The sequence below is a fragment of the Amblyomma americanum genome, chromosome 8 (assembly GCF_052857255.1).
Source record: "Amblyomma americanum isolate KBUSLIRL-KWMA chromosome 8, ASM5285725v1, whole genome shotgun sequence".
NCBI lineage: Eukaryota > Metazoa > Arthropoda > Arachnida > Ixodida > Ixodidae > Amblyomma > Amblyomma americanum.
Window position 1 is genome coordinate 20,628,205 of NC_135504.1, and position 267,524 is coordinate 20,895,728.

Sequence of the window (267,524 nt, forward strand, 5' to 3'; positions counted from 1 at the left end):
TTCTGCACACTTCGTGAACCCCGAGAAAGCGCAAACTGATTACGTGTGACGTGATTTTATCTATTGCCACATATTTACATCGCGTGACAGTAGCACCGTGCACAACTACCTGTGAAGAAATGTTTCTCCTGGCAGAAGCATAAGATAGCCGGACTCCTTTCACACCCCTTAATCTCCTTTACAGTCCTTAATCCGCTTAATCCTCAGTTTGTTCCTGTTCTACGAGCACGGCCCAGTGCCCAACATGGTGGCGCCCTGCGACTTCTTATTAAGAAAAAAATCTGAAGGTGCGCGTCTGGGACCCACAATTCAATTTCATTTTTCCTAAATTCATCTCCCGTCGCATCGTTTCACACTATTAACTGCCTGTTTTTAAATTTCGTTTAATTCGCTCTGGATGGCACATGCCTCTAATATATTGGTCTCCGTTCCAATCGCGTATTTATTCCCTCTTCCTTGTCATTATCATCACCGGTGTACCAGCGTAAACACCAGCGTAAACACTGCCGCCTATAATTAAGAAGCCGGGCCGAATAATAAACATATTGTTATGGAGAAGTCTCTACAAAAAAAAAATAGAGGACGCTTAAACTTCGCCTGCAAAAGTGGAACGCGACAGCGTGTTGTAGTGCTGCCAGGGAGTACACGTAATAACAACGCCCGTTCGGCGCGACGCCTTGTCCGTTGGACAAATGTCGCTCGGAGTTTCAAGGGGGCCTCACAACAGCCCATCCGCTGCCCGAAGAGGTCACGAACGGGCTGCAGTAACGCTGCTTCCTGAACTGTTGTGCGATTTTAGAGGAAACGAAAGGCGCAGTAACTGTCCCACATATCGGTGGACACCTCAATCACGCCGTGAAGGGAGGACGTTCGGAGTGAAAGAAATGCCGCCCCCGATTATAGGTCGCTGGTTCGAATCCATGCCGCGAGCTAGGTTGTTACTTAACTAGTAACTTTATGAAGCACGAAACGCTGAATCGTATTACACCATCCGGAACATTCTGCGACAAACGGTTGGCATGGCACGATTTTTTTTTACGCAGCCCCCGATTTTTTTCCGACACGCGGTGCCGACTACGCACCCTCCGCGGTGGCTCAGTGGTTTGGGAGCTCGACTACTTATCCGGAGTTCCCGGGTTCGAACCCGATCGCAGTGGCTACGTTTTTGTGGAGGCAAACGCTAAGGCGCCCGTGTCCTGTGCGAAGTCAGTGCACGTTAAAAAGATCCCCAGATGGTCGAAATTATTCCCGAGCCATCCACTACGGCACCTCTCTCCTCCTTTCTTTCTCTCCCTCCTTTATTCCTTCCCTTACGGCGCGCTTCAGGTGTCCAATGTCCCGCCACACCAACCATATCGCAGACCAACCCTTAGCTAGAGGACCAGCCAGGAATTCAGCAGAAATCCAAGAAACCATGGAAGAAGACTTCATTGACGCCGCCGAGCCCGACCACGTCCAAGACCGAGGCAGGTTCGAGGCAGGCAACCAAGACCCTAGAGGCAGCACCCCGCATACAAGATTAATGACCGAAAAAGTAAGCCAGGACTGGGAAATCGCCATGTCTAGAAGGCAAAAAAGGCGACAACGAGATGTCGGAAAAAGCGGCCATATGGCGGCAACGGCGACGCTAGGCCTAACCGAGGAGAGGAGCGCAGCTGGCGCGCCAGCTGCGTCGAGGCAGCAGCAGCTGCGAGGAGAAGCGAGGCGGAGAAGACTACCTCCGCTCCCGAAGGCCGACCTGAAAATCGTGCTCCGGCCGAAGGGGCTCATGGTTAAAAACCTACAGACGCACCAAGTCGCTCGGGCGGTCGTCGCGGCCACAAGCTCGAGATGCAACGCAGAAGACTTGATTATACGACTGCGTAACGGATCCAACGTTATAATCATCAGCACAGACAGCGAGGAAGCGGCCCAGGTCCTACGAAAGATCACCCGGCTCACGTTCGGGGACCGCACTTACGCCGCAACGTGAGCGTTGCTCACGTTGCGGCGCCGGAAGCCACACAGCGGGGAGTTATCCACGGGGTGGACCCAGGGACCACGCCGGAGGAACTCAAAGCAAATCTACGCGTCAGGACGCAAGGCGTCAAGATATTTGCAGCCCGCATGCTGGGAAAAAAATCAAGCACCACGGTCGTAACCTTCGACGGCCCCATCACTCCCAGACAAGTCCTTTATTATGGTGGCGAAATGTGGTGCTACTCGTACCGACCGACAAGACAAGTATGCTATATCTGCTGCCAGAAAGGCCATCGGTCAAATGTCTGCCCGACTCCCGAGGCCAAGGCTTGCAAGCAGTGCGGCGAACAAAATCCGACGGAGCAGCACCAGTGCAGCCCCAGGTGCCTGATCTGCGGGGGCGATCACGTGACAGGCACCCGGGACTGTAAGCAGCGCCTCAAAACGGCAGAGGAGCTGCGAGGAAGACCCCCGAAAGGCCAGCGACGCAGTCGGAGCTGGAGTCGAGCACGGAGGCCACGTTGGTTCGGGGAGGAAGACTCGGAGCAGGGCGGCAACAGCAGCGGACACAAATCACGGAGCCGGAGCCGTAACCGGGGTAGCAGCCAGAGTCGAGGCGCCATCAGGGACAAATCCTACCCTCCCTTGGCGAAGCATACCGGCGGCCGGGGCCAGCGGCAGGGGCAGCAGCAACAACCGCAGAAGAAGAGCAGCGGAGACAAGGTGAGCTGGGGAGCGGGCCTCCCAAATCGCTGGTTCCGCACTCGGGGCAAAACAACAAAAATCACAACAACAACATGCAGGCAAACTATGATAGAATCATAGAAGAAAACAAAGTGTTAAAACGAGAGTTATAACTCAGCCGTGAGGAGACGCGCCAGCTTAGGAAAAGAATTGACTTAATCAGGGAGCAGCAATGGCAACGGCAGGCAGGGTGTTCGCCCGTCAGGTCGCCGCCGCCGCCGACCGAGCAGCTAGCCCGCACAACAGCAACATTCAGAAGAGCAGAGCTTTAAAGCTGAAGAACGCAACTTCATGGCAGCCATACAAACTCAAATGCAGCAGATGCAGCAGAAGGCACCACTGCAACATCAGAGCTTCAGAAACTACGTAAAGAGCCAAAACCCCCAAAAAAACCATTAATGATGCCAGAGATAGGCTATATAACGAAAGAAGATTTGGACAAGAAACCCAAGGGACAAACGCTAGTAACCCAGCAACATGGCAGGATAAAACCAATTAGAGATTTGGCAATGGAACTGCAGGGGCTTCAGGCGCAAGCGAGGACTCCGGCAGCAGTTCATTTACGCCAAAAGCGTACCACCAGATATAATCATGCTTCAAGAAACTAATTGCACACCCACGTTGCGGGGGTATAAGTGCCAGGAGAGCGGACGAACCGCAACCCTCGTAAGCAACAAAATTGTAGCCATAGCCCATGACGTGATCGAGGATACACAGATTGAACACGTCATAACAGAACTTATACCTAAAAAGAAAAGAAAAGCTAGGAGTACCTTCATAGTAAACCTATATAGTCACCCAAGGCAGAAGAAAGGGGACTGTATAAAGCTCTTCGCCAGGGCGAGCAGGCTTGCCGTGCAGAACACCCTAATTATAGCGGGATACTTTAACGTTAAGAGCCCGAGCTGGGGCTACCCCAAAGACGAAAATAAGGGTCGTAATATCTGCGTAGCTGCAGAATGCATCAGATGCGAGCTCCTCACAGACGAAAATCAACCAACTAGGCAGGGTAACAGCGTCAGCCCAGACACGTGTCCCGACCTAACTTTTGTCAAAGGAGCAAAACAAGCGGAATGGGAGAATCTGCTAGAAAACCTTGGCAGCGACCATCACACCATAAGAATAAGTACCGCAGCAGATAACGTCAAGAGAAAAATTGGCACGGCCCGCCTCACGGACTGGGACGCCTTTAGGCACCAATGCCGGCAACTAGAGGGCAACATCACCTCGATAGGAGAGTGGTGTCAACAACTTAAACAAATACAGGAAATGTATACCAAGGAGGTAGATCGTACAGAAGAAGCACCAGAGGTGGACAAGCGGCTACTCTGGCTATGAGAGGCAAGACGCGGTCTTAAGAGGTGGAAGAAACAGAAATTTAATAGGAAGCTAAAGAAGAAGATAGCCTAGGTAACATCCCAAGCAGAAGAGTATATACGCAACACACTTAGCCAGGCAAGGGTGCCAACAGTTCAGCACTTCGCTGAATTGAACACTAAGCACGGCTAAAACGTGGCGGATTCTAAAGACTCTCATTGATCCTACCAAGGCTAAAGCAGAGAGCGGAAAATCCATACAGAGACTAGTGCACCAATATCAAGGAACAGACGGGCAGCTCCTCGATGAAGTCAGAACCAAATGCTACGGCACAGATGAGCCCAAGGGCTATGAAGGAAACTACCTTGGAGAAGAAAATCCAGATATGGACAAGCCCATCACCAGAGAGGAAGTCACCGCGGCAATGAGAGCCATTACGAAAAACACAGCGGCAGGAGCAGATAGATTTAGAAACTCTCTCATAAGAAATTAAAGCGACGAAACGGTGGACAAGTTGACGGCCTACCTAAACAGACTATGGGAAGTAGGAAAGATACCAGCTGAGTGGAAGCATGCCATAGTAGTCATGATCCCCAAACCAAGCAAGAAGCTGCAGATCGAGAACCTCAAACCAATCTCTCTCAGTTCTTGCCTGGGAAAACTGTACGAGAGGATCGTCACGAAACGCATCCAGCAACACCTAGAAAACAAGAGGCTCTACCCGGACACCATGTTCGGCTTCAGGGCGAACCTCTCGACGCAGGACGTGCTTCTTCTGCAGCTTAAAGAATAAGTCCTGGAGACAATGCCCAAACAAGGGGAGAACGTAGTCATGACACTTGACATAAAAGGTGCCTTTGACAACGTCGGCCACGCCGCTATAATGGAGGGGCTAAACAACGCCAACTGCGGGAGAAGAATCAATGACTATGTCAAAGACTTCTTGACCAACAGAACGGCCACGGTGGGACTAGGGGAGCTGAGGACTGACGTCTTCACCACCCCAAGCAAAGGAACACCCCAAGGCTCGGTCATCTCGCCCTTACTCTTTAATGTGGCGATGATCGGCCTAGCGAGAAGACTCAGCAGAATCCAGGGCATCCAGCACGCGATGTACGCAGACGACATCACGGTGTGGGTGAACCATGGATCCCTGGGGGAAAGGCAAGAACTGCTACAACGAGCAGCAAAATGCGTTGAAAGATACGTGAAGAAAAGAGGACTAGCTTGCTCTACAGAAAAGTCCGAACTATTGAGGGTAGGAAGACATCCCATCGACGTGCCGCTCGAAGTGAAACTAGAGGGGCAAAACATCCCGGAGAAAAACATGAGAAGAGTCCTAGGGATGTGGCTGCAAGCAAGCAGAAAATGCAGCCACACACTCTGCCTGCTCAGCAAGTCAGCCGAACAGGTAGGCAGAATCATAACCAGAGTCCTCAACCGAAGACATGGAATGAAAGAAGACACGCCAAAACTAGTACGAAGCCTCACAGTCAGTAGGGTCATCTACTTGCTGCCATACCACCCCATGATCAAAACCGAAACGGAACAGGCAGAGACAATCCTAAGGAAGGCATACAAGACGGCACTCCACCTACCAAGGAACACATCGAATGAGAAGCTGCTACAGCTAGGAATCAGCAACACCTTTGTGGAGCTGGCAGAAGCACAGCACGAAGGACAGCTGCAACGACTCAGAAACACGGCTGCAGAAAGAGCGCTCCTGACAAGGTTGGGTCGCCACCCAAAGGGGCATCTCGATCGATCCGCCGATATACCCGACGAGATCCGTAAAACCCTGCAGGTCAATCCCATTCCGAAAAACATGGACCCGAATCTCCACGCGGCCAGGAGACAGGCGCGGGCAGATTATGTGGAGAGGTACTTAGCCAAATTAGAAAACAGTCTTCACGGATACAACCATGTATCCATGGAATAGACGCGAAAGCTACTACAAGACAGCTTCGGTGGTAGTTGATAACGCAGGCAATCTAATCACCTGCGCAGCTACACGTTGCGTCAGGATAGCGGAAGCGGAGGAGGTCGCTGTGGCGCTGGCAGCGGCCGAGCGCTATCGAAAAAACGAATCATTGGTCATCCTAACGGACTCAAAAGAGACATGCAGAAACTATACGAAAGGTAGAATCTGCAGGGCTGCCTTAGCTATCCTCCGCGAAGCAGTACACCTCAGAAAAACAGCAACCCACAAATTAATCTGGATTCCTGCACACACAGGGATAGAAGGAAACGAAAGGGCAGACAGCTTGGCTCGAGAGATCACGTACCGAGCCGAGCGGCCAAACGCCCTGGGACAGCACTTCACCATGGAGATCGGATTTTCAGAATACCTAAACTATCAAAGAGGCAGGAGAATTAGATATTCCCCGCCGCATAAGGGCCTCACACAACAAGAAGCAGCTAGTTGGCGGAGGCTGCAAACGGGAACATTTTTTAACCTACATATACTTAGCAAGATGTATCCTACACAGTATAGGAACACATGCCCGTGGTGCGGGGCAACCCCCACGCTTTGCCATATAACCTGGCAGTGTAAGCGAAACTACACGTTCCGCCAACACAAAGCCCCGAGTGCGGAGCAGTGGGAGAGCCGGCTCACCAGCTGCGAGCTCGCCGCCCAAAGGGCAATGGTGCAGCACGCAAGCGAAGCAGCGCGACTCAGTGGAGCCCTGGACTAGGGGCCCAACCCTGCTTTGAAGGTGAAGAGTCTGCAGCGATGCAGACGAAGACCGAACGCTAAACACTTAATGGACCAAATAAAGATTTTTTCTCTCTCTCTCTCTCTCAGGTGTCCAACGATATATGAGACAGATACTGCGCCATTTCCTTTCCTTAAAACCAATTATTGTTATTATTATTTTAATGGAACCATTTACTACTACTACTGCTGCTGCTGTTAAGCGACCGGCGATGGCGGCGGTCGTCGGACTCTCTGGTGAGTGTCGTCCGCGGCGACCAGATCTACGTAGATAAGCGAGCAAGACATGACGGGCAAACTACCGTTCAATACCGGTGACGGCGCGCAGCTATAGAGAACATGGGCAGGTAACGAGACATATACACTGCCCCGGGAGTTTAGACAAGTCTGTAGTCTCGTTGCCGCGTTATCTGGTTGCTCTTATTTCCGCTGAAGCCGCTGGCAGTTTGTGGTCCTCGCTTCGTCTATAGACTGCCTAGACCATTTTTGTAAGGGTTGTCCATCTTTGGCAGGAAATGTTCATGCATGACGCCTTATGGCTATTCGGTGATCCGGAGCAGCGTTCCGAATCGTCGAGGGAGCAAGGCGTCTGGGCAGTCGAGCGAGCATACCGTCTCGGTCCGATCACAACTCGGCACATGAATACAAATCGATGATTGAAAAATATTCTTTCAGTATTACGGAGCAAGAAGCCTTGCTCCGGATCGCCCATTGAAGTACGACTTTAGGAGACACGAAAGTATACATCTGAATGCGATTTGAGGTTACCGCACTCAATTCGGCTCAACAGATCCAACAATCTTTCGCTGTGGTGATGGCTTCTGTTTTAGCAGAATATGTTGTTGGCCTCATAAAAATGGCGCATACCCAGAAGAGGGACAGGCCATGACCAGGCGGTGACTATCAATTGTTGTGTTAGCTGAACAAAAAAGAAAGAAAACGGTGCGGGATAGTATAGTGATGATGGTGTTGAATTATAACGGCGCCAGGGCATCTGTGAGCAAAGACCGCCATGGAACAAGGCATTTTCTTTATACATTGTGAGCTCAGAGACCCATTATCCAAGCATTTAACTCGACCGAAGCCGAGCGACAGGCCAGGGGAAAGCTTGTCCCTATTGTATCGCTGGTGCGTACCCGGAAACTTTGGGAACCGAACCCCGAACCTCCCGCATGTGAGGTGGATGCTGAAGCCACTAGGTAACCGCTGCTGTTCAACAGAGGAATCAAACTGTCAGATAACCTCATTAACCTTGTTCAGAGTTATTGAAACAACTAACTGCCTTAGGATATTTTCATTTCTAGGAGGTTAAGCCTGAAGTGATCACATTCATATCGCATCGGACTTCGCAGTGAGTAAAAGGCAAACACCAGGAGTGTACTGGACAGCAAAAAAAAAAAAAGTTGCGTTTATTCTCGGTGGTCGACGAGTGATGAGCGCTAGCTGGTTCTCGAAATGATCAACACGTTGATGACGGCTAACATGACTGCCACTGCCGAAATATTAACGCTTCAGAATTTGAGGCTTTCCTTTGTTCCTATACTTAGGTACGACTGTATAAAATGTAATATGTTTTGTCTTCATTATCTCTTCTTTATGTCTATTATTTTCTTCCAGGAGAGACAACCTCTGCACATCTCATGCTCATTGTTGTATTGATCACTATATGGACGTAGAACTTGTTTGTGAAAGTGTCACAGTATAGTTTGTATGTCATGCTTTTCCGAGCTGTTGCATGTAAAAAAGGGGGTCGAGGGCCTTTCAAGCTGCCGATCAGCTGTTTTTATCTCGGCCTTCCCCATTATTTGTAATGGAAAAGAAAGAAAAAAAAAGAATGGAGCTCTTCGGTCCATGCTACTGAACTGCCATTGACGAAACACAAATAGCCGCGGTAGCCTAACAGTGATTGCAAGATGCGTGGCTGAGTGCAAGTGCACTCTGCCTTCCAACAGCGCTAGTGCATTCCAACGCTTACAGGAATATGGGACATGCAGACGACAATGACGTCACAGACGACGATAAAGAAGCGAAATTTTTCGGTCCTGACGTCACAAGTAAATGGCGGGAAGATATTTAAATACAATTTTCTCTAAAATTAACACGGCTATTGCTCGCACGAAGGCATCAACATTGACAGAAAGAACAGCAGAATGATGTTTCTTATAATAAAAAATTGGGTCGGGCTGTCCTTACTGTTCCTTTCACTCCCTTTTCTGAGTAGATAAAACATGTTTCTGGAAACACACCACATTTCGTTACCGAAACAATCGGTCACAAGAGCTGTATCATACGCATTTGAAGGAAATATCACTCTTATGGTAGCGTGATTAAGCTTGGTTAATATCCGTAAGGTGAGTACCATGGTCGCATGCGACGCGTCCCATGGAATTAAATTTGGTCCTTCAGAGAATGCGACACTCTCTTAATTATTGCCAGGGTTGCCCTATATAGGGACAGTCGGTGCGCACGGCGAGTCCCATGACGCTTTCAAACTGGGAAGGAGGCAGACGACTTGTGCGCCACCTACAACTGACATCTGCAACACGTGAAGCCTGTGCTATTGCGGGAGCATGCTGTGACGTTGGAAAAAGCTGCAGCTACTGCAAATAATGTCGAAACTTTACTCTGCCAGTGACGGCCGGGGATAGGCGCGAATCAACCAGTACTCGCATCTTTATAGGGAGTCGAACTGGTTTTGTCGCGTGCCATGCTTACGCAGTTCAAATCGCCAAGTAAGACGACCAGACGGTCTGTATCACAATAGTTCCCAACTGTCTCAAAATGTTTTCGCCTCTCTTCCACGTTAGTATGCGCGCAAATACAGATGACGCGTCATTTACAAACCAGCAAATGTCATGTCACAGAGAATCCAACGACCGAAAATGCAAGTCTGCACTCTCTCCACAATCGCTCCCAGGGACTGGCGGATAAAAAGCATGCACTCTGCCGAAGTACCCACCGCATGAGACACGCAAGCATATTATCGGCTGCTGAACGGACGCACCATACTGTCGCTCTGGTCTAGACTCTCGATTTTGGTTGCTTGTACTAGTACAATATCCAATTGCTGCTCAGTCACGAGTCGTAACAGCTTATTTTGCCTCCTCCTGGATGAAAGACCTCTGACATTGAGCGTGGATACGAAGAGGTGTCTTTCAAAAGCCGCTTGGCAAGACCAGGCCACCAGTGCGGCGCTTACCTTTGTACGCACAACGTCGCGCCGTGTAGTGCCATCCCGCCATTATTAGGACTTTGAGTCGTCGCGAAGAAGCGGCGACGACCGTTTCCCGCTGGTGACACGCTGCTTTTTCACCTCGCCGGCGTCGCGCTGGCTTTGTAGCGGGCGTTGTATTTGCTCCGGGCTCGTTGCAGCGCCGTTTAGCAGCAGCAGGGTCGACCTCCATGGATTCCCCGTTGCCTTTTTCAGCGGGGCGCGTGATAACCTGCGGTGGCTCGGTAACCGTGTTCATCACTGCTTACTCGGGTGGGCTGAGCGTTGATTCAGCAGTCGGTGGTGTGTCGTCTCCCTTGTCGTCGCGCTTCGATGCGGCCGTTAGGGTCTCGACCACTGGGTTGGAGGCGGCCTGCTCAGCTTCATCCTCGTCCACATGCAGCTCACTGTTTTCGCCGAGTGTTCCTCGCCCAGCAGCTCGGGCGTACGGCATTCAGCCTCTTCGTGCCTGAATGCGTGACACTGGCTACACAGTCACGCCTAATGTGTCCTGTGTTGCGGCAACGGAGACATATCGGCGCCCCCCCAGGCACGACGGCTAACACTGTCCCGTTGCCGACACGCATCTGATGGGGTAGGCGCTCGAGGCCTGCGCCTTCTCGTAGAACCAGCCGCACAACTCGAGTAGTCGAGTCAGAGTTTTAAAACCCGCCGATCTTCCATCTATCGCTCGAGACTTCTTTCACTTCGCCGTACTCAGCGAACGCCCGCCTCGGGATTTCTTTCCTCACGTTGAAGGCGAACCAATGCACCGTCAGCCGCACTCAGTGCCTTTGAGGGTCAGAAACCACGCAAGTCTTCCCTTTAACAGTGATATGCCCAGCGTCGAGCAGCTTTTCCTTGGCCTCTTCGCTGCGGAAATTAACTAACCAGACGTGCGCCATCTGGTATTCTCCGATACCACCCACCTTTTCGATGACGCCAGCTTCTTTCATCGGCTGGCGGAAATGTTCAATCATGTAAGGCCTTCCACCGGCGTCGCAGTGAAGAACAGCCACTGTTTTCAGTCCTCCTCCAGTAGGCAGAGGCGGCAGTGCAATCCTGTAGTCTTTCAAACCGTCCAAAAATGATCTTCCGCGGCCAGCATCGGCCGTTATCGCAGCTCGCGATAGAGCCAGCCATCCCGCGTCGTTTCACGACCGTGGCCGGAAGCAGAATGACTATGCTATCGTCGCGGCGTCTCGTGTTAAACTGCAACGCACTCTCGCGCTGTGCACTGCACGTCGTCATCTTCATCAGCTTCCATCTGCAGCACGATCAGATCAGATTGGCCTAACTCGATCAGAGCTAAACCTGAGTCTAATATCGTTGCTAGACGTGCCGACGATTCAGAGAAGCAAAACCATAAGCCGACCAGGCTAAGCACGTGTTTTTGCACGTCTTATTGGTTTAAATACGTTAAAACACTATCACTTTTTTCTTCTTTCTAGTGCAAGGAAAATGTGTGACCTTCAAGAGTCCCAGACTCATCGTCCGGCCCCAGCCCTCATTACGAGCGGGATGTATGGGAGCGAGGCAGTGAAGCCGGTTTGAGGCCTTTGCTGTGTTAAACATTTTAATAACGGCCACACACTTGGCTGTTACAGTTCCATGCTATTTTTCGTGCTTGTGACATTAGTCCCGACAAGACATCATTTTCACGACATGGAACGTCAACCACAAACCATACGAATGCGTGCACACGATAAGATGTAAGGACCGCTAGGCCAGACGCGAATGGTGCCAGTGTACACTTCTTAGAGTGCGCCGCTCTCGAGACGAGTGCGTGGTAGTCTGTAAGTATTCAAAACTCGCTTCGATGCGAAGGGGCTTACACGGAGCACTCGCCGTCATTTTTACCACGCAAAACAAACTGAGCTGAACTTACTGAAGCGAAAAACCCCTACATGTGCACATGCGTAATCTGCGTGCAGATTATCTACGCTTGATAATCTTGATTATCTAAAACGAGCTAAAGAAATTAGTTGCGACACATTGTGCGCTATGCACATGCTATGCTCTGCTCATGCTATGCTCTGCTCTGCTCTGGCATGCGCTATGCTCTGCTATGCTCTGCTCTGCTATGCTAACGCTATGCTCTGGCATGCGTTATTGAACAAATTAGAGTGTACGTTAGCAAATGCAATGCTATCAACAGGATGCCGCAACAGTCCTTATCTTGAAGACACTTCAATGCCATTCTCGTAAAAAAGGAAAAGGTTATTTTTGGATCATCCCACAAAGAAAGACTATACATAAAAGGCGAAAACAAGTTTTGCCGCAAAAAAATAGAAATGAATGCTTCAAACAGCGGTAATTCCTAAAGCGGTGCTTCACACTGCCAGAGTTCGACTACTGCTGCTCATACAATAGGGTTATATCAACAGCATGAAAATGATAGTTGCGAAAAACAAAGCTCATCAACCATGCTATGTTTACAGTTGCTTCAGCTTTTATATTATGAAAGCCCGCCTTATAGCCTCGCCGTAATTTAACTTATTCTTTTCCCTATCGAAACGCCTTTGGGAAGTGACCTCGGAAAATGTGTATAAAAAAGAAAAAAAAAGCGTGACAATAGCTGTACAGTCTCTACGAACACAAGCCATTTCATGGTAATCTAAGCCAGCAAAAACAAGGCATAAAAATAATTTACGTGCAATGCAAGTCAAATTTCTCGCTTAAGTTCACAAACGAGTCCACCATTGGCGGCACACGTGCAGTCAATTAAATGATATAGCGGCGAAATATATATCACTGCCGCTCCGTCGCATTCCGCCCTGGGTTGGCGTGGCAGTGGTCACAAACTTGCGTTCGAAGACCTGCAACGAAAAGGTTCTTGCGTCAAAACTTTTCATCATCGACAGTGAGTAAAACCTTTTCCATTTTTTTTAAACGAAAGTCCTTATTCAAAGTACAGTCGGCAACAAAAGTTTACGGGACACATGAGCTGGGGAGAAGTTAACCGCTTATATTACTAGTATTTACACTAGTGGAGCAAGCATGTGTGCTCCCTCATGATGACGACCATCATAATCATCATCATCATCAGCCTAACTGCGCCCACGGAAGGAGAAAGGCCTATCCCGTAGACCTTCCATCAACCTTGGCCTGCGCCAGCAGCAGCCATCTTATCCCCACAAACTTCCTAGCCTCCTCTGCCCACTCAAGTCGGTGCTGCCCCCTGTTAAGTTTGTTTTCTCTCAATACAATCCACCTTTTTTCACGGCATGTGGCGCCCTCTGAAAACTGGCTGAGAACAAACGCACGTGACTGACGCCAGCGCGTTCCGGTTATAGAGGCGCTAACTGCGCGTGCGAAGTGGCGGATGTGGGCTTGACAGCTACCGCCATTTATCGCTTGCTCCTATCACTAAACGTACGGTGCATTCGCAGTAGGAGATGGTTTGTTTTCAATCAGTGGAGATCGTAGAGGAGAGGTGCGCATAGCGTTTCTAAAATTACGCCGATAGAAAGGTGGCGCCACCGTCAAAGCGAGTTTCGTAAAGACAACTTTATCCACTGCGGGGATGCCGGGGAGATGATTTTCCTGTTTTACTTGGCCTCTGCTGGGCCGAAAAAGTGTATTGTACATCGAAATTGGTAGCTGCACCGCGATGCTCTCCTTCGTGAGCACATTAAATTATTTCAATAGCGCATTTTTTACATCTCCAATAGACTTAACGCAAGCGTGGCCATTTCTGCTTTAACTTAACCCTAAAAAATGCAAAATCTTGTCCTTCTCGCGTCTTCGCAACCCACTTCATTTCCCATACGTCATAGCTAACGTCTCTGCACACCAGGTTCTGTCATACAAGTACTTATGCATTACCTTGTGTAGCGACTTGTAACGTGTGTGTGTAGCACACACGTACGAACATCATTTCATCCGCTAATAAAAAATTTGGATTTTTAAGACGTCATCTACCCGCCGCGGTGGCTCAGTGGTTAGGGCGCTCGACTACTGATCCGGAGTTCCCGGGTTCGAACCCGACCGCGGCGGCTGCGTTTTTATGGAGGAAAAACGCTAAGGTGCCCGTGTGCTGTGCGATGTCAGTGCACGTTAAAGATAATAATAATAATAATAATAATAATTGGTTTTGGGGGAAAGGAAATGGCGCAGTATCTGTCTCATATATCGTTGGACACCTGGACCGCGCCGTATGGGAAGGGATAAGGGAGGGAGTGAAAGAAGAAAGGAAGAAGAGGTGCCGTAGTGGTGGGCTCCGGAAAAATTTCGACCACCTGGGGATCTTTAACGTGCACTGACATCGCACAGCACACGGGCGCCTTAGCGTTTTTCCTCCATAAAAACGCAGCCGCCACGGTCGGGTTCGACTCCATAAAAACGCAGCCACCACGGTCGGGTTCGAACCCGACCGTGGCGGCTGCGTTTTTATGGAGGAAAAACGCTAAGGCGCCCGTGTGCTGTGCCATGTCAGTGCACGTTAAAGATCCCCAGGTGGTCGAAATTATTCCGGAGCCCTCCACTATGGTACCCCTTTCTTCCTTTCTTCTTTCACTCCCTCCTTTATCCCTTCCCTTACGGCGCGGTTCAGGTGTCCAAAGATATATGAGAAAGAAACTGCGCCATTTCCTTTCCCCTAAAACCAATTATTATTATAAGACGTCATCTCTGCCAAGCCCATAAACATGTGAACTTATTAGCGTACAAATCCCTTGTCAGACCAAAATTAGAATATGCCTCACCCATTTGGAACCCGCACCAAGCTTACCTTATAAATACACTCGAATCAGTCCAAAACAGAGCAGCCAGATTCATTCATTCATCATATTCTTACGACATCAGCGTGTCAGCGTTGAAAGCTGAATCCGACCTAATGCCCTTATCATCTCGTCGCCGCATTGCCAGCCTTTGCTTGTTTCATAAATTTTTCTGTAGTTCACTCGGCCGCGCACCCTATATCGTCCCTCCAGCCCGCATATCTCATCGCACTCGTCATCCTTTTCAAGTTTCCCGACCTCGAGCCCGAACTGCCACCTTTGCCGCATCATTTTTTCCCGTACTGCAGCAGACTGAAACGATCTACCGAACGACATCGCCGCCATCACGTGCTCATCCAACTTTGCCAATAATGTTACCAATCATGTTTCGTTGTGTTAACACTTGCTTACCAAAATATGTAACACCCCTCGTGGGTCTTTAAGGTAATAAAATGAAATGAAAGTTCGGTGTTATGCTGGAATGGAAACTTTGAGGGCATTAGTTCGAGGTTTGCCTCGAGATGAGTCGCTGTTTTTACGGCTAAATCCACGTTTTACGCCCTACAATAGCCAAGCCAAGTAAGAAGCCTCGTCTTTCCGGTAACCCTGCGCCTCTATCTGGTGGATGAAGTGCAGCGCCTCCAGCTTTCCCCCTATTTGTATTAAGAAACTCTATATGGAGATGCACAAGCGTGGATTAGGCGTGTGAAAAATAATTGCAGGGGACACCTAAACTCCGCCAAAGGATACGACGCGATAGCGTTATTGTGGTATTGCCCATATATGCGGAATTGGTCATTCTGAACTTTAGAGTCATGTGTCCCTGCGAGTCCTCAAACCCTTGCTAGCGCAGCGGTTACGCGATGCGCCACTGCCCTGCGATGCTAAGTTCTGCCACTGGTGGGTCATGTGCGGCCCAAGCTGCTCTTCCCGAGCAAACTCTTCCGATTAACCGTTAATTCAACGGTCAATTGGCGGTGCGGCTAGTTTTCTCACAAAATGGTGAGAAGGTTGTGTGACCCCACAAGGTCACGTGACCTGGTTGCCTACATAGGTTGCTTCTCCGGAGGTGGCTGCCTGGCGATTCCAGATTTTCTGAGAAACGGGCCCTTTACCCTTATAAAAATGGTCTATAGACAGTCTATAGACTTTTTACAGGCTCTATCGTCTTCCAATAGATATTTCTTTTCGTCTATTCATAGTCTATAGACTGTTCATAGACAAAAGTCTACTAAATGTGTACGGTCATCTCTATAGATTGTCTGTAGACTGTCTATCGGATTTGTATTGCCTATAGTTTATTCTTATAAATTTGTCTATAGACAGCCTATAGACTATATGGACAGAAATCTATGGACAAACTATAGACTGTCTAAATAAATTTTTGTGATGGTAACGCTATCGCGTGAATGGCGGATTGTCATCATGGCCCAGACACGTACCGATTTCGAGACACGGCGCAGCTCAGGCGAGCCTATCGCATTCCGCCTTGCTCGCGACTCCGGTGTAGTTGTACCCGAGGAAGTCCCGCAGGTTGGTGAGCGTGTTGACGCGGCTGTAGGGTCCGTAGATGCTGAGGAGGGGGCACGCGTCGGGCGACACGTCGTACTCGATGTCGTAGGCGGCGACGCCGTAGGTCAGGACCAGGTAGTACTGCTTGCCGTCGCAGAACTGAAAACAGGAACGCAGGACTGAAAACTATTAGTTAGTCAGAGGCAGCTGGGGAATACTACGTTGTGGTTCATGGATACTATTTAAGGAAATATGCAAGTAATACTGGGCGTTTATACTCGTTTAAGGCGCTACTAAAGGCCAGTTGAAGCTAACCCGCATTTAGGATACCACATTCTAACAAAGAACCAATGCCACCGAGCACTCGATCGTGCTGTCTTTTTCTGTCCCTTTGTCCGAGTCCTATGCGCTAGTCTAATTAATCATGTACCACCAGCTAGCCCAGCTTTCTGCCTTGACAACGTCGGAAATTTACCTTTTATAAGGTAGAAAACACGATAATAAACGCAATACAAGTGTCGCCACCTTTGGTCCATTCCGCAAGTAAACGGCGTACGTACGTCATTAGTGATATTTCAATCGCGGATCTCAGAGGCTATGCAACAGTGCCATTAACTTGATAGCGGAGGCAACGAATCCTCATCGGTGTGGACGGCAAAAGTTTTAATCGAGCGGCGTTAGAAATCTGAAATTAAATTTTTTCAGGTATAAATTGCACTTCGGCTGCCGGAAAAACGTTGACCTACCCGGAAAAGAGTCTGAAAATCAGTTTTTGCAAAGAGCAATAACTGGATGGCGTTGTCCCCAGTGTTCCTTCAATTCAGATAAGGTCCTCATGTACGCTACTTCAATTAGCATAGAATCCGTGTTTGGGTGTGGGTTTCTTTCTTTGTGATGACGAGTAAGACGTTAGTATACATAGATCACCGTGTGGTATTCACCTGAGGCCGCCAAATTATATATAATTGAAATTTTTTTCTCACCTATTCCAGTTTCTGTTTCAGTAGCCATGTCAGGCGTGGAAAAAATTGGCACGATTTTAACGTAGTTAAATCGAGTAGATGAGCAAAAGCATGTGTTTAGCCTGTTTCGCTCATGGTTTTGCTTTGCTGGTTTATCGGCACGTCTGGCGACGATATAAGACTCAGGCTAAGCTCTGATCGAGGTTAAGCTGCTCTGATTTCTTCGCGCCGCAGATGGAAGTTGATGAAGACGACGATGCGCAATGCACAGCACGAGAGAGAGGTGCAGCTTAACACGAGGTGTGGTCGGCTGCAGCGATATAGCATAGCGTACTCGTGCACTAGCCAGCGAAATTGATCTGTTCATGCCACCACGGGTTCGGAACTCAGTCGTGGGATAATTTGTTTTATTTGTGCAGCTTGGCCAATGTCATACTCAAGGTCAAGCTTCACACAGTCTTCGTGGTTAAGTTCGACCGCCTGAAGTAGTGCTTTTGCACAAAAAAAAAGCCTGCCGATATCGCTCCTCCTTCGCTCTGATTACGGCTGTTGAGACAGGTTGCCAGTAGTAAATAAAACGACGCAGCAGCGATTACATCGCAGTTTTCTTCATGTCTCACGTGACCTATACTGACGTTTCGACATATATTGGACAAATTTCTCGTTTGCTCTACAATTTTAATTTGCTATTATGCCTATTATTTACTTGCTATGATTCGTATTATAACGTTTGCACTCTCGGGTGCTTGTATAATTAGTCTCAGGTGTTTAATTTATACAACCGTGTTTTAACTAAGCTTGCTGATGGTACTGTACACTCCTCTCTCTGTCCTCCCCTATGTTGTAATACCCTCAAAGAGCACCTTTAGAGATAGCCTGAATAAAAAAAAATTGGCAGTGGCTTAACTTGGCTAACCCTGGAATTCAGCGAAAAGCAAGGAAGCTTGCTAAGCGTCTGAGGCTCGTCCATGGCAGCACCGCTACACGCTCGCGACAGCCGTTCTATGTATAACCACATGAGCACGTGGCTATGACGTGTATCGCATGGTCTTACGGCACCTCCATCGGCTATATCTCAGGGTTTCACATCCCCTCATCAGATGCTCTCGAAGTCAAAGATCAACCCAAAGGTTACCCTATGTCAAAGGTCAAAGGACAGCTAAAGATGAGAGGTGAAAGGTAAACTAAAATTCACGGGTCAAAGCCAGAGGTCAAGAGTTCGACACCATAACCGTACCACATGCGGTCATACACGGCTAACGTGGTTGGGCTGAAGGTCGTTCAAGGTCATTCTCCGGCCTACGCGACGACAGCGTTACCTAGCGTAGTGAAGCTTTTCGCTTCAATAAATGACATGCTCAAGCACCCAGGTGTATGTACTTCTTATGACTTGAACTGATGCACTTGAGGTACAGTATACCTTGAGTGCAATTCCTCTTTTGCTGTCGAAGACGAGGACACGCTGCGAGTTGGGGTCGTGTGTGAAGCCGCCCAGGAGTGTTTGGTCAAAGTGATAGTTGCGTGCCATTACGCTGTACTGATTGCCACCGGCACACACCTGCGAGATGAGGAAACCGAGAAAGAATTTTACTGTTAATGTTTTGAAAGTCGCGCTGTGGTGGCACGTTGCCAGCAAATGGGCATCAAAGGTGACGCGAAAAAAAAATTGAGATCACTGCGGTAACATGCATTGGAGTAATGCGAAAGCATTGACTCCTCCTCGGCACTCGTCGCCTCTATTTGCTCCTATTTGCCTGATAATGAATAATAATAATTGTTTTTTTGGGGGAAAGGAAATGGTGCAGTATCTGTCTCATATATCATTGGACACCTGAACCGCGCCGTAAGGAAGGGTTAAAGGAGGGAGTGAAAGAGAGGAAGAGACAGGTGCCGTAGTGGAGGGCTCCGGAATAATTTCGACCACCTGGGGATTTTTAACGTGCACTGACATCGCACAGCACACGGGCGCCTTAGCGTTTTTCCTCCATAAAAACGCAGCCGCCGTGGCCGGGTTCGAACCCGGGAACTCCGGATCACTAGTCGAGCGCCCTAACCACTGAGCCACCGCGGCGGGTTGAAGCTGATAATTTGTGCAGTTCGTCAAATTCCAAGAGCTTCGTTCCAAACTTTCAAATTTGGCGCCGCGCGTTGGCTCCGCCTAGAGTTCCGGTCACGTGGTACTAAACTTCCGGCGTTTCTCATCAGGCGTCACTTCTGCCCTGGCCACGGCCACTTTTTGCACATTTTTGGCTCTAATTAATTAACTATTCATCCGATCGTCACCATTTTTTTTTGCGCCGCATCCTCACATCATCTTCCTTCGATTATAACCACTCTTTTGACGATATATTTTTCTAGTTCCCCACAATGGCTGCGGACACGTGATGATCCAAAACCGCCGACACAGCCAAGTAAAGCTTTCGCTTTTAAAGGGGGATTTCCGCCGCAGAACAAGAGACGCAGAGGCTTTAGGTGTCTTTTACGGCGATTGCTGCAGGTTGCCATATTAAAAGCCGCATAGGTATACAGGGTGTTTCACCTAAGACTTTAGATAATTTAAAAAAAAAATAGGGTTTTGAGTTAAAAGATCGCTTCTTCTGGCAAAGCATTGTCAGAGGTGTAGCAAATCAGAAGACCGCTAAGAGGTGCGAACTAGCAGGCCGGTTAAATAATGTTGAATAGTTAACTTTTAACTATTACTGTTAGGCTCCTTAATTATTAAGAGGCGTGTAGCCCATGGCAAGTAATATCCATACCAGTTTCTAGAATATCGAAAACGCGGTTACCCCCGGCGCTGTGATCTAACAAATTCTGCCTATATCTCGCCAAAATACATGCACATTCGAGAAGCTTGCAGACAAGGCAACCTCTCCAGTGCACGTAACTCGTGCCAGAATTTGTTGAGCCACAGCGTCGAGGGTAACTGCGTTTTCGAAATTCTAGAAACTGGCGACTCGCGACCAGTCATTAATTAAGCAGCCGCCTGCCACGGTGATCAGTTTGCTCACTATCCGGTGGGCAGGTTGTGATGACGCCACAAGGTCACATGAGCTAGGTCACATCACCTGGGTTGCTTCTGCGCGGAATTTTAGCTCACAGCGCCGATGCCGACTACGACGCCGATTGTCTGCAGAACGGGGAGCGTTAACGCTGCCGCGTTAATAGGCTTTAGATTTCTTTTACGACCCCATCGGATGTTCTTAAGGTCAAAGGTCCACTCAAAGGTCACCAATGTCAAAGGCCAAGCATAGGTAGCGGCCAAGGTCTGGGGTCAAAGGTTCGACACCATAACCATAACGTACAGTACTGTACCGCATATTGTCATACACGGCTAACGTGGTTGGGGTGAAGGTCGTTCAAGGTCATTCTCTAGCCTACGCGAAGAAAACTTACAATGGAAAGCAACGCGGCTTAAGAAACGAGGAAATGTTAATGATATCTGAGCTGACATCACATTGGTAGCGATCTCGTGGGTTGTGATAACTTTCAGTGGCATTTATCATGGGTTCAAAGATTGTGTTAAATGCCAGAGGCGAATGGTTTTCTTCGCGATTCACGATTCGCGTTCCCTTCTCCGGCCTTGATAGCAAATCTCAGAATCGTGCATTGCATGAATATTTTATTCGTGGCGAAGATTCCCAGCGAGCACAATCTCACCACTGCACAAAAGAGAACGCTTGAGGTGCGTGTTCCTCCTCAATTGGTACTCTTCGAGGCCAGTTTTTTACAATATTTTTGTTATATTACCCATCCACCTTTCCGCCTTGTCCTGTTCTGTCTTCCTAGTTCTTCGGCCACTCGATAGTTCAGGAGCCCAGAGATCAATGCGACTGTTACTATGCTCACGGCCACTTATATTTTTGAAACAATATACTGTCCATAATCTGAACTTGAAGGCGACTTAAAACCTGTCCGTGTGATAATAATAATAATAATAATAATAATAATAATAATAATAATAATAATAATAATTGGTTTTTGAGAAAATAAATGGCACAGTATCTGTCTCATATATCGGCGGACACCTGAACCGCGCCGTAAAGGAAGGGATAAAGGAGGGAGTGAAAGAAGAAAGGAATAGAGAGGTGCCGTAGTGAAGGGCTCCGGAATAATTTCGACTACCTGGGGATCTTTAACGTGCACTGACATCGCAAAGCACACGAGCGCCTTAGCGTTTTGCCTCCATAAAAACGCAGCCGCCGCGGTCGGGTTCGAGCCCGGGAACTCCGGATCAGTAGCCGAGCGCCCTAACCACTGAGCCACCGCAGCGGGTTATCAAAGGTCGATTTAAGGAAATACTTTTTGATGCGCTTCGTTTTGGCATAATTTCGAGCAAACCTGAAGTTCTATTCAAGCCAGCGGGAATTGATATTCAAGTGCATCTCGTAAGACAACCACTTCAGCAGCTACTTCTTGACGTGGAGAGACCTAGCCACCTGAGACGCCACCTACAGATGCCGGAATGACATCCTGCGATCCGCTGAAGTTGGTGCAGCTCTGGAAAAGGTTGTAGCTTGAGGGCGATGCCGGGTCCCTGGGTTTGTACCATCGTCCCTTCATGGTGACCCCCACGGCCATGGAGACGTGCACCCGTTCATATTCCAAGTGTTGCAAGAGCGCCAGAGAGTCGTTCTATAGAGGAGGAAAAAAATGGCAGTGGCTTAACTTGACTAACCCTAGAATTCAGCGAAAAGCATGGACGCTTGCTAAGCGTCTGAGGCTCATCCATGGCAGCTCCGCTACACACTCGCGACAACCGTTCTATATACACCCACACGACCACGTGGCTATGACGTGGTATTACATGGTCTTACGACACCCTCATCGGATGTCATCACGTGGCTCCGCATCACGCCATCGGATGCTGTTAAGGTCAAAGGTAAACTCAAAGGTCACGCAATGTCAAAGGTCAGAGGTCAGATGTCAATTAAAGGACATGTGTCAATGTCAGGGATCAAGGATTCGACACCAAAGCTGTACCACATATGGTCCTACACGGCTAACGTAGTTGGGCTGAAGGTCGTTCAAGGTCATTCTCCGGCCTACGCGACGGCTGCTTTACCTAGCGTAGTGAAGCTTTTCGCTTCAAAAAGTGACAGGATCGTTACCTCGATCCTGTCATTTTTTGAAGCGAAAAGCTTCACTGCGCTAGGCAAAGCAGTCGTCGTGTAGGCCGGAGAATGACCTTGAACGACCTTTTCGCTTCAAAAAGTGACAGGATCGTTACCGCTGTGTAGCGCGATGTTCAGCGACAGCTGTGAAGGTATTTTTATTTCACGATACGCTGAGCTAGTTAGTACGAGAGCAATTTCGTATTTGTGTAGTTCCGGTTCTAAACCGTTCTTTTTAGTTTTTGTTTCTCAGCTTGTTCTCCTCTCCAATCTGCCGCTCGAGGCGCGCGGCGCCACCGATGACCATCATCTCGAGCGGCGCGTTTCCCAGCAGCTGTCGCAGATGGACCGTGCTACATGCCTCCGCTCTGGCATTACTCTCACACCTCCTCCTACGGTAACAACCATCCGGTTACGTATATATTCCAGCCCGCTCGGCATATCATCCTTCTTCCACAGTAATCCTCCTCCTCCTGCTTCCAGGGTAACTACGCTCCGGGTGGTTCCCAAGGCAACCACCAATCGGTTGCGCCTTCTTGCGCTCTCGCCATACCCTCCTCCTTCCCCGTCCCTAGGCTGGGGATTCACTTGCTCTCCTGATACCCTCCTCCGATACGCCAGCGGAGCAGCTGTTACACCCCCGCTAGTCACGTGGTATAGCAGCGGCGAGGCTCCGAGCGAGCGTAGCTGCAGCGCCTCTCCGCAGCGAGTCACGTGGTATGACGTCACTCGCCACAGCCCCGCTCTATCGGCTCAAGGTCAAACGCGCACCAAACTTGACCTTGGGAGTTGTAGTGCGAAGAGCGAAGCTATCTCTATCACACTTCTTATCAGGCTTCAGCGCTTCAGGTTTTAGTGTAGGGCTGGCTGCCTATTAACAGGGTTCTAAACGACCCGGTGTCTCTGTTCCTGCCTGTGCCTCCTCTCCCTCCTACCATGGTGTGTCCGTATCCAGGCTGCACGCCTGTCGGGAAGTGGTGCACAGACGAGGGCAGGATGAGGCAGTCGGGCCTCTCGGCGTCCCGGTACGGCACGTGCGCAATCGATATGAACAGGGTCGGCATGAACGTTGCCCTGTAGAGAGGCGAGAGGCGGCGCATATCATTAATAATAATAATATTAATAATAATAATAATAATAATAATAATAATAATAATTGGTTTTGAGGGAAAGGAAATGGCGCAGTATCTTTCTCATATATCGTTGAACACCTGAACCGCGCCGTAAGGGAAGGGATAAAGGAGGGAGTGAAAGAAGAAAGGAAGAGAGAGAGGTGCCGTAGTGGAGGGCTCCGGAATAATTTCGACCACCTGGGGATCTTTAACGTGCACTGACATCGCACAGCACACGGGCGCCTTAGCGTTTTGACTCCATTGAAACGCAGCCGCCGCGGTCGGGTTCGAACCCGGGAACTCCGGATCAGTAGCCGAGCGCCCTAGGCACTGAGCCACCGCGGCGGGATATGATAAAGCTGACTGCTCTTTTACAGCGTAAGCTGTTACAGCGAGACCCTGCCCAGATTGCGTGGTCGTCGTCGGCATGGAATGACGTGGTCACACATCAATATAACATGACCCATTGTCATCGGCCCTGTGACCAATGAGTGGCAATAATTATTTAAATTGGCAACACTAAAGGGACAGGTTAACCGTCCCTTAACGACATGACCCATGCTATCGCATAATGTAATTGGGAATCCTTGCTAATTCTTTCAAATCTTTTAACGCGGAGTTATTTAAATTGGGAACATTGATGGGGCAGGTTAACCGTTAATTAACGACATGACTCATGACAGGGGCATTGATTCGAAGCTGATTATGAGCAAACGTGTTTACTGCGGTAGCATTTAAAGCCTCATCGGTAAAAAAAAAGTTGTTGGTCGTAAAGTTCGCTCATTGTCTGAAAGGAAGGACGTCACCAGACACGCAATGACGTCACTTCCTGTAAAGGAATCACCAGCTTCTGATGCTAACTCATTGCCATCGCATAATGTAATTGGGAATCCTTGTTAATTCCTTCAATTCTTTTAACGCGCAACACTTCTAGTTAATGTATGGGTGGACGCACGGCCGGAAGTAATTAATTTTTGTAATTGACAAAAATGTGTCGACAGTATTTCCGGTGAATGAAATGTTCGCAGTCTAAAGAACCGAAATGTTACTTGACAAAAATGTTTCATGGTGGTATTTCGCCGAGACTCAACTGTTCGCAGTCTAAAGAAACAAAAAGGTATATTTGTAGGTAGCACCGGAAAATTACAGCCTTAAGTTTTGGTTTGCTCAAATGTTAATTCAGTGCCCCCTTAATGTCTCTTATTTTCTAACTTTTATGTAATTTTAAAGCGCTCTAATAACTTATCCCTAACAGTAATTAAACAACATAAATGAAATGTTCTTGATAATAATAAAACAACCCTGCACGAGCATGCAGGCCTCCCTAGTTGTGAAGGTACATAACACACTGTAGGGACCAACAATGTGAGGCGACACTTCGGCTCTGCAATAACCTGCAAAATGAATTAAACTTATACGCATATCTCCGAACAGATGCCACAGTGTCCAGCTTAAAGATCCACGTGTGAGGAATGCACTAGTAGTGATAGTGGTGTATGAGTAATACGCAAAGCTTTCTAAAAAATTAATAAGGCTGTGCACGCAGTTTGTGACAGACACTATCTAAGAGATTTAGCTGCAATCTACTGCTAGCTGAAATAGCATCTTAGCGGTAGAAATAAAGAAAATTTTTGGGACTCAGTGCTCGAAATATATTTGCAGTGTTGTTTAATAGCTATAATTCAGACATTAAAAAGAACTGTTAGAAGTCTATACTGAAACAATGTTAATTACGTTTCAAGGCCGGCATTAGACTAATGTTTACTTTTAATGTACAACTAATGTTTTCCGTATAACACGGTATATGCCGCAAATTCACGACAGCCAGCTAACAGATATTACTCATGCAACACGGGAACCAAAATGACTTCTATGGCCCAGTGCCTGGAGTTTTAATGACATACTCGTTGTTCGCATTGCACCGAGATGGTGAAACTTACCGAGCTGTCAGCACCAACTTGCTGAGATCGCAAATAATTAATTCCCCCGTTAAATCGACGCTCTTGTTCCCAGTGCTTGAGGGCTGACAAATTAAAGGGGCTGTGAAGGGGGCTCTAATAAAGTTTTGGCACGTCTGGGATATTGAAGCATGCCGCTTCACGAATAGTGTCCAGCAAGGATTTTTTAAATGCGCTTTGTAGAAGCTGAGTTATCTGTAGTTAAAATTTGAATTTAAGCGTCTTCGCGCCTTTCCCTCTCCTCTCGTCACTTTTTGCACGCTGGAAGGTAGGCGCTCCTTCGCTGACCCCCCTCTGGGAGCGGAGCTTCCCGAACCACCGGAGCTAAGCAGCTTACTGGACTCGGCCACGGTAGCTGCCTGACGTCTGCAAGAATCTAACCAATGGCCACCTCTCACCATGTCTACGCAGATGCGGGGGACGGAGGAGGGCGCGAGCATGAAAAAGTCGCCGGGAAGGGCTCGCTAACTTTGACGCGTGATTGTGGGTCGTCTGCTGCGTGTAGAAGAGTATTATTTGGCTCTGGTTTTCATGGCAACAGAGTGCAGTGATTAAGTGAGTTAATGTGGTCTCCTCGGAAGGCGTTTCAGAGCCCTTTTAAGTCGCATGAAACGGAATCTTAGCGAGACACTAAGGCTTCGTTAATTATTTCACTCAAATAACACACGTTCACCTCGAGCCTTATACTCAAGTCGTGCTTCGTCCGCACAACGCCATCCCCTGAATCACGTAAACCTAACAGACCTCCGCCGTTGCGTTGCTATTTTTCTAAAAGAGCGGTGATTTTCACAACCTTTGACATTTATGATGCTTTGCTGGATTATGGCTACAGTACAAACTTAAAAAGCGAAACGCAATGTCGTACACTGCAAAGTAAATCTAGCATTGGTTGTTGCAAGATAATGTAGCAAGATAACCGTTCGTCCTTAATGGTAACGGAGCGGACTCCGAGAGAATGCAAGCGTATAGCAGGGGATGACAGAAAATATGGCAGAAAATAAGGCGGGCGGATGAGATTACGAAGTTTGGGGGGATACGGCGACCGCAGCTGAAAAAGAATAGGGTTAATTGGAGAGATATGGGAGACATACAGTTCCTTACTATTAACCAGAGGGAAAGCTAGCACCCGCCTATGGGAGTTTGCATGGAGTTTCCTCGAGACCACCTGAGCCACCATGGGCGCTCTAAGCATCATGGGGCGGAGAGCTACTGACTGCAGAACCACAACCTTTGGCCAGAAAAATAATGAAAAAACAAACGTTGTTCGATAATCAAGAATGTTCTAACATTCAATGTCTTGTTTATAAATTGCAACAAACGAGCAGAAAAACATGTAAATGCGAAGTTTGCCCAAAATAAGCGATGGCTTGCTCTCCTATTGGCCAAGCGTTGCAGGCCACAAAAGCCAATATTTCGTGCTTAACAGGCGCACTTTTAAAAAGAAATGTGTTTTTGAAAGAAATGTTGTCGCTTCAACAATTTAAGAGGTTTTTCCGCAGCATTTCGGAAAACAAGAACCTTTTATTGGCGTCGTGTGCTGTTGCGTTCTCGCTACTATGGCTTTTGCGGACTACTTTTACGCCGAAGTCGTCTGCGTGCGGAACGCGCCGTGGATACGGAATGGGACATCTCTGTAACGCCACTCTGTGTTCCTGAAAAAAAAAAAAACCTACTGTCCCGCAACAAGTAGCTCATCGCCCCACGACGCCTTGCGCGCCCATGGAGGTACAGGTGCAGTGCCGTAAGCTTTCCCAGTAGTTAATAGTAAGAAACTCTATGATGGGAGAGGCATTTGCTCTGCAGTGGGCGCAGTCAGGCTGATTGATGATGATGACGATGACACTAGGACCAGACACAACTGTGTTCCCGGGTGCTTACCTAAGCATGTCCACGATATCCGAGTAGCTTGCAACGCTGTCTACGGACATGCCAATGGCCGTGAGGGATAACTGAGATCCGGGTAGCCCTGACCTCGTAACGTGCTCGCTGATTTGCTGCGATAGAAAAAAAAATGAGTAACTACTTTGCGTGGTTAGGCCAAGTGCGAACTATAGGTGCTCTTGCATTTCGGATTTAACATCGGTGTCTGTACCGGTTCGAGGCATGGTTTCAACTGCCAAGCAGGCTTCAGACCGAGATAGGCGAAATCGGCGAGTGCGGGCCTTAGTGCTAGCACACTAAAACTGAAGGAGACACTAGAGCTACGCCTTAAAGGGGCTATGAAAGGGGGTCTCAACAAAGATGCGATGTGCCTAGGATGCTAAAGGACGCCGCTTCACAAATATCCTCCAGCAAGAATTTTTTAAATGCTCTTCGTAGAAGCTGAGTTATCTGCAGCCAAAATTTGAATTTCCGCGTCTTCGCGCCTTTCCCTCCCCTCTCGTCACTTCCTGCAAGCTGGAATGCCGGCCCCTCGCACTCGTCCCCTCCGCCGGCTGCCGACGCGAGCGAACCAATGCGAGCAGTCCGCTGCTGACGTAACGAGTGCTGCATGACGTAACAAGCGTGGATGCTGACGTAACGAGCGCGGATTCGGACGAAAGCGCAGTACCGCAGGTCGCCGCTAGGCGTGGAAGCGGGACTTTTAAAAACTGTGTGGTAAATTATCGGCTCGCTCTTGAGGTCTTGTACGCGGCATGAACGCTCGTTGGCCTCTACTCTACATAATGCGAGCATTTTATAGACAGGCCCAAACACCCTTTTCAGAGACCCTTTAAGGGTATGACGCCAAAGCGGTAATGGGTTAATGCCCATATATGCGGAATTCATCATTCTCTGCTTGACGTTCACAGATCACTGGAAGTGCTCCTGACGTAGTGGTACAGTGGTTAAGCGATGCGCCACTGCTCTGCGAACCTGATTATTTGAAGCCATATATCGAACTTATAAACGATACCTTTCAGCATGTCCAACATTCTTGGCCGAAAATTTTGAATATTTGAAAATTTTAAGGTAATGACATTGAAAGCAATGGTCTATTCTTACTATGTGTGGCATAATCTTTCTTATAAAGTTTTTCCATCGCTAGCATCGAGAAGTCGAGACTTCCATAAAAAACCAATGCGAACGCTTTTGACGACAGCAAAAATGTTAATAGCAAAACAATACAAGCTTGACGACGGGATATGTGCGGATATATTAATTTTTTTAGCGAAGTCTTCTTATATCTGAAAAAAAATACGATCATAAACTCTTTCCCGTTCAAAAATGCGTTTGTCCAGAATTGTTGGGTACGAGAGTATGCGAGTCGTATGGTAAATAGGTTAGTACCCGGTCACTAAAATACGGGCCATCCTTTAAAACAAGTTTGGAACCCAGATGGCGTGGCAAATGCAAAAGCGCGTCAAATCATATCCCCTCCATTATTAATCTTATCTTGGCATCTGCCCTCAGAGGTCCATTCGTAAAGAGCGTTTAGCGCGAGGGCATACTACAGCGATAGCTGTTAGACGCCTGTCCCTGTCTTTCTCGTCGCCGTCGGCGTAACCGGTTGGTGCGTTAATGTCGCGGTCACGTGACATTGTCACGTGACATTATGTCACGGTCAACATGAGTCGCATAAGCCTGCCAGTGCAGGTGTGCATCACTTGACCACTACACCTGTGCGCCGGAAATATAACCCCGAAACTAAACGCCTAAAGAGCTCTCGCTGAACACCCCGTTACACAGACGTAACCATCCTGTGAGTTTTTTTCGCTGGAAAGCTGTGTGGACGTCAGGCTAGCAAGCAACAAGTGGCAGCATGATCATTCAGATCCCAAGAGACACATAGCACCTGTTCTAATTCCTCCTCGTAAATCGCGCAATATTTCTAGTTGAAAAACCTCGAAGGAGACGACGGACCGGTAAACACTTCAGACACAGCGCTGAACCCGGAACTAAAAATTATTGAAATGAACGAGTAATATTAAGATTTTTTTTAAACAGTGCATGACCGACTGGAGCAGCAAGTGCATATGGACAGTGAGCACTTGATGTGCACTGCTTGCTTCAGTTTAACATACGTACAGTCTTGGTCAAATGACTTGAGGCCACAGCATTCAGCTGCAGCAAAATAAACATTCCTATAATGCTCCGTGTAAGGTATCATTCGAAACGCAAGGTCGTTAATAGTACCATAATGGCTCTGTTATGCTACTGAAGCGAAACGCCTTTGGCTTTAAGACCTTTGACCAAGACTGTACGTAACAGCCGATAAGCTTGCTATAATTATAGTGTACTACTTCAGATACAATTAGTGGCAGTAGGCTTTCCGTGACAGGGCACCACAGACCTTGAGTACCATCAGCGCGTTCCTCAACATCGCGTTCGAAGTCATGTGGAGGTGCATGTCCAGCACGCCGAAGTGTATGACCTTCGTGTTGACCAGCCGGTCGATGGCCTGCTCGAACGCTGGTGTGGTGTATTCGGTCATCAGGTCGGCGTTGCTGAGGGAGAGATGTTAGTGCAAGAGAATATGTAGCCATGATTAACGATGATGATGATGAATCTTTTTATGGCGCAAGGGCATCTGAGGCCAAAGAGCGCCATGGCACAAGGTGTTTTCGATTTCTCAAGGTGGGGTCAAAGACCCATTTCCCAAGCAATTCTCCCTAAAAATGGCGAGCACCAGGCCAGGGTAAAGCTTCTACCCGTTGTATCACTGGTGGGTATCCGGCGGCACTGGAGATCGAACCCCGCATCTCCAGCATGCGAGGCGGATACTCGGACCACTAGGTAGCTGGGGTTTTTACCCATCATTAACATCAACATCATTATTAGCATTTATTATATTCTCAGAGGTCCAAAATCCATGATATATCGTGGTGAGGATGAGATGTTAGTGCAACAAAATATATAGCCATCATTAAAATCGACATTATTATTATCATTTATTACATACTCAGAGATCCAAAATTTGTTATATATATATATATATATATATATATATATATATATATATATATATATATATATATATATATATATATATATATATATATATATAAGCAGAGAGCCATAATACATCACTCGAAGTAGCTTTTGCACGGAACAGTCCAACCAAAAAAACGGCAAATAGAAACACATAAGAAAATGGTGACCCAGGACAATATATCGTTGGCAGTAGAACGAATAAATTAGGAAAAGAAAATGAAAAACACTTATAAAAGCCAGTAATCGCAAATGATAATGTTTTGGGATTAGCTATTTCAACAATCGAGTTTTAGAAAATTAGTTTCGGCAATATAAAACACTATGCGCAGGGATTTTCACCCGTGACAATTATTCGCAACGTCAAATCTAACCCTGCAACTTCCCTTCACAAATACCTCTCCGAAAGCCACTCTCATAATCTCCAAAAATAGTGCTTGTATAAAGAAAACCTTCGTGCAAACTATGGCCCCCAAACACGCGATAATCAAATTTCATATTTCCTGAACAAACATATCCCCGCGTCAACACATTCTAAGCAAGTATACCACTCAGGTTCTTCAAAAATGTATTAGTACGCATGGATAGCTCACACCTAGGAATTACATGGTGCCATGACAATGAGTTTCATATATTGTTTGGTGCTTTGTTTTGTTAGAAGCGTAGGTACTTATTGCGTTCATTTTGTCGATCTGTGCTCGAACGGCATGGACTCTATGCTAAGCACGCAAAGCATGGAGGTTTTCCTTTCTTTTTTCTACCTTACCACTGAGAATGTGCCCAATATCGGAGTGCAAAGAAGGCTACAGCTGTTATAGGCATTTCAATGCCTTTTAGCCAGTCTCGAATTGTAAATTCCCGTTGCTCGACTAAAAATTAATTTCGGAGCTGGAGTTAGTTGCAGAAGACCGAAACAACAAGCGTAGTGGTAGACTGCGGAGAAATCAACATCCGCCTAGGCTGCCGTGAAAACTGTGTGGTCACACTCCCACCCTGATCTTCTCGAGAAAGAGGCAGAGAAATGGCGTTTAATAAAGTAATCGATTAAGAATAGAGAAGGACAAGTGGTATTTTTGAAACAATTTTTTTTTACTGATTCTTTTGACCATCTGCTAGAGACCTCTGTACTGTTTCCTACTTGACTCAGGACACTTGTATTTCTTCAACCTGCTGCGCGTGTGCAGTAAGCTGCCTTTGCGAAATTCACCAATCGGGACCCTGAGACACTTCGGGATCCTTCTGGGCCCTTCTAGGCCCTTCTGGGCCCTTCAGAGCCCTTCAGGGCCTTTCTGGACCCTTCTGAACTCTTCTGGATCCTTCGGGACCTTTACGGACACTGCGGAACCGTTCGGAACCCTTCGGAATCGTTCCGTACCCTTCTGGACCATTCAGAACCCTTCTGGATCCTTCTGGACTCTTCTCGATCCTTCTGGGACATCGGGATCCTTCTTGCGGCAGGCAAGATTTGTAGAGACTGGCCGCGACGTTGGATACATAGGGTTAGAGCCCTATGACGTCTCTCTTTGTAAAAGCCGACTCTGGCTATGTGATCGACCCTGCAGCAAAGACGCCCTGCGCGCGCACTCACTCGATGGCGAAGGACATGCCGAACTCGGTCTGGGTGTTCTGCCTCGCCCGGTCTGTGAAGTAGGCCACGTCCGGAGTGAGCCTTCTCGTCAGCGAGTTGAGGCCGCCCTTGTAGAGCGACTCGAAGAAGATGTACCCGCAGAGCCCGTCTCTGGGCAGGTTGGTGTTCTCTCTGTACGTCGAGCTCACCGTGCACACCAGCGGATACACCAGCTTGTAGGGCCTCACTGATTACAACATGCGAAGCAGTGCCATGACGTCAGTGAAGGAGGTTAAACGCAAGGAAGGTTTCATAGCAACGTTTATCACCTTCAGTTACCTCACGACCTCGTCGTCCACCCATGGATGCTGAGACCGTGAGGTCCGTGACAGTAATAAAATCGACTTAGTGCTTGTGGGTGAACGGATGCATTGTACTTTGGAATTATCACGAGTGATATTCGCCGAAAAGAATGGCGTAAAAAGCCCCGAAGCGAGCCCTTAAGCGATAAGTTTGGGAAACATCGCATGTACATGCTCACGATAACGTGAATGCGGTGCTGAAATGTGGAAGCATTTCTTGCCAGAAAATGAGAATTTCGCTCGATGTGGAAACGCTAAGACGCCCGTGTGCTGTGCGATGTCAGTGCGCGTTAAAGATCCCCAGGTGGTCGAAATTATTCCGCAGCCCTCAACTACGGCACCTCTTTCTTCCTTTCTTCTTTCAGTCCCTCCTTTATCCCTTCCCTTAAGCGCGGTTCAGTTGTCCCCCGGTAAATGAGACAGATACTGCGCCATTTCCTTTCCACAAAAATGAATTATTATTATTATTATCCAGAATATCGCCACTTATAGGCTTCAGTTAGGGCGCATGACGGCAGTACTGAGTGCAAGGTCTCACCACTGTTCTTGTTTAGCTACCATCAGCGCTGCACTTCAAAGAGACAAAACTAATACAACTTACGTGATGGTCGTCTTGTTGTCGGAGCTTTGGTTGTAGTCGTGGTGGTGGTAGTAGTGGTGGTGGTAGTTGTGGTGGTGGTAGTTGTGGTGGTGGTAGTTGTGGTTGTTGTGGTAGTAGTGGTCGTGGTGGTAGTTGTGGTGGTTGTGGTAGTTGTGGTGGTTGTGCTAGTTGTCGTTGTCGTGGTAGTTGTAGTTGTTGTGGTAGTAGTGGTCGTTGTAGTAGTGGTTGTGGTAGTAGTAGTGGTGGTGGTCGTGGTAGTTGTAGTGGTAGTGGTAGTAGTGGTTGTGGTAGTAGTCGTGGTTGTGGTAGTTGTGGTAGTAGTTGTGGTTGTGGTGGAAGTTGTGGTGGTCGTTGTAATGGTAGTTGGCTGCGCTGTAGGTGGCAATGTGGTAACCGTCGTGCTGGTTGTCGTCGGGGTTTTATCACCTGCGTATGACCGCTGCCCGTTAAATGCAAGCCTCCAATTTTTTTTCATAGACATGCGCTTGGTGTGCAGACAGGCTTCATTATTAATATAAAAGAGCCCTGACAACGCGTTAACGTAAGGCTTACGTTACTCCCCTAACGTGAGCTGAAAAAATCATATTCGAAATATTAGTTATTAACTACTTCATCAGCGTGCGGTTGATTTGATTGGCACGATTCCGATCGCTTTACTGTTGCCTTGAGCTATTTATGCTTACTGTGCTGGCAAGTTAAAATTAAACTTTTTGCCGATGACTGCATACTTTACAACGAAATTAACACTGTAAATGACCACGATGATTTAAACAGCGCCCTTCATGAAGTGGTAATATGGTGTCACAAATGGCAAATGGAATTGAACATTAAAAAAACAGCCTTCTTATGTGTAACCCGTAAAAAACAAAGGTCCGAATAGGTGTACAGCATCAATAACATACCGCTCACCCGAGTTCACGAACACAAATACCTTGGATTAATCATTTCACATGATCTAAGATGGGAATCACATATTAACAGTATAGTATCATCTGCTTTAAAACGATTGTTCTTCCTTAGAAGACGGCTTCGAGAAGCGCCACCGGAGACCAAACTGTTAGCATATAACACATTTATACGATCAGTTCTCGAATATAGAAACACGATTTGGTTTCCCTACACACAACAGCTCATTAACAAACTAGAAGGAGTACAGAGAAAGGCAATTAGATTTATCTTTAACAAATACAGGACCAGTGATTCACCATCCCAACTACTAAACCAAGCATGTATTCTTACTTTACAGAAACGCGCCAGACTAGCACGACTAAAATTATTGTTCCAATTAGTTCATAACTCGTTAAACATAGATACTTCGTTATATATATCTGTAGATGAATCGAGACCATCCCGGCATAAGCACCCATTAACCCTTAGAGAGTACGCATTCCGAACCGACTGTTTCAGATATTCATTTTTTCCGCTTGCCATAAAAGATTGGAATAGTTTGAACCCCTCTATCACTACTAATACATCTTTGCAGAAATTTGTAACTCTGGTAGAAGAACAGTTGCGCGATAATTAAAATAGATAAATAAATAATAATTATACAAGTACAAAAGACCGCTCGTATCACTGCATATAACAGCATCTGTATGAACATACTACTTACAATGCATAAAATCGCACCCTTTTCTGTGAAATATACTCTTTCGTTATGTGTTTTATTTTCTGCTATCTGTGCTTTTTTTCCCATACTCATGTAATTACTTGCAAACAACAGTGTTCTTAATATATACCATTCCATTTGTATTCGCTTTGTACCTTCTTACTATGTGCCCATCCTGTAAAAATCCCAATGGGATTGACAGTATCTGAAATAAATAAATAAAAAAAAACAGCCATCGAGAGGTTACTACCAAGAAGTTTTTTTTAAAGCTCTCAGAACATTGAAGCTAGTTTGCTCAAAAGCGTGGCTTTTTGGGCTTTTTGGTGCATGATCAAGCAAGAGACTATAGCGCAGAGCAGACAGGACACAAAGGAAACAAACAACACGAGCAGCTAGCAACACGAGAAGCTTCTAAGAAAACCGAATGAAGATCAATGCCAACCGGCCCTGATGCTCGATGAAAGGAAGCGCTTTATTGTATTGCCATATTTGCATTAGATTTCTCGCAATCTGAAAAGAATTGTACAGCGCGCAAACGCAACTGTCGTATTTTCGGCACCAAAGAAACTTGCCTCATTGTGCAAGATTGGAAAAACCAGCAATAACAGAACACGTGGATGCACGACTCGTCATCAGAAGCCGTATGTGACATGCCTTGAATGTGTCGTATACAAAATACCGTTATCGTGCGGGGGCCATTACATCGGCCAGACCGGGAGGTGCCTCAATCAGCGATTGATAGAACACGCACGCGACGTCAAGAACGGGAAAGAGAAAGCACTTGTTGACCACATTCGTTCATGCGAATCTAATACGTGCAAAGCATTTTTTGGAAAAACTGCTGTGCTAGCAAAAAGTAGCGACATGACCACACGATTAATAATTGAAGCTGAAAGGATAAATGCTTCGGGCGAGACATGTGTAAGCGCTCTCTCTATCTTTTTATGTGATAAAGAACTCTTGTTTCTGAGGTAACGGTACTGTTAGCACAAATGATGACGTGTCTTTGATGTATATATATGTTGCATGTGTGAAATAAAATGTTGGAAGTTAGCGCTCATGTTGTTCGTTTCTTCTGTGTCCTGTCTGCTCTGCGCTATAGTCTCTTGCTAGTTTGCTAGTTTAAAAGTGAAGCTCTCTTACTGCTTTGCAAAATTCTCTGAACAAGAAAGCATGTAAGACGTGTTGTATTAAATTCCTAATTTCAGTTTTATTGATAGAGCGCCAGCAGTGCGCGTGCTAATAAAAAAGATTTCTATTCTGCAGGAGAATTCCTCTGGATTTTGCTTTGAAGACATTCAGGCAGCTGAGCGTATTAAAAGTGCGCTAACCATGAACACTTGTTTAAATACAGGTTTGGCTTTTTTATCAACTTCTCAATGTTATTTCGAGTGCAACCGTTTCCTTGACTCTTCTTCTGGAACTTGAACATTAAAAAAATTCACTATTCACTAATTTTTTTTGTACTGCAGGCAACAAAAACTATAAGTAAGGTATCTGCCTTTAAATATATCAGGTCTGAATGCCGCGTTGTATTTCCGTTCGCGCGATAAGGCGTTCTTACTTAGAGAATACAGACTGAGTGCCATGAATCAGTCTGTACGCCAGTCCGTATGGCTTTTATGCGGGTCATCACTTTTTAACTCTGCCAGAAAGGCTAAAAAAAGGCGGTCGATTTGAGCAGTTAGGCCAAATGCCAGTTAGGTGCGCTAGCACTGCGGTTTTCAATTCAGTCTCGGTGTCAGTGCGAACCTCGGTTTTCAAGGTTCTCTACACTCATGGTTCGCTGCGATGCACCCCTGCTCAGCGACGGCAGGCGCTGTCACCGGCGGGACTTGTGAGACCCAGGTTGTTTCTTCCCGAGCGACCTCTCGCGACCAATCAATAACTGAATTGAGACCTGCCACGGTGGACAGTTTGCTCACAATCCGGGGGGGGGGGGGAGGTTGTGATGAAATCACAAGGTCACGTGAACTAGTTAGCAAGAGGTTGCGTGAGCACACAGAGAGACCGCATAAGCTGACTGAAAGACAAGAGCTTCTAGGCCGAGTGGAAGTCTTAATGGTAGCGCACTAAAAACTCGAGTATTTTTAGTCGGACACACTTTCTACTGCGCAGACAAGGGAACGGAAAAGAGCGGCTCGTTATGACATATATGACAGAAGCCAACAGTCATCTAAACCGAGAATCGGTGTATTTTTTTTTTAATTTGTAGGCTTTCTAATCAATTATCTCTAAAAATAATTATCGTATTAATCTCCCACTGATGAACACCACAAATTAAAAAAACCACTAAGCTCCTCGGTTTAGGTGACTGTTTTCTTCCGTCATATAGACTTTCTACTGTGACAGTTGCTACAGCATGAACTGAAAGACGAACCTATCATGACGAGAATTATCGCAAGGAGGACAGCGCAGATGATGAGGAACATCACCAGAATGCACAGCAGGAGCAACATCCGCACCCGTCGGTCCTCCCTGGAAAAGCCGAAAGAAAGGAGGTGCAGTCTTACAACACTCACGTCCGACTTTGCTGACAAGAAATTGAAAGCAAACGACCAGAAAAAAAATCTGCTGGTTAGTCGTTACGTTTCACCTCTCGTCGTTTGAAATTTCGCGCGCGCCGCTAGTTCGCGAAGCGCCCACGAGACCTCCGGGAGCGCCCGCTAAATTAAGCGGCGGAGAAGTTACTAGTGCAGAGCATACGCGATGCGCTGTTCCTATTTCTTTTCATCGCGCTTTTACTTCGGTGGTAGCAATAAGACAATAGAGTCATCCAAGATGCATTCTAGGAAGGCTCTGAAGTCATTTTATTTTTACTACCCAGGCAAAAACGCTATGAAGAGACATTCGAACAGTGGAGCGCGTTGGCGCCGCGTTGTTTCCATTTCTTTTAATGTTCCCCGTTGTGACTCCTCGTTTTATTGTGAATGTCAAATAAACTTTTTCTAACCAGTCACTTTTGTACAGGCTGTTGAGGCGCACTTTCCAAGCATGGCAGCTATCTGTAAAGCGTTTAGACAGTCATTACGCAGCAGCTGTTGCAGTCTGATCGCGACCTCTCTTGCTTGCCACCGCTGTACACTCCTCCTCTACTTTCCACCCTACTCTTTCCTCCCATCGTTATCGCCCTACTTTCATTTTCCACCGTGCAAGCCAGGATCGGACATGCAAGATATGCGCTCCTAAAGTCGGCATGTGGTGGAGTGGCGAAGCTCTGGTCGCCAGCCCTCGTCGGCTGCGAGAACAACCTGCGTGGCGTGAACCAAACCCATTGTTATCCTTTTACTCTGCTAGCTGTATTAGTACAGTTTCTCAAAAGACCCGGTGTTGGCGTGTGAGCCCGGAGGAGAGTGAAAAAGAGGGGGTGGAGAGGTGGAAACTGAAGCGGCCAATCAGAGTCGGTGGAGAAGAGGAGTGTAGAGGAGAACAGCGAGAGGAGGACAGTGACCCCACCGCCAGGCATGTCGGTTTCGCAAAGGTCACATCTGACTCATAACCCGTTACATCATCTTGCGGATCTTGAACACAAATTAGTCTCACAACCGCGAAGGCAATACTTGCGTAGACCTCACCGCATCAGCCGCAACGATCTACGTACATATTTGGGTTGATAAATCTCGTGACAGAATAAGTTATAAGTGCAGTCTGGTCACTTTTGGCAAATATGGCACATTCTACACAAAAGTATTAGCGCTAATGGTCCTATATATGGCATAGCATGTTAAAATCAGGCTCTTAGACATCTCGATCTCTCATTCAAAAGCATTAAAAAAACCTGCGGCCATCACATTCCCTTACAAGAGATCGACTTTGGACCGGCCACGCAAGGTACACTTTCGTGATCGCCCGCATGAGATTCACTTCGATAGCATTCTCCTCCGTGGTTTCGGCTATGACATATGACGACATCGGCATTGTTTCCTCAGAAACAATTCCCCTGCGAAACTTCAAAAACTTAAGCAACCCTTAACATCCCCGCAGAAAACCGCATAATGTGAAAAGGTAATAGAAAACAATATTCGTCTCGATTGCACCAGTTCAATTAAGCACAAAATTATTGGTTATTCCTTTGAAATGTTTTATTGAAGGTCGCATCGTGCGTATTTCAATGTTCTTTATCACCTACGACTGTCACTAGCAGCATTTTAATTGAGCTTCGTGTCCCTGCCCCCGTAATCCGTAATTCGGTATGTGTGGAAGGTACCTCCGCCCTCTGCACATAACCTCTGTATTTGCGTTTATCTCATCTTGTACCCGTAACCATTTCTTGTTTTAAACTAGCTACTGGCTCGAATGCAAAAAGATAATCCTTGAAGAATCACTATCTACCCGATCCTCACATGCGTCGGTGCACGAAATTCTGCATATAAGCGAGGCACAGCCTGTAAAGCGTGCACCGCCGCAGAACTTTAGGTACTGCTGTGAAGCAGTCGCACTGGTAAGGACAAATGGCCGGAGAGTCTTGATTAGGTTTGGTCAGTTTATGAAGAAAAAAATGGACAATAGCAGCATGAATCTAGACGGCCGGTCAATCACGTATTATAAAAGGGGTAAATGGAGTGAAGATGAGATATGCAGAAAAAGTGCAGGCACGTAGTGTACATCGTGGATAGTTTGGAGAAGAGGATGTAGGAGGGATTATAAGTGATTGAAGGTTATAGTGGCTCCTCTTAGACAGGCCCTGCATACATTGTTGCGTGCCAAACCGGAACTTGGTGAAGGACCGTCATAGATGAGATTCATGAAGTATTTTTAGTCCCAGGAGTCGTTTAACATGCGTGTACATCTCACTGCTCAGGAGCTTGTGTTCTGCGTGTGTTCTCAGTTTGTCTTCGCCTGCGCACGTCCTTATGACTTTGTTTGCTGCGGGAGACGTGAATACAGCGTTCCCGCAAAATCTAGCGCACGCGCGACCGCCTCTGCGATTTTCTAAGTGAATGTCCGCTAATTAAGGACCTCATCTCTTAGGTCGTATGTCGCCGATTAATCTAGTGTGGCCGATAGTCACGGTAGTCGCCGTGTTTGCCGACTGTCAAAGTACAATTGCTGCTGTAACCACCGTAAAGTTTGTTTTCAGGCTTGCGGGCGCAAGGTCGCCAAATAAATAGTTTGTTTGAAAGCCTCCCGCCGCATTCCACCCTGCCCGATTTCAGCCACCACCCTTAACAGTATTAGGGAGATGGTGAGATACCAGGTCCTACCACATTTTTGTTCTTTGGTTGTTTAGTTGTTTAGTTTTTCGTGCAGCACAAAGTATCTCATCGTGAAGTGTAAAAATTCACCAACCCAACTCGTAGTGCTGTTGGAGCATACCAGGTGTTTCAGGGAAACCCGCGACTAAATTTTTAATGGGATTTTCAGGTAAAGAAATGCTTTTTGCGGTCTAGTAATAGCAGTGTTAGCGGACGCCATGAAAGAGGGCAATCATTTTAACTGGTCAAGTTATCAACTAAATTCTAATAGTTAACTTTTTAACTAATACGGATAGGCACCTGGTCGAAGTTAAAAATTGGCAGCTGGCCATTGGCTAATAACTTTACATGTTCACGTGATCCACGTCCTTTCTGGTGTCCTCCAACACCGGTATTTCTATGCCGCAGAAAGAGTCTACCTCAAAAAAAAAAACGTATTTTAAAAACGCAGCCGCCGAGGTCGCGTTCGAACCCGGGAACTCCGGATCAGTAGGGCGCTCTGCTACTGATCCGGAGTTCCCGGGTTCGAACCTGACCGCGGCGGCTGCGTTTATGGAGGCGAAACGTTAAGGCGCCCGTGTGCTGTGCGATGTCCATGCACGTTAAAGATCCCCAGGTGGTCGAAATTATTCCGGAGCCCTCCACTACGGCACCTCTTTCTTCTTTCACTTCCTTACGGCGCGGTTCAGTGTCCAACGATATATGAGACATATACTGCGCCACTTCCTTTCCCCAAGCCAGACTCATGATGGCTGACCACGACAGTGTCGTATGTACATAGCGTTTTTGTGTTTTTTGTTGAGTGTTTTTTGTGTAAATGTTATGGGTCAAAGCCAGGCAATAAAGAAAAAAAAACCAATTAGTAGTAGTAGTAGTGCGCTAGCGTTAAGGCTGCCGTACCACGTAATATCCCTCGTCGTCGTCGGCATTGGGGGAGAAAATACCCGGGGAAGCAATCCAGGTGGGCCACCTAGGTCACATGACCTTGCGGCATCATCACAACCTGCCTACTGGATTGTGAGGGAACTTACCACTGTAGCAGGTGGCAGTTAAATTAATGACTGGTCGCGAGAGGTTGCTCGGGAAGGGCAACCTGGGTCTCACAAACCCCACCGATGGCAGCACCTGCCATTGCATGGCAGTGGCGCATCGCTTAACCACTGCGCCAGGAGAGGTATGAGCACTCCCGGTGATCTATGAATGTATGGTCGAGAATTAACAATTCCGCATATATAAGCATTAACCCATTAACCCTATCCTGTCAAACACTTAGGGCAGAACATGTGTGTCTTCTCCAGTTCCTGAAAATTAATGGCGATCTTCCCTGAAACATCATGTACTATATGTACCACTCGGGAGTGTCTTCTTCGCCTTAGTGTTATGATCTATAGTCTACCGAGGTTCAACATCCCAAAGCGACTCAGGTTGTGAGGGACGCCGTAGTGAAGGGCTCCGGAAATTTCGACCACCTGGGGTTCTTTATCGTGCACTGACATCGCACGTACACCGGCCTCTAGAATTTAGCTTGCGTAGAAACTCGACCAGCACGGCCGGTATCCAACCCACGTCTTTCGAGCCAGCAGCCGAGCACCATAACCACCGAGAGACCGCGACGGCTCTTCGCCTTAGCTAGAAATGTGTATGCGTGCGCGTGTTTCTTTTCTGATCGTTATATTCCGCGCTGTTATGAAGCATTTCAGCGGTGTAGCTCACGCTTCCACGTCGACCAGTTCTTGTTCCGAGCGTGGAAGCACACTGACGCCGGGAAGGGGTTGGGCGCCTTCGACAGGTGGTTGCTGTGCGATGACGTCACCGGAGCCCAGCTGCGGTGCTAGCGCCGAGCTCACGAGGGGCGTCGGCAGCGTGTAGCTGCTCGTGGTGCCCTGCGTCTCGCGAGCGCTGGTCGACTCTTCTGCCTGCGAGCGCGCCGAACAGCCAAGGGGAAGTTAAGCAGCATGTCGCACTTTCGGTGATGTCCTGTAGGCGTCTCGGCTCACCTCCCGCGTTCAATATTTATCTTTCCAAACTCGACCCCCATAGCCAGAAAGGATTGGAAGAGCGCAGGGTTTGGTACTTGCCATGTAATTGCGTTCTCACATACCTAAGTCCCTCAAACAACCAAGCATTACTTATTAAGGCGATGTCATTAGAGCTGCAAAAGCAGGAGGACCGCATGCCACCATGGGAAGGTGGCAACTTGCTCGCAGGGCTGTGATCAACCTGCTCACCATAGCAGCTAGTGCTCAGTTAGTCCCGTTTCACAGAGCTATATGTAATCGCCTGCGAAACTCGCAAAGTTTCGACTTTTCTGAAGAAAGGCGAAGAATTAAGTTTCGGCATCCCAGTACTTTCAATCTACACTAAACAGTATCAGGAGCTGACACAAAGGTTACAAAGCGCCTACAGTATACTCCCGATTTAGAAATCGTGTGCTATGAGCAAGGCTCTTTACTATGGCAGAGATCACTCGATATTTCGCAAGATGAGGGAATGTTCCAATCATCATGGCTTCTCTTCTCTTTTTTTTAATTTGGTTTGGCAAGCAACCAAAATCTTCAATGAGTTCTTACTTCGTTGGCATGAGTAAAATACTTACGGTTCCATACGAAATACCTGCATAGAAATATCCACAGCATAAAGAGGTTTGCCTAAGTACGAAAGGCGGCTGCTTTTTCTTATTTCTGTTAGGCACCGAATCTTTCCTCCTTGCCTAAGCGCTTCTTCAATGGGCGCAGTACATGCAGTCCTGCCTACAATTCAATCTAAGTAGCATCCAATCCAATCCAGCAATCCAATCTGACTGCGCATTCCGGCAGCGCTTATTTCACGGAACCCACAAAACAACCTCGCTCAAAGCTGTCTTCTCCCTTTACTACTGCTACTTTGCCTTCCCCCTTCCCCACACTCTTTCCCATCCTCTTCCAATGTGAAAAACTTAATGCGATAGTATTAGAGCTGTCGTCACGCCAAAACACCTCAGCCGGATGTGAGGAAATTCTCTGATTGGTCTAGAGCGTTCAGATCACGTGACTGTAGCACACCAACCACAGTGCTGGACCGATTCCAGGAGGAGGCTGAGGTTGGCCCGCTCCCGAATTCTGGGATTCCCAAAAAATTCGGAAACAGAAACAAAGTGGGCCAACTCTTCAAATTTAGAGACATTTAATAAGCAAATCGAAAACGACGCTCTAATGCCACCCCACTTCATTTTAAGGATTGGTTGGGTGGCCACATCGTTTTATATGTTACAGGCATGCTGATCGGTTCCCTTGCGCTAAAACTAGTAGCGTATTCAAGTGGGCGATCCAGAGCACATATTGTTGCTCCGGGAACCGAAAAGCCTGCTGTAATGGGTGTGTTCGATTCAAATCCTGAGTCCTTACTGGCCGAAGGGGATTCTGTGCTCCTCCGCGGATTCAGGTCTCAGTACAGGATCGCGAATATAAATACGCAACATACATATTACCAACAAAAGATAATTCACAAAGTGAATCTGCTTACTCGTCAGAGATGTGCTGGTCCGAGTGATTTCGGCAGCTGCGAGTAACATATGTAGTTGTAGAAAGCAGTAAGGCTCCAGTAAGGTCTTTGTATGTGATACTTAACAGGAGAAAACGAGAAATCACGCTACCGTCTTACTTAGGAAGGTGTCCGGGAAACACGTGCAAATGCGCGTTGCTGACCAGTGCACTTCGTCACGAAGGTTTCTGATAACTCAATGTGTTAAATTCTCAAAAATATCGTTTCTAAATAACGTAACAGGCAAGCTGTTGTAGAAACTTCCCTTTAGTTTATACGGAGAGTATTATGATAACAATAGTATCGGAAGCTGATATTATTCATTGTAGCAATAGCATGAGCATTAATGAGAGTATTAATTGTAGCAATAGTAACGGCAGTTGTGGGAGCATTTATGGTAGTAATAGTATCGGCAGTTGTGATACTATTCTCTGTAGTGGCACTGACTGGCGTACTGCCCCTACCGGTTTGGCATCAAGAGCAGTGTTAGAACCTTACCTGTTCGTCGGGAGCAGTTACTGTACGCGTAAAATTGTCGCTACTTGCAACTTCCACAACATTACTTTCGACTGCAAGCTACACGTGCTCCATTGCATGAAAGGTAATTATACTGAAAATAATAACCCTGCAGTCATGTGCAGTCAGCAGCAGAAGTTTATGGGACGCATGTGCTTAGGAACAAATGTATTGCAGCGCTCCCTCACGACCCATTCTCTTGATGTTGGTGCCGGAAGGTGGAGCACGCATGTCCCATCATATTGGCAGGCATTTGAGGCGGTTGACTTAAGTGACGGTGCCGAGAGAGTACCCGTACGAGAAGGACCCGTAGACAGCTCTGAAACGCGTATACCCTTATCTCAACAACGTGACTAAGCGTATCCTTTTTCGTGATCATGGTGCCGGTGCTGCTGCCTACAGTGCTGGTATTGCGGAAAAGCCGTTGCCTGTAATGCATACTCCAGAATGCCATGCTTCTAGATGCACAATACACACGGGCGCACATTTCGAAACGATATCCCATTCTCATTCAAGGCAACAAGGTCCGCCGCTTTGGGGGTCGGAACCAGTTATCGGCGGCTGCAGGTATCTGCGCACACTAAACGGCATCGGTACACATTAAACGAACCCAAGTGGTAGGTAGTAGTGCTAAGCCTTTCAGTGAGGCGAGCCCCAGAGTCATAAGTGTTACTTTAAGATGCGTATGTGAATCAGTAGATGAATCAGCTTTGGTCAATTCGCTTCGGATTTGCTGGAGCTGGAATCGCTGCCAGATAACGAAGCAAGAGCACGAACGTCCCTGTGGTCGCCAGCTCTTCAGCTTAACGCGATTCGATCGAAAGGTGATCGCTCGAACACTCGGAAGCGCTGACCGAACCTTGTACATCCTTCGGGAAGAGAAGAACTTACCCATTTCGACGTGATGGCCGACGCCCGAGGGGAAATAACGGGCGGAGGCAACGCCGAGATCCCGGAGGTCCTGTTCCACGTCGTAGGCGAGAGCGCTGAAGCTGATGAGGTGCACGACACAACGAAGAGCCTTCTTCTTCTTCAGATTAGAACGCGTGGCGCGTTTCGCCACGTACCACGCTTCATCTTTTTCAGCTAGTCCTCTCTCAGCTTCACATTTTTTTTTTACTCGTCGAATACATTTATCTCTGTGACGGAAGTCGTAGAGCCATGCTTTTAGTTTTCAGTATCTCCAGGTCCCGCTATACTTTCCGGCAGGATCTGCAGATGTTTTGTCTACTTTTTGTTTAGTTGAGCTTCCAGCTTAGACTGTCAATTTATGTCCTCTTTAATTGTTCCTCTCATCTTTAGTCGGTTCCTATTTCCATTTCCCTTGTTTTTGTCTCCGTATTTCAGAGTCTAAAAATTCACAGGCACACCTAATTCCATTATTTGCATGCATAGTATACTAAGCAGCTCTTCGTGCAGGGAAGGAACAAAGGAGGGAGTGAAAAAAGAAAGGAAGATAGAGCTGCCTTTATTTCAGGCCAACGAATCAACCAATTTCGACCCCCTGGGGATCTTTAACGTGCACTGACATCGCACAGCGCATGGGCGCCTCTTGCGTTTCGCCTCCATCAAAACGTGGCCACCGTGGACGGGTTCGAACCCGGGTACTCCGGCTCAGTAGCTGTGTCAGAACCCGACCGCGGCGGCCGCGTTTCGCCAAACCCAATTTTGGGCACGGATCTCAGAGGCTATGGTGCATCGCTATTCACTTCAACATGACCGCAACCAGTCCTTCTCAGTTTAGAGGTCACAAGTTTAAATCAATTGATCAAGAAATTTTTAATTCAAATTAAACAGCCATAATTGTGTATTTTCCTGTAAAAAATGCCAGTTTACCCAGGAAGAGCCAGAGTGAATCTTTTTTTCTGATAATATTTCTTGATTTATTTGTTTGTTTGCTTGTTTGTTCTGACAGGTACAGCGCCCTTTGGAGGCATTGTCAGGGGGAGGGGGGGGGGATACATGAAATAAGTTTGTCTTCAATGTCCCTTTACATATCTCTAAGTGATCGAAATTAGACAGAAGCGTAGATGGTCGACATTATTCCGGAGCCCTCCACTACAGCACCTCTTCCTTTCTTCTCTCAGTCCCTCCTTTATCCCTTCCCTTATGGCGCGGTTCAGGCGTCCAATGATATACGAGACAGATACTGCGCCATTTCCTTTCTTCAAAAACCAATCTTCATTTTCACCTGCGGTGGCTCAGTGGTTATATAGGGCGTTCGGCTATACTGATCCGGAGTTCCCGGGTTCGAGCCCGACCGCGGCGGCTGTGTTTTTATGGAGGCAAAACGCTAAGGCGCTCGTGTGCTGTGCGATGTCAGCGCACGTTAAAGAACCCCAGGTGGTCGAAATTATTCCGGAGCCCTCCACTACGGCACCTCTTTCTTCTTTCACTCCCTCCTTTATTCCTTCCTTTACGACGCGGTTCAGGTATCCAACGGTATACAAGACAGATACTTCGTCATTTTCTTTCCCCCAAAACCTATTATTATTGTTATTTTCACCTGGCGCCGACTGCAAACACTCTCCCTTCTGAATCCGGCAGTGCTTGCCCTCATGTACCCTGGTCCGTACGACCCAAACTGCCATAAATGAGGTGAAAGGGCCACATACAACATTCTGTGGAACCGCGCAAATTATCCGCCTCCGGCGGAGTTGATAAATCTCCCTTCTCCCGAGCGGTGGGAGACCGTGCTGGTCAGCTCGGACCCCAAGATTCGAGTACGGGCAATCGAGCGGGCCAATGAGGTCGCCGCCAGCCATGGGCTAGCGGCCATCTAGTATGTGTCTCCTGCAACCTGCTCTCGACGCAATGTTTTACGATCCAATCCAATCACTCTTTAATCGCAGCTCTTTTTCCCTTCCTTCTTTTACTCCCTCTTTTATCCCTCCAGACACAGCGTGGCAAGTCGTGTTCCATTCAGAAAATTTGCCGTTTCAGTGAATTTGAGTAAAATTTGGAGGAAAGAGAATTTTTACAGAGTCTCAGGGTATTTCAAGAAACCAAAATTCTCACCTTTTCCAAGTTGCCGGAGTTTTAAAGCTGGTGCAGGAGAAAATAGCCTGAGCCTTTTGGTTCTACTCGAAGTAATTTTTGGTTACGGCATGGAACATCTTTAGGCGCGGCTAAACTCTAAACACAAATACGCCTAAATGGGAGTAAAAAAAAGGCAGAAAGCTGTCCTCTAGCGCACTTAAGAAAGGGAGTGCTCTAGAGGTCAGCTTACTCCCTTTTTACTCCTTTCTGATTAGAATGTAGAGTCTCTACCGAGAAGGCGGTCCTACGTGAAAAATGCTCTTTCATTCGCTGAAGAAGTCCGGGAGTAAGAACCCTTCAATAAAAAATTGCTCGCTCTGAAAGAACACCCTTAAATCCACCTCTATTAGAAAGCGTAGACCCTACGTGAATCCCAGATAAACAAATGCAATTTAAGGTTCTTTCATATGCTCTTTATTTTGTCCCATAAAATTTACAGCGCGACACTTAATGCACGCGATACAAAAGCCGAGCATTGAACGCGAGAAAGACACGGTAAAAAAAAAAAAACAGTCGCGGGCAGTAAGCGCTTTCAGTGCACAAGTACATTGCGGTTACATAAACTTAGTGTAAATAGGCCGGTATCTCTCTTGTCACCCGCTTTGCATGTGTAAATAGGATGATTGCTTTGCAGATGCGATGATCGGAATACATGAAAAATTTAAATGAGAGCGGAATGAATGTCCGGACTGTATCACTTAATAATGCAGCTACCATCGAGCTTTATAGATGCTGTGAACAATCTCAATAGACCACACGCGAATTCTTAAGGGCCGTTTTAAACGTTCGGGCTTTAACGTTTGAAACAGCTAACATTTATAGATGCTCTGAAGAATCTCAATAGACCACACGCAAATGCTTATGAGCTGGTTCAAGTGTCCAGGCTGTGAAATTCATAATAGCTGCAATCGATTATTTTACAGACGCCGTGAACTGTCTCAGTAGACCGCACGCAAAATCTTATGGACTGTTTTAAACGCCTGGGCTGTATCGCTTAAAATGGCTGCAGTCGATTTTTATAGTTACTCTGAACAATCTCAATACACGACTACAAAGTGCAAATTTTTATAGGCAGTTTTAAATATCCGGGCTTTATCACTTAAAATAGCTATGATTTATAAATCCTCTGAACAATCTCAATGGACTACATGCAAATTCTTATGAGCCGTTTCAAATTTCCGTGCTCTATCATTTAAAATAGCTACCATAGATTTATTTTCATAGATCCTCTGAACAATCTCAACTGATCACACACAAAGTCTAGAGGGTCATTTTAATCTCGTTCGGTTAAGCATACAATCATTTAAAAAGACGCGGGTATTCAGTGCAAAAAAGATAACTCTTGCGCTCACCAGGTCAAACGCGTCTGTTCAGAATAAGAAACTTTCCTTCAGAAATCTGATGCAGAGGTGATCCACTTCAATGCAAAAGTGAGCCAAGCCAATGCTAGTGGCCAACGTATTAGTAATCTAGACCAACCACGACGAAGTGGTCTAGATTACTTCCGGCTGTCAAGTCAGCTAAAATGGCATCACCGTTTTTGCGAACAACCTTGTAAAACAGTCATGTTTAGATTGTTTCGAACCGTATAAGCTGGCTGAAAAATATCAACAATGACAGCAGATCAGACACGTTTACTAGCGAATGATGATCCAAGCACTCACAGCTCTGTGAACCAACTTTCAGGGCCTCAAATGCACTTGAATGTGCCAGCGAGCTCAAAAGCTTCGTGACAAAGCTCGCAAAAATGCAAGCGTGAAGTTTTGTGTTAATATTAAGCACGACGAAGTTAATGCAAGGAAGAGCAAGCTTCCTGTGGGACTTAAACATTTATCACAAGAAAGAGTTGCTAGTGGACAATTCACAATGTTCGGTACATTCGAAAATCACATATAAGCTGTAACACGAGGTGAGCTAGGGACAACCCAGTTATTCGTTTTTGTGGTGGTGTTGTCACGACTGAACACCTACTTGAATTGATCTGGTTAGCCCGCACTTTAAACACAAAATATTCTCTACATAACGGACAAATCGATAGATATTAAGTAACGATTCACAAACGACACTGTCGCTTGCCAGTAGACGAAAAAAAAATTGAGGAAGATTGCGATTTGTGCGTAGTACGGAAAGGCGCAGTATGACCACAAGAAAAAAATATTGCCTAGAATAAAATAAACTCTATATCGTCCTAAAATCACTCTTCTATTGCAAAGAATCAATCGAAGGTATTATTTTGGCTATGGCTCAGTCATCAGTACAAAGAGTATCCTGCACCTTATGGTTCCTCAGTAACATCGTTCCGAACTGCGCACCACATTAACTTGACATAAATCAAAAGCACGCGGTCTGAACAAAAAGATAGCCTAATATAACCGTTCGAATACAGTGCTATATCAATGTTATTGACAACAGAAGAAAATATTTCAATACGGAACAAATCGGACGTGTTCTGAACGACATTTATTAGTGAGAGGACTCCTTATATCCTACAAAATGCAGCCTACGTATATACTGCTGCAGCTACTTTTGTCATTACCGGCCGGTGTTTCACATTACTATACTGTGCCTTGTCATAATACACAGGTGTAGTGCGATCACCAGGGCGAAACAACAACACAGTATGCAAGAACACAACTGAACTGATGATAAGCGAAAGGTGATACCAAAAATATTATTTACACGATGAAGTCGTTTTGTGATAAATTATGCACGACAAGTACCCTGAACCATGGTAAGCCCTTCGAGAAGAAAATGGACGTTTTTTTTTTTTTTTCAGCGTACATCAAGGTTTACAAGGTTATAACATACTAAGCATACGTACGTTTATGGCTACGGTGGCATCAAGGTGGAGACGGCAGTACTGGTTACGGAGATGTATATAAATTGTTTAAGTTATCTTTTAGATAACGGCAATGGTTTTGAGTATGGTGTACACCAAAGCAAGTGGTATCATGTGGTATCATTCGGTAAACTCGAACGTTTGATAAATGGTTAGAAAGTTACTCATCGCCATATTGAGGGTTCTTGCATGCACTGTTCGAGCGTACTAAATACGAAGTCTGAAAAATGTGTTGAAACAGGCAAGCAGACACGCTAAGCGTCTGTGAATGTGCTAAATGCTTCACGTACAAGAAATCTTGCAAAGCTCGTAGGAGCGCCTTCATGAGTCGAAGGCCTGGATTTGTCAAAAAGTCCTGACAGATTTTGTTCGCATTGCTCAGGCGTAGTACATTTCCGTACGGCACCGTTCAAGCGAAAAACCGACGTGCTTACTCTCGACAAAATACAACGTTGCCAACAGAAGCATTCTAACACCCAGTTACCCAATCACACACTCAAGGCCATGCAACTCCTGTGTGCATCCACCGGATGTGAAGAGTGCGTAGAGGATTCATTCGTAACTGCAGCCGTCGATACAGCAGCAAAGGCTGCTCAAGCATGCAGAAGGCTTGCTTCTTTCTTAAGGGAGCGTTTCCTTCCCACACAACACTAAACAGTAGACGAGTAGGACACCGTGACAACTGTAAGCGCAAGTGGCGCCATCTGTTTTAAGTGCCGCGAAGCAACGGACACACCATGACGGCTATGTGAGTGAGAGGGCGAGAGAGGAAAGGCGATGAGCTTAATGGCAGCAGGGCTCCAGCTGGCTTCCCTACAGTACGGGAAGAGAAATAGGGGTGTTAAGGGGAAGGAGGATCGAGGTGGATGAATTAATGAGTGACGCTATGAGTTCGCAGCAGAGATCGACAACCTCGTGGTGTAACGCAATCGCTCTCCTACAGGCCTTCCTTCTCCCAGACAGATCTCACAACTCCTCCCGCTTTTCACTGAAGGACGGCTACCACACTAGCACCGTCACAGGCCACGACCACGTGAATCACGTGGTCTCAAAGGACGGGCTCATTACTACTGATGACCTCTTCACACCTGGATATAACCCCGCATTGGCGAGCAGGTCTTTGCAGCAATTTTGTGCCCAAACACAGACACCAAAAGCAATGTCAACATCAGTGCCGTTTACGACACTTGCAAAGTCCAGTAACAGCCATTTTTTTTTCTGTCGCTCTCTCTAAAACAGTTCCAACACCCATTTGAAAAAGTAGCCAGTGACTCGCTGCTTTCTGCTCAATAACTGTGGCAGATGATGTCACAAGAGATAATAATCGTACAAGATGTGCAACTCTCCACAGGGCCTAATTATTCAAGTAGACTGGTCCGGAATCGGGAGGTTTTCACGGAACCTGCGGTGCAGACTGCTCAACTGCACAGTTAGGTGACGCCACAGGAGATCGGACAACGTACTGGCCCCTCGTGTGCTATAGCCTCTGAAAAATCGCTGCAGATTATTCCCAGATTTCGAAACGCACTTTAGCGACTGGCACGCTCAAAGAGCACTGCTAATGTGCAGTCGAAGTCTTCAGATGTGTTTGTACGTCTTGAGCGCCGAAAGGAGGACGTAGAGGATCCACAGGGACACCATGAAGAGGGCGCTGACGATGGCCTGGGCTCGGGGTCCACCCAGCTCGGCCTTCCCGAAGAAGGGCAGCATCCTCCGCAGCATGAGCAGCGCGATGCATGTGATCGAGGTGGCGCAGTAGATACCCACACTGAAGCCCAGGGATCCGGACGGCACGCTGAATTCAACCCCCTGCATTGCAATGCGTCAAGGTGAGAGTGTGCAATGCGGATTGAAAAGAAAAAGATGTTATGTGCTGCATTTCAGAATGAATGTTATATGTTGCGCTAGATGGCGCTACCAATCATCACTAATAACCACTGCAGTGGCTCAGTGATTATGGCGCTCGGCTGCTGGCTCAAAAGACGCGGGTTCGACCCCGGCTGTGGTGGTCGAATTTCGATGGAGGCGAAATTCTAGAGGCCCGTGTGCTGTGCGGTGCCAGCGCACTTTAGAGAACTCCAGGTGGTCTAAATTTCCGGAGCTGTTCACTACGGCGTCCCTCATAGCCTGAGTCGCTTTGGAATGTTAAACCCCCATAAACCAAACCAATCATCACTAAACATCATCAATGTTGCGATGAAAAAAGCAAAGACCATAATCCACGTCGTCACTGCACACACACTTTAAACCTGAATCACCCCATAAGGGTGTATAAAGGAGTAAACAGTCCTTTAGCGCACTCCGTTTTATGGGGAGGGCAGGCTACCCAAGTAAAGGGGTACATTTCAATCACTAAATATGTGGCATGCTTATGTGGCAACGTTAGCATATTCTCACTTCGAAGCGTAGTAACTTAGTGCAGTTAGCAATCAAAGGAGGCCTTTATACGCGGAACTAGAGGTCTTCAGGTTATCAATTAGGAAAGATTGAAACCATAATTAAAACCTTAGTGATAGTAACCGCAAGAACTTGGTGTGCCCTGTGGAGGGAATGTGCTTCCGTTGACAACCATAACCATTCTGTTGTTTTAGTGATGAAAATCTACTCGAGGGCTTCGCCAGCATACCCAGCCCCTATTAGCGAGTACACTAGAGTACCGTTTACTATCTCTAGAACTCTCTCAAGAGAAATTCTACCTACTGAGGAATTCTGCCAAAGGAGTAGTCTATAAATGCCACTGCCGCTATGTTCTCGATATAAACAATCACGCCAGTCCCGATGGCTAAAACATTCATCAATATATTCTAGTTAATCAGTTGCATGACGGTGACAATCACCATTTCACTCTGTATCCTCCAGGGCGTATAACCTACATGCAGAAGTGGATTTCACACAACATCTCAGCGCCTAAATTGAAGAAATCTGTAAAGCCTAATTTTAATACATTTAATTTTAATAATAAACTGACACTTACTGTTTGTTTTGAATGTTTTATATTCTCTGCTAAACAATATCATCCTTGTTCGGTGATGTCAATATTGTAGTGTCATACGTTTATTCCTTACCTTTTGTGCTTCCCCTACTATCTTTAGTGTGGTATTGTTTTCCTTGATGTTTGTTCAGGAAGTCATCTAGTGGAACGTTGGTTGTATCGTCCTATGATAATGTCCTAGTAAGTCCCGAAAATCAAGAAAAACGCATCTAGTTTGCGCTGCTGCCACCATGCACTGCATGGCGCTGAACATCAAAAATTACCGCGAGAATTTGAATCCATGGTCCACCTCTGGTTTCCTATGCCTGTCAGACCTATAGCTACTTGGTTCAAGCGCAACATTTTCCGTATCAGATTCAGCTCCGCGTAGGAAGAGTAGGCGATCAGCATCAATATATTTGGGCACACCTCACGGCGATCTTTAGAATACTCTCAATTACAAATGAAATTATTCCCATTCAGTAACGCGGCTTTCGCTATTGGAGAGTCGCGACCGACCAATGGCGCTAGTTGGTGATGTCCAGGAAAGCAAAAGAAACGCAATAGAGGCCTGTTGTTGTTGTTGTCAACCTCTGTAGACACGGCACATTCACACGCAGGGGAATAGGCCAGAGTTTGCTAGTGAATGCAAAGGCAAATCACACAGGCGATTGTGAGGGGAAAAAAAGGAAAAGAAAGGCATGAGGTGTAAATGTAGTATAGTGAAATTAGATTTAAAAAACATAGTCCTTAGTCTCGTCTCAGGATGGTTGAGACACCCGCTTTGAACTAATGAAATATCCCGACTAGGCAACAAGGGCTACAAAAAATAGATCAACAGTCAAACCTCATCATCACGAAACGTTTTTAGCGAAATAATGAATGTAACAAAAAAATGCCAACACCCCTTGGAAACTCAATCAACACGGGCTATAACGAAGTAATCGCCGGGCCCCTTCAACTTCGTTGTATCGAGGTTCAACTGTATACCATAATCAACATCATCAGGAAAGCTGGGGATGTGGTGATGTGTTTACCATGTAAATTCCACTTAAACTGAAACCATCACACATGCTAGGTAAGTACCTTGTACTGCCAGTAGGCTGCCGCCATCACCCAGGGCAGTCCTAGGCCGAGAAAGACGTTAACGGAGTTGCTGCCGGTCACGTTGCCGATGGCGTTGTCTGCGTACTTCTCCGAGCGGGCGGCCCCCCGCGAGGCGAACAGGTCCGGCAGCGAGGTGCCCAGTGCCACGAACGTGATGGCTGTCACGGTGTCCTCGAGCCCTACAAGACACCCGAAGATGCCGGCCAGGTCCCCAATGATGGCCGTCAGCAGGCCGATGACTCCCAGGGACACGAAGAACGTCAGCCAGCCACCCAAGAAGCCCGTCGGGGGAACCAGGGAGAAGATGACCTGTGGGGGCGGTTCACGTTAATCGAGACACATCTACAGCCATTGCAATACATTATTTCTGGTCGCACAAGAGCGACGTGTGACCAAAGAATGCTAAAGAGAATGGCAAAATGGGTGTTAGATAAAGTACAGTGATAAGAATAAAAGTTGCAAAGGACCACAGCTGTGGCCTAGCGGTTTGAGCCTCCACCCCGTATAGCTGGATCACAGTTTTCTAATAGGTACAAGCTTTCCTCTGGCCTGGTGCAAAGATTTTTTGTCGTTATAAATTGTTTGGAAAATTTGATTTTTGGTCCCAACTCGAGAAGATGAAAAACCACGTCAACCATGTGCCAAGCCGCCCTTTTGCCATTGTGATCAAATCATCGCCATCATCAGAGGTGTAAAGGGCATTATGGCGTATTCAAAAGAATTTCATGGTCTGTACTTAATAATGCGCTGAGCTTCTTTCTAACCTGTGAACGTTAAATGGTATTGTTTGCAGCCTTGGCATGTAAGAGTGCAACGTTCCACTTCGATATGTAACAAGAACTTCCTTGCAAGCACCTCCTTGCTCGCCGGTCACCTGTTAGTCCTTTACATGCGACAGTAGGCGGCACATAATTCATCTGAAGCTGTGAACTGTGTCTGTACCAAAATATGGAGCCTACTGGGAGCATTTTCATTACCATAACTATCGTCATTAGAAAGATTCCTTTGAGCAAGTAATGAAAGAATCGGTGAAAAGTGCTGTAAGGTTTTTTCAGGCAATAGAATAAGTGTTGGAATACATGTCACCCTAGAACAGCGCCAGATCAAAGTCAGGATTTAATGTGTCCATCTATTTTGCAAGATATGCAAATGGATATTTTGATGTGTTTGCATGGTAGTACCGTCGAAGGAAGCGTCTAGAGGGCTGTTTGTAATTATGTTAAAGTTTGCTCAGCTCAGCAAGACGTATTTATTTCTGAAAAAAAAATCGTTTTTTCCAATGGACGATTTTTTCCTCTCCACTCAATTCAAATTGGTGGCGTCGATGATAAAAAGGACTCCGTGACCACTATAGTTGGATACAACTTAAGTCTGCAGTGAAGCTCCACCAACATTCAGGACCGGTGCACAGAATTCCTCCACGACAAAAATGTGGGCCGTTGTTAAAACTTCTCTTGTCACCTAAACAAGAAGATAACCATGAGAAAAAAGTTATGATACCTGGCTTGTTTAATAAAGTCAAATATTAAAAAGCTGGTTTCGTTCACTTTTGTGACTGGCTAGCGGAGTAATACAGTACGCCGCGGACCGTGGCCCAGTGTTAACTGCTGTTTGTTTTAGTTGTATCCTACTATAGCTCTTGCAAGGCAGTGTAGCCTTGCCTCAGAGATCTGCAGCTTATAAAACGGATTAAAGTAATCGCAGTTTAGTTCTAGAAAAAGCCTGTGGCGGTGATACCCGCATACCATTTTTTTTCAGAAAAAAAATGAAATACAATTCGCAGAAAAACGACAGAAAGAATCGTGCCCAAAATATGGCAGCCTGTTTCATCATAGACCGATCCTTCTGCAGTACCGTAGTTTGTATTTCTTTCACTACAACACCGGACAGCATAATACTAGCGAATATTCTGTTAACTATAAATATATCCGTTATCACTAAAGTTCACATCTAAAACATACTACAAAAAATCTGTTGTGATGAAAATTTTCGCTTGGTCTTTTTCATAAAGATAGCTCACAAAAGCTACTTTTTTATTAAAAGTAGCCACCGTTGTGATTAGAACACGGTACCTTACCGACACAGGCCAAGTGCGAGTTGCCCTCACTGCTGTTTTAAACGAACATCGCATGGCTAAAAGTGCAAAAAGAATGGCAGTTTATCACCTTCCACCCGAAAGTGATGAAGTGCATGACGTAGTCCACAGCCTCTGCATTGTCGATGTCGCCTCCGTTGACGTTCATGGCGTCCTTGATCTGGCCCACCCAGTTGGCCGAGTGCAGCCGGAATTTGTCCACGTTGGTGTTGGTCATCAGCATGAGCCGATTCACGATGTTGTTGAACTCTGCGACGGGAAAAGACGCGAACTACGTTTCACAAGGGTTGCACCCATGTCTTAGTGACAATCGTAGGGCCCGTACTGGAAACCATTTATACCGCTCACCTTCCAGTAGAGCAGGCGTAACTTGACTTGTAGAAATTATATTCGAACATTATAATGATTGTGCATTTTGAATGCTTATAACAAACCTGCCCGCCATGCGTCAGAAATGTTATGTGGCAAAGATGGCATTCATCTTTTACAAGACCTCTTTAAAACCAACCCTCAGCACACCGCCATAGTGATAGTTGGACATTCTGTGAATGTTTAGACTTCTGTTCAAGCAATGAACTTTAATTCTAACTTGGCGACCTCTACCTCCAAACTACATCAGGTACTCATGGCGCCATCTGAGAGATTAGCGAGCCACTATCTGCACATTCCAATACTGTTCCCATCATTGCTCAGACTGTCAGGCAATCACTGTCTGGTACCACTTACAATAGTGCGTAAAGGGCATTACGTGGAATGGACTTTAATGAAATGGACTTAAAAGTCAATACAGAACTCAATACATAACAAAAAATAATTGCACCTTCGTCGCTGGTGATGGTGACTGTGGTCTTGGTGATGTGTCCCAGTCCGGAGCCCGGTGAGGCGTCGAACAGCTCCACCTCAAAGTGCTCGTCCTTCTCGGCCTCGAAGTCATCCACGATGGGGATCTCAATGTTCTTGACAGTCTCGCCATGCTCGAAGACCAGCTTGCCCTCTCCCCCGTGGAAGTCCTCGCCCTCCTTGGCGGTCTGGCTGCGCGTGCGCCAGTGGACGTAGGCAGTTCCATCGGCTCCCTTGGTGCGCACCACGGCCACCTGGGCGTTGCCCACGCTCTCACGCACCAGCAGACCGCGCCGACGGAACTCGAAGATGCCGGGCTCTGCGCCAGAGAAGACATAATGAGTTAGTCTGCACAAGGCAGTACTGAAGGAAATGCAGAAGGCACTACAGAAGGCAGTACAGAAGGCAGTACAGGCTTTCTGGTAACTCATACTGCAGCAACAGTGCACAAGAAGACCGATGCCAGAGGTTTTCGTCTTTTAATTCGTCTGCCATTGTTGCAGTAACACTATTAAGATGGTGTGGAAAAGCGATTCGGGCACAGGAAATCTGGACAAACGCCTGTAGTTCGCAAGGCTGCCACCACGTGCCGAGTGGCGCCGCGCAGTGTGAAAACCATCGCGGGAATTTCGAACATTGGGTACATCTCATCGATTTTCCATGGCAGTAGAAATGGTGTGACTGCAAGAATCATTTTATAGGTCGACCTTTGCAGCAAGAAAGAAGGGATAGCTATGATAATGACCAAGTTCACATAGAACCTTTTATGTTACAAGTTTAAAATATCCCCCTTCAGTTAGGTGGTGTTTGCTAACGGTGGCCAAGAGAGGCCACTAGTTGCTAACATCCAGTATTCGGGAGCACATACAGGAATACTAACAACTAGAAGAGTTGTGAATAATGCACACTAAAGCGCACAGTGTGCAGGCCTGTTGCGTTCATAGGTGGGCGCGTAAAGTGCTACTGTCGGTGTGCTTACGGTCGTCGTCGATGATTGTGACCTCCATGACGGACTTCCGACCCAAGGCGACTTCGGTTCCTTCTCCTCCGGCGGGCAGCGACAGCCGCAAGAAGAACGTCTCGTCCGGCTCCCACTGGTTGTCGTCCACGATCTGCACCGTGACGCGGCGCTGGGTCTCGCCAGGCTGGAAAAGCACCATCTGCCGGAGCTCCATGTAGTCCTCTCCCGCCAAAGCCGTGCCGTCGATGGTCTCAACCCTGCAGGCAATGGCAGTAGTGACAACTCTTGTGATAAAGACTGGGAATCGGAATGCAGGACATGCGGGCATCAATGCTGAATAAAATAACCCAAGCTTGCTTTTCCCAGTATTGATCTTGAGACAAAGCAGCGGTTGCATTGTCTTGATGCACGTCGTTTTTCAATAGTGTGCATAACTATCGCCTTCATCAGTGTCATGATATGAGCTAAGTTGAGCCCGCATACAGGAGAAAAACCTCTCATTCATTGATCTCCACTTTTACTTGTCTGCCGCCAACCACAGCCACACTATCCGAGTTCCTAACTACACTTACCGCAAAACAATTCTATCCAATTGGTATACAGTCGTTTACCACTTAGGACCACCGCGCTTATTTGTTCTGTACATAAATGTTGACTTCACCCTCTTCCGAACATTCAATTACATGTGACTATCAGGACACCAGGTCCCTTTAAGCTGCCGCAATAGCATTTCGCGTGGTCTTTAAGCAATGTCATTGTTGCAAATGATTTGTAATTTTTTCAGTTCAAGCAAGTCCTAACATCTGAGGATGGCAGCAGGATGATTGTCGACACAGTCGACCAGGGTTCACCCAAGGTCTCAAGTTTCATAGTTTCTCTCATATTTCTGCGAAATCTGCTACTTACTGCAGTGCCTCTTCGAGTATCACCCGAGCAGAATCATTTAGCCGTGTATATATCACGATACAACCAACGAAGGAAGCGGCAAATTCCCCACCAAGGAGAGCATCCATCCAATGGCGTCGACCTGTTTTAATGAAGGTCAACAGCGTTGCGCCGGATAACAGGCCCTTCATAGTGGCCGTCACAAATGCAAGGCTTTTGATGCCGGCGTCATGACAATAGCTTCGATTTCATTGCCTGGCGGTCCTCCTTTGCACTTTAATTGCATACGACTACAGCTCCCCGGAGCAACACGGAGCCCCGAGGTTGTGCTGGAACCTCAGTCAGCACTGTATGTGCAAAAGATTTTTTTTAAAATTCTATTCCCTTGGTGTTAAAGCCCTTCGGACAGGACTAAATGCCCACCCGCACGCACCTGCAGGTGGCGGGACAGTCGAGCTTCCCCTTCCGTCGGATGAGAACGTCCACCTTGCCGGCCTTCTCCAGCACGGCACACGAGCTGGCGTTGAACTCTATGGTGGCCACGTTCTTGTTCTCTGGCTCCGGCACGGGCTTCAGCAGCTTGCCCTGCTCCACTTCGTCCGCAGGCTGGGAAGACAGTGAATACACTTGCGCTCATTGTAACCTGCAACGCGGAAGCACTGACGCGGAGACACTGACGTGAGGGCACTGACGCGAAGGTACTGAACAGATGGAGATGTAAGGGAGTCTCTTTCGAAATTGGGTTGTAGGAGGAATATTTTATTTGGGGGCAGGAGAAATTTCTTTTAACCTGAACAATTAAGCTCCAGAAATTCATCCTTCCTTGCGTTGCAAATATCTGAATTTTAGGCTGTAGTGAATTACACTCATACAGTATTCTCTTTACGTGGCTTCCATACTTTCCTGCCTTCAGTCCCATAAACCGTCTTTTTTTTTAGTCATCTGCTGCAGACATGTTAAGCTACCTTGGCTATCACTGAACCCGGAGACCTCAAAAATGTTCATGCCAAGAAAATCGGGCAAACGCTTCTAGTACGCAAGACTACCATAACGTGCCGCGTGGCGCTGCTATACATTCAAACTCACCGCTGGAATTTCATATGTTACGTGCACCCCACTGATTTTTTATGTCCAACTGAAAAAGTTTGCATAAGCGCAGGAAACATTTTATCAGTTAGTGCAGCGAAGAGGAAGACTTGGCTATGATAATCGCCGTGGTCGTGCAGAATCTCTCCGGATATCCTTTTCTTAACATTACCCGTTAAAAGTATCCGCATTGAAATATGTGGCGTTCGCTACTGGCGGCCAACAGATGGCGCTAGCTGCTGGTGCGCAAGAAAGCTGGCCATGGATCCTGGCGACATAGATACCTGAACAGAGACTGCGACATCCTCAAGAAATGTGTTTGTCTCAGACTTTTTACCACATACTGCACAAGAATCATTATTCTGAATACTCGAGTTGTATAGCGTCCGAGTCGAAGAGGCTAAAGAGAAATCAAAAGAAAATTCAGAAGGACCCCTTATTCTATTAAGTGTTGGGAATGCGACAGCATTATAGCTGTTCATGCCTTTACCGGAAGATAAGTCACCTCAGGCCTGCTAATGTCACTTCCATTCAGCCAGTGGGACTGTTTTCATGTGGTGAATTCACTTCCCTGCAGCCAATGGGACTGCTTTCATGTGGTGACGTCACTTTTCTCCAGCCAATAGGAATGCTCCCGTCAGGTGAATTCACTTTCCTCCAGCCAATGGGAATGCTCTCGTATGGTAACGTCGCTTCCCTCCAGGCAGTGAGCGAATTTTATGACCGATGACGCAGTTTGGCCCCCCTGGGGACTCCTAATGTTGTCGCATTAATAACTTAGCTGTGTCTGTGTCGCTCGATCTCCTTCTGCGGTGAGGTCCATACCAGCAGCGGATAAAAAGGCTTGAGGATTAGCACGGAGCTTCCCGTGAGGTATACTTATCGGCGCTCGTGCAGTCGCAGCAGTTTCCGACACGTCTTCACCGTGGGGCGCACGCTTACCTTTGAGTCAGCTTCGTCCTGTGCGGCTAGCGCGAACATCTCACGGACCTCCTGGTCGAGTTTCTGCGGTTAGGAAAGAAAACGAAAATTCATGCGCTATCTCTTTCTGCTCACTTGGTGCTTTGTGCAAGCTGTAGAACGTTGAAAATGGTTTCATAAATCGTCAATTTTGTTTCAGGAAATGATGTTCAGCATCTCTGTGCCACTTTGTTTCAAGCATGCTGCTTTGCGCATTCTCTCTTCTTTCCTTAAAATACGTTTCTTTTATCCTAGGAAGCCATAATTGTTACAAATCCAGTTTTTCTTTATTTCTACAAAGAATTCATCTCGTCGCCGGGCTGGTTAGATTCCGCGACCGGTATAATATAGCAGTTAATTGCTAAAACAGGCACAATTGAATTTCCCGCCCTTCTTCTATGGTTGAGGACAATTAAGCCACGCCCTGAGCTTGAGCCAATAACGAGGCTACACGCAGGTTGGGTCCCCGCTTCATCCAATGAGAAAGGGCTAGAAATTTTTTTAAAAATTGAACCGTTTCCGGAACAACTCGTTATATATACCGACACAGTGGTGCCCTCGCAAGTGGCAATGACTTCATTCTTTCTAGGTTTTTCTTTTTTTTAGTATTTACCATGCAGCTCTGCACTGTTCTTTTACCTCTAATTGGTTTAAGCCCATCATGCTTCATACCAAGGCGTCGGAAGTTTTATTTTTATGTCCTTTTTAATTACTTCTCGGCGTAGAGTCTGTGCCTATTGGTGATTCACAGAGAGCGCATGTCAAGAACTAACTAGCAGACATTGATAGCATTTCAGAGACGATTTTTAAAGGAGAAGGAATCCGGAAACTAGACTGGGAAGCTCTAGATCAGAACGGGCACCACTTACGTGCTGCAGCTTCTCATTGATGCTGGGCCTGGTGCGGCGCCCTCCCGTCAGGTCCCGGATGGCCCCCACGCGGTACCACATGCGCGTGTGGTGCTGTTGCTCGGCCAGCTTGGCCGCTGCCAGGCACGCCGCGTCCTCGTCCGTAAGACCAGGGTGTTTGCGGATCTCCTGCAGAAGCCAGGAAGCCGAAGGCAATCATTTCATGTAGAAAGGAATGACGCCACAACTGTCTCACTTCTCGGTGAGCACCTCAAGCGCGCCATGAGGGATGGAACCGATGAAGGAGGAAGTGAAAGAAAAAAGTGAGCAGGAGGAGCTGCAGTGAAGAACTCCGGATTAATTTGGACGACCCGGGATTCTTTAACGTGCGGGTGCTTCCGCACGTCGTCTAGATGGAAATGAGGGCCGATAAGGTCGGGATTCGATCTCGACCCCATGGTCTCATGGTCCCATAGACTCAATGGTCCCATAGACCCATGATCCCATGGATGACCCCCATGGTTCGCTGACGTAAGCCAAGGTGACTGAACCATCGCAATGGTTGCTGCAAAGGCGTAGAAGGAGGGACAAGGTAGTGATTTTTATGCCCGTACGAGTCGATAGCACATGTCGTTACGTCAACATATTAAGGGAAATTCCGCAGAAAGGAGTGACTTTAAATCAGGGCAGCGATTACTCATTAGCCTGCAGAAAATCTAGACAGCTGTCCCATGATCTTCGTCATTCGGTGCTCGAACGAGGGATTACCGCCAGTCAGGGGAAGTTGTTCCACTAACTAAGCTAACCAGGGCAGCTACCAGGGTCAGGCCGAATTGATCCATTAACGACTTGAAGTGAGATCGATATTAGTCTAGCGTACTTTGGGGAATTCTTCCAATACTCAGGATATTCCAAACAATAGAAAAATATCCACTCACGTCTATGTTATTCCTGTTTAAAGGAGTAACAATTAAGAAAAAAAAAGGGCTCCGAGGACTCTTTCTACAGGATTATAGGCGATGCAAACAGCCTAGAACCGCCCGCGGTGGGTCAGTGGTTATGGCGCTCGGCTGCTGACCTGCAAGACACTGGTTCGATCCCAGCCACGGCAATAGAATTTTGCCTCCATCGAAATTCTAGAGGCCCGTGTGCTGTGCGATATCAGTGCACGTTAAAAAACATCACATGGTCGAAAATAGCCGCAGCCATCTACTACGGCACCCTTCATAGACTGAGTCGCGTTGGGACGTTAAACCCAAAAAACTAACCAACTAACAAACTAACTAACCAAATAACTGACCAACTAACAGACCAACTAACCAACCAACTAACCAACTAACTAAACTAGCTAACCAGCCATCCAAACGGCTTAGTGCTGCATGGAATCATAAAAGAAAATAACCGACACCCGGGCTCAGAGTCCACTCCAAGGCATCGCCGACGGGAGCGCATTACAACTGGAGTCCATTTTTTTCATAGCGATCACCAGCATTATTATCTGTCTAGTTGAACTGAATGCGCTCAGATCTTATCTAGATAACCCGATCGTCGTTGAAGGGCCCGAGCATCGCCAGCACTGCTACGAAGGCTCGCATCTAGGAGCACAGAAATCAAGCAAGCACACGTGTCGATTTGAAACAAAAACTTCCTGTATAAAGTTTTTTTTTTCAAGGGCAGAGATGATGGCAAAAAGAGACCAAATACAGCTCTTAGTGTATAGACAAAAAACCTTTTCCTTGATACATTAAACTAGGTTCTGGCTTTAAGGCCATGTGTACGGCCAATACGATCGAAGCTCCCCTTCAGTCAGTTAAAAAAAAAACAGGAAAGAAAACTGACTGTCTGCAGAGCCACGTTCAGTCAAAAGTTAGTCAGTCGATATATGCTCGCATCATTCGTAGACGGTATACAGGAGGGAATGACGACCGACCCGTATGAAGTCCAGCAGGTTGGCGCGGTTCAGTTCGCCGTCGGGGAAGAACTCCTTTCGGCCAGCGGGGCCGCCGGGTCCAGCGGGTCCGACGGCGTTGTTCGCGGTCTTGGGGACGTCGGTAGTGGTCTGCAGCTCGAGTTGCTTCTGGGCGCTGCGCTTGCGGGCCCCCGGCCAGAAGATGCCCGTGTCCGCGGCGTACGCCAGGAACACCTGCAGAGTGGAGTCACAGACCAGGTCATGGTCCGACGGCTACGCAGTGACGCCAAGTTTTGTGACATGAACAAAGGAAAAGCTCCTTATTGAAATAAATAGGTCGAATTTAACCGCTCTGGTCAGCGTTCATTATGCTCAAAGGAACAGTGAGGATAACTTCGTGCAGTTTCTACTCTGAGTAAAAACTGATTGTTAGCCTCTCTGTCGCTATGCTGATGTTTTTTCGGCAGCGACGCTTTAGTGGAGTAGGGTACCCACAAATTTCACAGAAAGGTATAAACATTCCTGAGGTCTGGTGCTTAGCTTCTCTTGGTGAAATGCTTGGAAAAAGTTGTTGAAAGTTGAAAAGCTAATTCGGCCATATTTACAATATGCCACCCGGGAGAGGCAAAAGGAAGCAGACAAAGCATGCCTGCTGACGAGGCCTACACCCCGGCGTACACATCAGGACACTGTTGACTAAACGTAAAATCACGTGTACAGTAAAAAAATCAGTATTTACAAGAAAAGAACAGCATACCTTAGGGTATAGCAAACCTAATCACAAAGACAAAAGCGAAAGACATTCCTAAAGTCTAAACACAAAAAATGACACTGTTATACCCGAAAAAAAACGCCCCTTGAACCGTACTGTGCGCGCAGACAGAGAAAAAGACGCGTTTCTGTTGCGCACTTTGAGCAACCTGCTCTTATGCCTCCGTAAAGAGACACTAAAGATAAAGTGAAGTTGTCCTATTTGGATACAGTACTGCATGGAGCTTTTATAAGCTGGAAAACACCACACGACAAAATACAGGTGTCACCATCACAGGCCGATTTCGAAAGTACGCTGCTCGCGTCGACACCAAATTGACGCGGATCCCGGAGGCTGTGCTACACCGCATTCAATTTGAAAAGATGAGATGCCGGAGGCCATGCTGCACCGCCATTAACTTTTAGATGACGAGATCCCGGAGGCCATGCTACACCGCCATTCACTTAGAAACGGTGAGAACGAGTTCTTTTCGGTGTGGGTGCCATTAGCTTGACTCTATAGCGGTGGGAATCTTTTTAAATTCAGTTTCATCAGCCATAATTGAGTCTTCCCCTGCCGGGCAAACGTTAACATACACCCAGAAAGGACCAGGGAATATATTTTTCCGGTGGACAAATGATTCGGTGTAGTTGTTCTCAGTGAGCGTTTGAAATTAAATCACAATCAGTTATAATTTAGATGAAAGGCCCCAGCTTTGAAGAACTGAATTTTTTCTGGGCCTCCACTGCCGGCGCTGTGGAGAAAGCTTTTGCACATAATACGCAATCTAAACATGTGTACCTCTTTGCCGCGCATGCAGGCTATAGCTTGCTAGACAGTATTCCTGTTTTGCAGGCTATAGCCTTCCGAGTCAGATTAACTCTTTCCACCAGCAAGGTAGTATACATATAGCCTGCTAGACAGTATTAATACATTGCAGGCTACAGCCTTCCGAGACATACTGACTGCTCACCAGCAAGTGAGTATATATCTTGCAGGCTATAGCCTGCTAGAGAATATTTCTACTTTGCAGGCTACAGCCTTCCGAGACAGACTGACTGATCACTAGGAAGGTACGCTATAGCCTGCTAGAGAGTATTCCTACTTTGCAGGCTACAGCCTTCCGAGTCAGACTGACCGCTCACCAGCAAGGGGAAGAAGAGCAGAGTCAGGAGAGCCTCCCAGAGCTCGACCACGTCGGGGCTAGAACCCCTCAGCACCACCAGCATCCAGAGGTAGGCGAACACGCTGAAGAACGCTGTTATGCCGAACACCTGCGAGAAAAGATATTGCGCATATTCACAGATAAGCGCGACACACTGTGCAGACCGATAATGTGTTGATCGAAATCAAGACAACCAAATGAACACGGTTAGGGCATGCAAAACGAAGTACAGATGACCGATGATCCATCAACTCAGGCTAAGGGAGTGGATTCCTCTATTCTGGCGAATTTGTTTTCTAACTTACTGATTTATCGTTAATTTCTCACCTGCGTTTGTTAATGCTAGAGTTCGATAATGTGCAGACGTTAAACCTTCTCAAGTTTATGAGGAACTTTCTAAATGCCTTGAAACAATAGGGTGTTTTCGCTAGCTTAGCAGCGTTGGATCTTCATACCGTAACAGAAAAGTGTGTCAACTCTATGAAACTATTTTTTACCTTGCATTCTCCCTACAAAAATACCCGCAACGGGTGCTGTAGGTATCAGAGTAAATAAAATAAATACATATAAAATCAATTTTTTTTGTACGTTTTAACTTCGATGCCTGGGTCTGGGGACGTAGGAAAATACCAAGGATTGAAAATACGTGAAAGGAACGAACCTCTTGAACACAAAAAAGTTAAGTAACACAAAAAGTCAAAACGGTTTCAAACAAAACATTTTCCTCGCAGGAATATTCGCTTTTGTAAAGAGAAATTCTTATGGCATCTTTCTCTCTCATAACGTGCGCACAGAATATTTTTCTCGTGGAAAGTGTTTTTCCTGCATATATTTGCTCGTGGGGGGGAATAGCGCCCAGGTCTGCCGCAATGAAACATGTCAGGTGGCTCACGCACCTGACACCGAGTCACTCGTCGCAGTTCGTTAGCTTAACGACCAGCGCGTCATCGGCAATCAGTGTGTGACGCCTGACCCCTTTCGCATTCTGCCCCCCCCCCCCCCCCTCAGACCCTGAATATCGCTGCACAAACGAGTCTTTCTAAATGGCACGGCTCCCTTTGTGCGTGCTGCACTTGATTGCGCCCTTTCTTCCTTCCTCCTCCAAGTTGCATTGTTGAAGAACGTTTACAGGAAATGTTCCACTATAAACGCCGCACTACTGGCGCTTTCGGTTACGAGTTAATTAAAAGCTTCCAGGGCAAGCATAGCGGTTTGAAAGTGACGTCAAAGCACTTTTAATGCGATAGGGCTTTCAGAGTTGTCATCACACCAAAACCCTGCCCATGACCAAGACGAAATTCGCTGTCAAGAGAGGTGAAGTCATCTTGCAACGTCACCAGAACCTGCCCTGAAGGCCTACCCTGATTGGTGGAGAGAAGTCATGTGACCTTGTGACCATCGCAACCTGCCCACCGTAGACAGGTGGCAACCTGGCCGCCGTAGCAGGTGGAAATTCAATTATTGATTGGTCTAGACAGGCCATGTGATCTTGTGACGTCATCACAACGTGCCCACCGGATTTTGCATCCTGCACACGCACCTAAAAATGTCGAAATAAAAGTTTTCTAAGTGCATCGAATTTTGACTTAACAAGGTGATGGTTCGGGCTAGGGTAGAATTTTGAGCAACCTAGTTTCTACACAGCAACCTAGATAAAAAATCGAAATTGGAAAAGCAAAAAAAATTATTTGTGCAAAGCCAGCACCGTCACATGATAGCGGATACCTGCTATGGCAGCTATAGCATTCCGAGTATGGCGGTGGGTGGACCGAAACAGAAGCAAACACACACAGAAGCTGCAGCAGAAGTTGCGACAAATCTGAAATCTATCGCTACCACACTCAACTCTTCAAGTGACATAAGCGTCCCCATAGTTTTTTGCGGAGGATATGGCTTCTATGTCATACAACTTATTCATGTGACGTTATTTGCATGGCGCACCTATCCAGGCAACCATGGAGAGAACCAACATGGCGGTCCCATCGCGGCCACAATCGCGTTGTCCAACAAGTGTGATGGCCCCTGCCCCGAGGCATGGCAGAGGGGATTTTTGACAGCACCCTTAGGCACGCTTATTAGAAAAGCAGGGTGCACTGCCTCCTGCACATCACCCTTTGTGCTGCGCCTTTTGGGCCGCGGGCAACCCACAGTTTAAGCTTTTAGTTTCTAACCTCGTAACAGAACGGCGGCAGGAGAGGTTCAGGGTTTCCACCCAGGAAGCTCCTGCCGCCCGCCAAGTTTAGAGTGAATAGGTCCTACTGACGCTCTCACCCTTCTTTCTGCAGTTCTGACGGGCCGGCTCGCGTGAACAAGCAACCCTAACATTCATTATTAGGTGTGAGCTCTTCTGTGGTCTGTACGTGTTATGGGCAAAGAAAGTAAAACGACCATGAGAGTGACTTTAGCGTTTTATTGCCAGAGAGTATTAGATGATGAGCATGGTAAGCTGCCTGCCATGCTTGGCATATCTACGGGCAGACTGACCTTTCACTGTGACCTTTCATGGTACACTAAATAAAATTTCCAATCCACTTCTGGAGTAATATTTTCTCTGGTGCTTTTCTAGGGCACCGATTAGCACATGTGCTTTCCTATTATAGTATATTTACATCACTCAATTAATACAGTAAAGCAGTACTATACTCATTATCATACGACCACATTTCTAGAACTGCCTCGCAAACATACTTAGTCCTGATAAAAATTGTCATCCGTGTTCTTGAATCTCGTTATAACGAGGTTGAAGGGGCCCGGCAAATACTTTGTTATAGCCGTAGCTTCGTTGTATTGCGTGTTGACCGAGCTTACAACAGGAATTATCATTCTTTCGCTATGTCCATTACTTCGTTATAAACAACCGTTCTTTATAACGAGGTCCGACTGTATAGGCACTTCATTGAACGCTGTTCCAAAGCGCACGCAAAAGTATAGGGGCGCCTGCTTACCTTGATCATGCGTATGGATCTAGTCTCGTTGGGAGGTATGGCGACAACACATACAGCTGTGATGACGAGAAGGTTAAAGGCCGCCGACCCCACGATGGTTCCGGGTCCGAGGTCTCCGGCCACGAACCTGCACGTTGAATGTTTCAATGCGTTAGCATTAGAACCCCTATGTAGGAAAAATCTGTCCGCCCGTCCGTCTGAACCGTCGGTGGAGCTCAGGAACTCTCTCTCTCTCTTAAATTTCAGAGGAGAGGGAGAGAGGAAAAGTATTTAAGGGATACGGTATGTCCCACTGTGATTGAGCGATTGAGCAACTGGATCACACCAGCAGCTCGCGCGGAGTGCAGCTGCTACTTCGTCTGGGAGGAACCCTAATGCTAACGCACCGATAACTAACGCACTGAAACGCACTGAACGCTAACGCAGTGATAACTTTTATGTATTAAAAATAAATGTCTAAAATCGTCCAGCTATTCATTTTTTCATTAATTATGCCACGCATAGAAATCCTTAAGCCACGGTGGCAGGCATTATATGCACGCCGTGGGGTGCAGAAAAGTTTACTATAACTAAGCTTTTACATTATTGTCCATCATAGATAACGTCAAGCAAGGAAAGGTTTGCCTTCTGAAGGCGTGCTTTCTTACCCGGCCTGCACCTGCTCACGCCTGTGACGTCACACAGAAAAAAATACCGACGAGCGACGGTTTGCCTTGTGGAGAAGGGCAGTGTCGTACGTACCCGCTGCCGACGATCTCGATGATGGCCAGCAGGATCTCGGGCGCACTCGACCCGAGTGCCATAAGGGTCAGGTTGGCCACGGTCTCGTTCCACACCTTCACCTCTATGATGTCCGGCTGGCCCCCGGGCACCTGCGCCGACAACGTCAGGCGCCGGGTCTTGGAGGTGATGCGCTCGATGGCGCACATGAACACGTCCGCGATGATGGCCACGCCCAGGAAGCAGTAGATGAGGCCCAGCAGGTAGACGAAGGAGCGGCCACCCCGCGACCAGCTGGACTCGTCCAGGAGCGGAAGGAGCAGGCCTTCGGAGCACGTGTAGTTGTGGGGAGACGGCGCCATGGCTCTGTCCTTCTCGCTGCCCGGTGCCCTCGCTCCGCCTCGTTAAACCTCGGAGGTGACAGTAGTCCTGCGTGAGTCAAAGCAAGACGGGAAGAAAATGTCAGAGGAAGAAATAGCTTTTGTTTTATGGGGGTCCAACGTCACAAAGCGACTAAGGCTGTGAGGAACGCCGCAGTCGAGGGCTGCGGATCATTTCGACCACCTGGGGTTCTTTAACGTGCACTGGCATCGCGCAGCACACGGGCCTTTACCATTTCGCCCCCATCGAAATGCGCCCACCGCGGCCGGGATCGAACCCGTGGCTTTCGAGTCAGCAGCCGAGCACCATAACCACTGAGCCAACGCGGTGGCCATATACATTATGTTCCTGTGGAGAATGAAAATGTGAATTTGACTTTCAACTTTGTGATAATGAGGTCTTTGGTGATAATGAACTTTATGCATGGATTGTTCTCAACGTCGACCGCTTGACTTTTGCTCAACCGCCCATATCTGTCCGTGCATTACTCAACACTCCGGTAGTTGGAGCAACAGGAGTCCCACTAGAGGACTTACAACCAAGCCCCACATTTGGGCTCTCGAATTTGACAAAGTTGTACACTCTAAACAAAGGGAGTAAAAAGAAAGTAAAACTCCTTTAGTGCACATCTCTTTATAAAAAGGTGTGCGCTAGAGGAGTTTTACTCCGTTTTTACTCACATAAAGGCGTATTTTCGTTTAGAGTGTACATGCATGTAAGTGTGTGTGCCTATATGCAACAAAGCGTCGACCAGAAGGAATTGCTCAATTATTCGGTCAGAAAGGATCCAATAAATCTGCAGAGATGATCAGTTAGCCTCGGTGAAAAATCATATCACGTGCGTGCTTAGCGCAGCTCGGTGTTGCCCGCACCGGAAGAAAATAAGGCGAGCACTCTTCGGCGCCCCCCTCGCTCTGGTGTCAGGCCCCAATTCGCCGCTGAGTAGGCGCCGACCCCGCTCCAGAAGCGACTACGCAGTGAGTCAACGGGCCACACGCGCTTTATGCCGCACAGCGCGCGTAACCCCGTTGGCGCCTTAATGGGACGCCGTAGGGCGCAAAGTAATCCGTCGCCACCCCTGCACCCTCTTAAGCTTCTCTCCTCTCTCTCCTTGACTCACCGGCTCTTTAATTATGCCTCCTAATTGCTCAGCGGCGCAGCAGAGAGCAGAGGCACCACGAAGCGAGGCAACGGGTAGTGCCGCGTTAAAGCGGATTTTAGACGCTCACATTACTGCTGCCATTCGGCGATTCATGAAGGAGATGTGCGCATGTCACTTGGCATCTACTACTACTGGTTGAAAACAAACACTCGTTGAAAACGCAGACGCTGTGGTTCCGCGAGGCGCCAGCTGCGCCTGCGAAGTGGCTAGTGTGCGTGCTTGACAGCTGCCGCCATCTGTCGCATGCGCTTGTCACTAATGTGGACTGCGCGTGCGCAGTACGAGCTGGCGGTTTTGTTTTCAACCAGTGGAGCTCGAGGAGAAGAGGAGCGCATGCGCTGTGCGGCCTTTTGAAAAAGGCGGATTGAGGTGGAGTGGGGGAGGTACTTCGCTAGGACTTCCTGCGACGAAAAATTCCTAGTGTTGTCTTTCCATGAGAAATTTCCTGCTGATGGGGAAAAAGCAAGACTCGGCGGCTAATGATAATAATGATTGGTTTTTGTGGAAAGGGAAATGGCGCAGTATCTGTCTCATATATCGTTGGACACCTGAACCGCGCTGTAAGGGAAGGGATAAGGGAGGGAGTGAAAGAAGAAAGGAAGAAGGAGGTGCCGTAGTGGAGGGCTCCGGAATAATTTCGACCACCTGGGGATCTTTAACGTGCACTGACATCGCACAGCACACGAGCGCCTTAGCGTTTTTCCTCCATAAAAACGCAGCCGCCGCGGTCGGGTTCGAACCCGGGAACTCCGGATCTGTAGTCAAGCGCCTTAACCACTGAACCACCGCGGCGGGTTGGCGCCTAGCCCCACATCTTTTTTTTTATTCCGCCCATGATACTGTATTTAGCTTATTTAGCAATACCCTGAGGTCATAGTTGGAGATTACGTATGGAGGGGGGGGGGGGGAGGAATTGATGAAAAAAAACATGATCACAGAAAACAACAAATCAAAATAATGATGCGCTGTATTTTGAAGAAAGAAGGGATAAACGATAAAATACATCCCAACAGGCAAAAAAAAAACAATTTGAAGTGATCCCGACTCGTAGAAAAAAAAAGTCAAAATGCATGAGCATACAATTTCCAGAAGGTGAACTGAACCAAATCAAAAAGAAGCAATTCATTCATGTGAAGCGCGTGAATTCACGTGAAGCAGACAACAAACTATTACAAATGATATTATCACGCTGCTGTCAAGCATAGCAATGCTTCAAAAAAGGAAGAAAGAAAGGACCACAAAATATTGCGAAATGTCTTGGGTAGAAAGAAATGATAGCGGTGCAGGTTCGTTATTGCCGTGATGCTAGGTGGCAAAGACTTCCTCTCGCTTATGGCCAAAACGAGAGGCGAGTGTTGGCATTTGTTAGTGCGCGCGAAAACTGGGCACATTTTACGAGCATACTGTAGACGAGGTGAACAATGAGGGAGGACTCTCTGACATGCTGACATTTAAATTTACCATAAGATAGATACTTAACGGCCCTGTTTTCAAGGCATCGCACGATATCGAGACTCGGGACCTCCCTCACTCAACTGCTAGGCAACGAAAGTGTCTGCAGATGAGCCGGTGTGCACAGCTATTTATAACAGCCCACTAACCGACACAGATGTCACTTTAAAAGGCGGCGCCTAAACATGAGCAAATACGGTACACACGTGACGGAATGAAAGGAATACCGCACGCTGAGAAAAAAAAATAAAAGGAAGGACGAGAGTTGTGATACGCTTCACGCACTGTCCTTGACACAGCTCCGCCAACACTTTATCGCGGTTGCGGGTTGTGTCGCTTGTGCCTTGCTTCCCCCCCCCCCCCCCGCTTGTAGAAAGAGGGGGGGGGGGAGGCAGATGGAGCAAGTGACAACGATACAGCAATTGCGCCACGGTCGGGAAGGTCATTGACACCGCGGTGGCCGAAACGCGCGCCACTTCGTTTCGCAAACTGTTGCGGACAAAACGCGACGCGCAGTTCCAGGCGGGAAGATATCTGGACGCCTAGAAAGCCGAGCTCTGGAAAGTGTCAGGCAGGTACACCTGAGCGCTGATAATTTCGTCGCTGTTAAGCACAGAAAAGAGCCCCCTACAATGCGCTGGGGTCACTGGAAAATTTTTGAAACGTGTCCATTGACTCTATAGAGTGCGCCCCATTCTAACTTGGCTCTAATGTGACAACAGCGAAAGGATGCTGAAGCGAGCATGTTGAAGACGTTTCATGGTTAGACTGTAGTGTAAACGGGACTCGATTGAAGGACGGTATATGGCATACACGAGTGCTGTCTCTCATAACTAGTGTTTTCATAGCCAAGATAACATATATATTTGCTATATTCGTTGTACAGTTTAACGTTATAAAGAAGTTGAAGGGGACCACCGATTACTTCTTTATAGCCGTAGCTTCATTATAGCCCGTGTTAACCAAGCTCCCAAGGAGAATTGTCCTTCCTTCGTTATATCCATTATTTCGTTATAAACAGTTCTTCGTTATAACGAGGTTCGACTGTATTCGCCTTCCTTCAGCCCTCGTCTGTTTGCACTGCTGTCTGTCCCAAGGCGCACTTGACTCTCTGACTAAAAGGCCATATTTGGCTCAACTGAACGAGGTTGTACACAAATGTTTAGCGCTGCAGTTACGGCGTCTGCACCATCCTACAACGCAACGACATCCACAGAGAAACATAAAATAAATGTCCCTATTTTGCACTACAGTGCAGCGGCACCTCAATTCAGAACATCGGTAGTGCACATTTACACATCTTCCGTCCTCCTATGGACGGTCTTCGGGATCCGACACACATACCCGTCCCAAACGACCCGTCTTCTCTCTTCCCGTAGTCTAAGCCAGCCGGTTCACTCCGTCCCTCACTTTCTCCGTCGTGTAATTAAGAAGGATGGCCCGTGGAACAATGCCCGGTGATGGCCCGAGCGGCAGGCTGCAGCTCGACCACTTTCGCCCGCGTTCTGCACGGCTGACCCGCCAAAGTGTCTTCCCCGGCTGTTCTACACGGCCTTCTGGCGTTGCCCCGGATCAGTCCTGACGCTTTTTTCTTTTACGTTTTATTTATTCTTATTTCTGCGTCCCACAATGCAGAAGAAAGTCACAGTGACGCCACTTCGTCGTTTCGGAACAATGGAGCGAGCAACAACTATCGGCCACAATGGCAGCAAGGGTGTATACAGTAGGCACACTATGTATACGTAAGACTGTCTTTCGAGATGTCAGCCGTCGACAGAGCGGCCCACAATGCCGCTTCTGTCGCAGACAAGGCTCCTTACAGGAACCTCCTTTGCCGTTGAATATCTTCTCCGCAAAAAGTATGCCGGAGGCAACACACAGCGACTGAAGAAGCCGGTGCTGCGATGAGAAAGCGATCATGGCGTCCCCCCCTCGTTTTTTTCGGCCGCCAGCAAGCCAATTAATCAATTTTTATTGGCACAACAGATATTGCTGTAGTATTTTGGGACCTGACAACAGAAATACTCGTACTAAAAAACAGGATTTTGTGTAGTATTGAGCAGTCTCCTGTCGTAACGACAGAGCCAGTTCTTTCCCAACAACCGAAAATTTCACATTTCTACAGAAATATCTGTCGCAACGACAGGACGACAAAAATTTCTTGCATTTTGGTACCGGCTCTGTCATATTTTTCGACTGGGTTAAAGACCCTTTTATTCAGCATTCAGCTTTTTTTTTTAAGTCAGACAGCTATTAGTGCTTGAAAAGAACTTCCTTTTCAAGAAGATACGAGATGGAGCCACACGAAGCAGGAAGGATCACGGAGATGAAATGGTTTATCGGTTTATGGGAGTTTAACGTCCCAAAGCGACTCAGGCTACGAAGGAGGCTGTAGTGAAGTCCTCCGGAAAATTCGACCACCCGGGGTTCTGTAACGTGCACCGACATCGCACAGTACACGGGCCTCTAGAATTTCGCCTCCATCGAAGCTCAACCGCCACGGCCGGGATCGAACCCGCGTCTTTCGGATCAGTAGCCGAGCGCCATAACTACTCAGCCACTGCGGCGGCTTATGGAGATGAAATGGACAAGGCAATCAGCCGCGTTTATACAATCAATTCGTTCTCACTTCTTCGACGAGTCAGTTTGCTCTCATTTCGACAAAAGGCGGACTACGAAGCAAAACAGCTCTCCTGCAGCTGTAGCCCGGCAAGAGATGCTCCCATCTGCTGTTTGAATGCTAACAAAAAAAAAATGCTCTTTCGTCAAGTACATGCATCCTCGGGGATGGCACGCTGGCGCCAACAATCGATAACATGCGGCCTTCGATGCTGCGCCTCGCGTATACAGACGAACAAACGAACAAGGACTGTGCGCGTCTCGTTTGTTGAACGTGTGTCCGCTGATGCATAGGCTAGGCCAACAAGGAATTGGAGCATGCTACACAATCGCCAGCGCGGTATTTCCAACAGCTTAGATCCACAAAAACTTTTCACCACGATGCCCACACTATAACCTTGGGATTGTTATGCGTCCATCGGCAGCGACTTCGCGATTGATGTGCATGCTTGCATCCTCAGTTAAACATTATAACCCACAGATTATTCAACAAAAGAGCGTCATCCGCCGTTTACGAAAACTTCACGGGGGGGATATTTAATTCGTTTTCATCTCTGGGGCGCACTGATCAGATTTAATCGCGCACTGTGCAATTTGCACGCTCTCAATTGAACTGAATATATATATATATATTTCACGCTGCGTGCTTAAACGGCGATGAAATAAATCGTTTTGTCTTTAGTATACGAGTCCACAAAATTCCGGCTGTGGATGTACACTAGCGACAAGAGAGGCAATGCTATTTTAAAATCAGAAAAATAATATTGCTCTGATAGAACTCCCGAAAGCATAATCATACGTGGATGATTTACGTGCGAAAGACATCAAGAGGGAGGAAGTAAAATCTTCGCGTTCGAACTAAGTTTGTTCTAAAGAAAAAAACAGGTCGAGAATTTCGATATATAACAACCATGTAATTCTTGTTCACTTTATACCGTTCATTTTAGAATGCCGTGGAACCACGACGGATACTGTTATATTACTGTTATATACTGTTATATTATATTATTACTATTACATAATAATAATAGTTATTATTATATATTATTATCATTATTATATTATTACTGTTATATTATATACTGTTATATTAGAATTGCAAGCGACCAAATCATAGACGGCACTATACCGTGTAATCTCGTTTATTCGCTTAACTCAAACCACCGGTTTATTCCAGCGTTGTGATCCAGACAACTTTATGCAGCACTCAATCTTTGCTTAATTCTACCTCCGCTTAATGCGAAGAAATGTTCGGTCTTCTTCGAACTGAAATTATCGACAGTCAACAATTAAGCACACAAATCCATTTCCAATGCGATATAAATTGCTCCTGGCCTTCCAGCGAAGCGTATAGCTATACGATCGGAGGCCACGGAGCGGCCCCTGGTGTATCCTTTCCGCATTAATGCGTGACCGATGATGTATGTACAAAAGCAACCGGCGTTGGAACTCCACGCCACTTGATGCATCGCGGCCCGTACTGTGCTCCCTCCAGAGGTCGCGCGGCCTCTCGAGCAAGCCGACGGGTTGCGCTGGGTCCCTGCAAGGTTAAGGCAGAGGTGGCGTTCGAACTGGTCGACCGACGCGGTCTGACTCCCGGTCAGCAGCGCATGCATCTCGCATTCAGGACGGCGTGGGAATCGGACTACGAAGTTCGAGGCACCGCGTATAACAGGGCCAAGACGAACACTGTCCGCTTGCACTGAAGCCCGGGCGAGGACGCCAAAACCAGTTCTCCGTATACTGCTGGCGGAACTTGTGTGCGTTCTCACAGCATCCATTCCTCGGATCGAAACGTCGACAAAGGTTAGGCGCGTGCTTCACCAATCTTGTTTAACTTGGGTTAGCGCTAATGCGTATCGCCATCGCTATGGAGCTCGCCTGTGGCGGCTCACGGCAGTAAGGCGGGCCGTGCGCAAAACCTGGCTGTACAAACGGTCGCACTGAAGAGAGCGCTCACAGACAGTTAGTTGCAAGACTATCGAACTTGGAAGATCAGAGTGGGTAGACACCCTTGTATAAATGGTCTATACACAGCCTCATATAGACTATTGCCTTCCTATAGATATTTTTGTCTATTCATAGTATATAGACTCTATAGACAAAAGCCTACTAAAAGTGTATTGCCATAAATATATAGATGTCTACAGACTGTCTATAGTATTTGTATTGCCGATAGACTGTTCTCTGGGTTTGTATATAGAGAATCTATAGATGTTATGGACAGTCTATAGACTGTCTAAGAATTTTTTTAAGGGCAGACACCCTAGCCACGAAGCTCGGCACTTTAGCCATAACGCTCTAGCCTCATCAAGTGAACACGAGCGCTTTAGGCCGCGTAGGCGGCGAGAAACATTAACGTGTTGCCACTAGTGTGAGAGCTTAGAAAGAAAAATGCAGGAAGAGTGATTGGCGTAGCTGCAGGCATTTCCTCCGTAATGTAATAATAATAATAATTGGTTTTGGGGGAAAGAAAGTGGCGCAGTATCTGTCTCATATATCGTTGGACACCTGAACCGCACCGTAAGGGAAGGGATAAAGGAGGGAGTGAAAGGAGAAATATAAATAGGTGCCGTAGTGGAGGGCTCCGGAATAATTTCGACCACTCGGGGATATTTAACGTTCACTGACATCGCACAGCACACGGGCGCCTTAAGCCCCAACTCGATGGACGCATCCTACGCGTACCGGCTGAGCGCCTACGCGCACGGGCGTACGCTGGATCCTGTCTGCGCATGCAGACACCTTTCTCCAACTCCCTCAGAGAAACTACACCTGTGGCCGAAAACTGCAACCTGGTCAGGAGTGTCTGGCATAGGCTAATGGGTCAGCAGGTGACAACTATGTCATTCCAATCGCTCTCATTTGCCGGAAGATGGGCACAGAGTGCTGACACCATGCAGTTCTTTGTTAGGAAAAACATATTGCTACGATTAGCACTACCACTGCCTGTGCTGCTGTTGCCATACTATACTAACATAAGTGGTAACGCGGAATATGGTTCTTGAACGAACGTAGGAGCCCTGCATAGCTTACCGCGTAGTACTTGTGGTATTAGTGCTGGTAATAGCACAAATTTCAGTATCGTAAGAGAGGCAAGTGTCCGTCCACTGAACAGTGTTTTGATAAGAGGCGAATTAAGGCAGGTCTTCATGTTAAAATGTCAACAGACTGACGTTTCCCTCCTTGTCTAAGTTCTTTCGAAATTGTTTTGTTTTTTTTTTGGGTGGGGTGGAAATGGAGCAGTGGCTGTCCCACACCTCGGCGGACACCTGAACCGCGCCGTAAGGCAAGGGATAAAGGAGGGCCTAAGAGAAGAAAGAGGTGCCGTATAGTGGAGGGCTCCGGAATAATTTAATAATAATAATAATAATAAAAATTGGTTTTTGGGGAAAGGAAATGGTGCAGTATCCGTCTCATACATCGTTGGACACCTGAACCGCGCCGTAAGGGAAGGAATAAAGGGTAGAGTGAAAGAAGAAAGGAAGAAAGAGGTGCCGTAGTGGAGGGCTCCGGAATAATTTCGACCACCTGGGAATCTTTAACGAGCCTCCATCGGAACGCTTCCGCCGCGGTGACAAGGAAGGAAACGTCAGTCTATTGACGTTCTAACGAAGACCTGCCTTGATTCGCCTCTTATCGAAATGCTGTCCAGTGGACTGACGCTTGCTTCTCTTGCCATACTGAAATTTGTACTATGACCAGCACTAATACTACAAGTACTACGCGGTAAACTATGAAGGGCTCCTACATACAGTACAGCGCACTTAACAAAAACAACAAACGAAGAACATCCCCTTTATTCGCGAATCTAAAAAGCGCGATTACGTGCACCCACGAAGGTTCCCATCGTCGCTTTCGCCGCCAGGGCAGCCGTACGTAATGGCTAATCTCGCCACGAACACGCAGCTAGCATGCGTCCCGCACCTCCTATACTCATCTTGACCGCTTGCCAACAAGAGCAGAGGCTCGGGAACGAGTAAAATATACCCGTGACGACGCTACATCCTGGAAAGTATCGACACGTTCGGCGTCGCACCGTCTGTATGTGTCACAGCCCACGTGCATTCTCGTCTCCTATTGCGTCCAGCGCCAACTCACTCTCGCTAGGGCGCCCGGGAGTAGGCGTTAGTCGAAGCGGAGGCTCGAATGTTCACATCGCCTTCTTGCGACACGACGCATGCGCGTCCTACCTCGACCAACGCTTTCCTGGCGATGACGTCACGTTCGGGGTAAAGAAATACAATGTGGGTTCCCGTGTGGGGCTGCCTGGAGCTGTGTATAATGCATGCGAGTCCAGTCCACGCGCATCCACAATGGCTGGTGCGAAGGCAGAGCAAGTTTCTGCGTTTCTTTTTACAAGTATGATCGCCACATTCTTTTTAGCAAATTCGATGCAGAATTTTAAACCGATATAACGCAGCTGTCAGTTAACCAGTAATCTCTACGCCGTAAGGAGTTTAAGCTACAGTTGGCAACAAGAGATTATTTCTTTTATTTAGTTATTAGTCTTCCCGTATTGCTCAGCTTAGTTTTTCAAAAAAAAAACCTTGTGTAGCTTTATTCTGCAAGTTTCCACGTTTACAAATGTGCAAGCACCACATTCACATTTTGTACGAAGCGCTGAACTTTTATAAAACGGTTTCCTCGTTTCAGTGTTTTTTTTTATATATTCCTTGGCTAAATGACTTAGCCCAGTTTACCCACCTGTGCAACTTAGGCTCACGCACTTTCAAGTTAGTTGCTTGCTGTTTTTCGCCTGATGTCATTTCAGTATTTCTGTCCGAAACTAAGGCTATTCATTCATTCAAGAATAAATAAAATAAGATTCGTTCTTGGTTCAGTATCAGCTTTCTCTTTCGCATGCATCATGTCAAAATCCTCGGATAAAAATTTTGAAAACTGAAAAATTGTACGGTACTGTTACAGAAATTTTGAAGGGTTCGAACCCGACCGCGGCGGCTGCGTTTTTATGGGGCAAAACGCTAAGGCACCCGTGTGCTGTGCGATGTCAGTGCAAGTTAAAGATCCCCAGGTGGTCGAAATTATTCCGGAGCCCTCCACTACGGCACCTCTCTCTCTCTCTCCCTTTCTTCTTTCACTCCCTCCTTTATCCCTTCCCTTACGGCGCGGTTCAGGTGTCCAACGATATATGAGACAGATACTGCGCCATTTCCTTTCCCCCAAAACCGACCAATAGACCATTCTTTTGATATGTAGCAAAACCTTTATTTTAAACTTTCCCTCGATGGCATCGAGCAGTTAAGACTGCCGTAGAAAACCAAATGGGAACGCTTTTGACGATAGCAAACACGTTAATGGAGAGAAAAAAATGCAAGACTGCCGTCGGGTGACCTGCGGATACATTGACTTATGTTGAAATTTTACATCATATGAAAAAAGTGTTTTCATAGACCGTTTCCCGATCAAAAGTGATTTCATGCAGAATTGTTGGGTGCGTATTGTTCGCATATTATGTCGAAGAGTGTTGCGATTCTGGCCATGACAGGAAATGACCTCCGCCGCCCCAACTCGATAACACGATGCACCGTCCTATTGTGATCCCACGTAGTACATGCAAAACAGAATACGCCAACGCGGGTATTGTGCTGCACTCCGAACGAATGACAGACGCGCGATTCGGGCGTAGAAAGTTTCAGAACAATCCCACGGACTTCCGCCTATCCCGCAGCACGGGGAGCGCGGAGTTCTGATAGTGGGTCATGCGGGGGCAGCCTATTATTCTACCTGGGACATCCCCATTCTCTGCCGGTCCAATAATCCTTCACTATGCCCCCGCATCGCGATAATGCCGATGGCCTCCGCAAGGTGGACGACGACAAAGGTAAATGAAAGGCGGGCAGCCCTTACAACAATTTATTTAGACAGTCTACAGACTGTCTGTAGACTTCTGTCTATAAAGTCTATAGACTCTCTATAGACAAACACTAGACAACAGTCCATATGCAATACAAATTCTATAGACAGTCCATAGATTTATGGTCATATCCTTTTAGCAGACTTTTGTCTAGAAACAGTGTATAGACTTTGAATAGAAAAAATAAATATCTTTAGGAAGGCAATAGAGTCTATGAGAAGTCTATAAACTGTCTATAGACCGTTTCAGTAAGAGAGATGAGACAACATCTAGGTCCGATGACCTGAAGAGCATAAACTAAAAAATTGAGGATGACTGTAATGAGCGGAGACTTTCGTTTTGGGCTAGTTCAGTCGTTTGTATGGTCGCCGATCAAACCAAACTAAGCGCTTATTTAACCTGAATTTGCACACTTCTAGAACGAGACATTCCGCACTTTAGAAAATATATAAGGTGTACCTAGCAAGAGTACAGGACAGGGTTATTTTGGGAGATATATAGATGGGAGGTCTTTGCCCTGCAGTGGGCGTAGCCAGGCTGGCGAACTTATTCATCAGATAAGATTTTAAGTAACTTTCAAATATGGGCTTTTTGAGGTAAAATAACTGCGAAGGAGAAGTCATTTTATCAGTAAAAACCTATTTTCAGAAATTACACAGATGTCTCTCTGCGAGCAGCCCGTATAGTGAGATTAATCTGAACCACCGACACTTGTGTTTCGTGATCCTGACTTAATTCGCTTGCAGCCTCACATTTCACCTTTACATGTTTACATGTTTTCTTTAAGGAAAGACCCCGAAACCCTTGATGCAGAATCCGCTGCGACAGTTAAGGGCTTATGGCGCTTGGCTTCCGAGCCCGTAAGGTCGTAGGATCGAGTACCAGACGCGGCCACGGCGGCTGCATTTCGATGAAGGCGTAACTTAAAAACGCCAGCGCTGTGCTGTCTCGGTCCCAGGAGGTCGATATTAGTCTAGAGCCATCGACTACGTCGTCTTTAATAGCCTGCGTGCGGCATCGGGACGTTAACCCCCCCCCTCCCCCATTCGATACCGGTCGAAATTTCCGGAGCCCTTCACTACGGCGTCTCTCATAGCCTGAGTCGCTTTGGGACGTTAAACCCCATAAACCATACCATTCCCTACCTGAACAAAGAGGTTCCTCGCATAAGACGATCTTCTCCTTCGTGACTAAAATGAAACGAAGAGATCGGCCAAGAATAGAGTCACTCAAGGTAATAAGCGGCCAGACAGGAAGGAGCCGCTATATCGTAATCAAGCGCCCCGCCGCGGCGAGACGCGCAATTAGCGTGTTTACGCCAGGTAGTCGTATAGTGCGAGATCGCGTCGTACATACATGCAGGTCTGTCTCTCCGGCGCCCGCGGTCATGTACCGGTGAGTCACGCAGCCAAAGGCTTTGTTAGCCGCACGCGTTCCACTTATGGCTCGCTACGCAGCGGCCGTGAAAGGTTTGTCCTCCGACAAAAAAAAAAAAAAGGGACTCGCTCTGTGTTCGACGTCAGTGTTTTCTTCGGGCTATTACTTGAGGCGAGACTCTCGCTCGCCTATAGTGGCGTACAGAAGAAACAGACCGGTTCCCTTTTGTAGGCCAGTCCGCGGCGAAGAGCGAAAAAGAACCAATAACAATAACAAGGTTACGTGAACGACCCCCCACCCCCGTCGGTGACCAGCAAATAAAACGAAGCGCACCAGACAAACGCCGGCGCAAGAATGCGTGCGCCCTGATTTCGAGAGTGTGTTTGTGCGTGAGCGTGCAGTGTGCACAGCCGGTTCCCGCCTTCCCTCCTCGGTGTTTCTCGTCTGCAACGGGGTTCGGCAGGCAGACGACACGCCAGAGAGCGCGGCGAGCGCTGTTGTAGCAGATGGTTTTTCCCCCCTCTGTTTGACAGGGTGTATTTCCCCCCCCCCCCCCCTTTTACACACTTAAGCGTGCCGTACTCTACCCTCGTACGGTGTATTACGCCCTTTTCACGGGTAACGGTGTACACTACGCCAGCCAACCGCAGAAGAAAAAAAAAACAACAGCCCGACACGCAAACGTGGATGTTTGCGCCCTTATTTCGACGGCATGTATTATTCGTGCGGGCCATCCTGCCGGCTTGCTGGCTATGCTGCCTGAGTGCCGGCTTTGGCTTTGGATTCGGCTTTTGGCTTTTACCCACAGGCGCCGCTTGGGGGCCCGGATTTTCATCTGCAACGGAACCTGCAACAGCAGACGACACGCAACGCTGGCTCTTGACTTCCAGGCTATTTTATTACTACTTCCCGGGCTCCCTTGCCTTTGCATGCAACACCAGGACATCCTCGTTGCCGCGTTGACTTTTTTTTTTTTCGCTACGTTAGAGTCTTCTTTGCTGACTTTTTTTCTTCTGAAGCGATGCCGTGGAACACGCAACGCCGCGTTAGCCGCCGTTCTCTCCGTGACCTTGATTCTGTTTTCTTTGTCAGGTTGGCTGCAAAAGCCCCGCTTTGGAGAACGCTGGCCTCAATCTGTCCCGAGATCACCGCCATGCGTGCCTTTTGGAGCACTATAGCTGGGGGCCCTGTCTGTCCAGGTATGTGCGCGTCTATTCCAGGGTGCGTTACCCGCGATATGCTGCACGGTGACGACCCGGCACTGAAGAGAGCGCGACGTCAGTGAAAAATAATGAAAAAGAAAATAACTAGGATAACAAAAGAAGGCAGAAAAGACCCTAAAACGCAATTTAATAAGGGGTGATGTTGCCCTGTCTTTGACCTTCTTCTATACAAAAGGCCATGCCCATTGAAGAACAAACATGTCACCAGCTCAGGTGTATCATGTGCCTTTCCTGTGAAGTCGAAGTCGACGTTGAACACCTGCTGTGGATCTGCCCAGCGCTTGAACCATTCAGAATACAGCACCTTTGAGTAAGCAAAAGAAGTCTACGGGACATCCGAAATGTCCTTATGACGTACAAGAGAGTTTCAGTGCCCATTGGGCTGGCAGCAACGTGTCCTTCGATTCGCGACGCAGCGTCTTGTGCTGGCTGGACGCTGCAGGGACCCATCACTGGTGCCTTCCGGACTTAATGCGTTCAGCTAACCTCGATTGCCCTCGGCGCTGTGGCTCGACAAAATTTGGCTACTTCGACTAGTTACGTGCACTTGAGGGTTTGCTTTGCCTGCATGCTTTTCGAAAGCGCATGTATTTTGGCGCGATGTAGCCAAAATGAGTTGAGTCAAAGCGGCGAGGGTAATCGCGTTTTCGAAAATTTTAAAATGATATGGCTATTACTAATGGCCCGCTACAAATCTCTAATTGCAAACAGGTGCATATCGGCAATAGTGAATATGTTAAAAACGTGAACTATTAGAATTTAGTTCAAATTACTTTACTGGTTAGCACGATTCGCCCGTTTTCTGACATTGTCCGCCAACACTGGTATTACTGAGCTGCAAAAAGCTAATTCTGTTTACCTTAAAAACCCTATTTCTTTAAGTCTTGGTCCTTCCAAAAACGAATACCCGGTATATAAGACTGACCCGAACGCCATCTTCAAGTGCCTCCGTGCCGTTCTTGCGCATGTTGCCTCATTAGCCTTCAAGCTAGAAACCCACAGTTTAATTTTCTACTTATTTTGTATTTTTTCCGCGTGCCAGTGGTTTTTGAGCCGCTTGTGAGCACAGAGCAGCGCAATAGCTATTGGACAGGCAGACATTTTGAATATTTTAAAATTTCTTTAAATGCATTTCACTACTGTGTCACATAGTGCATACCCACTGGGCGGCACGAATTCTGACTGGCGCTATGAAGCCGTGGGACAGCACATATTTTTCAAGCAGGCTGCGAGAAACAGACATATGCCAGGTCGTTAATACCATTTCTTCACGGTTCCAATAAGTTCACTTCGCTGAAGGCTCACCGGTGGGTCACGCAGCATCACAAAAAAAAATCGAAAGGTGGCACCGGTGGGGAAAGACGATCGGAGAATCGGGCCCCGAAAATCATCGCCGCAGAGAACGTGTTAAGAACCCCCATGTGTTCTAAATCAGTCAGGAGACCCTCAAAGACCACGCCTAGCTCCGGCACGTTGAACCTCGCGTATCACAAACCCTGCCCCAAAGACAAGGAAGTCACTGCGCCGGCAGCGCTGACGCATCTTATCTCGTCTTTGCTCACGAGGCCTGCAAGCGGAACTGTTGTTTGTCCCCGCGCAATCCGTTTCGCGATGTGCGTGAGTGACGGGCGATGACTGCTCGCGCGGCTCAATCCTTTTACGATGTTGAGACGCGATCACGACGGCCAGGTTGGCACGTAGCCGGTCGGTATCAATCTATGACTTCGTTTTCTTTGTAGTTTTTTTTTCGCATTTGATAAGTGGCGTGGTTTCTCTGGAAGCGCTCGTGCTCGCACAGTCGTGAGCAATATAAATGGGAACAGAGTCGGAGCGTTCATTTATTGACTACTCCATAAATGTATGCGAGAAGCACAGTTTTTCTTTTCTGTTTTCTAGCAAGTTTTGCTCCTGGCGTATAATATCCGAAAGTAATTCTCTCTTCCTTTCTTCTTTCACTCCCTCCTTTACTCTTCCCTTACGGCGCGGTTCAGGTGTCCAACGATATATGAGACAGATACTGCGCCATTTCCTTTCCCCCCCCCAAAAAAACAATTATTATTATTAAATGCAGCGGAAAAAAGCCATAAAATTCGCGGTTCAAGTGTCCACCGAGATGAGAGACAGGCACTGCGCCATTTCCTCTCCTCAAAAGCAAATTTTCAAAAACCGACTTCGCATTTTTTTTTGTACCCCGCCGCGGTGGCTCAGTGGTTAGGGCGATCGACTAGTGATCCGGAGTTCCCGGGTTCGAACCCGAACGCGGCGGCTGCGTTTAAAGGTTCGCCGAGATTGCGATGACTTAATTGCTGAAGGGCGGGGACGCTAAAATGACTCAACGGTGATTCCGTTTTTCTATCGGTTGATTAGCTTCGTTGCTGTTTGGTTTGGCTCTATGGTTTTATGTGGTTTAACATAGCAGAGCGGCTATGAGGGGCGCCGTAGTGGAAGGCTCCGGATAATTCCGACCACATGGGGTTCTGGCATTTCGCCTCCATTGAAATTCGACCGCCGCGACAGGGATCGAACCCGAGCCTTCATGCTGTTTCTGCTGCCATGTATGACTGCACGTCAGCATTCAAGCTTAAAGACACTGGTTTTCGCGCGAACTCCGTGAAGTTTAGTCTACCAAAAATTCGTTTTATACTTTCTGCGAGATAAAAGTCTTTCTATGTAGTCAGCAAGTGCAGTTACAAAGCCAGTTGTCAAGGCCTTCATCCGTGCAATCTTGGTTAAGGCCTACAGGCAGGCAAAACGCCAGTGAATATAGGTTCTGGCGAGAGCTGAATTCTTCAGCAATCTATTGGTAATATCATGTCTAAAAAAACTATTTGCATTTTTTTAAATGCCTACGTCCACTACGCTATGCTTTTTTTTTTCTTCAGTGTTATACGAAGATTTGTACGCCATTCCGTAGCGGCGAAACTGCGTTTTCGAACATTAAATAGGATTAATGTTCCAAGTTCTGGATACGAGGAAGTTACCAAGACTCTGAACGCCTGCTTCCAGAACGGCGATTAGCGTTCTACACCAGGCTTCTTAAGTCTCTTTGACCGAATGCTTCTACTGATTTCTCAACATAGCGGGGAATAATTTTACCAAGCAGGACACCTAACTGGAAGTTATTACGTCCCATGCAGACTTCTTAGCACCATCTCAGTCTCTAATCCAATTAGTTGAGCCAGCGTTTTTCACTTAAAACTTAAGCGGATTCTTTTTGTCGGCGTTATTACAGAGGAAACTATGCTACCCTTATAAAAGTGCTCTGTAGACAGTCTATAGACTTCTTATGAACTATTGCTTTCCTATAGATATTTTTGTCTATTCATAGTCTATAGACTGTCTATAAACAAAAGTCTAGTAAAAGTGTATGGCCATAAATCTATAGAATGTCTTTAGGCTGTCTATAGGATTTGTATTGCCTGTAGACTGTTCCCTAGGGTTTGTCTATCGAGAGTCTACAGAATTTTTTAGACAGAAGTCTGTGGACAGTCTATGGAGTGTCTAAATAAATTTTTATAAGTGTATACACGCCCACAAAGTTTGCAGAAAACAATGCCAAAGATAAACTGGGCCTTTTGCCCACTTGTAATTACACTCTGCGCTCTCCTCATTGGCATACACACGCAAAAATAATTAAGCGGACACATACGCACCGTTGGAGGCGAGTGATTCCCGATTTCGGCTGGTGACCGACAACCTGTGTGCTGCGTATACCTCAAGCGCGACTGCAGCCCTCATCTTCGCTGAGCCGCTTTTATCGGTTTGTTTTTCACTGCGCAGTCGCGACGCTATCGCCAGGGTGACACTATCGCCAGGGTGACACTATGGTGACCCTACTTTTCACGATCACGCTACTCAGACGCTGATTTGAACGTGTTCCTTGTACGGACCTTTCCATTGTGCACACTGTGGAAACACCTGCCCTCTGGACTGTTGCAAACCGGTGAGCAACATACGGCCACGCCCAGGCAGCGCTTTTTTGCGAACATGTCCAACATTCTGGTGACAAAAGTTTTGAAATTGCAAATTGGAACGTCCCAAAGCAGCTGAGGCTATGAGGGACGCTGTAGTGAAGCGCTCTGGATAGTTTCGACCCCCTGGGGTTCTTTAACGTGCTCCGACATCGCACAGTACACGGGCCTCTAGAATTCCGCCCCTATAGAAATTCAACCACCGTCACCGGGATCGAACCCGCGCCTTTCGGGTCAGCAGCCGAGCGCCATAACCACTGAGCCACCGCGGGGGCCCCATATATTTTATTAGCCATGTCACACCTTAAAAGGGGATACAGCTTTCAAATCACAAAAAAATGGCGAAAAATGCACTTTTCTAAACAATGCAGGGTTCGAACCCGACCGCGGCGGCTGCGTTTTTATGGGGGAAAAACGCGAAGGCGCCCGTGTGCTGTGCGATGTCAGTGCACGTTAAAGATCCCCAGGTGGTCGAAATTATTCCGGAGCCCTCCACTACGGCACCTATTCTTCCTTTCCTCTTTCACTCCCTCCTTTATCCCTTCCCTTACGGCGCGGTTCAGGTGTCCAAAGATATATGAGACAGATACTGCGCCATTTCCTTTCCCCAAAAAAACCAATTATTATTATTATTATTATTATTATTATTATTATTATTATTATTATTAACAATGCAAGCATCCGCGGGTTTCACTGTTGTAATCTACCGGGAAGTACTAAAAAAAAACTTGATTTATCAACCGCGGTGGTACTTGAAGTCGTCTACAACTGACTTTTTTTTTCGAATCCAGTTATCTTTGCGGCGCCGCCACCAGGTGCAGGTTATCTTTTGTTGCGGGTCATCGTGCAAGCGGTATGGGGAACCTGCGCTGCCAAGGTGGCACTGCAATTGTTCCATTCAGTTACTCAAAACTGCTTTTGTCAGCCGCTTGCAGGGCCGCTGCAAACGCGAGAACACATTCTGCGCGATTAGATACCCGCGTTTGGCTGACAGCATTCATTGCCTCGCTTCTCTCGGCGTAGCCCAGGTAGCTGACGCACGGAACGTGCGCCTTCGACAGAGCGCGGAGGCTCACGCCAATAAGCGCCTGAAGGTGGCGCGGAAAAGTACTAATAGTACTACCCAAAGCTGCTTGCTCTTCTCGCTAGGCAGTGTGTTATGGCGCTGCAATCGGCACCGCAAACTTCAGCGCAAATTCCCCATACGTGAGGCACCGAGACAAACAAGGGCAGATTTCAGCGCCTTCTATTCCAGTGCTCCTTCTCTATGGGAGACCTGCGCTGAAGTTTGCGATGCCGATTGCAGCGCCATTACACACTGCCTAGCGAGAAGAGCAAGCAGTTTTGGGTAGTACTCTTAGTACTTTACCGCGCCACCTTACGGCGCTTATTGGCGTGAGCCTCCGAGCTCTGTCGAATGCGCACGTGCCGTGCGTCAGCTATCTGGGCAACGCCGAGAGAAGCGAGGCAATGAATGCTGTCAGCCAAACGCGGGTATCTAATCGCGCAGAATGTGTTCTCGCGTTTGCAGCGGCCCAAGCGGCTGACAAAAGCAGTTTTGAGCCACCGAATGGAACCACTGCAGTGCCACCTTGGCAGCGCAGGTTCCCCATGGCTCAACGGCGAAGCTGCAGCATATATGAATGCGATACGCAGCTGAGCTGGTAGTAATGGTACGCGCGCTTCTGCGAGAAAGATGTCCATTCAACCATGGAGTCGATGCGTGTTCGTCAAGATTGTGCGTGCACTCCATGCCGATAGCCGGTAGGCGGTGGCAGACTTCAGTTGGGCGGAATGTGCCCCGATTCTTTTCCGCTCGCAACCAACAGGAAGAGATTCACGGACGTAGAAATCGCAATGACCCCAGCAGAGACAATCACAGGGGTCGTCTACGAACGTACTTACTCCGCCGTTGGTCGAAAAACACGCGATAATCGGCAGCACTGGGCGCCGCTTATCGATAAGCAATGCGCCTGCAATTTTTCACTCAGATTTGGTGTTGAATGAAATAAGTAGAAGTGCCACTGCCGTTCGCATGCTTTTGAGGCCCGCTCGAAAATTAGGTGTGCACTTCACGGCAGTGCAGAACCAATGAAGGCTCAGTGGTTGTGCGGCACTGAGCCTTCAGTGGTTCAGGCATTGGGAATTCTCCCAGTGCTTAGGGTATTCCAAGCAAGGAAGAAATACCCACTTAGCCTTTACAAAAAATTTCTTTAGACAGTCTATAGAATGTCCATAGACTTTTGCATATAAAGTCTAAAGACTCTTTATAGACAAACCCTAGAGAACAGTATATGGGCGTACAAATCTTATAGACAGTCTATAGGCGATGTATAGATTTATGGCCATACGCTTTTAGTAGAATTTTGTCTATAGACTATAACAGACAAAAATATATAACTATAGAAAGGCAACAGAGTCTATAAGAAGTCTATAGACTGTCTATAGACTTTTTATAAGGGACGTCTATGTCATCGCTGTTCAAAGCAGTAACAAATAAAAAAAACAAAGGAGTTCGGGGACTCTTTCTACAAGATTATACGCGATGCAACAGCACACAAGCCGCCGCGGTGGCTCAGTGGTTTTTAGCGCTCGGCTGCTGACCCGATGGACGCGGGTTCGATCCCGGCCGCGGCGGTCGAATTTCGATGGAGGCAAAATTCTAGAGGCCCGTGTGCTGCACGACGTCAGTGCACGTCAAAGATCCCCAGGCGGTCGAAATTTCCGGAGCCCTTCACTACGGCGTCCCTCATAGCCTGAGTCTCTTTGAGACGTTAAACCCCCGTAAACAGTTTGTACTGCAGTCATCGGCTGCCCCCAGTTCACGCAGTTTCTTTCGTATGATTCTCTTCCAATTATATTCCAATTCCATTATATTTATACAGCAATTCTATTCCAGTGATATTCCAATTCAATCTTCTTGTGCAGCTATAAGTATACTATAGTGGTTACTATGACAGGTTAACATTTCGTGTTTTCTCGTCTTTGATGACGTCACGCAGTTTCGACCAATCGGGAGTTTTATATCGCCGCCACTTCTAGGGCCAGTACCTGCTATGCCACACAGGCAGCTGCAAGGGAACTATAACCATGGCCTCATGAGATAATCTGTCAACGCCATCGGCTGGAGGGCCTCCTTTGAGGTGCGTGCGCCGCTGCTTTCTCGAGTTGTATCCGACTAGAGTAGTTTCTCTCCTCAAGCCCATCCCAGCGCGCAGCAACATACCTATAACAAACATAGCTGGCACATAACAGGAATCCACAGGAGTCCAAAAGCATAACTAGCCCTCTCTTCCTGAGCCCATGCCAGCGCGGACCAACACGTATACATGACTAACATAATTAGGACTTTCTTCCTTTCTCTCTCAGCCCATTGCTACGAGAACAAAGATATAACTATCATAACTAGTAATCTACATTTCCGATCCCATCCCACTGCATCGCTGGCAATTTCTCAAAGCCCACCTCAGTGCACCCGCAATAACTCTTGTGTGAGCCCTCGTTGCGCGCTCCTCAGAGGCGTACACTATACAGCGTGTCCCACCTGAGCCTGTACACAATATTTAAAAATAGGCTTTTTCAGTTAGAAGAGAGCTTTTTGCGGCATAGCATTGTCAGCGTTGTAGTATATTAGACAGCATATACAGCTAAGACGTGTCAACTAGCAGGCTGGTTAAGTAATATTGAATAGTTAACTTTTAGACTGGTACTGTTACCTTCCTTATTTATTGAGGGGCGTGTAGTCAACCGTAAGTAATGTCCATATCAGTTTTTAGAAAACGCGGTTACCCTCGGCGCTGTGGCTCAAGAAATTCTGTCTACATCACGCCAAAATGCATGCGCTTTCGAGAAGCTTGCAGGCAAAGCGACCCATCCAGTGAGCGTAACTGGTCGAAATAGCCAAAATTTGTAGGGCCACAGCGCCGAGGGAAACCGGGTTTTCGAAATTCTAAAAACTGATATTGATATTACTCCCGGCGGACTACACGCCTTTCTATAATTAAAGAGCCTAATAGTAAGAGTTAGAAAGTGAACTATTCAACAACAGTTAACCAGCCTGCTAAGTTAGATTCGAATACACTACATCGCTGTCAATGCTATGCCGAAAAAAGCGCTCTTCTAACTCAATAATAATAATAATAATAATAATAATAATAATAATAATAATAATTGGTTTTGGGGGAAAGGAAATGACGCAGTATCTGTCTCATATATCGTTGGACACCTGAACCGCGCCGTAAGGGAAGGGATAAAGGAGGGAGTGAAAGAAGAAAGGAAGAAGAAGTGCCGTAGTGGAGGGCTCCGGAATAATTTCGACCACCTGGGGATCTTTAACGTGCACTGACATCGCACAGCACACAGGCGCCTTAGCGTTTTTCCTCCATAAAAACGCAGCCGCCGCGGTCGGGTTCGAACCCGGGAACTCCGGATCAGTAGTCGAGCGCCCTAACCACTGAGCCACCGCGGCGGGTCTCTTCTAACTCCGAAAGCCTGTTTTTAAAAATCGTGTAGACTTAGGTGAAACACCCGTTCTACGAGCCGGAGGCTCACGCCCGCAGCTTCTAATGCAGTGCTACAGAATGTTGTCACCACGTGCACTAAAACAGAGCCTCGACCCACAGAATACCCGACTGGGAGACGCTGGGTACTAGATAGGCCTGCTGTTGTACGTAGTGACACAGGCAGGGGCTTAGTTGTTTACATTCTTTTTAGGCTGCCCCACCATACTTTTTGTATATACATGCAGTTCGACGGACTGTTTTAGAACGCGTATACTGAAGACAGCAAAAAATCCGCTGAATAACCACGCAGTGTTCCGTCCGGCGTGTAAAACAACGCGCAGAGAGGTCACGCACGTGAAGTTGGCGCATGCACATCACGCATGCCTATTTCGTACAGACAGCGTTTCGCGGTACCCGATGCTGGAAAGGGAGGGCGCGCAAAGGTCAAGCGGAACCGAGGATGTCCCGCTACGCTGGTCGCACATGGCGGTCGTTAAACGCGCGAAAGGGGCTCGCTGTCGAAGTAACGTGAGCTACGTACGTGAGCGATGCCCGAAACGAGTGCCGTCAGCCCGGTCACATTCCAACGGCACCTCACGAAATTATTCTTATCTAATCTTTGCTGATATTATGGTCAAAGTGAATCATCATCATCAGCCTTACTACACCCACTGCAGGGAAAAGGCCTCCCCCGTGTCTCTCCAATTAACTCTGTCCTTTGCAAGCTGCATCCACCCTTTGCCTGCAAACTTCTTAACCTCATCCGCCCACCTAACCTTCTGCAGCCCCCTGCTACGCTTTCCCTCTCTTGGGATCCACTCCGTTACCCTTAAGGACCAGCGGTTATCTTGCCTTCGCATTACATGACCTGCCCAAGCCCATTTCTTTCTCTTGATTTCGACTAGGATGTCATTAACCCGTGTTAGTTCCCTCACCCACTCTGCCCGCTTCCGGTCTCTTAACGTTACACCTATCATTTTCCTTTTCATGGCTCGCTGCGCTGTCCTTAACTTAAGCGGAACACTTTTCGTTAGCCTCCACGTTTCTGCCCCGTAGGTGAGTACCGGTAAGATAAAGCTGTTGTACACTTTTCTCTTGAGGGAAATTGGTAAACTGCCACTCATGATCTGCGAGAACTTGCCATATGCGCTCCACCCCATTCTTATCCTTCTAGTTATCTCCCTCTCATGATCCGGATCAGCTGTCGCTACCTGCCCTAAGTAGACGTATTCCGTCACAACTTCCAGGCTCTCGCTGCCAATTGTGAACTGTTGTCGCCTTTCTAGACTGTTGAATACCTGAATAGAAAGTGATTACCTGAAGGAAATTCGAATGAGGTCATCGAATACCTGAAGAAAGAGCCTAGTGTGACATGCTTCTCCATTGACGTCACGGACCTATTCTGCAGTGTTCCCCGGTACCAAGGGCTAAAATGTGTTGAAATGTGTATAGAAAAGATTCGATTCTGTTAAGTTTATGAACGAGTGTGGCATCAGGACTAAAGATTTCCTCGCCCTTTTGAAGACATATCTCAGGCCATTGTGTGCAGAGCTGAAAGGAGAGGTATTCTCTCAAAATGACGGGATATGTGTTAGATCCACTATAACCCCCGTTATCTGTGACCTCTTCCCTGATAGAGGGGACAAGAAACTTGAAGAAGCCTTGGCTCCGCTTGGTGTCACAAAATGCTTTCGCTACATCGATGACTCTTTAGTCTGCGCTGACAACACTCCTGCCACACCCAACCTTGTAGAAAAAAACTTTGGAACAATTCAAGTTAGCCCACTCAGGGCTGATGTTCACTCATAAAGTTCCCACAAACGGCAACCTGCAGCTCCTTGATCTGGCTTTATCTCTGAAAACCCACTTGTGCTTGGAGTACGCAACACGCAGCGAAAGAGGCCTACTGCCATATGACTCGGCCCACTCAAAGCTGATCAAGCGAAACATAGGCAATGTCTTGTTTCGAGCAGGCCATAAAAAAGTCCTGCAGCCACAAGATGCGAAGTAGTCTGAACAACCAGGCAGCAAGACTGGAAAAAGCCGGTTACACGAAACCACTGCTTGTATCAGTAGCGGAAAAAGTGCTTAAAAGAGTTGTGAAAGGAACGGAGCAAGGCGAAAAGAAAGAAAACAAAAGGCCTGTGCTCCCACCCTACATTCTTGTACTTTCCCACAACTTGAAAAGTTGCTGAAAGGCATGAGGTGCAAGTCGTTTTTTTTTTCCGCACCAAGAAAACTAAAAGAAATGTGCGCGAAGGTAAATGAAGAAGCCAGTCCTACAGAGAAAATGAGTCTTGTGGCGTCAGGCATGCAGACAGGTTCGTCGAGTGCTGTAAAGGAGTGGTTTACAAGACGCCACTATCGTGCGGCCGAGCATATGTGGTCCAGACGGGCAAATGTCTATATGAAAGACTTAAAGAGCATAACCGCAACTGTCGCCAAATTAACTCATCTGGAAATCTGGCGGCACATTGCGCCAGGTGCGATAGCTGCAAACTTCACTTCCAACAGACTATGCAGTTCTGCTGAAATCCAAAGGTCGGAAGCTTACAGCTTGAAGTCGGGAAAAGAAGGGGCTTGTGTAAGTGACCCTTCCGTTTTGCTTTCCAAACAAGAAAAGCAATTCTAGGAAAAGTAATAACAAAGGAAAAGTGATCTGCTAGGACAAAGTATTTTATTGACGCTTGTTGATATGATAGCAAAGTTGCTGCTTTAACTGCGATTTCCGGGATTTCTGTATTGACATGTAAAGCTTATATGTGTGTGCACACCGCAATAAATGAAAATCGGTTTGGGGGGAAAGGAAATGGCGCAGTATCTGTCTCATATATCGGCGGACACCTGAACCGCGCCGTAAGGGAAGGGATAAAGGAGGGAGTGAAAGAAGAAAGGAAGAAAGAGGTGCCATAGTGGAGGGCTCTGGAATGATTTCCACCATCCAGGGATTTTTAGCGTGCACTGACATCGCATAGGACACGGCCGCCTTAGCGTTTCGCCTCCATCGAAACGCAGCCGCCGCGGTCGGGTTCTTCAGTTGACAGTTAGCGCACCGGTGTTTGTGTCGTCCCTCTGTTGTCCCAAGTCATTTCAAAAGCGCAATTATGTGTGACCATGAGGTGAAGCTTGTGAATATGAGGGAATGTGCTCGTTTGGATCTGACGCCAGGAGATAGCGTCCTGGGTGTCTAATTTTGTGTGAGGAGGAGGGTATTTGCGGCACCAGAGACGCTGGAACTCTAAGCGTTCGTTGTACGCGGTGGGAATAGGGATGAATTGGAGTGCGCTGGATGGCCACGCTCGGTTGATTGCTGCTCGAGCCAAAGCATGCGCCCTGTAGTCCCTCGTGACCAGGGGTCCACGTAATCTGGTGGGGTTTATTGAGGGCGACTTGTCTTGGGATACGTCCTCGCAGGAAGTTTCGGCAGGCTTGCTGTGAATCCGCGATTACATGAGCGCTGCGCCTTTGCGCGTCGCTGTACCGTATGGGGAACCTGCGCTGCCAAGGTGGAACTGAAATTGTTCCATTCGGTGACTCAAAACTGCTTTTGTCAGCCGCTTGCAGGGCCGCTGCAAACGCGGGAACACATTCTGCTCGATTAGATACCCGCGTTTGGCTGACAGCATTCATTGCCTAGCTTCTCTCGGCGTAGCCCAGATAGCTGACGCACGGCACGTGCGCCCTCGACAGAGCGCGGAGGCTCACGCCAATAAGCGCCTCAAGGTGGCGCGGAAAAGTACTGAGAGTACTACCCAAAACTGCTTGCTCTTCTCGCTATGCAGTGTGTTATGGCGCTGCAATCGGCACCGCAAACTTCAGCGCAAGTTCCCCTTTCCGCCGCCACTGGAAAGTCGGCTATGACGGAGACAACGAACACCAGGGACAATTCGGAATTTATCGCTACAACCGCGTATTTATTGCGTTCCGGGTATGCCGCTGCGCCCACATACACCGCGCCGGCTAAGATGGCCAGTCGCTTGCGTAGGTAGGAAATTCTTGCTTTGCGCCTGCCGGTGTGATCTTTGACCATATGCTTCGGTATCGGAGCTACTTTGATTTTATTTCTATGTAGTTTCTCTATGGTGGATTGAGAATCTAGGGCTCGTATGTCCGCCGTCATTTTTGGATTACAGGCGCGAAAACAGACAGACCACAAGGTAGATAAACGGGACGGAGCGCCACTCACAACTGATTTATTCAAAGGCACGACAAACATATATATACCAGCTGACACGCAAGGAATACCATCATGTTCCAATCTGATATGACAGCGAACGCGTGAAAGCCTACTACAGAAAATAAAAAGAAAGGCTGTGAGAGCTGGCCAAGATGTCCCTCGAGAAGAGGTGGTGCGACCTGTGGTGGTGCCCTATGTGCACAAGTTATCCCACAATTTGAAAAAGGTTGCGAGCAGGCATGGTGTGCCGCTTGTCTTTTCAGCCCCAAAAAAGCTCGGAAGCCTTTGTTCTCGCATTGAAAGAGAACGAAATGATGAGAGAGGGTGTGGCACCAAACATGGGCGATCGTTCATGAAGTGCACCGAAGGTGTGGTCTATGAAATCCCCCTCTCGTGCGGCCGCTCCTATATAGGGCAAACTGGACGCTGCGTTAATGAGCGAATCAGGGAACATGAAAGAAATATGGAGCAAAATAAGGAAGGGCCAAATTTGCCTAAGCATATAAGGTCTTGCCCGTCACGCTCTTGTGAGCCATGTTTTTCTGGTGTGCGAATTTTATCAAGAAGTAAAGACACAAAAGCCAGGGAATTAATCGAAGCATTCTTTATTGCTAAGAAAAGAAGCATGTGTGTCAGCGACACGTCCATATCGTTGTATAGGGCAGAGAACGATTTTTTCACGCGTTCGCTGTCATATCAGATTGGAACATGATGGTATTCCTTGCGTGTCAGCTGGTATATATATGTTTGTCGTGCCTTTGAATAAATCAGTTGTGAGTGGCGCTCCGTCCCGTTTATCTACCTTGTGGTCTGTCTGTTTTCGCGCCTGTAATCCAAAGATGTACCAACTTGCCCAGCAAGACGTTCTTTTAAGTCCGCCGTCATGCCTGCACGCCTACGAAGGGCGTGGCCGGCTTGTGTTTGTTGGAGTCGCAGTGTTTGTGATGTGAGGACTGCTTCCTGGAGTTCGGCCCTTAAAAAATGGTCTATAGACAGTCTATAGACTTCATATAGACTGTACTGCCTTCCTATAGATATTTCTTTTTGTCTATTCATAGTCTATAGAATGTCTATTGACAAGTCTACTGGAAGTGTATGGCCATAAATCTACAGATAGTCTATAGACTGTCTATAGGATTTGTATTGCTTGTAGACTGCTCTCTAAGGTTTTATAAACTTTATAGACAGAAGTCTATGGACAGTCTATAGACTGTCTAAAGAAATTTTTGTAAGGGGGAACACGTGTTGAAAATGCCAAGAGCGTGAAGTTTTTCTGTTGAGGTGCTGGCGGAAGATTAAGCGCCGTTTTATATGCCCCTCTTATGATGGATCCAATCTGCTGCTCTCTCTTTGCGTTGTTGCTGTTGCCTCTAAAGCGATGGCACGGTTTTTTGAAAAGGAAGTCCGTACGTTATTCTACTGAAGACTAACCCTTGGACTAATCGCATCGTGTACTCTCCTCGCATGCTTTGGCGATGTCGGGTGACACGTCCAATCATGCGGGTTATTTGAGCACGGCCTGCTCCTAACTTGCTCAGTCCATGTGAGGGTCGCACGCATCAACAATAAGTAGCTTACAAACTGTCCCGCCACTTGTGGGCTCTAAAACAAACTGCTCAGTCCCACGTCCTGCCTAGCTAAAGGTCCTCGGCCATATATCTGACACCTCATTCCGTTAATGGCATCAGCTACCTGCAAAGCCATTTAGGCTTTCAGAAGCCCATAGGTGATGCGCCGCTACCTCAAACTTTTTTTTATATGTCCACAGCCTTCGCCATGAGTAGGCAGTATCGGCGGCTGCCGTTTGGGTGTCGCGAAATGCAGTGTGTGGTTTTAGACGCTCATTTCGAACTTCGAGTCAGCTCAGTTTGTAGCTAGCCTCTTCTGATAGCTACAAACTAACAGCTAAGTTGTAGCTGGGCATACAGTTCCGCACTTTGACTGTTTCGATGGTGGTCGTTTTGGACACATAAAAACCTGAACTTGAGAACGCAGAAATCGAATTAGAAAACGCCAGCAGCTGAGGAAGAGGGCGAAAACACGCAGCGACGTCTTGCAGGCGACGAAAAAGGCAAGGATAAGAAAGTCTAATCCCCCGCCAATCCGCCGCCACGGGTGTGTGTCATTAAGCCTGAGGGCATCATCATCATCAAGAACGCAGCGTCCGTCAAGTGCAAGAAGCCCCGCAGTTCGTCTGGGATTCTCAACCCTTGGTACGAGCCAACTGGTATATGACGCCAACAGCGGATAACGACGGTTATATGGTTGGCAACGGTGGCAGACTTCTGGCTCGCAGATGACGTCTACACATTTAAGAACATCGCCTTCAGTTGCAAGCGTCGAGCGAGGTAAGAGCGATCTGGTCTAAAACGGCAAGGACAAGGCACCCATCGAGTGCAAGTAATAATAATAATAATTGGTTTTTTGGGGAAAGGAAATGGCGCAGTATCTGTCTCATATATCGTTGGACACCTGAACCGCGCCGTAAGGGAAGGGTAAAGGAGGGAATGAAAGAAGAAAGGAAGAGAGAGGTGCCGTAGTGGAGGGCTCCGGAATAATTTCGACCACCTGGGGATCTTTAGCGTGCACTGACATCGCACAGCACATGGGCGCCTTAGCATTTTTCCTCCATAAAAACGCAGCCGCCGCGGTCGGGTTCGAACCCGGGAACTCCGGATCAGTAGCCGAGCGCCCTAACCACTGAGCCACCGCTGCGGGTCAGTGCAAGTACTGTTTGTCCCGCATTCTGGACGTCGGCATGTGCGAGTTGATCTGCACGCGGTACGACTTGCCGACCGTGGACGGGAACGGCAAGACGGTAGAAAAGGTGACGGACTTCTGGTGCGTGAATGACATCTACACCTTCGAGAGCGTCGCCTTCAGCAACAGCGTTGGTCGAGCCAAATACCTGGTCTGCTCCGAATGCGAGCGTGGTCCCGTGGGCTCGCACTGCTTGGAGACCCGGAAGTCGTTTGTGGCTCTTTCAAGAGTTCGACATCTGTGAAGATCCTCGTCGAAACATATGTCAGTGCGGTGCACTGTTCGGCATGTATGCGTGTCTGGGACAGTGACTTGTGCTTTCAGTCTCATTGTGTGGTCCTGTGATGTTCACTCCTGTTCACCCCCTCGTACACTCCCTCTTTCCTAACCACATCTTCTAATCGCCTCTAGCCTTCACTTCCTGAAAATTGACAACACGCTTAATCATAGCCTCGGGTTCAACTCTGCCACTATAGTTCATAGTGCCGTCTAGTGGAAAGGGTCTGTGGTGTGCTCAGCTCTGACTCGCAGCGGCGGAAACCTTAGCCCTATATTGGCGTAGCCTTAGCCGTACACTCCCTTACAAAAATGGTCTATAGACAGTCTATAGACTTCTTATAGACTCTATTGCGCTGCTATAGATATTCGTCTATTCACAGTCTATAGACTCTCTAAGACAAAAGTCTACTAAAAGTGTATGGTGGTTTCAAACGAAAATATCTTGTTCCATGGCGCTCTTTGGCCGCAGATGCCCTTGTGCCATAAAACTTCACTATCATCGTCATCAAAAGTGTATGGCCAAAAATCTATATATTGTCTATAGATTGTCTATAGGATTTGTATTGCCTATAGACTGTTCTCTAGGGTTTGTCTACAGAGAGTCTATAGACTTTGTGGGCGGAAGTCTGTGGTCAGTCTATAGACTGTCTAAAACAATTTTTGTAAGGGAGCTGCAGCCGTTTCCGACTGCGGCGCAATATGGTTGTACCAAAGAGGTCGCTGTTGATGACCGTGTCTTGAAGCGCACTTTCGCGGCTTGTATGACTAAACAGCTTGCTTCATTACTCGCGCCAGGCCAGGCGCCGCAGTCAAGCGAGCCATTGCACAATGCACAGCGCCTTTGCGCAAGGCCTTGACAGCGCCACGAGGAGTCGACTGGCCGGTTTTAGCAAATCACCTATACGAGGCCTAGCTACCCCGTTTCTTTGTGGCATCCACTTGCTATACACGTACAGTTGGCCCCGACTTGCAACGCACCGGTGGGTAGACCGTACAAGCTGGGCTGTTTAGAGAATGTATGCGACGCGATAAACAGGAACCAGACGTGCGGAGGTCGCCGCAGGGAACATTACCCTTTCGATCGGCAGTTGAATGCATAAGCTGTGAGCACTCATCGGGCGGTGATAAAGCTGGGAACCGCTAGAGTGGCACTGCATATGTTATGAAGTGTACGCATTTCTATGTGGTCAGGAAAACCAGTTGACCAGCCGACCAGTGCCACTGATATTGATCTATTTCAATCTCTTTTTATTTCGACCTTACCATTTTTTCACACATCCCAGTACGTTCTTGCGCTGCTGTTTCCCAAGTGACCTTGACGTATGTTCAGTTTTTGTTCACATCATTGTAACCACTCGTGTTTGGTCCCGAAAAGGGGCTGCAGTATCTGTAAATAAATAAAGACTGAAACTCCACGAAGTATAAGGCGACATGGACGTTGGATATCCAAAGAGACGTAGAGTGTGTGCGTGTGTGCGCGTGTGTGTGTGTGTGTGTGTGTGTGTGTGTGTGTGTGTGTGTGTGTGTGTGTGTGTGTGTGTGTGTGTGTGTGTGTGTGTGTGTGTGTGTGTGTGTGTGTGTGTGTGTGTGTGTGTGTGTGTGTGTGTGTGTGTGTGTGTGTGTGTGTGTGTGTGTGTGTGTGTGCGTGTTAAGGAAGCCAACAGTCACATATTGGCTTCCTTAATATGTATGTCAAACGAGCCCCTCACTTCATTTGCCTTGTCTGCTATATATATATATATATATATATATATATATATATATATATATATATATATATATATATATATATATATATATATATATATATATATATATATATATATATATATATATATATATATATATATATATATGTGTATATATAGGAATATTGTCCAGGGTCTGTACATATTTAGGCGAGGCTAGAACGTTGTAAAAGCGTGATAAGACTCTGGAAAGTGTCCTAATCTATACTAACTGCTGCAACACCCGGTAGCCTGTGCGTCAACAACGCAATAGTAATCTATTGTACTGCGCCAAAGCTGAGGATGAGTTTGTGAAGCACGCCGTAGGAAAGGGCTCTGGTTTCGAATATTCGAACAACCGTTCATTTCTACCGTGTAGAAGAATACAAGACACAGGCTAGACCATTCTTGCTGGCTTGTGGTGCCTTAGCGATCGCCTAAAAGAGCACGCCATAGATGTGGACAACAAGACGGGAAGCCATTTGGCAGAACACTGTCGAGACTGCCAAGAGTGCAGTCGTACGCTTGAAAAAAAATAAAGACAGACTTGCACAGACGTAAGACCCAGTTCGCAAGGAAGGTAACTGAAGCCATCGAAATTATAATACTAATTGGTTTTGGGGGAAAGGAAATGGCGCAGTATCTGTCTCATATATCGGCGGACACCTGAACCGCGCCGTAAGGGAAGGGAATAAAAGAGGGAGTGAAAGAAGGAAGCAAGAAAGAGGTGCCGCAGTGGAGGGCTCCGGAATAATTTCGACCACCTGGGGATCGAAACTGAAAAAGCCGGTGGCACATGTGTCAGCGAGGCCTCGTTATCAGTAAAAAAAAAAGAATTGATGTGCCCAAGACCTAGCAAGTAGGAACTGATTCAAGCAGTTATCAACATATGGGCAGCCCGAGAGGTAGGTGATATATGCCTGTACGTTCGCTCTCTTTTTGTTGTTAAAGAGTATAGTTGCTGCATGAAACGAAGTGATCTTTGAAATAATCCATGAGTTTTTAGTAGCGCTGTGCTGTGCCCACTGCGTTCTCTTGTCTGTGACTGCGTTTTTTTCCCTAAGCATTACAGCTAGAGGAACCGAGGAACTGCAGAAAAAAGGTGGCAGACAAATCCTGACAACGCAAAAACACCGTTTCACTTGACAGCGGTTAGATAGCATAGATAGCGGTAAGATAGCATGCGCAAACAATTGCAGAGTGCGATAACAGGTGGTTCATATCAACCCCCTCCGATTTTTTTTCTTGCAGTGTTCACGAAAGCCTTACTACAAGGCAGTTTTTCATTTTGCCTCTGTAGAAATGCGACTTCCGGGGCCGGGAATCGAACCCGGTGCCTGGTGCTCAATAGCATAACACCATAACTGAGCCATCACGGAATGCTGAATAAGCTTAAGCAGCTCAAATGTGTAACCTGCCGCCATGTTTTAATTCGTTCACGATACAAAACGGGCTCGCGAAATACGCTCGAACCCTCGATCACCCGCCGCGGTGGCTCAGTGGTTAGGGCGCTCGACTACTGATCCGGAGTTCCCGGGTTCGAACCCGACCGCAGCGGCTGCGTTTTTATGGAGGAAAAACGCTAAGGCGGCCGTGTGCTATGCGATGTCCGTGCACGTTAAAGATCCCCAGGTGGTCGAAATTATTCCGGAGCCCTCCACTACGGCACCTTTCTTCCTTTCTTCTTTCACTCCCTCCCTTATCCCTTCCCTTACGGCGCGGTTCGGGTGTCCAACGATATATGAGACAGATACTGCGCCATTTCCTTTCCTCAAAAACCAATTATAAATACGCTCGAAATTATTCCGGAGCCCTCCACTACGGCACCTCTTTCTTCCTTTCTTCTTTCACTCCCTCCTTTATCCCTTCCCTTACGGCGTGGTTCAGGTGTCCAGCGATATACGGGACAGATACTACGCCATTTCCTTTCCCCCAAAAAACCAATTATTATTATTGCATCAAATCTTCACTTCGTATATGAGCAGCGAAGGCTTCACTTGCCCTTCTAATTTCCGGTTGCACGAGCTAACACACTGAGACGCACACTTCTTTCACCTAACTTCCATTTAATGAAGTTTCGTCGTAAACCGATTAGAGGGGGGGGGGGGGGTCGTAAACTTCTAAAACAGTGGAGGTGTATAGTGCACGGACCCATCTCACTATCCATATCATAATAACACGCAGTCGCGCTTTATTCAGGAAGGAAAAAGTTCCGGCCTGCGAGAGCGACACTTTACTCTTTGTGAAAAGTGCCCCATCTCGTATAGCGCGCTGCACGACTCGTACGGCTTCACGCAGAGGCATGCGGCAGCCTAAAGTATGTGCGACACCAGCCATAGTGATGATAACGAGGTCACGAAGCGGAGGCGCGTAGAATGAAATACTGCCTAGGGGGGGGGGGGGGGGGGGGGGAATAAAAAAAATAAAAGAATTGAGAGGCGTTACGAGGTCGTCCAGTAGAGTTCTATGCGGCAAGCGAATGAGATAAGGGGAAGGAGACGTTGAGAAAAAAAAACGCACTCCTCAGGCGTGCGCCCATTCACGCGAGTCGTGTACCGCATTGACTCGTATTTAAGCTCCGCTGCACCCCTTAAAAAATTTCTTTAGACGCTCCATAAACTGTCCACAGACTTCTGTGTATAAAGTCTGTAGACTCCCTATAGACAAACCCTATAGAAGTCTACAGGCAATACAAATCCTATAGGCAGTCTAAAGACATTCTATAGATTTATGGCCATACACTTTTAGTAGACTTTTGCCTGTAAATAGTCTATAGACTATGGATAGACAAAAAGAAATATCTATAGGAAGGAAATAGTCTATTAGGAAGTCTACATACTGCATATAGAGCACTTTTATAAGGGCGCTGCGTGATTTCAAGTATAAGCTCTCGCTTTTATGAAGATGATTGGGTAAAAAGAAAAGGAAATCTTACAATATATATGCAATCGATATGATATATATATATAACCAAATCTATATATGCAAATCTATATGATAGTGCACATCAAAACGTCATGTATTATAGAGAGTTTTTCACCTGAGATTTTCTGCAATTTTTAAATATAGGTTTCTAGAGTTAGAAGACCGCTTTTTCCGGCATATCAATGCCAGCGGTGTAGTACATCTGAGAAGAGCTAACACGTGCTAACTGTCAGGCTGGTTAACTAATAAAGGGTAGTTAACTTTTAAACCATTACAGTTAGGCTCCTCCTCTTCGCGCTCTTCTAACTCCAAATGTCTATTTTTAAAAATTGCAGAACGTCTTAGGTGAAACGCCCGGTATAATAAAGCTCTTAGACCTACCTTTGTTGATTCGCTGTTGTATCTTTCGCGCCTAATTATTTATTAGTGATGACAGATAACTTGGAGTATTTTAGCTTCGGAAATATAATTCGCCAGGTACTTGGTCGCTTCTAAGCACCATTCGAATGTTTTATTATCATCATTCTATTCAGCTGTGCTCATTGATGAACTGACGAAAAAAAAAAAACTCGACTGGCTGTTCTTAAAGTAGTTGCAATGGCACTCGCCAAAAACACAGGTCGGCAACTACTGTCTGGTGCGAAGGGTAATGTTCCCTCGTAGTAAACGGAAACTTGGCTAGGGCGGCAGGGGTGTCAGGTGAGTAGATGAGATTAGCCGGTGCTGGCATAATTTAGAAGGGCAACTGGATAGCAGTGGGCAAATACGGCTTCCTCTGATGAATAAAATAAAGAAGTAAGGCGTACTGCATGTCTATCTTTGCCTGTCTTCGTCTTTGGAGCGCTTTTACAGTCCTATAACGCCCAACCGACCAGCCCTAACCCTTCCTTTGCCCTCCTGCGCATGACTCAGGCGGCCCGTAAAAAAATCATCTGTAGACTTTCTATAGACTTCAAATAGACTTTATTGCCATCCTATAGATATTTAATTTTGCCTTTACATAATCTATAGGCTGTCTACAGACTAAAGTTTACTAAAAGTGTATGGCCATAAATCTATAAATTGTCTGGAGGATGTGTACTGTCGCTAGACTAGTCTATAGGATTTGTCTCTAGGAGGTTTATAGACTTTATCGACAAAAGTCCATTGACAGTCTATAGTCTGTATAGATGAATTTTTTTTAAGGGCGGAGTAGTCGTAAAATAACGGTAACTGGTTTCGTAATCAACCCCACGCCTAAATAACCTAGTGCTGCATCGAATTTTAGTATTCTTATTACAGCAGTCTAGCACCCCTCTAAAGGGTTGATCGCCGTCTCGAGAGAAGAGAGAGGTTAAGGTGAATGGAGAATAACTGCTATAGGCGAGGAGAGGCAATATGTGAAGCGAGGGTAGAGCAATTCTGCGCAAGCCTGAATTAAGTGCGCGAAAGTCGGCACAATTCGAGCGCTAAAAAGCATCCTCTTACCACTCTCTCGACTTTACACTGCAGATAATAACACGGCTATACGGGAGTAAAAAAAGGAGTAAGGTGTACTCCAGCGCACTTTTTTTATAAAAGAGTGTGCTCTATAGAGGACAGCTTACTGTCTTTTTACTACTTTTATGCATTACAGTGAAGCCGCTCCCTTCCAGTTTGTACTAGGGTGCCTCGATGCCAGCGCGCACCGCTGGCATCGAGGCACCCTAGTTTGTACCAGGCAGCGAGATACCGAAACGGCCGCTTAACATTGCGCAACTATACTGGAGAACTCAGAGGTGTTCGTACGAACCAGAAGCACATAGGATGAGATCTGCGTTAACATATGCGTAACTAGTATATACGATGCACAGAGACAAAACAAAAAGCAGCAAAGTCAGGGAAGGGGGAGGGGGGGACTTAAGCAGGACACTTAGGCAAAGTACCGGAAAAGCTGTGGCGTGCAGGCGGTTCGTTCTCTGCGTGCATGCAGCTTCTTTTCCACGCGAAAGACGTGCTCGCCATAGTCAATCTCCCGTCGCTGCAGAGGCGCCAAGTGCTCTCTTTACCGTGACGCCCACTCCACGCTTGGCTGCCTGTTGCGGACCTCGCAAATGTTACGCGGATACGGATACCCCCCCGCCCTACCGGGAAACGAAGTCAGGCGTGTGCACCAACGGATATTTCCACGAACAATGGGCAAACCTGATAGGTATTTAGCGAAAAGCAAACGGCGTAAAAAAAAAAGGGCCGTACCGGTATGCAGCGGGGTACACAAAAAAGCCCGGCAGGTTTACGACCTTAGCGAGGCCGTCTAAATTTGGCGGTCGCTCGCCGGGGTCGCGACCTCGCGAATGTCACTGTCACCCGGATCGTATATATATCGGCTATCGCACGCTGCGCGATCGCTGTGAGCCATTACAAAAATTTTTTTTTGATAGACTGACCACAGACGTTTGTCTATAAAGTCTAAACACTTTTTATAGACAAATCTTATAGACTATACTCTGCAGACACTCTACAGATTTATGGCCATACACTTTTAGTAGACTTTCGTCTATATAAGGTCCATAGACTATAAATAAACAAAATCTAAACATCTATATATAGGCAATAGAGTCTATAAAAAGCCTACAGAAGTCTACAGGCCATCTTTATAATACGACGTATATACTAGTGGTTGGACGGACTGCAGCGCCGGTTTCAATATATCGTTCGCAGTTCGCTCGAAGTTGAATTCGACACGCCGTCATCGTCTCCGAAAATGGCGACCTTAATTGAAACTGTAGTAAAACTAAATTATTTACTTTAACGGCAAGAACGATAATGATTGTTGATTTCAGAGGTTCAAGTGCCGCTTGTCCGAAGAGCGCCGTGATCAGTTAACGTTTGTTTGGTCAGCTCGAAGTTGGGATCAGAGACACCCCCTTATCCAAGCACCTCACCCAAGAAAAGACAAGCACCAGTCCAGGGGAAAGGTTGTTCCGATTGTATCACCGGTGGGTACCCGGAGGCACTGGGGACCGAACCCCGCACCTCCCGCATGAGAGGCGGATCGCTTACAAAAATTGTTATTAAACAAGACCCCCTGCCTGTGCTGCTACAAATGTAAAAAAAAAGTTATGTTTATGCCAAAACCACGGTCGTGTACCCGGAAAATTCTCCGAACGGAAGTTAAATAAAGACACGCACAGCATGATGGGAAGGAGATCGAAGTGCTCTTTACCTCTGCACAGACTGTTTAAAGGAAGCCAACCGACAAGACAAGTGTGCGTGTTTTATAAAGCAACACGCACGGCATGCTGGTGAGTCATATCACGTCACGGAAGCTTGCACCGGAGTTTTTGTAACGTCACAGATGCTGTCCTTTTACGGCAGAGACGTTTATAGCATCGCATGCATATTGTAACCTCGGAAGCATCAAACAGGGACGCAGGAAGCGGATGCAGGACGAAGCTCGGACTTCAAATGAAGTTTACGTCACAAAAAAGTGTTATGTAATAGAGGGATGCTTTGCTGCTAAGCCGGAGTACACGGGTTCGAACCCGGCCGCGGCGGCCGCGTTTCGATGGAGGTGAAACGCAAAAGGCACCCGCGTGCTGTGCGATGTCAGTGCACGTTAAAGATCCCCAGGTGGTCGAAATTATTCCGGAGCCCTCCACTACGGCACCTCTTTCTTCCTTTCTTCTCTCAGTCCCTCCTTTATACATTCCCTTACGGCGCGGTTGATGCGTCCACCGAGATATGTGAGACAGTCACTGTGTCATTTCCTTACCCCAAAAACCAATTATACAATTTTTCTTTGCTGACATTCATTAATTATTTTTTGACACTATAGGCTTCGTATAGATTTATCTGCTTAGCCGGGAAGCGGACGTTTTCAGGTTAAAATACACATTCCAATACGAGTCACCGACTAATCTCCCCGTCTGTGCTGTCTACTTCAAGTTTTCGTAAGCGCATTCCTTAGCAGCCAATTCTGTCTTGACCGCCACAATTTACACCTTATAATAATAATAATAAATGGTTTTTTGGGGAAAGGAAATGACGCAGTATCTGTCTCATATATCTTTGGACACCTGAACCGCGCCGTAATTGAAGGGATAAAAGAGGGAGTGAAAGAAGAAAACAAGAGAGGTGCCGTAGTGGAGGGCTCCGGAATAATTTCGACCACCTGGGGATCTTTAACGTGCACTGACATCGCACAGCACAAGGGCGCCTTTGCGTTTTTCCTCCATAAAAACGCAGCCGCCGCGGTCGGGTTCGAACCCGGGAACTCCGGATCAGTAGTCGAGCGCCCTAACCACTGAACCACCGCGGCGGGTCAATTTACACCTTCACGAACGCTTTTCTTACAGCAGTGATCGCAAGACAGTAATCGGCTTTTCCTTTTATTTGCGGAGGGGGGGGGGGGGGGGGGGGTAGGCGAGGCGTCATGTGGTTTTGGTTGTTTATGCCTATCGAAACGAAGTCATATGAAGGTATGCGTGAACGACTCAACTAGAACCGACTAACAGATTCCTTCTTCTAAAGCGTAAGACTTGTAAGTGGCGCATAAAATAAACCACATTCATTCATTCATTCATTCATTCATTCATTCATTCATTCATTCATTCATTATTGCTGAGTGGCTGTGTCGGTGTGTAGTGAGCAGAATGTTGCGACTTCGAGTCCATCTCCGTCGGTCGCATTTCCAGGGAGCCGAACTAAGACAACCGTGTGCTGAGCTATAAAATCATTTCAGCTTTCGCAGGTTGGTTGGCGAAATTAATCTCGTCCCTCATATCCGCTTCCTCTGCTTTGGCACTCAAAAATGATCAATTGTAGTTAGGTCTACCACCGATAATCTATAGATAGTTATCAGTCATACATCGTTATGTGATCATATCGCTATATTCAGTGTCCGCGAAATGTTTTGTGATTACAGCCTAGAGTATAATTGCTTGTTAGAAGAAATTAAAGCTCATTTTCTTAATTTCGTTGCATTGAAGTTGTGAATAGCAGCCTTAGTAAGATTGCATATATGCTTCAATTCGTTTTTACTCTGGTATCTCATGACACAGATCTAAATGTTTCTATGCTTGTTTTTGACGAGATACGCACATATGTATCTCTCTTTCCCCTCGCTACAGACTCAACTGTGACCCGTTTCCCATTGTTGAGTAATGCACGTATGTAAAAAAAAATGAGAAGGCATGACAGACGGTGCATTCGAGCAAAAAAGCCCACCGTGAGATTTTGATCTCGTGCATTTTGCTCCGGCTTTCCGTATTTTTCTACTGAAAAAAGAAACATATAAACCAAATCAAACTAAAACTAAGCTGAAGAACTATAAAAGAACACAAAAGCCGTTTACAAACCGCATACCAGAATACCAGCGCTTGCGGCAGCTACGCGGCGGAAGCGTGGCTCGCCTGACCCTCTTTTGACTGATGTGAAGGCTAGCTTCCGCTGTATGTGCAGGTGCTGCAGCAGAGAGTGAGTGGGGAGGGGTGTATCAAAACACTGATAAACAAAGCATCTAAGAGACCCCTCTGAAATGTCACTAGCGTATGAGCAACGGAATGAATGAATGAATGAATGAATGAATGAATGAATGAATGAATGAATGAATGAATGAAAAATTGGCGGCCGCCACGAATTTTCTCCTCACAGATGTTACGGAGTTCCCGGGTTCGAACCCGACCGCGGCGGCTGCGTTTTTATGGAGGAAAAACGCTAAGGCGCCCGTGTGCTGTGCGATGTCAGTGCACGTTAAAGATCCCCAGGTGGTCGAAATTATTCCGGAGCCCTCTACTACGGCACCTATTTCTTCTTTTCTTCTTTCACTTCCTCCTTTATCCTTTCCCTTACGGCGCGGTTCAGGTGTCCAACGATATATGAGACAGATACTGCGCCATTTCCTTTCCCCCAAAAAACCAATTATTATTATTATTATTATTATTATTATTATTATTATTATTATTATTATTATTATTATTATTATTATTACGGATAACTCTTGACTTAGGAATACGGAGCCGCTAATAACATGCGCTCTTAGCAGCAATTCGGTGAATGCCGTTTCTAAAACCGGGACTTTTCACAGTTTTTTTAAGAGCGTTCTTCCGGCTAACTTGGCATGTTCGCCATCAGGAGCGCGTCACGGATAATTCTAGACCTGGAGCCGCTTAAAAACCGCGCTCTTTGCAGCACGTCGAAAAGGGCCGTTTATGAAGACATTTTCACAAACAGGTCCGCGGGCGCCGCCATACTGGGCACTGGACTCTGCTAGTAGCAAAGAGTTGAGGATTTAGCTCCCCAAAATTCTCCCCGCAGCCCAGTTTTCCCGAGGGTCGTGAAGCGGTCTATACTGCGACGATAAACAGGACCTGACTAAGAAAATGTGCTTGGCTATATAATCCGGTCGGCCAAATAAACGCGTGAAAACGAATTACGCTTTTGTGATTGCCGATCAGTCGCACTTTTGGTTCGCCGTGTGTGCCGATCGACCACGCAAAGAGGAGTTGGTGCTTATTTTGTCTTTAGCTTTTCTTCGCAGTGCCAGGCGGGTGCTAATGCTTCATTAGTACGTGTCCTTGTTTGCCAGGGCGCAGTGACTTTCTTGTTCAGCTTGTGTTGCTTTTCTCTCATATTGATCGGCGGCTGTCGACTACATATATTTACCTCGGCGTTAATCCTACAGGGGGGCAAACGGATGCATGCTTATTTGCTCGGCGTATTTAGATACTGTACCAAGCGTGTTCCTGAAAGGCCCTTATACAGCGGTGAATTATGTATTTCTCAATTAATATAACAAAACATTTTTATATATGCAGTGTCGGAGCCACGAGCGACAAAATGATCGAAATTTAATACCCGCCACGGTGGCTCAGTGGTTAGGGCGCTCGGCTACTGATCCGGAGTTCCCGGGTTCGAACCCGACCGCGGCGGCTGCGTTTTTATGGAGGAAAAACGCTAAGGCGCCCGTGTGCTGTGCGATGTCAGTGCACGTTAAAGATCCCCAGGTGGTCGAAATTATTCCGGAGCCCTCCACTACGGCACCTCTCTCTTCCTTTCTTCTTTCACTCCCTCCTTTATCACTTCCCTGACGGCGCGGTTCAGCTGTCCAACGATATATGAGACAGATACTGCGCCATTTCCTCTCCCCAAAAAGCCAATTATTATTATAACTTTTGTACGATCGTTCCTTAACCCGGGTTCCACTCAATCCCCCTGTTCTGCCGCGGCAATCGTACCAATCCCGCTAATCCCTTACGCGTACCAATCCCGCTAATCCCTTACGCGTACCAATCCCGCTAATCCCTTACGCGTACCAATCCCGCTAATCCCTTACGCGTACCAATCCCGCTAATCCCTTACGCGTACCAATCCCGCTAATCCCTTACGCGGATATTACAAACCATCTACGCATCTGCAGAAGGGTACTCCCAGGACCCGCCAAGAGTCCCGAGAGAACCTAGGAGTGCCACCTTAGAGGGCTCCAAACCGGGTCTTTCTTAAATCACGCCGTACTTTATCAAACACGTGGACCCTGCATTCACGGGCAGGTGCCAATTCTGCGGGCAGTGTGCTGACCTATACCACATGGTGTGGGCCTGCCAGTACAATACACATATGGCCGTTATAAGTCAGCCAACTAAGGAGGGCTGGGAGGCGGCCGTGTCCAGCTCGGACCTGGAGGCCCAGCGGGCCCTGGGCCAGACAGCACGGGCAGCGGCGGCGGCCAATGGCGTCCCGTAATAGGGACCGCCACCCCAGCGCGACGACCATCCCATTCCCAATTGGTTTGATAATTATTGGGTTTTTTTTTTAGGAAAGGAAAATGGCGCAGTATCTGTCTCATATATCGTTGGACACCTGAACCGCGCCGTAAGGGAAGGATAAGGGAAGGAGTGAAAGAAGGAAGAAGAGGTGCCGTAGTGGAGGGCTCCGGAATAATTTCGACCACCTGGGGATCTTTAACGTGCACTGACATCGCACAGTGCACGGGCGCCTTAGCGTTTTTCCTCCATAAAAACGCAGCCGCGCGGTCGGGTTCGAACCCGGGAACTCCGGATCAGTAGTCGAGCGCCGTAACCACTGAGCCACCGCGGCGGGGCCCATTGCCAATTCCCATTCCCAATTCAGTACAGTGCAGTAATAAATGTTTTTTACTCCTCTTCCGGTACATTCACTGCAGAGCAATCATATTGTTGAAACAATGGTGTGTATTCGCATTATCAGCAGTGAACGCGCAAGCGCTTGTGCTATGTTCTTATCTTTGTTGTGAGCGCTGCGCGATTTCGTCACGGTTTCACGGCGCCGTATGGTTTTCGGCGCGACAGGGCTCGGTGAACACACACATAGGGCGTGCTGCGTCGATGGCTATAGAGGAGATGCGCTCGAGCGGGCGTGTGGCTCGCGGCAATGCGTCGATATGCCTGTGTAGGCGCGTAGTTGTCATCATCGGTCGGCTGACTTCCGTTGCCCAGGCTTCCGGGGATAAGAGAAACAGTTATCGCTTACTCAACCCAGTCTGGAGGCTATTTTGGGATTGGAAAATGTGCGACGGGCTTCCAACGGCGCCTCGTGCGGAGGCGAACAGGCGCAGATCATGCTGACGAGAACGTACAGTATTGGTCAAAAGTCTTAAGGACAAAGGCCTTTCACTTCAGCCGCATAGCAGAGCCATCGCGGCACTATTAAAGACCGAATGACCTTGAAATGCTAGCAGAAGGTTTCTTCTTGCGGTAGAGAAGCTGCCTGCTTGACTTGTGTTTTGAATGATCCGCTACATGGAGCATTCTAGGGACATTCATTTCGCTGCAGCTGAACGCTGTGGCCTTAAGACTTTTGACCAAGACTGTACGTACGTGTAGCCTGCGAAAATATCTGCTGACTTTCTACTGACAGCCGACTCTTGCACTTCGCCTTTGGCCACCGTTTTACTGATTTTACGCTCGTTTTTCATTGCCCCTCGCGTTCCAGCAGACTTTCTTTGGTGAAGATTTTCTTCTTATTAATAACATTCCAGATAGAAGCTGGACATTTTGGTGAACCAGCTTGTGAACCCCGGGGATCAAGACCCATCTGCATAACGTCCTCAGACCGCAGGAGAGTACACTCTAAATAAAGGTGTAAAAAGAGACCATAAGCTGTTCTCTAGCACACCTTTTTTATGAAAGGGAGTAGTGCGCTAGAGGTCACCTTACTCCCTCTTTACACCCATATAAGCGTATTAATGTTTGAGTGTACGGGAGTCTTCTATAGCGACTCCTGACGATGACACCGATGGCACAACAAATGATTTTCCCATTCTTTTCGCGCGATTCTGTCCAACCCTGCTGCCTACTGCACCGACTGGAAGATTTCGGCAATGGAGGGTACATCGCGTTCCACTACGCAATTACCGAAGGCGAAAAGAAACAAGGTAATACTGAACTGGATTAAGGATAGTCATTTAGTGCTCGATGTCTGGCCTTTCGTACGTATCGTCGTCTAAGCCTATAAGCAGACGACAAAATACAACTAAGCAGACGACGAAAACGTTCGACGCAGACGAAACGTAAAGTTTAATCGTCTGCTTATAGGTTGTCCGGTCTCCCTCGGCTGGTCGCTCGGGCAGTAAGCTGAATGGCGGTTACGAAGTCGTCTTCGGGTGTCACGGCTAAGTGCATTCTCCTTTCAGGAGATGTTCTGCAGGGCGCGCCTAACATTAAGCAGATGCCCCGAGACTTCCAGCCAACCATGTTTCGATAGAAGTCGTTGCTTACTTCTGGTTATAGTTATTCTTTCTTTTCAGCCAGACAGACTTTTGCCTTAGACTTTTACGTTGTAATGCTTCTACAGTCGACTACGAAAAACAGCACGGGGAACTCGAAATGAAGGCAGCCCTATTAAAACATGATGTAGACGGCAGAAAATCTTTAGTTCAACTAAACCAAAAGTTCCAGTTAAGCAAGTTCGAAACCTATAAGAAAACGTGCCGATAAAATACCTACATTTTTGGCCAGTTGGAACTGACGAGATTGCGCTGAATTTTTTGGTACTAGTATCTCGTTTCGGATTTTTTTTTTATTGACGTGAACATGAAAGGAGAGGTTGGTTCCTCACAGCGGCGCTGGTTATTCCCTTTTCTCTTTCGCGTAAGGGGATAAACTACACTGCATCTCGCCAGATATTACACAACAAAAAACAGCTACTACACGATACACAATGCAGAGAATACAACACACGCCAGAAAAGTGAGCGCCAATAAATTAACCGCGTAGAACAGAAAAGTAGACTGCGAGTTCTCTGAAGCACTTTGTATACCATTACCTAAGCGCAAACATAAATAAATGCCGGCTACTGCTATCCTGTTATTTAAATATTTTCTAACTGTTCAGATAAATTGCGTGGTTTGCACTGACGTGTAGTTCAGACAGCTCAGCTAGCTCCCGTGGACATTAAAACACCCATGGACATCCTGCGGACGTTCGGGATGTCCGCAGGACGTCAAAGGGAGTTCCAGTGCCTGTTGGGCGCTGCGAGTAATAAAAACAGCAGTCTCAAAAACGAGCAGCGCATGCCATGCATACGCCCATTGTGGGTAGGGCTGTAAAAAGGAGCTATTATGCGTCTCTGCCTCACAAGTGAAGTAACAAAAAAAAAACGTGAGAGCTACGAGCCGGATGAGTTGCAGCACAACTCGGCAATCCTTTAAAGCGCGTACGAGCGCGCTGCCTGATAGATGTGTACATATTAGCTGTCACAAGCTTTTTATCGCATGCTAGAAAGAAAGTAGGCGTCGACTCAGCAGACGTCATCCGAAGACCTGACAGCAGACTGCGTCGCCAGCACCACATGCACACTTGTTGATTGCACTGGCGCATTGTTCTTCAAAAGTTTCCAGGTCACATAGCGATTTGACGCCCACATCTCTCGGGCCGTGCTGCTGGGACAACAAATTAACTGTCTGACACACACCGTCCTACTCAATAAAGAAAAGAGTTGGGATCGATATACGTCCGCATTGCTGGGAAGAAGTCGCGTCTGCAGTTTCCAACTCGTCACAATTCAGTAATCTGCGTCTAAGACAGGTCCGCTCTTACACACTGTATAAAATCCGTATGCATTCGGCGAATTTCCGATAGAAGTGGCAAAATAAACCACCCCTGAAAACGGGAAAAAAAAAAGATCACGTTTTTATTCTCAGAAGACGCCCATCTCCTGCCTAAGCTGTGCGGCCTATTGCCAGGAAAAGCAGGGGGAAAAAAAATTATGCATCTCGCAGCCATAAATGGCGAACAATATACGACACCTGCGTTCTGAAAAACGAGCGTAATCGCTTCTTTTAAGTAGGTCTTCTTCAGCGAAGCGAGCACTAAAAAAAATGAAGGGGGGGGGGGGGGGGGGGCGTTTGTAGCTCGCCCGGTCACGAAGTTGCGATCGCCGTAAATTACTCGAAAACCTAAACACAACACCCGTTCCATTCCCGCTCCTTATTCCTTCGTTTAACGTAGCACGCAAGTGCCGGTTAAGAAAAGCTTAGCATTATAGACTGCAAGAGTATAGCATGACGTGAGATATTCGTGTGCAGTCGGAAACCGAAGGCAAAACTTACTTTTAGCAGCTGTTGCGCCTCCCGAGAGTGTGCGTTTGAGTATCCGTCTGCTACGATTCCTCGACGTCAGCAACCAGCGGCGTCTGCTGCACCACACAGAGCTGTTAACGGCTAGTTAACGGCTTCGTTGAAGCATCTTTACGTAACAGCTCGTGCCAGCGTCCCGCGGCCCGCACTCCAACGCGCACAACGCCCAACTGAGAAGCCGCAGAGCGCGGCAGGCCGAGCGGAGCCAACGCGAGAAGAGAGGGAAAGAAAAAGAAAGGAAAGCGCCAAAGGAGGCATAGCCGCAGCAACGCCGGCCGGGGAGTTGTAAGCCGGCGTCGGTCTAGCGTGATGCCCGAGCGCGCGCACGCCTCGGTGACGTGCCGGAAGACAGCAAAACACCAAAACGAAATAACGGGAAAAACTGGTTGCCCTTCTTTCGCGCGGGTTCTCCTCGCTTGCTTGCTTGCTTGCCGCGTCGTCTGCTCGACTTCGCTCCGGGCGCCATGTTTGTTTCGGTTCGCGTTTGCCCCCACCCCCACCTCCTCCCGTTCTTTGATTCGGAAATTAGACGTTTCCCTTACGCAAAGTCCAGTCATCCACCTCATCAGCCAATCGGGGGCCGCCTTTACGGAGGCTTATTTTTCGGCTTTTCCTTTCTTCACGGCGTTGTTGTCGTCCGGCCGCGGAGCATTTTTCGAAGCGCTGCCAACTTCTGCCGCCTTGACGAGGTGGCGCGTAGGCGTTTTTCTTTTTTTTTTTTGGCGAGAGCCCTGACTCACACAATGAATGGTCGCGGTAGTGACACACGAACGAGCTCCGCGCAGACCTGGGCTAGCCGTCGCAGGAGACCGGCTTTAGTACTTTCTTTTTTTCTTGTTTCTACTTAGCACTCGACGCGCTACTTTTCGCAACGTTGGCGCGCGCGCTCGGTAGAAGCTGACTAGTCGTTCTTGGCGCTGACCGTGCCGGATGCACCTTTTTTTTCACCGCTGTATGTTTAGCTGCAGATACTGTTATAGCTTGTATCGATTGGCACGATGTTCGCTACGCCGCGCCGCGGCTTCTGTGATCGAAGCAAGCGCAAACGGAGCAGAACCACGCATCGGTGGAGGGTCACGAACCCCAAACCGATGGGGTAGTCGGCACGTCAGCCAAGCTGCGCTTTTTCTACGGTACGGAGTATCGAGCAGGCAGATGAAGCGTGACCAGAAGCGGTACACCGCGCGGGAGCCTTGAAAGCCGACAAAATTGATCTTCCCATTGTCCTGGATCTTCCTTCGGTCCAGTTTGCAAACGAGGTCTTGTGCGTGTATGCGTCCAGCGATTGCGATCATTTGCACGTCTCAGCTGGATCGTGCGTTCTGCGGTCATCCGGCCATAATTGTGTTAAGATGATGCTGGTCACGGTCTACCTACAGCGTCGTCTGCGTGGATGTTCGTCGACGTCTGCCATCGAAGCTCCTATACGTGCAAGAACAAATTTGCGAATTAGTTCAAACTTCCCCCTCGATCTTGAACACACTGACGAGACGATGTGCTGAGAGAACCCTTTAAAGCACACAAAATTTGTTCACCCTTATTTATCACTCATCCTCAGGGGGTGTTCTTTGCTCAGTGAGCTTTTATGGAGGTAAAACGCTAAAGCGCCCGTTTGCTGTGCGATGTCAGTGCACGTTAAAGATCCCCAGGTGGTCGAAATTATTCCGGAGCCCTCCACTACGGCACCTCTTACTTCCTTTCTTCCTTTCACTCCGTCCTTTATTCCTCCCTTACGGCCGGTTCAGGTGTCCGCCGATATATGAGACAGATACTGCGCCATTTCCTTTCCCCCAAAACCAACCAATAGTCCATTCTTTTTATATGTAGCAAAACCTTTATTTGAGCACCGACTGAGGGCCATCTGGTGGGGTCGACAGAACCCATCACTCCCAGTACCGGTAATAAAGTTTTACGCCTGACTGACTATACGAAAGGAGACACTTCGGGTAGATTGTTAGTTTGTGAGGAAAGCAACAACGTAAGTGTTGCTGCTCCACTCAAGAGCCAAATCACTTCCCTCTTGCATCGAAACTGAACAGTGTAGTGAGAGAGTTATATTGTCCCTCAATGTGGTGATTACGGACATTCCGTTCTTTCATCATTGCGATAAACAGTCACACGAGCTTGCACAGCCGTGTGAAGCGGCTGTAATTAAGTCGGGTGTTGTATTAGTTGCCGAACGTTCGCATGAGAGGTTGGGAGCGTGGTAACATTAGCACCTTGAACTTTGGTTAAGACCATCTGAACGTAGTTCTGTATCTGCATGTCCTGGCCGGGCCATCTCATAAAAACAACGAAAAGCAATTTTCACTTTCGTGTTTTTTTCATTGCAGGATCCAGGACATGCACAGGCTAGATGGCCCGTGGTCTGACGTGGTCAATTCAGCTTACGTGCAAAGATAACCTATTCTCTGACTAACGAAAATCACGCTTCTCACTCAGCACACAGAGAAATTATGACGTTTCCTCTGATTGCACACAATGTGAGAGAAAAACTCTGCATTTAGCACATGGGTACGAATATGGCATGTTAAGTATTAACCGCTCACTCATAGAAAAAAGATGGCTGGCAGTTTAGCATTGCTAAGCCCTAAATACTGTGCGAAAGCGCGATTTTTGCAGGAGGACGGCCCCGCCGCGGTGGCTCAGTGGTTAGAGCGCTCGACTACTACTGATCCGGAGTTCCCGGGTTCGAACCCGACCGTGGCGGCTGCGTTTTTATGGAGGAAAAACGCTAAGGCGCCCGTGTGCTGTGCGATGTCAGTGCAAGTTAAAGATCCTCAGGTGGTCGAAATTATTCCGGAGCCCTCCACTACGGCACCTATTCTTCCTTTCTTCTTTCACTCCCTCCTTTATCCCTTCCCTTACGGCGCGGTTCAGGTGTCCAACGATATATGAGACAGACACTGCGCCATTTCCTTTCCCCAAAAAACCAATTATTATTGCAGGAGGACACCACCGCCACTTACCTCAAAGCACCCAGGGCCTGCGTGCCCCCAACTCCTCTATGTAAATAAGTTTTTTACCTCCACCACCACCACATCAAACCGCGATGGAGGTGTCCACTGGCCCAGAGAGCTCATCATGCTCCTTTCCTTTCCTCAAAATCAATGCAGTCTAAGTAGTTAGGCTGCTCGTCTACTGAGCTGGAGTTCCCTGATTCGGACCCTACTGCGGCGGCCGCGTTTCGATGGAGGCGAAACGCAAAGGTGCTCGTGTGCTTTGCGGTGTCAGTCTAGCCCTGTCCCGCCTTTTAAAACACCCTCCTACCCGCTCTATCACCCTTCTGTGGACCCCCGCACACGCGGACCTAACTAGTAACGAGGTGGCTCACGCCTGCGCCAGAGGTTTCACTGTCCGGGCGCCGGCCATGAAGTTCGCCTTCGGCCACGTGGCTCCGCTTACTGCGTGGGACCGCCTCCTCTCATTTCATGTCATATGTCAACATTACCGTCTCGGTCGCCTTGTTTACCCCCTTGCTCGTCGCAAAATAGCTCGGTATCGCGAGATTCTGTGGCGTCAGCTTCAGACTCGAACTTTTCCTACTCCTACCGTCCGCCACCTTAACGACCCACCTGTCCATCCCTCCTCAGCTTGTAATTACTGCCCGGCCAGAGCCAAGCTTGACCACATCATGTGGGGATGCGTCCGCCACCCCCACCAAAATCCCTCAATATTAATTCAAACCAGATGTGGGAGGCTGCAGCCCAGCGCCTGATCTCCAGGACAAGATCCTAGATTGGTTCAGACGCTAGCGGAGGCCTATCCAGCGTAGGTACCCCCTCCCCCCCCCCCCCCCCCTCCCCCCGCTGCCCCCTTCCCTTTTGGGATAAATAAAGTTGTCACTCACTCACTCCCGGACAACACGTATAATCCTGACTAATAGGTTATATACACAGTGTTTTCTTTTGGAGACATGGGCACTCATTGTTGTCCAGTGGAACACTGCAGTGCAGAAGGTGCAGCCACAATGGACCACAATGCGTTTCAATGGAGGCGAAGCGCAAAGGCGCACGTGTGCTGTGCGATGTCAGTGAACGTTAAAGATCCCCAGATGGCCGAAATTATTCCGGAGCCTTCCACTACGGCACCCCTTTCTTCCTTTATTCTCTTGGTCCCCCTTTATCCCTTCCCTTACGGCGCGGTTCAGGTGTCCGCCGATATGTGAGACAAATACTGCGCCATTTCGTTTAATAATAATAATAATAATAATAATAATAATAATAATAATAGGTTTTTGGGAAAAGGAAATGTCGCGCTATCTTTCTCACATATCCTTGGACACGTGAACCGCGCCGTAAGGGAAGGAATAAAGGAGGCAGGGAAAGAAGAAAGGAAGAAAGAGGTGCCATAGTGGAGGCTCCAGAAAAATGTCGACCATCTGGGGATCTTTAACGTGCAGACATCGCACAGCACATGGGCGCCTTAGCGTTTGCCTCATAAAAACGCAGCCGCCGCGGTCAGGTTGGAACCCGGGAACTCCGGATCAGTAGCCGAGCGCTCTAACCACTGAGCCACCGCAGCCTTTCCCCCAAAACCAATTTTCATTTTTTGTTTCCATACGATCGACGCACGTGCTCACGTGCACCTGTCTGCTGTTTTTCTTTCTTTTTTTTCAAAAGAACTGAAAAACACATTATTTTTCTCTCATCCTGCTAGCCAGCACGCATTCTTCTTCTTCTTCTTCACCCCAGGTATTTGGCACATACCCACGCGGGGGGATTGCAAAGGTGTAGTTGAATAAACAAAAGTTTCCGTGGAAGATGACTACAAAATTGTAGCACCAATCGTGAAACTGTCTTCCTCTTCGTCGGTCATGAACGGGCGCCACCATCGCCACTGGCGCCACGTCGAGCTAGGCCTAGCTTCCATCCTCGCGCCGCCCATCCCTGACCGCAGAGCTCGAGGGCAGCCGAGCGAGCTCTCCTTCTGCGCAACCCGCCAACGGTCCACGTCTCTGTCCGTCGTCGCTGAGACCCGACGGACGCGAAGACCGAGATGCTGGGCGACCGGAAACCAGTGATGCGCCGCATCCAGAGGCACCCCATCGACGACGAGTACGCCGAGAGGACCTTCATGTTCCGAGCGGCGGCCCTGCTCGGCGTCTTTCTGATCGTCACGCTCGTCGTCACGGTCGGCGTCACCGTCTACATGACCTTCATAAGGCCTGGCTCTTACGCCAAGATCCGCTAGCCAGCGCGGACCCACCATGCCTCGACGCTTTGCCACCAACATCCCGTCCAGCTGCGAGGCAAGAAACCATCTGCGCGCTATGGGACTGTCCGCCATCTTGGGTTTCCTGCGCCCATGTGATGTGCTCGTCTGGAAGACACTGCAGTGGAAGACATCGTGTGTGATCGTGATTTATTCCCGTGAAGTCCCACCTTGAGACACACGCGCTACCTCGTAGAAGCACTGGGTTCCCGTCGGCATTAAAACTCGTCTCCAGGCGCTTCTATTTGTCTCTATGTTCCTTTGCGCAAGATAGGCTGTGAATGCTGACCCTCTCAAAGTCTGATTGCTCAGCTAGCGTTTCGAAAAGATGACTTGTCTTCAGCTGGGAAAAGTCCTCTTGTCGAAGCGTTGGCTGGGTACACTGAGGCTTCCCCTTCAAGCCTTGTTCACTTTGTTGTGTGCCATCAATTGTCGTGCAGACCCGTGTAGGCTTCATGGCAATGTCGTGGAGGCAGAAGAAGAATATGAAGGAATAGGCGATCGAAAGTTAGGCGAGAACGAGGTATCCATCCCAAGCTATGCGTTATTCGCCATTTTCCAGAACTTTGATAGAATCGCTTATTTTTCCGGCGATAAAGGCACACCGAAACTAAATGCGCGCTTGTGCTTCCAGAGAGTGTTAATTAATTTAGATGGATAGACGTGTTTAGCGGAGGCAGACAGGGAGCGGAGGCACTATTAAGCAGCTGGCTTGGTGAATCTCACGCCCTGATGCTCCGGAGCACCGTGGAGTGAAAGTTGGTTGATTGGTTGGCCTCAAATAAAGATGGACATGACTGTCACGCTAGCGCCAGCACGCCGTCGTTTTCGTTTTCAGAAACGTCGGTGCTAATTTCTAGAGCGTTGAAGCACGCAGAGGGAATGTAGATAGATATGCACTTTGAGAGCTGGCACCAAGCAATGCAAGTCCAACGTTGCTACTCTTATTGGTGTTTATCAGCGATCCTTCTATGCATGGTTAGGGAGGTTTTGCGCGGTGTCGTCTGCTACTGCCTAGTAACGCTAACACCACTCCATAGAACGACACGAGCGCCATCGCCACTGCCATTATTTAACAATGGCGGACGAAAACATATACTGCGGAAGCTGGAAGGTAAATAATTTCAGAAACTCGTTTCGTAGTTGATTTCTTGGGCCCGATGGCTCCCACCGTGTAGTAGACCTGCCAAACTTTAGTGACAAACTGATTCACCTTTGCATGCACCTCAATGTTTTGCTTTCAAGCTGCCTGAACGCACGCTAGTCGGGTGGCTTCACTGCCGAGGTGACATTTCACACTCCTCTGCGAGCGGTTTGTTTACTTCGTGGTACGTCCCCGATATCTCGAATTGTTGCCTCTCCAAACCTGGTTCACAGAAGTGAGGCTCGCGATGAGATAAGATAAGCCGAGAACGTGTCGAAAACGTTGCCGCGAGTGCCAGTGGAACGGTATTTGTTGCTACCGTCAGCTCGCCTGCACTAAGACGTCCTTTTTTTTTTTTTTACACCGCGCACAGCTGATCTGGGATGCAGTGCTAGGGTTGCATGGTACGAGCGGCGGCGACAGAGCGGATAACCTGACCTCACCTGAGCGAAACTTTTATCTTCCAAGTTTCGTTTCTGTTCTTTTTCCTTTTTTTTTTTCGTTCTGTAGTGTGATGCGTAATAAAAAAAATCCTTGACCTCGGGTTGCGTCGCCGCCGACCTGCCTACCCGAACTGAAAGCCTAAAACGTACATACTTTGGCGCCGGCAGCGCTAGACGACAGATAAAACATTCAACACAAATTCCCCCAGCTGCAGCTCTTTCCAGAACTTAGCGTTGGCCGTAATTTCAAGATACAAACGCCCGCGGTACGCTCATCGCTATATCACTGAAAAAAGTAGTCGCCGAGGAAATCCTGAAAATCTGCACGGTATTGCTGAATTATGAACATAACGCATCGCAAATTGCAGTGATATTGATGTGCAAATTTACGCCTTGGCGGACACTATATGCATCAGCAGTACTTTCTCGAGTCATTAAACTGGTTTCGCTTAACAGCAGCCTTTTGAACATCACACTCCTCTAGAGCGTAATTCCAGAAAGTCATCTGCTGCATTGATCTTGCATGTTTGTTGTTTTGCAGATCACGAAATGCATATCACTCGCGGCTGGCACAGAAGTCACGGAGGTGGAAGGGTAACTTTATTCCTTATTCAAGTTGCCGCAAACACCTGGGAACTTGCGCGCGCTTTCACTAGTTTTTCCTTTCCTGTAATAAAGCCGGAGAAGGGGACGAGAAAGCTTTCCAAGCTGATTAGATGAATGTATGGAGCTAAACTGCATTTGAGTTTTTCTGCTGTTAACATTCATGTCAAAGCTAACTTGAAGTGATGGAGCAACAACCTAAAGCTACTAGTGGCGCCATACAGCTTTGAAAACACGAACCGGTAGCGAGATAATCACCATGTGAGAGTGCAGATGGGAATGGGGCGTGCCTTTGTTGCGACTTAATAGTTGATTCCTATGATATGTCTTCTAAGTGTTTTTTATTAATGCAAAAGCTTTATCAAATTTTGCTTGTGTCACAATGTTTTGCTTATTTGCCTTCACAAGTGTTTTTTTTCACGTGGTCATTCCTCTGGATGAAAGACCAGCAGCACTCTCCTGCCAGTGTATATCTGTGTTGGTTCACATTACTGTAACAAGATGGAGCCACTGCTAGGCTACTGTCATCACTTCATCATTTAATGTTATGTTGTCGATGATTTACTTACTACATCTTCGACTTTACATTTTAATTACATTCTCTTACTCATAGCATTGCATTCTTGTTCACTGTTGCCTTAGCATATGCATATACAGGTATTGTCTTTGTCAACTTCCAGCACACTGGAGTTATGTGTCATGCAGTGTATATTTGGCAGTGGTAATATTTAAAAGCAGCTATGTGGGTTAATGAGCCTTTTTGTTTACATTTTAACAGCAGTAGTATTTTGGCATAGAAAAGCAAGACATGGCCAGTGAAGTGCCTATCTTTTTATAGGATGCCGGGTCCCACAGACATATCTGTCATTCTCTCGTACTATAGTAGAATACAACTTTAAAAAAAAATCAGCAGTTGATAACACTGTGACATGGTCCGCGGTGTCTTGTATTACTCCGCTAGCCAATCACAACAGTAAACGAAATCGGCTTTTTAATGTTCGACTTTATTAAACGAGCCAGTTTTGTCAAAATTCTAGAGCTTATGATTTTTTTCTTGTGATTTGGTTCTTGTTTAGGTAGCAAGAAAAGTTTTAACAAGGGACCACTTTTTTGTCATGGAGGAATTCTGTGCGGCATCCCTAAATGTGGATGGAGCTTCACTGCAGACTTAAGTTGTATCCGACTATAGCGCTGGCGTTATTATTAAATGGCTGCCAGGAAATGCTTGTTCGTGAGTTGTCACACTGATAACTTTTTGAGTAATGTCGAGCACAATTTCTATTAGCAGCAATGTCAGCTGCACCATTTGCACCATTGAATATTTTTCACCAGGCAGTTGTTTTCTTCTTCATGCAGTTTAATTCAGTGCCAACTGACATGTTCTGTCTTTTGTTTTCACCTTGACCAGTACCATTTTCACGTTAGACGAAAGTGGCGATCTGTCATGGAAGATTCCAGACCATGCGGCCCCAATGCCTTTCTTCAGCTGTGAGACATACGAGGTGTGTATCTCGATAGAACAATAGGTCACTTACCGTAATTTTTATGTGAACAAAATACCTCAACTTTTTGCCTTTTTTGGCCAAAGAAGTGAAGGGATGGTTATGGCTTCTTTGCCTTTAAATATTGTTTGAGGTGCCTGTTGCAAATTTCCTGCATATTTGTTCAAAGCAGCAGTGAGCTTGTCTGGGTCATCTTGGGTTAGCTCATGTCCAACTTGGAACTTCTTGCCTTGAAAATTTTGACCAGCTGTCATTGTTAAGCAAGGAAATTATGAAGAAACGTTCTTATCAGAGAGTATAGTGCCAAAAAAAAAAAGAGTGGATGCAGATACATTGCAAGAATTAAAGAATTTAGTAAAGTGCATCTCACAAATAAGAAAGCGCATACTTGTTGTTTTCTCTTTCTTGTACTCTTTCTGTTTAAAGCACTAACCAGTTTAAGGGTCTCATGGTCAAACATCGTAAGTATCCAGAGCTGACTGGATGCAGCGACTAGTTCTGAACAGGCTTTTAATGCTTGACTCATTCTTGGTTCTTTCAGGTGTTCCTTGGGAACCCGCACTATATACGATTCTTTGGAACCTTCGCTGGGCACATGATTGAATTTCGGGTGAGCCGCTCATCTCCAGGAATGCTTTGTGCCTGTTGGTGTGTTGTCAGCGAAACAAGGCAAGCATAGCAGGGGTTGGCAGAAAGTTAGGTGGGCGGATGAGATTAAGAAGTTTGCGGGGATAGGGTGGCCGCAGCTGATAAAGGACAGGGTTAATTGGAGAGACATGGGAGAGGCCTTTGCCCTGCAGTGAGTGTAGTTAGGTTGATGACGATGATGTGCTCATTAGATTCAGCTTTAGTGCTGAGTTGCACCTTAGATTTAGTTGGGAAGGCAAGTCGTAATATATGCGAAGCACTCTCTTGTGAGCAAAGCCAGCAAAGCTAATACCGGGGCCAGTTGGTTGATCATTATGTGAATGTATGTGCTAGAAGCGACACAAGAAGATAATACACACACGACACAAGCGCAAACTAACAACTGTTTATTCCTTACGGAAGTTGCGTTTATATACGCGTCAGTTTTTAGAAGATACAACCTTCCCGTCATCAGTCTTGTGAGCCTAGGCTCTGATAGAAATAACATTGCATACCAAAAAGATGGATGCTTTACCAGAAATGAGAGTGAAGTAGCCTTCATTGTTCTTGTATATGCATTTGTGTGATGAGATGCCATTATCAAGACATGATGTGAACTTGCACGCGCGTTGGCGTAATTATGCAAAATCAATCTTTATTTAATTTAAGATCTGATATCTCTTGAATTGTGTGTTCTGCGTAGCATTATTCAATTCATACCCTGAAGTGTTTCAGTGGAAGAATTGCTCCGACTTAATCCTCTTTGTTGTTTGGATACAGGTGGCGCATGCGGACGAGGATGGGATCAACCTCATCTATGAAGGATGGTGTGTGCTACAATGTGTCAAGGTGGGGTATTGTTAACGTCTTCACATCTCTTTTCATATGCCGCTGAGTGATGTAGAAATTTCGAAAAAAATTGGGGAGTTGGGTTCTGGAGAATTGTTTTCCTCTTGTCAAAATATGGGAGAGGAATAAAGGACTTTTTAATCAATACAGGAGTAATTTATGATTATCTGCCATTTCTTGGTCAAACGGGGTTCGAATCTTTTCTTAATTGTTAGGACAACTTGCTTAGAGTATTTCACTAAGCACTCTTTCTTCACTGAAATTTCTTGTGAGCTTTTAAACTTTCTTAGAAAGAATAGTTGGTCTTGTGTGCTTTCAATGTTTTGGCACAGTAGGGGAGTTAAAACTTCTTTTGTCTTCCTTGCTTGTCAAAGAAGAAAGCAGTCCGGAACAGGCCAACATTTCTTTTTTTTTCATGCCTGGTTAAGTCCATCTTAAAGTAAATTATATTCTGCCTCCAATTTATTCTTAATTCTTTTTCTTTATAGTAAACTTTGTGTAGTACTGCACCACTACTGCAACAGAAGCAACTAAATGTCGAACCCTAAAAAATATGAAAAAAATGTTGGAAGTTGATCTACCCCTCGTGATCTTCTTCTTGTGAGATTCATCTTGTGAGATTCTGAAGGCAGCTTAGTTGTCGAGATAAGATCGTTGTGTTAGCTGTATTTGCTGTGGCAGTGAACACATTCAGTTTAAAAAACTAAAAGAAACTGTGCTTTAAGTGTAGTGTCTTGACTGAGGGAACTCGCATGTATTCTCTAGTTTGTAATGCCCTTTAGTTTATTTAATGGAACATGATGATTTCTTAACCCTTTATAAGGCACAAGCTGTATGCATGTATGACACTTATACAAATGGTAAAATTGCACTAGAATGACTAGAAATTGAACGACATTTCTTCCAAGTCATTTTGACCAGTGGTTTTATAAAATAAAAGGGTAAACATTTGTGCCAGTGACTTCGGGAAAGGTGTCAATGCAGCACATATTCGTACCCTCAGTCAGGTTCTATGTCCAAATTGTAGGCTGTATGTTGCAGATGTAGATTATGTGTTTTTGTGCTTTTAATTCAAAATCTTCGCCTCTGAGATTCAAGTATTCCTTTTTTTTTTATCTCTTATGCAACCTGTTATCCTTGCACTATGTAGTTTTACACTGAAGGCATGCATAGGAGGTCAGGAAACATAGCCGAGGAGATTTCCTGACCAGACAGTGTGCCACCAAACCATCAGCTCTGTTTAAAACTGTGTGTCTGCGCTGTATGTGTTCTTGTACAGATGGCACAAAAAGAAGTTGGCTGGGATGAGCCCTTCTCCTACCTGCCAGCTTTGGAGGAGGGGTACTTCTCCGATGCTGTCATCACCGCCGAGGAGGGAAAGGAGGTGTGCTCGAGGCTCCTGCTTTCTGATTCTTGGGATGTCGAGAACAAGTTCAGAACTAGTTCTACAGTTTTGAAATTGAGCTCGCCTGGTTAAACTAGTTCAGAAAATTTAAGTAGCATTCGCGTGATGTGACAAAATTTCAGTGGTATGTTTATGGGAAAGTGGAAGATCGAGTGTGTGACGGGAGAATGCATAAGGGAGCCCACTCACATGGCCCATTAATATAACTAATTTATTACATGAGCCGGTGACCTTGTAGCCCATTTAAATTGGTGCTGACGTCTCAGTCATGTAACGCATTGACCAGTAGGCTCATTAATATAACTAATGTATTACATGACCCGGTGACTTTTTGGCTCATTTAAATGGGTGTTGATATCTCAGTCATGCAACAGATATACCAGTGGGTCAGTGACCATTTGCCCATGGGTCTAATTCACCCATAGCTTATGTGGGTCCAATGTTCATGTGGCTAATAGACCAATAAAGCACATGACCTATTGGTTATGTGACGGATTGAACAACGTGACACTGTGGCATGTATGACCAACGGGTCACATCACCGGGAAGGCAGCATGCATAGTGAGAGCAGAAACTTGCAGTTTCTGTGTGTACTGAGGTGAATAAAATTTGAATCTAAATTTCTTTACGCAGTTCCCAGTTCATCTGACCCTGTTGCGGCTAAGCTGTCCGGCTGTGGATTGGGCTACGGGCAAGCCTGGCCCCCTGGACGGGCTTCCCGAGAATGTGGTGGCTGCAGCTCTGCACTGCATCTATGCCGACTGCCTGCCGCCGGCACTGACCGAGGAGACTGCCCGAGCATGCGTGTCGCTGCTCAGCCCGCCGGCTACTGCTGGCTTTGAACGGCTCGTCCACCTCTGCGAGCTGTTCCTTCGCAACATGTCTGTCAAGCAGCGTGAGTTTCCCTCTGATCCTGGAGGCCGAAAATGAAACACAGTAACTAGAACCCCCAATGAGGACCTTGGTCTGGGCTAGTTGGTTCACTGCTTTTCGTCGACAGAATACCACAGCGCTATGGAACATGGACACAAGAAGAAGACAGCGCCTGTCCTGTCTTGCAAAAAAGACGAACTGCGCAACAAGAACACGGACGAAAGTGTGTGTCTGCCTCCCTTTCGTCCGTGTTCTTGTTGCGCAGTTCGTCTTTTTTGCATTATGATCAACCAACTAGCCCGACAAGTCCTGTTGAAACCTGTCTTGCGTGTCTTGTGTCCATGTTCGGTACCGTTATGTAGAACCCCCGTCCAAGAATTTACAGTCTTGGTGTGTGTTCTTCACTGGCCACCTCTCCTCAGTGATTAACCTCTTCTTCAACTCGTCATGCTGCAGAATCTTCCAATATTTAGCCGTCGTTCTCCAGTTTTGTGAGAAACAGCTATAGCTTCTTTTGACGCCTGTTGCCCGTCTCTGCCATTTTTGTGATGCGCAGAGGTGATGTCGCTCATCAACGACATGCACCAGTGTGCCGAAACGGTGGCCGACTGCTTCAGCGCTCCGTCGGGCACTGGTGGTAGTGGTGAAGGTGGCAGCCCATCGCCCACAGCCAGTCCCGCCCGCCTCTGCTATGTCGTCGGCCAGGCGCTCCGCGAGTGCGCTGTGGCGGCTGCCAAGCTCCTGCTCCTGTGTGACGTCTTCTCGCGGCATAAGCATCTCCTCTCGCGGGAGGAGCGGCAAGACCTTATCAAGCACTGCGTGTCAAGGTGTGTGTTCCGTGCACTGTTTACTATACTCTTATTTATTTATCAGTATGGTAAAACCGTATGGTAGCGGAATGGTTTACAGTTGAGCCCAATATTATTGAATTATTGCTTACAGTGAACACTCAGAACATCCTCTCGAAAATCCCGTGCAAAAGTGCAACACTATTGTTCAAGTTTATTGAACCTGCGTTCACCGGCACATTCGGTATCTTGAACAGCAAGCTGCACCCATGCAAGTGGTGCTTCTCCTGACGGCACGCTTGCTGGCAGTGCTAATGCGCTGCATGACAGGGTGGACATGGGGCGTGCTTGAGGCGAGCCTTTGGTCTCTCATACTCATTTTTCCATCTACACCACTGTCGTGCAGAAAAAACAGCGTTTGGTGCACAGCTTGTAATGCGGTGAAGCCAACCTAGCTGGCTCAAGGCTAACGGCGGCCCTTGTCTGGCGTGCTTCGCTACCGAAAGCGCTGTGGGCAACAGTACTTTAACTTTAATTAGCGAATATGGTTTATGGTTTACTGTTAACAGAATTAGACCTCTTACGTTTGGCAGTAGTTACAAAGCATTGCCGTTGCAGCTTCGATGCGAAGTAGGCTAGGCCTAGCAAGCGGCGCGCTGCTAGTGCAGGAGTTGGTTGGCAGTTCACTGCAAGAGTGCATCTCTAGCATGGGTGTACACCGGATGCTTGCTTCTAGGTTATAGATAAGCTTATCTATTGCCATTTTTTCATACATGAAGTTATCAATATATAAAACTGTTTTGCAGTCCTGTTTGAGTTCTATAAATCTAGGATGAGCTGTGTAAAAAAATAATGGATATAACAAACGAATAGCTGCTCCCCTTGGTAGATCCAACAGAAGCCGACGTATTTGATATTTCACTTTCACGGAGTAAAACTTTCGATTAGAATAGTATAAGGAACCCCAAACAAACTCCACTGGCCATTTGGCATTGGCTATATTGGTTCAGAAAAGTGCTCAACATTGTGCATGCATATTTGTTGTTGCAAATTAAAATTAGCTGTTGAGACGACAGTAACACATCTGCTTCAATAGGGTGGCCACAGCTGACACAGGACATGGTTAATTGGAAATCTTTGGATGCAGCCTTTGTTCTGCAGCAGGTGCAGCCTAACTAAAGGTGGTGGTAATTCTGTAACTGCTAATCTGCTAGCAGAGCTTGCTGCATGTTTTAGGGAATGGCGTGAAACGTTGGAACTTTGCTGATTGGTCGAGAGAGGTCACGCGACAATGTGACGTCATCATAACCTGCAGATTGAATAATGTAGGAATTAAATTAAATTTAATTCATTTTACACTTGCCCACGGTGGCACTTTACATCATTGGATTTAGTGTCCTACTTTAGTCACAGAAGTCACTGATTGGTCAAAAGGGCAGTGACATCTCAAGGTTACATGACGGCGGTGCGAAAATTCAAAACTGAAAATCAAGAGGGATGCAAGCATCTGGGAATGGGCGAGACAAGCAGGTTGGAACAGCTTTTCAGCAGACTCCCTCAGAGCATGATTATGTGTGTGCAAGTAAAGATACGGTGACAGGGGCAACATTGTGTATGTGGCGAAGGAGCTGACACAGACAAACATGTAGCTGTAATGTTGCTTCTAGTGCTGTGACACTCTACTCTTTAGGGTGCTTAAGCGGCCCCATAATTTATCATACTGTAATCAGCAGTGGGTTGCAGTAGACGAAGGTGATTTTGCTAGAAACGCGGCACAACGCAATATAAAGCTGATTTGCCCTGCCCCTGCTTCTGTGGGGTTCGAGGGGAATGGACAAGCCCTACAGAGCAGACACTGTCTACCAAGTAATTCATTCGTTACATGAGCAAAAGTTTTATGCAAATGCATTGCTGATGAGTTGTGAACGGTGAAGGCCGCAAGACTAGCATTCATGAATTTTTCCGTTATGGGGATGTACCGAAGCCGACGTAATTTATGTAAAAAACTCAGAAGGCAGATCATGCACACTGTAAATTCTAGACATGGGTTTGCATCCTTTTTGTGTTTCGTTTTCTTCTCCTCCAGGTTGCCCACGTTTATGAACCAGTTGCAAAAGCTTCTGGAGGCCGTGAAGAGGACGTTCGGAAACCTGTCCTTTGCGGAGAGGACAGTTATTGCGGCCTATGTCGTCCCAGAGGCAAGTGTGCATCTGTGACTTTCCCTCACGTTTATACTGGACTGCATCTTCTATTGCTCATGGTGATAGGCCTACACTCGAGCGTGACACCTGTCATTGTGGCTCAGTGGTTTTGCTGTTCTGCTGCCAGTCACAATGTCGCGGGATCAAATTTTGGCCGGAGAGGCTGCATCTCGAAAGGCCTGAAATGCAGAAACATGCAATGGCACGGCGTCAGCATCGCTATCTCTGACTTCTTGTGTTGCTCCGATCCAACACTGTACTGCACATGGCGGCATGAAACGCCAAGAATCTGCCGAAAGCACATTACAGATGACCATGATAACGCTATCAGCGCATTGTCATGTGGGCCTGGTATTGATGGCACTTGGCAGGACTAGGTTTTGAAGGCACGCAGTTGCTTTGTTTGGTGTCAGTTGTTTGACAGCCCTAATGGAAGTCGGCATCAGTTCGTAGAGGGCTGCCTACACCTTGAAGTTAAAGCAAACAGCAATCACGTTTGCGGAAGACAACAGAAACCGCAGTGCCTCCGCAGAATTCGGCATGGACTAGGCCTGCCCCGGAAGGGGGGTGGGGCATAAAAATTTTTTCTGTCTAAACACAGTGATTGTGATCGTGAATTAAAAAGGGGGACGCTTAGAATTGAGTAAATGTGTTATGCTTTTTTCATCACCAATGATGCCTTAGGGAGTGTTTTGACTGAAAATGAATGTAACAGTATTTTACATAATTGAAATACAACTTGTTTCCTGTTTATTTGAGAGTCGCAGTATATATTGTCACACGTTGAAGTGTCACTCTGTTGACCCTCACACGTTTTCAAGTTAGTGTGGTCGGTCTTAAATCATGGAGTCTTGGAGCAGTGTCTGTAGTTTGGTTCTGTTGTATCTATGTTACTCTTATTGTCATCGTCATATGCGGAGGTCTCACGACAGCCAGTACACGTTGCTATCAGAGTCAGCATAAGGCAGCTCAAGCTATGCACCAGTTTCTGCATTTTAAACAGCTTACTCCGCTTTCGAGTATCCGTGCTGCAAGCTTTGCATTTTCTGCCTGGAACAGTTAGTTTTCCCATCGCGTGCTGCAGAAATAATCAGAACTAGATTTATTTAGACATGGTTTATGTTACCGTAAAAACCGGACTATAGGTCGGACTGGAATATAGGTCGACCCATTAACTAATTCTAAAAATGAAAAAAATCTTTTTCAGTGCAAAAAGTACCAAAGAACACCCTTACCTTGAAACAAATGCGACTCGGCAGGTTGCACAATGGTGACGGTATTGATTTTCATTTAAATGCTGCTCGTATGTACACCCGGCCAATTTTGTAACAGTGTCGCGTGCCCATCGACCCGCGTGTTTGTTTCTGGCACACAGAAGTACGGCGCCGTAGAGCAAAGCCCTTCCTCTTCATGAATTGCCCCATCCAGGATGGCGAGCCTTTGAATTGCGCCCTCGTGAGTCTTGAGGCACGCGCGATCTCTACCGCATTCACGCGGATGCATATCTTGCATGCAGCACAACCTTTCCTTCCAATTCTGGATACGCTGTGGTCCGCCCACGAAATTATGTTATCTTCTGGTTGCTGCAAGTTGTAATACGCAGCTTCTGCCTCCGCCAGTACTGAATGCTCTTTTCGGATACTCCAAATTCATGTTGTGCCGCCAGGTTGCTGTGAGCTTCCGCATACTCAATCGCGTTTTTCATGAAGGCGACGGCGAATTGCCGTCGGCTTCTGCTCATTTTGAAACAATATGTGAAAAAGCAGCCTTTAACCAAAATAGCTTTGCGACAACAGAAACGCAAAATGGCGGTGCGAGAACGTCGCTAATGTCGCCACGCTGGGCTGCTGCTGATGGCGATGGTGATGGAGGCTGTTGACTTCAGCCGCCAATTGTTGCAAGACTTCCATAGTTTTTCCGCCAGTGGCCGGTATATAAGACAGGGGCCTACTTTTTGCCATGGTTTTTTGAAAAAAAGTTCGACCCATATTCCGGTTTTTACGGTAATTTGGATTGCTTGCAACAGTTAATAAAATATGTGCACCCGAAGCGCTCAAAAAATAGAGAGCGAGTTGTGTCTTGAGACATGATCCCCACAACGCGATTGCCAGGAATGCGCATCTAAAGATGCACTCTCCAGTTAAGGGTTTCACTCGATGGATGAGGCGGGTGAAAATGAATATATTCTGGGCTTTTATTTATTTATATTTTTTGCATTGTATGTAGATCGAATCATCTCTAGAGTCACTGTTCCAACTCATCGCGGAGGCAAAGCGAGCCCTTGACCTGATCATCAGCCGGATGACCAACGACAAGCTGACCGCAGAGCCGTACGTCGCCGACCTGCCTGTTGGCGAGCTGCTGAACCGGAACCTCAGAAACGTGAGAAACTGGGGAAATGCGGAGAGAATTTTAGGCTCGGGTTGCTTATTAGAGGCAACATCTTGCAGGCGTTAGGATCAGAGTTTAAAGGCCAACTACAATGAAAATTCGGTTTCACTAGAATACTTCTTAATATGTTAAGTATTGGGTATGTCATAAAACTAACCGCAACAAAGTTCTGTACTTCTTAAAGAGCGCCATGCTGCAACTCTAGAGCGCACGACGCCTGCACCTGGTGGGAGATTGCGCACATGCAACTAAACTAACCATTCAGCATGGTATAAAAAGCTATGTGAAGGACAACCCAGAGTGTCGTTGCACTTCATGCTTAGCAGCTTGTATTTGTTGCAAGCGTTATCATGTGGAGGTTTTTTTTATATATTACTGCACTGAACAGAGGATGGGGTCATGTTAACTGCTTTTTTTTTTCAGCAGAGGTGACTTACCGGTCCTCTTTCTTCACCTCCTTTTTCTCTTCACAATGATGCAGTCCCTGAACGTACGAGAGTTGGTGAAGCTGCGGAGTTTCTACGAAAAGGTCTTCATGACCTTCATCACTCTCATGCGGAAAAAGTGAGTTCCACAGCTTCAGCACCCGCAGACATTTGAAGTGCATTCCACTGCTGTGTGCACATGGATTGGCAGGCATTTGGTGCTGCTTTGAATGTCTTCAAAGAAGCCAGAGAGAATATGACAACGTTCTTGTTTGCACTTCCACCCTTCTCGTCACACCTTGCTACATTTTATTAATGCACTAATCATTATTTCACTGAACTGTGTAAAGCAAACAATAAAAAAAAATTTAGGGGCGATCAATTGGATTAATGTGGAGGAAATGCGATAGCAGCCTTCTTTCACTTAGCAATCTATTCAGTTGTGAATCCATTCCAATTCTGGGCCCATTGTCTTTCACTCCCTAATGTATCCCAATTCTGCTCCTGTTTTTGTTCCGACTACTCAACTAGGCAAAATGTGTCACATTGTTAGGTCACGGCAAGTTTTCATACCACTCATATGGTGTTCATACAGCATGCAAGCAATAAATCATCTGCTGGAACTGTGAAAAATCATCATTTTCATGCAGTTTTAATCTCAAAGGCAGCCAACAACTGCCCATGTTTTCACCAAATATATTTGTACTGTGATGCAAATGGTTTTTGGCTGTTTTTCAGGGCCTGTTCATTGATTGGGACCATCGGGTTATTCATACATTTTTCCTGGTCCCTCGAAGTTCTGGATTAACGAGTTTTTACAGTATATTTAATTATAAGGTGATATTAAGGTAATGTAGTTTAAGAAGTATTGAAATCAGTTTGTAACTGCTCTTTCTATGCACAGGACCTCCCAACGATCTTACACAAACTTTGTGTATTTTTTAAACTACTATACCACTATTTTTTGTGTCTGCGCATCAATAACATAGTGGCCTGTGGCATCACAAAGGTAGTAGCGATAATGCATCATCATTCGCAAATGTGGAGCTCGCCAGTAACTTCCTACGTGCTGGTGCAGTTTGGAGGCGAGAAAAAGCCCGAAAAACAAATAAAAGCAGGTTGTTGGCCAGACGGCTATCTTCACTGTGGACACTTTTAATTTGACGAGGTAGCGGAGTTAAGCTCCACGATGGACTTGCTCTTATCTAACGTTTTTCCTACTTTGTCATTTTGTCTTTGCAGGGAAAGCTTCTGTGACATGGGAGGCGGCAGCAAGATTAGGTCCGTTGCGAAAAATTTGGAACAGTTCATTGATGAGGTGAGAATCTGGTGTCCCTTCCTCAGCAGTGGACTCTGAAGTCAGCCCCATAAGTCGGCCTGAAAGTCGGCTTATTAGTTGTTTCAGAAGTTGACTTACAGCCAATAGGAACATGTCACAGTTTCAGGCTAGGGTGCTTAGTTTATCTGAAAGTCAGCCCCGTAAGTCGAGTTGGAGGTCGGCTTATAAGTTGTTTCAGAAGTTGACTTACAGCTAATAGGAACATGTCACAGTTTAAGGCTAGGGTGCTTAGTTCATCTGAAAGGGATGGGATCCTTGACATAAGCCTGTGCACACTTTACCTCTCGGTGCTGGTCTCAGTGGACTAACCAAATTAGACATGCCAATCACAGATCTTAAGAAATTCGTGTTTCATGTATAGCAAGGTCATTGTTTTTAGGCAGATGCCTTCATTGATGCATGCAAGTACCAAATGGATATTTGGAGTAGTGCCAAATGTTTGTGCTTCTCTATAGCAGAATATAGATCTTCACCTTTCGAAGCTTGTAGGCTGCAGTAAAGCCTCAAGGCATTCATAAAATCTGTCATAAGATACTCTTGGCTCAGATTTCGACAGTTACAGTCACTAATCCTTATTTTAGAGATGTGTGCTTTTTTGTAATGAAGCAGAACAACCTTGCATATTTCTATGCTTCTAGGCTGCAGTGAAGTCTCACAAAATTTGAATTCCAATGCAGTGTCTTTTAACACATTGTAAATTGCACTAAGGGCTGAGGACAACTGAAAATTGGCATTTGTTTCTTTTCTGTCGTTCTTCTCCCATGGCACAGTTTGCAACACCTTTTCTTCCCACCACCTAGCCCACCAGTACGCTTTCACGCGAGCACCAGTGCTCGGAACATCTGAAGCACTTTGCTATGTACTTAATGCACTCTAGGCCAGGAAATGCTGCAAACCTGTGTTGTCCCGAAATTCGTATCAGCCTTGCATCGTATCATCGAAATCCTACTGTTAGGAAGTCGGCGTCTTGTGTGACATGAAACTGCACATGCTTTTCTGCGCTCGAAAACGTTCAGCAAACACTGTAGCCAAGTGTGGTTTTGTGCAGATTCCGATGCTGCTCCTGCGGATCGAGGAGCTCCGGTCGGCTGTGCTCGAGAAGCAGAGCTGCAAGGAGTGGAAGTTTCTCTTCAAGCTCGGAACCTCCAAAGTGGTGAGAGCTTTCGGTGCACTCTCTCGGTGTCTGAACTCTCGGTGTCTGAGCTCTCGGTGTCTGAACTCTTTTTTAGTTGTGTTTCTGAATGCACTTAAAATATTGTGCAAAATTGCTTGTGCGTTTGAGGCGGCCTGGGAGAGAGCGACTTTCTGAAGTTGTCATTTGTGCCAATATGGGTTTCGTAATGACCCGATTGGCTGAAGAAGCAAATCCTGATGTATGAAAAGAAATCTATACGTGGGCCCACTTTTTCGTCTTGAAGAGTCAAAATTTTAATTCACGAACTGATACAGCCGCGGTTCAGGCCTCCAGTTTTCTGCGGTGGAAAATTTGAAATTCCGCGAATTCGTAGCTGAAATTTTGCAGTATTTTGCACGAATCGTAACACGGATGAAATAGATGTATAGCTTTATTTTTGAAGCAGGACTTGCAGACACCAAATGTATCTTCACTACAATAGAACGTTCGACATCAGTTCGACGTCAGCCTAGTACTTGGTAGCCTCTCACGTGATGCCTTCTCTGCGGGCCAAGACCAGTCCGTGGTCCATCATATAAATGGGATTTAAGAAACTCGCTGACAAGGCACCATCAGTTTTTCCTTTAGGTAACTCCAACACACGTGAAGGTTGTCACAAAAGACTTCAGCATAGACATTGTTATCAGGGATGGGACACGTGCGTGCGCTTGCAGACATGGGTGCTGAACAAGCTGGTGTGTCACCGAGAGACCCTGCACCTGGTCATGACGCGGCTCTGCGACCTGGTGGCACGCGACCAGTTCACGGCTGCGCTCGTGGAGCTAGGCATCGTTGTGCCGACGCCCGAGGCCCACCAGAATGGCAGCGCGGAGGAAGAAGACGACGACGCACCGCTTACTGTCACAGCGGCGGCGGAGATGAGCAGTACCAGCAGCAGCCTCTGTGGCAGTGGTGGATTGGCTCTGGCAGCAGCTTCGGCCTCCGAGGTTGAACGGCCACAGAATGAGCCGATTGAGTCGCTGTGCCGGCCGCCAGCTGCCAAGGACAGCCGGCTGGCGAGGGACAGCCTCCAGCTGTTCCTGGACGGCAAGGACACGGACATGTCCTTCGAGATTGTGGCCGCACCAGGTGTGTTGTAGTTTACCACTCATCTGTGGCTGAAAGGGACATTGGGAGTAACTCCATCGAATTTGCATTCTTATTGAAAGCCGATTGTGGCTGTGCTGATGTTTGATCGGCAGCAGGAGATGCATTTGTCGCTGAGGAATTGGGTTTCATATCTTGTACATAATGACCACTTTGCTGTACAGTCCACCTGCACAGACAGCACCGGCGTATCTTGCACAGTTTTTAAAATAAAAATCCATGAACATGAAAAAAAAAAAACCTGTTCTTCTGGTAGCTGTTGTTTCAGCAAGCACCATGCCAGGATGACTTCAAAATTTATTCTTTGGATGCAAAGGTTTATGTCAAAAACCTCTGGGTCCTGACTACATACTGTATGAATGTGACTATAATAGGCTTGCGGCATCACCTAATAACTCTTGTATTCTTGTAATTCGTATTCTTGTTTCCTTGTTATTAGGAAAACGTATGTACAAGGGCAGTCACCCTTTCAAATGTCCCACTTTTCTCAAACTCAATTGGTTTCTGGTTTCCTGAGGAAAATGACGCAGTAACTGTCTCACTTATCTCGTGGACACTGGAACCCCCCCCCCCTGTCTTAAAAGAAGGGATAAAGGAGGGAGTGAAAGAAGAAAGGAAGAAAGAGGTGCCATAGTGGAGGGCTCAGAGGGCTCTAGCGCCACCTGGAGATCCCAGGTTAATCTTTAAAGTGCACTGACATCACACACACGGCACCGCAGCGGGGTCCAATCATTGGTGTAAACTATGGGTTCTCGAACTGGATTCCAGAGAACCCCAGGCCTTCCTTGTGGGGGGGCAGAAGGGGAAGGGGGGGGGGGGGGCTGTTTGGACCTTGGTTCCTTGGGGTACTTTTTGGGGTTTCCCGAGCACCTAAATTCATACATGACTCAACCCCCCACCCACGCATTTACAGACTTTATTTTGGGACTAATCACACTGAGATTGTTCATTGCGGACAGCTTCACCGTAAAGTCAGTCGGCATTAATTGAATAATTTGTGCCCTTTTTGAGAAGCCCTATGTCTGCATGCTCCTTTCTGAATGTCTGGCAGGTAGGGATCGATGCCAAAACACTTAAGATTCCGCAGCATGTTTTAAAGGTCACTGGGGTTCACTGACTGAGAAACCCTGGTGTAAACCTTCTTTGTCTATCACCAGTCTCTGGCTCTAGTTATGCCTGAGTGGCTGTATTTATTTGTCTAATGCATACTTTACCGAGAAGAAATAGTGGTGCAGCAGATTTTTAGAGTGAAAGCTGGTTTACTAATCTCTTTCTTTTTTTTGTTCCTGTCCATTTTAAATGTAATATCCAGTAGTATGAGACCACTAGGCCACCGCATGCGAGGCGTGCGTTCATTATCTTATTTTTTTTTTCAGTTCACTGTGGTTTCTCGGTTGCGGCGTACCCTTGTCCCTTTTGTGTAACGTTTCTGTGGTTTGCTGTCCTTTGTTGCTGCCGCGCGGCTGTGTTCTAGCTACGTGAAGTATGGGATTTTTTTAGATGATTCTGGATTCAGTTGTGTTAGAACAGCGCTATCAGGGTTGTGCCATTGAGGATTTATTTCCACCTGTGGGGCAGCTGTTGAATGAAAATGTGCATCACATCATCAGAAAACCTATGACTGCATTTGTACTGCAGATTGATTTTCAGTGCACTGCTGTATTGGCATGGCAGGTCAAGGGTACATTTACAAGCTGCTCTCGGGAGGGTGAAATTGAGGGGAGGGGCATTCCTGGCTGTGTAGTCCATTTCTTGGACTTTCTTTCTAAAAAAAAAAAGAAAGGAGCCTATGTAGATTTTTTTAAATTAAATCTTCCTGCAAAGCCCTTTCCCCTTCCTTTCATATGGCAGACAAAAGTAATGATAAAGTTGCCTTGAAATGCTTTCGTGTTTTTTCTCTTTTCTGTTGACAATGCTGTAGGCTACAGCGGCGACTTGAGTCCAGAGGCAGTCAGTGATGCCGTCTCAGGTGTACGCTGGCAGATTGGTGCTCATCGAGTGGTCGTGGCGACCCGTTGCAACTGGTTCAAGAAGGCACTACTCAGTGGCATGCGGGAGTCCATTGACAGGTCAGTGTCTGTGTCCCAAAATGCCATTAAGCAGAGTAGCAAAAGAGAGTTAGAGGCTCATTTGGATGTGCTTACAAAATAAGCCAACGCTCAGTGAAGCCAGGGAAAACATTGCAGAATTTTGTTTATAGTGGGATTGATTTTGCTGGATAGAAGACAATTTCGTAGAAAGTTGAAGATAGCCCAGGGGCTGATGGGATCCAAAGCCAGGGCCTCCACCTGTTACGTGCAGTGCGACCCATGCAGATGCAACCCACCCTATACTTGTGTTAATTGGATACTGACAATGGCATGGTTGTCGTTTGTTCCACTTTCTATGAAATTATTTCTATATGTACACTCCCACTGAGGCGAACTTAGTTGAGACGAATTCACAGATTATGTGAACAACGTAACATCATTTGGGTTGTTTCCCCATAGAACTCAATCAATGTAAAAGTGTGTGCTTCGGCTCGGAGAAACTTTCAACCACAGTGACTCCATGCAATCGCATTTGATGGGGGTGGGGGGGTGCAGCATCGACCGGCACTGCCAAGGAAAGAAAAAATATTAATGCCTATACACAGGAAAGTGCACGACCATGAAATGGCTTCCACGCATCTTTGTGAAAAAAATGTGGGGAAGCCCCCCTGCAGAAGCAAAAAACGCAGTGTTTTTAAACAGCGCAAGGGACAAAAGACAAGACAAGTGCACAGACACGGCGGTGAAAAGGCAGGGCACCTTCGCCTCTGCCTGTGCACGATGCAGAGAAGCCACATCCTGGAAATGTACATGCGTCACGTGCCACACGTTGCCACTGGCAGGCAAAAGGCGCATAGGTGTGGAGTGGACCTGCACGTTGACTTGGGGCGTAAAATTTGGTCGCCGAATTTTCAACAGACACGATGTTGCAACATTTGTTATCAGAGTGCAGTTGTGGCCGGATACTGGCACCGCATGTGCTTTACCTGTGGCAGACGGAAAGGCACGTGGTGCATCTGCTCGTGTTTAACAGGTGTGCTGTGGACGATGCGAGAAAGACACATAGCTGCCAAACTGGGAGTGTACCTGGGCGGGGGGAAAGCAAAAATTAGAAAAAAAGAAGAGCATGAATAGCGGTCGCTGTGGAAGTGAGAGAGATAGACTAGAATAATGTATATTTCAAGTAGTTTAATGTAAGCTTGTTCCATGTCCTCACTTTCCAACTCATTTCGTTCATTGTGCCACACACGTTTTATTTGCAATTATCATTGAGGCCCTGGCCGTGCCTAGTGTTGCAGGCAATTGTCAGTTTGTTACGTTGTAGTGGAATGCGTTGAACAGGTGAAATGATACGCGCATTGAATCCATTTGTATTTGTAGTTTTTTTTCTTGCAACTTGCTGGCTGCCGAATTGGGGTGTGCAGCCCTTACATTATATCGGTACTTAAGGTAAGTTACAGTCCCTTATGTTTTATAGTCGGATACAGCTCAAGTCTGCAGTTAAGCTCCGCCCACATTCACGACCGCCGAACAGATTTCCTCCATGACAAAAATAGACCATTGTTAAAGCTTTTCTTGTTGCCTAAACAATAACTTAATGCGCGGCAAAATTATAAGTTCAAGAATTTTGATGCCTCCGGCTTGGTAACACAGTCAAACAATAAAAGGCTGATTTTGTTCACTGTCGTGGTTGGTGACCTGCTGTGTTTTTTTAAGTTGTATCCTACTGTAGTAGGTTTCAGTGACTGTTGCCTTCTCTTGTACAGAATGCCATGAGAGATGTCATCATTGTGAAACTATTTCAAACAAGCAGGGACGGTGTTCTCTTCTGACCTGCCTTGAAGGGGTTGCTTCTGAAGCTTTTCATTGCAGTCTCAAACGGGTGCTTGCTAGTCAGTGCTTGCTGAAGATGCACCTTTTTCTTGCCCCTGCAGGAAGATAGTGGTGCACGACACCCACCCGGAGGTGTTCCAACTGTTCCTGGAGTACCTCTACCGCGGCTGCCTGGACTCGCGGCCGCTCACCACTGAGCAGCTCGTTGAGCTCATGCAGCTGGGGGACCGGTACGAGGTGAGAACTCCGACAACTTTGGCCGACCTTATCGGTGAACTTATGATAGACCGTTCCAGTGAGGGCTCCCTAGACATTGTCAGTTCTTGCTGGACTGTTGTGTGCACCCCGTAGTAGTGCGGTGGAAGCGGCAGCGATGCCAGTTCACAGCAGCTCGGAGAGGAGGCGGTTCAACATCCTCTTCGCCAGATGAACAGGTCTATAAGTCAGACTCACCAAACTCAGATTATAAATTCGGTGTTGTCAAGATTGAGCATATTGAAAAGGGCTGTCGAACTCTGCCTGACAAAGCTAGTGCACCAGAGGAATGGCCAAAAAATTGCAGTTTTTGGAAAATATAAAAAAAAAACGAAGTTACCCTTATGCCGCTGACTGGGAGGTACCAAATTCAAACTGACAAAAACCTAATAATCATTGTGCAATGCCAAAGTGCTTGTGAGCATAAGTAGGTCGCTTTGCTGCTCTGCAGTCTAAATATCTTCGAATAGAAGTGCAGGTGACAGCTTGCACTTGCCTTGTTCTGTGTGTGTTGTTTCCAGTAATGCACACAGGTTCGATCCCGGCCGCCGCGGTCGCATTTCGGTGGGGGCGAAATTATAGAGGTCTGTGTACTATGCGATGTCGGCGCACGTAAAAGAACCCAAGGTGGTCGAAATTTCCGGAACCCTTCACTACGGCGTCTCTCATAGCCTGAGTTGCTTTGGGACGTTGAACCCCCATAAACCATGAACCAAACCAGTGATGCACCAAGCACAGGTGTGCTGAGTAGTAAGACACTCTTCATTTTTATCTCCGCTCCCTTCCCCTTCACCCCCATGGGGCAGGGCAGCAAACCCAGCTAACCTCCTCCTCCTCCTCCTCCTCCTCCTCCTCCTCCTCCTCCTCCTCCTCCTCCTCCTCCTCCTCCTCTCTCTCTCTCTCTCTCTTTCTCGGGATGAAATCATTCCACGCACTAGACAAACCGTGAACCTCATCTCGTGAGCAGCAGCTGTCATGCCCTGTCTCTCTTTCGGTGCAGGTTGACATGCTGAAGCAAATCACTGAAGATGTCCTCCGCGACCACCTGGATGAGGACTCAGCACTGTTCCTCCTCAACCTGGCTGACCAGCTCAATGCTCGAAATCTTAGGGTGAGCAGTGCAGCTCATGCCGCTATGGCTCTGTTGCCTTGAGCAACACCATCTTGGTCACTGTTAGCTCACTATACTTGTGACACTGTGGATTCAGAGTGAAGACTGCCGTGAGCTTCTTTTGTTCACTTTTCAAACAGCACGCTTTGTTTATTGATGTCAGCACGTTGCCTTATCGTCCTCATCTTCGCCACGTGGGACGAGTCATCTAGACTGTTTTCAGGATTTGCAATCACATGCAGGCGATTGTAATATACATTTGGAAATTTTTCACGAAGATGTGGACCCATTGTCAAGAATGTTCTGAGCGGTGTTTAAATAGAGCACGGCGATATGGGTCATCCTTACGCTGATGGCTACCATATGCGTATGGCACTGTCAGGGCGGCCAGCTTCTTTTCTTTAATGGTGCAAGTTCACTCTGCGAAGAGTTTGCTTTTCAGTTTGTTTGAATAGGTGCCTGATTTCCCGGGTGCTGTTAGTGCTACATGACAATAGGCCCCTTGACTCTTTTGTCATGTGCAGCGTGCAGCGCTTTGATAACTACAAAGCAGTGCACTCTAATAAAAATGTGTACATTGCTGTTATACGCAAAGCTCTAATGGCAGATGGGGCGAAGGATATAATAGTCTCTTGATTGGCTGGGAAAGAAAGCATGAAAAATTGACTCTCATTAGTTCAGACTAGCATACATCAAACTGCCAGTTTACTCTAAGCGATCGCACCTTTGTCACTAATCCCATCAGTGTCAAGGGTATGAAAGGCCTCCGTTAAGTTGAGCTCCACATAGTTTTTGTTTTCTTTTAGTGGTTTCTTGTTATTCTTCTGTGCTCTGAAATCGCAGATTTGAGTAGATCTCAAACCATGTTAGTACAGGAACGCATGTAGCCAATGTGGAGAGGTGCGCTAGACTTTGCTGCTGTGCTTGTCTAGTGCAAATGCTAGCATTTAACTTAGATACCTTGCCATCAAGTTGTTGTGCACCTTATTACACTCTTGGACAAGGCAGTACTGCAAGCAATTTAATGCACTTTTATTGACCTTCAGGTCAGAGTGTGATTTGTATGTGCACTTGTGTCTGTTGTCAGAATTCCGCACTTGAGTTCGTTGCAATCAACAAGGACGTCGTAAAAAGCGACGGCTACTCGGAGCTTCCGGATGACCTGCAGACCGAGATCATGGAGACAATAACCTGGTTTGAACTTAGGTATGAACATATTTTCAGACTTTTTATGTTATTGTTTAAGCAGAAACAGGGAGCACTGTTGATAACCTGTACAGCTGCGTCACCGAAGTGGTGTGGTATTATAGGTGTACGAAAATTTGCAGTTCCACAATGCTTGCGAAAATCTTGAAGTAATGCAACAACTTAGGGCTTCTTTTATTTGATAGAAAAACACGACTCATGCAAATTTCAGCGTGTGTAGAGCATAACAAAAGTGTCAGTTAGGAGATGCTTCAGGCACATAGAACCTGCAATTAATTTTTTTAATTACATATTTCATAGAACAGAAGGTGTGAAGCAAGAAGGGTGCTTCTTCAGACCTGGTTTTGTTTTTTGAAAACCTCAAACATTTTACAATACTGTGTCATCATGTCCTGATGTCATTGAGACAAAGCGTCAGTTTAATGATTTTGTTTGTGACAAGGTTCCTTTAGCATGGCATAAAAAGAGTAGATATTCATATTGTCTTCAATGAGGGCCACTTGGGAGTCTGTTTATCTCAGACTGCAAACTCGTGCAGACTGCAAAAGGGAGATAATGCCAATAGGTGCCCAGAGCCAGTTTTATATTTACTGCCACTTTGGTGGCATCTTGACTGTAACTATGTATTGTGTTGTTATGTGGGTCCTCTTCTTTCATTTTGCCATCATGTCGATAGCAAGTAAGCTTGCAATCTGTGCCTCCAGATGCCGTACTGCCTTCAGACCTTTGTTGACACATGATATTTGGTAACGTTACCTGAACACCTGCTCAGAGTCATGCCTCCTTGTTTTTTCTCCATGCACTGATAACTTCAGCATCCACTTTTCCAGTCATATCGGTGGTTTTGTGACGGCTGGATTCACTGTTTTAGGAGCTCCCAGCGGCCAGAAGACGTGATCCCATTTGGCTGCCAGTTTGAGCCTGCCAGCCCTAGTTCGGCATCATCCAGCCTTCTCGACATCGACGAGTTTGCCTCTGCGTTGAGCATCTCGGGGAAGGAGACAGACACCACACAGGTCAGTTGTTGATTGAGAGTTTGCCTACAGGGAACGGAATAGACGTATTGGCCTGAGTGAGCAGGCTGTTGCCTGCTGTAGATGGCACAGAATAAAAAGAAAGATGAATATAGGTTGATGTAGTTGAAAACCAGGGATGAGTACGTCAACTGTCAAAAACCTTTGAATTACACATCTTCATTCGTCCACTTTCTTTGATGCATTCAAGACAAATGATTTCCTTGTAATAATTTTTGAGTGAATGTCCCGAGTACTTTTAGTGCTTAAAATTAAGTGTTCATGGCACAGTTAGGTGTTTTTAGATTGACCTATGCTTCTTACTGCAAGGTCGTTGCACACAAAAAGAAAGTATGCACTGAATTTTTGAAACGCAACTCCAAAATCATACAGAGCACCTGAAAATCACAAAAAACGATGTTTACCCCTTCTGTGATGCTGAAGTGATGACATCTGAGTAGACCTGATCAAATATTCAATAATTTCGAATATTCGGTTGAATAGTAAAGTTGTTCGATACTCGATTTGATCGAAATGTTTGGTATTTGAAATCGCGAAATATTCACCTTGAGCGTATAACGTTTCTGAAACGCTTGCTTTGTGTGGTTTCGGTTCAAAGTGCCTCCTCCGAGATGGCACCGCGGTGCGCGCGAAGCGAAAGCCCATGACTCCAACCCCTGCTAGGCGTACACCCCGCACGCCTGCACGCTTGAGCGTAAGCCGGAGCTGGTCCGCGCATGTGCGCGGCAGTACACTTGAACAGGCGTGAGCTTGGCACCAAGATCTGTACCTGCTAGGTGACAGCGCCTGCACTACCGGCGCTGTGCACGTGCTGGAACTGGCATGACTGCGTGAATCAATAGGAGGACTCATGGCTCCCTTGACTTCTAGAAGCGGGACAAGTCTGAGCTGACTGCAGCTGCCGATGCCACTCCTCTCCGTGCGAAATTCGCGAATCAAGCGCGACAGTGTGAGTGCAAGGCACATAAAGATCGGTGCCTCGTTCTAAAGCCTCATGCGGGGGTTTCTGGGCATGCAGAGTGTACACCTAAGAGGTCTCCATTGAATTGCTACTTAAGTTGAGCAGCTGCGCAAGGACACAGTCGCAGTTGAGGGTCCCACGAATAGGTCCCACACCCCACAAATACATCGGCTCTGCATGTAGGTCGACTCCCCCATTTCCTTTCCGGCTGCCATTTTTGCTAGGGCCTGACATGTCTTCAGTGTGTATGATAAAGCTTCTATGTACTCCTCCTTGTTCTCATGCACTGGCCTTGTGAGTTAGCAAAATGCATGATTTTCAAAATGCCTATTGCCGTTCAGTTTTTTCTGTATTCCAGAAGTATTCGAAACATTCACTTCGAAATCATTTGAAAAAATTACTCTTCGTTTTAAGTTTCGCTTTGAACCAAAAACTGCTACAGTGAAACCTCGTTATAGCAAACAGGTAAAAAATTATAAAATAGTTCGCTGTAGCCGAAATTCGTAATATAAAATTTCGTTAGAAGCGCACGCAACAGCGCAGCAATTTAGTCATTATTGAAGGGACAGCGATTCTGGTCACCCTTGCGAACCTTGGCGGGAATGCTTGCCGCATCACCATCAGTCACTTGTGCTGTGCGGCGAAGCCCGCCACCTGCCATCAGAACGGGCACAGTTTGGCGCTGGGGAGTTCGATATATACATGGCCATTCGTTTCATGGCCAGCCACATTCGATATATAAAGTAGAAATTGCATGCGTTTGTGAAAAATATTTACGAAGAGTTCATATAGGCAATTATTCGTAATATCCGTGTCCGTTATACTGAGGTTTGACTATTCGCACAGGCCTGTAAATGAGGCATGTGCCGTATTTACTCGCGTAATTTGCAAACTTTTTTACCTGAAATTAAGGCTTCAAAAAAGGGGGTGCGCAAATTACACGGAAATTTCCACAAACATACGTTAAGAAACTTTACAACGCTAATAATGCGCAATGTGTATGGTATATTGCCACGTATAATTCAACCCCGCAATCCGTGCACCTTGCCAGCCATAAAAAATATGTTGGAACCAAAAGTTGAAAAAAAAGTCTAAAGAATAATAAATAAAGCCAGCATTCCAGAAATATTACTTGCTTGTGACAAATGCTTCGATATTTTCAATACCAAACATTAGCATCTAACCAAATAACAAATGTCGGGCTATTCTTACTTGAGTATTTGAAATTGTCAAGTACTGTTCTTACTAGCTAAGAAATATTTTATTCAGACGAACCAGAAAAACCTTATTCAAGAGTTTGAGTACCAAACGTTTGGAATAAGTCAAGTATCAGAACATTTTAAGGTTCACTCAAGTATTCATGCAAACCTGAAAAAATGCTGGACAATGAAGAAATATTATTCACTCACTACGAATACGTCCTACCTAAAGGAATATTTTATAAAAAATTCGTTTTGAGTTGAGTATATAGAACAAGCTCCTGCTTGCTGAAATATTCGAAATCATGGGCAATCTGCACTGACCTAAATGTAATGCAAGCAGACCAGAGAAATGTTAATCGTTCATGATGGGAGTTGTCGATGTTTCAAACAGTAAACATTCAGATTGAATCAAATGGTATTATTATCACGAGAATGTAAAATGGCGCACCGCAGGCGGACCAGGGGGCTGCGCACTCCAGCACCTGGAGCTCTCTGGAGGAGCTGCCGCTGACACAGGACTCGGCGCAGCTGGAGGTCTGCGTTGAGCAGCTCCGCGACGTGGTCGGTGAAGCGGTACCACGCGAGGCACTGGTGCAAGTCAGTCTAGCAGCAGACTACGACGTCAACCGAGCCCTCAACTTCTTTTTTGCCTGAAAAAGAAAAAAGCTGGCTCGGGTCATGGGGGTAGCACTGAAGGAAGATTGAGTGCTCGCAGGCTGAAGTGTGGTTTTGGTCAGGACTGTCGAGTCAAAGCTCGCATATTGTGCGTTGCCAGTCGTGTTTCGGTCGTTGTGCTTTCCCTGCTGTAGTCTACAAGTCTAGCGTGCACGGTGGTAGTCTTGAAGGAAATTACAGAGAGAGTGCCTGTATGCGCTGTTGCATTTTTCATTCAGAGAGGTCTTTCTCTTTGGAAACTTGCCTATCGTGTGTCGTTTGTAGGGTGCGGCATGTTGGGATTTTGTGATCGATTATGTTTCTTGGTGGCGGCGGATGCATGTCTCGGTAAAAGGGAGCTTGATTTTGGATTGCACCACTTAGAAGTAGGAAGGGCTGTCAGCACCTGATAAGAAAACTGTGAGGTATGCACTTATGATACTTCATCTGCTTTGCTTCATACTTGGGCTTTGCGCTGTCGCGACAGTGCGAATCTTGGCTTACAAAGACATGCACTGTGATTGACGTGGCAAGGATCAATCTGTCCATCACCATTCATTACTGCTGCACTGGCATATGTCTTTGCCACTTATTTGTGTTGTTTAAATTTCATTTGACAGAGATTAGGTCTCTGGACTGCACAGAGCTGCACTAGATCAGTCATTTCTGGAAATATTGGATGGGGGTGATGTCTGCAATAGTTCGGGCCAACAAGGCATAAATATGTCTTCAGCAAAACTTGAGCTTCCTTCAACTTGCTTGTTGTTTCCTAGAAACATCTTTCTTTTGCCTGTTCTTTGCATTAATATGATGATATCCAATAATTCTGTTTTACTTCAACTTGAGCCATATTCAACATTTTTCATTTCCTCCGGACTTGCTGACTGGAGCTGCTTAAGGACGCAAAAAGATAAGAAGAACAGTTTATAAAAGAGCACTGCCTTAAACGAGAACAGAATGTGCGTGTTAGCTTCTTTCATTACGAGAACAAGTGCAGTGCCAATCGATAGTTGTGGTTGCAAATGAGTCGTCAGGACTGTGGTCTTGGAGGAAGTTATCGTGTTGTCCTTGAATACTTGCACATGTATGAAAGAAAACTGTTGAAGTTGTTGTTGATTAGTGTCCAAGTGAAAATTGTGCGCCAAAGTACTCGGAGGCGCCTTAACAGACTAGTGACAGATGACAACAGTAACTGTCACTTGCCTTGGGGAGTGCAAAAAAAACTGCGGTTATTATGTTTTCAATTTTTAACAACTTTTTTTATCAATCAATCCTTCGGCTGTCCTGCATCCCTGTGGGGCCACTTTTTTTTATCACCTACTGTTCCTTGTATTCTCTTATCACTTCCTTGCTAGTCATGTATTCATATGTCCTATCTTATCTTTATCTTCTTTTTAACTCAGGGTAAACAGAGTAGATTCCAAAGGAAGGAATACATACCCGGCAGGGGCCTGTGTCCTCGAGTGGACATATTCTGGGTGATGATGATGATTGTCTTTGGCATTTTGTTTTCACTCACTTGGCGTATAAGCGTCCTTACACAGCATATGAGCTGCAAAGTGCAGCATGAGATTAGAAGGAAAGCCGAGAGTGGACCAGTAAGACTGTTTCAGGGGTCCTTCAAAGCTGCTCCCATCAGGCAGGCACTCCGTCATGACCCTCGTCAAAGAGTCCCGCAGTGGTAGGGAACATGCATTTGTACCATATTCTATGAGCAGTGCAGAGTTCCCTCTGCCTGGCCGTGTATGTGTGTATGTGTGATTTTGCAAGGTAACTTGTGTCTTTCAGATTTTACGCGTGTTAACTGTGAGTGGGTGCGTTTTTATGGAAGATTGTGGATGGCGTAGACCTATAACTGTTCGAGTGCTTTTCTGTTTTTTTTTTCTCTTTTTGTCTGAGATCAGTGCATTAAGAACGTCCAGTTATGGGAGGCACGTTTTAGAATTATCTGCTAAACACCGCCATATAGCATTGCAGTGGCTTACAAGAGTTACGATGGAGGTTACTAGAATACAATGGCTTATGATGTGTGCTCGAGAACTTGAGCCTTCCGCAGTCTTCACTGCTACCGTAGCTGTCTGCTTGCGGTTCAGATCGTTAACATTCCTGCAATTTTTTTTAACACTTGCAAACTTGCCGTCTACTCTGACTATAGAAGTGTTGACAGGCAGAAAGTGTTGAAATGTGCATCAACTTCAGTGTCTGTTATGACTTGCAGTCTTAGCCTCTTATAAACCAACATATTCCTTATTAGGCGTCCACTTTCGCTGGTGTCACGAACAATGAGGCCTCTCGTGAAAGAGGTTCGATAAGCAGCAGCGGACAGGTTGATACCACGTACACTACAAGTAAGGCACCTTTACGACTGTGTGTAGGGTCTCTTAAACGTGTGCACTTGTTAGCATGTCGGGATGCTTGGTGTGTTCAATGACTGTGTCCTAAGGACACAACCCCACTTACCTTCTAGCTCCTGTGACAAACTTAGTGCATTTTATGACTGATGACATGCCGAGCAGTGTAAGTGGCAAGAGTGTCGGTATTCAGTGTTGCGCCCTTAGCTTGTTGAAGACTTTCTGTTGGAGGTCTCTCCATGCGTCTTCTTGTTGGCGATACTAGAGGACGTACCTCCTTGTGTGAGTGTTTCGCATTTCACATCAAACAATACCGCGCTGTATAACTGCGATGCTACGTTGCGCTGCACTCCTTTTTATTCGGATGTGCATGTACTTCCTACTTGCAGTGCACACAACTTTCTTTTTTGAAGTCTGTTGCACCCTTGCTAGTCAGAGCCTTTCAGGGCCTTTTTGTGTCTCTTTGCAGCCTCATACAAAGCAGTACTGATAAGTGTGTTCCTTACAACTGTGGGATTTCACTGGAGCCAGTAAAAAGCTTAGAATGTCCTAAAATATGCATGCTACTTTGAGTCTTACAGGAAGCAGTCTTCATGCCTTGCCGTGGGGTAGAGTCTTTGAACTTTTTGATGCTTGGCATGGTGTATTTCAAGTGTGATCAGGACCGCTTTGAGCCTCTGAGAGAGTGGATTAGAATTGACTTCTGTCTTCTTCAGAACAGATTGCATGCCTTTCACAAAACGTTTGCTTGGTAAGCATTGAGTTTACATGAGCCCCCATGAGGACCTGCATGAAAACCTTGAGTTGAGCTGCGGCTGAAGCCAGACTGAATGAAAACCTTCAATGATCTGATCATGCCGCGAAGCTGATAGTAGTTGCTAAAAAGAAGTACCTACGTGTTTCCAGCTTTTCAGCTGTGCTTGATGATGTGTATCTTATTTGTTATATATCTGCTGTATCAAAGCACTACCTTGCTTTGGCAGGTTCTCGTAAGCTAAGGCCATGTTCACTGGCAATGAAGGCAGTGTTACGACGTTTTACTAGTTTGTTCTCAACTAATTTTATACTTTTATTTTCCTGTTAGTATTGAGATTCAACAACAGTTACACTTCTTGTCTCAAAGAAGAATTGGGTCCATTCTAGATGGAAGCGAAATGTTAGAGGCCCGTGTACTGTGTGATGCCAGTGCACGTTAAAGAACCCCAGGCGGCTGAATTATCCGGAGCCCTCATAGCCTGAGTCGCTTTGGGACGTTAGCCCCATAAAACGAAACCAAACCATTCTAAGTAAGAATCTGTCCTCGAGCTTATCATTCCGCAACCCATTTTGCATTTCTTTATTTGTATTACAAAATTTCCTTGCAAAATTGAAAAAATTGACACAGAGTCCCCCAAAAAAACAAACAAAAAGGAGATGGTGGGAATCAATACCAAGAAAATGAAACTGGTATGGAGGTGGTCGCATATAGCGGTGTGAAATAGAAGTGACCTCGCCCATTTCTCGGCAAAGGTCGCTAGATTGAAGAGGTTATCAGCGGTCACTTATGGCAACAGCTTTCAGCCATGGTTGCACGTTTAGGCCATCAGACTTGAGAGAAAAACTTGACATATTGATCACTTGCGTTACAAGAGGAACATGTGTCAAATTTCCTGTTCCCAGGTTTAGCGGTTGTGGCTTGGTAAATGAGCACCTTTTCTAGTCTTTCAGTTTGGTTGGGTCATTTCTTTATAGTTATTCTTATAGCCACGAGGCTAAATCAACAAACACAAATGAACAAAATGAACTGGTTTTTTTTTCTTGCTCATATTGGTGAAGTCAGCATTTCTAGAAGCTTTGGCTACGAGCAAGTGAAGTTCCACTGTGGATGTAGATGTATAATTTCTGATTACTGCAGTACATTTCTTTTTTATAGCTTTATCTACACTGCATTTACCAAAGAAAAAACGAAATATTTACTTGTATAGTTAGTGCACTGTTTCCTTTGTGATGTGTTGAAACTGTTTTTTGCCGACTATTCCCCAACATTGCGTTGATCACAGCATCTTAGGCTTTCAGTAGCAAAAATTACCCGGGGGTGCAAGAAAGAAGCTTGAATCTCGATGTTTTCCTCTTTTGCGAGTGATATAGCTGGTTTTCAATACTAGCCATGAGTCATTTTGTGAACATTTGCGAGTGATATAGCTGGTTTTCAATACTAGCCATGAGTCATTTTGCGTAACTGAAGGTTGTGTTGATCTATATAGCAAGCTGATTGTTGAGCTAATGCTACCCGTCGTAATGCCGCTGATGTTGCGGAAGTCATGAATGACGTGTAGCTAAGGTCCAAGTGTTTGGATGTCTTTTGTACTGACTCGAGCATTTGCACACTCCGAAGCTGTCACCATATAGCCGTCATTCTATTCGACTTTGGTGTGCTGGTAGGCGAGGTCTGTGAGCATGTTCGGGGGTGTTCTCTGGTCGACAGTGACAACGGCGTTTTGCGTTTCCATGCCCGGGCAGACGTTGCTGCGTGCTTACCTTGTCAGTTCAAATATGTAAATGTGTAGTCTTCATATTCATGTGTGACATAGCGAAACATTGCAGCCTGCCTACCTGCTGCTGTTGGCAGCAGCTTGTCATTGCGCGTGTATGGTACATTCCCTGTGGTTTACGCATGCTGTGGTTCCTTAGTATCAAATTGTTGAAGGTATTTTTTGCTGAACTTTTCTGTTATGCAGCACCGGCCTTGTTTTTTGCTGTTGCCGATAAGAATTCCTTGCCTCACGTTTGCGGAGTTTCAGGCCTGCTGTTACCAGAGCACAATGTGAACCTCTTACTGTCAGATTGTCCTCTATTTAGTTGATATTATTTCTGTGATTATTCCATTGTATTTGCACCGCAATTTTATGCTTTCAAAAGCAGATCCATGCATTCCAGTTTTGTGTTACGCCTAAGTCGAGGGTTTGATTTATCCGGAAGACTCATGGGTTGATGACGCCAACCCCTCGGCACAAGGCGTATTATTGCTAGTGTGCTGTGCAAGAAGTCCAAGTGCTAGACAATCTAGTGATACTGCACGGCGGGGTTCCTTGTCGGCAACTCGAAAATCGGTTGTTTCAGCTGATGAAAAGATGTATTGCTTCTCGAAAGTCTCGCAAGTGTTGTTTCGGAGCTTTGCAGAAAAAACACATGATGGTTGAAAACGTGTTTGAAACGTTGGGATCTTTTATGTGGAGTGGCAGAGTTGAATTGAAACATGCTTCTGAGCCTTTGTCTTCAACACAAGTGTCGGGAAGTGTACTGGAACATGACAACCCGCATAAAAGAAGCAGATATGAAAATGCTCGGTATATATATATATATATATATTCAGGTTTTACTTTTTCTTTGCGACATGGGTGGCATTTGTCATACTAGCCAGCAGGACAGTACTGCGTGTTTCTCAGCTGTGAGGTTCTGTTTAGAGAAACGCACTTCTCACTTTTGCTTGAACAGAGCACTGTCGTTAAGTCTGTGCAAGAGACACTTGTTGTCAGATTTGACCATTTAAAAAATCTGAAGCTGGGTTATCTGTAGTACCTTCAGAAATCTCGTGTACACATCTTCAGCGAGCTAAGAATTTGGAATAGGTTAGCTGCTTTGTGTGCAAGCATTTGAGTACTGAGTGAAGGCAGTTGGCAGATTACCTTGTGTGCGCATCAATTATGGCATCAAACACACAAGAGGCGCTGGCAGTTACCTTTCCGTTTGCATTTAAAAACCTGTGAGCTGAATTACCAAAGGACTTTCACGTGAAGAACTGGCATTAGACTGACATTCCTGAACGAGCTTGGAAAGTTTTAGGGACTGTCGGTGCTTTTATGCTTGATTTTGGTACTCTGTCTGTGTTTTGCTTAGATGCTCATGTTTATATATATTTAGTGCTGTATTCAGGGTATTCAAGAAGTCTGTGATTTATTTTGTTGTTTATCTGACCTCTGTGGGTTTTTATTTTTTATGTGTCTATTGTTTATTATATTTTTTGTTCATTTCAGCGTCCTTGCATTCTACGCTGTTTCCATGTGATTCATATGACCTTTGTTTTGCATTTTTTCTTTCTTGTAGTGGCTACCTTGTTTAATCCATATAAGTTTTGCTAATCTAGTATAGAAGAATCGAAAGTTGGCAGAGCGGGTATGTAACCACTTGAAAACTACAGTGTGACGTAGTGACGCGGATTGCCTTTTCTGGTAGGACTTGTTGACATTTTGAACCTAATTAATGATCCGCACCTTGTTTTGCTATTGTTTCAATTGGGCAAGCCAGCAGTTGTAGGTTTTGTTAGTTCACTTTCTTTTACTGATGCTTTTTCAGGTTAGCACGTATAAAAGGCCCAAATTTTCAAGAGAAAGTTTGTCTTCTGTCCTGTTTGTGAGTTGCACTGGATCCGAGATGTTTGCTAATCCAGCTAAATCCCTTTTTATGAATGGTGACTGCGTTATTTTTTTTTGTTGAGAGGATGTCACGCTCGTATCATATTTTGTGCTGTTATATATGCATAATCTGGTTGCTGTTGTTGCTGTAGTTTATCGATGCACTGTTGACAGCGAATACCTGCGCATTATGAACGCTGTTGCATGGGTCGTCGCATTTTGTAAAGCCACCCACTGAGTATACCATTGCAAATGGAGACAGGTGTAAGCACTTCGCCTGCCTGAACTACTAGCTAACTTGCGCTCAGGTTTTTTTCCAGAAGTGGCGACTGACTGTGTGATCATCTGTTACCACATTAGGCGATGGTACTGTCCCGGATTATCTCAATTGTGTTGTGGTTTAAAATGACATGTAACTGGTGAGTAGGGGTATCATCTGTTGCAAAGAATCAAGACAGGAATTGTCTTTTTTTAGTCTACTGCAAGCATGCCACCTTGCAAAACACCCGTAGGACTTAGTTTCAAAAAGCAATGCTCGTCTTAGTGTAAAACTAATGATTTGTACGGATGGCTAGAAATGGTTGAAAGCTAGTGTGCTATGAATAGTCAGTGCCACAAAGCATGGGCAGTGCATGTGTGCTCATTTGTAAAAGTAGACACATGGTATAAGCATATAACAGGAGCTTTGAAACTGGTGCTGTTAATGGCGAGTCTTTCCCCTCGCTCCTCTTGCGGCCACTTTAACTGCATACTGACAGATAGCGCTACCTCTTCACTGATTAGCATTAACCCTTTAACCGCCAAATTAATTCCCAAAAAACTTACCAAAATCGTCTAATTTTTTGGCTCCTTCCAGTACCAAAATTGTCGAATTTTTTGGGTCCTTCCAGTGAAAATGACTTTCTGTCAGGCTTAAAACATGCGCTAAAGACTCAAAAGACATTTTGTGTGACAACTACCGCCCTCTAGGGTTAAAAATTCCAATCAATACAATTGCCGACCGTAACTCACTTTAGGCAATGGGAGAAACACATCATTAGGCCGGACGAGTGGGACTCGTCACTGATGGGACAGGTACAATCTATCACGAGTACAGCTTGGGGTTGGTGGTTAAAGAGTTAATGAAGAAATGCATACCAGGCCTTAAACAACACCAGATCTTTGCCCACTTTGTGCGCCCATACCTTGTAGCAACACTTTTCGGTCCACGCTCAGGAAGTGTAGATAAAAAAGCAGTCTCATGTAGAAGAGGCTTCTATGAGAATACATCAGTGGGAATGCATTTCTACAGCAGTTGCAACCAGAGTTCCAGATGTGTATCTGCAAGTCTTTTTTTTAATTATATTTTGCATAACTTCAGTCCAGTGACATATTTCAGCTGATTTGTGGCCGAAGCAGGCAGATACTGTCATCAGACTAAGTTGCAACCAGAGTTCCAGATGTGTATCTGCAAGTCTTTTTTTTAATTATATTTTGCATAACTTCAGTCCAGTGACATATTTCAGCTGATTTGTGGCCGAAGCAGGCAGATACTGTCATCAGACTAGTTGCAAAATTGCGAAGACCTCTGTGAAATTTTGCAGTGGCTTTCGCAGTTTGATTGCCAACATGCCAGCAGTTTAGACAAGATGAGCGTTTGCACCTGTCTTCATTGGCAGCGAATCTCTCAGTGTGCCTCGTGCGTATGTATCTACACCTGTTGCCAGTAAGGGCCCAGTGTTTCTTCCAACAGATTTAGTGGGGCACACTGCAATTTTCCTCTTGTGCAATACTTTTAACTACTCGCTTATCAGAGCATACTTATTTTAGAGGCAACAATGTGTGCACAGTGCAGGCTTTGTCACTGCACTGTGTACCGCTACTTTTACGATAATGCTTCCACTATCTAGTCAGATGTTTCTTTTTTTCCTTAGTTCTGCACCAGTTAGACTGCATGATGCAGTGAAAACATCGCATCGTCCATATCTTGGGGTCATTTCAATACCCAGGGTCCTTTGAGTCACAAGTAAGCAGTCGAAGTCCAGGGACTGCTTTATTGGTCATGAGACCTCTGTTGGAGTTTATATAGGGACATAAACAACCACTAGGAGAGCTGCTATCATTGATTAAAGGGCAGCAAACTACCTTGAAATAATCCTTGCACATGGAAGGAGATTGCTGTGTTAGGGGTGCCTTCAATGAAGTGCAAGTTTATTAACGCTAAGCACAGAGTGGAGTGTAATTAAGCAGTGCAGCTTATTCATGTATTTCTCGACAGTGGGAAAGGCACAATTTCGACACAAGGCATACGCTGTCATAGTGCTTTTGCATGCGTTTTACAGGAAAAGAAATCGCTGATTTCTGAGGTGATGTGTATATTGAATGGCGCTGGTCTCTCCTGATCAACAAGACTATGCCCTCCAGTTGTCACAACACTGTAGCATAGTCACTGTAGGTGGTGCAAAAAACTCTCCCATATTGTTATGAAGATGTTTCATGACCAGTGGGAAAGTGTCAGCAGACACTGGTTATATAAATGCAGGAAGCACTGAGCTTTAGAGAACTTGGTCGGGTTGAAAGGCTTCAGAGGCTAATAAAAAATTCACGACTTAGAATTTGGAGGCATCAGTGGAGGCCGTAAAAATACTTACATGGCTCACTGCTTCATGTAGTCGAGGCATAGGTTGTGCCACCATTTTTAGCTACATGCCAGGCATGCCAACTTTGGATGTGACATTATCATGTGTATGCTGTTTGTTGCTGGCACCTGAGCTTTGACTGGCGTGGCTACAGAAATACATTTAGTGAAATTCTTTATGGACCTTGTATCTTTCTGGAAGCCGAGCGTGGTTTATACTGCACCCCCTCCAAGCGAGGCAGTCCTTTAATCCCTTCCTTAAAAGAACTGGTGAATAAATGTACTGTGTAACTGTTTGTCTCGTGTTCTTCATTATCTTAGTGCAAGAAATGCTAACATAGCAGCACAAACATTTAAAAAAAACATTGCACGGTAACAGTTTGCACGAATGAGAATCTGGGCCGACAGGAAATGTTTTGGCTAGATGCACTTGAGTCTGGTAAAATCCCCATGGAGGTAAACCCTATTGATGGATAGTTCCAAATACATTTTGCCCTCGTCCTAACTGCTGTTTTACCAGTAAATGATTGTCAAATCTCTCTATACTGAACAGGTCAAAAACTGCAGTTCGATATAGCCGGAATTCGTAATATAAAATTTCGTCACGAACGCATGCGAGCTGCGCAGTTTAGTATGTGAAGGGACAGCAACTCTGTCAACCCTTAATAGAGAGCAAAGAGAAACCTTTTGCAAAGTTTTAGCGCCGTCTTGATGGCGCTCGCGGCGATTCCGCAGTCCGTGAAAAAAAAAAAAAAAGTTTTACCAAACAGCACGCAGCCGCGGCAAGCCAAACTCCATCTAGGCTGGCTTTCCTGCCTTACATCACTGTCGTGTGTAAAATGACTCGTCAGAACGAAGGCTTCAGGTGTTTTCACGACCTCTGTGGCAGCCTGCGTAACATGGATAGCCGCACCGCTGGATGGCTACTGCAACGCTACAACCGTCCACTCCAGTAGATACCTTTAGCATAGCACGTACCGCTTACCGCGAGGCGCCACTGCGCATGCGCAAATCACTGAGGGCACCAGATGGCGCCACTTTTCCGTCAACAGGCTGCAAGCCTGCCGCGCCGGGATCAATCGGCGCGTTCGCAGTGACGGGGCGTGCTACGCGGTAAGCTGTAGCGGTATGGGCAATGCTAAAAGTATCTAATCTTGTGTGGTGTTTGTTGGTGCTTACAAAATAAAGACGCGAAGGCTTGCACCACCACCAACCATTTGTGTGGTGCGGCGAAGCCCGCCAACCAGCAAAGTGGGCACCACTATGTTGTTGGGAGTACATTATATTAATTTTATGGTCATCCGCATTTGGTACGCAGTTAAGATTGCATGTCCATGTTAAAGATATTTTGGAAGAGTTCGGCACAATAATTCATTATATCCGTGCTCGACGTATTGATGTTCGATTAGTAATTATATTTGTGCATCGATGTTATTGCTTGGCAGTTCAGCTATATCTGTTTTCGGATGCAAGTCGTGTGGAGAGCCACAGGTGGACCCCATTTGGAATGGCACTCTGCTCCCTCACAGCATGGTGTCTAGTTTTACAAACCAACTCTATTCGCAGAAACTAAAGTACAGTTGTCGGGAAGCAAGCCGTACATACGAGTTGAGCAAACATTTTAAGTGCCACACTGGAGTGAAGCTCAAAGCAGTTGAAATCTGAAGTTGCTCTGGCCTAAGGAGGTTTGCCACGACAAAACTTGCAACGAAAACATGTCCTTTTTAATCCTTGATGTCAACATTTATTTGTAAGGGAATTTTCATCCAAGGAGATCAAGTTCTCGCAATGCTCGATTGCTATTGATCCATTAAGCGTGTATCCAATACGCCTGGCACAAATCCTTTTGTTTAGCCCTGTGCGGTTTCTGCGTGCCTGTTCCTTTCCACCGCAAATCCATGCAAGTCCAAACTGCATCACTTCATATGTGCTGTCTACACCACTAACTGCATCACTCCATACATACTGACTGCACCGCTAAAAAGCAGTGCGTCTTTCTGCACTTTTGAAAGTCATGACTGAGTTCTCCATCATCAGGTTCCACGAGATGATTTCTGCCAGAATTCCCTAGACATACTCTGGTACCCATAAGCGCAATACTTTTAGTGGCTACTTTAAAGCAAAACCACAAGATGGTCTTTTAATATTGTCGCAGTGCCACTGTACCCATATGGCATAGTTTACAGTGAAAGAGTGTAACTCGGTGTACAGCATGGGCACGCCTATGCAGACTCCACTGAGCCACATCGTCAATTTATTTACAGCAGTGATTTAATAAGTGCTCATGATCTGCAGAAGTGTCATGGCACATAACTTTTGTTGGCAACACATTACACCAAGCTTTTTTTTCCTTGACATATGACCCTACGTGCCCACGGACGCATGATCAAACCTTGGCTGCGGCGGCCACATTTCAGAAAAGGTGAATTTTAAAAGACGCCTTTGTGCTGTGGGGTGACAGCGCATATTAAGAACCACGGGTGGTTGAAATTAACCTGCACTTTTAAACTAGGGCATCCCTCACAGCTCCTGTGCAGCTCGAGGAAGTGAAACCTTACGCACCATGCCACATACGGTGACACATGACCCAAATGCTCACTGTCGGCGGGACGCTTGCAAAAGCAGATTCAGAGCCAGCAATTACACCACCTCTAAGGGGTTTGCACCCAAGGGCAATCATCACACTTTATTACACAGAGAATGATACACCCATTTGTGTATTTTGAGAAACACCCTTCACCCAGAATCCACTATTACCAGCAGCGACGGAAAAGTGCAAAACAACCTCAAAACACTACTGCCAGCAGTGTATGCAACCATGGTGTCAATGTGTACAAAATTTTACAGCTGAATCGGAAATGAAGTCGACTATGTTCAACACGGCAGGAAAGAAATCAGTTTTCCTACCAAGTCCAGAAGTAGGGGGTATGGGAAAAGGCTACAGTGCCTTGTTAGTCTACTACTTTTACACAAGGTCAGGGTGACTTACAACAGTGTTTTCCTGAAGAGACATCACTCACTGAACTGGAGCAGTGTAGGACACTTTTGAAAAACAATGGTGCTGTCTGCAGACGCAACAGATCCCGGCTCTATTATCATGATGCACGTGTTCAATTACCTAAGCAGTTTCAGCAATACATTTAGACAATAGTTACGCAAAGATTCTTCATTCCTTCTTGCAGCTATGCCACAGTGCAGTTAATCACGGAGACTTCAAGTGGCTCACATGAAGCACTTTCTCGCTGTGTACAAGTTAACGAGTGCTGCTACCCACACCTCAAATACATTCTTCAAACTTTTTGGTTCTGGGTTGTATTTCTGCAAAACACAGCAAATTGAGGTTGGGCAGAAAAAGTTACATTGCCTTGAAATGCTCTCACGACATGAAAAAAATCACAAAACAAATGATTAATCAATGGGAAAAAAGCACGGCAACAAAAATAAGCCACGGAAACACCCTCGGTATCTATCGGATCACTTGTCGCAGCCACTGTAACTGTTGACAATTACAAAGCATTAAAGGATAATGCAGTCAAAATTTCTGCACAGAAAAAAAGAAAAATATCTGCATCTTGGCCACATGGTCCTTGATCATTCCTTAGTATTTTCAATCGAAAGACCAGAATGTGGAAAAAAAGAAAGGAACCAAAGGAAAAACCCTGGATTTCTTTAGGACGATTTGTCACAGAAAAAAATCTGCAGCTTAGCCACATGGTGCACATTCATTCCTTAGTATTCTCAAAGAACCAGAGTGTGGCAAAAAAAGGAAACACAGGAAAAACCCTGTATTTCTTTAGGACGATTTGTCACAGAAAAAAATCTGCAGCTTAGCCACATGTGCACATTCATTCCTTAGTATTCTCAAAAAACCAGAATGTGGCAAAAAAAAAAGGAAACAGGAAAAACCCTGTATTTCTTTAGGACGATTTGTCACAGCCACTGGGTTCGCAATTACTGCAGAGAAAAAAGAACAACAACAAAAAATGTCTGTCAAAAAAGCATTTTTTCACATGCAAAGAAATAAAAAAAACACTGGCATTTGGGCACATAGCATCATTCTCCATAGTGCCATGATTATATGAATAATTTCAGCTTAGCTTTTCAATCCTCGCACATAAATTGTCACAAGCACAGAAAGGACGATTAGCAATGTTTCACTGACGAACCAGAACAGGTCAACAAAGAAATAGACGCAGACATAAGCGTGAATTGCTCTCAGACCATTCAAAACATTCACAATTGCAAAGCAGCAAAGATTGCTGGTCTCAAAAATAATTTCTTACGAAAAAAAAAAAATTCAATTGCTATTTTGCCACACAGTGCCTATTCACGCTCTCAGTATTCGACCGGTGCTTTCATGATGTAATTCATGTTGCAACACTTTCAGTACTTGCATGTAAGTTTACAAACCGACATAACGAAGGCTCACCATTGAATCAACAAGCCAAAACACGGCTACCCTCAATTTTTTACACACTATTCGTCACAGTCACAATCGCAAAGCAGAAAAGAGCATTTCAGCTGCAAAGCTAACTTTTGCATGCAGAAAAAAAAAAATGAATCAACATCACCATTTGGTAACAGGGCACCTATTCGTCACCTTAGTGTTCAGCCTGAAGTTATTTCGCGAATCATTTCTGCTGGAACACTTTCAGTATATGCACATAAATTTGGATAGCACAGAAAGGATGATTAACATTGAATCACTGATGAATCAAAACATGGCAGCAAAAAAAAAAAGGTGGATGCAAAAGCCTAAATTCTTTTCAGACCATTCATTATATTCACAACTGCAAAGCAGAAAAATAGTTCAGTCGCAAAAGCAATGCCCTGCATGCAAAACAAGAAACAATGAAGCTTGGCTGCAAGATGCCCATCCATACTCTGCTCGGTATCATCCATAAATGAATTTCTTTTTGCAACACTTTGAGTACTTGCAAGTAAATTTGGGTAAACTGATACCACTGGCGTATATGGCTTTTACTTCTCGATACCAGCATGGACTACAGTTTAAATGTTAAAATATGCTCTCAACACAAAATCACTACCACATCGACAGCCATATCTTGCCAACCAGAGCAGGCCAAAGGTCTAAAGCACTCGACGCACCCAAATTATTCTTGTATTGCACCAGTCACGGGCAGCCTACTCCACCGAACACTTTAATTTCATCTCCCCACCTAGCTCTCAGCTGTTCTCTGCTAAACTTTTTCCTTCAGAATAAACTCGTGCCACACAAAAGACTATCTGTTCGCTGTCCCGCCAAGGTACATTTTTTCCTCTGGACTTCTGATACAATATCATTAACGAAAGTTGATTCTCTAATCTATACTTCACTATTATCATATCATTTTCCTCCCTGCAGCAGACTGTGCTGTCATGGATACAATGTGCTGTATTTGACAAAGTGTAGTAGGTAAGGTGTTAAAGGTACTAGCGTTGCTCCCCAAATATAATGCACAATGACATGTAATGTTTGATAAGCACAGAGGTGATGCAGCTGCAGTAGCTCTCTCAGAACATGCTGCCACACATGTGCAAATGAACGATCATTTTCATTTCAAGAGAAGACAACAGCGCAGCCTGAGACAAAAAACAAGCTGCTACAAGAACCTTGTAGATCTGGTCAAATGGTAACCGGATGCATCAATCGGAGGTGCTAGTATTTCACATGGCGAGCAAAACCATGAAACAACTGGGCACGCGGTCGGCACCCTAGAAACAAATGAACACAGCGTATGTAACTGCTGCGACCGAGTCTGCACATTAGAGTGGGCAGTGGCGCACTTGATGGTCATCACGGCACATTCCATGACCAAAGCTATAATCAAGTTCCGCCACATGTCTATGAAACAGCGGGTGCTTTCTGCTGCAAAGTTCTACACTAGCACAGCCATTCAACTTCAACTCCTGCAGCACTGGTCCAAAGACAAATGCTCAAAAGGACGTGCTTGCTTCTGGGTGTCATGAAGATTCGAGCTCAGACAGCCACATGGTAGCAGCACCTAGGGTGCATGCATTAACCAGGGCATGTATGATTCGGCTCAAATCTAAAAAAAAAAAAACACGACCAGATTCATGACGGACATATGCCAAAGCTGCTGCATTTTAAGTTCGCCTGTAGAAGCAGCAGTATTTGTGGCATGCACTGGAACGCTGCATCTTTTTATAGATACCCAACAAAAGAAAGGATGTGTACACAGGACCTATTAATTTCCTGCTGTGTGTTCAAACACAGAAAGTGCAATAGGGATATTAGGTGCAATAAGGCACCCATTCATGACGGAAGAAACAGCGCATAAGGTGGTAAACACTCATGACAACCACTTCTAACGAAGGACACACTATCATACTGGAACAATACGATCAGATACTAAATGGTAAAGACCGGCAAAAAAATCGGTGAAAGAAAAACAAAATCGACAAACCAACTAAAAGGCAGTTTTTTCCATCATGAATTCAAACTAAGTGGCCCAACTATTGATTCTAACAAACCCACTGCTCAAAAAAAGACAATAAGCAATGGCTCTGATGTGAAGGTTGATGCATATTGTACACAAAGGAAAGGGAATACATGCACGGCTACCCGGGTGCATTGCAAAGCAGTATGTTTGGGTGCTCAGTTTCAGACACACTGCATGCTAATTAACTGCTGCAGGGGTAATAAGCTGGGCTACTCTTCATCCAAAATGTCGCCCATCTTAAGATACTGACGTATGCACAACCAGCAGTCGCGGCCGAGGTCGATAAACTGCGTCTGACCATCGCTGCGGCTGTGACAGACCACCCGATCCTTAACAACGCCCGCAAGACGCATGAAGTCATCCATCTCTGTGAAGCTCTTCAAGCTGCTCTTAATTTTAGACATTGCCTCCTCTTCATTCACGGATGTGAGTTCCTGGACTTTCGTCACCAGGCCCGGGTTGAAGTGAACCAGCTCGACAGCTTCTGCGCCGTACTTGTTCCTCATGCCCGTGACAAAGTGCGCCGCGCGCATCACCAGGGAGAAGTTGCGGCGCACCACATCAGCAACCTTGAACCAGTCGCCCCCAAGTTCCCGACGCTTGCTAAGTCGCATGCCGAGGAGAGTGTAGTTGCTCGAAAAGCGTGGTGCCAGCTTCTGGATGAGAGCCACAGCTGACCTGTGGTCATCGGGGTAGATGGACAGGTCACAGAGTGTTCGGCTGGACTGGAGTGTGTCTGCCAGGATCTGGGTCTCGGTGTCATCAAAGCATAGGCCACCGATAAACAGCCTGCGAAGGCTCACGTTGACGGACAGGGCTTCCACCAGCACGCGCTCGGGCCGGTCCGGGGTGGCCCAGTTTCCAGTGTCAAGGAAGAACGTCAGTTCGAGCTCTCTCAGCACTGTCGTCCCCTTGATGTACTCCGCTATCAGCGAGCTCACCCTGCTGTTGAACAACTCCTGGCTCACTCTCAGGCAGAGTGACGTCACGTGATTGCAGGACGGTAGCAGGCACAGAGTCGTGTGCAACGGGTCAAGCTCATCGAGGATTGTCGAGTCCACGCTGATGCACGAGAGCTCCTTGCATTTCGTGAGCGTCACCACCGGGTCCTGGACCACGTGGTGCACGCCCAGAAAGAAACGGTCGCTCATGCCGGTCTGCCGGAGGGCCTCGCATATTTCCGCGACGTCCTTGCGGCGCAGCCTCTCCACCGTGACTTTCTTCAGCGAGGTGTTTGACGCGAGAGCCCTGAAGAAGGCCCTGCACTCGTCAGGGTTGAAGCACGAAAGGTCCAGGGTCAGGTCGTCGAGAGACTTGTTTTCGGAGAGGGCCAGGACCCACGGACGAATCCGTCCCGACACCCTTCCGAAATGCTCCGTGTCGTGCAGTTCAGTGTCCACATCGTACTGCGGGGCTCGCTCGTACCAGACGCAGCCGATCATGTGGAATCCCTTGAGTGTCCGGCTCTGGGACAAGAGCCTGGTGATGAGCTGGATGTTCTCGTTGTCCAGCGAGAACCTCACCAGACTTAGTACGGAGAGCGTGTCGTTGTGGAACAGCGCCCTGATGATGAGCCTCAGCTCAACGACATTCTTGAGGTAGCGCGACGTGACGCTAAGCGTGCGCAGCGTCTTATTCTCCCGCAGGTAGTCGGCGAACATGAAGCCGCACTTGGACGACACCGGGCTCAGGATGCAGGTGTTGAGGGACAGCGTCGTGATGGTCGAGTTGCGGTTGAGGCCTTGCAGGATGACCACGGCGTCCTCGCGCTCGATGTGCAGGTGGCTCATGGTGAGCTTCGTCAGCGACGAAGTGTTCGCCAAGAAGTCGGAGAGCGCGTCCAGAAAGGTGCGGTCGAAGTGCACCTGCCGACATTCCAGCTCTTCCAGGCTTTCCAGGTAAGGGATGGCGTTCGCGAAACTCTGCGAGGCTTGCGTGTTCATGGTGAGCAGACAGAGCTTGAGCCTCTTCAGGCTCGGACTCCTGCGGAGCGCGTCGCATATTAGCTGGTGGTGGCCCTTAAATATGTAGCCTGTCAGGTCGACCGACACGACGCAGCGGTGAAGAGTCAGCAGGCGATGCAGCAACGTGGCGGCCTGGTGTTTCTGCTCAGGCATGTCAAGCGGAACGAAGGCGCAGTGCACCTCCACTAGCGACAGCTTTGCAGGCGCCAGCTCCCGCAACTCTAGGCCGACCTGCCAGAAGAACTCGTTCCACACGGGCAGGTCTTTGAAGACGTCGCACAGGCGCTCGTCGCTGCCTGTGCATCGCGACCGATAGTTTATGCTGGCCCCAGAAAAGTAGCTTTTGGCGAGGCGCAAATTTGCTGAGAGTGTTCTCGGAGGTCTCCGACCGGTGACCCACACGGCGTCTCCAGATGCACGCTTTCGTTTGGGCATGGCTACCGCGCACGAGAACGGTCTTCCGTCTAACGAAAAACGTTGGGGGAACAAAGCGCGGAGGAGAGAGGGCTGTTAACGCACCTTTTGCAGTCCTATGCAATCATTTTTCGGCGTCTGCGAGTGATGCCGCAATTTTTCAGAGCGGCGAAGAAACTATTCAACGTTAAGAATTACGGCCCTGTCTCTTCAACTCGATAGCTCGACATGGTACCTCTGGCGAGCGAGCGATGCTACAAATGCGGCCATGGCTGCTACGGATTGGATCGGATTAAGTTCGTTCACCACACTTGGCCAAGATCAGTTCCGTTTTCTGCGTTCGGAAACGAAACTGAAAGTTGGTGCGGCCGACAAATGTGCTCGCTGTGATATAACGTTGGCTGGGACCTCCCCATGCTTTCATTTCTCGCAGAGAGTTATTGAAAGTATTCGTTAAAAACGGGGTCCTAGCTAACCGAACAAAACCTTAAGGAAAAACCTTGCTATATCTTAAAGTTTTGTTTTGTTACAAGATAATAAACATCAACTCAAGAAAAGAAGAGAATAGCTATAACAAGAAATATCCTTTTATTTTGATTATATGTACGATCATTCTGAGATGTGTGCTAAACACAAGCTTGCGATGTGTAACCAATAATGACAGACCAGCAAAGAGGCGGCAATTGACTTTGACGCGTCTTGATATAGATTGGCAATATATGCGCAATGAATATTTCTCAAAACAGCTATAGGCATCGCACAGCACACGGGCGCCTTAGCGTTTTGCCTCCATAAAAACGCAGCGGCGGCTGCGTTTCTATGGAGGCAAAACGCTAAGGCACCCGTATGCTGTGCGATGTCAGTGCACGTTAAAGATCCCCAGGCGGTCGAAATTATTCCGGAGCCCTCCACTACTGCACCTCTTTCTTCCTTTCTTCTTGCACTCCCTCCTTTATCCCTTCCCTTACGGCGTGGTTCAGGTGTCCAACGATATATGAGACAGATACTGCGCCATTTCCTTTCCCCCAAAACTAATTATTATTATTATTATTATTATCATTATAGGTATGACAAACACTAAGCATATATGGCCTTGCATGCCCTTCACGCCTAGCAATGTAGCTGTCATACATTGCGTTGCCCGTATCTTCAGTGAAGGATTTCAAAAAATTGGAGAGGACACTAAAATTCCGCCGGGTATGACGCGATAGCGGAGTGGGTTAGCCTTTCCATTCTGAGCAGTTTAACACCTTTATTGAACGCATTTTTCATTTTTTCCAATTGTTTAAATTAATTGATAAATTACACTCAAAATTTTCTTAATTAGCCTCATCAAGCACTGGCTTTTCATTCTTAGCATTTTGACACATTCGAAACCGCTTTTTCCAAATTGTTTTCAATTTTTTAAAAATTTCTTTAATTAATCATATATTTACAATGATTCCATTAACTCGTCACTGCCTGACACATACCAATGAATAATCAATCATTAGAACCACAAATTACAATGAAACGATTTTTTTACGCAGTCCCCGATTGTTTCCGACATGCGGTGCCAACTACTATTACGCCGACGGCTATCGCGTAAAAGGGGTACAATCCACATGAATAAATCGAATGACATAATTTTGTCTTCGCGTGGCGCAACACAAACTATATTTAAAAATTCCGCCTGATTCGTTAAGTAGCCAAGATAAATTATGCAAAATTCAATATTATTCATTTCAGGGCCCAGGGTGTCTCATTCTGTTATATAGTCGGGGTTCGGAGATAGCCAATATATATTTTTTTCGTTAACATGCATCCTTAAGAGAAAGCCGAAGAAATGTGAAAAAAAAATTGTGGTGGTTTAGCTTTGGGTCAACCTGGAGTGACACGACAGCCACAGCTGGCCGAGTGGAACTCGCTCAGTCGAATTGCAAAGTCAGTCTTTCGCCGTTCCGTTTCGCTGGGCGTTCCTTCTGCATCTTCGTCCCACTTGACACGGCGCATGCGCACAGCTGTGGCAGCTCGGTTTCGCCGGCGCGCCACAGCCTTAGCCACGTGTCTTAGGTGTAAATCTGTCGGGAAAGAGAAACGCTGGGCTGGAATTGAAAAGATGGAAATCATGAACGAGCTGCCATACAATATAGGAAACTAAAAAATGCAAAAAATGTACTGGGCAAAAAATAAATATATGATGAAAGTGACTCGTACCACCATCCTCCACATCCGTATCGCCACTACTCCACCACGACTTTTTTTTTTCTTTATTGATCCACTACTCCACGACTGCCACTTTGAACTGTTGTGTTATTTTTGTATGAAAAAACTCACGCTGTCCTCTCCAATACTTTGCAGCTGGTGTGTAAGACATGAGGAGTAGTGGTTATTTGCCTGTTTTAAAGAATGAAACTAGAGAAGTGGTCTTCCACTGATACTGTAAATCTTGATGTGTGCTGCGATAAGCATTCAAACAGGTTTTCCTCACTGGAGAAGTATTTTTTCCTTCATCTGGAATTCTTCCAAAGAAATATACCTGTTATTCGTTGCGTAGCTTTACAGCGGCTCAACAAAGCAGGGAATGCCATATTTACCCGCCAACTAAACGTGTATCCAACTACGTTGAAAACCCCGAACCAGAGACAGCTTGGGTAACCAGTGTTCAGAGCAAGATAGAGGGCACAAACAGAGAAACAAGGAGAATATTGTGTGAAATAGTCCAGGCAAATTTTTTGTCTTTTACATGCTCTGGCTCGGATTTGTTTCCTTTTGGTCGCTACATTTCCGCGCCTTTCACGAAGCACACGTGGCTGTATGCGAGGCACTCATGAACGACAATGTTTCCAGGATGTAGATGTAGTCTGATACGATGCACATCGTGGCTTCTGTCTGCGCGCGAGTGCCGCGTACGTGTGTTCACTCGAGACATACGTGTCCACGTCGGACATCCGCAACGCGTACGAACTAGTATTGAGCCCATATCAGTTCATACGAGGCACATCTCTGACACATAAGAACACGAATGCAACGTGTTCATACGAGGCACGTACGTTTATCGACACATATATGTCATATGAGTTCACAGAGATACATTTGTGATACATAGGACCTCGTATGAAGCATATATGTTTTCATACGAGGCACATAACTTTACAAATATAACTCATATGCTGCCCATATGAGTTCATACGAGATACATTTGAGACGCGTATAGACCGCATGTAACACATATGAATTCATACGAGACATATATGAAACCACATGGGATGTTTCGATAGGGAAGTGGCCCAATCATCTGCACTTTTCCTTGGTCCAGTACTTGCGCTGCCCTAAGCAATATGGTAGAGGGGGACGGGGGTGTCAGTGAGGAGAATGTCCCGTCTAAACTCTTGGCTGAGTATTAAATTGATGGCGCCAATCATCTTGTCGGGTATAACTAGTTTGGTCTAAGGGAGATATGGATGGCACGGTACTGTATGTGTTATCTCTTGAAGCTGCAGCTGGGCTATGAGGGACGCCATAGCGGCGGGCTTCAGATTAATTTCGACCACCTGGAGATATTTGGCATGCTCTTACGTCGGACAGCACACCGGAGATCTTTCATTTCGCCTTACTGCGGCTATTGAAATGCAGCCGAGAGGGGATCCCGCAACCTTGAGTACAGCAGCAGAACGCTCCAACCACACCCGCACCTTGACGGGTCAATCGTCGTATAAAGTGATCACTGCTTTAGCATTAGACTTCGATGACGTCACACCGTGCCAGCTGCGCCTCTGATTTCTTTGAGCGCAGCTGCGACACGTCTCTTCATTTATGTGGAATTACAGACCACTAACAGACGGAGAAACTATGCTAAGCCTGGTCTACAGCTCGCGGACACACATCGTTCTAAACATTAGAGAGTTATAGCGTAGCGTGATGCGCTTCCGCAGAGCTCCACTGCTTACGCGCTGATTGGTCCCGATACGACAGGTGCGCACCCAGCTGACAGACACGTGGCGCCATCTAGCGCCCTCAGGGCGTTCTGCGCACGCGCAGTGGCGCCTGACGGAAGACGATCACGGTAGCTGTTTGCGGATTGCGCTCTCTATTTCCTGCCGGGAATGACCGCGTGGTCTTAAAGCGTCACACAAGCGAGGCCGTCGATCCTTTTGCTGGGTGCGCCGATAAGCGCCGCAGTCATTCTCGGCCGAGCTTCTTGAGGAAGGCTGCCACAGTGGAAGGCAGGCACTGCTCCCACCGCACGCAGTGGCCGTCGCGGCTCCCGTAGAGGCCCGGCTTGCAGAAGCACCACGTGCGGCATTCCTCGGTGCAGGCCGGCGGGAGGCTCCGGCGACCGCACTTCAGCTCAGCGCAGGAGTCACTAGCGCAATTCTTGAACACCATGCCCGGTCCACACGGCATGGCACAGTTCATTCACTCGTCGCCCACTGCGACAACGCGCCTCATACGGAAAGTGAAAATTAGCATCGAGGAAAGGAATGGCTAAGTAGCTTTCTTGGTGACCCCTAGCATCTTGTACTATGCACTTAATGGTTTGGCTTATGGGGTTTAACATCCCAAAGCGACTCATGCTAAGAGGGACGCCGTAGTGAAGGGCTCCGGATAATTTCGACTACCTGCAGTTTTTTAACGCGCACTGACGTCGCACAGTACATGGGCCTCTAGAATTTTTCCTCCACCCAAAAATCCACTGCTGGGCCCGGGATCGAACCCGCGGCTTTCGGGCCAGCACTCGAGCGCCATGGCCACTGAACCAGAGCGGCGACCACCATAGAGAATGTATACTTATGCATGCACTCGATATATTTTCTGTTTATGCATCTGGACGAGTGCGTGTTAAAGAACCCCAGGTGGTGGAAATTTATCTAGGGCTCTCCACTGAGCGTGCTTGCTCAAAGTGCTGCATCAACTAGCTGAAACAGCCGTTCAGGCTGCGAGTAGCTGCGACACTTCGGCATCAGGATCAACACCGAACCGACGCAGCTCACGCGCACAGTGCTCGACCCTCCATCTCCAGTGTATGGTAACGTCATGAGGAAGCCGCACGTAGGCGCGTGGGAACTCTAGGGCCAGCGTTTCCACAAGGCAGCTACGACGACCCGCTGGAGGGTTCTCAGCCTGAGCCGGTTTGCGCACAAGGACAACTACATCAAGATGCTGATCCGCACCGTCCAGGACCTGGGCATGCGCATCCAGCAGCCGCTTGCGGTCAGCTCGGCCGACCCGCACAGTCGGATAAGTATCGACACGCTGACATTTTAGCGAACATGGCGCGTTTTTCCTTTTGCCTGGCGCATGATCGTATTAGCTCCATAGCGCCAACATACCAGAATTTACCATATTATATATAACTTTCATATCCAATTATTTCAGTTCGAATAACCGCCAAGCCGGATAATGGAACGGCAGCCAGGATTTGGCTCGTGAAAGTTCCAACTTGCAGCAACTAGCAGCGTTTTAGTGCGAACCTCAGCAGCACCACCAATCGGCCCAAATATTGGAAATATATTGGCAAATTTTTATCACCAGAGTGAAACGAGTCATTCCCAAAATTGGCCCGTTTGCCTGCGCTGCTTGGGAAGGGACTAGTTCACGGTGTCTAATCGGCTGACCGAGTTTGCGCGGAGATTGACTTTGAGTGTCAACCTTGGCGCATCAAGAAATAAGATGTAAGTATTAACGGGACTGGGCGTTGAACCGGCGGCGGGCGAACAATCAGCTTCGCTGGCCACTGCACGAGAGCACTGTGCTATCGCCACAACCGATCACGCCTTGTGTCAAAAAGCCACACACACTCGTGCTGTCCATTGCACATTGTCGTGTATATCAACTTCCATCTGCTGCACGATCAGATCAGATCAGCTTAACCTCGATCAGAGCTTAACCTGAGTCCAATATCCCAGCAAAGTGAAACCATGAGCCAACTAGGAAAAACACATGCTTTCGGGCGTCTACTCTGTTTAACTACGTTTTAAAACCCTATGACATTTTTAGCATGTGTTGTAGTAGAACAGACTGGCTTCGGCCAACGCTCGCCAAGGCAACCGCCAGTGACTGCAAAAAAGGAAACCTCATGCAACGGCCACCTTTTTTTGGCCAATATTTTTTATTGCAACTTAGTTCCAGGGCACACAAACAGCAATGTTTGACACCCGCACTCTTCGAACAGCCCATGAAACAACAAAAACAAGAAAATCCTTCTTCTTGCGAGCCTGCAAGAAAACAAAAGTTAGAATTAGTGGCGGCTTGACAGACTTATGCCTACATGAAAATTGTTCCGGCGAATTTCAATCAAAGGCAGTCCGAGCGTCTAACAACGAAGACCACCGATTCGTAATTGCTTATAACAGGCTCGTGGACCTACAACTCAAAATAAACTGATCATGTATTTCTTGCAAGAAAATAAAGCCCTTATTTCATTGTTTCCGATTGTTTGCATTCGCTTTCGATCGCAAAGAAATAAAATGCATTAAAAAAATGTTGCTGTAGGGCATTCGTGAAGCGGCGCCCTTTAACATCAATCCCATGCATACGCTTCACCTGCGCGTTGAACACACGACACTGCGACGCCAAGAGGGACGAGAGAAGATGTCCACTTCGTGTCACGTATATCTTGTCCTCTATGTGTTGCGCACATGTCCAACATTCTTGGACAAACATTATGAAAATGTGGAAACTAAGATACTGGCATAGAGATATTCAAGAACGATTCTTCCGATATGCGGGAAAACCTTCCTTTTATAGTGTTTCCATTGCTTGCATCGAGCAGTTAAGACTGTAACAAAAAACCCATGAGGAACGCTTTGGACGGTAGCAAAAACGTTAATAGCAAAAAATGCAAGCCTGCAGGCGGGAGGTTGGGGATATATTGATCGTTGTAGTAGAATCTTACAATATATGAGGAACACTGCGCTCATAATACCCTCCCTATACCCTATGTAACACCCTCCCTGCTAATGCCATTAAACGCTTTCCCGTTGGAAGAGGCTTTCTCCAGAACTGTTTGGTATGACGTCAGTGGTACGCCTCCAGGCTCACCGTAACCGGAATGCAGGGGCAGCGGAGAACCTCCTCCATTACACGAAGTACATGGAGGCCTGCAGTTCCTGCAGCACCTTGACGGCCTCCACGTATTGGGCAGTGGTCAACACGGCGTCCCCGCCGCCCTCAGACGACTGGCTGACCGCGCCTGACGTCTCCAGCTTGCTGGCGATGTGGTGTTTTGCGCGGAAGGCGGCCAGGTGCGCGTAGTATACAGGGGCCGGGATGCTCACGCTCCTTGCACACCGGGAGTATGTGTGGCACAGGTAGAAGCTGAGCTTCTGCAGGTCGTCCGCGCTGAAGTTGGAGTCATCCCACACGATATAGTAGTGGGCCGGCCGGCTGGTACCCTGCGGGTGAGCAGAGGAGTACATTTATACACTTGCGAGAATTCCGAGTGCCGTGTCGGGTTGAGGCGCGCGTCGTATCGTGGTGTGTGGTGGTGCGGTGTGGTCTTGCTTGTGGTGCGATGGGATGTGGCGTGGTGTGTGCGGTTTAAATACGCTTATTTTACTAGCACACATTACGTGGGAAGGAGATTGTTTAAACGCAATATACAAAAACCGGCAGTGCCTATGAGCACAGCACGCGCTCGCCCTGCTTCTAATGCTGCATGCACAACATGTTTCTGGCTTTATTTGGCCTTAAATGCCCTCGAGCCAATAAATACCGTGAATAACTATTATTTCCTGGTTGGCTGTCATCAGTGCATTGGTCGGTCATCGTCATCTATGTCGCTGTCCCGACTTCGGGACAGCTTAAAAAACGAGGCATACAAGCCGACGCGACTATTTAAAAAAAATCAATTTTTTGGCCGTTTTTTGAGACTTCAAAGCCGCGTCCCGTTTTAACGTACGAGCAACCAGGCCCAGCCGAACATCAAGCGCTTCTCTTTTCACCTAACCTTATGCGTTCAATGTTTCAGTAGACGCCACTCCCAAAATAAACGCTAATGACCACATCCACGTGAGAGCAGCATTCCGCGCTGGCCCTAGAGGTCCCCCTTGCGCAACTTCCGATACCGCTTCCTCAAGGACGAACGATGACGTCACAGTCACTCACTGCGCTCCTGGTGGCCTCAACGTGAAGTGGAAAGCTTCCGTCATGGTCTTGCGGCCAGGCGATCTCGGAGGCCATGCTTCCGTTTTCTCAAGCTGCGGAAGGCCTCGACCGCAGGAGCTCCCGGTGTTTGTAGCGCACTAACAACGCGACGCGACTGTGGCGACGCCGGCGCCCGGACTATTTCCTCCGTAAATTCATGAACGACAACACCGCAGACCATTTGTTCCCACTGACAATCGCAACAAGAGCGGAGAAGCGGTCGCCCACCTGGATGCCGAAGTGGCTGCAGAGGAAGAAGTCGAAGTCCAGCGGGTGCGTGACCACCGAGTCTACGGTCGTGCCTGGTGGGACGTTGCGACACTTGCCCACGCCGTCGCGGTCGTTGGCGGGCATGAACCTCGTGTGATGCCGCTTCTGGACCACGATGAACGTCAGTGGTGGCTCGTAGGTCTCGGTGGGACACATCTCCGCACACGCCAGCCGGATGGCGCTCACCTGAGAGATTCGAGAGCGGAAACAAAGAAAAACTTGGTCAGGGATTAAAGGCCATTCGACGAATCACGATACATACTTGGTACAGAATGCAAACAAAACACTTTGGGCCTTCACGAACTATGCTGTCCCATCTTACACAATTGCAGTTTGAGAAAAACTGTACGGCGAAGAACAGCGTTTTTTTTAGCAATGCGGTTATCGGTAGTACTCTGGTTAAAGGAGCAGTTTCAGCTACCGTTCAGTTCAACGGAAGTGCAGCTTTTCCAACTGACGCTGAAATGAATAACAGTCGGCTGCAGTTACTCGGCACACTCCGCTAAATTGAGTTCACGGGGTTCACATTCTGGATCACGTGATCGGTTTATACATAGCTCTAAAAATTAATTCCCTACTTGACTTCACTCAACCAAAATTTCCGTGCAAGGTTGGCTTTTGAGTATGCCGCTAGTGAACAACCACACAGAGCCAAGAAAATTCAGTAGAGGAACGTCCGGCTTCACCGCTCAGCCGTTGTTTTACTGGTACCACTTCGCGGCATTTTTTTTCTGGATACGACTAAAGAATGAAGCCGCTTTTCCCCGCAAAAGAACCCCCTTGCAGTCAATGGCGCCAGCTGGTTTTCACGAACCTGCAAGGTGGACAATGCAGCGAGCGTGGTGACAATGACAATAGTCTTTCATGTGAGGGGGGAGACTAACCCCTTCCTTTTGCCACTTCCTACATGGTTACCTTAAAAGGCTCATGAGAAATGGTCTACGCCGTTGGCTGCAAGAGAGTCCTTTCATGGGGAAAAGCCGCTTGGTTCTTAGTGAGACTTATATTAGCCAGGATAGCAAGATGTGGCAGCCGGAAATGCCGCCCACTCGGCCGAAGCAGTGGGTCAGTAGACTGGCCTAACTACAACCCCCTACTGAGCTGAGATCTCAACAGCAGGTGGCGCTGCCTTTTATTACCCGTGCCACACGCGCACTAGAAATAACCGCAGATGTTTGTAGCTTTAAGTTTGCCTATGCCATTATTTTCGGAGCTGGCAGTACACGTCCAGGTTTAATGACATTATTATTGACAGATATATTTACATTACAGATTCGCCACTATAACAGAGGAGATTACAATCAAATAAATGACGAACTTCAAGTGTTTTCTGATAATATCCTGGCGCCATCTTTTCAAGACAGGTCAGTAGAAGATAACCGCGGGTTCAATTTAGAGACAAGATCGCAGAAATAGTAGCCAAACATGCCCCGCTTATCACGCTATCACATCATAAATCTAGCCCTTGCTTTACAAGAAAGCATCAACGAATGAGAAATAAGAAAAAAAACGGTTGATGTATTTTACTATATGATTTTGTTATTTCTAAGCTATGTTGTACAAATTTCAGTATTTGACCCCCCCACCCCTCACACACACACAATGCCTCTCCTGAGGACTGTAAGGTATCTGTAAATGAATGAATAAATAAATAAATAAATAAATAAATAAATAAATAAATAAATAAATAAATAAATTCACGGTGATGATAACGCCTTCAAGGGAGTAAAAAATCACCTGAAAATAAACAGTGTCAATGAGCCAGTATCTCAGAATGTCATTCAAATATAATATAAAAATAAATTTGTAGAAAATGCCACTGTTCTTGCTTGACAATTTGCCAAAGTAGAACTCGCGTGCCATCTAGCTCACAGGCTAACAGTACTTCGGAATTGCTGGTAAAAATGGTGCTCTTTATGAATAAACCATTATCCACAGGATAGTAACTTCTCACAAAAAAAGATGCATATCTTTCTGCATGCGGAATGGGGATAAGAGTATACACTGCTCGGGCGAATGAGTTGTGGCGAACTCAGTAGGTCGCAAACGGCAGTTAGTCTGTCTAATGCCATTCAATACGAGTACGTGACACTGTTCCGATGGCGTTAAAACTTGATCACTAAGTAATTAATGACATTAAACATGACCTTGTGGCACTGGTATAGCACCTCTAACTGTCGTTCAGTTCAACGGACGGTCAACTGCACAGCCGTTAATATCGCCCGAGCGTAAAAGGGGTGAGACACGGAGCGGGCACGCACAAAACCTAACCACAAGCCTCAGTCTTGGATGTTTACTACCTTTTGAAGAGAAACGATCAAGCTGACGTCAACTAACACCGAGAAGACGTCTCCAGAAATGAATGTCCCGAATGTCCTGAAATTATAGCGCTGTGGAGATCTATTCGGTGCCGTTACGTATATGCACAGCAAGTCCGCTTGTCATAAGACAAAAGGTTATCCAATGACGCTAGCGGCATTGAATGCGGTATAGCTGTCTTAACAAGATGAGCGCTTAGTGGGCACAGTATTGTAGTAGGCGCAGTTGCTTACCTCATGGTTACGGACTTCCAAGAACTGCCCCTCGCTCACTCCGTCTCTGTAGAAGACGATCCGCAGGGGCTTGTAACCGTTGGTGCGGTAGAAAACCAGTAGCAATTCCTTGACCATGTCCTTCAGGTCCTTGATAATTTCCACACGCGCCTTAGCCTTGGAGTCTTCAATCTGTACCCGAATGGTGGCGTGAAACTTGGACGGTACAGGGTCTAGGCTTCCGACGCACGCGGCGATGGATGGCCTGATCTTGTCTCCAGGCGATGGGTGCGACACGTCTGCTCCGATGACGATCACGGGCCTATGGAATACCTTGGGTTTCTCCTGCATCAGGAGACTATTGTTGACTCCGCCCGTCTTGGCGTTGATCTTTTGGCACAGGTTTTGGATGAGCGATGCGTTACACTTTTGGACAACGTTGTTGTCCAAGATGCATTGTGTGCGCAGGGAGAGCTCAGTCTCTGCCACCTGCTTGATCTCAGCGTAGTTTGTGGCTTTTGTTATCACAGCCACAACCATCTCCAACTGCGGGTACTGCTGGCGCTGCTCCGTGAGAACGGTCCGCATGGGCTGGCGGTTTGTGTCGAACGTGATGACCGCAAGCGGCTGCGCAATGCGCATGCCCAGTTCTTGGCCGATGCGGATCAGCATCTTGATGAAGTTGTCCAGGCAGTCTTTGTGCGTGAAGCGGCTCACGTTGAGAACAATCCACTGTGTCATGGACATCGCCTTGTGGAAACGCTGCCCTCGGAGATCCCACGTACCGTCGCGTGGCTTGCACATGGTGTTGTTCTCAAAAACCAGAGTTGGCGGGTCGAGCACTCTGCCCACAACCTGAGTGGGTTCGGAGTTGATCTTGACGCCGAACTCTCGCAGGTACTTAACCGAGGTGCTTACCATGTCGCGCACAGACTGACGAATCTCCAGGAAGCGCTTGGCTGGGGGCTTGGCCGTGCGCTTGATCATCTCGGCGGTCTGACTCTCATCGAGTTTCTTCCGACAGTGCTGGCCTTCGGCCAGCTCGCACACCTCCAGAGGAATGTAGACCGGATGCGTCGGGCTGCCACTCTGCACGCAAGGGAAGTTCGGGTACGACAAGCGCCTGTAGCGGCTTTGGAAGTAGTCGGCGACGGAGATCTGACTACCTTCTGATTCAAAATAGATGTCCTTCGCAGCTTCCCTCGTGATCTTGACCACTTTGTACTTGCGCGGGTACGGAAGGTGCGTCACTTTTATGCGGAGTCCTTTGAGCTCCCTATCCAGCCGCACGCACTGGTTGTCGCGCAATGCCCGTAAGTCCGCGGGTGTCAACACACGCCGGCTGTCGCTGAAAAACCTGCACATGAAGTCTACCAGTGGAAGCGGCTCGTAGAATGCTGTTGCTGACATGTCGACGTTAAGCATGGGCTTCCATTGGGCGGGTCGAACACTCGTGTAGTAGCCAAACCACACCTCCCGGCCTCCTCCGAGGTCATTGTACTCGTTGGGTCCCGGCGGTCTGAAGAACGAGCGTCCAACCGGCGCAAGGTTGATCGAGGGGCTGTGCCTCAAGACGATGTCGATGGCCTGGAGGACTTCCTGGGGCACAGTTTGTACGCGCTTTTGGAAGACGCCATGCAGGGCATCCAGGTTCACGGTGGCTGCATACTGGATCTTGATGGTAAACTTCTGGCTTCTCTGGTCTTCTTCGAGGTCGACTGTGAATGTCCGCTCGCGGAAGTTGAGCTGACGGCGCGTGTACAGGTTCTTGCGGCCATCGAAAGCCGGGATGCAGTTGGCCAGGTCTTGCCGGTACTTCTTTACTAGAAGCTCGATGACTATCCTGTTGATCTTTGTACTGAGGCATCGGTACTTTTTCTGCTCAGGAACCTTGGTCTCCTTGGCAGTCTCCGAGGAGATGTCGACGTCGTAGTGGTAGACGCTGCCGGTCGGTATCTCAATGCTGAAGTGGTTGGCAAGAAGTTGTATGGTCCGGCCCAGCTGGCCGTGGGCGGGCCGCCGCGGGAAGTGAGAGGGCAGGGTTCGCTCGAGCTCCTGCGGCGTGATTGGTGGTAATTAGAGCAGGGCATGAAGAAGTAAGTATGCACGCACTGTTTCGTGTGTTGAGCGTCACACATGTTTGGCCGAATGGTCTTCGATCTACACTACAGTGCAGGAGCGGTTCCGGTGAGTCTTAACGGGGAAAGCCTCCTGCACCCCGTGTGTTGTAGCGAGCCTATTAAAGGACGGCGCTTGAACATTAATATCCTCCCCTGAGAATGTTTTAAATGTTTCGTGCAAGCGAAGTTATCTGCAGTCAATATCTAAATTTCAGCGTCTTATAGCCTTTCTATCTCCTTTCATCACTCTTTTCAAGCTCACAGGTCGGCGCTCTTTCAGCCAGCCCTACCCACTCGGCCCCACCGCCGGCTGCAGACGCGTTCGGGAATTTTCCCGGTAATGGTGGGGGGGGGGGGGGGGGGGAGGGCTTCCTGAACCGCCGAAACGACACTTATTATTGTCAGCGGCCACAATAGCTGCCATACTTCTGAATCTAACCGACAGACACATCTGAACAAAAATACGCAGCAGCGCGAGGCGGAGAAATGCACGGGCGTGGAAAAGTCGCTGTAAGGAGCTCGCCAACCTTCGCTCGGGATTGTGGGTTCTGCACTCAATGTAGGAATATATGGTTCAGGTGTTTATGAAGAAAGCTCGTAGTACTTGAGCGAGGTTATGTACACGGTTGGTCAAAAGTTCCGGGGCCACAGGGCTTGCTTCTTTCATCGGTATATCGCGGCATTTAAGGTGCGATTAATGCTATCAAGGTTCGCAGAGTATAGAACGATACCTCTTCCGCCCTCTACGGATATTTTGAGTCTTTGGGTGTGTCATGTCTGCCTGATTATACAGCTGAGAAGCAGACCCTATGGCCTGGGAACTTTTGACCTACTCTGTACTTTCCTCGGAAGGTATTTCAAAGACTTGTTCTATCTTGAGCACGTATGACAGGGACGATCGGGTCGATTGCAAAATCAAGGAAACGGACGGCGTGGTTGTGGTGTACATCAAAAGCGAGACAGTAAGTACTAGTTCTTTCTGTGCCTTTATTCATTTATTCAGGGAACCCTGCCCATGATAGCGCAAGAGCTGAAGTATTTCTTCCAAGGTTTCTGAACCACTCAAAGGGCAACTGTGGGCGATTTTGAATGTTTTATACGTGGTATTGTGTTCCTATTCGCATAACATTTCTTGGGAGTCAATTCTCTGTGCCTTTAAAAGCGTTTTTCAAAATCCTGAGTAGAAGCCCTTTAAACCAGCAAAAGCAAAGAACGCCGAAACTAAAACTGGGATTCTCCCAAAGAATGAAGTCAAGATAGAAGCTTGTCGTCATGCATACTGTCACAAAAACTTTCGGCGCGTTGACTGACTAAACTGGAGACTGTAAGCGACAGACCACTGTTTGTGTGAAATGACCAAAAACAAAGGTCTTCATTTTTTTTTCTTACCTGCCGCGGTGGCTCAGTGGTTAGGGCGCTCGACTACTGATCCGGAGTTCCCGGGTTCGAACCCGACCGCGGCGGCTGCGTTTTTATGGAGGAAAAACGCTAAAGCGCCCGTGTGCTGTGCGATGTCAGTGGACTTTAAGGATTCCCAGGTGGTCGAAATCATTCCGGAGCCCTCCACTACGGCACTTCTTTCTTTCCTCTTTCATTCCCGCCCCTTTGTCCTTTCCTTACGGCGCGGTACGGGTGTACGCCGATATGAGAGACAGGTACTGGGCCAATTTCTTCCGCCCCCCCCACCAGAAAATTTAATGTGGATTAGCCCAATAATAATAATAATAATATTAATCGGTTTTTGGAGAAAAGGAAATGGCGCCGTATCTGTCTCATATACCGTTGGGCACCTTGACCGTGCCGTAAGGGAAGGGGAAAAGGAGGGAGTGAAAGAAGAAAAAAAGAAAGAAGTGCCGTAGTGGAGGGCTCCGGAATAATTTCGACAACTTGGGGATCTTTAACGTGCACTGACGTCGCACAGCACACGGGTGCCTTAGCGTTTACCCGCCGCGGTGGCTCAGTGGTTAGAGCGCTCGGCTACTGATCCGGAGTTCCCGGGTTCTAACCCGACCGCGGCGGCTGCGTGTTTATGGAGGAAAAACGCGAAGGCGCCCATGTGCTGTGCGACGTCAGTGCACGTTAAATATCCACAGGTGGCCGAAATTATTCCGGAGCCCTCCACTACGGCACTTATCTCTTCCTTTCTTCTTTCACTCTCTCCTTTACCCCTTCCCTTACTGCGCGGTTCAGATGTCCAACGATATGTGAGACTGATACTGCGCATTTCCTTTCAACCAAAACCCATTAAAATTATTACTTACCGTTTTGCCTCCATAAAAACGCCGCCGCCGCGGACGGTTTCGAACCCGGGAACTCCGGATCAGTAGCCGAGCGACCTAACCACTGAGCCACCGCAGTGGGTCAGAATTCCGGCATAAAACAAAACTTTTAATACAGCCAAGGTTTAAGCCTAGAATCGTTTGATATCAAAAATGAAAATTTTCTTTCGCGTGATGAGTTTTGGGATCTAGTAATCATGGAAATATTTATTTTGAATTCACACGTACTGTGCTACATAAAAAAATCCGGTTCGGCGCATTGTATTGCAGTGTATTGTATTGAGTTATACGGCGTATAAGCAGCTAAGGCTATCATCTTTAACGTGCACTGACTTCGCACAGCACACGGGCGCGTTAGCGTTTAGCCTCCATAAAAACGCAGTCGCCGCGGTAGGGTTCGAACCCGGGAACTCCGGATCAGTAGCAGAGCGCCCTTACCACTTAGTTACCGCGGCGGGTTGGATTAGCTCGGCTAATCCAGGATATACAAAGCGAAAAGCGAGATTGAGATCTCCACTGACCCACGGAGCCGTTAGCTCGCGTTTCCTTTCGTGAAAATGAACGGTCTTTGCAAAGTTGTCAACGCCAATGAACTCTATGAACACTGTGGGCTCACTTGTTTTGTTTGGTTTTTGAGGAAAGGAAATGGCACAGTAACCGTCTCACTGTGGTGGACACCCGAACCGCGCCGTGAAGGAAGGGATAAAGGAGGGAGAGAAAGAGGAAACTACATTTAAAGTTGGATTTTGAGGAAATGTGCTGCGGTGCACAGCGGCGGAACACCTGTGGCTTGGTGCTACTAGTGGCGCATGGACAGTGGTAAGAAGGGATCGAGAGAGAGAGAGAAATGCGCCCTGTGACGTCACTGCTTCTCGTGCATGCGCAGCACGGCTCTCCAGGAATCACGCGAAACTGCTCAACCTGCGGCCAGTAAAGCTTCCGCTTTAAAAAGAATTTCACACGCTGGCAACACAATACTCGGCCGCAGGTGGGTAAGTACTGAACCCAAAGGCTAAACCTGACGACGCACCAATTGCTTGAGCCACCCTTTATCCAGGCGACGACCGAGGCCCTGAACCTCACAGTAGAAACTTTGAACATTGAAAATTGATTTTCGGGAAAAGGAAATGGCGCTGTATCTTTCTCACATATTGGCAGACACATGAAACACGCCATAAGGGAAGGGAAAACGGAGGGAGTGAAAGAGGAAAGGAAGAAAGAGGTGCTGTAGTGGAGGGCTCCGGAATAATTTCAATCACCTGGGGATCTTAACATACACAGACATCGCACAGCACGCGGGCGCCTTAGCGCTTCGCCTCCATCGAAACGCAGCTGCCGCGGTCAGGTTAATAATAATAATAATTGGTTTTTTGGGGAAAGGAAATGACGCAGTATCTGTCTCATATGTCGTTGGACACCTGAACCGCGCCGTGAGGGAAGGAATAAAGGAGGGAGTGAAAGAAGAAAGGAAGAATAGGTGCCGTAGTGGAGGGCTCCGGAATAATTTCGACCACCTGGGGATCTTTAACGTGCGGCGGCCCCGTAGCTGGGACGGTAGGCGCTGGGCTGAGCGGTGGGCTGAGCGGTGGGCTGCGCGGTGGGCTGAGCTCTGGGCTCCGCTGCAGGGGTCGGGCCGCGGCTGACGGCGCGCGGCTGCGGGCTGGGCGCAGCGCCCTGCTGTAGTGCTTGCGCGAACGAAACCCGCGACGGACCAGCGGGCGACGGAGCAGGAGCAGTGGCACCGGCAGGCGACGGAGCAGGAGCGGTGGCACCGGCGGGCGACGGAGCAGGAGCGGTGGCTTGATTGTCACCGCTGGCCGAAGGCACCGCTGCGAGCCGAAAATACCCGTTTAACGTAGCGTTGATACATCTGCTGCGTTTGCGATCATAGCGATCGTTACGACACGTATATATACACCGCCGAAAGCTGAAGACTGGACAGCCGTCGCCGGAGCTCCGTTGGTAGAGCACCGGACGCTAAATTCAGAAGTAGTGGGTTTCGGATACCAACGGCGGCATGTAATTGTTTTCCGTCTCCTTTAAAATCAAATATCTTTAAAAAGTTTCGTTTTTTTTCCATGGGGGTTTAACGTCGCAAAGAGAGAGACAGAGGAAGACAGAAAGGCAGGGAGGTTAACTAGGCAACACCCGGTATGCTACCCTACACGTGGGAAGTGAAACGGAGGGAGAGACAGAAAAGGAAGAGAACAAAGGGATATGATAACTTTTCCACGTGTCCGTCGGCCGTTACTTGCAGGGTACACAGGGCACACACTGATTGTTCACAATCTTGCACTCAGTCCTGAGTCCTTCAAGCACTTTAAAGGTGCCTTCAAAGCTGTCCTCTGCGATGAAGGCGTACTCCAAGGACCCAGACTCTTTAACAAGTTTTTGCCGAATTAAGCGCCCACGGATGAACACCACATATTATTAAAAAAAACATCCCCTATGCTTCTTGGTTCGGTCAATGTTGGCATCTGTCATGTATGTCATAACGAGCACCACTTGTCCCTTCCCTTGTCTGCTCAACAGTAAAAGACAGATGGTATAGAGTACCTAGTCGAGGGTTTGACGGTATGCCGTCTGGTCAGGTCAGCAGAATGAATCTTCGGTTTACTGACCATGTGAATGTGGTCAGCTGACTTCAGCTAACATATCTGACATGGTCAGTGACCGAAAATTCAGTATACTGTGGACGAGAGCATACGTCGCAATAGCCGTCCCAACTAAGACGCTGTGCAAGCCGACAATGGCATGCTCCGTGACTACACACGACTAAACACGCAGCACCCCCAAACAGCGTCGTATACCCTTTGCACGGAAGAACTGAGTGCGAGGCCCTAGCTGTCGCGCAGGGTCTTAATTTTCACACAAATGTGATCAGCCCTCCCCCCACAGCAACGAAGAAGCAACAAATGTCCCGCCGCGCATTCAATATATTTGCGACACACGCGCACGCTTTCCTTCTAGTTGTATACTTGAGAACAAAAAAAAAACAATTTTAAATTTAACTTCGCTAACCCTGGAATTCAGCGAAAACAAGGACGCTTGCTAAGCACCTGAGGCTCGTCCACGGCAGCGCGTGCATGGAGAGCCATTCTATAGTATGTACCCACACGACCACGTGGCTTAGACGTAGTATCTCATGGTCTTACACCCCCATCAAATGTATTTAGGGTCAAAGGTGAACCCAAATGTCACCTAATGTCAAAGGTCAAAGATCAGAGGTCAACGAAAGGTCATGGGTTAAGGGCAGAGGTCAAGAGTTCCACGCCATAACTGTACCACGTACGGTCATACATGGCTAACGTAGTTGGGCTGAAGGTCATTGGAGGCCATTCTCCGGCCTATGCGACGACTGTTTTACCAAACGTGGTGAATCTTTTCGCTTCGTGTTCAACTGCAGTGACTTCTTTAGTTTCCCTACTTTTAAAGGGAAGCCCGTTCCTGCGTTCCGCGTTGTAGTCGGTGTAACATATGCTACTTGACAGGTGACGTGTTACTCAGTGTGACAGGTGACGTGTTGGCAGGTAGCAGCAGAGCGAAGCGCCACCTGACACGGCGAGAGGAATGGACAGCCGGAAGGCGGCTGCTACGGGACGATGCCGGAGGGTCGCTAGCAACGCAACAGGAATCTGCCAAGCGGTAGCAAGCGGCTTGCGAAGAGCTGCGCTCAAATTAAGATTTACCGTCTGTTGTAATGGGTCGTCTGTCTGTCTGTTACTGCCAGGAAGAAAGGAAAGTGCACAGGCCTGCTCACTGGCTCAAGCCGAGCCACAATCGCTACCACGTGCAGATAGTAGGAGAGTTGAAAGATGGGACAGAAAGACAGGATAGTAAAGACGCGCTAAAGGCAAGGCCGATCCCAGAGGTAGTGCAATACCGGGCCAACCGGTGGCGGGAAAGAAGCATCCTTCAAACTCCCCGCCACATTTCCAAAAATAAGTCCAACTTGGACCCGTAAGAGATACTCCATGGGTCCGGACAACTATAATGGGGCATGAATTTTTTTTCATTTATATATCAGGCGTATAGAATGCACCTTTCGAACCGCGGATAACGCTTGCTGTCACGGAGAATGTCAACACATGCTGGTTGTGGGAAACGTTTCCCCAAATCCCTGCCTTTCCTCGAAATCGACGGAGTCCAGAACATCGTCAACGCCAATTGCAATGATCACAATGAACGCGGCGGTGGCGGCTGAATGACGTCATAGCTGTCACGTGGTTTCTCCTCGGTTCAAGGTAAAACTCTCCTATACGGCGAAGCAGCTACGCAAGGTAGTAGTAAAGCATTCCCTTCACAGGAAGGGGACGATTAGATGGCTGCCCGGCCCTATTGAGCTGCGATGTAGGGGCTGCCGCACATTGGCGAGGGCTGCTTGCCACCGGGGGTACCTGTTGCTAAACCGTCGTCATCGCTTCAGATGAGGCGGCTGTTGCGAGTCCTTTCTGCCAATCTTTTCTCTCAAATCTCGTTTAACTCTCCAAATGTCTGCCCGTAGCAGCGATTATCCTCACGTGGCAGTGATTACCTGCACGTGGTAGCTACTGTGGATCAGCTTGAGCCGGTGGGCGGGTCCGTGAACTTTTCATTCTTCCCTAAGTCTCAACAACAACAACAAAACCCTGCCACTCATCGCACCACACAGCGGGACGCCAAGCTGTTAAGCCGGCTTGATTTCACCCGGCAGCCCCATAGGGTGCGCACTCTTACCTAGAAACAAGAGACACGCAGTCGCGATAAACAGCGACCACAATCCAGGGAAAGACAGACGTTTGCTGAAAATTGAAAATTGGTTTTTGAGGAAAAAAAAAGACGCAGTAACCGTCTCGCATATCGCGGTGCACACCTGAAGCACGCCGTAAGGGAAGGGATAGAAGGACTGGGTGCAGAAAGGAAAAAAAAGAGGTGCTGTAGTGGAGGGCTCCGGAATAATCGTACATAATAATATCGTACAGCACACGGGAACCTTTGCGTTTCGCCTCCATCGAAACGCTGCCGCCGAGGTCGGGTTCGAAACCGGGTACTCCGGATCAGTAGCCGAGCGCCCTAATCACTGAGCCACCGCGGTGGGTAATCCGGATAGCCCAAGCAAAAAATGCAGTGGAAACAGATTAATGACGCTCAAACGCGATACCCGAAAGACGCTGGCTCGATCCCGGCCGCGGCAGTCGAATTTCGATGGAGGCGAAAATCAAAAGGCCCGTGTTCTGTGCGATGTCAGGGCATGTTAAAGAACTCCAACGTAGTCGAAATTTCCGGAGCCCATCACTACGGCGGCTCTCATAGCCTAAGTCGCTTTGGGACGTTAAACCCAAATAAACCATAAAGAAATCGTAAATGCACTTAGGGGAGTACGGTGCGGAGCTACGTAGGTGTTGCTGTGCACCAAGAACGGACTAAAACGAGACGGCAGCGCTCGGAAACGTGCCGTGGATCAAGGCACTCATCAAGCGGAAGAGCGTTCCACAGCACCTGCTCCGTGTCAGGTCAGCAGCATGGCCGGAACACACAGGCGTACGGGCGACGTGTGCAGAAGCGCGTGCTCGAGGAGCGGCGAGACGCACAGTGCGCATGCGCAAGGCGAACGTTCGGCAATGCATTCTCGGCAGGAACGCGCCGCCGGTCACAAATGCGCGGCTTGGCTGGACCCCTTTTTATTAGTTCTATCAAAAAAAAAAAAAACGACGTGATGCGAACCGACGCGATCCTTTGTATTGGGTTATGCGCTTCGGTCAGGTATTTCACGTAATCTGTTAGCACTGACGTTGGTAGCATCCCTGGATGTTAGTAATTTTGTTCACTGCGAACACATTCTGTCGTATAGCAATGCTACGGCTAGGTCATATTTTCCCTAGACTGCAGCATCAATGGAAAACGTTGGTGGTCTTAACAAGAGATACTAATATTAATTATATCGAAAGAGTGCATTGTCCACAACGCAGGCTTTAGCTTGAGCAAGCTGAAGGCTTTGCCATTTGACTAAGCATGCGCGCTTTGTTCGAACAAAGCAAGGCTCTTCACAGCCCGAGGGCAGCGCGCCCAATACCGGCGTTGCATATGGCGACACTGTTAGAGCCACGAGGACCGGAGATGCGCAAAGGCCCGCGCGAACCCGAAGCTATTGCGACGTACGCAATCCAAACGCTACTTCACATACAAGCGGAAACGCTATTGATTTCTGTCGCCACGGCGCACAAAGCCGTTTCGAGCCATCGCGGCGGGGCAAGCGGCCAGAGTGAAGAGGTTCCAAAAATATCTAAATTTTTCGCTGCAACGCGCTGCTCGATCGCTATATTCGCTCAGTCGCTTGCACGTGAACCAACCTTAACGCGATATAAAGGCTCTCAATGTCGCTTCGGCTCAACCAAACCAGGCATTTTTTTTTCTCTCAAGTCACGGTCACTCACGCTCAAATAAAAATTACGGTGCATGATAGCGAAAACAAACGGGTAACGAAGCTCGTGAATTTCATTCAGCCTTCTCGCAAAAATTTAATACTTTAGAACACAATCATCCTAGTCCACGAGGTTAGGCCTAAAGTGACCACCATGTGACGCCAGATGAACAAAGGGATCGAGCGCCCAAACGACAGCGGCGGAGGCCACAGAACCGAAAGGAAATTCGCTACGCACCTGGAGGTCCACCAGCTGAGTCGTTTTTCTTCTTGTCTTTGCGCTTTCCTTTCCCCATTTAGATAGCAGGCCACAAACACAAATGGCAATCACCGGAACGGACGTCTTGACAGCCTGCCGAGAAGCTGGAGGAAGGCAAAAAGGCTGCGTTGTTACTCTTTTATAGTGACCTTTTCCGCTCCGTGATTCGCTCATATGCTTCGCCACGAGCTGCACGTGTTCCGCCGTCATTGGCTACGCTTGGAGACGTCATGCGCGTGCCGGCGCTTCAGCCTCCAAGAACGCATAAAGAAAAAAAAAAACTATGGAACCAAAGGAAATCGTCGTACGATACCGCGTTACTACAGCTCCTTATGGCAACGCAAAGTCCCGGCGCGTCTCGAACACGCGCGCTGTGGAACTCGAAGACAACAAGTGGAGGGGGACTCCGCTTCGAAACCCAAGTAGTCCTAGAAGCTACTTTGCCGAGAGGGTGTAGTTCGGAATATACATAAGCGCATACCAAGGTCACGGGCGTACAAAATGAGAAAAAGTTACTAGCGCTGATAGCATTCATTTCCCATTTTGTGCAAGTCCGTGGTTTCAGCTCAGAGATCCACATGACTGAGCCACCACAAAGCGGCGAATAAAGAACTGTAGCGATTTGTCAACATTTCTGGCTTTTACCTATGTCTCTATGTATTTGTTAATGCATCCGTTTAATTCATTTTATTCCCACGTGCTAGCGTGATTAGGCGTTAGGTGCCTTAGCCAGAGGACGTGGGAACACGCCTGACAGCGACGGCCCTGTTTCGATGTATACGCGAAATTATTTAAAGAACCCTGTGTGTTCGAAGTTACTGCAGTACGCCTCTATACGACGGCCACGTTTGACTTCAACCTGCGTTTAATGCTGGCTATCAAATTCAGGCAAAGCGCCGAGTAGAATGGCAATGCAGTCGCCACGTTTCGCTTGATGAGCGCGAACGTCAAGTGTAGTTTAAATATTTAGCTTAAACGCTTGTCGTTACCTCGTGTTCGGGAAAGAGGCCACGCTGGGTCGAACACTGCTGCCTACCACAGCAACGCCAGCTTCAAGGAAGCGCCACGTGACAACGTTTAGCCGCCGCGGTGGCCCAGTGGTTACGGCGCTCGGCTGCTGACCCGACAGACGCGGGTTTGATCCCGGCCGCGGCGGTCGAATTTCAATGGAGGCGAAATTCTAGATGTCCGTGCACTGTGCGATGTCAGAGCACGCTAAATAACCCCAGGTGGTCGAAATTTCCGGAGCCCTTCACTACGGCGTCTCTTATTGTCTGAGTTGTTTTGGGACGTTGAACCCCTCAAACCAAACCAAACAACGTTTTCTTCCTTTTTGTGATGTTAGGAACGCTAGATGATCATGGAACTCCGTTACTGCAGCGTTGTGCTGCCGCCACACTCTTCATGAGCGCTTCTGATCGAATTTCGTGTAGTTCGCAAAGCGCTGAGACCTGATGCCGCAGCGCTGGGCTACGAAAAATTGGTTTTGAAGAAAAGAAACGGCGATGTAATTGTCTCGCTTCTCCGGTGGAACAATCCGCTTTCAAACCGGCGCCCGTTCGAAAATAGAAGCGCTGGTATCACTGTAGCGTTTTGCTACATTAGGGTGGTGGTTACACCTTTATTGCCACAGAATGGAATTGATTAGTTGGGACTGGTGCGAGGCAGTGTGGCCTCCACTCGGGGGCGCGGCCTCTTGAGCTCGCGTGATGATGGCCAGCTGCGTTGTTTTCTTGAACTGGCCAAGAGCTTGTCCCATTCCTTCGTCGAGAGAGGTGGCAAGAATGTCATCGAAGAGGGTGGGCTATCGCATTCGGGCAGTGAGCGCGCCCTCCGACCCGAATGTCACGAGGGACGGGTTGATCTCCTTTCATGACCTCACCCATCAGTTTAGACTGGAGAGGCGTGCTTATGCCCCTCCCCACAAATTGTTAACAAAAGCGCAGGAAGTTACCTGACGCCGACTGCAAACACGCTCCCTTCTGAATCCGGCAGTGCTTCCCCTCAAGGACCCCCGGTCAGCACGACCCAAACTGCCATAAATATGGTGCAAGGGCCACATACGACCACATTCTGTGAAACTGCGCAAATGATCCGCTTCAGGCGGAGTTGTTACCATTTCCTTTGCCCCAAAAACCAATTATTATTATTACAGCTCCCTTCTCCCGAGCGGTGGGACGCCGCGCTGGTGAGGTCGGATCCCAAGATTCAAGTATGGACATTCCAGCGAGCTAATGAAGTCGCCGCTAGCCATGGGCTAGCGGCCATCTAGTATGTCTCCTGCAATCTGTTCTCGGCGCAATAAATGTTTTACAATCCAATCCATGAAAATTGAAAATTGGCTGTTCGGGAAAGGAAATGGTGCAGTATGTCTCAAATCTCGGCGGAAACCTGAACCGCGCCGTAGGAAAAGGGATAAAGGAGGGACTGCGAAAAGAAAGCAGGAAGGAAATCCAGTAGTGGAGGGTTCCGGATTTATTTTGACCTCCAGGGGACCTTTATATATTACAATTGGTTTTTTGGGGAAGGAAATGGCGCAGTATCTGTCTCGTATATCGTTGTAAACCTGAACCGCGCTCTAAGGGACGGGATAAAAAAGGGAGTGAAATAAGAAAGGAAGAAATAGGTGCCGTAGTGGAGGGCTCAGGAATAATTTCGATCACCTGGGGATCTTTAACGTGCACTGACATCGCACAGCACACGGGCGCCTTAGCGTGTTTCCTCCATAAAAACGCAACCGCCGCGGTTGGGTTCGAACCCGGTAACTCCGGATCAGTAGCCGAGCGCTCTAACCACTGAGCCACCGCGGTGGGTGGACCTTTAACTAGCACTGAAATTTCACAGCACATGGGCGTTACCTCGTGTTCGGGAAAGAGGCGCCGCTGGGTCCAACAATCCTGCCTACCACAGCAACGCCAGCTTCAAAGAAACGCCTCGCGACAACGTTCTCTTTATTTTTTACTGTTAGGACCAATATATTATGGTTTAATACCGTTGCCGCAGCGTTGATTTATTGCTTTCATTTTGACGTTAGGAACGCTACATAAGGGTGGAACTCCAATGGCGCTGCATTTGGCTGCCGCAACACCCTTCCAGACCGCTTCTGTTCGATGCCGTGTAGTTCGCAAAGTGCTGACACCCTATGCCGCTACGATAAATTTTTTGAAAAAAGGAAACGGTCCCCCTATCCTCCCTTCCTCTCCCCTCACCTCTTTCATTTCATTTCTCAATTCTGTGTGCTATCTTTTCTTTCCGCCGCCCCAGCTTAGGTGCTTCAGTATCGATGGCAGATGCAGGGGCTAGCAAAGATCTTTTCCTTCCTTTTTACTATTATTTTAATGAAAAACCACTACCACTAGAAAGGAAACGGCGAAGTAATCGTTCGAACCCGACCGCGGCGGCTGCGTTTTTTTGGAGGAAAAAGGCTAAGGCGCCCGTGTGCTGTGCGATGTCAGTCCACGTTAAAGATCCCCAGGTGGTCGAAATTATTCCGCAGCCCTCCACTACGGCCCCTCCTTCTTCATTTCTTCTTTCAATCCCTCCCTTGTCCCTTCCCTAACGGCGTGTTTCAGGTGTCCAACGATATATGAGACAGATACTGCGCCATTTCCTTTCCCCAAAAACCAATTATTATTATAAGTAATCGTTTTTATGGAGAAAAAACGCTTAGGCGCCTGTGTGCTGTGCGATATCAGTGCACGTTAAAAATCGCCAGGTGGTCGAAATTATTCCGGAGCCCTCCACTAAGGCACCTCTTTCTTCCTTTCTTCTACAATGACGCCAAAGAAAGAGCGGCGGCTGCTTTGAACTACATGACTTCACTGCTTTCCTTTCCTTTCTTGTTACAGCGAGAGCTCTATCTATGAAGTACCCCGATGCCGACCATTATGCCTGCTCATAGACACGTGATCATCCCCTGCACATGCCTCGCGCTACTTTTGTCGTCTCTGAGTAGGGCCTGCGTTCACCCGTGATCATATGACAACGCTTTGATCTTATTCGCGACAGTGCTCAAACTCTGACTTCATCAAAAGGGGTCTCAAGTGATTCGAGCGCAGGTGGAGAGCTAAATAAAGAGGGAGAGAGAAAAAGAGCCTGGCGGCCTGTTTTATACATCGTTTTTTACAAAGGTGAGAAATCAGCTTCAAAGGTCGTTGTTTGCTTAGTCCACCCCCATCGAAAAATCTCGCATATATGTGTCATATGTGTCTATCCCATACGTAATTATGGAACATGTGTAATACGTGCCCACATATGCGATACGTGCCTATATGTCATACGTGTCATAGGTGGAAATCTGTTGGGAAAGAGAAACGCTGGGCTGGAATTGAAAAGATGGAAATCATGAACTAGCTGCCATGCAATATAGGAAACTAAAAAATGCAAAAATGTACTGGGCAAAAAATAAATATATCGTGATGAACGTGACTCGTACCACCACCCTTCACATCCGTATCGCACTACACTAACCACTACTTCACCACGACTTTTTTTCTTTCTTTATTGATGCACTAATCCACGACTGCCACTTTGAACTGTTGTGTTATTTTTGTATGAAAAAACTCACGCTGTCCTCTCCATTACTTTGCAGCCGGTGTGTAAGACGTGAGGAGCAGAGGTTATTTTCCTCTTTTAAAGAATGAAACTAGAGAAGTGGTCTTCCACTGATACTGTAAATCTTGATGTGCACTGCGATAAGCATTGAAACAGGTTTTTCTCACCGGAGAAGTATTTTTTCCTACACCCGGAGTTCTGCTAAAGAAATACCCCTGTTATTCGTTGCGTAGCTCTACAGCGGTTCAACAAAGCAGAGAATGCCTTATCTACCGCCAACTAATCGTGTATTCAACTACATTGAAAACGCCGAACCAGAGACAGCTTGGGTAACCAGTGTTCAGAGCAAGATAGAGGGCACAAACAGAAAAAACAAGGAGAATATTGTGTGAAATAGACCAGGCAAATTTTTTGTCTTTGACATGCTCTGGCTCGGATTTGTTTCCTTTTGGTCGCTACATTTCCGCGCGTTTCACGAAGCACACGTGGCTGTATGCGAGGCACTCATGAACGACAATGTTTCCAGGATGTAGATGTAGTCTGATGTCTGATACGATGCACATCGTAGCTCCTGTCTGCGCGCGAGTGCCGCGTACGTGTGTTCACTCGAGACATACGTGTCCACCCCGGACATTCGCAACGCGTACGAACTGGTATTGAGTTCATATATGTTCATACGAGGCACATAACTTTATAAATATAACTCTATGTTGCCCATATGAATTCATACGAGACACATATGAAAGAAACCACATGGGATTTTTCGATAGGGAAGTGGCCCAATCATTTGCACTTTTCCTTGGTCCGGTACTTGTGCTGCCCTAAGCAATATGGTAGAGGGGGACGGGGGTGTCAGTAAGGAGAGTGTGCCGTCTAAACTCTTGGCTGAGTATTAAATTGATGGCGCCAATCATCTTGTCGGGTATAACTAGTTTGGTCTAAGGGAGATATGGATGGCACGGTACTGTATGTGTTATCTCTTGAAGCTGCAGCTGGGCTAAGAGGGACGCCATAGCGGCGGGATTCAGATTAATTTCGACCACCTGAAGATATTTGGCATGTTCTTACGTCGGACAGCACACCGGAGATCTTTCATTTCGCCTTACTGCGGCTATCGAAATGCGGCCGAGAGGGGATCCCGCAACCTTGAGTACAGCAGCAGAACGCTCCAACCACACCCGCACCTTGACGGGTCAATCGTCGTATAAAGTGATCACTGCTTTAGCATTAGACTTCGATGACGTCACACCGTGCCAGCTGCGCCTCTGATTTCTTTGAGCGCAGCTGCGACACGCCTCTTTATTCATGTGGAATTACAGACCACTAACAGACGGAGAGCCTATGCCAAGCCTGGTCTACAGCTTGCGGACACACATCGTTCTAAACATTAGAGAGTTGTAGCGTAGCGTGATGCGCTTCAGCGGGGCTCCACTGCGTACGCGCTGATTAGTCCCGATGCGGCAGGCGCGCACGCAGCTGACAGACACGTGGCGCCATCTGGCGCCCTCAGGGCGTTCTGCGCACACGCAGTGGCGCCTGACGGAAGACGATCACGGTAGCTGTTTGCGGATTGCGCTCTCTATTTCCTGCCGGGAATGACCGCGTGGTCTTCAAGCGTCACACAAGCGAGGCCGTCGATCCGTTTGCTGGGTGCGCCGATAAGCGCCGCAGTCATTCTCGGCCGAGCATCTTGAGGAAGGCTGCCACAGTGGAAGGCAGGCACTGCTCCCAGCGCACGCAGTGGCCGTCGCGGCTCCCGTAGAGGCCCGGCTTGCAGAAGCACCCGGTGCGGCAGTCCTCGGTGCAGGCCGGCGGGAGGCTCCGGCGACCGCACTCCAGCTCAGCGCAGGAGTCACTAGCGCAATTCTTGAACACCATGCCCGGTCCACACGGCATGGCACAGTTCATTCACTCGTCGGCCACTGCGACAACGCGCCTCATACGGAAAGTGAAAGTTGGCATCGAGGAAAGGAAAGGCTCAGTAGCTTTCTTGGCGACCCCCAGCATCGTGTACTATGACCTTAATGGTTTGGCTTATGGGGTTCAAAATCCGAAAGCGACTCATGCTAAGAGGGACGCCGTAGTGAAGGGCTCCGGATAATTTCGACTACCTGTAGTTTTTTAACGCGCACTGACATCGCACAGTACATGGGCCTCTAAAATTTCGCCTCCACCGAAAAATCGACCCCCGCGGCCGGGATCGAACCCGCGGCTTTCGGGCCAGCAGTCGAGCGCCATAGCCACTGATTCAGCGCGGCGACCACCATGGAGAATGTATACTTTTGCATGCACTCGATGTTTTTTTCTCTATATGCATCTGGACGAGTGCGTGTTAAAGAACCCCAGGTGGTGGAAATTTATCTAGGGCTCTCCACTGAGCGTGCTTGCTCAAAGTGCTGCATCAACTAGCTGAAACAGCCGTTCAGGCTGCGAGTAGCTGCGACACTTCGGCATCAGGATCAACACCGAACCGACGCAGCTCACGCGCACAGTGCTCGACCCTCCATCTCCAGTGTATGGTAACGTCATGAGGAAGCCGCACGTAGGCGCGTGGGAACTCCAGGGCCAGCGTTTCCACAAGGCAGCTACGACGACCCGCTGGAGGGTTCTCAACCTGAGCCGGTTTGCGCACAAGGACAACTACATCAAGATGCTGATCCGCACCGTCCAGGAACTGGGCATGCGCATCCAGCAGCCGCTTCCGGTCAGCTCGGCGGACCCGCACAGCCGAATAAGTATCCACACGTTGACATTTTAGCGAACATGGCGCGTTTTTCCTTTTGCCTGGCGCATGATCGTGTTAGCTGCATAGCGCCAACATACCAGAATTTACCGTATTATATATAACTTTCATATCCAATTATTTCAGTTCGAATAACCGCCAAGCCGGATAATGGAACGGCAGCCAGGATTTGCTCGTGAAAGTTCTCACTTGCAGCAACTAGCAGCGTTTTAGTGCGAACCTCAGCAGCACCACCAATCGGCCCAATATTGGAAATATATTGGCAAATTTTTATCACAAGAGTGAAACGAGTCATTCCCAAAATTGGCCCGTTTGCCTGCGCTGCTTGGGAAGGGACTACTTCACGAAGTCTAATCAGCTGACCGAGTTTGCGCGGAGATTGACTTTGAGTCTCAACCTTGGCGCATGAAGAAATAAAATGTAAGTATTAACGGGACTGGGCGTTGAACCTGCGGCGGGCGAACAATCAGCTTCGCTCGCCACTGCACGACTGCACTATGCTATGTTCACAGCCGATCATACCTCGTGTCAAAAAGCCACACACACTCGTGTTGTGCATTGCACATAGTCGCCTGTATCAACTTCCATCTGCGGCGCAAACAGATCGGATCAGCTTAACCTCGATCAGAGCTTAACGTGAGTCCAATGTGCCAGCAAAGCGAAACCATGAGCCAACTAGGCGAAACACATGATTTCGGGCGTCTACTCGGTTTAACTACGTTTTAAAACCATATCACTTTTTTAGCATGTGTTGTAGTAGAACAGACTGGCTTCGGCCAACGCTGGCCAATGCAATCGCCAGTGACTGCAAAAAAGAAAACCTCATGCAACGGCCACCTTTTTTTGGCCAATATTTTTTTATTGCAACTTAGTTCCAGGGCACACAAACAGCAATGTTTGGCACCCGCACTCTTCGAACAGCCCATGAAACAACAAAAACAAGAAAATCCTTCTCCTTGCGAGCCTGCAAAAAAACAAAAGTTAGAATTAGTGGCGGCTTGACAGACTTATGCCTACATGGAAATTGTTCCGGCGAATTTCAATCAAAGGCAGTCCGAGCGTCTAACAACGAAGACCACCGATTTGTAATTGCTTATAAGAGGCTCGCGGACCTACAACTCAAAATAAACTGATCATGTATTTCTTGCAAGAAAATAAAGCCCTTATTTCATTGTTTCCGATTGTTTGCAATCGCTTTCGATCGCAAAGAAACAAACCACATTAAAAAATGTTGCCGTAGGGCATTCGTGAAGCGGCGCCCTTTAACATCCATCCCATGCATACGCTTCACCTGCGCGTTGAACACACGACACTGCGACGCCAAGAGGGACGAGAGAAGATGTCCACTTCGTGTCACGTATATCTTGTCCTCTACGTGTTGCGCACATGTCCTACATTCTTGGACAAACATTATGAAAATGTGGAAACTAAGATACTGGCATAGAGATATTCAAGAACGATTCTTCCGATATGCGGGAAAACCTTCCTTTTATAGTGTTTCCATTGCTTGCATCGAGCAGTTAAGACTGTAACAAAAAACACATGAGGAACGCTTTGGACGGTAGCAAAAACGTTAATAGCAAAAAATGCAAGCCTGCAGGCGGGAGGTTGGGGATATATTGATCGTTGTAGTAGAATCTTACAATATATGAGGAACACTGCGCTCATAATACCCTCCCTATACCCTATGTAACACCCTTCCTGCTAATGCCATTAAACGCTTTCCCGTTGGAACAGGCTTTCTCCAGAACTGTTTGGTATGACGTCAGTGGTACGCCTCCAGGCTCACCGTAACCGGAATGCAGGGGCAGCGGAGAACCTCCTCCATTACACGAAGTACATGGAGGCCTGCAGTTCCTGCAGCACCTTGACGGCCTCCACGTATTGGGCAGTGGTCAACACGGCGTCCCCGCCGCCCTCAGACGACTGGCTGACCGCGCCTGACGTCTCCAGCTTGCTGGCGATGTGGTGTTTTGCGCGGAAGGCGGCCAGGTGCGCGTAGTACACAGGGGCCGGGATGCTCACGCTCCTTGCACACCGGGAGTATGTGTGGCACAGGTAGAAGCTGAGCTTCTGCAGGTCGTCCGCGCTGAAGTTGGAGTCATCCCACACGATATAGTAGTGGGCCGGCCGGCTGGTACCCTGCGGGTGAGCAGAGGAGTACATTTATACACTTGCGAGAATTCCGAGTGCCGTGTCGGGTTGAGGCGCGCGTCGTATCGTGGTGTGTGGTGGTGCGGTGTGGTCTTGCTTGTGGTGCGATGTGATGTGGCGTGGTGTGTGCGGTTTAAATACGCTTATCTTACTAGCACACATTACGTGGGAAGGAGAGTGTTTAAACGCAATATACAAAAACCGGCAGTGCCTATGAGCACAGCACGCGCTCGCCCTGCTTCTAATGCTGCATGCACAACATGTTTCTGGCTTTATTTGGATTTAAATGCCCTCGAGCCATTAAATACCGTGAATAACTATTATTTCCTGGTTGGCTGTCATCAGTGCATTGGTCGGTCATCGTCATCTATGTCGCTGTCCCGACTTCGGGACAGCTTAAAAAACGAGGCATACAGGCCGACGCGACTATTTAAAAAAAATCAATTTTTTGGCCGTTTTTTGAGACTTCAAAGCCGCGTCCCGTTTTAACGTACGAGCAACCAGGCCCAGCCGAACATCAAGCGCTTCTCTTTTCACCTAACCTTATGCGTTCATTGTTTCAGTAGACGCCACTCCCAAAATAAACGCTAATGACCACATCCACGTGAGAGCATCATTCCGCGCTGGCCCTAGAGGTCCCCCTTGCGCAACTTCCGATACCGCTTCCTCAAGGTCGAACGATGACGTCACAGTCACTCACTGCGCTCCTGGTGGCCTCAACGTGAAGTGGAAAGCTTCCGTCACGGTCTTGCGTGCAGGCGATCTCGGAGGCCATGCTTCCGTTTTCTAAAGATGCGGAAGGCCTCTACCGCAGGCGCTCCTGGTATTTGTAGCGCACTAACAACGCGACGCGACTGTGGCGACGCCGGCGCCCGGACTATTTCCTCCGCAAATTCATAAACGAAAACACCGTGGACCATTTCTTCCCGCTCACAATAGCCACAAGAACGGAGAAGACGTCGCCTACCTGGATGCCGAAGTGGCTGCAGAGGAAGAAGTCGAAGTCCAGCGGGTGCGTGACCACCGAGTCTACGGTCGTGCCTGGTGGGACGTTGCGACACTTGCCCACGCCGTCGCGGCCGTTGGCGGGCATGAACCTCGTGTGATGCCGCTTCTGGACCACGATGAACGTCAGTGGTGGCTCGTAGGTCTCGGTGGGACACATTTCCGCACACGCCAGCCGGATGGCGCTCACCTGAGAGATTGGAGAGCGGAAACAAAGAAAAACTTGGTCGGGGATTAAAGGCCATTCGACGAATCGCGATACATACTTGGTACAGAATGTAAACAAAACACTTTGGGCCTTCACGAACTATGCTGTCCTATCTTACACAATTGCAGTTTGAGAAAAACTGTACGGCGAAGAACAGCGTTTTTTTAGCAATGCGGTTATCGGTAGTACTCTGGTTAAAGGAGCAGTTTCAGCTACCGTTCAGTTCAACGGAAGTGCAGCTTTTCCAACTGACGCTGAAATGAATAACAGTCGGCTGCAGTTACTCGGCACACTCCGCTAAATTGAGTTCACGGGGTTCACATTCTGGTTCACGTGATCGGTTTATACATAGCTCTAAAAATTGATTCCCTACTTCACTCAACCAAAATTTCCGTGCAAGGTTGGCTTTTGAGTATGCCGCTAGTGAACAACCACACAGAGCCAAGAAAATTCAGTAGAGGAACGTCCGGCTTCACCGCTCAGCCGTTGTTTTCCTGGTACCACTTCGCGGCATTTTTGTTTCTGGATACGACTAAAGAATGAAGCCGCTTTTCCCCGCAAAAGAAACCCCTTCCAGTCAATGGCGCCAGCTGGTTTTCACGAACCTGCAAGGTGGACAATGCAGCGAGCGTGGTGACAATGACAATAGTCTTTCATGTGAGGGGGGAGACTAACCCCTTCCTTTTGCCACTTCCTACATGGTTACCTTAGGAGGCTCATGAGAAATGGTCTACGCCATTGGCTGCAATAGAGTCCTTTCAGGGGGAAAAGCCGCCTGGTTCTTAGTGAGACTTATATTAGCCAGGATAGCAAGATGTGGCAGCCGGAAATGCCGCCCACTCGGCCGAAGCAGTGGGTCAGTAGACTGGTCTAACTACAACCCCTACTGAGCTGAGATCTCAACAGCAGGTGGCGCTGCCTTTTATTACCCGTGCCACACGCGCACTAGAAATAACCGCAGATGTTTGTAGCCTTAAGTTTGCCTATGCCATTATTTTCGGAGCTGGCAGTACACGTCGAGGTTTAATGACATTATTATTGACAGATATATTTACATTACAGATTCGCCACTATAACAGAGGAGATTACAATCAAATAAATGACGAACTTCAAGTGTTTTCTGATAATATCCTGGCGCCATCTTTTCAAGACAGGTCAGTAGAAGATAACCGCAGGTTCAATTTAGAGACAAGATCGCAGAAATAGTAGCCAAACATGCCCCGCTTATCACGCTATCACATCATAAATCTAACCCTTGCTTTACAAGAAAGCATCAACGAATGAGAAATAGAAAAAAACGGTTGATGTACTTTTACTATATGATTTTTTTATTTCTAAGCTATGTTGTACAAATTTCAGTATTTGACCCCCCCCACCCCTCACACACACACACAATGCCTCTCCTGAGGACTGTAAGGTATCTGTAAATGAATAAATAAATAAATAAATAAATAAATAAATTCACGGTGATGATAACGCCTTCAAGGGAGTAAAAAATCACCTGAAAATAAACAGTGTCAATGAGCCAGTATCTCAGAATGTCATTCAAATATAATATAAAAATAAATTTGTAGAAAATGCCACTGTGCTTGCTTGACAACTTGCAAAAGTAGAACTCGCGTGCCAGCTAGCTCACAGGCTAACAGTACTTCGGAATTGCTGGTAAAAATGGTGCTCTTTATGAATAAACCATTATCCACAGGATAGTAACTTCTCACAAAAAAAGTTGCATATCTTTCTGCATGCGGAATGGGGATAAGAGTATACACTGCTCGGGCGAATGAGTTGTGGCGAACTCAGTAGGTCGCAAACGGCAGTTAGTATGTTTAATGCCATTCAATACGAGTACGTGACACTGTTCCGATGGCGTTAAAACTTGATCACTAAGTAATTAATGACATTAAACATGACCTTGTGGCACTGGTATAGCACCTCTAACTGTCGTTCAGTTCAACGGACGGTCAACTGCACAGCCGGTAATATCGCCCGAGCGTAAAAGGGGTGAGACACGGAGCGGGCACGCACAAAACCCAACCACAAGCCTCAGTCTTGGATGTTTACCACCTTTTGAAGAGAAACGATCAAGCTGACGTCAACTAACACCGAGAAGACGTCTCCAGAAATGAATGTCCCGAATGTCCTGAAATTATAGCGCTGTGGAGATCTATTCGGTGCCGTTACGTATATGCACAGAGAGTCCGCTTGTCATAACACAAAAGGTTATCCAATGACGCTAGCGGCATTGAATGCGGTATAGCTGTCTTAACAAGATGAGCGTTTAGTGGGCACAGTATTGTAGTAGGCGCAGTTGCTTACCTCATGGTTACGGACTTCCAAGAACTGCCCCTCGCTCACTCCGTCTCTGTAGAAGACGATCCGCTGGGGCTTGTACGTGGTGGTGCGGTAGAAAACCATTAGCAATTCCTTGATCATGTCCTTCAGGTCCTTGATGATTTCCACACGTGCCTTAGCCTTGTAGTCTTCAATCTGTACCCGAATGGTGGCGTGAAACTTGGACGGTACAGGGTCTAGGCTTCCGACGCACGCGGCGATGGATGGCCTGATCTTGTCTCCAGGCGATGGGTGCGACACGTCTGCTCCGATGACGATCACGGGACAATGTAATAGCTTTGGCTTCTCCTGCATCAGGAGACTATTGTTGATGCCGCCCATCTTGGCGTTGATCTTTTGGCACAGGTTTTGGATGAGCGCTGCATTACACTTTTGGATCACGTTGTTGTCCAAGATGCATTGTGTGCGCAGGGAGAGCTCAGTCTCTGCCACCTGCTTGATCTCAGCGTAGTTTGTGGCTTTTGTTATCACAGCCACAACCATCTCCAACTGCGGGTACTGCTGGCGCTGCTCCATGAGAACGGTCCGCATGGGCTGGCGGTATGTGTCGAACGTGATAACCGCAAGCGGCTGCGCAATGCGCATGCCCAGTTCTTGGCCGATGCGGATCAGCATCTTGATGAAGTTGTCCAGGCAGTCTTTGTGCGCGAAGCGGCTCACGTTGAGAACAATCCACTGTGTCATGGACATCGCCTTGCGGAAACGCTGCCCTCGGAGATCCCACGTACCGTCGCGTGGCTTGCACATGGTGTTGTTCTCAAAAACCAGAGTTGGCGGGTCGAGCACTCTGCCCACAACCTGAGTGGGTTCGGAGTTGATCTTGACGCCGAACTCTCGCAGGTACTTCTCCGAGGTGCTGACCATGTCGCGCACTGACTGACGAATCTCCAGGAAGCGCTTGGCTGGGGGCTTGGCCGTGCGCTTGATCATCTCGGCGGTCTGAATCTCATCGAGTTTCTTCCGACAGTGCTGGCCTTCGGCCAGCTCGCACACCTCCAGAGGAATGTAGACCGGATGCGTCGGGCTGCCACTCTGCACGCAAGGGAAGTTCGGGTACGACAAGCGCCTGTAGCGGCTCTGGAAGTAGTCGGCGACGGAGATCTGACTACTTTCTGATTCAAAATAGATGTCCTTGGCAGCTTCCCTCGTGATCTTGACCACTTTGTACTTGCGCGGGTAGGGAAGGTGCGTCACTTTTACGCGGATTCCTTTGAGCTCCCTATTCAGCCGCACGTACTGGTTGTCGCGCAATGACCGTAAGTCCGCGGGTGTCAACGCCCGCCGGCTGTCGCTGAAAAACCTGCACATGAAGTCTACCAGTGGAAGCGACTCGTAGAATGCTGTTGCTGACATGTCGACGTTAAGCATGGGCTTCCATTGGGCGGGTCGAACACTCGTGTAGTAGCCAAACCACACCTCCCGGCCTCCTCCGAGGTCATTGTACTCGTTGGGTCCCGGCGGTCTGAAGAACGAGCGTCCAACCGGCGCAAGGTTGATCGAGGGGCTGTGCCTCAAGACGATGTCGATGGCCTGGAGGACTTCCTGGGGCACAGTTTGTACGCGCTTTTGGAAGACGCCATGCAGGGCATCCAGGTTCACGGTGGCTGCATACTGGATCTTGATGGTAAACTTCTGGCTTCTCTGGTCTTCTTCGAGGTCGACTGTGAATGTCCGCTCGCGGAAGTTGAGCTGACGGCGCGTGTACAGGTTCTTGCGGCCATCGAAAGCCGGGATGCAGTTGGCCAGGTCTTGCCGGTACTTCTTTACTAGGAGCTCGATGACTATCCTGTTGATCTTTGTACTGAGGCATCGGTACTTTTTCTGCTCAGGAACCTTGGTCTCCTGGGCAGTCTCCGATGAGATGTCGACGTCGTAGTGGTAGACGCTGCCGGTCGGTATCTCAATGCTGAAGTGGTTGGCAAGAAGTTGTATGGTCCGGCCCAGCTGGCCGTGGGCGGGCCGCCGCGGGAAGTGAGAGGGCAGGGTTCGCTCGAGCTCCTGCACCGTGATTGGTGGTAATTAGAGCAGGGCATGAAGAAGTAAGTATGCACGCACTGTTTCGTGTGTTGAGCGTCACACATGTTTGGCCGAATGGTCTTCGATCTACACTACAGTGCAGGACCGGTTCCGGTGAGTCTTAACGGGGAAAGCCTCCTGCACCCCGTGTGTTGTAGCGAGCCTATTAAAGGACGGCGCTTGAACATTAATATCCTCCCCTGAGAATGTTTTAAATGTTTCGTGCAAGCGAAGTTATCTGCAGTCAATATCTAAATTTCAGCGTCTTCTAGCCTTTCTATCTCCTTTCATCACTCTTTTCATGCTCACAGGTCGGCGCTCTTTCAGCCAGCCCTACCCACTCGGCCCCACCGCCGGCTGCAGACGCGTTCGGGAATTTTCCCGGTAATGGGGGGGGGGGGGGGGGAGGGCTTCCTGAACCGCCGAAACGACACTTATTATTGGCAGCGGCCACAATAGCTGCCATACTTCTGAATCTAACCGACAGACACATCTGAACAAAAATACGCAGGAGCGCGAGGCGGAGAAATGCACGGGCGTGAAAAAGTCGCTGTAAGGAGCTCGCCAACCTTCGCTCGGGATTGTGGGTTCTGCGCTCAATGTAGGAATATATGGTTCAGGTGTTTATGACGAAAGCTCGTAGTACTTGAGCGAGGTTATGTACACGGTTGGTCAAAAGTTCCGGGGCCACAGGGCTTGCTTCTTTCATCGGTATATCGCGGCATTTAAGGTGCGATTAAAGCTATCAAGGTTCGCAGAGTATATAATGATACCTCTTCCGCCCTCTACGGATATTTTGAGTCTTTGGGTGTGTCATGTCTGCCTGATTATACAGCTCAAAAGCAGACCCTATGGCCTGGGAACTTTTGACCTACCCTGTACTTTCCTCGGAAGGTATTTCAAAGCCTTGTTCTATCTTGAGCACATATTACAGGGACGATCGGGTCGATTGCAAAATCAAGGAAACGGACTGCGTGGTTGTGGTGTACATCAAAAGCGAGACAGTAAGTACTAGTTCTTTCTGTGCCTTAATTTATTTATTCAGGGAACCCAGCCCATGATAGCGCAAGAGCTCAAGTATTTCTTCCATTTCTTCCAAGGTTTCTGAACCACTCAAAGGGCAACTGTGGGCGAGTTTGAATGTTTTAGACGTGGTATTGTGTTCCTATTCGCATAACATTTCTTGGGAGTCAATTCTCTGTGCCTTTAAAAGCGTTTTTCAAAATCCTGAGTAGAAGCCCTTTAAACCAGCAAAAGCAAAGAACGCCGAAACTAAAACTGGGTTTCTCCCAAAGAATGACGTCAAGGTAGAAGCTTGTCATGCATACATTACTGTAACAAAAACTTTCGGCGCGTTGACTGACTAAACTGGAGACTGTAAGCGACAGACCACTGTTTGTGTGAAATGACCAAAAACAAAGGTCTTCATTTTCTTCTTCTTGCGCAAACTCCAAGCAAATATCGAAGGGCATGCAGCTGGTGACGTCACACGTGCAAGGTCGCCCTCAGAAATCGTCCCGATTGGGGCGACAAAATTGGAAAAATTTAATTATTCGTGCTGAAACAAACCGACGCCCGGCGGCGAAGCTCGGCACAAGGAATTACCGTGGAAATTTCGGCATTCGTGGAGGCCAACAAAAGACGCCGCAGCTGGCCATTAACAGCGAAAGATGAACAACATTCACACGAATTTTTCTGTGAATTGAGAATGTGCAGGCGCGTAATTTATAAAAATCAACAGCTGCAGCCCAAGGAAACATCAGTTCGCCAGAGTGGATGTTTGGGCTCGACGGTGCACCATTTCACTTCGAGTAAAAGAGCATTTAACGAGTGACTAAAAAAGACAATGCACTCACCGCGGTGGCTCGGTGGTTAGAGTGCTCGGTCACTGAACCGGCGTTCCCAGGTCCGAAACCGACCGCTGCGGCTGCGTTTCGATGGAGCCGAAACGCTAAGGCGCCCGTGTGCTGTTCGATGTCAGTGGACTTTAATGATTCCCAGGTGGTCGAAATCATTCCGGAGCCCCCCACTACGGCACTTCTTTCTTTCCGCTTTCACTCCCCGCCCCTTTGTCCTTTCCTTACGGCGCTGTACGGGTGTACGCCGATATGAGAGACAGGTACTGCGCCAATTTCTTCCGCCCCCCCCCCCAGAAAATTTAATGTGGATTTGCCCAATAATATTAATAATTAATCGGTTTTTGAGAAAAGGAAATGGCGCCGTATCTGTTTCCTATACCGTTGGGCACCTTGACCGCGCCGTAAGGGAAGGGGAAAAGGAGGGAGTGAAAGAAGAAAAAAAGAAAGAAGTGCCGTAGTGGAGGGCTCCGGAATAATTTCGACAACTTGGGGATCTTTAACGTGCACTGACGTCTCAAAGCACACGGGCGCCTTAGCGTTTACCCGCCGCGGTGGCTCAGTGGTTAGAGCGCTCGGCTACTGATCCGGAGTTCCCGGGTTCTAACCCGACCGCGGCGGCTGCGTTTTTATGGAGGAAAAACGCGAAGGCGCCCGTGTGCTGTGCGACGTCAGTGCACGTTAAATATCCACAGGTGGCCGAAATTATTCCGGAGCCCTCCACTACGGCACTTATCTCTTCCTTTCTTCTGTCACTCTCTCCTTTACCCCTTCCCTTACTGCACGGTTCAGATGTCCAACGATATGTGAGACTGATACTGCGCATTTCCTTTCAACCAAAACCCATTAAAATTATTACCGTTTTGCCTCCATAAAAACGCCGCCGCCGCGGATGGTTTCGAACCCGGGAACTCCGGATCAGTAGCCGAGCGACCTAACCACTGAGCCACCGCAGTGGGTCAGAATTCCGGCATAAAACAAAACTTTTAATACAGCCAAGGTTTAAGCCTAGAATCGCTTGATATCAAAAATGAAAATTTTCTTCCGCGTGATGAGTTTTGGGATCTAGTAATCATGGAAATATTTATTTTGAATTCACACGTACTGTGCTACATAAAAAAATCCGGTTCGGCGCATTGTATTGCAGTGTATTGTATTGAGTTGTACAGCGTATAAGCAGCTAAGGCTATCATCTTTAACGTGCACTGACTTCGCACAGCACACGGGCGCGTTAGCGTTTAGCCTCCATAAAAACGCAGTCGCCGCGGTAGGGTTCGAACCCGGGAACTCCGGATCAGTAGCAGAGCGCCCTTACCACTTAGCCACCGCGGCGGGTTGGATTAGCTCGGCTAATCCAGGATATACAAAGCGAAAAGCTAGATTGAGATCTCCACTGACCCACGGAGCCGTTAGCTCGCGTTTCCTTTCGTGAAAATGAACGGTCTTTGCAAAGTTGTCAACGCCAATGAACTCTATGAACGCCGCCGGCTCACTATTTTATTTGGTTTTTGAGGAAAGGAAATGACACAGTAACCATCTCACTGTGGTGGACACCCGTACCGCGTCGTGAAGGAAGGGATAAAGGAGGGAGGGAAAGAAGAAACTAAATTTAAAGTTGGATTTTGAGGAAATGTGCTGCGGTGCACAGCGGCGGAACACCTGTGGCTTGGTGCTACTAGTGGCGCATGCGCAGTAGTGAGTAGGGATCGAGAGAGAGAGAGAAATGCGCCGTGTGTCGTCATTGCTCCTCGTGCATGCGCAGCACGGCTCTCCAGGAATCACGCGAAACTGCTCAACCTGCGGCCAGTAAAGCTTCCACTATAAAAAGAATTTCACACGTTAGCAACACAACACTCGGCCACGGGTGCGTAAGTACTGGCCCCAAAGGCTAAACTTGACGAAGCACCAATTCTTCGAGCCACCCTTTATCCAGGCGACGACTGAGGCCCTGAACCTCACAGAAGAAACTGTGAACATTGAAAATTGATTTTCGGGAAAAGGAAATGGCGCTGTATCTTTCTCACATATCGGCGGACACCTGAAACGCGCGGTAAGGGAAGGGAAAAAGGCGATAGTGAAAGAGGAAAGGAAGAAATAAATGCCCTAGTGGAGGGCTCCGGAATAATTTTGACCACCTGGGGATCTTTAACATACACTGACATCGCACAGCACGCGGGCGCCTCAGCGCTTCGCCTCCATCGAAACGCAGCTGCCGCGGTCAGGTTAATAATAATAATAATTGGTTTTTGGGGAAAGGAAATGGTGCAGTATCTGTCTCATATGTCGTTGGACACCTGAACCGCGCCGTGAGGGAAGGGATAAAGGAGGGAGTGAAAGAAGAAAGGAAGAATAGGTGCCGTAGTGGAGGGCTCCGGAATAATTTCGACCACCTGGGGATCTTCAACGTGCACTGACATCGCACAGCACACGGGCGCCTTGGCGTTTTTTCTCCATAAAAACTCAGCCGCCGTGGTCGGGTTCGAACCCGGGAACTCCGGATCAGTAGTCGAGCGCCCTAACCACTGAGCCACCGCGGCGGGGCCGGTCAGGTTCCAACCACTCATCTAAATACGGTCGTTACGTCACAAACTTTCCTTTTAAATTTCGCCCACTCGCCTTGTCTATCTCATTGTTGACCAAGGAACCCATTGCGGTTCCCAAACGTTGTTCTCTATCTTGACTTTCTCAGCGGCTAAATCTGATGTTTCACTTCCAGAGCGCCCTATACGTCAATCACTAACACGATGCTTGCTACCCACAGAACTTTTTGTTAGTAAAAGCTAAGCCCTGCATAGTCGGCTGCAATTCGAGAAAGAAGCGACGGATGCCCTACCAAGGAAGCCTTGCAGCCAACGGCGTCGGCCGATTCTCCGGACGCCGCTCTCAATCTGATTAAACGGTGGTTCATCTCCTTTCATATGCCACTCCCTGAGATGTCACGCAGGTCCAAGAGGATTGACTAACCATGAAGTCATGAGAACCAGTCGACGCCTTTGGCTGCAGGGCCTCTTTCAAGAGGCATATGCTGATTCGTTCTTGAGTTGTATTATACTGGGGTTTGGTTCTCGTACCGTGTGTGCAAGTCGATGTTTTGGAAAGGTGATGTTTCCTCTTGCCTTGAAACTAACAGTTAAAGCCCTTTGTAACGAAGCGGTTTATAACGAAACAACTGATATAACGAACAAATTATGATTGCACGTGGAAGCTCAGCCAACAGGGGCTATAATGAAGCTACGCTTACAAAGAAGTTATCGCCGGAAACTTTCAACTTCGTGGTAAAGAGATTCAACCGTTTTAAAAAGGTCCAACTCTATATGGACCGCTGGCATAACAAGCTGCACAGCATGGTTTATAACGAAATAATGGATATAACGAAGGAATTACGATTCCCCTTGGAAGCTCGGTCAACACTGCATATAACGAAGTAACAGCCGCGAACGAACTTTCTACTTTGTTATAACGAGGTTAAACGAGCTACATGCCATGGCCCAAGTTGATGCCCTTTTCGGAAAACAGTACGCACCTTGATCCTGACATCGTCGCCTGGAGTGGCCTGGTCTCCAGCTTCGGGGGTCCGCTCTGTTACCGCAACGGGCGGCGTACATGGTGGCGACGGTGGTAGGGCAACTGCCGCCGGCTGACTGCGACTCACGGCGGCTGCTGCGGATGCAGGCCGCGGGCTGCTGGCCGCTACCTTGGCGTCACCTGCGGCGGCGGCGGCCCCGTAGCTGGGACGGTAGGCGCTGGGCTGAGCGGGGGGCTGCGCGGTGGGCTGAGCTCTGGGCTGCGCGGTGGGCTGAGCTCTGGGCTCCGCTGCAGGGGTCGGGCCGCGGCTGACGGCGCGCGGCTGCGGGCTGGGCGCAGCGCCCTGCTGGAGTGCTTGCGCGAACGACACCCGCGACGGACCAGCGGGCGACGGAGCAGGAGCGGTGGCACCGGCGGGCGACGGAGCAGGAGCGGTGGCACCGGCGGGCGACGGAGCAGGAGCGGTGGCACCGGCGGGCGACGGAGCAGGAGCGGTGGCTTGATTGCCACCGCTGGCCGAAGGCACCACTGCGAGCCGAAAATGCCCGTTTAACGTAGCGTTGATACATCTGCTGCGTTTGCGATCATAGCGATCGTTACGACACGCATATATACACCGCCGAAAGCTGAAGACTGGACAGCCATCGCCGGAGCTCCGTTGGTAGAGCACCGGACGCTAAATTCAGAGGTAGTGGGTTTCGGATACCAACGGCGGCATGTGGTTGTTTTCCGTCTCGTTTATAATCAATTATCTTTAAAAAGTTTCGTTTTTTTTCCATGGGGGTTTAACGTCGCAAAGAGAAAGACAGAGAAAGACAGAAAGGCAGGGAGGTTAACTAGGCAACACCCGGTATGCTACCCTACACGTGGGAAGTGGAACGGAGGGAGAGACAGAAAAGGAAGAGAACAAAGGGATATGATAACTTTTCCACGTGTCCGTCGGCCGTTACTTGCAGGGTACACAGGGCACACACTGATTGTTCACAATCTTGCACTCAGTCCTGAGTCCTTCAAGCACTTTAAAGGTGCCTTCAAAGCTGTCCTCTGCGATGAAGGCGTACTCCAAGGACCCAGACTCTTTAACAAGTTTTTGCCGTATTAAGCCCCCACGGATGAACACCACATATTATTAAAAAAAACATCCCCTATGCTTCTTGGTTCGGTCACTGTTGGCATCTGTCATGTATGTCATAACGAGCACCACTTGTCCCTTCCCTTGTCTGCTCAACAGTAAAAGACAGATGGTATAGAGTACCTAGTCGAGGGTTTGACGGTATGCCGTCTGGTCAGGTCAGCAGAATGAATCTTCGGTTTACTGACCATGTGAATGTGGTCAGCTGACATCAGCTAACATATCTGACATGGTCAGTGACCGAAAATTCAGTATACTGTGGACGAGAGCATACGTCGCAATAGCCGTCCCAACTAAGACGCTGTGCAAGCCGACATTGGCATGCTCCGTGACTACACACGACTAAACACGCAGCGCCCCCAAACAGCGTCGTATACCCTTTGCACGGAAGAACTGAGTGCGAGGACCTAGTTGTCGCACAGGGTCTTAATTTTCACACAAATGTGATCAGCCCTCCCCCCACAGCAACGAAGAAGGAACAAATGTCCCGCCGCGCATTCAATATATTTGCGACACACGCGCACGCTTTCCTTCTAGTTGTATACTTGAGAACAAAAAAAAACAATTTTAAATTTAACTTCGCTAACCCTGGAATTCAGCGAAAACAAGGACGCTTGCTAAGCACCTGAGGCTCGTCCACGGCAGCGCGTGCATGGACAGCCGTTCTACAGTACGTACCCACACGACCACGTGGCTTAGACGTAGTATCTCATAGTCTTACACCCCCATCAAATGTATTTAGGGTCAAAGGTGAACCCAAATGTCACCTAATGTCAAAGGTCAAAGATCAAAGGTCAGCGAAAGGTCATGGGTCAAGGGCAGAGGTCAAAAGTTCCACGCCATAACTGTACCACGTACGGTCATACATGGCTAACGTAGTTGGGCTGAAGGTCATTGGAGGCCATTCTCCGGCCTATGCGACGACTGTTTTACCAAACGTGGTGAAGCTTTTCGCTTCGTGTTCAACTGCAGTGACTTCTTTAGTTTCCCTACTTTTAAAGGGATGCCCGTTCCTGCGTTCCGCGTCGTAGTCGGTGTAACATATGCTACTTGACAGGTGGCGTGTTACTCAGTGTGACAGGTGACGTGTTGGCAGGTAGCAGCAGAGCGAAGCGCCACCTGACACGGCGAGAGGAATGGACAGCCGGAAGGCGGCTGCTACGGGACGATGCCGGAGGGTCGCTAGCAACGCAACAGGAACCTGCCAAGCGGTAGCAAGCGGCTTGCGAAGAGCTGCGCTCAAATTCCGATTTACCGTCTGTTGTAATGGGTCGTCTGTCTGTCTGTTACTGCCAGGAAGAAGGAAAGTGCACAGGCCTGCTCACTGGCTCAAGCCGAGCCACAATCGCTACCACGTGCAGATAGTAGGAGAGTTGAAAGATGGGACAGAAAGACAGGATAGTAAAGACGCGCTAAAGACAAGGCCGATCCCAGAGGTAGTGCAATACCGGGCCAACCGGTGGCGGGAAAGAAGCATCCTTCAAACTCCCCGCCACATTTCCAAAAATAAGTCCAACTTGGACCCGTAAGAGATACTCCACGGGTCCGGACAACTATAATGGGGCATCAATTTTTTTTTCATTTATATATCAGGCGTAAAGCATGCACCTTTCGTACCGCGGATAACGCTTGCTGTCACGGAGAATGTCAACACATGCTGGTTGTGGGAAACGTTTCCCCAAATCCCTGCCTTTCCTCGAAATCGACGGAGTCCAGAACATCGTCAACGCCAATTGCAGTGATCACAATGAACGCGGCGGTGGCGGCTGAATGACGTCATAGCTGTCACGTGGTTTCTCCTCGGTTCAAGGTAAAACTCTCCTATACGGCGAAGCAGCTACGCAAGGTAGTAGTAAAGCATTCCCTTCACAGGAAGGGGACGATTAGATGGCTGCCCGGCCCTATTGAGCTGCGATGTAGGGGCTGCCGCACATGTGGCGAGGGCTGCTTGCCACCGGGGGCACCTGTTGCTAAACCGTCGTCATCGCTTCAGATGAGGCGGCTGTTGCGAGTCCTTTCTGCCAATCTTTTCTCTCAAATATCGTTTAACTCTCCAAATGTCTGCCCGTAGCAGCGATTATCCTCACGTGGCAGTGATTACCTGCACGTGGTAGCTACTGTGGATCAGCTTGAGCCGGTGGGCGGGTCCGGGAACTTTTCTTTCTTCCCTAAGTCTCAACAACAACAACAAAACCCTGCCACTCATCGCACCACACAGCGGGACGCCAAGCTGTTAAGCCGGCTTGATTTCATCCGGCAGCCCCATAGAGTGCGCACTCTTACCTAGAAACAAGAGACACGCAGTCGCGATAAACAGCGACCACAATCCAGGGAAAGACAGACCTTTGCTGAAAATTGAAAATTGGTTTTTGAGGAAAAAAAAAAGACGCAGTAACCGTCTCGCATATCGCGGTGCACACCTGAAGCACGCCGTAAGGGAAGGGATAGAAGGACTGGGTGCAGAAAGGAAAAAAAAGAGGTGCTGTAGTGGAGGGCTCCGGAATAATCGTACATAATAATATCGTACAGCACACGGGAACCTTTGCGTTTCGCCTCTATCGAAACGCTGCCGCCGAGGTCGGGTTCGAAACCGGGTACTCCGGATCAGTAGCCGAGCGCCCTAATCACTGAGCCACCGCGGTGGGTAATCCGGATAGCCCAAGCAAAAAATGCAGTGGAAACAGATTAATGACGCTCAAACGCGATACCCGAAAGACGCGGGCTCGATCCCGGCCGCGGCGGTCGAATATTGATGGAGGCGAAATTCAAGAGGCCCGTGTTCTGTGCGATGTCAGGGCATGTTAAAGAACCCCAACGTAGCCGAAATTTCCGGCGCCCTTCACTACGGCGGCTCTCATAGCCTAAGTCGCTTTGGGCCGTTAAACCCAAATAAACCATAAAGAAATCGTAAATGCGCTTAGGGGATTAGGGTGCGGAGCTACGGAGGTGTTGCTATGTACCAAGAACGGACTAAAACGAGACGGCAGCGCTCGGAAACGTGCCGTGGATCAAGGCACTCATCAAGCGGAAGAGCGTTCCACAGCACCTGCTCCGTTTCAGGTCAGCAGCATGGCCGGAACACACAGGCGCACGGGCGACGCGTGCAGAAGCGCGTGCTCGAGGAGCGGCGAGACGCACAGTGCGCATGCGCAAGGCGAACGTTCGGCAATGCATTCTCGGCAGGAACGCGCCGCCGGTCACAAATGCGCGGCTTGGCTGGACCCCCTTTTATTAGTTCTATCAAAAAAAAAAAAACGACGTGATGCGAAGCGACGCGATCCTTTGTATTGGGTTATGCGCTTCGGTCAGGTATTTCACGTAATCTGTTAGCACTGACGTTGGTAGCATCCCTGGATGTTAGTAATTTTGTTCACTGCGAACACATTCTGTCGTAGAGCAATGCTACGGCTAGGTCATATTTTCCCTAGACTGCAGCATCAATGCAAAACGTTGGTGGTCTTAACAAGAGATACTAATATTAATTATTTCGAAAGAGTGCATTGTCCACAACGCAGGTTTTAGCTTGAGCAAGCTGAAGGCTTTGCCATTTCACTAAGCATGCGCGCTTTGTTCGAACAAAGCAAGGCTCTTCACAGCCCGAGGGCAACGCGCCCATTACCGGCGTTGCATATGGCGACACTGTAAGAACCACGAGGACCGGAGATGCGCAAAGGGCCGCGCGAACCCGAAGCTATTGCGACGTACGCAATCCAAACGCTACTTCACATACAAGCGGAAACGCTATTGATTTCTGTCGCCACGGCGCACAAAGCCGTTTCGAGCCATCGCGGCGGGGGAAGCGGCCAGAGTGAAGAGGTTCCAAAAAATATCTAAATTTTTTCGCTGCAACGCGCTGCTCAATCGCTATATTCGCTCAGTCGCTTGCACGTGAATCAACCTTAACGCGATATAAAGGCTCTCGAGGTCGCTTCGGCTCAACCAAACCAGGCATTTTTTTCTTCTCCCAAGTCACGGTCACTCAGGTTCAAATAAAAATGACGGTGCATGATAGCGAAAACAAACGGGTAACGAAGCTCTTGAATTTCGTTCAGCCTTCTCGCAAAAATTTAATGCTTTAGAACACAATCATCCTAGCGCACGAGGTTAGGCCTAAATCGACCAGCATGTGATGACGCCAGATGAACAAAGGGATCGAGAGCCCAAACGACAGCGGCGGAGGCCACAGAACCGAAAGGAAATTCGCTACGCACCTGGAGGTCCACCAGCTGAGTCGTTTTTCTTCTTGTCTTTGCGTTTTCCTTTCCCCATGTAGATAGCCGGCCACAAACACAAATGGCAATCACACGAATGGACGTCTTGACAGCCTGCCGAGCCACTAGAGAAAGGCAAAAAGGCTGCGCTGTTACTCTTTTATAGTGATCTTTTCCGCTCCGTGATTCGCTCATATGCTTCGCCACGAGCTGCACGTGTTCCGCCGTCATTGGCTACGCTTGGAAACGTCATGCGCGTGCCGGCGCTTCAGCCTCCAAGAACGCATAAAGAAAAAAAAAAACTATGGAACCAAAGAAAATCGTCGTACGATACCGCGTTACTACAGCTCCTTATGGCAACGCAAAGTCCCGGCGCGTCTCGAACACGCGCGCTGTGGAACTCGAAGACAACAAGTGGAGGGGGACTCCGCTTCGAAACCCAAGTAGTCCTAGAAGCTGCTTTGCCGAGAGGGTCTAGTTCGGAAAATACATAGGCGCATACCAAGGTCACGGGCGTACAAAGTGAGAAAATGTTACGACCGCTGTTAGCATTCATTTCCCATTTTGTGCAAGTCCGTGGTTTCAGCTCAGAGATCCACATGACTGAGCCACCAGAAAGCGGCGAATAAAGAACTGTAGCGATTTGTCAACATTTCTGGCTTTTACCTATGTCTCTATGTATTTGTTAATGCATCCGTTTAATTCATTTTATTCCCACGTGCTAGCGTGATTAGGCGTTAGGTGCCTTAGCCAGAGGACGTGGGAACACGCCTGACAGCGACGGCGCCGTTTCGATGTATACGCGAAATTATTTAATGAACCCTGTGTGTTCGAAGTTACTGCAGTACCCCCCTATACGACGGCCACGTTTGACTTCAACCTGCGTTTAATGCTGGCTATCAAATTCAGGCAAAGCGCCGAGTAGAATGGCAATGCAGTCGCCACGTTTCACTTGATGAGCGCGAACGTCAAGTGTAGTTTAAATATTTAGCTTAAACGCTTGTCGTTACCTAGTGTTCGGGAAAGAGGCCACGCTGAGTCGAACACTGCTGCCTACCACAGCAACGCCAGCATCAAGGAAGCGCCACGTGACAACGTTTAGCCGCCGCGTTGGCCCAGTGGTTACGGCGCTCGGCTGCTGACTCGACAGACGCGGGTGTGATCCCGGTCGCGGCGATCGAATTTCAATGGAGGCGAAATTCTAGATGCGTGTGTACTGTGCGATGCCAGAGCACGCTAAATAACCCCAGGTGGTCGAATTTTCCGGAGCCCTTCACTGCGGCGTCTCTCATTGTCTGAGTTGTTTTGGGACGTTGAACCCCTCAAACCAAACCAAACAACGTTTTCTTCCTTTTTGTGATGTTAGGAACGCTAGATGATCATGGAACTCCGTTACTGCAGCGTTGTGCTGCCGCCACACTCTTCATGAGCGCTTCTGATCGAATGTCGTGTAGTTCGCAAAGCGCTGAGACCTGATGCCGCAGCGCTGGGCTTCGAAAAGTTGGTTTTGAAGAAAGGAAACGGCGATGTAATTGTCTCGCTTCTCGGTGGAACAATCCGCTTTCAAACCGGCGCCCGTTCGAAAATAGAAGCACTGGTATCACTGTAGCGTTTTGCTACATTAGGGTGGTGGTTACACCTTTATTGCCACAGAATGGAATTGATTAGTTGGGGCTGGTGCGAGGCAGTGTGGCCTCCAGTCGGGGGCGCGGCCTCTTGAGCTCGCGTGATGATGGCCAGCTGCGTTGTTTTCTTGAACTGGCCAAGAGCTTGTCCCATTCCTTCGTCGAGAGAGGTGGCAAGAATGTCATCGAAGAGGGTGGGCTATCGCATTCGGGCAGTGAGCGCGCCCTCCGACCCGAATTTCACGAGGGACGGGTTGATCTCCTTTCATGACCTCACCCATCAGTTTAGACTGGAGAGGCGTGCTTATGCCCCTCCCCACAAATTGTTAACAAAAGCGCAGGAAGTTACCTGACGCCGACTGCAAACACGCTCCCTTCTGAATCTGACAGTGCTTCCCCTCAAGGACCCCCGGCCAGCACGACCCAAACTGCCATAAATATGGTGCAAGGGCCACATACGACCACATTCTGTGAAACTGCGCAAATGATCCGCTTCAGGCGGAGTTGTTACCATTTCCTTTCCCCCGAAAACCAATTATTATTATTATTACAGCTCCCTTCTCCCAAGCGGTGGGACGCCGCGCTGGTGAGGTCGGATCCCAAGATTCAAGTATGGACATTCCAGCGAGCTAATGAAGTCGCCGCTAGCCATGGGCTAGCGGCCATTTAGTATGGCTCCTGCAATCTGTTCTCGGCGCAATAAATGTTTTACAGTCCAATCCATGAAAATTGAAAATTGGCTGTTGGGGAAAGGAAATGGTGCAGTATGTCTCAAATCTCGGCGGAAACCTGAACCGCGCCGTAAGAAAAAGGATAAAGGAGGGACTGCGAAAAGAAAGCAGGAAGGAAATCCAGTAGTGGAGGGTTCCGGATTTATTTTGACCTCCAGGGGACCTTTATATATTACATTTGGTTTTTTGGGGAAGGAAATGGCGCAGTATCTGTCTCGTATATCGTTGGAAACCTGAACCGCGCTCTAAGGGACGGGATTAAAAAGGGAGTGAAATAAGAAAGGAAGAAATAGGTGCCGTAGTGGAGGGCTCAGGAATAATTTCGATCACCTGGGGATCTTTAACGTGCACTGACATCGCACAGCACACGGGCGCCTTAGCGTGTTTCCTCCGTAAAAACGCAGCCGCCGCGGTTGGGTTCGAACCCGGTAACTCCGGATCAGTAGCCGAGCGCCCTAACCACTGAGCCACCGCGGTGGGTGGACCTTTAACGAGCACTGAAATTTCACAGCACATGGGCGTTACCTCGTGTTCGGGAAAGAGGCGCCGCTGGGTCCAACAATGCTGCCTACCACAGCAACGCCAGCTTCAAAGAAACGCCAGGCGACAACGTTCTCTTTATTTTTTACTGTTAGGACCAATATATTATGGTTTAATACCGTTGCCGCAGCGTTGATTTATTGCTTTCATTTTGACGTTAGGAACGCTACATAAGGGTGGAACTCCAATGGCGCTGCATTGGGCTGCCGCAACACCCTTCCAGACCGCCTCTGTTCGATGCCGTGTAGTTCGCAAAGTGCTGACACCCTATGCCGCTACGATAAATTTTTTGAAAAAAGGAAACGGTCCCCCTATCCTCCCTTCCTCTCCCCTCACCTCTTTCATTTCATTTCTCAATTCTGTGTGCTATCTTTTCTTTCCGCCGCCCCAGCTTAGGTGCTTCAGTATCGACGGCAGATGCAGGGGCTAGCAAAGACCTTTTCCTTCCTTTTTACTATTATTTTAAAGAAAAACCACTACCACTAGAAAGGAAACGGCGAAGTAATCGTTCGAACCCGACCGCGGCGGCTGCGTTTTTATGGAGGAAAAAGGCTAAGGCGCCCGTGTGCTGTGCGATGTCAGTCCACGTTAAAGATCCCCAGGTGGTCGAAATTATTCCGCAGCCCTCCACTACGGCCCCTCCTTCTTCATTTCTTCTTTCAATCCCTCCCTTGTCCCTTCCCTAACGGCGTGTTTCAGGTGTCCAACGATATATGAGACAGATACTGCGCCATTTCCTTTCCCCAAAAACCAATTATTATTATAAGTAATCGTTTTTATGGAGGAAAAACGCTTAGGCGCCTGTGTGCTGTGCGATGTCAGTGCACGTTAAAAATCGCCAGGTGGTCGAAATTATTCCGGAGCCCTCCACTAAGGCACCTCTTTCTTCCTTTCTTCTACAATGACGCCAAAGAAAGAGCGGCGGCTGCTTTGAACTACATGACTTCACTGCTTTCCCTTCCTTTCTTGTTACAGCGAGAGCTCTATCTATGAAGTACCCCGATGCCGACCATTATGCCTGCTCATAGACACGGGATCATCCCCTGCACATGCCTCGCGCTACTTTTGTCGTCTCTGAGTAGGGCCTGCGTTCACCCGTGATCATATGACAACGCTTTGATCTTATTCGCGACAGTGCTCAAACTCTGACTTCATCAAAAGGGGTCTCAAGTGATTCGAGCGCAGGTGGAGAGCTAAATAAAGAGGGAGAGAGAAAAAGAGCCTGGCGGCCTGTTTTATACATCGTTTTTTACAAAGGTGAGAAATCAGCTTCAAAGGTCGTTGTTTGCTTAGTCCATCCCCATCGAAAAATCTCACATATATGGGTCATATGTGTCTAGCCCATACGTGATTATGGAACATGTGTAATACGTGCCCACATATGCGATACGTGCCTATATGTCATACGTGTCATAGGTGTAAATCTGTTGGGAAAAAGAAACGCTGGGCTGGAATTGAAAAGATGGAAATCATGAACTAGCTGCCATACAATATAGGAAACTAAAAAATGCAAAAAATGTACTGGGCAAAAAATAAATATATCGTGATGAACGTGACTCGTACCACCACCCTTCACATCCGTATCGCACTACACTAACCACTACTTCACCACGACTTTTTTCTTTCTTAATTGATCCACTAATCCACGACGGCCACTTTGAACTGTTGTGTTATTTTTGTATGAAAAAACTCACGCTGTCCTCTCCATTACTTTGCAGCCGGTGTGTAAGACGTGAGGAGCAGAGGTTATTTTCCTCTTTTAAAGAATGAAACTAGAGAAGTGGTCTTCCACTGATACTGTAAATCTTGATGTGCACTGCGATAAGCATTGAAACAGGTTTTTCTCACCGGAGAAGTATTTTTTCCTACACCCGGAGTTCTGCTAAAGAAATACCCCTGTTATTCGTTGCGTAGCTTTACAGCGGTTCAACAAAGCAGAGAATGCCTTATCTACCGCCAACTAATCGTGTATTCAACTACATTGAAAACGCCGAACCAGAGACAGCTTGGGTAACCAGTGTTCAGAGCAAGATAGAGGGCACAAACAGAGAAACAAGGAGAATATTGTGTGAAATAGGCCAGGCAAATTTTTTGTCTTTGACATGCTCTGGCTCGGATTTGTTTCCTTTTGGTCGCTACATTTCCGCGCGTTTCACGAAGCACACGTGGCTGTATGCGAGGCACTCATGAACGACAATGTTTACAGGATGTAGATGTAGTCTGATACGATGCACATCGTAGCTCCTGTCTGCGCGCGAGTGCCGCGTACGTGTGTTCCCTCGAGACATACGTGTCCACCCCGGACATTCGCAACGCGTACGAACTGGTATTGAGTTCATATATGTTCATACGAGGCACATAACTTTATAAATATAACTCTATGCTGCCCATATGAATTCATACGAGACACATATGAAAGAAACCACATGGGATATTTCGATAGGGAAGTGGCCCAATCATTTGCACTTTTCCTTGTTCCGGTACTTGTGCTGCCCTAAGCAATATGGTAGAGGGGGACGGGGGTGTCAGTAAGGAGAGTGTGCCGTCTAAACTCTTGGCTGAGTATTAAATTGATGGCGCCAATCATCTTGTCGGGTATAACTAGTTTGGTCTAAGGTAGATATGGATGGCACGGTACTGTATGTGTTATCTCTTGAAGATGCAGCTGGGCTAAGAGGGACGCCATAGCGGCGGGATTCAGATTAATTTCGACCACCTGAAGATATTTGGCATGTTCTTACGTCGGACAGCACACCGCAGATCTTTCATTTCGCCTTACTGCGGCTATCGAAATGCGGCCGAGAGGGGATCCCGCAACCTTGAGTACAGCAGCAGAACGCTCCAACCACACCCGCACCTTGACGGGTCAATCGTCGTATAAAGTGACCACTGCTTTAGCATTAGACTTCGATGACGTCACACCGTGCCAGCTGCGCCTCTGATTTCTTTGAGCGCAGCTGCGACACGCCTCTTTATTCATGTGGAATTACAGGCCACTAACAGACGGAGAGCCTATGCCAAGCCTGGTCTACAGCTTGCGCACACACATCGTTCTAAACATTAGAGAGTTGTAGCGTAACGTGATGCGCTTCAGCGGGGCTCCACTGCGTACGCGCTGATTGGTCGTGATTCGGCAGGCGCGCACGCAGCTGACAGACACGTGGCGCCATCTGGCGCCCTCAGGGCGTTCTGCGCACGCGCAGTGGAGCCTGACGGAAGACGATCACGGTAGCTGTTTGCGGATTGCGCTCTCTATTTCCTGCCGGGAATGACCGCGTGGTCTTCAAGCGTCACACAAGCGAGGCCGTCGATCCGTTTGCTGGGTGCGCCGATAAGCGCCGCAGTCATTCTCGGCCGAGCTTCTTGAGGAAGGCTGCCACAGTGGAAGGCAGGCACTTCTCCCAGCGCACGCAGTGGCCGTCGCGGCTCCCGTAGAGGCCCGGCTTGCAGAAGCACCACGTGCGGCAGTCCTCGGTGCAGGCCGGCGGGAGGCTCCGGCGACCGCACTTCAGCTCAGCGCAGGAGTCACTAGCGCAATTCTTGAACACCATGCCCGGTCCACACGGCATGGCACAGTTCATTCACTCGTCGCCCAATGCGACAACGCGCCTCATACGGAAAGTGAAAATTAGCATCGAGGAAAGGAATGGCTAAGTAGCTTTCTTGGTGACCCCTAGCATCTTGTACTATGCACTTAATGGTTTGGCTTATGGGGTTTAACATCCCAAAGCGACTCATGCTAAGAGGGACGCCGTAGTGAAGGGCTCCGGATAATTTCGACTACCTGCAGTTTTTTAACGCGCACTGACGTCGCACAGTACATGGGCCTCTAGAATTTTGCCTCCACCCAAAAATCCACTGCTGGGCCCGGGATCGAACCCGCGACTTTCGGGCCAGCACTCGAGCGCCATGGCCACTGAACCAGCGCGGCGACCACCATAGAGAATGTATACTTATGCATGCACTCGATATATTTTCTGTTTATGCATCTGGACGAGTGCGTGTTAGAGAACCCCAGGTGGTGGAAATTTATCTAGGGCTCTCCACTGAGCGTGCTTGCTCAAAGTGCTGCATCAACTAGCTGAAACAGCCGTTCAGGCTGCGAGTAGCTGCGACACTTCGGCATCAGGATCAACACCGAACCGACGCAGCTCACGCGCACAGTGCTCGACCCTCCATCTCCAGTGTATGGTAACGTCATGAGGAAGCCGCACGTAGGCGCGTGGGAACTCTAGGGCCAGCGTTTCCACAAGGCAGCTACGACGACCCGCTGGAGGGTTCTCAGCCTGAGCCGGTTTGCGCACAAGGACAACTACATCAAGATGCTGATCCGCACCGTCCAGGACCTGGGCATGCGCATCCAGCAGCCGCTTGCGGTCAGCTCGGCCGACCCGCACAGTCGGATAAGTATCGACACGCTGACATTTTAGCGAACATGGCGCGTTTTTCCTTTTGCCTGGCGCATGATCGTATTAGCTCCATAGCGCCAACATACCAGAATTTACCATATTATATATAACTTTCATATCCAATTATTTCAGTTCGAATAACCGCCAAGCCGGATAATGGAACGGCAGCCAGGATTTGGCTCGTGAAAGTTCCAACTTGCAGCAACTAGCAGCGTTTTAGTGCGTACCTCAGCAGCACCACCAATCGGCCCAAATATTGGAAATATATTGGCAAACTTTTATCACCAGAGTGAAACGAGTCATTCCCAAAATTGGCCCGTTTGCCTGCGCTGCTTGGGAGGTGACTAGTTCACGGTGTCTAATCGGCTGACCGAGTTTGCGCGGAGATTGACTTTGAGTGTCAACCTTGGCGCATGAAGAAATAAGATGTAAGTATTAACGGAACTGGGCGTTGAACCGGCGGCGGGCGAAAAATCAGCTTCGCTGGCCACTGCACGAGAGCACTGTGCTATCGCCACAACCGATCACGCCTTCTGTCAAAAAGCCACACACACTCGTGCTGTCCATTGCACATTGTCGTGTATATCAACCTCCATCTGCTGCACGATCAGATCAGATCAGCTTAACCTCGATCAGAGCTTAACCTGAGTCCAATATCCCAGCAAAGTGAAACCATGAGCCAACTAGGAAAAACACATGCTTTCGGGCGTCTACTCGGTTTAACTACGTTTTAAAACCCTATGACATTTTTAGCACGTGTTGTAGTAGAACAGACTGGCTTCGGCCAACGCTCGCCAATGCAACCGCCAGTGACTGCAAAAAAGGAAACCTCATGCAACGGCCACCTTTTTTTGGCCAATATTTTTTATTGCAACTTAGTTCCAGGGCACACAAACAGCAATGTTTGACACCCGCACTCTTCGAACAGCCCATGAAACAACAAAAACAAGAAAATCCTTCTCCTTGTGAGCCTGCAAGAAAACAAAAGTTAGAATTAGTGGCGGCTTGACAGACTTATGCCTACATGAAAATTGTTCCGGCAAATTTCAATCAAAGGCAGTCCGAGCGTCTAACAACGAAGACCACCGATTCGTAATTGCTTATAACAGGCTCGCGGACCTACAACTCAAAATAAACTGATCATGTATTTCTTTCAAGAAAATAAAACCCTTATTTCATTGTTTCCGATTGTTTGCATTTGCTTTCGATCGCAAAGAAATAAAACGCATTAAAAAAATTGCTGTAGGGCATTCGTGAAGCGGCGCCCTTTAACATCCATCCCATGCATACCGCTTCACCTGCGCGTTGAACACACGACACTGCGACGCCAAGAGGGACGAGAGAAGATGTCCACTTCGTGTCACGTATATCTTGTCCTCTACGTGTTGCGCACATGTCCAACATTCTTGGACCCAAAAAATGAAATTTGGGAAACTGTAAGATTCTGGTATTGAAATATTCAAGGTCCATTCTTCCGATATCTGGAAGAACCTTCCTTTTATACTGTTCCCATCGCTCGCATCGAGCAGTTAAGACTGTAATAGAAAATCAATGAGGAACGCTTTGGACTGTAGCAAAAACGTTAATAGCAAAAAATGCAAGCCTGCAGGCGGGAGGTTGCGGATATATTGATCATTGTAGTAGAATCTTACAATATATGAGGAACACTGCGCTCATAATACCCTCCCTATACCCTATGTAACACCCTCCCTGAAAATGCCTTTAAACGCTTTCCCGTTGGAAGAGGCTTTCTCCAGAACTGTTTGGTATGACGTCAGTGGTACGCCCCCAGGCTCACCGTAACCGGAATGCAGGGGCAGCGGAGAACCTCCTCCATTACACGAAGTACATGGAGGCCTGCAGTTCCTGCAGCACCTTGACGGCCTCCACGTATTGGGCAGTGGTCAACACGGCGTCCCCGCCGCCCTCAGACGACTGGCTGACCGCGCCGGACGTCTCCAGCTTGCTGGCGATGTGGTGTTTTGCGCGGAAGGCGGCCAGGTGCGCGTAGTACACAGGGGCCGGGATGCTCACGCTCCTTGCACACCGGGAGTATGTGTGGCACAGGTAGAAGCTGAGCTTCTGCAGGTCGTCCGCGCTGAACTTGGAGTCATCCCACACGATATAGTAGTGGGCCGGCCGGCTGGAGCCCTGCGGGTGAGCCGAGAAGTACATTTATACACTTGCGAGAATTCCGAGTGCCGTGTCGGGTTGAGTCGCGTCGTATCGTGGTGTGTGGTGGTGCGGTGTGGTCTTGCTTGTGGTACGATGTGATGTGGCGTGGTGTGTGCGGTTTAAATACGCTTATTTTACTAGCACACATTACGTGGGAAGGAGAGTGTTTAAACGCAATATACAAAAACCGGCAGTGCCTATGAGCACAGCACGCGCTCGCCCTGCTTCTAATGCTGCATGCACAACATGTTTCTGGCTTTATTTGGCCTTAAATGCCCTCGAGCCAATAAATACCGTGAATAACTTTTATTTCCTGGTTGGCTGTCATCAGTGCATTGGTCGGTCATCGTCATCTATGTCGCTGTCCCGACTTCGGGACAGCTTAAAAAACGAGGCATACAAGCCGACGCGACTATTTAAAAAAAATCAATTTTTTGGCCGTTTTTTGAGACTTCAAAGCCGCGTCCCGTTTTAACGTACGAGCAACCAGGCCCAGCCGAACATCAAGCGCTTCTCTTTTCACCTAACCTTATGCATTCATTGTTTCAGTAGACGCCACTCCCAAAATAAACGCTAATGACCACATCCACGTGAGAGCATCATTCCGCGCTGACCCTAGAGGTCCCCCTTGCGCAACTTCCGATACCGCTTCCTCAAGGACGAACGATGACGTCAAAGTCACTCACTGCGCTCCTGGTGGCCTCAACGTGACGTGGAAAGCTTCCGTCACGGTCTTACGCGCAGGCGATCTCGGAGGCCATGCTTCCGTTTTCTCAAGATGCGGAAGGCCTCTACCGCAGGCGCTCCTGGTATTTGTAGCGCACTAACAACGCGACGCGACTGTGGCGACGCCGGCGCCCGGACTATTTCCTCCGTAAATTCATAAACGACAACACCGCAGACCATTTGTTCCCGCTCACAATAGCCACAAGAGCGGAGAAGCGGTCGCCCACCTGGATGCCGAAGTGGCTGCAGAGGAAGAAGTCGAAGTCCAGCGGGTGCGTGACCACCGAGTCTACGGTCGTGCCTGGTGGGACGTTGCGACACTTGCCCACGCCGTCGCGGTCGTTGGCGGGCATGAACCTCGTGTGATGCCGCTTCTGGACCACGATGAACGTCAGTGGTGGCTCGTAGGTCTCGGTGGGACACATTTCCGCACACGCCAGCCGGATGGCGCTCACCTGAGAGATTCGAGAGCGGAAACAAAGAAAAACTTGGTCAGGGATTAAAGGCCATTCGACGAATCACGATACATACTTGGTACAGAATGCAAACAAAACACTTTGGGCCTTCACGAACTATGCTGTCCTATCTTACACAATTGCAGTTTAAGAAAAACTGTACGGCGAAGAACAGCGTTTTTTTTAGGAATGCGGTTATCGGTAGTACTCTGGTTAAAGGAGCAGTTTCAGCTACCGTTCAGTTCAACGGAAGTGCAGCTTTTCCAACTGACGCTGAAATGAATAACAGTCGGTTGCAGTTACTCGGCACACTCCGCTAAATTGAGTTCACGGGGTTCACATTCTGGATCACGTGATCGGTTTATACATAGCTCTAAAAATTGATTCCCTACTTGACTTCACTCAACCAAAATTTCCGTGCAAGGTTGGCTTTTGAGTATGCCGCTAGTGAACAACCACACAGAGCCAAGAAAATTCAGTAGAGGAACGTCCGGCTTCACCGCTCAGCCGTTGTTTTCCTGGTACCACTTCGCGGCATTTTTTTTCTGGATACGACTAAAGAATGAAGCCGCTTTTCCCCGCAAAAGAAACCCCTTCCAGTCAATGGCGCCAGCTGGTTTTCACGAACCTGCAAGGTGGACAATGCAGCGAGCGTGGTGACAATGACAATAGTCTTTCATGTGAGGGGGGAGACTAACCCCTTCCTTTTGCCACTTCCTACATGGTTACCTTAGGAGGCTCATGAGAAATGGTCTACGCCGTTGGCTGCAATAGAGTCCTTTCAGGGGGAAAAGCCGCCTGGTTCTTAGTGAGACTTATATTAGCCAGGATAGCAAGATGTGGCAGCCGGAAATGCCGCCCACTCGGCCGAAGCAGTGGGTCAGTAGACTGGTCTAACTACAACCCCTACTGAGCTGAGATCTCAACAGCAGGTGGCGCTGCCTTTTATTACCCGTGCCACACGCGCACTAGAAATAACCGCAGATGTTTGTAGCCTTAAGTTTGCCTATGCCATTATTTTCGGAGCTGGCAGTACACGTCCAGGTTTAATGACATTATTATTGACAGATATATTTACATTACAGATTCGCCACTATAACAGAGGAGATTACAATCAAATAAATGACGAACTTCAAGTGTTTTCTGATAATATCCTGGCGCCATCTTTTCAAGACAGGTCAGTAGAAGATAACCGCAGGTTCAATTTAGAGACAAGATCGCAGAAATAGTAGCCAAACATGCCCCGCTTATCACGCTATCACATCATAAACCTAACCCTTGCTTTACAAGAAAGCATCAACGAATGAGAAATAGAAAAAAACGGTTGATGTACTTTTACTATATGATTTTTTTATTTCTAAGCTATGTTGCACAAATTTCAGTATTTGACCCCCCCACCCCTCACACACACACAATGCCTCTCCTGAGGACTGTAAGGTATCTGTAAATGAATAAATAAATAAATAAATAAATAAATTCACGGTGATAATAACGCCTTCAAGGGAGTAAAAAATCACCTGAAAATAAACAGTGTCAATGAGCCAGTATCTCAGAATGTCATTCAAATATAATATAAAAATAAATTTGTAGAAAATGCCACTGTTCTTGCTTGACAACTTGCAAAAGTAGAACTTGCGTGCCAGCTAGCTCACAGGCTAACAGTACTTCGGAATTGCTGGTAAAAATGGTGCTCTTTATGAATAAACCATTATCCACAGGATAGTAACTTCTCACAAAAAAAGTTGCATATCTTTCTGCATGCGGAATGGGGATAAGAGTATACACTGCTCGGGCGAATGAGTTGTGGCGAACTCAGTAGGTCGCAAACGGCAGTTAGTATGTCTAATGGCACTCAATACGAGTACGTGACACTGTTCCGATGGCGTTAAAACTTGATCACTAAGTAATTAATGACATTAAACATGACCTTGTGGCACTGGTATAGCACCTCTAACTGTCGTTCAGTTCAACGGACGGTCAACTGCACAGCCGTTAATATCGCCCGAGCGTAAAAGGGGTGAGACACGGAGCGGGCACGCACAAAACCCAACCACAAGCCTCAGTCTTGGATGTTTACCACCTTTTGAAGAGAAAAGATCAAGCTGACGTCAACTAACACCGAGAAGACGCCTCCAGAAATGAATGTCCTGAAATTATAGCGCTGTGGAGATCTATTCGGTGCCGTTACGTATATGCACAGAGAGTCCGCTTGTCATAACACAAAAGGTTATCCAATGACGCTAGCGGCATTGAATGCGGTATAGCTGTCTTAACAAGATGAGCGTTTAGTGGGCACAGTATTGTAGTAGGCGCAGTTGCTTACCTCATGGTTACGGACTTCCAAGAACTGCCCCTCGCTCACTCCGTCTCTGTAGAAGACGATCCGCTGGGGCTTGTACCTGGTGGTGCGGTAGAAAACCATTAGCAATTCCTTGATCATGTCCTTCAGGTCCTTGATGATTTCCACACGTGCCTTAGCCTTGGAGTCTTCAATCTGTACCCGAATGGTGGCGTGAAACTTGGACGGTACAGGGTCTAGGCTTCCGACGCACGCGGCGATGGATGGCCTGATCTTGTCTCCAGGCGATGGGTGCGACACGTCTGCTCCGATGACGATCACGGGACAATGTAATAGCTTTGGCTTCTCCTGCATCAGGAGACTATTGTTGATGCCGCCCATCTTGGCGTTGATCTTTTGGCACAGGTTTTGGATGAGCGCTGCATTACACTTTTGGATCACGCTGTTGTCCAAGATGCATTGTGTGCGCAGGGAGAGCTCAGTCTCTGCCACCTGCTTGATCTCAGCGTAATTTGTGGCTTTTGTTATCACAGCCACAACCATCTCCAACTGCGGGTACTGCTGGCGCTGCTCCGTGAGAACGGTCCGCATGGGCTGGCGGTTTGTGTCGAACGTGATAACCGCAAGCGGCTGCGCAATGCGCATGCCCAGTTCTTGGCCGATGCGGATCAGCATCTTGATGAAGTTGTCCAGGCAGTCTTTGTGCGCGAAGCGGATCACGTTGAGAACAATCCACTGTGTCATGGACATCGCCTTGTGGAAACGCTGCCCTCGGAGATCCCACGTACCGTCGCGTGGCTTGCACATGGTGTTGTTCTCAAAAACCAGAGTTGGCGGGTCGAGCACTCTGCCCACAACCTGAGTGGGTTCGGAGTTGATCTTGACGCCGAACTCTCGCAGGTACTTCTCCGAGGTGCTGACCATGTCGCGCACAGACTGACGAATCTCCAGGAAGCGTTTGGCTGGGGGCTTGGCCGTGCGCTTGATCATCTCGGCGGTCTGACTCTCATCGAGTTTCTTCCGACAGTGCTGGCCTTCGGCCAGCTCGCACACCTCCAGAGGAATGTAGACCGGATGCGTCGGGCTGCCACTCTGCACGCAAGGGAAGTTCGGGTACGACAAGCGCCTGTAGCGGCTCTGGAAGTAGTCGGCGACGGAGATCTGACTACCTTCTGATTCAAAATAGATGTCCTTGGCAGCTTCCCTCGTGATCTTGACCACTTTGTACTTGCGCGGGTAGGGAAGGTGCGTCACTTTTACGCGGAGTCCTTTGAGCTCCCTATTCAGCCGCACGTACTGGTTGTCGCGCAATGACCGTAAGTCCGCGGGTGTCAACGCACGCCGGCTGTCGCTGAAAAACCTGCACATGAAGTCTACCAGTGGAAGCGACTCGTAGAATGCTGTTGCTGACATGTCGACGTTAAGCATGGGCTTCCATTGGGCGGGTCGAACACTCGTGTAGTAGCCAAACCACACCTCCCGGCCTCCTCCGAGGTCATTGTACTCGTTGGGTCCCGGCGGTCTGAAGAACGAGCGTCCAACCGGCGCAAGGTTGATCGAGGGGCTGTGCCTCAAGACGATGTCGATGGCCTGGAGGACTTCCTGGGGCACAGTTTGTACGCGCTTTTGGAAGACGCCATGCAGGGCATCCAGGTTCACGGTGGCTGCATACTGGATCTTGATGGTAAACTTCTGGCTTCTCTGGTCTTCTTCGAGGTCGACTGTGAATGTCCGCTCGCGGAAGTTGAGCTGACGGCGCGTGTACAGGTTCTTGCGGCCATCGAAAGCCGGGATGCAGTTGGCCAGGTCTTGCCGGTACTTCTTTACTAGGAGCTCGATGACTATCCTGTTGATCTTTGTACTGAGGCATCGGTACTTTTTCTGCTCAGGAACCTTGGTCTCCTGGGCAGTCTCCGATGAGATGTCGACGTCGTAGTGGTAGACGCTGCCGGTCGGTATCTCAATGCTGAAGTGGTTGGCAAGAAGTTGTATGGTCCGGCCCAGCTGGCCGTGGGCGGGCCGCCGCGGGAAGTGAGAGGGCAGGGTTCGCTCGAGCTCCTGCGCCGTGATTGGTGGTAATTAGAGCAGGGCATGAAGAAATAAGTATGCACGCACTGTTTCGTGTGTTGAGCGTCACACATGTTTGGCCGAATGGTCTTCGATCTACACTACAGTGCAGGACCGGTTCCGGTGAGTCTTAACGGGGAAAGCCTCCTGCACCCCGTGTGTTGTAGCGAGCCTATAAAGGACGGCGCTTGAACATTAATATCCTCCCCTGAGAATGTTTTAAATGTTTCGTGCAAGCGAAGTTATCTGCAGTCAATATCTAAATTTCAGCGTCTTCTAGCCTTTCTATCTCCTTTCATCACTCTTTTCATGCTCACAGGTCGGCGCTCTTTCAGCCAGCCGTACCCACTCGGCCCCACCGCCGGCTGCAGACGCGTTCGGGAATTTTCCCGGTAATGGGGGGGGGGGGGGGGGGCTTCCTGAACCGCCGAAACGACACTTATTATTGGCAGCGGCCACAATAACTGCCATACTTCTGAATCTAACCGACAGACACATCTGAACAAAAATACGCAGGAGCGCGAGGCGGAGAAATGCACGGGCGTGAAAAAGTCGCTGTAAGGAGCTCGCCAACCTTCGCTCGGGATTGTGGGCTCTGCGCTCAATGTAGGAATATATGGTGCAGGTGTTTATGACGAAAGCTCGTAGTACTTGAGCGAGGTTATGTACACGGTTGGTCCAAAGTTCCGGGGCCACAGGGCTTGCTTCTTTCATCAGTATATCGCGGCATTTAAGGTGCGATTAAAGCTATCAAGGTTCGCAGAGTATATAATGATACCTCTTCCGCCCTCTACGGATATTTTGAGTCTTTGGGTGTGTCATGTCTGCCTGATTATACAGCTCAAAAGCAGACCCTATGGCCTGGGAACTTTTGACCTGCCCTGTACTTTCCTCGGAAGGTATTTCAAAGCCTTGTTCTATCTTGAGCACATGTGACAGGGACGATCGGGTCGATTGCAAAATCAAGGAAACGGACTGCGTGGTTGTAGTGTACATCAAAAGCGAGACAGTAAGTACTAGTTCTTTCTGTGCCTTAATTTATTTATTCAGGGAACCGAGCCCATGATAGCGCAAGAGCTCAAGTATTTCTTCCAAGGTTTCTGTACCACTCAAAGGGCAACTGTGGGCGAGTTTGAAAGTTTTAGACGTGGTATTGTGTTCCTATTCGCATAACATTTCTTGGGAGTCAATTCTCTGTGCCTTTAAAAGCGTTTTTCAAAATCCTGAGTAGAAGCCCTTTAAACCAGCAAAAGCAAAGAACGCCGAAACTAAAACTGGGTTTCTCCCAAAGAATGACGTCAAGGTAGAAGCTTGTCGTCATTTATACATTACTGTAACAAAAACTTTCGGCGCGTTGATTGACTAAACTGGAGACTGTAAGCGACAGACCACTGTTTGTGTGAAATGACCAAAAACAAAGGTCTTCATTTTCTTCTTCTTGCGCAAACTCCAAGCAAATATCGAAGGGCATGCAGCTGGTGACGTCACACGTGCAAGGTCGCCCGCAGAAATCGTCTCGATTGGGGCGACAAAATTCGAAAAATTTAATTATTCGTGCTGAGACAAACCGACGCCCGGCGGCGAAGCTCGGCACAAGGAATTACCGAGGAAATTTCGGCATTCGTGGAGGCCAACAAAAGACGCCGCAGCTGGCCATTAGCAGCGAAAGATGAACAACATTCACACGAATTTTTCTGTGAATTGAGAATGTGCAGGCGCGTAATTTATAAAAATCAACAGGTGCAGCCCAAGGAAACATCAGTTCGCCAGAGTGGATGTTTGGGTTCGACGGTGCACCATTTCACTTCGAGCAAAAGAGCATTTAACGAGTGACTAAAAAAGACAATGCACTCACCGCGGTGGCTCGGTGGTTAGAGTGCTCGATCACTGACCCGGCGTTCCCAGGTTCGAAACCGACCGCTGTGGCTGCGTTTCGATGGAGCCGAAACGCTAAGGCGCCCGTGTGCTGTTCGATGTCAGTGGACTTTAAGGATTCCCAGGTGGTCGAAATCATTCCGGAGCCCTCCACTACGGCACTTCTTTCTTTCCTCTTTCATTCCCGCCCCTTTGTCCTTTCCTTACGGCGCGGTACGGGTGTACGCCGATATGAGAGACAGGTACTGCGCCAATTTCTTCCGCCCCCCCCCCCAGAAAATTTAATGTGGATTAGCCCAATAATAATAATAATAATATTAATCGGTTTTTGGAGAAAAGGAAATGGCGCCGTATCTGTCTCATATACCGTTGGGCACCTTGACCGCGCCGTAAGGGAAGGGGAAAAAGAGGGAGTGAAAGAAGAAAAAAAGTAAGAAGTGCCGTAGTGGAGGGCTCCGGAATAATTTCGACAACTTGGGGATCTTTAACGTGCACTGACGTCGCACAGCACACGGGTGCCTTAGCGTTTACCCGCCGCGGTGGCTCAGTGGTTAGAGCGCTCGGCTACTGATCCGGAGTTCCCGGGTTCTAACCCGACCGCGGCGGCTGCGTTTTTATGGAGGAAAAACGCGAAGGCGCCCGTGTGCTGTGCGACGTCAGTGCACGTTAAAGATCGCCAGGTGGCCGAAATTATTCCGGAGCCCACCGCTACGGCACTTCTCTCTAACTTTCTTCTTTCACTCCCTCCTATATCCCTTCCGTTACTGTGCGGTTCAGGTGTTCAACGATATATGAGACTGATACTGCGCATTTCCTTTCGCCCAAAATTAATATTATTACTTAGCGTTATTCCTCCATAAAAACGCCGCCGCCGCGGACGGGTTCGCACCCTGGAACTCCGGATCAGTAGCCGAGCGACCTAACCACTGAGCCACCGCAGTGGGTCAGAATTCCGGCATAAAACAAAACTTTTAATACAGCCAAGGTTTAAGCCTAGAATCGTTTGATATCAAAAATGAAAATTTTCATCCGCGTGATGAGTTTTGGGATCTTGTAATCATGGAAATATTTATTATGAATTCACACGTACTGAGCCACATAAAAAAAATCCGGTTCGGCGCATTGTATTGCAGTGTATTGTTTTGAGTTATACGGCGTATAAGCAGCTAAGGCTATCATCTTTAACGTGCACTGACTTCGCACAGCACACGGGCGCGTTAGTGTTTAGCCTCCATAAAAACGCAGTCGCCGCGGTCGGGTTCGAACCCGGGAACTCCGGATCAGTAGCAGAGCGCCCTTACCACTTAGCCGCCGCGGCGGGTTGGATTAGCTCGGCTATTCCAGGATATACAAAGCGAAAAGCGACATTGAGATCTCCACTGACCCACGGAGCCGTTAGCCCGCGTTTCCTTTCGTGAAAATGAACGGTCTTTGCAAAGTTGTCAACGCCAATGAACTCTATGAACACTGTGGGCTCACTTGTTTTGTTTGGTTTTTGAGGAAATGAAATGGCACAGTAACCGTCTCACATCTCCGTGGACACCCGAACCGCTCCGTGAAGGAAGGGATAAAGGAGGGAGGGAAAGAGGAAACTAAATTTAAAGTTGGATTTTGAGGAAATGTGCTGCGGTGCACAGCGGCGGAACACCTGTGGCTTGGTGCTACTAGTGGCGCATGGACAGTAGTAAGTAGGGATCGAGAGAGAGAGAAAAATGCGCCCTGTGACGTCACTGCTCCTCGTGCATGCGCAGCACGGCTCTCCAGGAATCACGCGAAACTGCTCAACCTGCGGCCAGTAAAGCTTCCGCTTTAAAAAGAATTTCACACGCTGGCAACACAACACTCGGCCGCCGGTGCGTAAGTACTGAACCCAAAGGCTAAACTTGACGACGCACCAATTCTTCGAGCCACCCTTTATCCAGGCGACGACTGAGGCCCTGAACCTCACAGAAGAAACTGTGAGAATTGAAAATTGGCAATTGGGGATTGGAAATGACGCTGTACCTTTCTCACATATCGGCGGACACCTGAAACGCGCGGTAAGGGAAGGGAAAAAGGCGATAGTGAAAGAGGAAAGGAAGAAATAAATGCCCTAGTGCAGAGTCCGGAATAATTTTCACCACCTGGGGATCTTTAATATAAACTGACATCGCACAGCACGCGGGCGCCTCAGCGCTTCGCCTCCATCGAAACGCAGCTGCCGCGGTCAGGTTAATAATAATAATAATTGGTTTTTTTGGGGAAAGGAAATGACGCAGTATCTGCCTCATATGTCGTTGGACACCTGAACCGCGCCGTGAGGGAAGGGATAAAGGAGGGAGTGAAAGAAGAAAGGAAGAATAGGTGCCGTAGTGGAGGGCTCCGGAATAATTTCGACCACCTGGGGATCTTTAACGTGCACTGACATCGCACAGCACACGGGCGCCTTAGCGTTTTTCCTCCATAAAAACTCAGCCGCCGCGGTCGGGTTCGAACCCGGGAACTCCGGATCAGTAGTCGAGCGCCCTAACTACTGAGCCACCGCGGCGGGGCCGGTCAGGTTCCAACCACTCATCTAAATACGGTCGTTACGTCACAAACTTTCCTTTTAAATTTCGCCCACTCGCCTTGTCTATCTCATTGTTGACCAAGGAACCCATTGCGGTTCCCAAACGTTGTTCTCTATCTTGACTTTCTCAGCGGCTAAATCTGATGTTTCACTTCCAGAGCGCCCTATACGTCAATCACTAACACGATGCTTGCTACCCACAGAACTTTTTGTTAGTAAAAGCTAAGCCCTGCATAGTCGGCTGCAATTCGAGAAAGAAGCGACGGATGCCCTACCAAGGAAGCCTTGCAGCCAACGGCGTCGGCCGATTCTCCGGACGCCGCTCTCAATCTGATTAAACGGTGGTTCATCTCCTTTCATATGCCACTCCCTGAGATGTCACGCAGGTCCAAGAGGATTGACTAACCATGAAGTCATGAGAACCAGTCGACGCCTTTGGCTGCAGGGCCTCTTTCAAGAGGCATATGCTGATTCGTTCTTGAGTTGTATTATACTGGGGTTTGGTTCTCGTACCGTGTGTGCAAGTCGATGTTTTGGAAAGGTGATGTTTCCTCTTGCCTTGAAACTAACAGTTAAAGCCCTTTGTAACGAAGCGGTTTATAACGAAACAACTGATATAACGAACAAATTATGATTGCACGTGGAAGCTCAGCCAACAGGGGCTATAATGAAGCTACGCTTACAAAGAAGTTATCGCCGGAAACTTTCAACTTCGTGGTAAAGAGATTCAACCGTTTTAAAAAGGTCCAACTCTATATGGACCGCTGGCATAACAAGCTGCACAGCATGGTTTATAACGAAATAATGGATATAACGAAGGAATTACGATTCCCCTTGGAAGCTCGGTCAACACTGCATATAACGAAGTAACAGCCGCGAACGAACTTTCTACTTTGTTATAACGAGGTTAAACGAGCTACATGCCATGGCCCAAGTTGATGCCCTTTTCGGAAAACAGTACGCACCTTGATCCTGACATCGTCGCCTGGAGTGGCCTGGTCTCCAGCTTCGGGGGTCCGCTCTGTTACCGCAACGGGCGGCGTACATGGTGGCGACGGTGGTAGGGCAACTGCCGCCGGCTGACTGCGACTCACGGCGGCTGCTGCGGATGCAGGCCGCGGGCTGCTGGCCGCTACCTTGGCGTCACCTGCGGCGGCGGCGGCCCCGTAGCTGGGACGGTAGGCGCTGGGCTGAGCGGGGGGCTGCGCGGTGGGCTGAGCTCTGGGCTGCGCGGTGGGCTGAGCTCTGGGCTCCGCTGCAGGGGTCGGGCCGCGGCTGACGGCGCGCGGCTGCGGGCTGGGCGCAGCGCCCTGCTGGAGTGCTTGCGCGAACGACACCCGCGACGGACCAGCGGGCGACGGAGCAGGAGCGGTGGCACCGGCGGGCGACGGAGCAGGAGCGGTGGCACCGGCGGGCGACGGAGCAGGAGCGGTGGCACCGGCGGGCGACGGAGCAGGAGCGGTGGCTTGATTGCCACCGCTGGCCGAAGGCACCACTGCGAGCCGAAAATGCCCGTTTAACGTAGCGTTGATACATCTGCTGCGTTTGCGATCATAGCGATCGTTACGACACGCATATATACACCGCCGAAAGCTGAAGACTGGACAGCCATCGCCGGAGCTCCGTTGGTAGAGCACCGGACGCTAAATTCAGAGGTAGTGGGTTTCGGATACCAACGGCGGCATGTGGTTGTTTTCCGTCTCGTTTATAATCAATTATCTTTAAAAAGTTTCGTTTTTTTTCCATGGGGGTTTAACGTCGCAAAGAGAAAGACAGAGAAAGACAGAAAGGCAGGGAGGTTAACTAGGCAACACCCGGTATGCTACCCTACACGTGGGAAGTGGAACGGAGGGAGAGACAGAAAAGGAAGAGAACAAAGGGATATGATAACTTTTCCACGTGTCCGTCGGCCGTTACTTGCAGGGTACACAGGGCACACACTGATTGTTCACAATCTTGCACTCAGTCCTGAGTCCTTCAAGCACTTTAAAGGTGCCTTCAAAGCTGTCCTCTGCGATGAAGGCGTACTCCAAGGACCCAGACTCTTTAACAAGTTTTTGCCGTATTAAGCCCCCACGGATGAACACCACATATTATTAAAAAAAACATCCCCTATGCTTCTTGGTTCGGTCACTGTTGGCATCTGTCATGTATGTCATAACGAGCACCACTTGTCCCTTCCCTTGTCTGCTCAACAGTAAAAGACAGATGGTATAGAGTACCTAGTCGAGGGTTTGACGGTATGCCGTCTGGTCAGGTCAGCAGAATGAATCTTCGGTTTACTGACCATGTGAATGTGGTCAGCTGACATCAGCTAACATATCTGACATGGTCAGTGACCGAAAATTCAGTATACTGTGGACGAGAGCATACGTCGCAATAGCCGTCCCAACTAAGACGCTGTGCAAGCCGACATTGGCATGCTCCGTGACTACACACGACTAAACACGCAGCGCCCCCAAACAGCGTCGTATACCCTTTGCACGGAAGAACTGAGTGCGAGGACCTAGTTGTCGCACAGGGTCTTAATTTTCACACAAATGTGATCAGCCCTCCCCCCACAGCAACGAAGAAGGAACAAATGTCCCGCCGCGCATTCAATATATTTGCGACACACGCGCACGCTTTCCTTCTAGTTGTATACTTGAGAACAAAAAAAAACAATTTTAAATTTAACTTCGCTAACCCTGGAATTCAGCGAAAACAAGGACGCTTGCTAAGCACCTGAGGCTCGTCCACGGCAGCGCGTGCATGGACAGCCGTTCTACAGTACGTACCCACACGACCACGTGGCTTAGACGTAGTATCTCATAGTCTTACACCCCCATCAAATGTATTTAGGGTCAAAGGTGAACCCAAATGTCACCTAATGTCAAAGGTCAAAGATCAAAGGTCAGCGAAAGGTCATGGGTCAAGGGCAGAGGTCAAAAGTTCCACGCCATAACTGTACCACGTACGGTCATACATGGCTAACGTAGTTGGGCTGAAGGTCATTGGAGGCCATTCTCCGGCCTATGCGACGACTGTTTTACCAAACGTGGTGAAGCTTTTCGCTTCGTGTTCAACTGCAGTGACTTCTTTAGTTTCCCTACTTTTAAAGGGATGCCCGTTCCTGCGTTCCGCGTCGTAGTCGGTGTAACATATGCTACTTGACAGGTGGCGTGTTACTCAGTGTGACAGGTGACGTGTTGGCAGGTAGCAGCAGAGCGAAGCGCCACCTGACACGGCGAGAGGAATGGACAGCCGGAAGGCGGCTGCTACGGGACGATGCCGGAGGGTCGCTAGCAACGCAACAGGAACCTGCCAAGCGGTAGCAAGCGGCTTGCGAAGAGCTGCGCTCAAATTCCGATTTACCGTCTGTTGTAATGGGTCGTCTGTCTGTCTGTTACTGCCAGGAAGAAGGAAAGTGCACAGGCCTGCTCACTGGCTCAAGCCGAGCCACAATCGCTACCACGTGCAGATAGTAGGAGAGTTGAAAGATGGGACAGAAAGACAGGATAGTAAAGACGCGCTAAAGACAAGGCCGATCCCAGAGGTAGTGCAATACCGGGCCAACCGGTGGCGGGAAAGAAGCATCCTTCAAACTCCCCGCCACATTTCCAAAAATAAGTCCAACTTGGACCCGTAAGAGATACTCCACGGGTCCGGACAACTATAATGGGGCATCAATTTTTTTTTCATTTATATATCAGGCGTAAAGCATGCACCTTTCGTACCGCGGATAACGCTTGCTGTCACGGAGAATGTCAACACATGCTGGTTGTGGGAAACGTTTCCCCAAATCCCTGCCTTTCCTCGAAATCGACGGAGTCCAGAACATCGTCAACGCCAATTGCAGTGATCACAATGAACGCGGCGGTGGCGGCTGAATGACGTCATAGCTGTCACGTGGTTTCTCCTCGGTTCAAGGTAAAACTCTCCTATACGGCGAAGCAGCTACGCAAGGTAGTAGTAAAGCATTCCCTTCACAGGAAGGGGACGATTAGATGGCTGCCCGGCCCTATTGAGCTGCGATGTAGGGGCTGCCGCACATGTGGCGAGGGCTGCTTGCCACCGGGGGCACCTGTTGCTAAACCGTCGTCATCGCTTCAGATGAGGCGGCTGTTGCGAGTCCTTTCTGCCAATCTTTTCTCTCAAATATCGTTTAACTCTCCAAATGTCTGCCCGTAGCAGCGATTATCCTCACGTGGCAGTGATTACCTGCACGTGGTAGCTACTGTGGATCAGCTTGAGCCGGTGGGCGGGTCCGGGAACTTTTCTTTCTTCCCTAAGTCTCAACAACAACAACAAAACCCTGCCACTCATCGCACCACACAGCGGGACGCCAAGCTGTTAAGCCGGCTTGATTTCATCCGGCAGCCCCATAGAGTGCGCACTCTTACCTAGAAACAAGAGACACGCAGTCGCGATAAACAGCGACCACAATCCAGGGAAAGACAGACCTTTGCTGAAAATTGAAAATTGGTTTTTGAGGAAAAAAAAAAGACGCAGTAACCGTCTCGCATATCGCGGTGCACACCTGAAGCACGCCGTAAGGGAAGGGATAGAAGGACTGGGTGCAGAAAGGAAAAAAAAGAGGTGCTGTAGTGGAGGGCTCCGGAATAATCGTACATAATAATATCGTACAGCACACGGGAACCTTTGCGTTTCGCCTCTATCGAAACGCTGCCGCCGAGGTCGGGTTCGAAACCGGGTACTCCGGATCAGTAGCCGAGCGCCCTAATCACTGAGCCACCGCGGTGGGTAATCCGGATAGCCCAAGCAAAAAATGCAGTGGAAACAGATTAATGACGCTCAAACGCGATACCCGAAAGACGCGGGCTCGATCCCGGCCGCGGCGGTCGAATATTGATGGAGGCGAAATTCAAGAGGCCCGTGTTCTGTGCGATGTCAGGGCATGTTAAAGAACCCCAACGTAGCCGAAATTTCCGGCGCCCTTCACTACGGCGGCTCTCATAGCCTAAGTCGCTTTGGGCCGTTAAACCCAAATAAACCATAAAGAAATCGTAAATGCGCTTAGGGGATTAGGGTGCGGAGCTACGGAGGTGTTGCTATGTACCAAGAACGGACTAAAACGAGACGGCAGCGCTCGGAAACGTGCCGTGGATCAAGGCACTCATCAAGCGGAAGAGCGTTCCACAGCACCTGCTCCGTTTCAGGTCAGCAGCATGGCCGGAACACACAGGCGCACGGGCGACGCGTGCAGAAGCGCGTGCTCGAGGAGCGGCGAGACGCACAGTGCGCATGCGCAAGGCGAACGTTCGGCAATGCATTCTCGGCAGGAACGCGCCGCCGGTCACAAATGCGCGGCTTGGCTGGACCCCCTTTTATTAGTTCTATCAAAAAAAAAAAAACGACGTGATGCGAAGCGACGCGATCCTTTGTATTGGGTTATGCGCTTCGGTCAGGTATTTCACGTAATCTGTTAGCACTGACGTTGGTAGCATCCCTGGATGTTAGTAATTTTGTTCACTGCGAACACATTCTGTCGTAGAGCAATGCTACGGCTAGGTCATATTTTCCCTAGACTGCAGCATCAATGCAAAACGTTGGTGGTCTTAACAAGAGATACTAATATTAATTATTTCGAAAGAGTGCATTGTCCACAACGCAGGTTTTAGCTTGAGCAAGCTGAAGGCTTTGCCATTTCACTAAGCATGCGCGCTTTGTTCGAACAAAGCAAGGCTCTTCACAGCCCGAGGGCAACGCGCCCATTACCGGCGTTGCATATGGCGACACTGTAAGAACCACGAGGACCGGAGATGCGCAAAGGGCCGCGCGAACCCGAAGCTATTGCGACGTACGCAATCCAAACGCTACTTCACATACAAGCGGAAACGCTATTGATTTCTGTCGCCACGGCGCACAAAGCCGTTTCGAGCCATCGCGGCGGGGGAAGCGGCCAGAGTGAAGAGGTTCCAAAAAATATCTAAATTTTTTCGCTGCAACGCGCTGCTCAATCGCTATATTCGCTCAGTCGCTTGCACGTGAATCAACCTTAACGCGATATAAAGGCTCTCGAGGTCGCTTCGGCTCAACCAAACCAGGCATTTTTTTCTTCTCCCAAGTCACGGTCACTCAGGTTCAAATAAAAATGACGGTGCATGATAGCGAAAACAAACGGGTAACGAAGCTCTTGAATTTCGTTCAGCCTTCTCGCAAAAATTTAATGCTTTAGAACACAATCATCCTAGCGCACGAGGTTAGGCCTAAATCGACCAGCATGTGATGACGCCAGATGAACAAAGGGATCGAGAGCCCAAACGACAGCGGCGGAGGCCACAGAACCGAAAGGAAATTCGCTACGCACCTGGAGGTCCACCAGCTGAGTCGTTTTTCTTCTTGTCTTTGCGTTTTCCTTTCCCCATGTAGATAGCCGGCCACAAACACAAATGGCAATCACACGAATGGACGTCTTGACAGCCTGCCGAGCCACTAGAGAAAGGCAAAAAGGCTGCGCTGTTACTCTTTTATAGTGATCTTTTCCGCTCCGTGATTCGCTCATATGCTTCGCCACGAGCTGCACGTGTTCCGCCGTCATTGGCTACGCTTGGAAACGTCATGCGCGTGCCGGCGCTTCAGCCTCCAAGAACGCATAAAGAAAAAAAAAAACTATGGAACCAAAGAAAATCGTCGTACGATACCGCGTTACTACAGCTCCTTATGGCAACGCAAAGTCCCGGCGCGTCTCGAACACGCGCGCTGTGGAACTCGAAGACAACAAGTGGAGGGGGACTCCGCTTCGAAACCCAAGTAGTCCTAGAAGCTGCTTTGCCGAGAGGGTCTAGTTCGGAAAATACATAGGCGCATACCAAGGTCACGGGCGTACAAAGTGAGAAAATGTTACGACCGCTGTTAGCATTCATTTCCCATTTTGTGCAAGTCCGTGGTTTCAGCTCAGAGATCCACATGACTGAGCCACCAGAAAGCGGCGAATAAAGAACTGTAGCGATTTGTCAACATTTCTGGCTTTTACCTATGTCTCTATGTATTTGTTAATGCATCCGTTTAATTCATTTTATTCCCACGTGCTAGCGTGATTAGGCGTTAGGTGCCTTAGCCAGAGGACGTGGGAACACGCCTGACAGCGACGGCGCCGTTTCGATGTATACGCGAAATTATTTAATGAACCCTGTGTGTTCGAAGTTACTGCAGTACCCCCCTATACGACGGCCACGTTTGACTTCAACCTGCGTTTAATGCTGGCTATCAAATTCAGGCAAAGCGCCGAGTAGAATGGCAATGCAGTCGCCACGTTTCACTTGATGAGCGCGAACGTCAAGTGTAGTTTAAATATTTAGCTTAAACGCTTGTCGTTACCTAGTGTTCGGGAAAGAGGCCACGCTGAGTCGAACACTGCTGCCTACCACAGCAACGCCAGCATCAAGGAAGCGCCACGTGACAACGTTTAGCCGCCGCGTTGGCCCAGTGGTTACGGCGCTCGGCTGCTGACTCGACAGACGCGGGTGTGATCCCGGTCGCGGCGATCGAATTTCAATGGAGGCGAAATTCTAGATGCGTGTGTACTGTGCGATGCCAGAGCACGCTAAATAACCCCAGGTGGTCGAATTTTCCGGAGCCCTTCACTGCGGCGTCTCTCATTGTCTGAGTTGTTTTGGGACGTTGAACCCCTCAAACCAAACCAAACAACGTTTTCTTCCTTTTTGTGATGTTAGGAACGCTAGATGATCATGGAACTCCGTTACTGCAGCGTTGTGCTGCCGCCACACTCTTCATGAGCGCTTCTGATCGAATGTCGTGTAGTTCGCAAAGCGCTGAGACCTGATGCCGCAGCGCTGGGCTTCGAAAAGTTGGTTTTGAAGAAAGGAAACGGCGATGTAATTGTCTCGCTTCTCGGTGGAACAATCCGCTTTCAAACCGGCGCCCGTTCGAAAATAGAAGCACTGGTATCACTGTAGCGTTTTGCTACATTAGGGTGGTGGTTACACCTTTATTGCCACAGAATGGAATTGATTAGTTGGGGCTGGTGCGAGGCAGTGTGGCCTCCAGTCGGGGGCGCGGCCTCTTGAGCTCGCGTGATGATGGCCAGCTGCGTTGTTTTCTTGAACTGGCCAAGAGCTTGTCCCATTCCTTCGTCGAGAGAGGTGGCAAGAATGTCATCGAAGAGGGTGGGCTATCGCATTCGGGCAGTGAGCGCGCCCTCCGACCCGAATTTCACGAGGGACGGGTTGATCTCCTTTCATGACCTCACCCATCAGTTTAGACTGGAGAGGCGTGCTTATGCCCCTCCCCACAAATTGTTAACAAAAGCGCAGGAAGTTACCTGACGCCGACTGCAAACACGCTCCCTTCTGAATCTGACAGTGCTTCCCCTCAAGGACCCCCGGCCAGCACGACCCAAACTGCCATAAATATGGTGCAAGGGCCACATACGACCACATTCTGTGAAACTGCGCAAATGATCCGCTTCAGGCGGAGTTGTTACCATTTCCTTTCCCCCGAAAACCAATTATTATTATTATTACAGCTCCCTTCTCCCAAGCGGTGGGACGCCGCGCTGGTGAGGTCGGATCCCAAGATTCAAGTATGGACATTCCAGCGAGCTAATGAAGTCGCCGCTAGCCATGGGCTAGCGGCCATTTAGTATGGCTCCTGCAATCTGTTCTCGGCGCAATAAATGTTTTACAGTCCAATCCATGAAAATTGAAAATTGGCTGTTGGGGAAAGGAAATGGTGCAGTATGTCTCAAATCTCGGCGGAAACCTGAACCGCGCCGTAAGAAAAAGGATAAAGGAGGGACTGCGAAAAGAAAGCAGGAAGGAAATCCAGTAGTGGAGGGTTCCGGATTTATTTTGACCTCCAGGGGACCTTTATATATTACATTTGGTTTTTTGGGGAAGGAAATGGCGCAGTATCTGTCTCGTATATCGTTGGAAACCTGAACCGCGCTCTAAGGGACGGGATTAAAAAGGGAGTGAAATAAGAAAGGAAGAAATAGGTGCCGTAGTGGAGGGCTCAGGAATAATTTCGATCACCTGGGGATCTTTAACGTGCACTGACATCGCACAGCACACGGGCGCCTTAGCGTGTTTCCTCCGTAAAAACGCAGCCGCCGCGGTTGGGTTCGAACCCGGTAACTCCGGATCAGTAGCCGAGCGCCCTAACCACTGAGCCACCGCGGTGGGTGGACCTTTAACGAGCACTGAAATTTCACAGCACATGGGCGTTACCTCGTGTTCGGGAAAGAGGCGCCGCTGGGTCCAACAATGCTGCCTACCACAGCAACGCCAGCTTCAAAGAAACGCCTCGCGACAACGTTCTCTTTATTTTTTACTGTTAGGACCAATATATTATGGTTTAATACCGTTGCCGCAGCGTTGATTTATTGCTTTCATTTTGACGTTAGGAACGCTACATAAGGGTGGAACTCCAATGGCGCTGCATTGGGCTGCCGCAACACCCTTCCAGACCGCTTCTGTTCGATGCCGTGTAGTTCGCAAAGTGCTGACACCCTATGCCGCTACGATAAATTTTTTGAAAAAAGGAAACGGTCCCCCTATCCTCCCTTCCTCTCCCTTCACCTCTTTCATTTCATTTCTCAATTCTGTGTGCTATCTTTTCTTTCCGCCGCCCCAGCTTAGGTGCTTCAGTATCGACGGCAGATGCAGGGGCTAGCAAAGACCTTTTCCTTCCTTTTTACTATTATTTTAAAGAAAAACCACTACCACTAGAAAGGAAACGGCGAAGTAATCGTTCGAACCCGACCGCGGCGGCTGCGTTTTTATGGAGGAAAAAGGCTAAGGCGCCCGTGTGCTGTGCGATGTCAGTCCACGTTAAAGATCCCCAGGTGGTCGAAATTATTCCGCAGCCCTCCACTACGGCCCCTCCTTCTTCATTTCTTCTTTCAATCCCTCCCTTGTCCCTTCCCTAACGGCGTGTTTCAGGTGTCCAACGATATATGAGACAGATACTGCGCCATTTCCTTTCCCCAAAAACCAATTATTATTATAAGTAATCGTTTTTATGGAGGAAAAACGCTTAGGCGCCTGTGTGCTGTGCGATGTCAGTGCACGTTAAAAATCGCCAGGTGGTCGAAATTATTCCGGAGCCCTCCACTAAGGCACCTCTTTCTTCCTTTCTTCTACAATGACGCCAAAGAAAGAGCGGCGGCTGCTTTGAACTACATGACTTCACTGCTTTCCCTTCCTTTCTTGTTACAGCGAGAGCTCTATCTATGAAGTACCCCGATGCCGACCATTATGCCTGCTCATAGACACGGGATCATCCCCTGCACATGCCTCGCGCTACTTTTGTCGTCTCTGAGTAGGGCCTGCGTTCACCCGTGATCATATGACAACGCTTTGATCTTATTCGCGACAGTGCTCAAACTCTGACTTCATCAAAAGGGGTCTCAAGTGATTCGAGCGCAGGTGGAGAGCTAAATAAAGAGGGAGAGAGAAAAAGAGCCTGGCGGCCTGTTTTATACATCGTTTTTTACAAAGGTGAGAAATCAGCTTCAAAGGTCGTTGTTTGCTTAGTCCATCCCCATCGAAAAATCTCACATATATGGGTCATATGTGTCTAGCCCATACGTGATTATGGAACATGTGTAATACGTGCCCACATATGCGATACGTGCCTATATGTCATACGTGTCATAGGTGTAAATCTGTTGGGAAAAAGAAACGCTGGGCTGGAATTGAAAAGATGGAAATCATGAACTAGCTGCCATACAATATAGGAAACTAAAAAATGCAAAAAATGTACTGGGCAAAAAATAAATATATCGTGATGAACGTGACTCGTACCACCACCCTTCACATCCGTATCGCACTACACTAACCACTACTTCACCACGACTTTTTTCTTTCTTAATTGATCCACTAATCCACGACGGCCACTTTGAACTGTTGTGTTATTTTTGTATGAAAAAACTCACGCTGTCCTCTCCATTACTTTGCAGCCGGTGTGTAAGACGTGAGGAGCAGAGGTTATTTTCCTCTTTTAAAGAATGAAACTAGAGAAGTGGTCTTCCACTGATACTGTAAATCTTGATGTGCACTGCGATAAGCATTGAAACAGGTTTTTCTCACCGGAGAAGTATTTTTTCCTACACCCGGAGTTCTGCTAAAGAAATACCCCTGTTATTCGTTGCGTAGCTTTACAGCGGTTCAACAAAGCAGAGAATGCCTTATCTACCGCCAACTAATCGTGTATTCAACTACATTGAAAACGCCGAACCAGAGACAGCTTGGGTAACCAGTGTTCAGAGCAAGATAGAGGGCACAAACAGAGAAACAAGGAGAATATTGTGTGAAATAGGCCAGGCAAATTTTTTGTCTTTGACATGCTCTGGCTCGGATTTGTTTCCTTTTGGTCGCTACATTTCCGCGCGTTTCACGAAGCACACGTGGCTGTATGCGAGGCACTCATGAACGACAATGTTTACAGGATGTAGATGTAGTCTGATACGATGCACATCGTAGCTCCTGTCTGCGCGCGAGTGCCGCGTACGTGTGTTCCCTCGAGACATACGTGTCCACCCCGGACATTCGCAACGCGTACGAACTGGTATTGAGTTCATATATGTTCATACGAGGCACATAACTTTATAAATATAACTCTATGCTGCCCATATGAATTCATACGAGACACATATGAAAGAAACCACATGGGATATTTCGATAGGGAAGTGGCCCAATCATTTGCACTTTTCCTTGTTCCGGTACTTGTGCTGCCCTAAGCAATATGGTAGAGGGGGACGGGGGTGTCAGTAAGGAGAGTGTGCCGTCTAAACTCTTGGCTGAGTATTAAATTGATGGCGCCAATCATCTTGTCGGGTATAACTAGTTTGGTCTAAGGTAGATATGGATGGCACGGTACTGTATGTGTTATCTCTTGAAGATGCAGCTGGGCTAAGAGGGACGCCATAGCGGCGGGATTCAGATTAATTTCGACCACCTGAAGATATTTGGCATGTTCTTACGTCGGACAGCACACCGGAGATCTTTCATTTCGCCTTACTGCGGCTATCGAAATGCGGCCGAGAGGGGATCCCGCAACCTTGAGTACAGCAGCAGAACGCTCCAACCACACCCGCACCTTGACGGGTCAATCGTCGTATAAAGTGATCACTGCTTTAGCATTAGACTTCGATGACGTCACACCGTGCCAGCTGCGCCTCTGATTTCTTTGAGCGCAGCTGCGACACGCCTCTTTATTCATGTGGAATTACAGGCCACTAACAGACGGAGAGCCTATGCCAAGCCTGGTCTACAGCTTGCGCACACACATCGTTCTAAACATTAGAGAGTTGTAGCGTAACGTGATGCGCTTCAGCGGGGCTCCACTGCGTACGCGCTGATTGGTCGTGATTCGGCAGGCGCGCACGCAGCTGACAGACACGTGGCGCCATCTGGCGCCCTCAGGGCGTTCTGCGCACGCGCAGTGGAGCCTGACGGAAGACGATCACGGTAGCTGTTTGCGGATTGCGCTCTCTATTTCCTGCCGGGAATGACCGCGTGGACTTCAAGCGTCACAGAAGCGAGGCCGTCGATCCGTTTGCTGGGTGCGCCGATAAGCGCCGCAGTCATTCTCGGCCGAGCTTCTTGAGGAAGGCTGCCACAGTGGAAGGCAGGCACTTCTCCCAGCGCACGCAGTGGCCGTCGCGGCTCCCGTAGAGGCCCGGCTTGCAGAAGCACCACGTGCGGCAGTCCTCGGTGCAGGCCGGCGGGAGGCTCCGGCGACCGCACTTCAGCTCAGCGCAGGAGTCACTAGCGCAATTCTTGAACACCATGCCCGGTCCACACGGCATGGCACAGTTCATTCACTCGTCGCCCAATGCGACAACGCGCCTCATACGGAAAGTGAAAATTAGCATCGAGGAAAGGAATGGCTAAGTAGCTTTCTTGGTGACCCCTAGCATCTTGTACTATGCACTTAATGGTTTGGCTTATGGGGTTTAACATCCCAAAGCGACTCATGCTAAGAGGGACGCCGTAGTGAAGGGCTCCGGATAATTTCGACTACCTGCAGTTTTTTAACGCGCACTGACGTCGCACAGTACATGGGCCTCTAGAATTTTGCCTCCACCCAAAAATCCACTGCTGGGCCCGGGATCGAACCCGCGACTTTCGGGCCAGCACTCGAGCGCCATGGCCACTGAACCAGCGCGGCGACCACCATAGAGAATGTATACTTATGCATGCACTCGATATATTTTCTGTTTATGCATCTGGACGAGTGCGTGTTAGAGAACCCCAGGTGGTGGAAATTTATCTAGGGCTCTCCACTGAGCGTGCTTGCTCAAAGTGCTGCATCAACTAGCTGAAACAGCCGTTCAGGCTGCGAGTAGCTGCGACACTTCGGCATCAGGATCAACACCGAACCGACGCAGCTCACGCGCACAGTGCTCGACCCTCCATCTCCAGTGTATGGTAACGTCATGAGGAAGCCGCACGTAGGCGCGTGGGAACTCTAGGGCCAGCGTTTCCACAAGGCAGCTACGACGACCCGCTGGAGGGTTCTCAGCCTGAGCCGGTTTGCGCACAAGGACAACTACATCAAGATGCTGATCCGCACCGTCCAGGACCTGGGCATGCGCATCCAGCAGCCGCTTGCGGTCAGCTCGGCCGACCCGCACAGTCGGATAAGTATCGACACGCTGACATTTTAGCGAACATGGCGCGTTTTTCCTTTTGCCTGGCGCATGATCGTATTAGCTCCATAGCGCCAACATACCAGAATTTACCATATTATATATAACTTTCATATCCAATTATTTCAGTTCGAATAACCGCCAAGCCGGATAATGGAACGGCAGCCAGGATTTGGCTCGTGAAAGTTCCAACTTGCAGCAACTAGCAGCGTTTTAGTGCGTACCTCAGCAGCACCACCAATCGGCCCAAATATTGGAAATATATTGGCAAACTTTTATCACCAGAGTGAAACGAGTCATTCCCAAAATTGGCCCGTTTGCCTGCGCTGCTTGGGAGGTGACTAGTTCACGGTGTCTAATCGGCTGACCGAGTTTGCGCGGAGATTGACTTTGAGTGTCAACCTTGGCGCATGAAGAAATAAGATGTAAGTATTAACGGAACTGGGCGTTGAACCGGCGGCGGGCGAAAAATCAGCTTCGCTGGCCACTGCACGACAGCACTGTGCTATCGCCACAACCGATCACGCCTTCTGTCAAAAAGCCACACACACTCGTGCTGTCCATTGCACATTGTCGTGTATATCAACTTCCATCTGCTGCACGATCAGATCAGATCAGCTTAACCTCGATCAGAGCTTAACCTGAGTCCAATATCCCAGCAAAGTGAAACCATGAGCCAACTAGGAAAAACACATGCTTTCGGGCGTCTACTCGGTTTAACTACGTTTTAAAACCCTATGACATTTTTAGCACGTGTTGTAGTAGAACAGACTGGCTTCGGCCAACGCTCGCCAATGCAACCGCCAGTGACTGCAAAAAAGGAAACCTCATGCAACGGCCACCTTTTTTTGGCCAATATTTTTTATTGCAACTTAGTTCCAGGGCACACAAACAGCAATGTTTGACACCCGCACTCTTCGAACAGCCCATGAAACAACAAAAACAAGAAAATCCTTCTCCTTGTGAGCCTGCAAGAAAACAAAAGTTAGAATTAGTGGCGGCTTGACAGACTTATGCCTACATGAAAATTGTTCCGGCAAATTTCAATCAAAGGCAGTCCGAGCGTCTAACAACGAAGACCACCGATTCGTAATTGCTTATAACAGGCTCGCGGACCTACAACTCAAAATAAACTGATCATGTATTTCTTTCAAGAAAATAAAACCCTTATTTCATTGTTTCCGATTGTTTGCATTCGCTTTCGATCGCAAAGAAATAAAACGCATTAAAAAAATTGCTGTAGGGCATTCGTGAAGCGGCGCCCTTTAACATCCATCCCATGCATACCGCTTCACCTGCGCGTTGAACACACGACACTGCGACGCCAAGAGGGACGAGAGAAGATGTCCACTTCGTGTCACGTATATCTTGTCCTCTACGTGTTGCGCACATGTCCAACATTCTTGGACCCAAAAAATGAAATTTGGGAAACTGTAAGATTCTGGTATTGAAATATTCAAGGTCCATTCTTCCGATATCTGGAAGAACCTTCCTTTTATACTGTTCCCATCGCTCGCATCGAGCAGTTAAGACTGTAATAGAAAATCAATGAGGAACGCTTTGGACTGTAGCAAAAACGTTAATAGCAAAAAATGCAAGCCTGCAGGCGGGAGGTTGCGGATATATTGATCATTGTAGTAGAATCTTACAATATATGAGGAACACTGCGCTCATAATACCCTCCCTATACCCTATGTAACACCCTCCCTGAAAATGCCTTTAAACGCTTTCCCGTTGGAAGAGGCTTTCTCCAGAACTGTTTGGTATGACGTCAGTGGTACGCCCCCAGGCTCACCGTAACCGGAATGCAGGGGCAGCGGAGAACCTCCTCCATTACACGAAGTACATGGAGGCCTGCAGTTCCTGCAGCACCTTGACGGCCTCCACGTATTGGGCAGTGGTCAACACGGCGTCCCCGCCGCCCTCAGACGACTGGCTGACCGCGCCGGACGTCTCCAGCTTGCTGGCGATGTGGTGTTTTGCGCGGAAGGCGGCCAGGTGCGCGTAGTACACAGGGGCCGGGATGCTCACGCTCCTTGCACACCGGGAGTATGTGTGGCACAGGTAGAAGCTGAGCTTCTGCAGGTCGTCCGCGCTGAACTTGGAGTCATCCCACACGATATAGTAGTGGGCCGGCCGGCTGGAGCCCTGCGGGTGAGCCGAGAAGTACATTTATACACTTGCGAGAATTCCGAGTGCCGTGTCGGGTTGAGTCGCGTCGTATCGTGGTGTGTGGTGGTGCGGTGTGGTCTTGCTTGTGGTACGATGTGATGTGGCGTGGTGTGTGCGGTTTAAATACGCTTATTTTACTAGCACACATTACGTGGGAAGGAGAGTGTTTAAACGCAATATACAAAAACCGGCAGTGCCTATGAGCACAGCACGCGCTCGCCCTGCTTCTAATGCTGCATGCACAACATGTTTCTGGCTTTATTTGGCCTTAAATGCCCTCGAGCCAATAAATACCGTGAATAACTTTTATTTCCTGGTTGGCTGTCATCAGTGCATTGGTCGGTCATCGTCATCTATGTCGCTGTCCCGACTTCGGGACAGCTTAAAAAACGAGGCATACAAGCCGACGCGACTATTTAAAAAAAATCAATTTTTTGGCCGTTTTTTGAGACTTCAAAGCCGCGTCCCGTTTTAACGTACGAGCAACCAGGCCCAGCCGAACATCAAGCGCTTCTCTTTTCACCTAACCTTATGCATTCATTGTTTCAGTAGACGCCACTCCCAAAATAAACGCTAATGACCACATCCACGTGAGAGCATCATTCCGCGCTGACCCTAGAGGTCCCCCTTGCGCAACTTCCGATACCGCTTCCTCAAGGACGAACGATGACGTCAAAGTCACTCACTGCGCTCCTGGTGGCCTCAACGTGACGTGGAAAGCTTCCGTCACGGTCTTACGCGCAGGCGATCTCGGAGGCCATGCTTCCGTTTTCTCAAGATGCGGAAGGCCTCTACCGCAGGCGCTCCTGGTATTTGTAGCGCACTAACAACGCGACGCGACTGTGGCGACGCCGGCGCCCGGACTATTTCCTCCGTAAATTCATAAACGACAACACCGCAGACCATTTGTTCCCGCTCACAATAGCCACAAGAGCGGAGAAGCGGTCGCCCACCTGGATGCCGAAGTGGCTGCAGAGGAAGAAGTCGAAGTCCAGCGGGTGCGTGACCACCGAGTCTACGGTCGTGCCTGGTGGGACGTTGCGACACTTGCCCACGCCGTCGCGGTCGTTGGCGGGCATGAACCTCGTGTGATGCCGCTTCTGGACCACGATGAACGTCAGTGGTGGCTCGTAGGTCTCGGTGGGACACATTTCCGCACACGCCAGCCGGATGGCGCTCACCTGAGAGATTCGAGAGCGGAAACAAAGAAAAACTTGGTCAGGGATTAAAGGCCATTCGACGAATCACGATACATACTTGGTACAGAATGCAAACAAAACACTTTGGGCCTTCACGAACTATGCTGTCCTATCTTACACAATTGCAGTTTAAGAAAAACTGTACGGCGAAGAACAGCGTTTTTTTTAGGAATGCGGTTATCGGTAGTACTCTGGTTAAAGGAGCAGTTTCAGCTACCGTTCAGTTCAACGGAAGTGCAGCTTTTCCAACTGACGCTGAAATGAATAACAGTCGGTTGCAGTTACTCGGCACACTCCGCTAAATTGAGTTCACGGGGTTCACATTCTGGTTCACGTGATCGGTTTATACATAGCTCTAAAAATTGATTCCCTACTTCACTCAACCAAAATTTCCGTGCAAGGTTGGCTTTTGAGTATGCCGCTAGTGAACAACCACACAGAGCCAAGAAAATTCAGTAGAGGAACGTCCGGCTTCACCGCTCAGCCGTTGTTTTCCTGGTACCGCTTCGCGGCATTTTTGTTTCTGGATACGACTAAAGAATGAAGCCGCTTTTCCCCGCAAAAGAAACCCCTTCCAGTCAATGGCGCCAGCTGGTTTTCACGAACCTGCAAGGTGGACAATGCAGCGAGCGTGGTGACATTGACAATAGTCTTTCATGTGAGGGGGGAGACTAACCCCTTCCTTTTGCCACTTCCTACATGGTTACCTTAGGAGGCTCATGAGAAATGGTCTACGCCGTTGGCTGCAATAGAGTCCTTTCAGGGGGAAAAGCCGCCTGGTTCTTAGTGAGACTTATATTAGCCAGGATAGCAAGATGTGGCAGCCGGAAATGCCGCCCACTCGGCCGAAGCAGTGGGTCAGTAGACTGGTCTAACTACAACCCCTACTGAGCTGAGATCTCAACAGCAGGTGGCGCTGCCTTTTATTACCCGTGCCACACGCGCACTAGAAATAACCGCAGATGTTTGTAGCCTTAAGTTTGCCTATGCCATTATTTTCGGAGCTGGCAGTACACGTCCAGGTTTATTGACATTATTATTGACAGATATATTTACATTACAGATTCGCCACTATAACAGAGGAGATTACAATCAAATAAATGACGAACTTCAAGTGTTTTCTGATAATATCCTGGCGCCATCTTTTCAAGACAGGTCAGTAGAAGATAACCGCAGGTTCAATTTAGAGACAAGATCGCAGAAATAGTAGCCAAACATGCCCCGCTTATCACGCTATCACATCATAAATCTAACCCTTGCTTTACAAGAAAGCATCAACGAATGAGAAATAGAAAAAAACGGTTGATGTACTTTTACTATATGATTTTTTTATTTCTAAGCTATGTTGTACAAATTTCAGTATTTGACCCCCCCACCCCTCACACACACACAATGCCTCTCCTGAGGACTGTAAGGTATCTGTAAATGAATGAATAAATAAATAAATAAATAAATAAATAAATAAATAAATAAATTCACGGTGATGATAACGCCTTCAAGGGAGTAAAAAATCACCTGAAAATAAACAGTGTCAATGAGCCAGTATCTCAGAATGTCATTCAAATATAATATAAAAATAAATTTGTAGAAAATGCCACTGTTCTTGCTTGACAACTTGCAAAAGTAGAACTCGCGTGCCAGCTAGCTCACAGGCTAACAGTACTTCGGAATTGCTGGTAAAAATGGTGCTCTTTATGAATAAACCATTATCCACAGGATAGTAACTTCTCACAAAAAAAGTTGCATATCTTTCTGCATGCGGAATGGGGATAAGAGTATACACTGCTCGGGCGAATGAGTTGTGGCGAACTCAGTAGGTCGCAAACGGCAGTTAGTATGTTTAATGCCATTCAATACGAGTACGTGACACTGTTCCGATGGCGTTAAAACTTGATCACTAAGTAATTAATGACATTAAACATGACCTTGTGGCACTGGTATAGCACCTCTAACTGTCGTTCAGTTCAACGGACGGTCAACTGCACAGCCGTTAATATCGCCCGAGCGTAAAAGGGGTGAGACACGGAGCGGGCACGCACAAAACCCAACCACAAGCCTCAGTCTTGGATGTTTACCACCTTTTGAAGAGAAACGATCAAGCTGACGTCAACTAACACCGAGAAGACGTCTCCAGAAATGAATGTCCCGAATGTCCTGAAATTATAGCGCTGTGGAGATCTATTCGGTGCCGTTACGTATATGCACAGAGAGTCCGCTTGTCATAACACAAAAGGTTATCCAATGACGCTAGCGGCATTGAATGCGGTATAGCTGTCTTAACAAGATGAGCGTTTAGTGGGCACAGTATTGTAGTAGGCGCAGTTGCTTACCTCATGGTTACGGACTTCCAAGAACTGCCCCTCGCTCACTCCGTCTCTGTAGAAGACGATCCGCTGGGGCTTGTACCTGGTGGTGCGGTAGAAAACCATTAGCAATTCCTTGATCATGTCCTTCAGGTCCTTGATGATTTCCACACGTGCCTTAGCCTTGGAGTCTTCAATCTGTACCCGAATGGTGGCGTGAAACTTGGACGGTACAGGGTCTAGGCTTCCGACGCACGCGGCGATGGATGGCCTGATCTTGTCTCCAGGCGATGGGTGCGACACGTCTGCTCCGATGACGATCACGGGACAATGTAATAGCTTTGGCTTCTCCTGCATCAGGAGACTATTGTTGATGCCGCCCATCTTGGCGTTGATCTTTTGGCACAGGTTTTGGATGAGCGCTGCATTACACTTTTGGATCACGTTGTTGTCCAAGATGCATTGTGTGCGCAGGGAGAGCTCAGTCTCTGCCACCTGCTTGATCTCAGCGTAGTTTGTGGCTTTTGTTATCACAGCCACAACCATCTCCAACTGCGGGTACTGCTGGCGCTGCTCCATGAGAACGGTCCGCATGGGCTGGCGGTATGTGTCGAACGTGATAACCGCAAGCGGCTGCGCAATGCGCATGCCCAGTTCTTGGCCGATGCGGATCAGCATCTTGATGAAGTTGTCCAGGCAGTCTTTGTGCGCGAAGCGGCTCACGTTGAGAACAATCCACTGTGTCATGGACATCGCCTTGCGGAAACGCTGCCCTCGGAGATCCCACGTACCGTCGCGTGGCTTGCACATGGTGTTGTTCTCAAAAACCAGAGTTGGCGGGTCGAGCACTCTGCCCACAACCTGAGTGGGTTCGGAGTTGATCTTGACGCCGAACTCTCGCAGGTACTTCTCCGAGGTGCTGACCATGTCGCGCACAGACTGACGAATCTCCAGGAAGCGCTTGGCTGGGGGCTTGGCCGTGCGCTTGATCATCTCGGCGGTCTGAATCTCATCGAGTTTCTTCCGACAGTGCTGGCCTTCGGCCAGCTCGCACACCTCCAGAGGAATGTAGACCGGATGCGTCGGGCTGCCACTCTGCACGCAAGGGAAGTTCGGGTACGACAAGCGCCTGTAGCGGCTCTGGAAGTAGTCGGCGACGGAGATCTGACTACTTTCTGATTCAAAATAGATGTCCTTGGCAGCTTCCCTCGTGATCTTGACCACTTTGTACTTGCGCGGGTAGGGAAGGTGCGTCACTTTTACGCGGAGTCCTTTGAGCTCCCTATTCAGCCGCACGTACTGGTTGTCGCGCAATGACCGTAAGTCCGCGGGTGTCAACGCACGCCGGCTGTCGCTGAAAAACCTGCACATGAAGTCTACCAGTGGAAGCGACTCGTAGAATGCTGTTGCTGACATGTCGACGTTAAGCATGGGCTTCCATTGGGCGGGTCGAACACTCGTGTAGTAGCCAAACCACACCTCCCTGCCTCCTCCGAGGTCGTTGTACTCGTTGGGTCCCGGCGGTCTGAAGAACGAGCGTCCAACCGGCGCAAGGTTGATCGAGGGGCTGTGCCTCAAGACGATGTCGATGGCCTGGAGGACTTCCTGGGGCACAGTTTGTACGCGCTTTTGGAAGACGCCATGCAGGGCATCCAGGTTCACGGTGGCTGCATACTGGATCTTGATGGTAAACTTCTGGCTTCTCTGGTCTTCTTCGAGGTCGACTGTGAATGTCCGCTCGCGGAAGTTGAGCTGACGGCGCGTGTACAGGTTCTTGCGGCCATCGAAAGCCGGGATGCAGTTGGCCAGGTCTTGCCGGTACTTCTTTACTAGGAGCTCGATGACTATCCTGTTGATCTTTGTACTGAGGCATCGGTACTTTTTCTGCTCAGGAACCTTGGTCTCCTGGGCAGTCTCCGATGAGATGTCGACGTCGTAGTGGTAGACGCTGCCGGTCGGTATCTCAATGCTGAAGTGGTTGGCAAGAAGTTGTATGGTCCGGCCCAGCTGGCCGTGGGCGGGCCGCCGCGGGAAGTGAGAGGGCAGGGTTCGCTCGAGCTCCTGCGCCGTGATTGGTGGTAATTAGAGCAGGGCATGAAGAAGTAAGTATGCACGCACTGTTTCGTGTGTTGAGCGTCACACATGTTTGGCCGAATGGTCTTCGATCTACACTACAGTGCAGGACCGGTTCCGGTGAGTCTTAACGGGGAAAGCCTCCTGCACCCCGTGTGTTGTAGCGAGCCTATTAAAGGACGGCGCTTGAACATTAATATCCTCCCCTGAGAATGTTTTAAATGTTTCGTGCAAGCGAAGTTATCTGCAGTCAATATCTAAATTTCAGCGTCTTCTAGCCTTTCTATCTCCTTTCATCACTCTTTTCATGCTCACAGGTCGGCGCTCTTTCAGCCAGCCCTACCCACTCGGCCCCACCGCCGGCTGCAGACGCGTTCGGGAATTTTCCCGGTAATGGGGGGGGGGGGGGGAGGGCTTCCTGAACCGCCGAAACGACACTTATTATTGGCAGCGGCCACAATAGCTGCCATACTTCTGAATCTAACCGACAGACACATCTGAACAAAAATACGCAGGAGCGCGAGGCGGAGAAATGCACGGGCGTGAAAAAGTCGCTGTAAGGAGCTCGCCAACCTTCGCTCGGGATTGTGGGTTCTGCGCTCAATGTAGGAATATATGGTTCAGGTGTTTATGACGAAAGCTCGTAGTACTTGAGCGAGGTTATGTACACGGTTGGTCAAAAGTTCCGGGGCCACAGGGCTTGCTTCTTTCATCGGTATATCGCGGCATTTAAGGTGCGATTAAAGCTATCAAGGTTCGCAGAGTATATAATGATACCTCTTCCGCCCTCTACGGATATTTTGAGTCTTTGGGTGTGTCATGTCTGCCTGATTATACAGCTCAAAAGCAGACCCTATGGCCTGGGAACTTTTGACCTACCCTGTACTTTCCTCGGAAGGTATTTCAAAGCCTTGTTCTATCTTGAGCACATATTACAGGGACGATCGGGTCGATTGCAAAATCAAGGAAACGGACTGCGTGGTTGTGGTGTACATCAAAAGCGAGACAGTAAGTACTAGTTCTTTCTGTGCCTTAATTTATTTATTCAGGGAACCCAGCCCATGATAGCGCAAGAGCTCAAGTATTTCTTCCAAGGTTTCTGAACCACTCAAAGGGCAACTGTGGGCGAGTTTGAATGTTTTAGACGTGGTATTGTGTTCCTATTCGCATAACATTTCTTGGGAGTCAATTCTCTGTGCCTTTAAAAGCGTTTTTCAAAATCCTGAGTAGAAGCCCTTTAAACCAGCAAAAGCAAAGAACGCCGAAACTAAAACTGGGTTTCTCCCAAAGAATGACGTCAAGGTAGAAGCTTGTCATGCATACATTACTGTAACAAAAACTTTCGGCGCGTTGACTGACTAAACTGGAGACTGTAAGCGACAGACCACTGTTTGTGTGAAATGACCAAAAACAAAGGTCTTCATTTTCTTCTTCTTGCGCAAACTCCAAGCAAATATCGAAGGGCATGCAGCTGGTGACGTCACACGTGCAAGGTCGCCCTCAGAAATCGTCCCGATTGGGGCGACAAAATTGGAAAAATTTAATTATTCGTGCTGAAACAAACCGACGCCCGGCGGCGAAGCTCGGCACAAGGAATTACCGTGGAAATTTCGGCATTCGTGGAGGCCAACAAAAGACGCCGCAGCTGGCCATTAACAGCGAAAGATGAACAACATTCACACGAATTTTTCTGTGAATTGAGAATGTGCAGGCGCATAATTTATAAAAATCAACAGCTGCAGCCCAAGGAAACATCAGTTCGCCAGAGTGGATGTTTGGGCTCGACGGTGCACCATTTCACTTCGAGTAAAAGAGCATTTAACGAGTGACTAAAAAAGACAATGCACTCACCGCGGTGGCTCGGTGGTTAGAGTGCTCGGTCACTGAACCGGCGTTCCCAGGTCCGAAACCGACCGCTGCGGCTGCGTTTCGATGGAGCCGAAACGCTAAGGCGCCCGTGTGCTGTTCGATGTCAGTGGACTTTAATGATTCCCAGGTGGTCGAAATCATTCCGGAACCCCCCACTACGGCACTTCTTTCTTTCCGCTTTCACTCCCCGCCCCTTTGTCCTTTCCTTACGGCGCTGTACGGGTGTACGCCGATATGAGAGACAGGTACTGCGCCAATTTCTTCCGCCCCCCCCCCCCCCCAGAAAATTTAATGTGGATTTGCCCAATAATATTAATAATTAATCGGTTTTTGAGAAAAGGAAATGGCGCCGTATCTGTTTCCTATACCGTTGGGCACCTTGACCGCGCCGTAAGGGAAGGGGAAAAGGAGGGAGTGAAAGAAGAAAAAAAAGAAAGAAGTGCCGTAGTGGAGGGCTCCGGAATAATTTCGACAACTTGGGGATCTTTAACGTGCACTGACGTCTCAAAGCACACGGGCGCCTTAGCGTTTACCCGCCGCGGTGGCTCAGTGGTTAGAGCGCTCGGCTACTGATCCGGAGTTCCCGGGTTCTAACCCGACCGCGGCGGCTGCGTTTTTATGGAGGAAAAACGCGAAGGCGCCCGTGTGCTGTGCGACGTCAGTGCACGTTAAATATCCACAGGTGGCCGAAATTATTCCGGAGCCCTCCACTACGGCACTTATCTCTTCCTTTCTTCTGTCACTCTCTCCTTTACCCCTTCCCTTACTGCACGGTTCAGATGTCCAACGATATGTGAGACTGATACTGCGCATTTCCTTTCAACCAAAACCCATTAAAATTATTACCGTTTTGCCTCCATAAAAACGCCGCCGCCGCGGATGGTTTCGAACCCGGGAACTCCGGATCAGTAGCCGAGCGACCTAACCACTGAGCCACCGCAGTGGGTCAGAATTCCGGCATAAAACAAAACTTTTAATACAGCCAAGGTTTAAGCCTAGAATCGTTTGATATCAAAAATGAAAATTTTCTTCCGCGTGATGAGTTTTGGGATCTAGTAATCATGGAAATATTTATTTTGAATTCACACGTACTGTGCTACATAAAAAAATCCGGTTCGGCGCATTGTATTGCAGTGTATTGTATTGAGTTGTACAGCGTATAAGCAGCTAAGGCTATCATCTTTAACGTGCACTGACTTCGCACAGCACACGGGCGCGTTAGCGTTTAGCCTCCATAAAAACGCAGTCGCCGCGGTAGGGTTCGAACCCGGGAACTCCGGATCAGTAGCAGAGCGCCCTTACCACTTAGCCACCGCGGCGGGTTGGATTAGCTCGGCTAATCCAGGATATACAAAGCGAAAAGCTAGATTGAGATCTCCACTGACCCACGGAGCCGTTAGCTCGCGTTTCCTTTCGTGAAAATGAACGGTCTTTGCAAAGTTGTCAACGCTAATGAACTCTATGAACGCCGCCGGCTCACTATTTTATTTGGTTTTTGAGGAAAGGAAATGACACAGTAACCGTCTCACTGTGGTGGACACCCGTACCGCGCCGTGAAGGAAGGGATAAAGGAGGGAGGGAAAGAAGAAACTAAATTTAAAGTTGGATTTTGAGGAAATGTGCTGCGGTGCACAGCGGCGGAACACCTGTGGCTTGGTGCTACTAGTGGCGCATGCGCAGTAGTGAGTAGGGATCGAGAGAGAGAGAGAGAGAAATGCGCCGTGTGTCGTCATTGCTCCTCGTGCATGCGCAGCACGGCTCTCCAGGAATCACGCGAAACTGCTTAACCTGCGGCCAGTAAAGCTTCCACTATAAAAAGAATTTCACACGTTGGCAACACAACACTCGGCCACGGGTGCGTAAGTACTGGCCCCAAAGGCTAAACTTGACGAAGCACCAATTCTTCGAGCCACCCTTTATCCAGGCGACGACTGAGGCCCTGAACATCACAGAAGAAACTGTGAACATTGAAAATTGATTTTCGGGAAAAGGAAATGGCGCTGTATCTTTCTCACATATCGGCGGACACCTGAAACGCGCGGTAAGGGAAGGGAAAAAGGCGATAGTGAAAGAGGAAAGGAAGAAATAAATGCCCTAGTGGAGGGCTCCGGAATAATTTTGACCACCTGGGGATCTTTAACATACACTGACATCGCACAGCACGCGGGCGCCTCAGCGCTTCGCCTCCATCGAAACGCAGCTGCCGCGGTCAGGTTAATAATAATAATAATTGGTTTTTGGGGAAAGGAAATGGTGCAGTATCTGTCTCATATGTCGTTGGACACCTGAACCGCGCCGTGAGGGAAGGGATAAAGGAGGGAGTGAAAGAAGAAAGGAAGAATAGGTGCCGTAGTGGAGGGCTCCGGAATAATTTCGACCACCTGGGGATCTTCAACGTGCACTGACATCGCACAGCACACGGGCGCCTTGGCGTTTTTTCTCCATAAAAACTCAGCCGCCGTGGTCGGGTTCGAACCCGGGAACTCCGGATCAGTAGTCGAGCGCCCTAACCACTGAGCCACCGCGGCGGGGCCGGTCAGGTTCCAACCACTCATCTAAATACGGTCGTTACGTCACAAACTTTCCTTTTAAATTTCGCCCACTCGCCTTGTCTATCTCATTGTTGACCAAGGAACCCATTGCGGTTCCCAAACGTTGTTCTCTATCTTGACTTTCTCAGCGGCTAAATCTGATGTTTCACTTCCAGAGCGCCCTATACGTCAATCACTAACACGATGCTTGCTACCCACAGAACTTTTTGTTAGTAAAAGCTAAGCCCTGCATAGTCGGCTGCAATTCGAGAAAGAAGCGACGGATGCCCTACCAAGGAAGCCTTGCAGCCAACGGCGTCGGCCGATTCTCCGGACGCCGCTCTCAATCTGATTAAACGGTGGTTCATCTCCTTTCATATGCCACTCCCTGAGATGTCACGCAGGTCCAAGAGGATTGACTAACCATGAAGTCATGAGAACCAGTCGACGCCTTTGGCTGCAGGGCCTCTTTCAAGAGGCATATGCTGATTCGTTCTTGAGTTGTATTATACTGGGGTTTGGTTCTCGTACCGTGTGTGCAAGTCGATGTTTTGGAAAGGTGATGTTTCCTCTTGCCTTGAAACTAACAGTTAAAGCCCTTTGTAACGAAGCGGTTTATAACGAAACAACTGATATAACGAACAAATTATGATTGCACGTGGAAGCTCAGCCAACAGGGGCTATAATGAAGCTACGCTTACAAAGAAGTTATCGCCGGAAACTTTCAACTTCGTGGTAAAGAGGTTCAACCGTTTTAAAAAGGTCCAACTGTATATGGACCGCTGGCATAACAAGCTGCACAGCATGGTTTATAACGAAATAATGGATATAACGAAGGAATTACGATTCCCCTTGGAAGCTCGGTCAACACTGCATATAACGAAGTAACAGCCGCGAACGAACTTTCTACTTTGTTATAACGAGGTTAAACGAGCTACATGCCATGGCCCAAGTTGATGCCCTTTTCGGAAAACAGTACGCACCTTGATCCTGACATCGTCGCCTGGAGTGGCCTGGTCTCCAGCTTCGGAGGTCCGCTCTGTTACCGCAACGGGCGGCGTACATGGTGGCGACGGTGGTAGGGCAACTGCCGCCGGCTGACTGCGACTCACGGCGGCTGCTGCGGATGCAGGCCGCGGGCTGCTGGCCGCTACCTTGGCGTCACCTGCGGCGGCGGCGGCCCCGTAGCTGGGACGGTAGGCGCTGGGCTGAGCGGTGGGCTGAGCGGTGGGCTGTGCGGTGGGCTGAGCTCTGGGCTGCGCGGTGGGCTGAGCTCTGGGCTCCGCTGCAGGGGTCGGGCCGCGGCTGACGGCGCGCGGCTGCGGGCTGGGCGCAGCGCCGTGCTGTAGTGCTTGCGCGAACGAAACCCGCGACGGACCAGCGGGCGACGGAGCAGGAGTGGTGGCACCGGCGGGCGACGGAGCAGGAGCGGTGGCACCGGCGGGCGACGGAGCAGGAGCAGTGGCTTGATTGCCACCGCTGGCCGAAGGCACCGCTGCGAGCCGAAAATGCCCGTTTAACGTAGCGTTGATAAATCTGCTGCGTTTGCGATCATAGCGATCGTTACGACACGCATATATACACAGCCGAAAGCTGAAGACTGGACAGCCGTCGCCGGAGCTCCGTTGGTAGAGCACCGGACGCTAAATTCAGAGTTAGTGGGTTTCGGATACCAACGGCGGCATGTGGTTGTTTTCCGTCTCCTTTATAATCAATTATATTTAAAAAGTTTCGTTTTTTTCCATGGGGGTTTAACGTCGCAAAGAGAGAGACAGAGAAAGACAGAAAGGCAGGGAGGTTAACTAGGCAACACCCGGTATGCTACCCTACACGTGGGAAGTGTAACGGAGGGAGAGACAAAAGGAAGAGAATAAAGGGATATGATAACTTTTCCACGTGTCCGTCGGCCGTTACTTGCAGGGTACACAGGGCACACACTGATTGTTCACAATCTTGCACTCAGTCCTGAGTCCTTCAAGCACTTTAAAGGTGCCTTCAAAGCTGTCCTCTGCGATGAAGGCGTACTCCAAGGACCCAGACTCTTTAACAAGTTTTTGCCGTATTAAGCCCCCACGGATGAACACCACATATTATTAAAAAAAAACATCCCCTATGCTTCTTGGTTCGGTCACTGTTGGCGTCATGTATGTCATAACGAGCACCACTTGTCCCTTCCCTTGTCTGCTCAACAGTAAAAGACAGATGGTATAGAGTACCTAGTCGAGGGTTTGACGGTATGCCGTCTGGTCAGGTCAGCAGAATGAATCTTCGGTTTACTGACCATGTGAATGTGGTCAGCTGACTTCAGCTAACATATCTGACATGGTCAGTGACCGAAAATTCAGTATACTGTGGACGAGAGCATACGTCGCAATAGCCGTCCCAACTAAGACGCTGTGCAAGCCGACAATGGCATGCTCCGTGACTACACACGACTAAACACGCAGCGCCCCCAAACAGCGTCGTATACCCTTTGCACGGAAGAACTGAGTGCGAGGCCCTAGCTATCGCACAGGCTCTTAATTTTCACACAAATGTGATCAGCCCTCCCCCCACAGCAACGAAGAAGCAACAAATGTCCCGCTGCGGATTCAATATATTTGCGACACACGCGCACGCTTTCCTTCTAGTTGTATACTTAACAAAAAAAAACAATTTTAAATTTAACTTCGCTAACCCTGGAATTCAGCGAAAACAAGGACGCTTGCTAAGCACCTGAGGCTCGTCCACGGCAGCGCGTGCATGGACAGCCGTTCTACAGTACGTACCCACACGACCACGTGGCTTAGACGTAGTATCTCATGGTCTTACACCCCCATCAAATGTATTTAGGGTCAAAGGTGAACCCAAATGTCACCTAATGTCAAAGGTCAAAGATCAAAGGTCAGCGAAAGGTCATGGGTCAAGGGCAGAGGTCAAAAGTTCCACGCCATAACTGTACCACGTACGGTCATACATGGCTAACGTAGTTGGGCTGAAGGTCATTGGAGGCCATTCTCCGGCCTATGCGACGACTGTTTTACCAAACGTGGTGAAGCTTTTCGCTTCGTGTTCAACTGCAGTGACTTCTTTAGTTTCCCTACTTTTAAAGGGAAGCCCGTTCCTGCGTTCCGCGTCGTAGTCGGTGTAACATATGCTACTTGACAGGTGGCGTGTTACTCAGTGTGACAGGTGACGTGTTGGCAGGTAGCAGCAGAGCGAAGCGCCACCTGACACGGCGAGAGGAATGGACAGCCGGAAGGCGGCTGCTACGGGACGATGCCGGAGGGTCGCTAGCAACGCAACAGGAACCTGCCAAGCGGTAGCAAGCGGCTTGCGAAGAGCTGCGCTCAAATTCCGATTTACCGTCTGTTGTAATGGGTCGTCTGTCTGTCTGTTACTGCCAGGAAGAAGGAAAGTGCACAGGCCTGCTCACTGGCTCAAGCCGAGCCACAATCGCTACCACGTGCAGATAGTAGGAGAGTTGAAAGATGGGACAGAAAGACAGGATAGTAAAGACGCGCTAAAGACAAGGCCGATCCCAGAGGTAGTGCAATACCGGGCCAACCGGTGGCGGGAAAGAAGCATCCTTCAAACTCCCCGCCACATTTCCAAAAATAAGTCCAACTTGGACCCGTAAGAGATACTCCACGGGTCCGGACAACTATAATGGGGCATCCATTTTTTTTTCATTTATATATCAGGCGTAAAGCATGCACCTTTCGTACCGCGGATAACGCTTGCTGTCACGGAGAATGTCAACACATGCTGGTTGTGGGAAACGTTTCCCCAAATCCCTGCCTTTCCTCGAAATCGACGGAGTCCAGAACATCGTCAACGCCAATTGCAGTGATCACAATGAACGCGGCGGTGGCGGCTGAATGACGTCATAGCTGTCACGTGGTTTCTCCTCGGTTCAAGGTAAAACTCTCCTATACGGCGAAGCAGCTACGCAAGGTAGTAGTAAAGCATTCCCTTCACAGGAAGGGGACGATTAGATGGCTGCCCGGCCCTATTGAGCTGCGATGTAGGGGCTGCCGCACATGTGGCGAGGGCTGCTTGCCACCGGGGGTACCTGTTGCTAAACCGTCGTCATCGCTTCAGATGAGGCGGCTGTTGCGAGTCCTTTCTGCCAATCTTTTCTCTCAAATATCGTTTAACTCTCCAAATGTCTGCCCGTAGCAGCGATTATCCTCACGTGGCAGTGATTACCTGCACGTGGTAGCTACTGTGGATCAGCTTGAGCCGGTGGGCGGGTCCGGGAACTTTTCTTTCTTCCCTAAGTCTCAACAACAACAACAAAACCCTGCCACTCATCGCACCACACAGCGGGACGCCAAGCTGTTAAGCCGGCTTGATTTCATCCGGCAGCCCCATAGAGTGCGCACTCTTACCTAGAAACAGGAGAGACGCAGTCGCGATAAACAGCGACCACAATCCAGGGAAAGACAGACCTTTGCTGAAAATTGAAAATTGGTTTTTGAGGAAAAAAAAAAGACGCAGTAACCGTCTCGCATATCGCGGTGCACACCTGAAGCACGCCGTAAGGGAAGGGATAGAAGGACTGGGTGCAGAAAGGAAAAAAAAGAGGTGCTGTAGTGGAGGGCTCCGGAATAATCGTACATAATAATATCGTACAGCACACGGGAACCTTTGCGTTTCGCCTCCATCGAAACGCTGCCGCCGAGGTCGGGTTCGAAACCGGGTACTCCGGATCAGTAGCCGAGCGCCCTAATCCCTGAGCCACCGCGGTGGGTAATCCGGATAGCCCAAGCAAAAAATGCAGTGGAAACAGATTAATGACGCTCAAACGCGATACCCGAAAGACGCGGGCTCGATCCCGGCCGCGGCGGTCGAATATCGATGGAGGCGAAATTCAAGAGGCCCGTGTTCTGTGCGATGTCAGGGCATGTTAAAGAACCCCAACGTAGCCGAAATTTCCGGCGCCCTTCACTACGGCGGCTCTCATAGCCTAAGTCGCTTTGGGACGTTAAACCCAAATAAACCATATAGAAATCGTAAATGCGCTTAGGGGATTAGGGTGCGGAGCTACGGAGGTGTTGCTATGCACCAAGAACGGACTAAAACGAGACGGCAGCGCTCGGAAACGTGCCGTGGATCAAGGCACTCATCAAGCGGAAGAGCGTTCCACAGCACCTGCTCCGTTTCAGGTCAGCAGCATGGCCGGAACACACAGGCGCACGGGCGACGCGTGCAGAAGCGCGTGCTCGAGGAGCGGCGAGACGCACAGTGCGCATGCGCAAGGCGAACGTTCGGCAATGCATTCTCGGCAGGAACGCGCCGCCGGTCACAAATGCGCGTCTTGGCTGGACCCCCTTTTATTAGTTCTATCAAAAAAAAAAAACGACGTGATGCGAAGCGACGCGATCCTTTGTATTGGGTTATGCGCTTCGGTCAGGTATTTCACGTAATCTGTTAGCACTGACGTTGGTAGCATCCCTGGATGTTAGTAATTTTGTTCACTGCGAACACATTCTGTCGTAGAGCAATGCTACGGCTCGGTCATATTTTCCCTAGACTGCAGCATCAATGCAAAACGTTGGTGGTCTTAACAAGAGATACTAATATTAATTATTTCGAAAGAGTGCATTGTCCACAACGCAGGTTTTAGCTTGAGCAAGCTGAAGGCTTTGCCATTTCACTAAGCATGCGCGCTTTGTTCGAACAAAGCAAGGCTCTTCTCAGCCCGAGGGCAACGCGCCCATTACCGGCGTTGCATATGGCGACACTGTAAGAACCACGAGGACCGGAGATGCGCAAAGGGCCGCGCGAACCCGAAGCTATTGCGACGTACGCAATCCAAACGCTACTTCACATACAAGCGGAAACGCTATTGATTTCTGTCGCCACGGCGCACAAAGCCGTTTCGAGCAATCGCGGCGGGGGAAGCGGCCAGAGTGAAGAGGTTCCAAAAATATCAAAAATTTTCACTGCAACGCGCTGCTCAATCGCTATATTCGCTCAGTCGCTTGCACGTGAACCAACCTTAACGCGATATAAAGGCTCTCGAGGTCGCTTCGGCTCAACCAAACCAGGCATTTTTTTTTTCTCTCAAGTCACGGTCACTCACGCTCAAAAATGACGGTGCATGATAGCGAAAACAAACGGGTAACGAAGCTCGTGAATTTCATTCAGCCTTCTCGCAAAAATTTATTACTTTAGAACACAATCATCCTAGCCAACGAGGTTAGGCCTAAAGCGACCACCATGTGACGCCAGATGAACAAAGAGATCGAGCGCCCAAACGACAGCGGCGGAGGCCACAGAACGGAAAGGAAATTCGCTACGCACCTGGAGGTCCACCAGCTGAGTCGTTTTTCTTCTTGTCTTTGCGCTTTCCTTTCCCCATTTAGATAGCAGGCCACAAACACAAATGACAGTCACCGGAACGGGCGTCTTGACTGCCTGCCGAGAAGCTGGAGAAAGGCAAAAAGGCTGCGTTGTTACTCTTTTATAGTGACCTTTTCCGCTCCGTGATTCGCTCATATGCTTCGCCACGAGCTGCACGTGTTCCGCCGTCATTGGCTACGCTTGGAGACGTCATGCGCGTGCCGGCGCTTCAGCCTCCAAGAACGCATAAAGAAAAAAAAAACTATGGAACCAAAGAAAATCGTCGTACGATACCGCGTTACTACAGCTCCTTATGGCAACGCAAAGTCCCGGCGCGTCTCGAACACGCGCGCTGTGGAACTCGAAGACAACAAGTGGAGGGGGACTCCGCTTCGAAACCCAAGTAGTCCTAGAAGCTGCTTTGCCGAGAGGGTCTAGTTCGGAAAATACATAGGCGCATACCAAGGTCACGGATGTACAAAGTGAGAAAATGTTACGACCGCTGTTAGCATTCATTTCCCATTTTGTGCAAGTCCGTGGTTTCAGCTCAGAGATCCACATGACTGAGCCACCAGAAAGCGGCGAATAAAGAACTGTAGCGATTTGTCAACATTTCTGGCTTTTACCTATGTCTCTATGTATTTGTTAATGCATCCGTTTAATTCATTTTATTCCCACGTGCTAGCGTGATTAGGCGTTAGGTGCCTTAGCCAGAGGACGTGGGAACACGCCTGACAGCGACGGCGCCGTTTCGATGTATACGCGAAATTATTTAATGAACCCTGTGTGTTCGAAGTTACTGCAGTACCCCCCTATACGACGGCCACGTTTGACTTCAACCTGCGTTTAATGCTGGCTATCAAATTCAGGCAAAGCGCCGAGTAGAATGGCAATGCAGTCGCCACGTTTCACTTGATGAGCGCGAACGTCAAGTGTAGTTTAAATATTTAGCTTAAACGCTTGTCGTTACCTAGTGTTCGGGAAAGAGGCCACGCTGAGTCGAACACTGCTGCCTACCACAGCAACGCCAGCATCAAGGAAGCGCCACGTGACAACGTTTAGCCGCCGCGTTGGCCCAGTGGTTACGGCGCTCGGCTGCTGACTCGACAGACGCGGGTGTGATCCCGGTCGCGGCGATCGAATTTCAATGGAGGCGAAATTCTAGATGCCCGTGTACTGTGCGATGCCAGAGCACGCTAAATAACCCCAGGTGGTCGAATTTTCCGGAGCCCTTCACTGCGGCGTCTCTCATTGTCTGAGTTGTTTTGGGACGTTGAACCCCTCAAACCAAACCAAACAACGTTTTCTTCCTTTTTGTGATGTTAGGAACGCTAGATGATCATGGAACTCCGTTACTGCAGCGTTGTGCTGCCGCCACACTCTTCATGAGCGCTTCTGATCGAATGTCGTGTAGTTCGCAAAGCGCTGAGACCTGATGCCGCAGCGCTGGGCTTCGAAAAGTTGGTTTTGAAGAAAGGAAACGGCGATGTAATTGTCTCGCTTCTCGGTGGAACAATCCGCTTTCAAACCGGCGCCCGTTCGAAAATAGAAGCACTGGTATCACTGTAGCGTTTTGCTACATTAGGGTGGTGGTTACACCTTTATTGCCACAGAATGGAATTGATTAGTTGGGGCTGGTGCGAGGCAGTGTGGCCTCCAGTCGGGGGCGCGGCCTCTTGAGCTCGCGTGATGATGGCCAGCTGCGTTGTTTTCTTGAACTGGCCAAGAGCTTGTCCCATTCCTTCGTCGAGAGAGGTGGCAAGAATGTCATCGAAGAGGGTGGGCTATCGCATTCGGGCAGTGAGCGCGCCCTCCGACCCGAATTTCACGAGGGACGGGTTGATCTCCTTTCATGACCTCACCCATCAGTTTAGACTGGAGAGGCGTGCTTATGCCCCTCCCCACAAATTGTTAACAAAAGCGCAGGAAGTTACCTGACGCCGACTGCAAACACGCTCCCTTCTGAATCCGACAGTGCTTCCCCTCAAGGACCCCCGGCCAGCACGACCCAAACTGCCATAAATATGGTGCAAGGGCCACATACGACCACATTCTGTGAAACTGCGCAAATGATCCGCTTCAGGCGGAGTTGTTACCATTTCCTTTCCCCCGAAAACCAATTATTATTATTATTACAGCTCCCTTCTCCCGAGCGGTGGGACGCCGCGCTGGTGAGGTCGGATCCCAAGATTCAAGTATGGACATTCCAGCGAGCTAATGAAGTCGCCGCTAGCCATGGGCTAGCGGCCATTTAGTATGGCTCCTGCAATCTGTTCTCGGCGCAATAAATGTTTTACAGTCCAATCCATGAAAATTGAAAATTGGCTGTTGGGGAAAGGAAATGGTGCAGTATGTCTCAAATCTCGGCGGAAACCTGAACCGCGCCGTAAGAAAAAGGATAAAGGAGGGACTGCGAAAAGAAAGCAGGAAGGAAATCCAGTAGTGGAGGGTTCCGGATTTATTTTGACCTCCAGGGGACCTTTATATATTACAATTGGTTTTTTGGGGAAGGAAATGGCGCAGTATCTGTCTCGTATATCGTTGGAAACCTGAACCGCGCTCTAAGGGACGGGATTAAAAAGGGAGTGAAATAAGAAAGGAAGAAATAGGTGCCGTAGTGGAGGGCTCAGGAATAATTTCGATCACCTGGGGATCTTTAACGTGCACTGACATCGCACAGCACACGGGCGCCTTAGCGTGTTTCCTCCATAAAAACGCAGCCGCCGCGGTTGGGTTCGAACCCGGTAACTCCGGATCAGTAGCCGAGCGCTCTAACCACTGAGCCACCGCGGTGGGTGGACCTTTAACGAGCACTGAAATTTCACAGCACATGGGCGTTACCTCGTGTTCGGGAAAGAGGCGCCGCTGGGTCCAACAATGCTGCCTACCACAGCAACGCCAGCTTCAAAGAAACGCCACGCGACAACGTTCTCTTT

At 48.1% G+C, this 267,524-nt stretch overlaps 10 protein-coding genes, 1 long non-coding RNA gene and 5 pseudogenes across 13 annotated transcripts; 1 reads left to right on the forward strand and 15 right to left on the reverse strand.

The window, feature by feature from the left end:
- Positions 1-10,212: 10,212 nt before the first annotated feature.
- Positions 10,213-13,724, reverse strand: LOC144102196 (uncharacterized; annotated as a pseudogene).
- On the reverse strand, positions 11,509-23,321 carry LOC144101059 (uncharacterized). The gene is made up of 6 exons (XM_077634068.1): positions 23,189-23,321; positions 21,595-21,774; positions 18,563-18,700; positions 16,111-16,339; positions 12,046-12,766; positions 11,509-11,960 (listed from the first exon to the last, which is right to left on the reverse strand). Exons 1-4 carry the CDS (start codon positions 23,315-23,317, stop codon positions 16,133-16,135), a joined length of 654 nt encoding a protein of 217 aa, XP_077490194.1. The 5' UTR covers positions 23,318-23,321; the 3' UTR covers positions 11,509-11,960; positions 12,046-12,766; positions 16,111-16,132.
- A 6,236-nt stretch (positions 23,322-29,557) lies between these two features.
- Positions 29,558-44,498, reverse strand: LOC144102197 (uncharacterized). The gene is made up of 7 exons (XM_077635509.1): positions 44,495-44,498; positions 42,165-42,181; positions 41,282-41,484; positions 36,754-36,851; positions 32,765-33,190; positions 31,823-32,048; positions 29,558-29,750 (listed from the first exon to the last, which is right to left on the reverse strand). The coding sequence occupies exons 1-7, from the start codon at positions 44,496-44,498 to the stop codon at positions 29,558-29,560; spliced, it is 1,167 nt and encodes a 388-aa protein (XP_077491635.1).
- A 2,542-nt stretch (positions 44,499-47,040) lies between these two features.
- On the reverse strand, positions 47,041-115,037 carry LOC144101060 (sodium/calcium exchanger 3-like). Of its 2 annotated transcripts, none has more exons than XM_077634069.1 (13): positions 114,703-115,037; positions 68,746-69,153; positions 68,005-68,131; positions 65,040-65,168; positions 63,165-63,377; positions 61,256-61,423; positions 60,369-60,431; positions 58,774-58,946; positions 57,474-57,712; positions 56,475-56,813; positions 55,725-55,903; positions 53,539-53,868; positions 47,041-51,290 (listed from the first exon to the last, which is right to left on the reverse strand). In XM_077634069.1, the coding sequence occupies exons 2-13, from the start codon at positions 69,084-69,086 to the stop codon at positions 51,060-51,062; spliced, it is 2,532 nt and encodes an 843-aa protein (XP_077490195.1). In that variant the 5' UTR covers positions 69,087-69,153; positions 114,703-115,037; the 3' UTR covers positions 47,041-51,059. The 2 variants fall into 2 exon arrangements, with proteins under 2 accessions (XP_077490195.1, XP_077490196.1); XM_077634070.1 differs by lacking the exon at positions 114,703-115,037 and adding an exon at positions 86,470-86,544.
- Positions 115,038-121,006: 5,969 nt separating this feature from the next.
- LOC144101061 (uncharacterized) lies at positions 121,007-151,385 on the forward strand. 2 transcript variants are annotated; one of them, XR_013307928.1, is made up of 21 exons: positions 121,007-121,057; positions 122,072-122,124; positions 123,542-123,635; positions 124,177-124,245; positions 125,043-125,111; positions 126,391-126,495; positions 127,150-127,411; positions 127,946-128,216; positions 130,264-130,375; positions 132,605-132,760; positions 133,251-133,333; positions 134,437-134,512; positions 135,582-135,686; positions 136,382-136,796; positions 138,736-138,883; positions 140,779-140,914; positions 141,933-142,043; positions 143,131-143,249; positions 144,121-144,265; positions 146,900-150,367; positions 150,435-150,843. XR_013307928.1 is itself a non-coding variant. In XM_077634071.1 (20 exons), the coding sequence occupies exons 1-20, from the start codon at positions 121,022-121,024 to the stop codon at positions 147,098-147,100; spliced, it is 2,766 nt and encodes a 921-aa protein (XP_077490197.1). In that variant the 5' UTR covers positions 121,007-121,021; the 3' UTR covers positions 147,101-151,385. The 2 variants fall into 2 exon arrangements, 1 of the variants encoding a protein (XP_077490197.1); XM_077634071.1 differs by having other exon boundaries at positions 146,900-151,385.
- Positions 150,603-156,755, reverse strand: LOC144101063 (uncharacterized). Its single transcript, XR_013307930.1, has 3 exons — positions 155,376-156,755; positions 151,647-155,247; positions 150,603-151,591 (listed from the first exon to the last, which is right to left on the reverse strand). It is a non-coding gene; the product is annotated as an uncharacterized LOC144101063 (long non-coding RNA).
- A 2,356-nt stretch (positions 156,756-159,111) lies between these two features.
- LOC144101062 (uncharacterized) lies at positions 159,112-165,559 on the reverse strand. Its single transcript, XM_077634072.1, has one exon. The coding sequence runs from the start codon at positions 165,320-165,322 to the stop codon at positions 163,133-163,135; it is 2,190 nt and encodes a 729-aa protein (XP_077490198.1). The 5' UTR covers positions 165,323-165,559; the 3' UTR covers positions 159,112-163,132.
- Positions 165,560-172,268: 6,709 nt separating this feature from the next.
- LOC144100123 (protein argonaute-2-like) lies at positions 172,269-176,599 on the reverse strand. Its single transcript, XM_077633157.1, has 3 exons — positions 176,251-176,599; positions 173,657-173,884; positions 172,269-172,677 (listed from the first exon to the last, which is right to left on the reverse strand). The coding sequence occupies exons 1-3, from the start codon at positions 176,578-176,580 to the stop codon at positions 172,363-172,365; spliced, it is 873 nt and encodes a 290-aa protein (XP_077489283.1). The 5' UTR covers positions 176,581-176,599; the 3' UTR covers positions 172,269-172,362.
- Positions 176,600-182,152: 5,553 nt separating this feature from the next.
- Positions 182,153-187,380, reverse strand: LOC144102198 (uncharacterized). The gene is made up of 2 exons (XM_077635510.1): positions 187,267-187,380; positions 182,153-182,457 (listed from the first exon to the last, which is right to left on the reverse strand). Exons 1-2 carry the CDS (start codon positions 187,322-187,324, stop codon positions 182,153-182,155), a joined length of 363 nt encoding a protein of 120 aa, XP_077491636.1. The 5' UTR covers positions 187,325-187,380.
- On the reverse strand, positions 184,478-184,597 carry LOC144102825 (U2 spliceosomal RNA; annotated as a pseudogene).
- An 8,057-nt stretch (positions 187,381-195,437) lies between the features above and the next one.
- LOC144100124 (protein argonaute-2-like) lies at positions 195,438-213,157 on the reverse strand. The gene is made up of 6 exons (XM_077633158.1): positions 213,044-213,157; positions 207,699-208,228; positions 200,268-202,301; positions 197,706-197,933; positions 196,374-196,726; positions 195,438-195,548 (listed from the first exon to the last, which is right to left on the reverse strand). The coding sequence occupies exons 1-5, from the start codon at positions 213,099-213,101 to the stop codon at positions 196,412-196,414; spliced, it is 3,165 nt and encodes a 1,054-aa protein (XP_077489284.1). The 5' UTR covers positions 213,102-213,157; the 3' UTR covers positions 195,438-195,548; positions 196,374-196,411.
- Positions 210,247-210,389, reverse strand: LOC144102912 (U2 spliceosomal RNA; annotated as a pseudogene).
- Positions 213,158-221,222: 8,065 nt separating the features above from the next.
- Positions 221,223-238,917, reverse strand: LOC144100125 (protein argonaute-2-like). The gene is made up of 6 exons (XM_077633159.1): positions 238,804-238,917; positions 233,459-233,988; positions 226,028-228,061; positions 223,477-223,704; positions 222,147-222,499; positions 221,223-221,319 (listed from the first exon to the last, which is right to left on the reverse strand). Exons 1-5 carry the CDS (start codon positions 238,859-238,861, stop codon positions 222,185-222,187), a joined length of 3,165 nt encoding a protein of 1,054 aa, XP_077489285.1. The 5' UTR covers positions 238,862-238,917; the 3' UTR covers positions 221,223-221,319; positions 222,147-222,184.
- On the reverse strand, positions 236,007-236,149 carry LOC144102814 (U2 spliceosomal RNA; annotated as a pseudogene).
- Positions 238,918-246,982: 8,065 nt separating the features above from the next.
- Positions 246,983-264,633, reverse strand: LOC144100126 (protein argonaute-2-like). Its single transcript, XM_077633160.1, has 6 exons — positions 264,550-264,633; positions 259,242-259,753; positions 251,813-253,846; positions 249,237-249,464; positions 247,907-248,259; positions 246,983-247,079 (listed from the first exon to the last, which is right to left on the reverse strand). Exons 1-5 carry the CDS (start codon positions 264,605-264,607, stop codon positions 247,945-247,947), a joined length of 3,147 nt encoding a protein of 1,048 aa, XP_077489286.1. The 5' UTR covers positions 264,608-264,633; the 3' UTR covers positions 246,983-247,079; positions 247,907-247,944.
- On the reverse strand, positions 261,763-261,905 carry LOC144102815 (U2 spliceosomal RNA; annotated as a pseudogene).
- Positions 264,634-267,524: the final 2,891 nt, after the last annotated feature.

Excerpts from the sequence above, each read along its gene's own strand:
- LOC144101059 (XM_077634068.1), bottom strand. The coding sequence starts at position 23,317 with ATGCCGACCCTGTTCATATCGATTGCGCACGTGCCGTACCGGGACGCC. Across the intron at positions 21,775-23,188 it reads CTGGATACGGACACACCATG|AACGACTCTCTGGCGCTCTT; the intron begins GTAGGAGGGAGA and ends CCTCCTCTATAG. Across the intron at positions 18,701-21,594 it reads AGGATGTCATTCCGGCATCT|GTGTGTGCCGGTGGCAATCA; the intron begins GTAGGTGGCGTC and ends CTCATCTCGCAG.
- LOC144102197 (XM_077635509.1), bottom strand. Across the intron at positions 36,852-41,281 it reads GAACTGGTCGACGTGGAAGC|GGAGGACCGACGGGTGCGGA; the intron begins GTGAGCTACACC and ends CGGCTTTTCCAG. Across the intron at positions 29,751-31,822 it reads GGCATGTCCTTCGCCATCGA|CAACGCCGACCTGATGACCG; the intron begins GTGAGTGCGCGC and ends TCTCTCCCTCAG.
- LOC144101060 (XM_077634069.1), bottom strand. The coding sequence starts at position 69,086 with ATGGCGCCGTCTCCCCACAACTACACGTGCTCCGAAGGCCTGCTCCTT. Across the intron at positions 68,132-68,745 it reads ATCGAGATCGTCGGCAGCGG|GTTCGTGGCCGGAGACCTCG; the intron begins GTACGTACGACA and ends TTCAACGTGCAG. Across the intron at positions 57,713-58,773 it reads GACTGTCCCGCCACCTGCAG|GGTTGAGACCATCGACGGCA; the intron begins GTGCGTGCGGGT and ends CATTGCCTGCAG.
- LOC144101061 (XM_077634071.1), top strand. The coding sequence starts at position 121,022 with ATGGCGGACGAAAACATATACTGCGGAAGCTGGAAG. Across the intron at positions 128,217-130,263 it reads ATCAAGCACTGCGTGTCAAG|GTTGCCCACGTTTATGAACC; the intron begins GTGTGTGTTCCG and ends CTTCTCCTCCAG. Across the intron at positions 140,915-141,932 it reads AGCTGGGGGACCGGTACGAG|GTTGACATGCTGAAGCAAAT; the intron begins GTGAGAACTCCG and ends CTTTCGGTGCAG.
- LOC144101062 (XM_077634072.1), bottom strand. The coding sequence starts at position 165,322 with ATGCCCAAACGAAAGCGTGCATCTGGAGACGCCGTGTGGGTCACCGGT.
- LOC144100123 (XM_077633157.1), bottom strand. The coding sequence starts at position 176,580 with ATGCAGGAGAAACCCAAGGTATTCCATAGGCCCGTGATCGTCATCGGA. Across the intron at positions 173,885-176,250 it reads TGGAAGTCCGTAACCATGAG|GTGAGCGCCATCCGGCTGGC; the intron begins GTAAGCAACTGC and ends CGAATCTCTCAG. Across the intron at positions 172,678-173,656 it reads GCAGCCACTTCGGCATCCAG|GGTACCAGCCGGCCGGCCCA; the intron begins GTGGGCGACCGC and ends GCTCACCCGCAG.
- LOC144102198 (XM_077635510.1), bottom strand. The coding sequence starts at position 187,324 with ATGGGGAAAGGAAAGCGCAAAGACAAGAAGAAAAACGACTCAGCTGGT. Across the intron at positions 182,458-187,266 it reads CTCAGCTGGTGGACCTCCAG|CGGTGCCTTCGGCCAGCGGT; the intron begins GTGCGTAGCGAA and ends TTCGGCTCGCAG.
- LOC144100124 (XM_077633158.1), bottom strand. The coding sequence starts at position 213,101 with ATGGGGAAAGGAAAACGCAAAGACAAGAAGAAAAACGACTCAGCTGGT. Across the intron at positions 202,302-207,698 it reads GCGACGATGTCAGGATCAAG|GAGCTCGAGCGAACCCTGCC; the intron begins GTGCGTACTGTT and ends ATCACGGTGCAG. Across the intron at positions 196,727-197,705 it reads GCAGCCACTTCGGCATCCAG|GGTACCAGCCGGCCGGCCCA; the intron begins GTAGGCGACGTC and ends GCTCACCCGCAG.
- LOC144100125 (XM_077633159.1), bottom strand. The coding sequence starts at position 238,861 with ATGGGGAAAGGAAAACGCAAAGACAAGAAGAAAAACGACTCAGCTGGT. Across the intron at positions 223,705-226,027 it reads TGGAAGTCCGTAACCATGAG|GTGAGCGCCATCCGGCTGGC; the intron begins GTAAGCAACTGC and ends CGAATCTCTCAG. Across the intron at positions 222,500-223,476 it reads GCAGCCACTTCGGCATCCAG|GGCTCCAGCCGGCCGGCCCA; the intron begins GTGGGCGACCGC and ends GCTCACCCGCAG.
- LOC144100126 (XM_077633160.1), bottom strand. The coding sequence starts at position 264,607 with ATGGGGAAAGGAAAGCGCAAAGACAAGAAGAAAAACGACTCAGCTGGT. Across the intron at positions 259,754-264,549 it reads CTCAGCTGGTGGACCTCCAG|CGGTGCCTTCGGCCAGCGGT; the intron begins GTGCGTAGCGAA and ends TTCGGCTCGCAG. Across the intron at positions 248,260-249,236 it reads GCAGCCACTTCGGCATCCAG|GGCTCCAGCCGGCCGGCCCA; the intron begins GTGGGCGACCGC and ends GCTCACCCGCAG.